The sequence below is a fragment of the Coccinella septempunctata genome, chromosome 5, assembly GCF_907165205.1.
Source record: "Coccinella septempunctata chromosome 5, icCocSept1.1, whole genome shotgun sequence".
Taxonomy (NCBI): Eukaryota; Metazoa; Arthropoda; class Insecta; order Coleoptera; family Coccinellidae; genus Coccinella; species Coccinella septempunctata.
In genome coordinates, this window is record NC_058193.1 from 1450651 (window position 1) to 1681803 (window position 231153).

Genomic DNA, 231153 nt, shown 5'->3' on the forward strand with positions numbered 1-231153 from the left:
GATATTCAGGGACATGTGTAAACAACATAACTAGTTATGACCTCAAAAGCTTCTGTAGGAGAACCGTCATAGAAGAGTGGAACGTAAACTGGAATCAAACACCTTCCAAGCTGAGACTGATAGATCCAACCACCCAAAACCACACCTCGAATTGTATCACCAACAGGAAAGATCTGTAATAATGCACCCCGTATCTCGATCAGTAGAAGAGCGGCTTTCCACTGGTCATGGGGTGATTATTTTTAGATGTTAATTACACGAATTGAAGGCCCTCGAAAGGGAAAAAAAATGTGGATCCGGCCCGTCGCACGAAGGAAAGGTCTTGAAGTTGATATTATTCTCTGGGGAGAAGTTTAAATGAAACTCTTGAAAAACTTTAACAAATAAATCTATTGGCAAAATGAAATTAGAACTTCTCTAAAATTACGTACTCGGTCGAAGACGACCAACAAAAAACTTCAATTCCTTAAACTCATGCAAATAAGCGCAAAACAATAAAACATACTTTCATAACCAAAATCTTGGGTTAAAATTCAACTTCCCAACTTAGCGCTCAATAATAAATCAATACTTTATCAATGAATTTTAGAGGAGCTTTCAAGACTCTGGACGAATAGAATTGGAACTTTCTACCTTTTTCTGCGACAACTGTTTGTCTGACGCTGCCGATGAAAACTTTTCGACACCAGACTTTACCCGCACTAATCGGCGAATTCTTTACACTCAACCGAACTTCCCGCACTTTTCCGTCGCAAACGTTTTTCGCTTTAAGTTTCCCTATCTAAAATTCCAACACAATGTTATATCTGGTCTCACTACGAATCAAAATAGACGATCACTCCTCGAATGTTACTTTACTGATTTCCGATAAACTGACTTTAACTTCAAATTATTTCCAAATTTCTTCAACTACCTAATTCCCGATATTCCGTTCCTACTTCAACAAAACCAACAAAAACAAAGGACTGGACTTTTCTTTACACTGAACTTTTCCAAATATCTATGAGCCGACCGAGTCTCCGATTCTATTCCGTGATCTACCTAGACTTTTCTCTTACTTCGTGAAAACCTGATTATTCCCTATACTTTTTCCTTACTGACTGACTCTACAAAAGATTTATAACTTCTCTACTTATCCGTACCGACTCGAAGGGGTATATTTTCGATATTTTTCAGATCACGTCCCCGGACCGACTTTAAGGGGTATTATTTTTGATCACGCTCCTCGGACCGACTGACTAACTTTTTCCGATGTAATTTCTCCCCGGTCTTTCTCTCCCACGCTATGGGTGGTACCAAAACGTCCCAAAATCGAAATCATTGGACGATCGTTCTTGCTGAGTTGAAAAATCAGCGTTCCCAAGCTCGGCGGTCACAAGAAAATTTCGGCTACTTCGAATTCTGAGAACTGTTTTCCTCTCAGGGTTTCCAGACTAATGAATCTTTCTTAATCTACATGACTGACCGCTTTCACCCGTTCTGAAGTCCTTATCATCGGATATTGGAATCAATTACATAGGCCGCCGATCGCCGGTTGCTCTCCGAAAACATACATTGTATCAATATCTGCAGAATTTCTGACTGAGTGACACTAACTCTTTCAACTCTTATCGAGCTGGTTATTATTTAAATTCCCGCGACTCGATACCGCCTGATCTCAAGCGCCTCAAAGTGTCATATCTCCAACTAAAAATTGCCTCTGCAGCACGACTGCAACAATGTATGAAGGTTCCAGCGATACCTCGTTTCAATTATCCCAAATTAATTCGAATTTCTTATTCCGATTTATTACAGATCTAATTATACTACGGAGGCTACGAATCGGGCACACCTTGACTACACATGCATACATGTTTAATAGAGAGGACGCTCCTGTATGCTCCCATTGTGGTGTCCATCTCACAGTTCTGCATATTTTGGTCCAGTGTCCAGGTTTAAACACCGAAAGAAAAGCCCACAATGTTCCTCAGAAGATAGAAGAGGCCCTCAACATTAACAACCCACAGATGGCAAATACCCTCAACTTTATCAAGGATATCAACATTAGAGTATAATTGGTTTATTTTATATCTGAATGTAATAGATTAATGTAACAGGCGCTAATGGCCTAGTTGTCGAAGCGCATATTCTAATAAAAAAAACCTTTGGTAACTTATGAGGTAGTTGTTTTTGCTGCCAGCTCTCGGACTATCAGGAGAGGGTGTGTTCGTCTGTCTTGCAGATATTCCCCCTGCTACACCAAAAAAAGAACGAATTTATGTATATTACCGTAGGTGCATATAGTCTATTATTAATCATTATAACAACAGGCATGACTGTGTGCATAACCAACTACTGGAGACCAATTCGAATTTCTGTGAATAATTCTGACCAATTTTATTGATGAGTTTTTTTATACCGAAAATGCCAATCAGAAGCACACCTTCCTCCAAAATAATGCAATTCCACTATGCCCATAATAATAATAATAATTTTTTGTTGTTTTGCTTCAGATTGTCGAGGCAATGGTGAGCTGTAGCATTCTCCGTCTCTCGTTCTGTGTGTGTTCTGTTTCTATCCATAATTTCTTTGGCAGCTTTCACTACCTTTCTTCCGCCATTCCCGTTCAAGTACTCCGTCAGTCGTCCAATGTCTCTTCTTAGTCTCTCTGTTTTGTGTTGAAGACGTTTCTGCCATGGTGGCGCATGTAATTTGTGTAATTTTGGACCATCGTTGTTCGTTCGGCGAATTTTTGCCCCCATGGTTTTCGCTGTCGTTAGCGCTGCACAGTGAAAAACTAGATGCAGATATTCCAATGAACTTCCGTTCTGTAGGTACTCAGGTAAAACGTCCTTATTCAAGATGTCGATTATAAGTGACAATTTCTTGGATGTATTGAGCCGTGGAGGTGCCACTCGATGAAGAGGATCTGTTCCTTCCAGTTCGGCAAAGTATCTCCTCATGTCAGAGTCAACTTGTCGGTGGAGCTCTTCCCTATCGTCCTGGTGTTCAGGCTCACTTGCGTTGCAAGATGGACTTTCAGTATCAGTTTCTTCTGCCTGTTGTTGCCCAGGCATGTGAATTTCATCAGAGGTGTTGGTGTTATTCTCTATTGTAGGCGGACGCTGAAGTTCTCGTTTAATTGCGTCGATTCGGGCCGTTGGTATTAGTTCATTTCTCAGAATTACGCGGTACTAGTCTGCCACTCGTTGTTCAGTGACATTGAGATTTGGGTAGGCGTTGCAGAATTCCTCATGGAGCCTTTTTCTATAGTTGTTCGTGTTCTGCCCTAGTCCCGTGATGGAGTTATATATGCGCACAATAGTTTCATTCATGGACGTTGTCCACTTCATGCGCTTTCTAACTAACCTAACGGCTTGGGTGAGCACTGGCTGAATATTTTGCGCAGCACCTTCAGCGGTTCGAGTCGGCAATTGAATTGGACTCGTTTGCTGCTGTTGTTGCTTTATTTTCAGTATAACCATACTAGGATTAAGATGACTTACTTCTTCCCATTTTGGTATCTGTCCTTTCTCCTTCCAATGCAGCAACATCTTCTGTTCTGAGTCACCTACTCAGTCTCGATTTGGGTATTCTGACAGTATTCCTTCTCTTCTACTTAACTGACATATGAATGTGATATGGCGCAAAAAGGTTGTGTTGGTGCAAGTTCCGCAGATTTACATTGTAAAAAATGAAAATCAAAGGTATAAATTGTAATGGTTGTTTCCACCCGAGTTATGCAAAGAGCCTTAAATCCAAATTTTTGGACAAACATCATTAAGGTGCTGCGAAAGTATTGATCTAAAAATCGCAGCAGACGATGAGCTGGGCTCATTCAAAGGGGCGCGCAGCGTAGGTGCATGTAATCAATTATTATTAATCATTATTACAACAGGCATGTGCGCACATCCAACTACTGGAGACAAATTCAAATTTCTGTGAATAATTCTGACCAATTTTATTGATGAGTTTTACAACTTCGATATTATCTAATTATAGTTTTTTATGGTCGTTTGCAAAGATTATTATTTTTCTGTCAGAAGTGTCAGGAGGTACAATTCATCACAATACTTGCATTAGAAACAAAATCATATGGGGGTTTTTTCATCGGGCATGAATTGACACCTTTCTCTGAACTTTAGGTGGTTTTCTAGTACCACAAGATCAAGGGAAGTACTAGGGTATACAGGGTGATTCATAACTATTGGGACATAGGCTAAGGGCAGATTGTTTGGACCAGAATATGGCGATAGGACCAAATATACCTCAATAAAATATTGCTGTAGAAAAATATAGAGGGCGTTAAACTTTAATTTTTCATAAGGGGACAGAATAGTCCTTTATTAAAAGAATTAGAAAAGGCATAGAAGTCGGAGGAGGCCACGTAGAACATTTAATTTAAGTTGATTCTATTTGTGTTACATTGTTTTTAATTAGGTATGCTTTATCGTCGAAATGAATAAATGAAATGAATAAATCGTTACTTCAAATCCCCTTCCGATGCTCTGAACTACTCAATTGTGTTTTTCTTAAGAAGGGCTGAAAAAATATACAGTGAAATTATTAGCAAAAAACGAAAAAAAAAATTCAACTTTAACGCCCTCTATCTTTTTCCACAGAAATATTTTATTGAGGTATATTTGGTCCTATCGCCATATTTTGGTCCAAACAATCTGCCCTTAGCCTATGTCCCAAAAGTTATGAATCAACCTGTACTTTATCGAAGATTTATTTCAAGTTCATCATTCTTGGCGAAATGTTTCATTTTGATGAGTTCTACCACCTGTTAAAAATATGACTCCCCTTCAAAAACAACCTATATAAACACTTAAAAATGTCTTTCTATTACTAGATAATGTATTTCAATCATATATTATTTATAACATGAACTTTTGCTTATCATTACGGTTGCCCCTCCTTCAATCCCATCAACAAAAATCTTTCCAACCATAATGAATACTCCAACAAAAAGGCCGTCAAAGTTTATTTTGTATCGGGGCGCTGGCTGTATACACTAGAGCCGGCCCTGATTATGAGTATGCCGATAATTTTTTCGGTGCATCAGAAGTGCTGACGGCTGATAATGAAATTGATATCAGAGTATCCGAATATTCAGGGTGAGTCTTTGACTCGTACAAATATTTTAACAGTCAGTCAAAAAACAAACAAAATCAAATCAAAAGTCAAAAGAAACACTTTTTCTTTACCATTTTTTCCGAATAGGCTCGGTTTAAAAGATACAGGCTATTGAAAAACCATAAGAATGTAATTTTTAGTCAGAACACAAGATCAAATGGAATGAAGTGGATATAGCGGGGTGAAGTGGATCAACCGTGTTTTCCCGCATATTTTATCGCGTAACTCATAGACAAGACCCTAAATTGCCGCGAAAAAAACTCTGTGTCTACTGCTACCTCCTTAGATTACTAACTCGTGCCGTGGATACAATTCTGGATAGTTAGTTTTCTCACAAAAAAAAAAGTTTCGTACTCTCTCGAATAAAGAGTTTTTCAATTGTTCAACTTCAATTATATATTTGGCGGATGGAGACTCGAAAAGGATACAGCGGCGGCCAGATCTGGTTGGTGATTATCCATGCCCGGAGTGTGGAAGGATCTGTAGGTCACGGTTGGGTCTCTACAGTCACAGGAGAGCACACAGTCGCAATTAGCCCTGAAAAATTATAAGTATGTTCGCACTTTTTTTTCCTTTCTTTTTCCTTTAGTTGTTTTCCTTTTTTGGTCTTTTCGTAGATTCATTCCCGGCAACGGGATACAGCAATGAATGAATGAATATATTTGGCAATAACCACGATAGTTATTCTCACCTAATCTTTCACAAGTTACGAATATACTAGTTGGAATGATATTCCCCATTTTGAAATCAAGTTTACCACCACTGTTTTAGGAAAATAAAATTTGTTACATCACTCAAAAGTGAGGGGTGAAGTCGATCGATTTACGTCCGTTTTCGATAAACCTATCTATCCATCGTTTCACTTACTGACGATCAGTAACCATTGGTTAGCATTCTAAAATATATCTACAGATAGATCATAGAAACAAAATCATATGCATTTTCTATATTCAGTAACTGAAACAATGGATAGATAGGATTATTGAAAACGGCCGTTAGTCATGTTTGACCTTGTTGCGTATAGGCCCATGTCGCAAAAATAGCCTTTTAGTATATCCGCATGCAGAGGATATAAGCTCTTGTGAAATGGCACAAAATAATTCGCAAAATCCGCCTAAAGCAAGTTACATCTTTACTCTGGAAGCCAAAGAAGAGAGAATTGAATCTCTACCTATAGATAGATAGATAATTTATTGGTGCTATGTTACAAACTACATTGTATTACAAAAGTCAGTGATATCAGTAGAGAATATAAATGTAATCCACTGTACAACTATACGATATAAAAATATTAAAATCCTAAATGATTTGAATACCATTTCGCTGTCAAAGTAAATAAAAGTGTATTGAAATTTAACTACGAAGGTATAACATGTTAAAATATTAAAATCTTAAATGATAAGAAATACCATTTCGCATCAGAGAAAATAAAAGTACATTGAAAATATATACTATAACTTTAAAATTCAAAATCACTGGAAAGGAATTCTTGCATATTCCAAAATGCACCTGTCACCAATATTTCATTAATCCTCTTCCTGAACTGCTTTTCAGTCAACTCCTTAATCTCATTAGGTAACACATTATAAAGCTTATGGGAAATGAAATTTGGACCATTCTTAGACTTTTCAAGACGCATATACCTACTTAGATTTGATATTATTTCTATACCGTGTATGATAATCATGTGTGTCTCCATATTTTGGAAGATTTCTGCTATTAATATATGCGTAAACAAGGCATTCATAAATGTACAAGGATGGAAAAGTTAGAATCTTCAATGTTCTGAATGCACTCGAACAGTCATCTCTGTATCCCAAACCAGCCACTATTCTCACCGCCCTCCTTTGAAGTCCGAAAATGCTCCCTCTACCTGAGCAGTTCCCCAAATCAAAACACAATACCGCAAATGACATTCGATAAGGCTGTGATAAGCAGCTTTCATCACCTTCCTGGACACTATGTTCTCTAAGTTACGCAGTAGAAAAATATTTCTAGTTATTTTTGCTGCCGTCTCATTGACATGAGAGATCCAAGTAAGTTTGGAGTCCAGATATATCCCCAGAAATTTTACTGGCTCTTTGGCTCTATGGTCCCCAGAGTCTCTCAAAGTGAACAACATGGTGTCTGTCTTATCATTATTACACACGAGCTTGTTTGTTGCAAACCATTCCTTGGCTCTATGTTCTGCTTCACATGCAAGATGTTGAACTTCCTGCAGCTCTTTATGTTTCACTGTAATTCCCGAGTCATCGGCCCACAAAAGATGTTCATAGCCAGCCATAAGAGAAGAAAAATCATTCATGAAGATTATGAATAATAGGGGCCCTAATATGGAGCCCTGCGGCACCCCAAGACTCACCTGGCCCTCTGTTGACCACGCATCATTGCAGAAAACTCTCTGGGTTCTGTTGGAGAAGTAGGACTGAATGAATCCGAGACCAACTTCATCAAAGCCATATTTTGACAGCTTACAAACAAGTACCCGCGGATCCACACAGTCAAAAGCTCGACTTAGGTCCAAGAAAACAGATAATGAAAATAGGCCTCCCTCAAAGCAGTCTAGCGTATACTCTACAAAGCGCATTATAGCGTCACATGTACTTGACTTCCATCTACATATATCCATACTGGTTTCTGTGAAACAGTTTTTCCCTCTCGAAATAATTCATTATCTGTTGATGCAAAATTCGCTCAAAAATCTTAGAAAATACGGGAAGCAGAGAAATTGGTCTATAATTCTTTTTTTCCGTCCTATCACCCTTTTTGTGTATGGGGATCACCTTCGCTACCTTTAGACCGTCAGGGAAAACCCCCTTCCTAACACAGCGGCTTATCACCTTGGTAAGGGGAATCACTACATGATTTATATTTTTCTTTAAGAGCGCCATTGAAAGACCATAATAGTCCTTTGATTTACTCCCCTTGAAGGAACATATTGTATCTCTTATGTTATTAAATGATACTTCCTGAAACCGAAAACTGCCCGCATGACGGATACTGTCATCCAAGGATATTCCAGCATCAACATCAGGCAAACCATTCACCAATTCCTGGGGTAATGAGATGAAATAGGAATTGAACTCCTGAGGGCTCAAAGGCACAGATTAATCAACCCCCGACCGTCTCTTACTGTTTATAATTTTCCACATATTTTTACTAGGATTATTTGAGTTCAAGATGAAAATGTCATCGGCAGTTGTACGAGCTGAGCGCAGAGCCTTCCTGTATACACAATGTGCTTTATTCTTCAACCTCTTCATGTCGTCAGTCTTGTAGTGTCTGTACATATGAAGACTGACTAGAGTATAGAGTACATTCATATACCTTCATTCAGTGGCACAGCCAATATTTTGTTTGGGGGGGGAGCTTTACACCGAACGATCGTTCGATGTTTGTACTAGAAAAAACTTTGAATTGTTGCCATCTTTGGGGGGGGGGGGGTTGCCTACTTCCCTACCTGCGCCAGAGCCTTCATTCAAAAGACTGTTTTTATATTCGTTAAAAATTTATTTTCGTTGGCCGAAGGCGAAATGCACAAGATGAAGTAGTTGGAAATGGTTATTACAATAGGACAAGTCAAATGAGAAATAGAAAAATCAATTTTCGGAAACTTATTCTACGATGACATTCATCGAAAATCCTGTTGTAACTTTTTGCAATAATTCACCCATACCTAAAATTCTCAAATGCCACCACTTTTTTGGGTCTCCCAATAGAAGGAAATTCTTTGTTATCCTCTTCATTCACAAACTTTTTGATTGTGTAAATATTCAGCTAAAATATAAGTCAGATGAAACAGTGCAAAATGCTAAAATTACATTATTTGAATACGCTCGCTTGCGTCTGACGTATTGTGGATTTCAGAATATCAGAATTCTAAATAGCACTTCCTGAATCCCTTTCTTCTATTTTTTTTTCAATCACTTTCGACATTTTTGTAATATTAATTGATATTAGTTGTGGCCACGGCGTTATGACATTAACGACGCACTAAATAAAATTTTTATCGAGTCATCAGATATGTGCGAGAATTTAGTAAATGAAAATATACTTTTTCTACAAGCGTGCGCGTTCAATCTTTTTCCCGCACGCATTCCAAGTTGCAAAGAGTCACTTTCCCAAGGAGTGCGGGAAAAACGCCTGCTATTTCTTTCCCGCACGCAAATGCGTGCGCACGCAAATATTATAGAGTAAATTAAATTCTATCATCTTTCTATGGACAGAACGTCAACGATGAGAAACCCTTAGTAACGACATGCCGAATAACGTCTGTCATTAAATATGAATTAATCAAATGAGATATGATCTGTTTCGTAAAATGGATACATTTATATATTTCGAGCGCTTGTAGAAAAAATATTGTTCCTAACTCTTGCGGAAAGTGTCTTGCCCGCACTCAACTGCTTACCCGAACTCTGCTTCGCATCGTTCGGGCAACGGCAGTTTCGTGCGGGCAAGTATCACTTTCCGCACTTGATAGGAAAATAACTATTGAATATGTAGGTATATATAAATGAAACATTTGGTGTTAACTCTAAAATTATAATTTGTATCATGAAAATTCAATCGGGTTAGAATAAATCATCACACTTATTTTAATAATATTGTAGGTATTTATTTCAAAGTGCCAAATATTGAAAATTTTAAAATATCCTGATACAAAATCAAATATTGACAGGAATAAATATATCTATAAACAATTGTACGGAAGAACGAAAATTTTTGTGTTATTGCAAACGTAAGATTAGCAAAATCATATTGATTTCATGATTTCCGCAGCTAAGAAAACTGATCTAGACAAGTCAGAAATCAATGAAATTTTGTGCATCAATCTTTCATCATTATAATTCTCTATTGCACTATCCAATTACTTCATATTGAATTTCCATCCAGCTCAGAGTTTTGGTTTTCTGTTCTACTCATTCCTCGGTTTAAATATTCATCTTCTCCTGAATCTGAAGTATTACAGCTACTGGTCTCGGAAGAGCTACCTGTATTAATATAAGAATCATCGTTGTCGATCTCCTTTGTCTCGTGCTGGCTACTTTTGAGCGCTGCTCCGCATGGTCTTAAGAATCTCGGATCGGAAAGGGTTTCTCCACATCTCCCCCGATAAATTGTACCACAACATATCACCTCCCTTGAAAAAACAATAGATGCTGATTACATTATTGAAAGTATTGTTATATCTGAGTGAATCAACTTTTATGTTGATCGATAATATAAATTTATATAATGAGTTTTATTTGGATTACGTTATGTACCCTTTAACATCATCTAACCAACTGTCGCAAACTGTGGAATAAACACAAGGCGCTGGCTAGCAAAATTCTTTACTAATATTCTCGAAGCCGAACAACTGCCGGGCGAAAAAATGTAAAATCATCGCTATTCTCAAGCCAGGAAAGCCTGCCGATCTTCCCGGTAGTTATCGGCCCATTGCCCTTCTAAGCGTTTTATATAAATTACTGGAGCGACTAATCTACAGCCGAATAAGCCCACAAAACCTGGACATCTTGCCCGTGGAACAAGCTGGTTTCCGACCTGGTCGCAACTGCGAAGATCAGATCCTTGCACTTCTGGTCAATATTGAGAGAAGCTTTTAGGAACGCAGCAAGACAGGAGTAGCCTTCATGGACTTAACAGCTGCATATGATACCGTCTGGAGGGAGGGCTTAATGTATAAATTCCTGAGAAGCATAAAATGTTGGAAGCTGACAGCACTATACTTCATTCAAATTTATTTTAGCAGTCGGTTGGCCATGAAATAATTTTCTCAAGTTTTTGTAACTAGAACGAAGTTAGGTTGGCACTCATGAAATGTCGTTAATGTCATAACGCCGTTGCCACAACTAATATCAATTTTTATTACGAAAATGCCGAAAGTGATTGAAAAAAGACAGCGAATAACAATATTTGGTATGCCTTCAATCAGTTTGTATAAACTTCAATTATGTTCATCACATATTTTCCGAAGAGATTCGACATTATGATACGTAATAACAGAAATTTTTACGTAGAACGGGCAACATAGCGTTGATTTAAAACCCAAAAATGTTTTGACAAGCTTCATAACCCCACATTTTCGTACTATATAGAGTGAAATGTGTCAAATTTCCATGGCCAACCGACTGCTAAAATAAAAGTGAATGAAGTATAGTGAACAACATGCTATCCAATAGATCCCTTCAGACTCTAATGGGGGACACACGAAGCAGACCCCAGCTGCTTAATAACGGCTCACCTCAAGGCTCAGTTCTGGCTCCACTTCTTTTCAATCTATACATAGCTGACCTTCCACAAACACCGAGCCGTAAGTTTATGTATGCCGATGATTTGGCTCTGGCAACACAGCACCCGAACATGGGAAACATAGAAGCTGTTTTGTCAGCGGACCTGGACATTCTGTCGGACTACTGTAGAAGGTGGAGGTTGACACCCACCACTGCGAAAATTGAGACCTGTTGCTTTCATCTCAACAACAGATTGGCATTTACCAGCCTAAGAGTCACTCTAAATGGCACTGTTTTACGCCATAATCACAACCCTAAATACCTGGGTGTCACGCTGGATCGTACCCTGTCGTTCAACAAACATCTGACCAACTTGGCAGCGAAACTAAGGGCCCGTAATAACATCCTATACAAGCTGGCTGGATCGACCTGGGGAGCTGATGCTCCAACCCTGCGTACTTCCGCACTTAGTCTTGCCTTCCCAACGGCCGAATACTGCGCATCAGCTTGGATAAACATCCCCTACGTATGTAAAATCGACACAGTTCTGAACCAAACGATGAGAATAATTACAGGATCCATTAAATCTACGCCAGTCGAGTGGTTGCCAGTGCTATCTCACATAGAATCACCGAGAATCCGCAGAAAACAGATCTTGGTACGAGAGTACAAAAAAATAACCGCGAACCCGGACTTACCAATCCACCAGGATCTCATACACTTTAAACGATTAAAACCAGTCCCTCTGTCAGAACGGCACAACAGCTAATCACTAACAACTTTGACGGATATGAGGAGTGGCAGTCGAACTGGCAGGGCAAACACTTATCTTTACGCCTATCATCTCCAATAATGGTTCCACTACCCAGCAAAATAAGATCATTGATAAGGGACAACCTTGTCTTATCGACTTTTTTACTTCAAAAAAATTTGTTAGGTACCCATTGTTCAAAAGTTTTGACTTCGCACGTCTATACAATATTTTAATCAAATCTATATAAGATTTTTCCTTCTAAACCAATTTTTGAAAGTACGTCCCAAAGGAACTCATGTTTCACGCTATCGAAGGCCTGTAAAAGATCTATCGCAAGTAGTGCGATATTTTCTAGGTTTTCTGTCTCTGAAAATATTACTAAGTCCCGTTATTTAAGTAGGTTATTCATAATACTTTTTCGTTTTCGGGCAGCCTGATACCTACCACTGATTTCTTCCGTCTCCTGATCTAATCTTCCTTCAAGAATTTTTGTTAAGATTTTATAATCCGTGTTGAGAAGAGTAATTGGCCGAAAATGTTCCAACTTTATTGCGTTTTTATCTTTCGGTATCAATACAATCACTCCTTGTACGAATTCTTCTGGAGTTTTGTTGGCGTAAGTGAAATATTCGTTCAAAACTTTGGTTAAGTCCTCCCCGACCGTATCAAAAAACTGTAAGTAAAATTCATATGATAAACCATCTAAACCAGGCGTTTTTTTCTTTTGTGCATTTTTTATTACCTCAAAAACCTCATCTGCCGTTATATATGTATTAATTTTGTTGAGGTTATGAATTCCAATTTTATGTTTCAACACATCTGTGAATTTCGTCGACTTTTCCCTATCATGTACATTTATACAAGAAAATTTTTGTTTATACGTGCTGAAAACGTATTCCGAAATTTCGGCTGTTTCCTTCAGGATTCTATTATCCCCGTCCCGTTTTAATTTTGTTATCGCAGATATTCTATTTCTCCTCTGTTTCATATAGTCATAAATTGAAATTTTTCCGTTTATGTCATCTTTACTTTTATTTTTGAATTTCCTATCGATTTGTTTTTGTTTAAGATTGAGTAAAATGTTTTTTACATCCTTGAATTCTTCTACAGAATTAGGATAATGATTCAGCTTATTTTTCAGGTACGTTGTTATAAAACAGTATAATTTTCCTCTCATGCGAGTTTACTTCAAATTCCACCCTCTTGAAGAAAGCTTTTGCGCGTTTCTTAAAGATTTCTATCCACCATTTTCCTATATTTTCCCTGTATAATATATGACTTCTCATTTTTGTATATTCTACTTTGAACATTTTAGAAATTTCTTCTGTTATGAACGACTTTTTAAATTTCCAATATGACCAACCATGATTCAAAAAATTACTTTTTTCGTTCCGTTTGATATCAACTACCAAAGCATTATGATCCGAGAAGGAGACTGGTTTATGCTGGCACCTATGAACAGCTTCTAAATATTCTGAACTTAAATACGCGCGATCGAGTCTTGCTGCGGAGTTTCCCCTGTAGTAGGTAAACTCGACTATGTCCCCATGAAGGTACTCCCATATATCTTTCACTTTGATACTATCTATGAAATTACACAAGCTTCTACTTATTATTCTTTTTTTATTTCGCGAGTCTTTCTCTCTGACAACACAGTTGAAATCCCCCAAAATCAAATTGTTCTGATTTAGTTTTATATGGGTTATCACAGCAGATTGGAAGAATTCTTCCCTTTCTTTACACTTATTAGAACCTGAAGGCGCATATAAATTAATATATCTTACATTTTCGAAGTCGAAAGAAAGAATTCTTCCATCTGGTGAACATAACATATCAAACAGATGATAGCCCGTTCTATATATCACTGCAGTCCCCCTTTCATCTGTACCAATATTTGTAAACAAATCATATCCAAAGGGGCATGCAAAAAAAATGACTATTGATTTCTTGTAGAAGAACTAGATCTAAATCATTTTGAACAATAAATTCCGTTAAGCTGTCTTGTTTCAGCCTAGACTTTATGCCGTTACAGTTTATGGATGCAATTTTATGTTTTATTATCATAGCGAATTATTTGGCATTGAGGCCATTATTATTATTTTCTATAATCATTTCACCTATTTTCTCCTCAATAGTGAGTCCATCTGGTCCTTTTAGTTTTATCTTTAGTTTCCGTATTTTTATTTCTTCTTCACTTGAACTGTTATTCTTTCCGAGTTTCCTGCTTCTTTTCCTTTCTCTTTTACGTTCAAATGCTATAATCTGTGTTTTTTCTTTTGGGTCCTGTGTACTTTCTATTATTTCGGGCGTATCCAAGATACTTGATATATCACCGTCAATATCATCTTGATTTTTTCTTTCTTCTCCTTCAGACGACTCTTCTTCTGTTTCAGTGGAGTCATTCCTCTGTTGGGTTTCATTTGAACTTGTGTATTTTCCTCGCTTTTTCTCGTTTGTGGGATTTCCTTGTCTGTATTCCGTTTCTTTATAGCTTCCAGCTGTCACCTCCGAGTAGGTTGTTGGTTCCCTCTCGTATTCATTTGTATTTGATGCATGAGGGTTCAAGTCATTCCTGAGAATTTTCATTCTGTTAGATGGTTTACTTGGACAATCCTTTTTCTCATGGTTAGGTTCATTACAAATCATGCACTTCCTTATTTGATTCCTGTAGGTTACTGAGGTCTTCCATCCGTTGATTGAGATAAACGACGGGATATCCTTTTTCATTACCATTTTCACAGCTCTGATACCATTCTCAACCGGAAAAAGGTCCTTGTGCCCACTCCATTTTTCTCTAGCGATTCCATTTACTTTGCCATATTTTTCTAATTCACTTTTTATTATTTCGTTATTCACTTCAATTGGAACTTCATGTATTCTCACAATAGTTTCCATTACATCTAATATAATTACAGCCAATATAATTGTTTATTCCGTATTTTCTTCATCCCTGTATTTGAGTTCTACTGTTTCGTATTTCTTTAATGTTTCCTTCATCAGTTGCTCTGGGATCAGTTTGATATAAAATTTCGCTCGTGCATAATCATATTGAATTGCAATAATTTCTTCATTCTTGAATTTGAATTTTTCTCTGATCCATCGATGTATCGAAAGTGGAGTCGGTTTTTTCCTCACACATTTGAAATCAAGAATTATTGTATTTGTTCTTTTTACGAACATATTTTCTCAGCGATAAGTTTATCCGAAAACACCTGCTCTATAAGACGGTCTGTACGCGAATGTGATTGTTTGGGAGGCAGCACCGCATTCACACTCTGGGCTGGAGCGCATTCCCCACCTATGGAGTGCTGATCCACTTCTGCCGTAAAGAGTGCGTACTCTATTTAGGCCCGGTACTTTCACCTTCGAATAAATTTTATTCACTGTCAATAAGTATCTGTCGAATAATTTCCTATCTGAAGGATACCTTATTTCGGTGCTTTCAGATGAAATTATTTGACGAATAACAATTCTGTGAAAACATGGTATACTACTCTTCACTGATTAATGTAAAATAAGAGACCTCAATGTAGAAATTGTTATAATTCCAACTAGAAAGCAAATATTCCGTGAAAATCACACAAAAAATAACCATACATCCAGAATCTTAAAAATTCAACCAATAATGACGTACCGACATTCGATCTATGACAAATAAAATTTTATTGACGAGTGTCAATGACAGATTTATTCAATGAATAACACTATCTGAAAGTGAAAAGACTGCATTTTTACTTATCCTAAGAATAAGACTTATTTATCGAATAAATTTAGTTATTCGCACGTGAAAGTACCGGGCCTTAGTCGAACCCAAAGCTTGCGGAGCAAGTAAAAACCATGAGGTGGTTCTTTAGAATTGAGTAAGGGGTACCAGTTCGGTGAAAAAATGAAGACTGAAACAATTAAAGTAGGCGCATACGCGGACGATATCACCATAATTGTGACGAAAAAAACTGATATAAAAATAATTGAAGACATTCTGGAACAGTTCGAAGAAGTTTCTAATCTTAGGGTGAGCAGGGAAAAAACTAAAATAATTTTATTGGGCAAAACGAAAGAGGTATTCTTGAAGTCAAACTTTCGAATAACAAATGAAATCAAGATACTGGGAGTTTGGTTTAGGAATAGTTTGAAGGAAATGATAGAAAAAACTTGGAATGAAGTCATTGAAAAAATTAAAGTAACCCTCCTACTCAGCTATGTGCGGAACTTAGATTTAATAAGAAAGATTTGGTTTGTCAATGCATATGTACTATCTAAAACATGGTATGTAGCGCAAATATTGCCGTTGCCTCACAAAAAAGTTCAAGTAATTGTGGAAATGACTGGAAATTATATATGGAGAGGAAATTTTTATAGGGTTAGCAGGCAGCAGTTAGAATTGAATGAAGAACAGGGAGGGTTAAATTTAATAAACGTTGAATTGAAAACAATGGCGTTATTCATAAAAACACAGTTTATTTCCTGGACCTTGCACACTACTCCAGGAACTTTTCGAAGAGACAAAATTGATATACTCAAGTGGTAGGATTTTCTGAAAAATTAGGGAAGCAATTAAAAGTAACAATAAACATCTAAAAAAACAGGGAGAAGTCGATACGAAAAAAATTTATCAATTATTCTTGAAAACACATAAAGTCAAAAATAAAATAGAACAAAAATATCCCAATTTAAACTGGAATAAAATTTGGGCCAATCTAAATAAATCAGAAATCAATACGGAATGGAAATCATCCTTATATAAGTGCTTGAACGAAACGTGGCCCGTAAGTGAGAAACTTTTTTCGCACGGTGTGATATCAGAACCGTACTGCACCATCTGTCAAGGCCCCGTGGATACAATTATCCACAGATTGAAATTCTGTAACACCGGGAGGGAGGCCTGGAACTGGCTTGATAAGAAATTTAAACATAGGTTCTTGATTGACATTGAGTATAAAAATCATTTGGAATTAGTATTATGTGCACCATCAAAGAAACGTAGATTGAATACATGGATGTGGTATATAGCAGCGACAATACATTACAACGTAGGAAGGAAAAAATTGGCATCATTAGAATTTGTAGCGATGATTAGGGAAGAAAGAAACCGTATTGTAGAGGAGTGAAAAATTAAATTATTTTCAAAGGAAATTTTTTGCTATTGAGCCAAAATCTTAATTGTTAAAAATGTTATGTATTCTCATGACTTTGTAAACTTGATTTGAAATAAAATGTAAAAGAAAAAGTAGTTTCCCGTATAAAAAAAAAAAACAATGGGTCACATCACCCATGAATGCCCGCTAACATCCTTTCCTGGAACAGGCGACGACTTGTTGCACGCGACACCGGAGGCCATTTCCTGGCTGGAACAGCTATGCCTGGAGCTGTGATAGTGGAGACAATGACTGTGAGTGTAGTTGTGAAGTGTGTTCTAGTGTTGTGTTGTGTGTACCTGTATTTACTTTCTTTTCTTTCTTTCTTTTTTTTCATTTATGTTCGAGTAGACCATAGGCTAAATAAATAAAATATCATCTAACATTTTATCACAAAACATTTTATTTTATTTAGTATCTACCCGTTCGAAAGACCAAAAGTTGGTTTTCAATAGTAGAACAGATTGTCCCTGCATAAATCTTTGTATCACGAAAAAACTACTTGCGAGATTGATACGTGTAGACTGAATAATTTGTATGGATAAGTATAATCGATGAAATGTACCGAGTTCTTATATTTGCATTAAACGGTTTATGAATTTCTTGAGTTTTAATTTTGTCCCTTCAATTATTTACGCCGTGTAGGTCCAGCGGACAACCCTAAATTAGTCATGAAATCTAAATATCGTTGGCTTAGTAAGATACTTGAAAACGAGCTGAAATTTTCGACAATCAGAAAGACCTAATCGCCATTTTGATTATACAAAACTCGCGGCGTCAATGGGTAGAGTACTGTTGGAGAGTTTGGGTGGTTTTATTGTCTGTCCATCGGACAACTGGAACAAATACTTGAGTACTTAACAGTTAGTGGTAATCCGTAGGGAATTTTTGTTGCCCCTTCAATAAAAATCATATGATAAAATTTTTACTTAAGAAATATGAACATTCTGATGCTTGACACCCTAATTCCAACAGTTGACATCCTATCTTAAGACTTAAGACCTTTCGCTTTGAAATTATTATTATATTATTATATATTTTGTGAGCTAATTTATTATTCAGCACGTTGATAACGTTTTTATTGTCCGGTGTGACGTATCATTAAAACTGCTGCTAGTGATACTTTATTGAATTTGGTTCATTTAGTACCTTCTTTGAGATTGTTGGTTGTAATATTTCCATTGGGCAACCAGGTATGTGTAGGGGACAACTAAGTTGTCTCTAAAATAAAAACACATATCATCGGTTTTTCTATTCAAATTGAAGAAGAGTTCATAATTTTTTAAACATTCAATAACACAATATGAAACAATGTAGCAGGAGGAGTTTTCTTCCATTACTATAACTATTTCGCAATCCAATTAAAAAGTTCCGATTCTGTGAAATTAGATTTGTCCGGGGGACCTGATTATGGAAAATATTGGAAAATTTCCTGAGATATATGCCTTATATAAAAATAAAAATGAAAGTGTATTGTTTGGGGAATGTGAGTCATATGTACAGGGTGACTGGTGACAGTGGTGACGTAAGGGACAACGGCTAAGTGGAGATAGAGGACCTATATCTGAATGAGAATTTGGGTTTCAAATGTTCCGTAAGGCTATTCGTTTCGGAGATACCTAAAGGGTGATTCATGAAACAATGCTAAATCTATAAACTCCTATATCTTCGTTAATATGGTAAAATTCTCGCTGATATTTCACAAGCTTGTTCATATGGGCATTCACCGTCAGCACAAGAAAAAAAATAGAATAAATTGCAGGCCCGTATTCAAATATTTCAATTTACTTGTCAGGTGAGAAAAATCACAAGGTATGTGAGATAAAATAAATTAGATAATAGAAATTTGAAAAGAGCGCAAAAACTGATGAAAGATCTGTTTTTTGTTTGAATAGCACAAATTTTCTATTGTTTCTATGATATGTGGAAATCACAATATTACAATATTTTTATATTCACATGGAAAATAATTCCTGATAGATCCTGATTGAGCAAACACTTAATTGTAGGCGCTAGTATGAGTCTGGCTTCAAATCTTGAAATCCATTTTTATCATTGAAAATCATTATTTCCTTCAATATTCTGTTAATTGCATTAAAGATGATTTATATGTTGGATGAAATAAGGTTTTTTTTTTCAAGTTTAATATCCTCAGAAATTGTTAGAAGAGAATTTGTGTTTATTGAAATTTATTTTGGGAGGATTTTGCATCTCTTCATAAACTTTTTAGGGTTTTCACTCCCAATCTCTGAAACAAAATCAATTAAAAATGAAATCAACGATTTGCTCCTGCGTAAATTCTTGCACTAATTTGTCAGGAGCAAATTAACTAGAAAAAATTGTTGCCTGACAATGAACTCAAAATAAATAACGTTGAAATTATAATTCTTTGTAACGTTTCGGAGTCTATATCAGACTCCTTCATCAGACGAAAAAATCTACTCTTGAAAATCTTCTGGAATTGTCGCTTTTTGTCTGACATTAATTGTCAACACACAGAAACAGAGACTGCACAGAAACGTTGAATCATTTAATTTTGAAATTACCGGATGACAGTTCCTTCTTTAGTAAATTGATCCAAATATGATCTATTCCTACCGAACATTGCCAAATTATTATCCTGATCTAATAGAATACACGTAGACTCTTTAATTTTTCGTTTAAAATGGTCTGGTTCTGTCATTAAAATTTTAGTGTTGTCCCAATCCATCATGTGGTCTCCCGTATTCGAACAAATGTGATCTGCGATTTGCGATCGATTAATTTCTCTATTTTTAATATTATTTTTATGTTCGCGTTTTCTTATTTCTAGAGGTCTGGACGTTTCACCTGTATAAGTTTTACCACAAATACAGGGTATGTTGTAAATACAATTTTTTGATTTTTGTTTTTCGTTCAAAGGTTTAGTTTTTGTTAATATAGATCTTAAATCATTTTGCGTTTCAAAAACAGTTCGTATGTTGAACTTCGAACCGATTCTTCTTATTTTTTCTGAAAGGCCATTAACATAAGGAATTACATTCAACAAATTTGGTTGTTCTTGACGGTTTGTTGGTTGTTCCTGATCATTATTACGATTTTGGTTAGTCATTTTTCTCTCTAAATTTAATATTGTTTTTTCAATAAAATTTTTTGGGTATTGATTATCCCTAAGAAAATGTTTAATGAAGTCAACTTCATTATTTCTAATTTCGGGTGTAGAGGAAATTAAATTAGCTCTATCATAAAGTGTTTTAATGATACCTCTTTTGACACTTACTTGGGGTGATTGGAATAAAAATTTAAATATCTATTAGTATGTGTCTTTTTTCAGTATACGCTCGTTTCAAAATAATTCGGAAACTTTTTTATTGAAACATCTAGGAATGAAATTTTGTTTTCCTGCTCTAATTCCATTGTAAATTTTATTGTAGGTTCTTTGTTGTTGATATGATCAAAAAAATTCTCTAGTTCATCTCTACCATGTTGCCAAATCACAAAAATATCGTCTACATATCGCCACCAAGTCTTTGGTTTTAGTGGGTATGTGTCTATATATTTTTGTTCGAAAGATTCCATGAATATGTAACTCATTACTGGTGATAAAGGAGAACCCATAGCTATACCAAATCTTTGTTTATAGAAAACATCATCTAATTGAAAATATGTGGAATTCAGGCAAACTTCTAATATCTCCATTATATCATCAATAGTCAATTTCGAATTTTCATAAACGGTTCTATCATTAATCAATTTTGTTCTCACTATTTCAAGAGTTTTATCAACTGGAACATTTGGAAAAAGATTTACTACATCAAAACTTACTAAGATGTCTGTTGCATTTAAATTAGAATTTCTTAATTTTTCAAGAAAGTGTTGAGTATTTTTCAAAAAACTAGTTGATTTTCCTGTTAATGGGTTCAAAAATTGTAATATATATTTAGCAAAATTTTGACAGGGGGATCCGAGTGAACTTACTATTGGTCTCAAAGGAATAAGAGGTTTATGTATTTTAGGTAGGCCGTATAAATGTGGGGGTTTGCTATAAGATGGTGTGATAAATTTCTTTTGAGCATATGTGAATTTTTTGAAATAATTTTCTTCACTTTATTCTCTGTGGGAGAAGTTGGATCTTTTTTGATTTTGGAATATTTATCGGTATCATCAACAATTTCTAAAAGTTTTCTTTTATATTCACTTGAATCCATAATAACTGTTGCATTTCCTTTATCAGCAGGTAGAATTTTAATGTTATTATCATTTTTCAATGAAGTTATAGTTTTATTCTCAATTTTATTTAGATTTGGTTTTATTTTAAAAGGTTTATCAAGTAACAATTTATTTAGTACTCTAAATTCATTCGATTTATCAAGCGGAAGTTTTTGGGCTGTTTTTTCAATAGCTGTAATTATATCTAATGTTGGAATGTGTTTTGGAGTTATAGCAAAATTGAGTCCTTTTGATAATATTAATTTTTCATTTTCATTCAAATTTCGTGAAGATAAGTTGATTACCGTTTTATTAATGAAGTTGTTACTGATTTTTGTATTGTTGAATTTTTTTTGAAATTAGATCGTTTACTCTTCTCATATTCATGGAAATACGAAATATTCACACAATGTAAAATATGTTCAAAGTCTTCCTTTGAAAGGTTACGGAAAATTTCTTCTCCTAACCTTAATATATTTTGTTGAAATCTTACCTTATTATATCTGAGAATATTTATTCTTTCTCTTACCAACGCATAACCGAACCTGTTTTTAATCTTATCCGAACCATTACTCCGAAATGGTAGCCTAATTCTCAGGAATTTTGGAATCAATCTATTATCTCTGCATCTACACATGAAGGTGAGACTGTTTTCCGTGTGGGATAGTTTTTTTTACAATTCTTCCAATTTTCTAAAATTTGAAATAGAAAAAGGCCCATACCTTTCTTTCAGATATCGATTGAAATTTATTTTCAACAATACAAAAATCAGTAACAACTTCATTAATAAAACGGTAATCAACTTATCTTCACGAAATTTGAATGAAAATGAAAAATTAATATTATCAAAAGGACTCAATTTTGCTATAACTCCAAAACACATTCCAACATTAGATACAATTACAGCTATTGAAAAAACAGCCCAAAAACTTCCGCTTGATAAATCGAATGAATTTAGAGTACTAAATAAATTGTTACTTGATAAACCTTTTAAAATAAAACCAAATCTAAATAAAATTGAGAATAAAACTATAACTTCATTGAAAAATGATAATAACATTAAAATTCTACCTGCCGATAAAGGAAATGCAACAGTTATTATGGATTCAAGTGAATATAAAAGATATTCCAAAATCAAAAAAGATCCAACTTCTCTCACAGAGAATAAAGTGAAGAAAATTATTTCAAAAAATTCACATATGCTCAAAAGAAATTTATCACACCATCTTATAGCAAACCCCCACATTTATACGGCCTACCTAAAATACATAAACCTCTTATTCCTTTGAGACCAATAGTAAGTTCACTCGGATCCCCCTGTCAAAATTTTGCTAAATATATATTACAATTTTTGAACCCATTAACAGGAAAATCAACTAGTTTTTTGAAAAATACTCAACACTTTCTTGAAAAATTAAGAAATTCTAATTTAAATGCAACAGACATCTTAGTAAGTTTTGATGTAGTAAATCTTTTTCCAAATGTTCCAGTTGATAAAACTCTTGAAATAGTGAGAACAAAATTGATTAATGATAGAACCATTTATGAAAATTCGAAATTGACTATTGATGATATAATGGAGATATTAGAAGTTTGCCTGAATTCCACATATTTTCAATTAGATGATGTTTTCTATGAACAAAAATTTGGTATGGCTATGGGTTCTCCTTTATCACCAGTAATGAGTAACATATTCATGGAATCTTTCGAACAAAAATATATAGACACATACCCACTAAAACCAAAGACTTGGTGGCGATATGTAGACGATATTTTTGTGATTTGGCAACATGGTAGAGATGAACTAGAGAATTTTTTTGATCATATCAACAACAAAGAACCTACAATAAAATTTACAATGGAATTAGAGCAGGATAACAAAATTTCATTCCTAGATGTTTCAATAAGAAAGTTTCCGAATTATTTTGAAACGAGCGTATACCGAAAAAAGACACATACTAATAGATATTTAAATTTTTATTCCAATCACCAAGTAAGTGTCAAAAGAGGTATCATTAAAACACTTTATGATAGAGCTAATTTAATTTCCTCTACACCCGAAATTAGAAATAATGAAGTTGACTTCATTAAACATTTTCTTAGGGATAATCAATACCCAAAAAATTTTATTGTCAAGAACAACCAAATTTGTTGAATGTAATTCCTTATGTTAATGGCCTTTCAGAAAAAATAAGAAGAATCGGTTCGAAGTTCAACATACGAACTGTTTTTGAAACGCAAAATGATTTAAGATCTATATTAACAAAAACTAAACCTTTGAACGAAAAACAAAAATCAAAAAATTGTATTTACAACATACCCTGTATTTGTGGTAAAACTTATACAGGTGAAACGTCCAGACCTCTAGAAATAAGAAAACGCGAACATAAAAATAATATTAAAAATAGAGAAATTAATCGATCGCAAATCGCAGATCACATTTGTTCTAATACGGGAGACCACATGATGGATTGGGACAACACTAAAATTTTAATGACAGAACCAGACCATTTTAAACGAAAAATTAAAGAGTCTACGTGTATTCTATTAGATCAGGATAATAATTTGGCAAATTGTTCGGTAGGAATAGATCATATTTGGATCAATTTACTAAAGAAGGAACTGTCATCCGGTAATTTCAAAATTAAATGATTCAACGTTTCTGTACAGTCTCTGTTTCTGTGTGTTGACAATTAATGTCAGACAAAAAGCGACAATTCCAGAAGATTTTCAAAAGTAGATTTTTTCGTCTGATGAAAGAGTCTGATATAGACTCCGAAACGTTACAAAGAATTATAATTTCAACGTTATTTATTTTGAGTTCATTGTCAGGCAACAATTTTTTCTAGTTAATTTGCTCGTGACAAATTAGTGCAAGAATTTACGCAGGAACAAATCGTTGATTTCATTTTTAATTGATTTTGTTTCAGAGATTGGGAGTGAAAACCCTAAAAAGTTTATGAAGAGAATTTGTCCTTATAAAGGTTACATCATTTTGATGAAGAGTAAATTTTGTTGGAAACATACTGTAACGAATCCCAGTTTTCTGAGGAAAATTGGAGTTCATTTTAGTGCATTCCTTTCGTTTTCATATTTCCGCCTTTGAAAATATTTAATTCTCAAATATTCAGTACGTTCATTCCGATAGGCAGAGTTAATGTAAAAATCCGTTTATCTGTGTTCAACGTTGTTTTTCTTGCATGCCGTTGAAGATATTGACGTTTTTCTGATGTTGATATGCGATAAACCGGAGCTGACGACGTTTTTCATTCTTGTCGCATTCTGGAATTTTCAGATTTTTAACGTATGGGGGGATTTGCCTATAAAAGCAAATTTTCCCCCGCGACGGTCACTTTTGCTCTTTTACTTCAGTATTTCACTTGGTGACTTCTACTTCTGATTCTGTTACTTCAGTCGTTTTTACTGCTCTTTTACTTCAGTTAGTTTTATGCTCCGTACTTTCTGCGATTCGACGTTTAAGAATAATTTTGTCTTGCTAGCATCAGTGATATTGAGAATTAGTTTTTAGTTTTTTCTTTCCTTTGATTTTCGCCACAGCCTGAAACAAAGGAGGTAGGTCCCCGTCTTTACCGTTCAGTTTCTTTGTTAGACCTACACCGGTTACTTCTTTGACTTTGACACTGCTGTACTGTATCGCTTTCTGTTATATTTTATCGTTCTTTTTCGCGAGTCTGACTTTTCCCTTTGCTATCAGTCATGGTGCGGAAGCCCTTGAGGTACTGAAGGGAAAGTCCCGTCAACCCCCCTGTCCGCGTCATCAGTGTTGAATCCGAAATCTCTTCTTTTCTATCAGTCATGGCGCGTTATAGCCCTTGGCGTAGAGAATAAGAGATACCGCTCGTCGTCAGTGAAATCCCGTAGTTGCGCTAACAATAGACCTTTTCTTCGCTATCAGTCATGGAGCGTTATAGCCCTTGGGGTAGCGAATAGAAGTCTCGAATAGACCCGCCCTGGTTGTGTTTCATTTCTGGAGAAATACAATTACATCCAGATACCGTATAGCAAGTCCTTAGTATTCATTTCGTCAGTTCTGGTTGGCGCATTTTATTGAACAACCTTTGATTTTTCACTGCACCCGGTATAAGCTTTATAAAGTGCTCGTGACCGGATAGAATTTCCCGAATGTATGTTTGCTGATAGATTCGCTCATATTTCATACCTACACATATTTCCGTTGTATAATACATATAATCAGTTTCCGAAGGTGTGAATATACTTTTACATAATTTGATTTTGACTACTTCGTTATCGCTACCACCCTAGATAACAGCGAACTCTGTCTCCGACTAGCAGCTACTCTGGTAGGTTTGCTATTCTTCCTAGTGAAAAGAATAGCTGGCGCTCGAGAAAAGTTTTCTCCGAGGTAACCACGTTACAATACCAGGCGGATTATTGTTGGGCGAGGTGAGAACAGCTCTGTTAGGGGCCACAATAGACCTTGAGGGCGCCGTTAGATGTAACCCCATCCTAACTAACAACTATCAATTATCTTTGACTCGAAGTGTTTTGTTTTATCAGGAATATTATTTTTCATGATGGGAATATAAAAATATTGCAATATTTTGATTTCAACATATCATAAAATCAATAGAAAATTTGTGCCATTCAAACAAAAAACAGATCTTTCATCAATTGTTTCTGCTCTTCTAAAATTTCTATTTGAATTAATTTGATCTCATATACGGTGTAATATTTCTCACCTGACAAGTAAATTGAAATTTTTGAATACGGGTCTGCAATTTTTCCAATTTTTTTTCTTGAACTGACGGTGCATGCCTATAGGAACAAGCTTGTGCAATATAAGCGAAAAATTTATTATATGAACGAGATAAAGATTTGAAATTATTTAATAAATCACCGAAACGAATACCCTTATGGGACATTTGAAACCCAAATTCTCATTCAATTTGAGGTCCTCTATCTCCACTTAGCCGTTGTCCCTTACGTCACCAGTCACCCTGTATAATTGTTTCAATTTTGTTGATGTTGATGTAAAGTCGGTTCGAAAATACTTTCGTATTTTGTTTGTGGTCTAGGGACAGGCCAGATTTTGTTGTTTTTTTTTGTCAAATTCACTAATTTCTTGAAGAAACAGCTCTGCTCTATACAGAATCGTAAAAAGTAGGAAATTATTATTTGAATAAAGTATTTAAATGTGGACACTAAAAAAAAAATAAAAATACAAAATTTCATCATGTCGAAATTTAAGAGTTGATTCACCCCTCTACCACATCTTCTTGTTTCAGTAGTAATATCCCTAGGACATTGATAATAGATGAGATAATTTTATGATAATCGAAAGCTCGTTCCTTGGTAACAGGCTGAGAGATGTTACCAAGTAACGAGCTTGAAAAATTTGTCAGAAAATTATGAGGCATTTTTCAATGTCCGAAGGATATTCGGCGGAAAATTTGTTGACAAACACTCAACACAACAAAGCATTTATTTATTTCTTGAAAGTACACATAGTGAATGTGCAATTATCAAAATGTTACTCAACATTAGATTCGTTGCTGTTCTCTACTATAGAAGATCTATTACCACGCATAATATTCATGATCTTGTTGTGGTGTTCTTTATTGAGATTTAAGTATGGTTTTATAGAATTTTGATTGCTATATAATTTTCAACAATTGTTGTTCTTCTACATCACCTTTTGCCAATTTGCTAACAGCAGTTGATCTATTCGAGTGATTTGTTTTTTTTTTGTCCTTTACATTCAAGCAAATTGCCTCAGCAGCAGATTTAGTCCATCCATTTATGGTATTTCTTCCGACAGGTATACATTATCGTACCATTTGTCAGTTTCATTTTTCCAGAGTCGATTTGGTTTTAAGAACAGTCGTGGTGAGGTAATATTGTCGCCTCGTTTTGATGTTAGTTGATGAAAAAGACGTACAGGGCAGCTTTGATTTGTACTACTAGTACAGCTTGACACGTTTTACTGAATACCGGATTGTATTCGATGCGATTTGTTGGAGAGTCATCGTTATTTTTATCGATTTGAAAAAAATCAACCAGATAAGCTGCCTCTCCTTCTCGCCAGGCCAATTCTACTGCAGCAAGATGCTGAAATTTACGCATAAGACCCTCAGAATTATTTTCATCCCATAGCAATATTATTTTGTTAATTTCAGACAAAAACGAAACTGAACTGGACTTATGTTTACTTGGATCAGCTTGTAATTTCTTCCTGATTGCATAGCGAGCATCTCGGGCTAGTTTGAAAACAATATTTTTAAATGGGTCAATCGTGATATTATAGTCATTTTATTGCTTTTCTTGCAAAAGTTTGCACGAAACGTTCCACATTGTCTTAACCGTTGCTCCTTTGAATTCGGTCCCTTCTTTCTTTCTCATATTGACTGCCCAATCTTTAGTATCAACGACAATTCTTCTAATCTCCTATGGTCATTCAATTCATATTTTCGTTCGCAGCAAAATTACATAAATATTCCCCAAATATATTTATGACTGTAGGTTGTATTTCTGGGAAGTTTTTCTTCCATTAGCTCATTTATACTTTTTGAAATTTATTTGGAATGAAGTTGACAAGCGTTGTCATAGTAATTGATAATTGCACTGATTACAATTTTCAGGGTAATGTTGACATTTGAATGGTTGTTAGAACTGTCAAAAAATTTTCACAAGAACAGATTTAGAATATAACTAATCCCTCTGCGAAAACCTTGATTACATGAAAGGAAAACAAATGTGGTCTAGGCTAGGGTAAGAAAATTCCGAAATAGAATTTCCGTTTCTTCCCCCCCGTCACCTCCAACTCCTATACGACAGTCAATTCTATCTAGACTTACTTCCCCCTGCATCCCCTCCTCTTCCCCCTCTATTCCCTCACACAGCCCCCCCAGCGAGCACAAACATCCCTGGAATGTTTTGGGATGTTTCGAAAATGTTGGGCTGAGGATGTTTCTTTGAAACGTAATATGCACTTCCCAAAGAGGTCTCCAAAGGCTATTGGAAATCTTTATTTGTTCTGATCTGTGCCATCTGTGGCATTTCTTCGTCTACCTACTGAGAGGTACTGTCGTGTTGAAAATAATGTAAATGTGTGGATATCTTCTCTTGGCGTCGCATAGTTTGCCTTGGGAGGTTTATTCCAAATAAACAATATACAATTCACCTATTTCATTTTGCCGCCATTTCCACTTTCTTCGTAGTTTGGACTGTGGACTGTTCGGAGTTGAAAGTTGATTGGTGATTTGTATAATATTAACTACTTCTGTGTTGGTTTTGATTGTGAATTTAGGATCGATCTCTTCATAGTAACCAAATACAATTAATAAGTAAGTATTACATGAATTAAATGTATAGTATAATGCCCAGAAACATACATATAACCTCAAAAGAATCCACGCTGTGTGGTTAATATTATTTGTGTATTTGGGACTAGGTATAAGAGATCATTGTATTTTGTTTGGAATAATCGAATGGTATATGGAAGGTTATTATAATTATTCAAGAAATAACTTTATAAAGTTTAATGCCATATCATCGAGGATTTCAAAATATTTATTTCAATCTCTGCCGTTGATAATTCCCAGAATATTTTGTAAGATTACTCTTCCGACGATAATAATAATCATTCATCACTTGTGAATCACAAAATAATTCAAATTGTCCCAGAAAAGTTCTTGTTTTTGAAAACTCCTTTAAATTGTTCCATCTTCCACATTCATATAATAGCCGCCTGCGGCGGACATTGGCTGTTCTATAAAAGTTCTATTCATGTATAAACAGAACATCGCAGTGGATGTTCAATGTCTCGAAATCTCTTACTTTCAACATCTCTGAGATGTTTTTGTGCTCGCTGGGCCATCACCTTTCCTGATATTACACTGGACGAACTCCTCATTACCCTCTATTCCAAAAAGGATACTACTCCAGGAAGTGATGGTATCTCCTATAGTCTGCTTTATTAGAATCTCCCCATGGTTGCTCCCTCGACCTTACTTCAAATTTTTAATTCGACCTTCGAGTCCCAGACATCTCCCCCTGCCTGAAAGACACAATCTTCATCCCTATATGTAAACCAGGTAAATCACCTGATGACCCTTTGAGCTACCGACCCATAGCCCTCACCTCCTGTCTGCACAAACTGTTGGAATCCCTATTGGTTACTAGACTAGACCGCATTTATGAGTCTAGTACGGTGGAAGACGAAATTCAATTTGGGTTCAGAAAACGAAAATCCGTCCTAGAGGCCCTTTTCTTTCTAACTGCTAACATCTATTCCTCCTTTGCGAGGGGATTGGTGATGCTGGCAGTTTTTCTGGACATTAAACAAGCATACGATTCCGTCAACTTTCACATCTTGGGAGCCTCCCTTCGTAGTGAGAACATCTCTCTTCTTAATAGACCCCCCAACCCGTGTTCTTCTTGGGCCCGAGGAGGCAAATTTGGGTTTAGATCAGGGCTCACCTATGAGTCCCCCCTTGTTTAACTTCTATGTAAAGGACCTTGGAAGGTTCATATCCACCCCGGGTGTTAAAGTACTGAAGTTTGCGGATGATACTACATTATTTGCATCTGGTCCCGACTTTCAATCAGTATTTGATGCTATGTCTTTGGCTTTGAGTAGACCGGAGGCTTGGGCAGAGTCAAAACAATTGGAAATCTCCGTCGAAAAGTTACATGCTGTCTACTTTCACAAATCAAAGCTCTTTCCCAACTTACCCTCTTTCTCCCTATTTGGTCGTGACATCCCTTGGAAGGAATCCGTTAAATATCTCGAAGTAACCCTTAACCGAAGTCTAAAGTGGTCCTCCCATATTTCTGATGCCTGTAATGAAGCCTTTCAAGGTATTAACTTCAGATCCCTCTCAAGAACTTGGTGGGGTTCTCACCCTTCCACCCTTTTGGCCCTTTATAAATCCAGAGTGCGGCCGCATCTAGATTACGGCAGCATTTTATTCGGGGCAGTCCCGAGGAGGACCCTTTATCTCTTGGACCGAACTCAATATACCGCTTTGCGTTCATGTCTTGGAATGATGAAATCAACCCCTATTAATGTCTTACTCGCCCTTGCAGGAGATTCAGGAGAACTCCCCTCAAATACCGGCGTATATGGCTGGGAGCCAAGTTCACCTCTAGACTGCTTCGACTTAAAGATGATTGTGTGTTGGATTCCATCAAGTCTCTTCAACGGTGGAGTAATCTACCCCTGCTGTCATCCCTTCCTCTTCTTGACTCTCTTAACATCATAGACGACCCTGGCTCTATTTATTCGGATTCATCCCTCCCATGCCATCAGGGGATTAACTCTGCCGCACTCAAAAGATCCCTCTACATTCCCTTGGCCTAAAAAAAAGACACTCCCGACAAGTCTTCCTTATTCCTGGAAAAATGCGACGAGGTGTTCCCGAACACCGTCAAAATATACACAGACGCTTCCAAATCTGGGTATCGTGTTGGCATCGGCGTTTACTCCCCTTCCCTGATCTCCCAATCCTTCCCTGGCTCTCCTGGCGTTTCACCTTCGGTTATATTTTCGGACTCCAAAAGTGCCTTGGAAAAAATCTCCAATTGGAGCATTCACTCTTCCAATGATTACATTATCCTTGATATAAGGAAAAAATTTATCTCGCTTAAAAATTCCGGTCGCTCAATATCCCTTGCGTGGGTCCCAAGTCACACTTGTATTCCTGGCAACATTTCCGCTGACTCTCTAGCCAAAGAGGGAGCTTCCCTTCCCCACTCTAACCCTGCCAAGGCAGATGCCAGGGAGTTCAGACCCCCTTTTAAAAAAACAATTTGGGAAAGATGAAAAAGAGAATGAGCTAACATAGGTCGTCGAAAGGGACGCCCCTACTCTCAGATGACTTGCCCTCAATAAACCCTGGTTCCATGAACTCAATCTTCCCAGACTATACCTCACCACCAACAACAGACTCCGCTTCACACATTGTTCCATTCCAGATCACCTGTTTAAATTAAATGTCAGCGATCCTGACGCTTGCGTGTGCGGGGAAAGGGGTGATCTTCTTCACATTTTCCTTCAGTGCCCTAATAATCAGCCCAACATAAACAAATTCTATGCAGATGTGACTCGCTTCCTTAGGAGCAAAATTCCCCTACCGCTTAGTCTGGAGGATGTTTTGTTCTCAAACGACCCTGTTATTGTTAATATCATAGTCAACTTTTTGAATGCCTCTGGCTGGGCCAGAATATGATATATTATTATGTTGTCTTGGTTCTTGTCGTTATGTCGTTAACCTCATTGTTTGTTTCCAGCTTCATGTGACGTTTTGTCTTGGACTTTTTTATGTCTGTTTCCCACTTCCCTCCCTCGTGGAGAGCCCACAACACCTCCTATAATTAAACAAGCGAAAAAGCCATGTACCCTCTAATAAAGTACATTCCTGTTGGTTATTGACTTTTTCAAGACCCGTCCACCGATGGAGCCAGCAGCCGAAACTTGTGATGTGGTAGTTGCCAAACCCATAGTAAAGGAAGAAGAAGATACCTAAAACTCACCAAAAATCGATAAAAATTATAACTATGATTGTTTTAATTCTGAACTTTAAGTTCATAACAAAAGATAAAACAGATTTAAGACGATATACATTATCAATCTTCGAAAATACCGCGAATAATAGAAAAGATGAACGAAAACATGGTTGCAATTGGTTACCTTGTCCAATAATGGAAATCAATGAAATCGGTCACGTCAGGAAGGTCTTCTCTCCTCTTCACTTGTGCGTTATATCTTCTATTCCTGCCTTTTGAACAATATTCATCATCTTGTTGTTGACGTGAAATAATTTCACTGACCTCACCATCACTTCCATCAGAACTATTTGTTCGGCTTGAAACACCACTACCATCTTCTTTCAAGAATTCCACCTGTTGGTAAAAATAATATTTTAAATAGGATGCAATCATCACTACTACCTACTATTAAAAATGTAAAAGTTCGAATGCTCTTCCTTATATAACTTCCGAACCAGATGGTAGTTTTTTATTTCACTATATGTGTTGTATTATATTATTATTATTATATTATCCTTATTCTCCCTAGGTACCGTAGGCATTTGGACATTCCGTATATGTAGTATCACCATCCTGCCATCACAGTTTCTATCATAAGAACTCTTAGAAGACATGTACATAACAATCAAGATCTAATAGTTGCTGCACGCATGCCTTGCACTTTAGGTAAATAAGTTTTCTCGAAAATGAAGGACAAAACAACAACAACCAACAAATCTGGAATAATTTACTTTATAGACTGCATGGAATGTAATAAAATAAGTCATATATAGCCCAAACTGGCAGAAATCTAAAAACTCGAATAAAGGAACATGTTAGAGATTGCACAATGGCAAGACAAATCACGGGCTTATCAAAACATATATGTGAAATCGGACATACATCTTTTCTCAGATGCTAGGTATTGAAGAATCGAACGAAATAAATAAAAACGAGAGTTTTTGGCGGAGGTTGAAATCATGAGCCATAATAACAACTTGAATATCAACTCAGATTTTAATGGTATTAATAAATAAATAAATAAATAAATAATAACCTTATTCCAAAGAATCTTCGTACAAAGATCAAATGAAATTGACGTCACAAAAATACAACTACAAACGCTTTGCAGCTACAAAGTATTCGCTCAGTGAATATGGCTCAATATCAATAAGACAGTTTTTGAGTCTTTTTTTGAAAACATTGATGTTATGTAAAATTCTTGAATTAAGTGTTTTGAATAATTTTTTCCACATGTAATATGGATATTTTTCTGTTATCGATATTCTGTGAATAGGATAGTACAGGTTTTCTGATCTTGTGTTTTCTCTGTGCTTGAAATAATATCAGAAAATCAAATATTGTATATGAGGCATACAGAGTTGAAATTCTTTCACACTTGAACACTCCTCCACAAGACTGTCTAAATGATGACAATTTTTTTTTCAATTTTGAAAATTACCTCTACCGCTGAACTACTTCCCCAGAACATCATACCATACCTCATAATTTACTCAGCATTCGCGAAATAGACTATCCTCAATTCTTTTTCACTAATATACTTTGACAATGTTCTTATGCCAAAACTGATTTTACTCAGTTTACTAGATAAGTACTGAATGTGGTCGTACCAATTCAAAAATCTATCAACATATAGATAGACCCAAAAACTTTACTGAATCTTTCCCTAGTACACTTCTACTTCCGAGCTGCAAGGTGTCATTCAGTTCTCGGCGCGATTTATCAGTACTGAAAATTAATACTGCAGTTTTGTTCTCATTTATTATAAGTTCATTGGAGTAGAGCCAATTTTTGATAATTATGAAAGATACATCAGCTTTATCACCGAGAACTGAAAAATTCTGACCTTTTTATAGTATGTTTGTATCATCTACAAAACAAGTAATAATAATTAAGAGCCATTTGATTAGTATACACAGATCATTTACATGCAGAATTAATAATATCGGGCCCAGTACACTACCCTGAGGTACTCCTGTTTCAATATTTTCAAATCCTTATTCAGACAACACATACCCTACTCTAATAGCAACTTTCTGATGGCGATCTCCGAGGTAGCAGTCAAACCATCCTTTCACTTCATTACAAACCCCCTTTTTTTTTCAAGTAGATAACCATGATTGAGACAATAGTATGCTCTTGTTCTATTTATAAATAAGCCCAAATCTGGAGAATAATCAGCAAAGGGAAGATCAATAATTTCTTTAGACAACTTCTGAATGAGCAATTCAAAAAACGTGGAAAAATTGTTTCACTGTTTGACACCTCGGATGATGACCCTTCAACACAGCATTCATTATTAAGAATTTTCCCCGTTATATATTTCACTATAGACCACATCATTTTGGATTTGTTATCTGAAACTTGAATTTTTTTCATAGTTTATATTAATTCTATTCATTATAATATCGTCGAATTGATTAATATGAGTAAGATGAGAGGATTCTCTCACGATAAAACGCCTTTTGCTTACTCATATTATGATGTCACTCGGCCTCATTTGTCATTCCTTTCTGTGCCTTTTTTTTGTGTTTTCCTATGTTTTTACTTTTGACATTATTCATCCATGTGTCTCTTGACTTGCTTGATGTTCATTTTTAAGATTTCAGAAAATTTTTTCCTGATGATATATATCATATATATAATTTTTATTAATATCATTTTTACTAATATCGAAGTCTCACATTGTTGTAAGTTTTATTTCACCTACTTTTGTATGTTTTTAAAACGTTATGTAATTTCCAGTAGCCCTAAAGAAGGATAAGTGATTATCCGAAAGTTTGGCTGAAACAATAACGAGCTTAAATTGTAACAATTGACTACATTCCTGATTAACCTTTCCATTCCGTAGAGTACCGAGCGTGAATAGCGCTGAGCTATTGGACTAGCACCGCTGTAGCCCTTCCTCTCATTTACCTATGTTCCAAAGTCGTAAAAATCATCTGCCAATCGAAGGCTAATGATTTTCTCATATTGTCACAAAAGTTTACGTAAGTCGGTACTTACAACAAGTTGTTTTGTTTCAATTCATTAATGTCAGTATTTCTAATATATCAGAAAAAAATTCAGATGTTTTAAACTCTAATGAAATCATATGAGCAGAATGCAAAATGGATCCTTAACTTATGTCTTCCCTATTTCATCTCCTTTTTAACGGACGTAATTGATTTTCATCACTTATTCTTCATCGGATAGTCTAACCTTATACAGGGTGTTTCATGAATCGTTGGCCATCGCCTAATGGTGAATGCGAGTCATCCAGGCCTTTCAGAAAACTTGCTTGTTTCGTACCCTAAGGTGATTCATGAAAATTGGCCTAAATTTTCGATAGCCATAACTCTAGAATACAAAGTCCGATTTCGATCAAATTTTATAGGTTTGTTGACTTCAGGAAGCTCTTTCAAACAGCTCATGAAATAACAATATTTTCGGGGCAGTACTCAGCATATCTTGATTTTTCCTTCAAGCTCGAAAATCTATTTTCTTTACATCCCTTACAGAAATTTCGTTATTGCCAAGAAAAACATCATAATTTATTCTAAGGAATTCAATTTTCACTTTGCATGGCACACTTGTCACAAGGGAATAGGAACCGGATGAATTAATCTTTTGTGTAATTTTTTGATATACCTGTTTCTATACCTTTGCTGATAATATTTATTGTTTTTGCCCAGATTTTGAATTGTTTTAAATCCTGTGCAACTCATTTTCAGTTTAAACCTCCTGCACCCACTGAATGTTCGTGAAAAAGTGATTTAAAAAGTATGCAAAATCGAGCTATGAATTCTTTGGAAATCACATATTGAATTTGGATACAAATGAAGTAAACCCGCTTAGAAAATGTAGTACGTGAGTGAATTCGCTTCGAACCACAAAAAATTTTGACGAATTGAATATCAGGGGGAATTCACTTTCAACATGATAGTACAGCTCCTCGCCGATTTAGACTAGTTGGATTAGATGGATAGGAAATGGGGAATTTTCGTCCCCAAGGCCCCCTGATCTAACGCCTCTGGATTATTTTTTGTGGGGTTATCTGGAAGAGAAAGTATACCTACCTATGCCATTGAAATTACTACAAGGGGGCATTTGAGATAGAGGATAGAAGAAACCTCCGTAGAAGTTGAACAAGATCCCGATATGAAAAGGACAATAAATAATATGATTTTTAGAGCTACCAAATGTGTCGAGATGGAAGAACTAAATTTCGAACATCCCTTATGAGAGTACATTCTCATTGTTGCTTTATAAGAGGAAATAATAGTAAACGCAATTCATTGACCAAAGGGCCAAATGGCCATCGACAGTAATTAGTCCTACAGCCAGGTAAGTTTATAATAATGAAAAGTGAGATTGCAGAATATTTGGAGATTGATTGTTTGAAAATTCAACATTTGTAGAGATCAAAAAAAAAACTCAATATATATATTATGGAGGTAAATCAATTAACTTTTCTTTCTGAAGTGGTGGTCATTGATTGCATGCTCACTCAGTGGGCAGGACTGTCTCTGAACTCCTCAAGATGTTCTCTGATAGTTTTAAGGGGGTATTTTGCTCTGGACTTGGAATGCTGGTTTCGTTGGTTTAAGTGCGGTTGCAGGATTTCCCAGTTGTGCGGTCTTTGTGCGAATTTCATGGAAAGTTTCCTCATTCTGTCTACTATAGGCTCGATTTTGAGTAGATCGTATAGCAGCGAGTTTGGAGAATTGTGTAAAGGATTATTGGGATGGCGAATTTTGGTTATTTTCCTCATTGCTGTTGTTTCTGCTATTTCAAGTTGCCTAATGGTTGGTCTTCTACAGCCCAAGTATAGATTGTGCCCATAATCGATAAGTGGTCTGCATATACTTTTATAGATAGTGGCAGCAGTCTGACTGTTGATTCCCTTGTATTTGTAGGTGAGGCTGCGGAAAACTTCAGCTCTGGTAATTACCCTTTTTTCAACCAACTTACTGTGGTATTTGAAATTCAGCTTTTGGTCTAATTGAAATCCTAAATATTTTAGGTTAGCTTTAGGCTGGATGCTGTGTTGGTAGATCGTGATGTTTGGCGAAGCACTCGTAATTTTGTGATTGAATATTATTAATTCGGTCTTGAGGGGGTTTAATCGTAGCTTCCACTTTTTCAGCCATTCCAGTGTAGCATCTGTTAGTCCTTGTAGAGCATTAATTACTTGTGGTAGAGTTCGGTTATGGGAAACTAAGGCTGTATCGTCCGCGAACTGGAGAACGTATTGGTGGCAGGCATGATATGAGCCGGTCAGAGGAAAAGTGGTATAAGTCACAAATTCCGATTTTTGAGTTATACCGATATTTTGGTACCAAAGGCATTGATAGGTATGGAAAATTTTGTTAAGAGGAAAAACATAACTCGGTCAAAACGACGATTTGACTCATACCACTCATAAGAAGAATAATATGCAACCTTTGCTACCCAAATATCGGTATAACTCAAAAAATGGAATTTGTGACTTATACCACTTTTCCTCTGACCGGCTCATATGGCAGTAGATGTTATAGAGAAGGGATGACAGTGGTAAGCCCTGTGGGAGACCTTTTTCGATGGTGAAGGTTTGAAATGTGCCGTTCCCTATTTTTACCCTTAACATTCTGGCAGTGAGGAATTCCTTTATGATTTTTATTAGATATGTGGGTACATCGAGTCTTTTGAGTATGTAGAGTAACCCCTTGTGCCATACACTGTCAAACGCCTTTTTGATATCTAAAAACAATGCAGCGGATTTCAGGTTGCTCAGTTTGGCGGTTTGCACATTTGATGACAGTATTGTAAGTGGATGGAGGGTTGAGCAGTGCTCTCTGAAACCAAACTGGTGTTTGGGAATGCGCCCTGCAATTGCTTCTGATAGTTTGTTTTTCAGGGTTTTTTCAAATAATTTTCCGATATTGGGCAGAAGCGTTATTGGCCTGTAATTGTTTATTTTTTGTGGTTACCATTGGATTTGAGGATAACAATAATATCTCCTTTTTTCCATTCTGAAGGGAAGTAGTGGTTATTCAGACAAAACTGGAATATGAATATTATGAACAGATGGACTTCGAGGCTTAAATTTTCCACTACCATCCAAGATATAGAGTCAGGACCTGGAGATGTGTTTTTTTGACTCTGAAGAGTGTCAAGGTATTCTTCTTCCTTTATTGGAATTATTCCTGAAAAAATTTTTTTGCCAGTCGTTTACCGTGGAGTCAGTGAATCTATCAAAGTTGTCCTGCGATGTATCATTAAAGAGTTTTGAAGAATGTTCTCCAAACAACTCTGCTTGTTGAGCTTCGGTGTTATAAATTATACCATTTTCTTCAATACTTTTGATACGAGGTGGTTTTTTGTATTCAGACAGTTTTTTTAATTTGTTGAAAAAAACGTTTACCTTGGCAGTTATTGATTTCCTCGAATGCAGCCAGCCATTTATTCTGTTTATATTCTTGGATAAGCCTGTGAATGTTCTTATTGTACCTGTTGATGTGTGTTTTGATCTCTGGTAGAGGAATATTCCTGTATTCTCGGTACATTCTTCTTCTATTTTTAATCAATCGGATGATGAAGGGAGGAAGTTCATGTGTATGGTAGATGTTTGGCCTTTTGGGAGTGTTATTCAATGTAGTGACTTCTAAGGTTTTTAGAAACTCGGATACCACATTCTTGTCAAGGGGCTGGTCATTGACATCTTCAATAAATTCTTTCATACATTTGTTAATCTTTATCATGTTTGACTTATGAAAGTTGTAATGAAGTTCGTGTTTTATTGTATTGTTCAGTTTTACCTGAAGCTTGAATATAATGACTTGATAGTCTGCTCCCAGGTCTGGTGACATCGATTCCCTTAAGACAATTGTCAAGAGAGTTTGAATATATAATACGGTCTGGAGTGCTATCTTCGTTGTTGGGCATAATAAAGGTTGGAGGAGTTTTTGCTATAATAAAGTTTTGGTTTTTCAGAAAATCCTTGAGTTTTTTGTGTTTCGCTGCAGTGTTTAGATTGAGATCGCCGATTATGATGCAGTATTTGTGTCTGCTGGCCATATTAAGAATACTTTGAGAGGAAATAAATAGTAATTGATCACAAATAAGTTTGCGATCAACTTCAGATGATTTATTGAAATTGAGCAACTGAACAGGTGAAAATGCTCTTACCTAACCCAACTGGCTTAAGTCTCGAACTCAGATGAATCTCCCACTGGTCTGGTAGCAGAAAGGGGGCTCCTAAGGGAGCCTGACTACTGACAGTGTCAGATGAGAACGAGAGATGCTTTGCGATGACGAGCATATGGCCCATAGAGTACCCAACCTATGGTGTTAGATAATGCACCCGAAAGCTCAGACGACGGGCGTAACGTGCCAGGGAGAATAAAATGAGGAAGCACATCCGAGCCAATCAACATCCCTATGGTACGAGGAATATAGAAGAGTGGATCAGCTAGGGTGAGATGCTGAAATTCAGGCCACCGGCCATTGAACGCTTTGACAGGAAGGGGATCTATGGGGCTGTCAATAACGTGGGCTTTGATGATACGATGGGGAGGATCTCCCTGGTGACAGAGGGTGACGTATGCTTATCCTTGGATGCGAAACTGATCCGCTTTACTCAAGGTGCGAATTTGAATAGTTTTTGGGTTAATGTGCAGACGAAGCTTGGAGGCCCAATCTCTGGAGATTAGGGTATGTTGGCAGCCTGAATCCAGAAGAGCGCAGCCGAACACGACATTCCGCAGGTTATCTAGACGAATCCAAGCGGTAAGCATGAGGTAGTTAGGATTATTGGTTCGACGCAGGGAAGACCGCGGAGTTGAAAACAGATGACAAGAAAAGAAAAGACGGGAAGACAAAGACAGATGATTATTCGGCGGGATTAGACGATCGCAAGAAGACCACACTTGTAGTCACTCGGAACCGCTTCCAGAAGTAGTGCAGGAATGACGGGACGGTGGAGCCCAAGACGATGCTGATATAGGAGTCTCGCGATATCTACCCCTTACTGAGGTGACCCGAGAGGTGACAGCGCGGGTTGGAGACCTGGACACTACAGAAGGGGAACATCGGTCCGTCGAAGGGGACTTTTCTTCCGTGTGGGACACTGAAAGGGGCCTGGAAGTAGGTGCAAGGTGAAGAATCGTATGGTGTCGTAGTCCGCACGTGTGACAGCACTGATCCAAACTGCACGAGGTAGTTGCGTGAAAGTTCGACAGTTTCTGCATAATTGCCTGTCCACGAAAGTTCGCCAATGATTAATATTCATGGCCTTGAACTCACGACACTGGCGAATGGAGTGATTCGCCGAGCAGAACACGCTCGCGGACGACGAACGAGATGAGGTAGAGGGGCGTGCACCAGCGTAAGCAGGACGGCGAGATGATAGACCAGACGATGAAGGCACAGATGAGGCAGGAACAGACGCTGAGCCCACTGATGATTGAGGTCTTGACGACTTCTTTGGCACAGACGCACGGGAAGTGTTGACAGAAGTGCTTTCCAACACTCGCAACTGTCGACTGGTGAATTCGAGCAATTGAGCTAGAGTGGGAAAGTCATCGTTTCGGCCGCAACGTAGATAAAGAATAAAAAGTGAAGACTAACATCTTATTGCTTTCCCGTCTTACCCCTTATATACAACGATTCTTCGATATTCTAAGTACTGGCCTGAAAATATTGAAATTTCATTAACCTTTTGGAAGAGCTTCGTGAAGTGAACAAACCCATAAAATTTGGTTGAATTCGGACTTTGCATTCCAGACTTATTGCTATGGCAAAATTTATGCCAATGTTCATGAATCACCCCGTATTTCCGAAACTAATAGCCTTAGGATACAAAACAACCATGTTTTCTGCAAGGCCTACATGACCTGCATTCACTATTAGGCTATAGCCAACGACTCATGAAACACCCTGTATATGTGGTATACTACATGCTCATAAAGTGACAACGCATCGATCGCTCATTCAAGATTTCCGAAGGGCTTAGTGCTCAGTAATCGCGATCACTTTAGTGCTCGGGAGGTTTTTAGGGATTGCTAAGCACTAAGCCATTTCGATAAAGTGCTCAAATTACTAAGCACTAAGCACTGGTTTTGAAAAGTGCTCGGGAGCACATAAAGACTTCAAGTGCTTTCACAAGCACTAAGCATAATGCTTTGGCACCTAAGGTAGGTACATCGATCGAAAGACTGTTGAAGAAATGGTTCGAGTTGAATTGTGATTGATAATGAACTGAACAAATGAATGACATCGGAAATTTCACTTTTGATTTTCTAAACCTACATTTTATGTGTATCGTCATTTAGAGAACACACGCATCATTCCGTCAACTCTTCATTATTTCCTGGAACATCACTTGAAACATAAATAACAGGTAATTTTTTTCTGAAACTTTTTAGGGTTTTCACTCCCAATCTCTGGAAAATGCAGAATCCTCCAGGATTGAATTTCAATCGATATTCAACAGGTAATTAATTCAGATATTTGAAAAAAGGCCACGTATACTGCATTCACATTTATTTTAGCACTCGGTTGGCCATGAAATAATTTTCTCAAGTTTTTGTTGTAAATAGAACGGAGGAAGGTTAGCACTCATGAAATGTCGTTAATGTCATAATGCCGTTGCCACAATTCAACTAATATAACACAACTCAATTAATATTACGAAAATGCCGAAAGTGATTGAAAAAAGAAACAGGGTTTCAGAAAGTGCTATTTAGAATTCAGGTCCGCTCATTCAAATAGTTATACCCTGATATTCCGAAATCTACAATACGTCAGATGGTAGCGAACATATTCAATGTAGGAGAATAGAGAATTTAAATAATGTTTCATCTGAATCTAAACGACCTACATTTCAGCTGAATATTTCCACAATCAGAAAGATTGTGAATGAAGAGAATGTCAAAGAATTTCCTTCTATTGGGAGGCCCAAAAAAGTGGTGGCATTTCAGAATTTTATGTTTGAGTGAATTAATGCGAAAAGTTTACTACAGGATTTCAGGATTTTCGATGAATGTCATCGTAGAATAAGTTCCCGAAAATTGATTTTTCTATTTTTCATTTGACTTGTCCTACACATTGTAAATGTCTTTATCTACTCCTATTAAATTATATATTCGATATTCAACTGCTTTTGGGCAATTAATAGTATGTGTAAACAAACAAAGTGAGTTATAATAACTCACTAGTATAACTCACTATAATAAATCGGAGAACATTCTTGGGATTATTTGCGAAACGAATAACAGGCTGGCTCTGTACTTTTACTACAAGCCGGTTGGCCGAAAGGGAACAGTCCATTAATGTCATTGAGGGGAGGAATGTCACCACAGATAACAGAATCATATGAATAATTTTGACGTTTTCAAATTGAGTTGATACCTACTTAATTATTGTGAATATTTTGATAGAAAGAATGAAATCAGATAATGAAGATGAAGTATTATGTACACCTCCAGAAATAAGACAGGCTGCCAATGTTACCATACAGAATTTATTGCCCGAAAAATCCAAAAACAAATATAAATGTGTTTACCAAAATTTTCAAGATTGGTGCATCAGTAAGAACATTAAGTCGTTTACAGAGAATGTTCTTTCAGCATATTTTAGCGAACTTAGCACTAAATATAAAGCATCGTCACTATGGACTTTCTACTCCATGCTAAGAAGCACACTCAACATAAATAATGGAATCAATATAGAGAATTATTTGAAATTACGTGCGTTTCTTAAACGTCAATCAGAGAAACATGTATCTAAAAAGGCAAAAACTTTTACGCCAGAACAACTTAATAAGTTCATAAATGAAGCTCCTGATGAGAAATATCTGGCGACAAAGGTAGTAGATCTAACAATAATTGAATCGTTCTTATTATCTAGTCAATTACATAATTTATTTTAGGTTGCTTTAGTAATGGGCATCATGGGTGCTTGTCGTGCAGCAGAATTGCACTCTATGAAGATTACAGATTTAGAAGACCATGGATCTATTTTTATGGTCAGTGTACCAAATAACGTGCGTTCAAAAAAATTCGTCGTCAAGTAGGCTATGGAATTTTAAACGTCGATATTGCGTATCTAAACGTAGTTCTTAGCTTGCGCTCTATTATTATTACAGGTTAGCAGTCAAGTAAGCGTTTTGGATTGTTGTTAAATTAAAATTATCAGCAAATAATAAAGATGGTTTTTACCGACGTACAAAAAGCATTCATTATTGAATCCTACTTCAGAAATGGGGAGAAAATAGAAGGCGAGTGGAAATATTCTGTTGAGAAATGTCTCAGCGACTTCAGGATCGAGTATCCCAACGTTGCTGTAGATTACCAATCTTTCCAGAGTACTGTTTCGCGATGTGTGAGCGTTTTTCGTGAAACAGGTAGCGTTCAAAGAAAAAAAGGAAGTGGTCGACCAAAGAAGAGAACACCCGAGTTAATCGAAAATGTTGAGAATGTGATGACAGAAGCTCCACGAACCTCTGTTCGGGTTTTATCTCAACTAGCTGGAGGGTCTGTTGGTACATGTCACACAATTTTGAAAGAAGACATCAATTTGTATCCTTATAGATTGACATGTTATCAGAAGATTGAAGATGTTGATTACCCTCGTCGCCTTCTGTCAGTGGTTTCTAAACGAATTCATCGATAACCTGAATAAAGTTTTCTTCTCCGACGAAGCCTGGTTTCATCTTTCTGGATATGTCAACTCCCAAAATATGAGAATGTGGAGCAGTCAAAAACCGGAAAATTTTTACATTGAGGCACCACTTCATTCTCAAAAAATTGGAGTTTGGTGTGCTATCAGTCAGAGAAGAATTGTTGGACCTATTTTCTTTGACGGAACTTTAACAGCAGAACGCTATAAAGAGGATATTATCATGCCTTTTATAGCTGAATTAAATTTCGAAGAATGGTCATATAGTTATTTTCAACAAGATGGAGCCAGAGCACACACGGCTGTAGAAACACTGGCTACACTAAGGAATATTTTTCAGGATCGACTCATTAGCCTCAATACTGAAAATGAATTTCCTCCAAGATCGTGTGATCTTACATCATGTGATTTCTTCTTATGGCCTCATTTGAAGAATTCTATCTTCCAGTCACCTATTTCTAATCTGGACGAACTCAAGACTAGGATCATTGAAAAAATTCATTTAATTAACGATGATCCTTTTATATTGAATAATGTCTTTGAATCTCTCAAAAGAAGATGTGAGAAGTGTTTGGAGCAAAGAGGAGGACATTTCCAACAGCTACTTTAATTATATAGAACTCTTAAACGTGAAACTCATTGTAATGAAAATCCTATAATTCAGTTTCTTCAGTTATGGCAGAGACTGCCTCTGGTTATGGATTTTCACTGTCAGCGTCAATTCAATATTTTATTCATTGAAAAATAAACATATTCTGAGGTTCTTAGTGTGATTTATTTCTATTACCTACTGTAATAGGTACAACCTTTTCACATAATTGTAAGTACAAAAACCATAATACTCGATTCGTTCAAGATTCGTGTCTTTGACATATGAACTCAGGTTAATTTTTCCAATCGCCTCAGATTATTTGGATTCTTGTAATCTAATTCAATGAAAAAATGCTAATAAATCATTATTGAATGTGCAAGTAATTTTTTCTGAGAAATTGCATTTTCATACAAAATTACGATAAATAGGTTAATGTCATCAATGTTTACATTTGGCTGTGACATAGACATAGAGACATGGACTGAGCAATGCCAGCATGAAATTGGCTATTTATTAGAAAGAGAGAAAAGCTCGTCGGGATATACCTTTCTCTTTTTTGTTCACATAGAGGTGAGTGTAGACCAATCAAAATTCTTGAAAAAGACAACTCCATCCCGACGTGTTTTTCTCTCTGTCACTTTTTTTGACCGTATTTCATGCATAGATATAAAGGGAAGGCACAGTCCATGTCTCTATGTCTATGGGCTGTGATGACTGATGCGTGTGATGCAAGGAAAGAATAACGTTCAGTCACAGAAAATCAACCTACAAAATTCCATAGCCTACTTGACGACGAATTTTTCTGAACGCACGTTACAAAAACAAAAATTAGCAGAAAATTCACTGTTACTGGAAATTTTTATACCGTAGTTAAAAAATATTTAAATCTTCGTCCTTCCGATATATCTCAAACGATATTATTCTTTAGATTCCAAAATGGAAAATATCACTCACAAAGAATTGGCATTAATAAATTTGGAGCAATGGGGAAAGACATTGCTACATTTTTAAAATTACCAGACTCTAATTTATATACAGGGCATTGTTTTCGCCGCTCGTCGGCAACTTTATTAGTAGATGCTGGGGGGGATATAACGGCACTGAAACGCCATGGCGGTTGGCGATCAACTACTGTGGCTGAGGGGTACATTGATGATTCCGAAAAGAATAAGACAGATACTGCAAATAAAATATATAATTCTATATCACCGCAGCCAGTTAGTACATCAACAACATATATGCAACAAACACAAGAAGAAACAATAAACTTCCATAATTCAGTCCCACATATTCAATTTACCGCTCGTTAAATAATATACTATAAGGTACCAGTAAATACCTAATTATTATTATTATATCAATGCATTAAGATGAACAGCCAGTTGTCCTGCTAATTGTTTATTCATGTGAAATTTTTGTTCAAATTAATTCCTTTTACTTATATTGATGCAAGATGATTTTTGTTGAAGAATTTAACATTCTTATAATTATCTGTTAATTACTTCGGGACATACCCATTCCCAATCACCACAACATATGCATTTCATTTTCGGGTTAATATTTATGAAATCTCGGACCGTCCAGAAGCCGAACCCGAATACATTGTACAACTGCTATAACGTATTCAAAAAAGATAACGAACATTAACTCTCCAAGCTAGTGCATATTATGATATTATACTGATCTCTTGTATTTTCCATGCGAATAACTGGATTTGGTATGCCTTCAATCAGTTTGTATAAACTTCAATTATGTTCGTCACATATTGTCCAAAGAGATTCGACATTGTGATAAAGTACGTAATAACAGAAACTTTTACGTAGAACGGGCAACATAGCGTTGATTTAAAACCCAAAAATGTTTTGACAAGCGTCATAACCCCACATTTTCTGTGGGGTGAAATATGTTAAATTTCCATGGCCAACCGACTGCTAAAATAAAAGTGAATGGAGTATAGTATCGAAAAGAATCGGGTTTCCGCATGCTTACGGCCTATCAGTTTGTATATCAAAGTGATATTGGTAAGTATTTTCGAATATAACCAACATACCAAAGTTATTGATAAAAGTAAAATTGGTGGAATCTGACAAATCAACCTATAAAGTTTTAATATAGGTCCCCAGCCATAAACCAAACATTGTTTCGAAGCTGTCTTGACTAGTGTGAACTTCTCCTAAAATGTGACGGTCGGCTTCGGAATCACCCTGCACAAATGCCACGAAATGATGTCCGTAAACACCTCAGTGCGAAGAAGTTTCTACAGAGTGCGCGATGAAAATTTTCGGCTAAAAAATTTAAAATTGCGGTCAATGGGACAATATGACGAATAAATTGAGATTTGAATACTTTAAGGTGCCTGTGCATACTATAAGAGAGTTGATGGTTCTCATGAAGTGATCAAGTTGAAAAAACGAAATTTATTCATCAATAGGAATACAGGATACCAATCAATTACTTCGCAAGTGGTAGGATTTGTTATTGTATTGTCATCCAATTCAAAGAGTGCTTCCATTTCTCAGCCTTAGTTGATGAAATAAATGGAACAGTTTGAAGAAAAACATAAAATGAGACAAGAACAATGAAGTGATGTAACAAATAAAGAATATAATAGGATAAAATATCAGGAATTTGATTAAATTTGTTCAAAGAGTTCAAGATTTTTGTACGTATAAAAAGGGCACTTCATATATCAAATCCTTTTCATTTAAACTCAAAACGTAGTGAATAGCTAATACTCTGAATAAGTCATGTCAACTCACCACTGTCATTTCAGCATCTTCACTTTTCTCCGAGAAAGTCGGGCTTAACTTCCTCTCGTAGCAATGTTTCACCTTCATTTTTCCCACAATCTTATTCTCCAGCCTGGATTTCGTATCGGATCTACTGCTGGCATCCATTAACTGTTTTGGATACCACAACTGCATTTTTGTTGGAATCATCGTCTTTCAATGATTGAGACCGTAAAGACAGTTTTTGAAATATTTTTGACAATTACTATATATATATATCAGTTGATTTGAATCTGTGATTTCCATTACGAACAAACACTTCTCTCTACTGAAGTCTTTCGACGGAGACTAGTCCACTAAATGAAAAACTACCTGCCAATGTATTTAATGTACAGGGTAAAAGTCACCACCACAACAGGTCCATTAACACAAATTCTGAGTAAGTGGAGGATTATCTGATAGTGTCAAGTCATTATTGAGCAAAATTTCATCCCTTGAAAAATTTAAATACCTGCAACTTTACCTTCATTAGATGTTAGATGTATATATATTCTTTTGAAAAAGAGTGTTACAAACTTTTACAATCTGAAAATAACAATGAAGCGGGTGTAAAGAAATGGAACAAGAAACAGATCCTAAAAACCTGTTCCACGTTCCATATCTCAGTGTAAGCAGAGGAAAAATGTCAACGGGGTACCATACATATCTTCGGATGATACATGAAAAAAAACAGAGATAAAAACCTCAGAAAAAACTCTCTGTTTGCCCGTATAAGTGTAATGATGATGTATTTGTGTAACTACCATAGACATATTAAACACATGGACACGGCGTAGAGAGAGAGGGGGTGCGGCCGAAATAAGATAGAGCTAGTATGGGCAAAACATTCGTTTGAACTTTGTATTTATCGAAATGTTCAGAATTTTCTCATCAATTTTAGATCAACTTTGAATGTCGTATCCTTTTTCTATTATGAAAGTAATAATGGTGTCCTCGTAGAGTGCAATTAATAGTACGAAATGAGTTGAAAAGACAGATAAAATGAAATTTCACAGGTATAGTAACTTCGATGTATTAATCGATTTATTATATCATAGTTGAATTATTCATTTCAAATCAATAAATGTATGTCAATTCTTTTCTCATCTAGCTAAAATAATACTCAAGAAGCACTTGAGATTAGAAGAGAAAATTAGTATGCTGATTGTAATGTCTATTTTTCAACCTTTTGATCAATATTGATCAATGAAATATTTTTTCAGATATTGAACAAGAAATCAGAATATTGTGTTGGCTAAAAATGTGCTCAATTGTTTTTATTCAAATCAATTTATTTACAAACTTTTCATGACCTTATCTGTTGTATTTTCCGAGGAATAGTTGCCGAAAGCAAAAATTGTGCTCTTTAGTTCTAATTGGATCATTAAACGCAATCTAAATGATACTAATATTCGTTCAATTTTTTATATTCGATTACAGGTACTTGTTTTTATCTCTAACGGGCGCCAATATACAAATATAGCTCGGAAATTAATACCATCTTGCCCATACTAGCTCCATCTCATGTTGGCCGCACTCGTGGCTATTGAAACTCACTGAAAGGGCGCGTCCATGTGTTTTATAGGTCTATGGTAACTACCAACGTCAATAAATATCACATTATTCACAATACTGATTCCTGATTAACTTGTGCATGAAGGGTCAGCCCGGACCATCAGCAGGTATCTCCAATGATTATTTGATTTGTTAGGTCTTTAAAAAGTAAAATATCATTCCTTCTAAATATTTCAATATAAAACGTAGGGGAAGTACGTACAAAATGACATGGTGTTTTGTCTTTTCATCATATTCGTTTATTTAACGCGTTTTTGATCAATGTTCTTGGTTGTTACTCTTTTCAGGTTCATTGACTATCAGTATCAAAGTCTTTTAATTAAGTAGGAACCTCGGTAGGAACCATAATAAAATATATATTGAGAAAAAATGCAACCGATCACAAAAACCATTTTGTCCATATAGTACGGACAAAATGACATACTAAAATATCATCAACACAATTCACAAGTATTTCGTTTGGTAGACGATGGGAGATCAGTGCACAAGCATGAGCCCAAAAGAGAACAAATTCTGCATCGTAACCAACCCTCCCCGGGCTAGGAACGTGAAGAGAAATCTTCGCTTCTTGCGAAGATATCTACATATCTGAGCAGTTTAACGGTGCCTCGATAGTCTCAATCTCTTTTCTGATGATGGAGTGTTGGTAGCAGGAATATTTCTTTCATCATCAACAGAGATTTTTTTTAAGTTGTCTCTTCTTTTCTGCCTGTGGATCCTTTGGTCCGTTTTTAGCAATAATTTCTTGAACGTTTGGAGCAGAAGTTTAAAAAAAATCACCTTTGTCTGGTTAAGATTCTTTCTTTTTTACCTTAGCCTCGATTGAACTGGCTCTGAGGTGATGGCCAAATAGTAGCAACTGGGTATGTCAGTGATTGGTACCAGTTCTTTTGTTTTTTGTGAAGACTTTACTTCATCGTTATTTGTTGCCGTTGGATACAAAATAGATTCAACATTGTTACTTGCATCTTTTTGGATTGAAGAAGTGTTGAGACATTCAGTTGTTTACAAATGTAAGCTGATTTTTTATTGTTTTTGTATATGTATATGTATATGTATGTCATTTTGTCCAAATGTAAACAAAAACAATAAAAAATCATAATTTCATCAAACAACCAATAATTGTAATGAAATTAACTGGAATCACAAGATACTTCCATAGTTTATCGATTTCAAGAGCAATAATTACAAGAAAGCAACAAATAATTCATCAGAGAGAAAGGAGAAAATCACTGTAAAATAAATTTTTGTAGGCACGAAAGACGTTCGAACTGAGTACTGCGGCGCGACTGTGGCAATGGCGCACAACATTTCACAGTATTGTAATTATGGCTGCCTTCACATGGTACAGTTGATGGGAAGTCGCTAAAGCACACCAATTTTCAAATAAAGCGACTATGTCATTTTGTACATATATGTCATTTTGTACGTATTTCCCCTACTAACATAATGTGATATTATTATCAGGTGATAACTGTGTACAGCTGTTACAAATTAAAAGTTCCTATTTAACCAAAAAACTGAAATGTACATATGTAGGTACTCAGGTTTCAATATGCTCTATGTCTATACCGTCGAATGAAAGACGTATTCGATTATCCTCATCCAATTTATTAATTTATTGGTCTAGTATGCATTTGTTTTTCAACAGATTTTTGCATCTAAAGTCTAAAGCCCGTTTGCAATAGCCGAGAATTCTCTAAAGAGTTTACTCGAGAATTCATGCGTCGTGAATTTTTTACCGGTAAAGCGGCTACACACGGCTCAACTCGGTCGGGCCGACAACCCGACTTGGTCGGGTTGGATGTGAAATCGGTCCGTATGTAGCTACGACCGCCGACAGAGGATTTGTCGGGTCTTGTCGTACGGCCTAGCCATCTATGTAACTGCACGACCGACCGACCGACCAAGTTGGATCGTGTGGAGCGCTGTCGGGTGGAAACGAGCTCATTCTGTATTCAGATGTCGACTGATGAGGTATTCTCCACTAACTCGCTCTTGACCTTCAGCGCCGAGCGTCGAAGAAGTACCCCTCTCCTCGGAAAATTTGCCCCACCATGGGTAACTCATCTCTCCATTGGATGCACTCAAATTGTTCGGTCAATCAGCCGGCTCGTAAAGAGACAGAAACAATTGAAGAAAAGGAAAACTGAACAAGTTGAAAGACCTCTCTCGAGTCAGAAAAAGTACGGTTGAATGGAAAGAATTCTCAAATATATGAATTCTGAAAACGAAAGACATATACGGTTTCCGCTAAAAATATGGGACTGGTCGGTGGAAAACAATGTCAAAATATCAATCGGTAAAGACCCCCTATGATGATATAACGGTTTTCTTCAAAAATATTTCGGTGGTCAGGTCTTATTAGGAAAGTATCGGTGAAGAAATTTCCTTTTTGCGGCGGAGAAAAATCTGCCACGTCACATCAAAAATGAGATCTGTTAAGGGTTGCGACTAGAGGGGTTGTGATATCAAACTCATTTGAACATTTTTATTTGTCCCCCTTTCAACAAAATTTTTTCGTTATTCCATCCCAAAGCTCAAAATTCGGAGTAGAAAGTTATGGATGGTCCACCCTGTTTATTATATTATATTAGTCGTCCAGAGGGTTCAGGTATCCGAAATGAATAGAAATAGTTTGTGCTGAAACATCAATTTTCGATTTGATTACTAAGCAATTCATATTAATTTGAGAGAATAGTGATAATCGCTATTAAAAAGTTGGATATAGTTATTTATATCACCTTAAAATTAATATATAAACAAGTAATTGTTATGTACACGATGCCGGTGGAATATGCGTCAGTCGAACTTCATAAGATGCAGCGCGCCAAAGGAAGCTGGTCACTGCCCTTGACTTTGGAAGCCGGACTGACGCAGAATCCACCACTATAAACGTGACTGACGGCCATTTTTACGTTCAATTGGATTAAAAGAATCATTTTTCAAAATTTCAAGTGAATATCGATCACTTCAATTTTCAGATTTTTCCGACCACTTCAACCGCCTGACTGACGATGTTTCCACCATCGGGAACGTGACTGACGCCAATTTTCACTCATGATCATGAATAATTTACATTATTCCAAAGTTTCACGTGGAGATCAATCACTTTTTTTTGAGATTTTTCCGGCGAGTTTCACCGCCTCCCACGTCCACACCCACCGCTATTGGACTGACTGAAGCGCGGACCCCATATGTACAAGTGGAGAACTACTCATGCTAAAAAATTCGTGTGAAAATCGATCACTTATTCAAAAGTGACGCCACCTCCCGGACTAAAATTCCATATGTTGGATGAAACAATATTTTTTTTTAAGTCTCAACGCAGAAACTGAGTAAATTAAATCGGAAATATACGAGGTGGCATATCGTTCCACATTTTTCAGTTTAGAAGAATGAACTGGAGTTCTGGGAGTAATTAAAGTGAGTCAAACTTATCTTAGGCTAGATCTGCAAGCCGTAGTGAGAACAGCTCTGTCAGGGGCAAAATAGACCCCTTCCTAACTATCAACTATCTTTGACTCGAATTTAGTGTTTTTGTTTTATCAGGAATATTGTTTTTCATGACGGAAATATAAAAATATTGTAATATTCTGACTTCAACATATCATGAAAACGATAGAAAATTTGTGCAATTCAAAGAAAAAACAGATCTTTCATCGGTTTTTTTCGCTCATTTCAAATTTCTGAATTTATTTTATTACATATACCGTGTGTTATTTCTCACCTGACAAGTAAATTGAAATTTTTGAATACGGGCCTGCAATTTTTTTCCATTTTTTTCTTGTGCTGACGGTGAATGCCTATAAGAACAAGCTTGTGAAATATCCGCGGAAATTTTGCCATATCAACGAAGATATGGGAGTTTATAGATTTAGCATTTTTTCATAAATCACCCTATATCCTCGAAACGAATAACTTTATGGGACATTTGAAACCCAATTTCGCATTCAGTTTGAGGTTCTCTATCTCCACTCAGCAGTTGTCCCTTACGTCACCAGTCACCCATAAAAAAGATTTATTATTTCACTATCTACACGGATAGTTTTCCTTTTAACCGTCTAGATAGGTACTCATTCATTCATATTTGTACTTGACAAAAGGCTGGACTTCTCAAAAGGCCCCATATGAATCCCAAATAGCTTAGGCCTTATCAAGTCTTGTAATGAATTCCAGTTTTCTGAGAAAATTGGAGTTCATTTTAGTGCATTCCTTTCATTTCACATTTCCGCCTTTGAAAATATTTAAGTACATTCATTCCGATAGGCAGAGTAAATGTAAAAAACCGTTTATCTGTGTTTAACGTTGTTTTTCTTGCATGCTGTTGAAGATTTCGACGTTTTTCTGATGTTGATATGCGATAAACTGGAGCTGACGACGTTTTTCACTCTTGTCGCATTCTGCCCAGCGAGCACAAAAACATCTCAGAGATGTTAAAAGTAAGAGATTTCGAGACATTGAACATCCACTGCGATGTTCTGTTTATACATGAATAGAACTTCTATAGAACAGCCAATGTCCGCCGCAGGCGGCTATTTTATGGATGTATCTGGGATGTCACAAAAAGAACTACTCAGAAGTTTTTTTGAAAGCCTTTTCATGTACACAATAGGACATTTCTAAAGCGCTTTGCGCACACGAAATCGCTGTTTGTAAGACTTTATATGAAATTCTTTTGTGAGGCCTTTTTTCTTTCATTTGAATGTTTGAGGATACCACATTCTATTTTAAATGAACTACAAAGTTTTTAAATGAAATACAGAATACTATATAAGAATAAAAATATTTTAATGATACTCCAAGAGGTACAAAAGGAAAAGAAATCACATTTCACATAAAAAATTGAACAACAAAGAACAATTGATAAATATTATACTACAGAAAGGGAGAATAAACAAAAAAATATATCACATTCAATAAAACAAACATAAATAACCAAAAAGAAATATCACATTTAACATAAAAAAAACAGAAATAATAGAAAACAAACTGATTATAATATTAGATGTACCGAAAGGGAAAATGAAAAAAAAATGTATGAAACATTTATTTTCCGTTCATTTTATCGTCCCTCCTTCTCTGCCTAATATGCCTAAACCTATCTTTGGCATAGAGTTCGAATACTTTCCTAGTGATTTGGAATTTTTTATGGATCACATCTACAAAATAAAAACAATTCAAACAATTAATTCACAAAATATATGAAGGTTAAGATGATTTTTTCCAATTAAAATAACAGAGAAAATAGCTGCATGAAAGGATCTGGAAGATTTGAGTTGTATATAGCTCCTGACCAGGTTGATTTGCAAAACGATTTTATTTATTTAATTATTTGTACTGGTATTTAAAGATGGAACAATTTAAAGGAGTTTTCAAAAACAAGAACCTTTCTGGGACAATTTGAATTATTTTGTGATTCACAAGTGATGAATGATTATTATCATCGTCGGAAGAGTAATCTTACAAAATATTCTGGGAATTATCAACGGCAGAGATAGATTATCGAAATATGTTGAAATCCTCGATGATATGGCTTTAAACTTTATAAAGTTAAGTCTTGAATAATTATAACAACCTTCCATATACCATTCGATTATTCCAACCAAAATACAATGATCTCTTATACCTAGACCCAAATACACAAATAATATTAACCACGCAGCGTGGATTCTTTTGAGGTTATATGTATGTTTCTGGACATTATACTATACATTTAATTCATGTAATACTTACTTATTAATTGTATTTGGTTACTATGAAGAAATCGATCCTAAATTCACAATCAAAACCAACACAGAAGTAGTTAATATTATACAAATCACCAATCAACTTTCAACTCCGAACAGTCCACAGTCCAAACTACGAAGAAAGTGGAAATGGCGGCAAAATGAAATAGGTCAATTATATATTGTTTATTTAGAATAAACCTCCCAAGGCAAACTATGCGACGTCAAGAGAAGATATCCACACGTTTACATTATTTTCAACTCGACAGTACCTCTCAGTAGATAGACGAAGAAATGCCACAGATGGCACAGATCAGAACAAATAAAGATTTCCAATAGCCTTTGGAGACCTCTTTGGGAAGTGCATATTACGTTTCAAAGAAACATCCTCATGCCAACATTTTCGAAACATCCCAAAACATCCCAGGGATGTTTGTGCTCGCTGGGTGGAGTTTTCAGATTTTTAACGTGTGGGGGGATTTGCCTATAAAAGCAGATTTTCCCCCGCGACGGTCTCTCTTTTTAACTTTTTAGTCTTTTGTCACTTGACGCTCTTTACTCTCTTTTCTCTTGTCTCTGCGATTATGTGCCCGACGAAGCGAATTTAGAATAAATTTGGTGTTACGGAGGAAGTGCTCTTAGGAATTCATTTTTAGTTTTCGTTTGTTTTCCGCGAGTGCCTGAAATAAAGGAGGTAGGTCCCCGTCTTTACCATTCAGTTTCTTTATTAGACCTACACCAGTTACTTCTTTGACACTGCTGTACTGTATCGCTTTCTGTTATCTTTTATCGTACTTTACCCTGTTTCGCGAGTCTGACTTTTCCCTTCGATATCAGTCATGGTGCGTAAGCCCTTGGGGTAGAGAATAAGAGATACCGCTCGTCGTCAGTAGAATCCCGTAGTTGCGCTAAAAATAGACCTTTTCTTCGCTATCAGTCATGGAGCTCAGCCCTTGGGGTAGCGAATAAAAGTCTCGAGTAGATCCGCCCTGGTTGTGTTTCTTTCGTTCTGGAGAAATACAATTAATTTCATTCCCGATACCGTATAGCAAGTCTTTTCACTTCGCGAGGTCATCCTTAGTATCCATTTCGTCAGTTCTGGTCATCGCATTTTTTTGAACAACCTTTGATTCTTCACTGTACCCAGTATAAATTTTATAAAGTGCTCGTGATCGGATCGAATTTCCAGAATGTATGTTTGCTGATCGATTCGCTCATATTTCTTTTCTTTATATAATTTGTAAAAAAAAAATGAATAAATAAATAAAAAATTGATAAAAACAAAAAAAAAAATTCTGGGGTAGAATGTGTGGAGTGTGCGTTCACTTTGTTCACTCTTCATCAGGGGTGAATTTTCAAGATATGACAACACGTACAAGCGATAGCTTCCAGCTGGAGCTTCTGTGATGTCGTTTCATCTTTTTATTTGTTCACATATTACTTTATATGTTGTTTGTACTGTAGAAACTTTTTTTTTCATAGTGAATAAATTATTATTATTATTATTATTATTATTATTATCAGTTTCCGAAGGTGTGAATAAACTGGTACATAATTTGATTTTGACTACTTCGTTATCGCTACCACCCTAGATAACAGCGAACTCTGTCTCCGACTAGCAGCTACTCTGGTAGGTTTGCTATTCTTCCTAGTGAAAAGAATAGCTGGCGCTCGAGATAAGTTTCTCCGAAGAAACCACGTTACAATGTTATTGTCCAAGAAGTTTGCAGGGAACAGATGGCGGATGTATTTTAGCTAAAAAGCTTTTTAACTGAACCACATCCAGCAACTCCTCCGTATTCAAAAATCTTGGGTGTTTTTGCCACCCTCAGGTGTTTTTTTCGACACAATGTCGTCATAGGAATTCTTTCTCCCTCTAATACAGAACTTGAAAATTATTTTTGGATTCTTCGAAACTTTTAGGATCTTGAGTTTGGGCGGTTCAACTGTCTGTTCAACATCACCTTCTGACGGCGAGTCAATTATTATCTACATTATTTCGTGAATAATTCACCGATTTTGGAAATTTCAATTTCCTAAATAACTTTGAAACTAACCAAACTTTGCATCTCTTTCCTATTCGAAAAATGTTGGTGGTTGATGCCACCTTCATGGGGGTAATTTTTTTGCAACAAACTCATGCTGAAATTTCGTCCCTTTCGAAACGAAAGTCAATATGTTAATTTTTAAATCTTTGACAATTCTTCATTTCTGAGTTCTGGGGGGTCAAATTTTCGTTAGTGCACCCTGTATAGTAACCTAGTGATTACTCAGAATTGTTCATTTATATATGTATAATGTAATATTACTTGGAAAATAAACAAGATGTGTTTCTTATCCTGAAATTAAGTAACCAATCTCTGAAGTAACAGATATGAAACTTGAACCTTCTTAGGCACTTTTAAACGTAGAATATACTAACAAAAGGTTTTTTCCAATTTAAAAACAACAAATTCAATAAAAGCACAAAATAGGTCAGTTCAAAATAGTCGGCCAAAAAAATTGATGGCTAAAGTACATAGAGAAAACACTAAAATATCCCTAACATAATGGGTGCATTGGGAAATAAATTTTCTTGGCCATTTTAAATTCATTCAAAATAAAAAAAGAAACATAAATGGTGAATCTATGGAAATAATGACTATATCATAATCATTTCTTGGCCAACCCATCCTGCTGGAGAAAATGACTTTTTACTGCAATGGAGAGAAGGCACAAATTGTAGAAAGATTTTTCTGACAGACATAAAAAAATAATGAGTATTCAAAAATTTGATCTGAAAAAAATTATAAATTGGGAGGCTGCAGCTAAGCAAAAAAAATGGTGATTTTTTTCATGAAGGTTTTGTTAGATTTTTCCTGACACTCAATTTATTTCTATCAATAGATACAGCTCTGATTTTTCTTCTTCATAAACATATTAATCTTGAGGGGTAGTTCCGATATTTCCGAACAGCACTGTCAGTATTCCCCTCTGGGAATACTGATGGCTAGTGGCCCAGACGTTCGAGTTCTATTGATATTCGATTGCGGCCCGTAAAACTACCAATATAGGAACTTCATATAGTTGTTACATTTTTCCCTTTTGAGAATGAGAGCAGAATGCGAAAAATAGTTAAGAGTAAACACATATTGTACTTTTGGTTGCAAATATATAGTATGCGAAATTGTTTGTTGTACAGTATTACAATATTTATTTCCAATACCTTATCAGGTGAAAGGTACAATGTGAAATGAGGCGTTCAGAGCTAAAGTGGCCCAAGCCTACACTACACTACAACATTTCTGGAATTGAGTTCATAACAAATTTCGATTTATTTGTAGGCAGTTCATACTGTTAACTCAATTTCAGAAAAATTGTAGCTTGGGCCAATTTTGCTCGGATATAGAGTGCAAATTGATTGCCACGATGGTAATTATCAAATCGAACATGAATCTTACTTCAATAGATACACTTTGGTAGTTAATTCTGTCAAATAATCGTTCCAAAAATTTTCAAAATGAGAAGTCGTAATGTTTCCGTCTATGGTGCTTTTTTTTACATCTACTATGTGATGTACTTGGTAGTTACCAGCGATTCTGCAGACATTAAGCACTCTTCAATAAGTACTGGTGGCCTTTTTTCAAATCAACATTCTGAAGTCGCATTTCCACAGAAGTAATTCCCAACAAACTTCCCTGTAACTGAAACTGATCTAGATATAATCTATCTAGAATATCATTTCAATTAATTTCATTTGTTTTATATGTTACGTAGAATATCAACCAAAATAATATTGGACAAAAATCTTTCATTAGTTTTTGTACAATGTTGATATATTTTCGTTTGCATTCAAAATTTTTTTCTTAGGTGGTTTTCGAATATTGCCAATATCAAACTCAATCGCTCGAATGATGTCTAAACCTCAAATTGGGAAACACAGATCAAATATCAATAACACATTATTTATTTCAGTTAAACTTTACATCAATAGTTCACATTAATTATATACAACATAAAATTTTTATACATAAATCATCATTAACGACACATTAATGCAACAAACTTCTACACATATGGTTTTATGAGAAAATTTGTAAGAAAAACAATCTCAGAAAATTGCATGGTTAAATGAAATGTAGTATCCATTAACTGCGGAGATATTATATTATTATATTATAACCAGATAGAAGGGCAAGGGTATAATAGAGCTCAAGGTCGCAGTGCAGCGATCCCTTAATTTAAAAAGGAAAAACTTGGGGACCATCACCTTTTTTTCTGCTCAGAAAAAACTTTGTGATTAGACTATTTATTTCAAATAAATAGTATGTTTTGTTTGTATACTAATCCTAAAAGAAATGCAACAATAAATAAATATTTACAAGTGAACAATAAATAGTATGTACTTTATATCAATTATGTCAGATATGTATACCTTTATGCTTGGAAAATTAAAAATATGTTGACTGAACAGACAAATGTATTGAATCAAGATGTTCCTGAATATTACAATAAGGGTTATTATTCAAAGTACAATAATATGGCTTCCCCATTATTTTATAATTGTAATAAATTGCAGTAGCTACCTTAGAGAAATACTAATCTACTTAACATATGACACAAAGCATACATATATCCTTCAAAATTGAGCAACTATTAATTCAGATGATTGAATCACCTAGTATTCGAATCGTCTATACTAGTAGTTCAAGCTATCTACATTATTTGTCAACATATCCCTCTAGATCAGAATTGCGGAAGCACAAAATAACAAGCACTGCGGTTATCGGATGCTTTCACTTTCAATAAAGATTTCATAACTACAACCATCTAAAAGAGCTCGAATTGCAAATACATTTTAGTAAAATCTAAATTCACTTTTTGAAAACCCAAGCTGGGGAGGTTATTGTATCCTCAGGATTGGTTACACAATTGAGCACACTGTTTCTGTTAATACTCGATATTCCATCAGTCAAGATGGCAAAGTATTCATGTCAATTGTAACTATAACAGTATCGTTCTTAAAATAAAACAGTCTTATTGGAATGATGATCCGTAGTCGGTGGAAATATATTATAATTATCACAAATTAGTTGCGGTTAGGAAAAATTAATAATCAGTGAGAGTTGAAATATCACACAAGAAATTTGGTCCTTTATCGTTTCACTTTGCGAATCGTTGGACAACTGTTTTAAATGCCCACAAAAAAATTCGATTTCAATATGTAACTGATCTTTCAGTTGGGTATTAGAAACTTTACCAACAAGTAAACACAGTTAAAAAATTTTAATTGTTAATTAACACAGTTTACGAAATATTAAAATGTGAATATATTTTTGAAAATGCACATGAAAGTTAGTTTTCATCAATAATATGGGCAAATAGATTTTTTCAATAACAACATATCTTCTCTAGGTATATGTCAGGGTTAACCTATGACAAGGTAATGTTTTAAAATATTTGAATTACATGGTAATCATAAATTCAATAAATAGAATGTAATTTTATCTTGATCCAGTGATTACATATCATTTTACATTATCATACTAATTTTCAACATTTATATTAGTACATTGAAGTGAAGCACCAAGATGTACAAGTTAATAATTCAGATTTGAAATCGAATTGATTCATATAAAAATAATTTATTTATGCATGTGAATATGCCGAAAAATGTTTTCATTTTTCGGGAAAAATCATCGATTTTGTTGTATTTGTTATTCAATTTGGAAAATAGCAATTATTACTGTTTTCAACAAATTTACGAATTATCTGAGTACCTTGCTTCTGTGGTTGTGTTTTGTTCATATTCTTGCATCATAAATATAGCCTTATCAAGTGGTACTTTCGTGAATGATATGTCACTCTCTAAGTAAGTATAAAGGTTGTAATCGAACTTATTCTTCACTCCCAAAACAACGTTCAATGCTGACACATCGTAGCTGTGGCAGCCTGAGTACCTGAAAATTGAATATTCAATAGGAATGTGGAGTGTAAAATCTTTATTTCAATATGAATAATGCATAAAGATGAGAAGGAGATTTTCTTCGATAGTATTTCAAGTTTTGGTGATTTCCAGGGGCCGAAAATACATAGAAGTGAAATAATTTGTTTTAAAGATTGAATAAGGGAATGAAACAATATGAAATGATACCCAAAGCCAACCAATTATACACAACTCGTGAATTTTCTTGTACATAGTTTTTTGAAAACCAGAATTGTTCTCGAAAAATTGAATTTCGTCCATGGAAGAAGGTTTATTTCTGAGACGAGGTTTGATCGAGATTTGAAAAATTTCAACGGCCATCCTAAAAAAATATGCATTTTTTTTCAATTAGCGCAAAAAAACTATTTGTGGAATATCTTAACAAATCATACAACTGTGCACGAGTCCAAAATCTGTATGTCCGCCCCGTCTCTTCAATAACAGATTCACCTGTCGATGCATTGAAACAATCAAATTTGGGAGTACCAACATTACTTCCATGGCACAGTACCGCTCGTTTAGAATAGGCGGGGAAGCAAAGCGGGTGGTTTTTGCAGCATTGGCATGTTCACTGATGAGATCAGAATTGGGCTGCAGAGTGACGACTGCAGGAAAAGGGTCTGGAGAGGTACTGGTTGTTTTCACAGTCTGGCCTTCCTCGCGAGATTGCTTCATATCAAGGCGGGACAATACTCGTAATGTTCTGGGGAGGAATGTTGTACAACCGACGAACCCCATTAGTTTCTATTCGTGAGAATATAACTGGCCCACTGCATGTTATAAGACCCATTCTTCAACCTTTTCGAGACGATTTAGGGGAATATTACATTTTCATCATTTTCATGACAACGCTCACCCACATCGAGCAATAGCAGTGACAAGGGCTCTTGAACAAGGCCGAATCACCAGATTGCCGTGGCCTGCGAACTCGGCTGATCCCATCGAAAACTTGTGGAATCTTCTTAAGATAGCGGTTCATCGTCGTATCAATGCCACCAGAAATACAGTAGAATTGATTATTGCAGCATTGGAAGAGTGGAATAACAATCCCCAGAAAACAATTAACAATCTGATTGTTTCAATGAATCGACGAGTGAAACTGTTATTGGAGAGAGGAGGAGGACATACAGACTATTGAACCGTCTACACTTGTCAGAATTGTTGAGATATTCCACAAATTGTTTTTTGCGCTAACTGAAAAAATACATATTTTTTTTAATATGGCTGCTTGAAATTTTCAAACCTAGATTAAATCTTGATTTTCCAGAAAATCTTCTCAAAAATAAACCTTTTTCCATGAACAGAATTTAATTTTCAGAAAAAGGATACGGTTTTCAGAAACCTTTGGGGGTCAAAGACCCCCAGAGACTCCAAAATGAAAATTACCGATTCGAACCTCCAGTATGCAGATTTGACTATTTGAGGGCTTTGTATCGACAAACATCGTCTTCGAGTGATTTATTTTCTCAGTTCGAATTCCATTCACGAGTCTGGACAGGTGTTTCACAAACAGCACTTTTAATTGCTGAGTGATAATAAAACATGGAAAATATGGATCAATAAAATAAGTGAGTTTTTTATTTCACTATAAACTGTTTCGATTAATGCTTTAATTACTTGTAGCGAAAATCTAATTTGCCACACCTGTGAGAAAAAATTTTCAAGTGTGTCAATTAAAAACCGGCATCTGAAAAAAGTTCATCATGAAGAACCTTTTCAAGAAAGAAACACCCTTCATATAAATTGTCCACTTTGTGTTGATGAAGAGAAGATTTCATTTGGATCCCATGATTTACTAATTAATCATTTAGAACAAATTCATTCCTTAAATATGAAACAATCGCTTCATCATTTCAGGAATAAAGATGAATTTCAGACATGCCGAGCACTCAACAACAGGAGTGTTGATTATGCCCACCAAAGAATTACCAAAAACACTAATAATAATTAACAATAGAGCTATTGCAACTGTAATCGAAGCAATTCTAAAGTTATATGTATAAGAATCTTGATCAGTATAATTCAATTCAACCGAATTCATTAGATACTTAGGTCATGTCAGCCAATGCAACCAACGAAGTATGAAAACAGGAGGCAAACAGAAGGCAGTATCAAAATATCTGGATCATGTCCTTGTAGGATGTGTGTTGAAATATCTAATTCTAGTAACTTTTACATTTGGATGTGGCATTTACATGAATTTACTCTATGTTATTTTAAGGAGTGACAGTTAAGTACACGGAAACTCATGTTGGTCATGAAGATGAACTTCGGTCTAAACGTTTGACTAAAAGTCAACAGGAAATGCTTGCTGACAAACTGATGGGTGGAGTCACTAAAGAATGAATTCTTGAGGATGTTGAAATTTTGAAAGCCCACAAACTGGAGAGAATTAATATATTGACAAAAGGAGATCTTGCATATATCATCAGGAAATTCAATATAGATGAAAGACGTAATGCAGATGATTTAATAGAAACAGCTTTGAAAGTTCAAGAATAGAATAGAAAACATTGTTTTTCTTTTCCAACAGATAGATAAATGATAACTCACACTATCATATTGTTAACCTAATTCATCATTTCGATTAGGAGAAAGCTACCATGGATTGAAAACAGACGATTTTGCTTTGGGATTTATGACTAAAAACATGGAGAGAAAGCTGAAAAATTTCACAAAAATAATATGTTTCGATGGCACTCATGGAACGAATGCAAGAAACATAGTATTTTCAGTAGCTTTTTTGATTTCTAATCGGTTGGATCAATCAATTCAGACCATTTTTCTCAGAACATCGAGAGAAAGGATAGGGGTAGCCGTTGTGGCAGAATTCATTATGACTGACGACAATGTGAAATATTTAAATGTCTGGTGCCAAGTAATGGCAGCAAATGAAAAATCCAGGCGCTTACTTGGTCCATTGTTGTTTATTGTTTATATCAACGATTTACCCGAAGAAATGGAGGCAAATACCCAGGAGGTAGACTTGAACACAACTATAACTATATACGCTGATGATGCAGGTACTGTCACCAAGGCAAAAAACATCCAAACTTTAACACACAATTGTGAAACCATTATGAAAGAAGTAGAAAAATATTGCAACGACAACAAACTTAAACTCAACACAGGCAAAACAGAGTTTATCATATTCTACACCGATAGAAGCAGAAATGCCCTACCAAACGATATAACCCTAAACAACATTGTTATAAAAAAATCAGAACAAGTGAAATTTTTAGGTATTTGGCTTGACTCTTATATGAAGTGGAATCCACAAATAGAATATATGAACAGTTAACTCAAAACCATTATTTATACCTTCAATGTAATGAAGCATCACATTCAATAAGATACATTAAAGACCCTATACATTTCAAATTTCCAGTCCATCTTGACATATTGCACAGTTCTCTGGGGAAATGGTATATCTCAAAACAAAATATTTAAAACTCAAAAGCGTGCTATACGAGTAATATATCGGATGAAATATAGAGAGACCTGTAGAGGAGTTTTCAAGAGAAACAATCTACTGACACTGAAAGGACCATATGAGTTGAAATGTGTCATCTTTCTGAGAATGCACAGCGAATTATTTGAACAGTTTCTCAACCAAAAAAACACCAGAAGAATAGACCCCTGTATCCACCCAAAGCAAAAACTAACCCTAGCACAGAATAACACAAGATACATGTGCATTAAGGTTTTCAATGCCTTGCCGAGAAAATTTCACTACATAAAAGATGTAAAAATCTTGAAGACAGAAATATACCAATTTTTGGTGAATATGGAACCATACTGTCTGCAGGAATTCCAGCAAGGATGCAAAGATGTAACATTTGACTTGTTTCTCATTATTGTTTTACAATAATTGTAGAAATTAAATAAATTTCTATTCTATTTCTACTCTGCACTTGGCACGTTATAAAAAATTGGAACACACAAGGTAGAAATAAATTGAAGAATAAGGATAATAAGATGAAGATGAAGAACAAAATGAGAAAAATTGAAACAGATTGTTCAACATTTGAAGTTCTGAGAGAAAATTAAGAAGATGATTTCTAAATCATAACTGGATTGGACAGATTGTTCAACATTTGAAGTTCTGAGAGAAAATTAAGAAGATGATTTCTAAATCATAACTGGATTGGACAATGGCTTTATGAACCATCGGTGTTACCTCTAACCACAAGAGGATACTGAAGCAACACAAGTGTGTCGATTTCCGAAAATCTTTAATGAGAAACGTCATGGTTTATCTATATTAACGTTAAATTATGTATTTTCATCAAATATCAGCAACATCTTTTCAATATTCATCAAATCCGAGGTACACCTCGAAGAATTTATATAAATACAGAATCCGCTTATAATGACATTGAGGGGAAATGAAAAACACGTCATAATAACCGGAAGTCACATAAAGCAAAATTGATGGTATTTTTTATGGATTCAGTTTGAGAGAAACACGACAAATATATGTTTCCTTCATTGAAAAAATTGAAAATAGAAATATCAGCTTCTTACAAAAAAAAACTAAATATGAAGAACTTTTTCATATCTAGAAAAAAAATCAGATATTTTTGTTTGCACTTGTTTTTTTTAGACTTGAAATGAAAGCTTCTAACACCATTGTACAACGTAGACATGGCCCTGTTTAGATCATCATTTTCTATATTGTTGAGGACAAATTTCGATAATAAGTCAGCAGCGTTTAGAGCCTCTTCTGCGGTAGGCATTCGGTCTTCTTCGATTACTTCTTCTCCATCACTGTCGCACTGTTCATTTTCTGTTAAATTTTTCACGATATTTTCATCTGTGGGTTCTTCGTATGTGATGAGGGTGCTATCAATGTGAACATAGTCATTCCACATTTCCGGTGCTGCTAACAAATCTGAATTCTGATTTCGTACCAACAAAGATAAAGGAACATCATCTTCATCAATAAATTCGTTTTCTGCTATTTCTTGAACAGATAAATCGCCATCGGTTTCAGTGAGCCCTGCATGTTTGAAACAGTTGTAGATCGTAGTTTGTAATATCTTATTCCAGGCATCATTCATCATAAGAATTGCATCTAGAATGGATATTTTCAAAGAAGAACTGTTTTGATTAGAATCGAGACCAGTGATCATTTTGAGCACAAGATTTTTTCTGAAATTGTTTTTAAGAGACCTTATTATACCTTGATCCATTGGCTGCAAGACTGATGTTGTGTTGGGTGGAAGAAAAGCAAGTGTTATAGATTTCAAATCCCTAACATTAGGATGCGCCGGGCATTTATCAACCAATAATAAAATCATTTTCTTGTTCTTCACTAGGTTCCGATCCCAATCTCGAATCCATCTCTCGAAAAGTTCAGATGTAATCCAGGCTTTACGGTTGTTTGCATAATCGACTGGTAATGACTTAACACTGCTGAAACATCTTGGTTTTTGGGATTTTCCAATAACAAACAATTTTTTTTTCTCTGAACCGCTCAGATTTGCTGCTACCATGCCGGTTAATCTTTCTTTGGATAACTTGCCTCCACTGCAATTCTCGCCTTTGAATTTTAAAGTTCTGTCCGGCAATAATCTGTAGAACAAACCTGTTTCATCTGCATTGAAAATCTGTTCGTCAGAAAACTGTCTTCTCAGATTTGGCCATACAGCTGTCAGCCAGTTAGAGGTTGAACTCTGATCAACGGACGATGATTCACCGGCAATTTTGCCCGACACAATGTAATGTCTTGCTTTGAATCGACTTTTCCAGCTAGCAGAACAATTAAAGTTTGGGTTGCCGAAACAAGAGGCGAAAGCATTGGCCTCTTGTAACATAGGCCCGCTGATAGGTATTCCCTTGTTTCTTGTGATTTTGAACCACTCCACTAATGCTTGATCAATGTTATCATGTTGTGATTTCCGAAGCCTCTTTGGTTTTAGAACATTATTATTGAACGATTCCTTGATTTGGTCTTTGTTTTTAAAAATCATTGAGATTGTCGAGTGACCGACCGCAAATTCTCTTGCGAGAGCTGAGTTTGATTCACCATTTTCTAATCTGGCTAAAATTGCACCTTCCTCCTCAATGGAAAATGCCTTTCTACGTCGCGATGTCATTTTGTCCACAACCCGCTAATAATGTCTTCAAGGGTATGGACTAGACTGAAAGGCATGTCGGCACACGTATATCTCGTATCGTATCAAACCTCGTCGCATGAAAAGGGGTGGGGTGGCTCGAGAAAACGATCGAGCTGTCACTATAACCGGAGAAATTTTCTACAAATAATGTTGTATCTGAAATCATGTCATTGTAAGCGACATGTCATTATAAGCGAAGTCATTAAATCCGAACCCTGTTGTAAGGAGTTTTGAGTGAAACCAAACTTAACAGTGCGATTGCGTCATCATAAGCGATTGGTCAATATAGCCGGCGTCATAATAATCGGATTCTACTGTAGTGGGTGCAAGGGGTGGTTTGTAGATCATTTGGGAACAGATGGGTATGAAATTCAAGTCGTTGGATGAAGAGAGCCGTCGAAAGATACTAGATATCTTCAACAAAGGCTTTGAAAGTCTTCTAGGGTGACAAAAAAAACCATCAATTGATTTTCAATTACCCTCATTTTCTGTCAAGTTTCTCAATCAATAACTCAACATTAAGATGTCGAAACACGTTGAGTTCTAATTGGACTTATTTTTGGAAATGAAATCGAATATTTTTCTTCAACCCCTTAGCCGCAACCCCATCCAACTTATCATTAGAAGCTCAAAAGCTTCTTAATAAAAAATATATCAATGTTTAATTTTAAAAAAACAAAGATTAGAAACTCAAAAGCCTCTCGACAAAAAATATGTCAAAATTTAATTTTACCAAGACAAATATTACGGTGGGATTCCGCTTTTTGATTTTTAGTTATTGGTTAAAGAAATGCTCCTGCATATCCTGGGTCTGACCCGGAGCCGTCCTTAGGGTGGAACGAGGATTGAAAATAATGCCAATGCAAAACATCGTTTGATACCAATGATAGCATGCTGCATGTTTAGTGTTCACACGTTATTATTTGCATCGAGCGCGTATTCATTGTGACTTGTGATTGAGGTTAATTATTCAATGTGTTAGATATCCTGAGTCCCATCTGTGGTAGTAGGGTCGTCCTGTGAAATTTTCTGTTGGTTATGTTTTAGTGTATGATCCAGATTTGTGTAGAAACAACACCCTGTATATCAATATTTAGAAGTGTTATTTACAAATTTGGTAATACCAGAAAAAATGAGTAGGACGTATTTTGTTTTTCCGCATACAACTTTTTTACTTTTCAATTCGAGTCAAATCTAGATGTTTTTTTAATGAGGTGGCAAATAATTGAAAAACAAATAAATTCTTTTTCCCAAATGGTACTTTTCCAGGGTGATTCCATAAAAAATTCAACTTATTCTTATTCTTCTGATTAAAGTTTACCAATCTCATCGAAAAACTGGGACAAATTATTATTATCAATATCTGAGTCACAAACACCCTGTATTCACGAGATACTTATCATAACAGTTGTTCATTGCACTACATCGAGAAAAAACGGAAAATGAGAATAGAAAGTATAACTTCATTTTGAACAAAAATAAAATTAGAAGGAATATACATTTTGAAAGAATAATAAAACAGAAAATAAAAAAAAAATATTTTTTTTCTATCTACGTCCAATTACTTTTTAGCTAGAGTATGATGCTTTCCAGACTCTTTCGATGAATTCTCCCAAAAAAAAAATAATAAAATAGAGTTATTGATTAATTAAGGGAAGAGTAAACTTTAGGTTTATAATTTCAACAATATGTGATATCACACCTAAGGTGTATTATTCACTCAATCAAACAATACATATACCTACACTGTATTTTATTTTATTCGTATCATCAAGAATGCATCAGAAGAGTTGAGAAATGATCATTTTATTCTACTTAAAAAAATATTCAAATGTAGTTGTTGCAGCGACGTTATTTTTGTTCGAAATGAGGTTATGCCTTTTTTTAAATGAGTAGTTGTCATTTTTATACTTTTCTTCAAATGTTGCTCAATGTGATAATTAATTTACGCATACAAGGTGTTTGAAAGTTATTCATTGATAATATCAAATTTGTCCCAAATACGAATGTGACCTCTAGTGATCAACACGTTTGGTCACTTCGATACTCGCCAAGCTACTAGCTAGGCGCCATGCGAGCAGTGTGGCACATTGCGAAAATTCGAGCATTCATTTTACTAAGATACTCGCTTGGTTTGGTGACTGCCTAAGATCTATGCGCGAGGCAAGCCTCCTGTCTGTGCGGACGTAGCCTTATGCTGGTCTACTTGATCATTTCCATGATTTTATCGACATTCTTGACTATAGGCCCACCAGTGCGTGGTGCATCAAAATTACCGGAACGAAATCGACGAAACCAAAATTGCGCCTGATTGGCTGTTACAGTATTGGGACCATCTCATTTACATTTGTAGCCGCCTGACTTGCATTTTCCCCTTTATCAAAGCAAAATTATAACACATACCGATTTTTTTCTTTGTTCACTTTCATCTTTGACACTTTAATTGACAACTGAATCGTTCGGTCACAACAATGATAAAACTTGTTTTGGTAGTACACGAGTATAAGTTTGTTCTGAAGCGACACATACATAACGAGATATAGGTCAATAAAACCATCTGTCAAAAAATAATGGATTTTTTTCCCCAACCTACTATTACGAAATTCTGATATTTTGTCGATTTAGAAAATATAACATAACTTCTTTATTTTCTAAAATATCTGAAAACGATAAAAACTTTCTATAGGCACTTTTTCACTAGGGATACGATATAATATTGAAATTTTTTCATCTCCTGTACTAAGGGAGGTAAAAAACAACTTCGTTATTTATCTCATGCCACACAAAATAATTCGCGTTTCAAAAATATATAGGTATATGTCGATTTATTAATGAGAATCGTTTCATGATCGGGGTTCTTTTTTGATAAGGTATGTGAATTAACACAATGAAACAGAAAAAGTTATATTATTTAGAACTTTGAGGTGACCACTGAAAGCACACATGTATCATCTACACCAGTGTTCAGTTTTTTGCGTTCAAGGTACACCTACCGAGCCAAAATATGTTGAAGGTACACTATAAAAAACCAAATTTGTTTATCATTCATTATTTTGATTCATATAATATGAAAATGAAATTATTGTTAGCTTACTCAATTGAGCCTAGTTTATTAGAATTCGCTTAGCTATATAAAGAAATTAAGTATCTTGCAATGACACCAGCTAATGACCACGGCACTCCAGTGTGCACATGCTTTGCGGAACACTGATATACATAACACGAACTATTCTTCAGATGTTGATCTGATCTCTCTATGTTGATAGAGAGAGAGGGTTTTTATTACAAGTCATAGAAGGAAGTTAATGAGTGTTTTCTTCACAAAGATATTCACAACAATTTTCTTGAATCATTCACGTCTTGTTTGGTGACGGATCTCCTTCGACAGTGCTTTGAGATGTTTTTCAACGAATTCAGAAGGTTTTCTGCTGCGCAAACAATTTCTGTTCTGTAAATGTTGATTTTTATATTTTTCATCTCCTAGAAATTCCATTTCTAAGCCTCAAAACTGATAGAAAATTAAAATGCTCAAGAAGACGATTAGCACAGTTTGGTAAGACAGAAAGAGCTTCATCTAATCAATACTATACACATTTTTTTTTATTATATCTCCACAATTAACAATCAGAATAATATTCTTTAAGTTAATACGTTGACATTATAATGAAATGGCTTGAAGTGCGGGGAAAGATTCTCTCCAGTGAGAGAAACTCATTATTCCATTAAATCAGCTGGCCAATGTCTCTGTAGTCTTCGTGGTAAGGAGTTTGTCAGTAGTGGTTGTAGTAAGATATTTCTGTGGTTTTCTATTCTTGCGTGGTGATTTAGGCTCTTACACTTGATGACTTCTTCAACATATGGGATGTTTAGGTCTTTATGTAATGTCTGGTTGGTCACATACCATGGGGCGTTGGCCATCATTCGCAGAATTTTTAATTGAGTTCTTTGGATCAGAGCTATGCTGGATTTGCTTGCACATCCCCAGATTCCTATCCCGTATGTCCATATTGGGGTAATAATAGCTTTATACAGCAATATTTTGTTCTTGAGATGTAGCTTGGATTTTCTTCCAATTAGCCAGTTAATTTCTTTGACTTTTAGATCTATTTGTTTACGTTTTTTGATAATATGTTCCCTCCAGGTTAGCCTAGTGTCTAGATGGAAGCCTAGGTATTTTGCTGTTGTAGCTTGTGGAATTATTATGCTGTTCAGGTTGATTGGAGGGCAATGTTGCTTTCTCAGTGTAAAGTCTACTTGTTTTGATTTGGTTTCATATATTTTTATTTTCCACTTTTTCATCCAGATTTGCAGCTCGTCTAGGTGTTCTTGGACTAGTTTTGTTGCTGTTGCTGGGTCTTCATGTGCTGCCATTATTGTTGTGTCATCAGCAAATGTTCCTGTTGTAGTGTGAGCAGTTGTTGGTAGATCCGAGGTATAAAGAAGGTACAGGAACGGGCCCAACACGCTTCCCTGGGGGACCCCGGCTTGAATGGGGCAATATTCTGACACTTCATGCCCTACTCTAGTTCTAAACTGTCTGTTTGTAAGATATGATTTCAGTAGATTAAAGAATTTCAAGGGAAGAATATTCTTTATCTTGAGTAAGAGTCCTGAGTGCCATACTTTATCGAACGCCTGGCTCACGTCCAGAAAGACTGAAGTACAATATAGCTTCTTTTCAAACGCTTGGTTTATGGTTTGCGTTATTCGATACGTTTGTTGGACAGTTGAGTGACCTTGCCTAAATCCGAATTGATGTGAAGGAATCCAATGATCTAAGGGGATTTCGGCGTTTATTCTTTGAAGTAATAATCTTTCCAATATTTTCGAGATTATTGGCAGTAGGCTTATGGGTCGGAATGATGTCACTTCGTGTGGATTCGTGCCTGGTTTCAGTATCATGAGTACTTCTGCTGTTTTCATTGATTGGGGCCAGTGCTCGAGTCTCAATATAGTGTTAAAGATGTAGGTTAACATGACAATCCCTTTTCTTGGCAGTTCTTTGAGCATCTTCGCAGTAATTCCATCAATACCTGGTGCCTTTTTCAGGTTCAGTTGAGTGATTTCTTTGTATACTTCTTTAGGTGTGAAAAACTTTATATTTTGGGTTACTGGAGGGATGTTAGATATATTTTCCTCAACAATTGCATCAACGACCTCGTCATTTGGTTTGAATACCTCTGTCAGGTGGTGTGCAAACAAATTCGCCTTTTCTTGATCACTTCTGGTCCATCTAGCATTTGTTTCAGTTGAATTTTTCACCGGGACATTTTGTTCTTTCGGATTTACTTTGGATTTTATAGGTCTCCATATTGAGTTGTCATATCGGTTCAATTCGGTGATATATCTATTTGATGATTCTTCTTTTAATTCTCGCAGTCTATTTTTAAGTTTATTGCTTATATTATTCAATGCTGTTTTGTCTGCAGGAGCATGTGTGTTTTGCCATCAGATCTTATTTTGCGTTTTTCAGTAATGAGTTTTTTAATTTCTAATGGTATTGGTTCTGTTTTCATATTTTCGCTGCTGCTTGGAGTACTTTGAATGGCTGCATTCTTTAGTATAGATGTAAATGTCTCAAGTGCCTCTTCGATTTCTTCTTTTTCCTTCAGCCTCAAGGAAAGAGAGACCCGTTCATGAACTATTTTGCGGTATTCATCCCAGTTAGTTTTTCGATTATGTAGCTTTGGTGAAGACTTCTTATTGATTACTAAGGAGCTCAGTGACGCTATTACAGGAGTATGATCTGATGATAGGTCGAAGCTTGAACATACGTCCATATATGATGGAGCTATTCCACTTGCTATGAAAAAATATAGTAGATCAGGTGTTTTTTTTGGGTCGCTAGGCCAATATGTTGGACTACCAGTAGACAGGAAGGAGTAGTTCTTTTCATGCAACAATTTGGCCAGTTCTCGTCCCTTGGTGGTGGTTAATCTTGAGTCCCAAAGAGTATTCTTGCTGTTAAAATCTCCTCCGACAAAGAATTTAGTGCTTGATGTGTTGAAAAATTCTCTATAATAGCTAACCTTCAGATTGTGCTTTGGAGCTGATATTGTCAGATCATAGGAGAACATTTTTACTTTAACTGAGGTAGCTTGGAGGTGATCAGCTTTGAATTCTGGCATTTCATGGTGGCTTATTGTGTTTTTAATTAGAATTGCAGTTCCTCCATGTGCCGTGTTATCTGGGTGGTTAGTGGTGTAGGTGGTGTACTTTGGTATGTTGAAGTATGACCTATCAGTGAAATGAGTCTCGCTTATGAGGAAGATGTCAATGAAATTGTGATGTAGAAAAGTTTCAACTTCATTCTTGTGTTGCAAGAGTCCGTTGGCATTCCATTGTGCTATTCTAACTAATTTAGTGAATTTTGTTGATCAGCGTTGTAAGCATGCTCAAAATCATACTATTTTGTTGCATTAATTGCTGGAACATGCCTTTGAATTCTGTTAAAAAGGTATTTAGTATTGATGAACTATTTTCCTCGTTTTGTGTTGTGGTTTTGTTTTTCTTGCATAGAGCTTCAGCATAATTCATTATCTGTGGTTGTTGTGTTGGTAACTGATTATCCGTATGTTGTTTGTTGTTAAACGATGATTTTTGTATGTTTAACCTATTATTTTGGTTGTCAGGTTTTTTTATTAGATTATGATAGAATTGGCACGCTCTATAGTTAGCCGGGTGTGGACCATCACACAATACACATTTTGCAGGGGTATTGTTGCTTTTTTTGCAATTTACAGTATTGTGCTCTCCACCACACTTCACACATGCATATGGCCTATTGCAATAGGTTTTAGTAATAATAATAATAATAATAATAATGGGTATTTATTTCCAGAATTGTACATAAGTTACAAAATGGAAACAGGTCAAAATTCTCTACAAAAGATATTAATTACATTGTACCAATACGATATATCTATCTACTACAAAACTCCAAGAATTCGATTACAGAATAGGGTTCACATTGAACTAACATTAAAAATAATTCTTTCTTGAAGAGTTTAATTTCCTTTATATCTCTAATTTTTCTTGGTAAGTGATTAAACAATTTCATACTCATATAGAAGCTATTACGTTCAGTGATTGACAGTTTGTGAATAGGTAGTAAATACTCAATGATTCTCCTGGTAGCATTTACATTTCTATATTTCTCAAAATAGGAATTGTTCTTGAATAAAAATAATAAGAGTCTATATACATATAGGCCAGACACAGTTAATATATTATGTCTCTTGAATACACCTCTATATTTCATCCCAAACATTATTCTTATAGCCAGTTTCTGGGTGATAAACACACGTTCAGCTTGAGTGCTTCCTCCCCAGAGTATAATTCCATATGATACAACTGATTGAAAATTTGTAAAATATACTATCTTCAATGTTTCCATATCGATTCTGTTTCTAATAGCTTTCAACGTATAAATAATTGTGTGAAGCTTTTTTGTTACTGATTCGCAGTGCAACCCCCAGCCAAGATTTTTCTCAATAACTATACCCAATAATCTCGTACATGAGTCTATCTGAATTTCTCCACTATCAAAATTAATAGTCTCAGGGAACGATAAATTTGAGCGATTAGTCGAAAACATTAGAACGTTAGTTTTGTTTCTATTGAGAAGCAAACCATTATCTAGGCACCATTTTTCAATCCGTGTCATTGATATTTTCAAGTTATTCACAACATCCTCAATGTTTCTACCTGATATTAAAACATTAGTGTCATCAGCATATAGGTTTGTTTCTATGAGCTCCTCTATAGGTGCCATGTGCTCAGTAGTTGTGTCCTGTGGTTGCGATGTCTCAGTTAAGATGTCAATATGTGTCCGTATTGTTGACATCTCATACACTGAATTAGTCCTTTGGCTTTTTTTGGTGGTTCAATTGTCACTATCTTATTTTCTATTCCGTGTAACTTGTAAATTTCTTTGTTGTTCTGAGCTGGTTCAAGATCGACGAAAAATAAATTCAGTGGTTCTCTCGTGTTCCTACTTTTTCCATTGTGAATATTTTTTACAGTGTGTCCCTCCTTGGAGAGTTCCATCTTGATATCCTCTACATTTGTTGTATGATGAAGATTTTTTATTACAACTCTAAATGCTCTTTCCTGTTTTGGTTGATAAGTATGGTGAATAATATTATTAGTCCTCATATGGTGACTAAGTTTTTTATAATCTTCAACAGTTTGGCAATTCACTTTCACAGTATTGTCTGCTAATGTTTTTGTGGTGAACTTATCCATTTGAAGAATTCCACTTATGTTGGAGATCATCTCGGGGTAATTATGAACTCCATAAACAAAAATTGGTGGAGGGCGAGGAACCTTGGTGATTGGTTCATCTGCTTTATTACTACTTTCATTTTCTTCATTCAGACTACTGAACCTATTATTTGTTGGGATTTCATAATATTTCGAATTATTAATTTTCCTTTTCTTTGCTGGTCGTATTACACATTGCCATCTTTGTTGTTTATTGGTTGATTTATTTATTTCGCTTACGCTGAATCCTGCGAATTCTTCTTCACTTGATGTGGACATTTCGCAGTCGCTAGGTATATTTGAACCATCCTGTACATTTCCAGTCGTCAGGGAATTTGTGGCATCTGGTGTCGAACTCATAATTTATTTTATTTTATCTATCATCGCTATCTGCGATTATCAGTTATCCAGCTATCCACCATCTGGACTGATAAGGGATCACTTTATTCCTTGATTTTGATTCGATTCTCGTGGACAATTAGTGAAAATATCTCAAATTATCGCGATTATAAATCCTTTTCTAGGGCGATTTTCGAATAATTCTTAGCAATAGCTCGATCAATCCAGGTTTTTATGCCCGCAGTCGGTGGCTGTTTACTACTATCACACTTTTTGCGTTGGAATAAGATTTTTATATCTGGAGCTGATGTTTACGCGGCGACAGATGAATGACATTGTCGAACAGCAAAGAAAACGTTGCAAAACAAAAGAAAATAGCTCATATAGCTGAAATAACTTATTCGCCAAACTAATTCTTTGTGAAAGTTTGCAAAATATGTTGGAAAATGAGAAATGTGGATGGTTATTGAGGAAACCAGTAGGCCGCGGTGGTAAAACTCAAAAAATCTACAAAATTATGAATTGAAAATATTTTTGAAATTGTAAAAGAAATGAGAGTACATCGCAAAAAAAATTCTAGTAATCTTCACATGAAATGGAAACGGTAATTGTAAATTATGTGAAAACATTCTTGAGGAAAGGCTACTTATAAATGCTCGAATAGGCCGCATCGAATCATCTTGTGAATGAGTGTCCAACTCTACCAAGTATTGCTCCATCAATTGAACAGAAGGCTTCTGTTATCCTATTTTTCATACAAGTACCTCTAAGAGTCTAAAGAATTGAATCTATAGGATTGAGATTTGGGGATCATGCCGGCCTAGGAATAGTACTCCTCTGCCAAACTGAAGATCCTAATCATTGAATTGGCAAAGATGTACTCTTATTTCTTTTTCGATTTCAAAAATATTTTTTCTTCATAATTTTGTAGATTTCTTAGATTTTACGACAGAGGCCTACTAGACTCCTCAAAAACCATCCACATTTCTTATATTGCCCGACAAACCCAATAGTTCTTGAAAAATTTCATGTAATGGTGCACTGAAATATGGGGTGTTGCATTTGAAAAAGTCGAATTATTGCAATTTACAATATGTCATATGAAAAAAATCGTAGTACCCAAAGGAACATCGACTTCCAATTCGCCGGAATGTCGAAAGTTGCGCTGAAAATCAAAAAAGCGACTGAAAAAAGATAGTAGAGTTATGTTGAATAGGTATGGATTTTTCTGTGTCCATGCACTATGCTATTTTTACACTTAAATTGTTATAAGTCAGAAACTAAGGCAGTTAAGTCCAAGACAGTGGGATGATATAGACATATAGAAATATTTTTAGGATATGCTGGTTGAGGAGCCTATTGTTGAAAAAAAATCATGTCGATATCTTAGATAGAAACAAAGTTATGAGCCATGTAAACACTCCTAAGTCACCCTGTATATGAACAACATGAGTGTCAATATGTTCAATGGAATATGAAATATGTCTGTATAACCTCAAAATGAGAGTAAAAATATTATAAGGTGATAAAACAATTCTGTCAGGTAAATATTACCTGCTGTATTTCTATTAGTAATTTTGAACTGCACAAATAAGCCTGTTACAAAATCTTACCGATATAATGGCTTCTTATCAAACCTACAACCACCAGATTGCGCACCAATGGGTATTAGACAGTCCTGGGTTAATGCACACTGTACCCATGGAAGCATGATTTGTTGATGAACGAATTCTGTATTCACTGCCATCAGCATGTCAGCAGACACCATTGGAAGAAAAAGGAAGTTCTCTGCATCAGTATGAAAATATTCAAACATTTTTTTGTGTGTCAGGCTTGATACAGGGTTTTTGGAATTCATCGGCCATGTTACTATTGCTTTGCGGGGATCTTTCACAAGTTTTTCGAAGAGAGCAAATACTTTATCACTTGTTGTGTGTTTTGAGAAACGATAATCACATTCCAAATAAAAAACTGCTCCAGTAGCTTGGAGTGCATCCTGAAAGATGTCAAAAAGTTGATTGCATATTTCTTTTAAGGATGGAATAATTTGGATTACCTGAATTATTAAAGGCCTATAAGCATGGGTGTCTTCTTTACTGATATGGGATGGAAAATTAGAAAACGGAAAATTCTGTACTTGACATCTACTATTATTACAAAAATTGAGCACCTGTGAAATAATAAATCATTAATCTATTTTCCTATCGGAAATGTGACAAACTCACAAATTTCAATGTGTAGCTACTGAGTCCCAAATCATAAACAAGAAGTGTATTGTTTGGGAATATCCGAACAACGTTATTTATAAGTCCATAAATCTGACTCTCTTGACCTTCTCTAACACTAGTAACTATTACAGGTAATGATGTATTCCTCCAAATATCGTTGGGGTACAATCTCGGTGTTTTTATAAATCCCAATTGCTTCAAAAATTTCACATCAGCTACTAAAGTTTTAGATTCAGCATCACGTAGGTTATCCTGAAAAGAAGGGTTATTCCTACAACTGTAAAATTTCCTTAAATTTATTTACCTGAAAGTTACGAAATTGTTGGTGAGTTGTTGAAACAATATTTTGAATAGCGTCCGGTTTATTCTGGCCAAAAGCAATCAAAACAACACTTATAATAATAACACTACACAAAATAAAAATAAAATTTTTTGTCCTCATTTGAATTAGAGAAATACAAGTTGTGATTGCATTATGCGTCGAAACTGATGGATTAATTCATTTGTATTCAGAATACATGTTTACATTTCCACAGTTCAAACTAAATTGAATGAAATATTCCAGATGAAAATTCGATTTTTTGGTTGTCATCACAGAAAATGGAAATACTATACATTGCACTCTTCTTCTTTTATGTCTAGCTGTCATCTATCATCACATGAGATGGGGCACATAGACAACCTGATATCAAAGAGGAACCTCTTTGCTGATATAACCAATTTTACCTGGGCTGTGGTCCGTATATACACTTTGGTTTTTTCTGGCAAAGAGCCTCTTTGCTTCTGGTTAGTAAGTTGGCGGTCCGTATATGTCGAATTCCTGACAATTCGGTTCAATATCAGTCACCAGAGTAGCCGCTCTGGTAACTTTCGGTTACCAAATGTGTATATACGGACCATACGCCTGATGAGTATGGAAGGTAGTATGGAGGGTCCGAGGGTCTCTCTACCCTCCATACTGATGAGTGATGTATCAGTGTTCTATGCTGATGAGACAAATTGCCGACTAGTGCCGACACTACCTACTGGCCATATTATGGAGACTACTCTCCATTCATTCATTCATTCATTCATTCATTGCTGTATCCCGTTGCCGGGAATGAGTCTACAAAAAGACGAAAAAAAAAGAAAAAAAAAACAAAAAGAAATGAAAGAAAGGAAAAAAAAAGGTGCGAACAGACTTTTTCAGGGCTTATTGCGACTGTGTGCTCTCCTGTGACTGTAGAGTCCCAACCGTGACCTACATATCTTACCACACTCCGGGCATGGATAGTCACCAACCAGATCTGGCCGCCGCTGTATCCTTCTCGAGTCTCCATTATAACTGTGTACCAAAGACCTCCACTGTGACCTGTCTAATGCTAGTCGTTCCCAGTTATGATTGGCATTAACTGATTTTAGGGATTGATGCAGTGTATCCTTAAACCGCTTGTACTGGCCTCCTGATTTCCGGGCTCCCTCAGTGAATTCGCCATATAGAGCTATTTTGGGGATTCTTGTGTCTTGCATCCTCAGAATGTGGCCGCTCCATCTGAGTCGGGCCCTCGTTACTTGAGTCTCAATTGTTGTACAACTCGCGCGCTGCAAGACTTCTGCATTCGAAACTTTGTGGAACCATCTGATTTGCATTATCTGTCTTAGATGACGTTGTTGCGTTTGTTCAAGCTGTTTAATATGTCGCCCGTAGGGCGTCCAGCTTTCGCTTTCGTAAAGAAGCGTTGGGAGGACCACTGCCTTGTAAACAGCTGTCTTGGTCTTCAGATTTAGTTCGTGATTTTGAAACACTCTATCCTTTAGCTTCCAGAATGTCCGTGATGCCGAATTGATACGGTTGTGTATTTCCGTGTCAAGGTTAGCCCTAGTATTTATGAAGCTTCCCAAGTATTTGAACTGCTCGACCTGTTCTAGAGTTTTATTCTCAAGGCTGATATCTGTTGGAAGGCGGACTAACCAGGATTTTGGTTTTGTCGATATTGAGTCTAAGGCCTAAAGCTTCGTATATATGTTTCTAGGTGTCCAACATTATCTGTAGATCCTCCGAGCTACTAGCGATAAGTGAACAGTCGTCTGCATATTGAAGTTCAGTGATAAACTTGGTACTGGTTTTTGCTCTGAGGCGCTTCAGGTTAAACAAGCCTCCATCAAATCTGAATCTTATCCCAACGCCTCTTACAGGCAAACTCATGTCAGCAATCATCGACACAGCTATGGCGAAAATATTGAACAGTAAAGGCGCTAATACGCAGCCTTGTTTTATCCAGAGTTGGTTGAGAAATGGTCGGTTGTAGAACCATTATGCTGTATTCTAGCGGTGTTGTTGGTATGAAGGCTTTCACACACTGCTAAGAATTTTTCGGGTACTCCAAGACGTGCCATGATTTTCCATAGCGCTCTCCGATTCACCGAATCGAACGCCTTACTTAGATCGATGTAGGCTGTAGATCCTTGATTGTTGTTCATGGGCCTTCTCTTGCAGCTGTCGCAGTGTGAAAATTAGGTCCACCGTACCTCGATTTGGTCTAAAGCCGCACTGGGATTCAGGCAATAGCTTCTCCAAGAGTGGAACCATACGATTAGCCATAATCTTCGAGAGAATTTTACCGGCCACACTAAGCAACGATATGCCCCTGTAGTTGTTGCAATTCGACGTATCGCCTTTGTTCTTATAGAGGTTGATAACTAAAGCGTCTCTGAAGTCTTGTGGCACATCTCCTTGTTCCCAGATCTTGCGGAATAGTATTAGTAGACTATTGACAATGTCTTCATCCAAGGCCTTGAATATCTCCACTGGAATGCCGTCTAGACCAGGTGACTTTTCATTTTTCATATTTTTAATCGCACTTATGATTTCCGACATTGAGATTTCGTCATCAAGCGATGTCATCGGACTATACGCGGGGAGCAGGTCTAAAATGGACAAATCCGAGTCGTTATTTCTATTCAAGACCTGAGAGTAATGCTCCTTCCATCTTTCGAGAATTTTTCTATCATCAGTTAGAATAGCTCCATATAGTATCTCTTATAGGAAAGTTAGCTTTTCTGCTTGGACCATAAACTGTTTTAATAGCTTCGAAAAAACGCCTGTAGTCATGGTTATCGGCGTAAGCTTGTATTTCCCTAGCTTTTTCTTTCCACCAGCTGTCCTTGATTTTTCTTATTTCTTGACGGACCTCGCGTTTTATGTCATTAAAACATTTTTGGGCTGCAACATCGCTAGGCTTGTTAATTGCTGTTTTCATCGCTTTGTGTTTTGCCTCCAGAAGGGGTGCGATATGAGTTTCTTTCTCGGCGAACCAGTCTGGGGATTTTCGGTAGCGTTCTGTGCCCAGTATTTCTTTCGCTGAATTTGTAAGAGATGATTTGAAGCGAAGCCAATGACTCTCAATGTCGTCGTCATAATCCGGTGGTGTTAGGCTATCTTTGACGGCAGCTGTGAAGCTTTCCTTTGCAGAAGGGTTTTGTAGTTTGGAGATTTGAAGGCGCTCTCTTAGTAACTTTGGCCTGCGTTGGTATTTTGGGAGCATTGAGATCCTCATTCTTGAGATTACCAGCCTATGATCAGTCCAGCACTCCAGATCTGCTCTGGGTTTAGTGACCAACACCTCTTTGAGATCTTTTCTTCTCACGATCACATAGTCGAGAGTATGCCAATGCCCTGAGCGCGGATGGCGCCAGGTCCCCCTTGAATTGGGTCTCGTAATAAAATAGGTGTTCGTTATACAAAGATTATGTTCTGCACAAAGAGCCAGCAGACGTTCTCCGTTCGAATTAATGCTATCTGTGCCGTGTTTCCCTATTATTCCCGGCCATAATTCTGTGTCTTGACATCTGCCCACTCTGGCGTTGAAGTCTCCAAGGAGGATAATTCGTTCCCGTTTTGGGATTTTACTTAATGTAGCAACGAGTGATTCGTAGAAAGTATCCTTTGAGTTGTCAGAGGAGTTCAAAGTGGGTGCGTATACTGCCAATGATGTTCACAAACGTGTTGTTCGCTGCAGGAAAGCGTAGAGTCATTAAACGTTCTGAGATGCCAACTGGATTTTCGGTTAGTTTGGCGGCCAGGTCGTTTCTAATGGCATTGCCTACACCATGTTGTCTGATTTGGCCTTCTGGCAAGCCCTGCCAGAAGCATGTTCTACCAAGCTACCTTCGTCCGAGAAGCGTGTCTCGCTTAAGGCAACTATTGCAATGGATGTTCGTTGCAGTTCCTTATCGATTAGGGCAGTACGCCTCTCTGGTCGGTCGGCCTTGGGGTTGTCTAGCAAGGTTCTGACGTTCCATGCTGCAAAAGCTATGTGCTTTTCATTGGTTGTTGTACGATGATTCACTCGCTCAGGCACCCTCCCCCGGAGATCCGAATGGGAGGGTATTTTACCTCCGGATACAAATTTTGTCCTGTTCGACTGATCCATCTTTTTGTAGGAGCTGCGTTAGAAGGTGTTTTAAAGCTGCACTGGTAACGCTGTCAGTGCAACTTTGGTTGCGGCTACGACTAGATTATCTTGTGGCACAGGTAACCTGAGACGACAAGGTCTGAGACGTAACTTAAGCAACGCAGAGAGCCATTTCCTGCTCAAGCCAATTTTTGGGCTAGGTGATTGAGGGAAACAGAGATATACCGCTCATATTCTGTCGCCAGAGCCTCGTTCGTAAGAACAGGGTGCACCGCGAGAAGGTGAGGTTGGCATTTGAGAGGAGAGGCTATAAAACGCATCCTTCCCCCTTATTACACCCCTTACACTACTCTCCATAGGCCATATTCATAGACCTAATAAAATATGTATTATTAGGTCTATGGCAGACAACTCTGTCTCTGGGCCATATATCTATTATATTCCGTATTAGATTATTAGATATATGCGACCCAGCGAGCACAAAAACATCTCAGAGATGTTAAAAGTAAGAGATTTCGAGACATTGAACATCCACTGCGATGTTCTGTTTATACATGAATAGAACTTTTATAGAACAGCCAATGTCCGCCGCAGGCGGCTATTATATGGATGTCCCTGGGATGTCACAAAAAGAACTACTCAGAAGTTTTTTTGATAGCCATTTCATGTACACAATAGAACATTTCTAAAGCGCTTTGCGCACACGAAATCGCTGTTTGTAAGACTTTATATGAAATTCTTTTGTGAGGCCTTTTTTCTTTCGTTTGAATGTTTGAGGATACCACATTCAATTTTGAATGAACTACAAAGTTTTTAAATGAAATACAGAATACTATATAAGAATAAAAATAATTTAATGATACTTCAACAGGTACAAAAGGAAAAGAAATCATATTTCACATGAAAAATTGAACAACAAAGAACAATTGATAAATATTATACTACAGAAAGGGAGAATAAACAAAAAAATATATCACATTCAATAAAACAAACATAAATAACTAAAAAGAAATATCACATTTATATAAAAAAAAAACAGAAATAATAGAAAATAAACTGATTATAATTTTAGATGTACCGAAAGGGAAAATGAAAAAAAAATCATGAAAAATTTATTTTCCCTTCATTTTATCGTCCCTCCTCCTCTGCCTAATATGCCTAAACCAATCTTTGGCATAGAGTTCGAATACTTTCCTAGTGATTTGGAATTTTTTATGGATCACATCTACAAAATAAAAACAATTCAAACAATTAATTCACAAAATATATGAAGGTTAAGATGATTTTTTCCAATTAAAATAACAGAGAAAATAGCTGCATGAAGGGATCTGGAAGATTTGAGTTGTATAGCTCCTGACCAGGTGGATTTGCGAAACGATTTCATTTATTTCATTATTTGTACTGGTATTTAAAGATACAATACATCAATTTAAAGGAGTTTTCAAAAACAAGAACTTTTCTTTCTGGGACAATTTGAATTATTTTGTGATTCACAAGTGATGAATGATTATTATCATCGTCGGAAGAGTAATCTTACAAAATATTCTGGGAATTATCAACGGCAGAGATAGATTATCGAAATATTTTGAAATCCTCGATGATATGGCTTTAAGCTTTATAAAGTTATTTCTTGACTAATTATAATAACCTTCCATATACCATTCGATTATTCCAACCAAAATACAATGATTTCTTATACCTAGTCCCAAATACACAAACAATATTAACCACGCAGCGTGGATTCTTTTGAGGTTATATGTATGTTTCTGGACATTATACTATACATTCAATTCATGTAATACTTACTTATTAATTGTATTTGGTTACTTTGAAGAGATCGATCCTAAATTCACAATCAAAACCAACACAGAAGTAGTTAATATTATACAAATCACCAATCAACTTTCAACTCCGAACAGTCCACAGTCCAAACTACGAAGAAAGTGGAAATGGCGGCAAAATGAAATAGGTGAATTGTATTGTTCATTTGGAATAAACCTCTCAAGGCAAACTAAGCGACGCCAAGAGAAGATATCCACACGTTTACATTATTTTCAACACGAAAGTACCTCTCAGTAGGTAGACGAAGAAATGCCACAGATGGCACAGATCAGAACAAATAGAGATTTCCAATAGCCTTTGGAGACCTCTTTGGGAAGTGCATGTTACGTTTCAAAGAAACATCCACATGCCAACATTTTCGAAACATCCCAAAACATCCCAGGGATGTTTGTGCTCGCTGGGGACTGGCATAAGACAAACATGAATGGAGGGTAGTTAAGTATTAAATCAAAGATTTAAGATTATAGCAAAGATTATATATCAATAGCTGATACTCTTTGATAGATCTAATGAAAATATATAATCCTTGTATTAAATATACCATACCCTCCATAGTATTAAAGTATTTCACCATTTGAGTTCACTTTTGTAGGTTGTAATGTTTATATACTTATTTTATTTTCACGAAGAACCATGGGGGTAAAGAAGAGATTACCTTTCTTCAGGAAACTGAAAATGCAATCAACATAATTCCTCTATCTTTTTTTGATTTCGAGTTCTAGGCCAAAATTGAAATTTGGGTGATTTCAACATCAGTCATTATCTCCGTTCCTGTTTGAGCTAGGATGCCATTGAAATAAAAACATTATAGTCCGAGAGCTGGCAACGAAAATCGTCACACATAGGTGTGACGTGCATTGACTCTATGTATAAATTGCTCCAAGTTTATGTAGAATTTGATATTTTCTAGATTTAACTTTGTATATATTATAATAATTGATTTTTTTCATGTATAATAACTATATTGAGCATGACTATGTGCTGATGTGTTTCTTATTGTATTTTTTACACATTTTTCCTCTGTAATTGGGTTGAAAAAATCAATTGGAGAAAATAAAGGCTTAATATGACTTTAAACTTGCGGCTTTCATACTACTCTCCAGAGGAACATTCATTTATTCCAGATATCTCAGATATCAAAAGGATTAAGCTCTGTTGGAGGCCTTTCCAGGTTTTCAGGCTAGTGGTCGGGTGGTCGGGTTCGGGCCGCTCCTCGGTTTTTTGCTGTCGGTTGGATTCCTGATCCACCCGCACTTCCTGTCGAAGCAGACGGTGTTCCTCTGAATTCCCCATGTACTTCCGCCTTTCCCAGCAATACCGCCTTCTGCCTGACTATAGATATTTTCGTCCAACTCAAGTTTCCTCTAGTAGTTTCTTCGGTATCAGGCCTGTAGATGAAATTACAATAGGTATGGTCTTGATATATTTCAGCATCCACTGTCTCCTGGTTTGTTCCTCTAGATCTCTATATTTTGAAATTTTTTCGGTATGTCTATCTGGAAGATTGTTATTATTTAGAATCGCCACGTCGATAAAAAGTGCTCTGTCCTCATCCTTATATTGAGCAATATGAGGTATGGTCTATTGTGAGTTATTTTTCGGTCGGTGAGAACCGTGCGATCCCAGTAGAGCTTGTGATGTTCATTTTCTAATACAGCATCCGGATGGTTATTGTAATGAGGAACCTTTTTCGAACTTAGAAGTTGGCGTTTTAATGCCAATTCTTGGTGAAGAATCTTGGCTACAGCATCAAGTCTACTCTTGTACTCCGTGCCCGCGAACTTCTGACATCCCCGGCGATGTGCTGGATAGTTTCATGTTTCGCACAGCCATAACGACAGCTATCGTCCGTCACCGAGGCATCCTTAGCGATATATTTCATGTAGTTCCTTTTTGGAATCACCTGGTCCTGGATGGCGAGGATAAAGCCCTCTGTCTCGGGCAACAATATTCCTTTAATGCTTCAATTTCTGCACCATCCTTGAGTTTGAACGTACCATCTTCTATTTTCCCTCTCGTTATGTTTAGCAGTCGACATTTTTCTAGTCCAAACTACATTTTGATGTCTTCCGAGAATCCTTTTACCATTTTCAGCATCAGTTGCATTTGCTTTTTGGTAGATGCGAAGAGTTTCAAATCGTCCATGTAAAGGAGATGATTCAGTTTCATCATAGTTCTACTGCTGCTCTTGATGTCAAATCCGTAGTCCGTAGAATTCAATCTATGAGACAAGGGATTCAGGGCCATGCAGAACCACGGAGGGCTCATTATTATTATTATGGCTGTGGTCCGTATATACACTTTGGTTTCTTCTGGTAAGTAAGTGGGCGGTCCGTATATGTTGAATTCCTGACAATTCGGTTCAATATCAGTCACCAGAGTAACCGCTCTGGTAACTTTCGGTTACCAAATGTGTATATACGGACCATACGCTATATTATATGAGCATTCAGAGACATTCAGAGTCTCTGGAGCATTCGATGCGACCAAAGAGTAACTTGTTGTTACTCTTTGATGCGACCACAGCCGTCTATAAAGTCCCTTAGAAGGCTGTGGTCCGACGCAGAAGCGAAACCAGTCGTAAAGATTTCGAGCGGCGACTGGGACTCAGGGAATTCGGATGTTTCAATGTATAGTATATTTGACTAAAACTAGACATCTGGATCTTTTATATTCTATTCTTGTTTTTCTGTATTAAAACCCCAGTTAGATATGAAAATTCCGCTAAACACAGGACACACAGATACAGGACCATTTGGACGGTCGTTCGTTATTTGTTCGATTGGTCCAGCCCTAATCGAGAAGGTATCCAGGAGATAGGGGTGTACCTCAAGGATTCGTTCTTGGTCCTTTACACTTCATTCTGTTTGATGACCTGTCGGAGTACATAGGGTCTTTTGTTGAATGTCTTGATCGTTCTCTTCGCGGATGATGCATCATTTCTTATGTCAGCTCAGAATGTTTCAGATCTGAAGGAAATATGTGAGATTCTTGTTTGCTCCTTATTAATGGAGAGAGAGAGAGAGAACTATTCTTTATTGTCATCGACAAGATCCATCGACCTTGGTCCTTCAGCTCTGGAGCTCTGTAAATTGTATGTACAACATAGTAATCAATTATAAATTTCCATCTTTTTGTTGTAGTTTCTTAAGAAGGGTTTTTGTAGGAAACTTTTTTGTTGGATTGTTGACGGGATCTTCTTGGTAGAGTTTCACGATGTCTGGCATAGAATCTTGAGGTAAGGAACTAAATCTGTCCGAAATAGGTTGTATCTTTGAATAGCTGGATTTCTGCAATCAATCAAAATTGGATGGGCATACTCCAAAATATTGGTCTGCATGCATATTGACTTTTAACAGAAAGACCTTGGTTTCCGATTACAAGTTTGGAGAAATGCTTTTCCCTGGATGTTGTTTTTTTTTTCATTTGCTTAAATTCATTTTATTGTCTACATATACACTCCAAAGTATTTTATTGCCTGTTGTGGATGTTTTTGCTCACTACTTTTGAATATTGTTGGAGAGTTGCTTGATATTTTATGATTGAAGATTATGAAGTGAGGAACCATATTTCTATATTTTTCATTAGTTCTTGTAGTTGTTCTATACATTTCATCAACTTCCTTCTCGTGGGATATCAAAAGAGTGTCGTCTGCATACTGTAGAACATATTGTAGTGGGCTATTAGTGTTAAATATGTCCGAACAGTAGATGTTGTATAGTAACGGTGAAAGTGGAGAACCTCGCGGTGTAGGTACCTTGTTGTGGTGCAAAAATGTATGATTTACTGTTCTTTATTCTGACCAATAGTTGGCGATCTTCCAAGAAATTCCTTATGATACTTAAAAGATTTCTAGGTGTTTTTATCTTGATTAGTTTGAATAAGAGACCTTTGTGCCACACACTATCAAAGGCTTTATTTTTATCCAAGCTGATTGCCGATGTTCCAAAATACTTGAAAGTGATATTTTGGTTGAGTGTTGGAGATCAAGATAGACAGTGGGTGTGTGGTAGATTTCAGAATATGGAAGCTGAATTGTGAGGCAGGAAGTTTATCTTGCAGGTTTTCTGATAATTTTAATTTTATTATCTTCTCCTAAATTTTCCCCAGTACTGGCAAAGGGTTATCGGTCTGTATTTTTTTGCTTTCGAGTGCTCCATGTTCGTGTATTTTATCGCTCAGTTTTTTGATTATTTTCCAAGGAATATAATCGACACTGGGGGCACTATTTTTGGAGTTTTGTGTAATACGAAAGTAGGTTTCCCTTTCAATTTTTCTTTCTTCTGATGAGATTTTCTTTAGGGTAGTTAAAAACTTCTCATACCACTGATCAACTCTCTTTCTTGGCTCTGTCGAAGTCATCATCCTTGTCGTATTTGAATGCATTTCCATTGTGTTTTCCGAGTTATTCATGGAATGATGTCATTATATTTAATGTAAACAACTCTGGTGTAAGTCGAATTCAACGTGTTCAAAATAGCTGTATTAGGTTTATACATGGAATTAGAAAATACGCACATATCTCACAAAGTTGAAGAAGCTTCGTTGGTTGCCTAGGAAAATTTGTTTAGAATACCATATAAAATCATAGTAATGACATGGCCCCCCCATCTTCAGAAAAAGCTGAGGTATAGGACTGAATTCAGAAACTATTCAAAATCATCCTTCAAATAAGGGGTTTTTGAATTTGAATCGCTTTGTGCGGAGTTTACGATTTGGCAACACCGCATACAAGACAATGAAAAGAACAATGTCTCGTTTATAAAATAACAGCTGTTGATCTACAGGCGCGTACTTACTGGCGAGCTTCAACTGCAACCGGCCATAAAAATCCCATAAAATTTTACGACCTTCCTCGTTCGTCGCAGACTTCATAGACAGCCATCTTTGTCCATCTCATCAAGATAATGCATTTGTTGTCCTTTATCATCAAGGCATATTTCATTCGATGTTGCCAGCTTGTGCAATTCTCAAGAAACGCTTTAAATACCCATTTTTATTTTTCATTTTTAAGTGCTTAAAATAATTTTTTTTGGGAAACGGTTGAAATGGTTATTTCAAAATGTGACGTTTCAAAGATATTTCATAAAAAATACATCATTTCCGTCAGAAGGAGTATTCCCTATTAGCTAAATTTTTTCTTCATTCACATCACATATTGTGTTTATTTCGTATGTGCTCCATTCGAAGATAAAATTGGACATAAGGGTTAAGTGGTAGAGCACCTTCTTGGTGAAAGATACCCTGAGGTGTATCGTTTTTTTGGAATGAAGACATTATTATTACTTGCAGGTAACTCATGTCTTTAATTATTATTCAAATCATCATCATCCGAATCGAATTCAATTGAGGCGCCCTTGCTCATAATAACCAGCCCATCATACCGGCTCGAAAGAATTGAAATTTAATTCAACCTCCTCCGACTGAGTTTGTACCCCAAGGGTGTGTGAAAAAATATTTAATTATTTTTCCATTTTTTAAATAAGTGGCCGTATTCTAATTCGAAGCGATTTATCGGATCGATACTGAATTCTTGCTAATTTGAAAACTGACGAATCCCGCTTTTACTCCGTCCACCAAAGGAGGAGAAAACAGCTCCGATCAGCCATCGCAAAGCAGGTTACCCCATTTCGCCGTTTGTGGGGAAAGCCGCATTTTACTTATATTATTCTCATTACAAATTCTGGAAATTAATTACTAGTATCGATTCACATATTATAATTAATAGAACAAACAAACAAATTATTTATCGAAATATTTTTATTGAAATAGTTTATATACAAAAATACTTTACATTTGAAAACTCAAAGAAGTGCAATGCAGTTCACCTCAACTCATATAAAAAAAACTTCACAATGTGCCAAGATGACAAAATTCCTTGAATTGGGCTTAAAAGCTTAGTTGCATTGCTAATTTTTTCATGTAAAAAATCATTATAAGTATGTAGTGGTATTGTAAAAATAAGATGCATTATATTCGAATTCTAAATGAGAAAAGACAAATTTGTAACATTCAACAAATAAAACGACTAATTTTTTAGAATTGCAATTTCGAGGATTGTACCCATTTTGTGCAATAAAAATAATTTTATATCATTAAAATTATCCAATGCATAGCTGGGAATCAACAAATTTTTATTAAGGCAATATGGACCTCACTATATTTTTCTTAAAATCTGAAAATGTATCACATTTTAAATATCTAAACACATAAAACCAGATATAAGAAATTCTTAATAAAATGATTCATAGTAAAAATGCTAATGGTTGATTCTTATAAATTACCTATTACTATAAGTATCTATTTACAATTTTTCAGAGATTCGACATTAAAAAAGCAACACGAAAATATGGACTGCAATTGTATCTTCGTGAAACAAATTTACGGCCTATGAAAGCGTAGACCTAATTCGAAATTAACGAGATTTAGTTCAACACTAAATTGCAATTTCTTTGCCTTAATAATATCGATAATAAGGACAGCGATGAAATAATTCTTGGGTGTTTTATAGTTGGAATAGTTCATTACATTTGAACTAGAGTAGAATTATACTGTCCATTTTTAGTATGTCGTCTCTTCTCAAAAATTAATTTTGAACAAGGACAAAAACAGCGAACCTGATAAAAAACTTTTCTCCCACCAGTTTCTACAATATTTCTGATACCCTCTTCCCAACTGTAGAACATTATCACATACACCCAAGGAATTGGAGAGCTAACTAACAAAAGTTTGCCAATCCTAATCATCTTTTTTTATTGTCGAGTCTTGAATTTCATTTGTTTGAGTAACGAATCCTTTGGTACTGCCATTGGAGTAACAGGCTTTGTAGGAGTCTGATAAATCACTCTTGATATACGTATTGTTGAGAGTTCCACTGCTGTCGCTCTTTCTATGGGTTAGTTGGTTCTCTTTCTCATCAAGGATAGGCTATAAAAAAAAGAACCAATGAAGCATAAAATAAGAAGAAATTGAGGACATCTAGGCCCAGTTGTACACTTCGAGTTCAAGCTGAGTTTAAGTTAAGTTTGAACCCAGGTCAACTATGGCAATTCCGTACAATTTCGACAGATTGAACTCGGTTCAAATTTGAACTGTATAACCTTTCTGCTCTCTACAGTTCCCTGAAACAGGCTTACAAAATTCTTTCATTTATCGATATTTAAAGATTGGAATACAAACACCTTACTGTTTTTTCCGCATCAGAATATTTAGAAACAAGAATTTCACATGATTCTCAAGAATTGATAATGAAAAGTTTATATTTGACTGAACTTGCAGAGCTACTGTTTGCTTGGTTATAAATGAAATGAGTATAAGTTGAATTCATAGTTTTCATTGGAGTAGATAATCATAAAATGGATTTCCCTTCAAAGTAAGGCAGGTATTTAATACTAGAAATTAATTAAGGTAACAACTGCCTTATTTTGAGGGAGATATCCGTTTTATGATTTCCATTTCCGAAGCAACCGAACGTTTCCAGCGTCCCTCTCTATCTGCTTGATTAAAGTGATATACACAGATGGCTCTAGGGTGCACTCCTTCATTATACCGGCTGCTGATATCGAATTAGGGGGCCATCAAGGTCGAGGTATGAGTTGTGTTGCTCTGACGAGGTCAAATGAAGACCACTTTGAGTGATGATGGTTTGCTACTTCGTAACACTTGTCGATTTTCAATTAGCAGGTATTTAGATAAATTCACACGAGTGAACCAAATCCCTCTCTTATTCAGAATTCTCGACGACAATAAATATGTCAAATGCGATTGGTTCAGTCGACAATATATAAGTGCTAGTGGTCGAAGTGTTGAATGACAATCCTGAGAAGTGTTCGGCAGTGTGAACCATATATAGGGTTTTTCAACAAGAACTTTCGTTTTTCACTATGGCCCCACTGGAACTACATGAAAGTTTTGACATTTGGTTTTTGATATATCAATAGTAGAAACTTGTTACAATGAATTCCATTTCACTTTCCATTCATAATTGCCAAACCATCATTTTCTGAATAAAATAAAAATTTGAATCATTGTCATCTGAATTCATTGTTTTATTTTGATTTACAAAACAAAGTTCTGTTGAAAAACCCTATACTTTGCTATTGGAACCCATATCTTTTAGGAATGAGATATTTCACTCCTTTTTGGTTAGTTCTGATTTGATATTCATTGAGAGTATAGATCGAACTCCGTCGAATTGATTGAATCAAAATACGCATTGTATCACAAAGTGAGTTTCATTGGCGAAGAGTTTATTCTGAACTTGAGCCAATCTAATTTCCAACAGCAGGTGTTATGTATTCGAATTAATTTTGAGTTTGTTCACGTCCTTCATATTAATTATTAACAATATAGAACATGCCATCGATGCAATAGATCGGTTTCACTCTTATTTGAGCTCCCGAGTACCGCATAGTTCAGCCAACGATGACGAGCAAGTGCAGCAGAGGACATTCCGTTAGAAGCCAATCGCACCCAAATACCAAATAAATCGATGCGAACTAAGCTTTCTCACTCGAAAATTAGATCTCTGCATAAATTTTTGCTCCCTTCCTTACCCTTTTTAATAAGACGTAGTGGCTCTGACTCAGTCTAAATAGTTCAAATTTTCAAACAAAAGAATAAAATTGTTTCGAAAATGAAACTTAATACCATCAATAAAAGAATATTCAGATCCACGTATTTCAGATGAAATACAAGGTTCACACAGAATTACATAATGAAAAATTCCGATCCTTGATTCGAGTTTTCATTAAAAACTTCCTCATTGCGAAAGAAAATCCATATTTTTTCATCCAATTATGATTTTACTCCTAAAAACTAATGACTAATTTTTTATCATCCATATGCTTAAAATGAACTATTTTCAAGATATTTAACAAATAACACGTTTCTGATGAGTAACGCATTCAATTCTAATTATTTAATTAATTATCGAATAATTCAATATTGAAAAAGGAAAATATTCACATTCATTCACTTTTCCCGTCTGCGAAATTCATTTTCATTCACACCTTTTGCAGTTCACTGTTTATTATTCTTCCTCTTGGCGAATGTAATTGATTTGTTGAGATTCCCTGACTGACTGATAAGCTGAAAAATTGTGGTTCCTGCCATGACACGGACAGAAACAGGGAAATGTCGTCGAAGACGATAAAAGAAATTACAGTTTTGTCGCATTGTCATGCAAAACCGGAAAATTTTCTAAATTACGCTGTAAGAGATCTATGATTTATATTGATCTGGAGTCCGAAGAATTGGAGTTTATACCACTGGCCTTTATCGAAATCCGTATAGGGCGTAAAGGCCAGTAAAGCGAGAAAGACTTCCAGAATGTGGGGTGTTGCCAGAACACTTGGAAGTTACGAGTATTTCAATAGTTTCTGATTTTCCCAGATGACGAACTGATTGAATTGAATTATAATGAAACCCCATATAAATTAGTGGTTTCTGAAGTAAGATATTCATTTTCTCTTTTTGAACTGACCACTAAAACGGCGTAGACACTTCTTTATCTTAGAAACATTGATAGGGTAATTTTTATTGGTTAATTCTGAATGTAGGTAATATTCAATAATTAATATTCAATCGTTTTAAAGATTAAAATCATATTTCGATAAATATAACATAGGTTTCCATTCCACATAGGGAAGTTTTGATGAAATCTCAATGGAAAGTAGGCAATTTTTCGTGAATGTAGAATTTTTTAATCAAAGTTGGAGTGAAATACATACAACATGGCTTGAGATTCCTGAAACTTTAATCCTTCAAACAGTAGTTTATTGCATGTCACTGATGATTGTGGGTAATATGTTAAAATGAAACTCACCATACATAAACCACCGTTAATATTTCTGCTCTTGCCTTTGGATTGGGAATATTTGACTTTGTAAAAGTCAGAGAAGAGGAACATGAAGAGAATTCCATGAAGGGCAATCCAAACCATGAAGGTTTTTGGGTAGTTGCATTCAGTGAATAGAAGCTGGAATTGATGTGCAAAAATCGCGATGAATTGGACCTGAAAAAAATTGTAATTTAAATATTATTTTTCATAATAAATATTTTAATGATTGATAATAGTAGATTTGGTAGACTTACTATTTGGAGAGTGGTCAGATGCTTTTTCCACCAGATATATTTCTGATATTCAGGCCCCATTGCAGAAACCATATAATAGAAGTACATGATTATATGTACAAAAGTGTTCAACAGTGCGAAAAAGGTGCTGTGTCCACCTGCAAATTTTAAAAATTATATTTAAAGTCTGTATTGGTGAGCTTCTGCAACTAGTTGAAAATAAGGATGAAATTTCCCATTGCATGGGATACAAAAATTTATATTTTCTACGAGCTTGTTTGCCCTACTTCTGGAGAAATAGAACTAGATACCTAAGTACTTGAAATTTTCAGGATACATTCAGGGTTCGAGTAAGCAGATAATTTCGAGTTATAAGCATCTGAATTGCGTATTCGCGGGTATTATCTCTAGAGAATTTATTTTGAAGTTTCTTGAAATGTTCGCGATCATCAAACATTTGCCGGATTTGAATTAAAGATTGAACAAGATTCGGCAAGAAAATTTCCATCAAATTTTCGATTTCCCATATATCTAAAGAGACCGAAATGTAATTCAAAATCAGTAATAGATATTTTACTGCAAGAATCAATTACCTGGAGCAAATTTCAGTCCCATCCATACAGAGAAAGGCATACATCCATGATGAATCACATGTAGTGTAGATACCTGACTGAATTTCTTCCTCATAATGAAGAAAATGGTATCGAGAAATTCAGTAAATTTGGAGAAATAGTACCACCAACAAGTATTTGCCATCTGAAAAATGGATTTAGATGGTTGTAGTAAAATTTACACATTTTCAAAAAGAAATAGAACTTACTCTCATAGCAACAGGATTATTCGAGTAATCAACAGGTTGACACCTAAAACTATAAGCTCCCCACCATCCACTCATGAGGTACTGTGAAAAAGAAAAACATGAATTAAATGAAAGTACCTATTATACAGACCGAGTTTCAAATAATTTGAACATATGATCGAACAATAGGTCTCCCTCATAAAATAAAATACACTTTGTATTTAAGGTCTTGTTCAGACCAGGGTGTATTTTTAAATCCGGAATACGGTGCGATTTAGAAGCAATAAAATGGATATTGTTATAATTTTACTTTGAATCGCAGAACAATAAGAACTTTTCCTAAGTTTGACTGGAAAATTTCGATCTATATACAGAGTGAGCCAAATTCGATGGGATTGAATGGCAGCTCTGTGAGCGTATTACCTAGAGAAAAATGAATGGATGGCATATTCTATATTTTTCCGCCTATGGTTACAGGGCTGCCATAACATCCAATGTCATCTTGCCCATTCCGTATATATAATTTGTATTGTAATTTATTAAGGATACACTTACCTCATAAAATATCCACGCACTGAAGACTGTCTGCAAAAAATTGTATACAATTAAAACGCTCCTAAGTTGAAAAGGTTTCCTGTTTTCCATCAATTTTGGCCCCAGTACTTTTGAGAAATACACGTAAAATAGGCATATGAAAAGGGTGGGGAGAGGGCTGCTCATCATAGACCAATTGTTCACCCTCGGATCTGAAACGTAAATAATAGTTAAGAATTATAAAACAAAACATAAACTTCTTAATAACATTGTGAACATTGAAATGCGTTGTAATTATGATTACTTGGGTTCTTTTTCTATGAACGAGAGCGTTAGCATTCTGCCCAAATGCATCGCCCTTCCCAGAAGGGGGTGCAGACTCGGGTGCATTTGCCCCCATAGAGGCTTGACATAAATTACAAAAATCACAAGACGGCATTCACTGCATTCAGGATGAATTTTGTTGTGTGTTCCTAGCCCAATGGCTAGCGACGCCCTTGCCTAAAGTTATTTTCAAATTATGTATACTGCATCTTTTTCTAAAATACTCAAAAAATTCACGATACGAACATTACGAACACTTATTTGAAAAATTTCAATTGTGTAGAGTGTAGAAGTTCTTTCACTTTTGAACTACATAGGAAGTTGAAGTTTTCAGAAAAAAAATTTTCAGTATAACTTTAACAGAAGCATTCGCAGCTATTGAGGAAGATGCATGTGTTTTTTGTAAATTGAAAAATATTAACAATCGAAATGTCCATTCACTTTGGGAAAAATGAAAATGACATCTGAAATTTTTCCTCAATACGCAATTTTCGTGTCAAAAAACAAACACGATTTCCTTTCATATAACTTCCAAAAATTTTGAAATCTTTCGTGCACCACTTAATGAAAAAAAATTATAAAATTCATAAATTATATTAACAGTAGTACATATTATGTGTATACAGAGTGTCCGCGCCATGGGGCAGCGGTCTAATTCTATTAACTTCACAAAAAAGAGTTTCAAATAAAACTTTAAGGCCAAGTACTTTCACGTGCGAATAACTAAATTTATTCGATAAATAAGTCTCAATCTTAGGATAAGTAAAAATGCAGTCTTTTCACTTTCAGATAGTGTTATTCATCGAATAAATCTGTCATTGAAACTTAATTAAAAGAATTTATTTGTCATAGATCGAATGTCGATACGTCATTATTGGTTGAATTTTTAAGATTCTAGATGTATGGTTATTCTTTGTGTGATTTTTACGAAATATTTGCTTTCTAGTTGGAATTATGACAATTTCTACAATGCAGTGCCTTATTTTATATTAATCAGTGAAAAGTAGTATACCGTCTTTTCATAGAATTGTTATTCGTCAAATAATTTCATCTGAAAGCACCGAAATAAGGTATCCTTCAGATAGGAAATTATTTGACAGGTACCTATTCACAGCTAATGAAATTTATTCGAAGGTGAAAGTACCGGGCCTAAGTAGAGCATCTTCTAAAATTATCGACAACTATACAAAGTGTTTCGTTTCTTCTGCACAACTATCAACATGATTATTTTAAACGGAACAGCCTATATATTCTATTTGAGTACTCCCAGGACGAATTAACTTGTCCAGTCACCTGTTCGGCATATGTGTTCATTGTTAATGGGATTTCGGGTTGTTAGTTGGATGTTTTTGAAATTTTTTACTTGATCGAAATGAACTATAATGATTGGTTCATCAATATGTTTTTTTCTGTGTTCAAAATTGGATGTATTGGGTGATTTTAATTTGATTTATTATACTTGATGAATTCCACCTATATTATTTATATATAATATGTTACTTTATTTTAACTTGTTTGAGATTTCTTTTTCGTTTCACTCATGTAATGTTATTTGTAAGATTTTCTGGAATTGGGTGTTTACCTGTAGAAAAAATAAAGAACCTTATTATATATTCTTACATTTTTAAAATCCTTGTTAAATTTTAATATATGTAAGTTTGATAACACAACTATGTCTGAATTCTCAACGGTTTTGAAGAAATTTGACTTTTTATTAATATTTTAACAGTTTTAGGTACTTTTTGTTGTTGTTTATTGTTGTTAATCAGGACACATACAGGTAATTAAATACCCAAAAAAAGGTCACAATTTAGAAAAAAAAATAGAAGTACCTTCAAGAAAAATGCTGGAGAATTAAAATTACGTATTCAATATAAAAAGAAAAAACCACCACAACAGTATACATCATCTATGTGGGCCGAAAGTCAGAATACCGCGATCAATGGTAAGATGTGATGAAATAACTCTTTAGCCTTGACTTGACAGAAATTGTGCTGAGAAAAAATGTGTCAATTACTTCTTCAAAGCTGTTACATTGACTGAGCATTCTATGAACAGGAGAGTTCATAGCGCTATTGGTTTGTCTCTTCGGTATGTGAAAGATGTCAAATTGCCTAATCCTCCTTATTGGAGCGTAAATATTCAGTCTGGAGGTGATGAAAATACTTTCCAGGTCCCCATTCATCAATTTCCGAAGAAATATGATGTCACCAATACATCTGCGATCCTCAAGTTTGATCATATTAAAATATCGCAATCTTCTATTGTAATTTTCAGGATCCCCCCGACTCAAATTCATATTACACTTAAATCCTAAAAATCTCAAGAATCTACGTTGAACCTTTTCAAGACGATTAATATACACCAAATAACATGGATTCCATTCAATAGATGCAAAGTTCAATTTATTGAAAACATAAGCAAACTTACATAAAGAACTATAGCTCCGTCCCTATTCTATGTAATTGATACACAAAAAAATTTTTTTTTAATAAAAATATTATACACAGAAACAGAAATTCATCCAAATCTTCATGGCAACCCAGATTTTTTTTTCTGTCCATTATTCAAAACAACTTGAAGCGAACAAAAATGTTTAGATAATGAACAGAAACAAAATATGGAAATTTTTAGTGTATTATTTATTGACTAGACACAGTCCAAATTTGAATCAATTACATAGAATAAGGACGGAGCTGTAGTCCTTTATGTAAAGTACCTCAATAGAATTAGAGTAATCGACCGCTGCCCCATGGCGCGGACACCCTGTATAATTTGAAGAAAATTATTAAGTAGTAGATACATAAAAAAGCGAAAATTGTTTAACCATTTCCTCCCTATAAATGATAAAAAAGGGTTGATAAAAACCTATAAATAAATCATCCTCAGCAACTGGCACAACCAGTTGCCTATTCATCGACTCAGAATGAATGCACTTGCCAAACAACAATCTTTTCGGGGACCAAATAGTCATTGTTTGTCAAATGAATTGATGTACAACAATTTTAGTGACCTTTACCGATTTTAAACAGACAAAAATATCGAGTTCATTCCGACTCACTTGAACGAAGAATTTCGAGGAATAAATTAAGAAAATTTTGATCCAATATGTAAATTTTCAAACCATAACAATAGTGGATTTGCGAATTTCCAAATTTTCTGACCTTTCAAAAGGATTATCTTCGAATAATCATGAAACAATTGGTTATTATTACATCAGCATAATATCCGAATCCAGTTCACAAAGAAAGGGAATTGGATTCAATGTTTGACAATTTCTGGCGGTTTGGTCACGTTCTATTCACAAACTGTTGGAATATTCCATGAAAGTGAAACTTTCCATCCTTGGAACTTGGACCAGGCTCTTGATGAGGACTTCATACTAGTAGGTGTCACGAAAAAGTACCCGAAGAAAATTTTTATCGTTTTTGGATGATTCAGAGGAGTGGTGAGTAGTACATTTAGAAAAATTAAAAAAGTATAAAGATTTGGCCATCTCTCAGAAACAGATGAGTACGGTCTTCACCTATAGAGTTTCCACGAAAATCGAGGTGAGTTCTCTCAATATTGTTGTCTATCTAGCCCAGAAGTACACGACAGAGTCAAAATCAGGGAATCCTGTGGAATGGAGTGATTGCTGTGCATTGAACTCTAGAAGAACTTTTAGAGTTCAATGTTGCTGTGTTGGCAGTCATGAAATAATATAAAAGATGACTGGTGACAAGTAAATCGAAATTTTTGAATACGGGCCAGCAATTTTATATTGAGCTGATGTAGGATGCTTATAGTGACAAGTTTGAGAAATATCAGCGTAAAATTTTCCATATTAACAAAGATATGGGACTTTATAGCTATATCTCTGGAACCAATATCCTTATTGGAAATTCAAACCCCCAATCCTTCTTTAGTTTGAGGTCCTCTTACAGTGAGGCGTTGTTTCTTAGGACATTAGTCACCCTGCAGATGAGCATCAAAACGGTTTGACAAAGTGAAAGTTATAATGCGCAATGATAATTACAAATTTCGCCATTTTACGTATTAGCTGCAGAAAAAGTATAGTGCTCAACTCACACGGAATATTCATCATATCTACTAGTCAGTTATGAGTGAAATTACGTGCTCGTTAAGGAATGTACTGATTTTTTTCACAAATTCTCGAGTGAATGGATTTATATCATCTTAGGTCTTTTCTTTCATTTGTTACAATGACACAATTCAGTAGGTACCGTAAAACCACACAATTATATCACTATATGACACTTTGAGCTTGTTCAGATGCGGCGTTTATATGTAGCGTTTGAGTACGCGTCAAAACGTGTTTCCAGTACCGTAAAACGGGGTTACTTTGAACCACGTGGCTACTTTGAACAAAAAATAAATTTCGTTATATTGACTCATATTGAAATAATCATTAGGTTTAGCGACATCTAGTTTTCACCACTCAATTCGTCACACATTTAAGAATGGTATGGCAACACTAGTATGAAACTTATTTCTATGAAGTAGGCAATCTCGGCATTTCATTTCTAATCTAAAAAAGTAACGCTCGAAAAGGTGTGCAAACTTCTGTTGCTGCAGCCGTAAGTATTTACACTAAATGTTCACAAAATATATTTGCTACAACAATACATTTTCATAGCAGAGCTATATTGAAACAATTTGAAATATTTCAACTTACTTTTTTTGTATGAATTTTTTATTACAACAATGAGGTTAGACATCGTTTTCGGGGTTACTTTGAACCGTGTTCAATGAAGCCCTAGCACGTGATCAATGAAGCCCCAGTTACGAATTAGCTTTATTATTATCTCGCAGAAAATGGTCCGCTCTTATAAAAGAAAAATTGGAGCAAGAAAATATGTCAACTTTACACCAGAAGCCTTAGAGAAAGCTCTAAGTGAAATAAAATCAAAAAAGAAGTCTAAGGAGTGGGCGTTGGGTTTTTTGAAAAGACACAAAAACCATATAACTTTACGAAATTGCCAAAATATAAAGAAAAACAGATCCGCCGTTTCAGCAGAAATGGTGGCGAAGTTTTCTGTAAATTTGAAAGAAACTATTCAGGGCGTTGAGCGAAAGAACATATTCAATTACGATGAGACAAACCTGCCGGACAATCCAGAAGTAAAAAAATCATCTTCGCTCTTACCTGAAAACTTTGAAATAGATAGCTTTCAAACAGTGCAATAGTGCCAAATATTAGTTTAGTTCCTTTCATTTTTTATTATGTTAGAATTCTGTTGTTGATAATAAAATACCTCGTTTTATGTAAATTGTGTATTTCTGTTGAATAAATTTTTTTTTCTTCCGAAAACAAGAAGTTTCTAGTTTTGAAGTGTTCAAAGAAACCTTATCTGTGGAGTTACAATGAAATTGTATGGTTTCATTACATGCTTTCAAAGTAACCCCGACTGCGGGTTTACTTTGAACAGCCACAAATTAATTAAAAAAAAAATGTTATTGATCGTTTTGAGATCTCATTTTTTTGTCATTAGAAAGGTCGAACTGACGCCCGTAACATATATTTTTTTGGAATTTTTCATTCACTGCCTTACTGGAGATATATAGATTCAAAACAAAAAACCGTTCAAAGTAACCCCATTTTACGGTACATTATTCTCTATTATTGAATCTTCGGTTTCCAGTGTGGTTGGTTTTTTCTCTTTTGAATTATCTCCTTCACAAAATATTTCAACAGTTTCAGTTTCTTCCCAACATGTATTTTTAGTAGGTATATGTCCGTATATGCCCTGTCCGATAACGTAGTACCAACATATTTTTAGACTTTGAGGGCTTCTTTTAGCAACCGAATTAATGTCTGCCAATTTCATGTTTCACTCTTGAATATTTAAATAATATAATTTCGCAAATTTCCTCAAAATAAGTGCAATTTAATTTTTTTCCTATAAGGGAGCGCTGCGCACTATACTAAAGAAGGCAACGTCTCCTATAGCAGGCAGAGGTGCCGTTTTGTGTCCGAGTGATTCTAAGGAATCATATATTGAAAAATCAGCCTTCCTAAAATTCTTGTTCTGTCGAAGTTGCTCTCGTACTAACAGGAGGTGCAACAATACCGGTGTTTGAATGATAGGTTGAAGAGGATACCGATATCTATTACTTCATATAGCTTCCCACCGATCAATCCCTGTTATTCGGAAAGACCATAACACTTATGTTTCCAGAATTCATTTATTTTATAATTCTTCGCATTCAACAGTACTTTTTCTGGCTTGAAAAAGTTCTTTCAACTTATTCCGTTCTCCATCTCACTAATTATGTCTATCTGTTTCTGGGCCAATTAAATAACCAAAAACCGTACAATTTGAATCTGGGACATGAATTTCACCAAAGGGGAGAATTTTCCGAGTGAGGAGGGGGACTGTCTGACAGGCAGCCATTTTGAAGACCACCGAGAGAGACAGAGAAGGAGACCGGGCGCACTGCAATAATTTGACTAAGGTATCAACAGTTGTTACCGACCCACGCCGATAGGTGGAGGTACCTGCCAAACTTTCAAATTTTGATTTGACTGAACCGTATTAACCCTTTATTTTTAAGCCTGTTTGTAACAGCCGAGAATTCTCTGGAGAATTCTCTACCAAATTTTGGTAAGAAAACGGCAGAGATTATTTTGTATGCAACTGAACAGTGAATGCTACCGAAAGTGCGTATGTAACGGTAAAGAATTCACGGCGCATGAATTCTCGAGTAGGTAAATTCTCTAAAGAATTCTCGGCTATTACAAACGTGCTTCAAACCGTATTTTATCAACCGCCCACCCACCAATAAGTTCTGAAAATTGAGAATCTGCTGTCTGGAGCAATGCATGAGGATCAATTCAATGACTTCCGTCGTCTTCCGTATATTTCATTAAAAATTGAAATGAACTATAAAAATCAGTTTCCGTATTCTCTATCTATATGATGAATAACGCACCATACAGAATATGCTTTGAATAATATCATAATATTTCACCTTGTAGAAAATGTGAGAGGAACATCCATAACTGCTTCCTCATGAAGATTTATTTCTGTTATATTCAAGGTGGGCAAATTATTGCTCAACTTTTCTGAGCACATCCTTCCGCAGAAAAACGAATGATAGAACACTGCACATTACACTTTCAGGTTGATACTCAAAAACATAATCATATTTTCTTTCTCGTTTCGCCAAAATCATTATTCTATTATAAAAAACATATGGAGCTGACGCTATTAGATGAAAAAGTTCCAAGTAATGAATAACAAGGACGCACTAGGTATTTCAAGTCTCATGAGGCCAGATCACGTTTTAAAAATGTCATTCGATTCATATTTTCGAAAATTTATTCTACAAAATAATATTTGAGAAATATGATGAAAGAATAACTCAAGTAAGTACTATACCAAATATAGATGTTTGCTTCAAACCTATCAATTTCACGAATGCTAACTACACTTTTTCCTGTAATAAAATTTCAGTTACGAACAAGGATTTCCACTTTACAGGAATTAATAGAAGTAAATTTGTTTTTCTCGACCTTGACTATTTCACAAATATTTCACCTAGAGAATAACGTAATAAATGAAGTGAAGTAAGTATTACAATATTTAAACACCAGATTTGTCTATGCCGATCTGAGTCTTCTCGAAATATCGCAAGGAAATCTGCAGAATGGATTATTTGAAAATGTCGATTTCGGTGCGATCTCATACAGGGTCTTCAAAAATGAATGTCTGAGTGGGCATCCACTTTGAAATTCATAATACTTTTTTAGTTGAAATAATTTAATCCAACTGGTTTTGTGCCTCTGTGTGGAAATGATTTGATGGGGGCAACAATAGACCTTCATTCCGCAGTGTAATGAAACCCCATCGAATATACAATCCACATAAATGATTTAGAATAAATTTTCAAAATGAACATTTTTCATTCAATATGAAATATGTGTACCTTGAAAATATCGAATTGGAAACAACAATTCAGAAGAATTGCGTTCCAATAATGCGAGCTAGTTATGAACAAGCATAGGAAATCCCAGAGGAGTTGAACACATCTAAACACAACTGTAGACCGGTTTCAGGATCATTGTCCCTCATCAGTATAGTGTAGTGCTAGATATTTCAACCGGACGATGGGGCCTTAGCGAAACCGGTGGGCCGCTTTGAAAAATATTTTCAAATCTCATCACCTGCATACCCATTCATGGCTGCCAGATTTAACTACTACCTGCAGTCAACGAATATACAAAAATTCGTCAAGCGACAGCAGTAGAAATGAGGTACACAGTACTCCTCCACGTGTCAACCGGGCAACTCGGAAATATTAAATTGGAGAACAACAATTCTACAGAATTGTAACAATGCTAACTAGTAATGAACAAGATATCAGAAAGCCTTGGCGTGATACCTTTATTTCAAAGATGAATTTTCAATATTTTCAACCTTCTGTAAAGAGTGTCTGTATCAGTAGATTCTTGATCACACAAAATGGAAGAACAATCTGTCTTCTCGTGTCATCGTCGACAGATGCTAGAGCGAGAAAAAAATTACTTCAACTAGTGCATCATAATAAAATAAATGTGGGAAAATGAAAGAATGCACGTGGGTAAAAAAAATTGTATTATGCGAATTGGTAGGGAGAAATTTTTGGAATATGACATCCATCGAGAACTTGAGAAAAAAAAAGAAAAAACGTAGGTATCCTTGAAATCGGTGTTAATAAATTACTTAAGTTTTATTCTTTGGTTTTATGTAAATATAATTTTCATACTTTAAAATTAGTTTTCAAATTTGTCAATCATTTCGTGTTAGAATTTGATTCTGACATTCTGTCGATAAATGATTAATAAATTACTTTTTTTTATTCCTTCGTTTTATCAATAAGATCCTGACAGGATAGAACATGAAACTTTAAACAACTGAAAGAAGCGCTCAAAAAGAGATTGACGCTAATCAGTTTGCATGCAGTATTAAGAAAATAAACGATTGTAAAAACAGATTGAAACAGTGCTGACAAAGAACTTAAGCTGCATTAAAATAGTAAGACTGCAAGCAAATACGAAGGAAACAAATATCTTCGAATTTTCAGGGTAATGAGTATCTTTTTTCACCTAAATGATACTTCATCCGCAACCCATGGTCCCATTGTGGGGATACATATGTTTAGAACTCCCAGAGTCCCGAATGCACACTTTCGAAAATAATATTCAAAACTTTCGAGCTGATAGAATCAAGAGCTGGGAGAAGAATGCTCGGATGGTAAGATTCTATGCGTTTTCTTGAGCATTATGACATTCATAACTCACTTGTCTATAAGTCTATAGGCATTTCGGATTCATATCACTTGAGAGGCAAAGAAACCAACTGCGACATTTATGATTTCAAAACTTTTAGAATTGTAGAACACAATATTATAGATAATTGTCCCTTAAGTATCAAACCGCACTTTTATATCACCACTGAGGGATAAATAATTTTCACTGAATGATATTTTCTCAGAAACTTGATAAGAATTTATACAAACTAATCGAAATCTCAAAAATATTAACTCAACCAACACTTGGGTGCAGCTAAGAGGTCCTGCAAAGTCAGCTGATCCGAAATGCCGCATCACCACGCCTATCATTGCTCTATCAAATTTTCAGAATCAGACAGAGGCTCTCAACATAAAGATATTGATTTGTACAGAACTATTGAAATGTCAGAAGTTGACGTTCAAGAGTATCATATACTTCATTCAATTTTATTTTAGCAGTCGGTTGGCCATGGAAATTTGACACATTTCACTCTGTATAGTACGAAAATGTGGGGTTATGAAGCTTGTCAAAACATTTTTGGGTTTTAAATCAACGCTATGTTGCCCGTTCTACGTAAAAGTTTCTGTTATTACGTATTTTATCACAATGTTGAATCTGTTCGGAAAATATGTGACGAACATAATTGAAGTTTATAGAAAATGTTTGAAGGCATACCAAATCCAGTTATTTGCATGGAAAATACAAGAGATCAGTATAATATCATAATATGCACTAGCTTGAGGAGAGTTAATGTTCTTTATCTTCTTTGGCTTACATCATTTGTAGATTTCAAAAATATTAACCCGAAGATGAAATGCATATGATGCAGTGGTTGGGAATGGGTATCTCCCGAAGGAATTAACAGACAATTACAAGAATGTTAAATTCTTCAACAAAAATCATCTTCCATCAATATAAGTAAAAGGAATTGAAGGAAGTTTCAAGTTAAGATGCAAATTCACCGTTGAACAAAAATTTCACATGAATAAACAAGTAACAGGGCAACTTGCGCGTATTTGTGGCTATTCATCTACATTGATGTAATAATAATAATGAGGTATTTATTAGTACCTTAAGACATTTACATTGTATAGGACAAGTCAAATGAAAAATAGGAAAATCCATTCTAGGGAACTTATTCTCCGATGACATTTATCGAAAATCCTGTAGTAAACTTTTCGCATTAATTCACTCAAACATAAAATTCTCAAATGCCACCACTTTTTTGGCTGTCCCAATAGAAGGAAATTCTTTGTCATCCTCTTCATTCACAATCTTTCTGATTGTGGAAATATTCAGCTGAAATATAAGTCTCTTAGATCCAGATGAAACATTATATAATATAAAATCTCTTACATTGAATATGTTCGCTACCGTCTGACGTATTGTGGATTTAAGAATATCAGGGTATAACTATTCGAATGAGCGGACCTGAATGCTAAATAGCACTTTCTGAAACCCTGCCTCTTTTTTCAATCACTTTCGGCATTTTCGTAATAAAAATTGATATTAGTTGTGGCAACGACGTTATGACATTAACGACATTTCATGAGTGCCAACTTAACTACGTTCCAGTTACAAAAACTTGAGAAAATTATTTCATGGCCAACCGACTGCTAAAATAAATTTGAATGAAGTATAGAAATACCAATCAATTTAAATATTGAAATGAATAGGTCAGTTAGTATATTGAAAATGTGAGATTAGATATTTTAGAAATAATCTTTTCAACCCGTTTCCGTTTGATGATTGTCATCCGCGTCAATAAAAGTCGTCACAATATGCTCGTTGGAAAATATGATATGGAAATAAAACCACATCTTACAAAAATATTATTTATTTATTCATTTATTAACGGGATAAACCCAATTTTACATATGGATTATACTTAATAATAATAATGAATACATAATACAACCTAATATATAATCAAAAAATAATAATAATGCTAAAGTTTTAGAAAAAATTTACAGATCATAACAAATTTCGATTGACATAAAGCACAATGGAGGGGTAACTGAGGTAAAAGAAGTCTATGCCTGTTCTACTGGCAGTGTTTACATGCAGCGCGTTTCACAAAACTTTTGATTGCCCGATCAACCATTTGACAGTCACTCGATTTCCAAAACGAAATCACTGAATCAATTTCATTTCTGAATATATTGGTGAAGTAGCACTCGAGAAACATTAAATGGACGCATAAAGATCATAATTTAATGTGAGAATGATGTTCTGAATGTTTATGACCGAATTATCGATGAAAAAAAAATTGACGTTTTTTCGTCAATCAAACTTTGAAACCACGATCAAGTCTTGTGGAACTAGGAGTTAATCAATCGAAATGTTGTCACAAACACACGAAACCAAAATTCACAAATATACAGAGTGTGTAAAAAGTACAACCAAAATTGATACTTTCGGTATTTACTTCATGGAAAAAAATGATCAGGGGGAATTTGTTTTGAACACTCTATGATAGGAAGAGGGTAGTTGAAGTTTTAATTAGCAACCTCAACTTTTATGCCACAAATAGATTGAACTTTTAATGCTGATGGTTTTGTTTTATCGACCATTTTTGAAAGGATGATGTTCAAACTTTGAATTCGAATTTTTAATTTATTTCTGTATTTTATTAAGGTCAATGACATAAACTTTAGATATGATTGATGTATTATCGAAAATATGCCATGTTTTGGCTTAAAACTTCAAAAACACGAATCACTCCCAATGTTTATGTAACTGACCATAAAATACACAAAAAACGTGAAAATTCGAATTCAATAAGTTTAACCATTACATCCCAATAAAAAAAGGGTTTATAAAAATTCAACACTGGCAAAATCATCCTCAGCAACAAAACCCTTCACCCCTCGTAGAAGGCGCATGACAAACTGATGAATTATATAAAAAAAGGAAAGCATTTTTCAACAAAATAGTAAACACTTAAGATATTTAGTGCGTTACTTTTTATTAATTCTGTATATTTTTTGATCGTGGTGGCGAAATGGGTACGGGATATTCCGAAACACACATCGGCATTGACAATAACTCAAATTTCTCTTATACTTGGATTTACCATCCATTATATTACCATTATATTATACGTGCAAATGAACCGCCAAATTCCAAGCGATTATATCAATTACATAAGGACCAACACTGAAATCTTCTGGAATATTCCAAATTGAATAACTGAGAGAGAAAGAGCAAGTTTGACCGATTTTCTTAACGACAACATCAGCTGTACTGGATTAATTCTTTGTCTGTTCCACTTTGCATTTCTCCAAGAAATGTACAGAGAGGTAATCAGGAATTTAATGAGAATAATCACAAAATTAAATTCGTTATGAAAAAACGATACCCGTTGTATGAAGATAAACCCACCCTAATGGTGAGTTTATGCAGAATTACTATATTGATTGATTATTTGAACCGGAGTCTTTGTGGCTCGATTAGCCTTTCGGGAACTGCGACCATGTAGATCTTTTATTCTCCACCCTTTTCATTCCTAGGAACCCAAGGAGGTCGCCAATGGTGTTGATAAATAAAACTGATAACATCCTAAGGGGCCTTGGTCGTTACCTCGTGAGTATCCAGGACTGGTTTGGCCCATATGAGTGGTTCTAAGGCTATCCAGCTCTGGACACTTGCATACCATGTGTTCAGCTGAGTACGAATGATATTCACCCGAAGCTCAGCTAGTGACACCTTTAGCAGTTTTCTAGTGTAGGTCAGTGGAATCATCACGATTTTCTTTGACTGAGTGTTTCTCCAGAGCAGAATTATTAAACGCTAATTCCTAAGAAAGGGACCACTCGCATTGGCGGATGGCGTTCACGTGACATTCCTCCAACATGAATAATAACAAAACAGATGAAGCCATCCCTGTGCTATGAATTTATTGTCCGAAGTCAGTGTTGCACTTCCACTTTCCTTTTCAACATCTTCTCGCTCTACTGCCGTATCAGTTACGTAACCTTGTATCGTATGGAGAAATTGTTGAGTATGGTTAGTTATTGCTCATTTCACACGATCACACGTTTTTGTTTATATTTCTCCTGATTAAAATGCTATAATACTCTCTCATCCGGAATAATCGGGAATGTAAAAATTAATGCTGATAATTTATATTATTACACGTCGAAAGATCAGACCAACAAAATTTTCTGGTTTTCAGAGCGGATTTTCAAATGAAACACCCTTCAACTCATACAGGAGAAACATTTTATCTAGTTGATTTCGGTTTTATTTTCATATTTCGATCTCAGAATTTTAAAGTTGAAATATTTCCAATAAGTAGATAATGAAATACCTTGTTCACGAACCCGAGGTATAATACCAAATGAGAGAAGATAATTTCGCACTATCAGCATATCAGTACCGTATACAAGAAAAAAGCATTGAAGTATTATCGATCCCAATGTATTCAGGGAGCTATGTGAAGCTGGCACCCCCAAATGCGAATTTTGAAACAAAAATTTCAGGGTCGTTTGTCCATTGTAGGTCCACGTTTGTCCACCTTTTTTTTTCATTTGTCCAGGCACCGTTTGAGAGATATGGGAAAAAACTTTTTTCGGTGCATTTTCTGAGCAGCACCCCCAAATTGCAAAAACGTTTTATTGATGGTACAGATCGTTTGTCCAACGTAAGTCCACTTTTGTCCACCCAATTTTTTCATTTGTCCACCCACAGAACCGTAGAAATCAACCTTTTAAAATTTTGGAAAGTGTGAAGTTGGCACCCCCAAATGAAAATTTTTGAACCAAAATTTCAGGGTCGTTTGTCCATCGTAGGTCCATGTTTGTCCACCCAATTTTTTCATTTGTCCACCCACAGAACCGTAGAAATCAACCTTTTAAAATTTTGGAAAGTGTGAAGTTGGCACCCCCAAATGAAAATTTTTGAACCAAAATTTCAGGGTCGTTTGTCCATCGTAGGTCCATGTTTGTCCAACTTTTTTTTTCATTTGTCCAGGCACCGTTTGAGAGATATGGAAAAAGAAGTTGTTGCGGTGCATTTTCTGAGCAGCTCACACAAATTGCGAAAACGTGTTTTTTATGGTAGAGATCGTTTGTCCAACGTTAGTTTACTTTTGTCCACCAAATTCTTTCATTTGTCCACCCACAGAACCGTAGAAATCTACCTTTTAAAATTTTGGAAAGTGTGAAGTTGGCACCCCCAAATGAAAATTTTTGAACCAAAATTTCAGAGTCGTTTGTCCATCGTAGGTCCATGTTTGTCCACCCAATTTTTTCATTTGTCCACCCACAGAACCGTGGAAATCAACCTTTTAAAATTTTGGAAAGTGTGAAGTTGGCACCCCCAAATGAAAATTTTTGAACCAAAATTTCAGGGTCGTTTGTCTATCGTAGGTCCATGTTTGTCCACCTTTTTTTTTCGTTTGTCCAGGCACTGTTTGAGAGATATGGAAAAAGAAGTTGTTGCGGTGCATTTTCTGAGCAGCTCACCCAAATTGCGAAAACGTGTTTTTTATGGTAGACATCGTTTGTCCAACGTTAGTTCACTTTTGTCCACCAAATTCTTTCATTTGTCCACCCACAGAACCATAGAAATCAATCTTTCAAAATTATGGAAAGTGTGAAGTTGGCACACCCAAATGAAAATTTTTGAACCAAAATTTCAGGGTCGTTTGTCCATCGTAGGTCCATGTTTGTGCACTTTTTTTTGATTTGTCCAGGCACCGTTTGAGAGATATGGGAAAAGAAGTTGTTGTGGCGCATTTTCTGAGCAGCTCACCCAAATTGCGAAAACGTGTTTTTTATGGTAAAGATCGTACGTCCAACGTTAGTCCACTTTTGTCCACCAAATTTTGTCATTTGTACACCCACAGAACCATAGAAATCAATCTTTGAAACTTTTGGATGAAAGTGTGTAGCTGAAACCTCTCAAATGCGAATTTTGAAACCAAAATTTCAGGGTTGTTTGTCCATCGTAGGTCTGTTTGTCCACCTTTCTTTCATTTATCCAGGGAGCGTATGAGAGATATAAAAAAGGGAATTTTTCCATTGCATTTTCTGAGCAGTTCCACCCAATTGCGGGAAAGCCTTTTCCGCAATTCCACTACAATCTAGGCAATTATTCGATTCGTTCACTGGCAGAACCATAAAAAACAATTTAAAAAAAAAAGTGTTATATTGGCATCGCTGAATGCCAATTTTCAAAAAAAACATTCAGGTTCGTTTGTCTTTCGCTGGTTCATGTTTGTACATCGAAAATTCATTTGCAGTTGTATAGACTATTGATTGATTAATCAAAATTCTTCGTTGACTATTCCTAAAATGTTAAAGAATATTTTTTACCAAATGAATCGTCCAAAGTCACGTTTGTCCAATCAAAATTTTCATTGTTGATAAAAAAGCAAATATTTTCTTTTTATTCGTAATTTTACCAACAACTGCGAATTTATTGAGAATAACGTTGTTGCATCGCGGGTCATATTTGTCTACGAATTTCTTCAGTTGTCCAGGTACCATTCGCAAATGGAATGGAATGTAATGTAATGAAAATTTAAAAATTGCGAATAAGGATTTGTTGATGTTTTTCAATTTATGGGGAATATATGGGTAAATAATTTGATCATCTGTTTTCCTTTCTATTATTTATTTGAAACGAAAAATATGGACAAGACTTCGAGTACCTACATTAATTTATCAGTTTCTTCATTTGATATAAATGGCGATGACTGGATATACAGAAATATTGTCCTTGACTGATTGCACTTTTCGTGACATATCATCGCATTTTGTCCAAGTTCCTGTAACCCGTCTTGTAAATGCGACAAAGTGTTGGGGATAATGGACAATCACCCCGCCTAGCATATATTTTTCATTTATAACCTCAATATCCTCAGAAATTTCGTTCAATTTTATTCCATCAGGAAAAAGATTTGCAATTTTTGAATTGTCTGATGAAGGACTTTGATAGACAACCTAATTGGTTTTCTTACCATTACATTACATTCCATTCCATTTGCGAATGGTACCTGGACAACTGAAGAAATTCGTAAACAAATATGACCCGCCATGCAACAACGTTATTCTCAATGAATTCGCAGTTGTTGGTAAAATTACGAATAAAAAGAAAATATTTGCTTTTTTTATCAATAAAGCATATGAAACAATGAAAATTTTGATTGGACAAACGTGACTTTGGACGAAAGATTCATTTGGTAAAAAATATTCTTTAGCATTTTAGGAATAGTCAACGAAGAATTTTGATTGATCAATCAATAGTCTATACAACTGCAAATGAATTTTCGATGTACAAACATGAACCAGCGAAAGACAAACGAACCTGAATGTTTTTTTTGAAAATTGGCATTTTGCGATGCCAATATAACACTTTTTTTTTAATTGTTTTTTTATGGTTCTGCGAGTGAACGAATCGAATAATTGCCTAGATTGTAGTGGAATTGCGAAAAAGGCTTTCCCGCAATTGGGTGGAACTGCTCAGAAAATGCAATGGAAAAATTCCCTTTTTTATATCAACAAACAGACCTACGATGGACAAACAACCCTGAAATTTTGGTTTCAAAATTCGCATTTGAGAGGTTTCAGCTTCACATTTCATCCAAAAGTTTCAAAGATTGATTTCTATGGTTCTGTGGGTGGACAAATGAAAGAATTTGATGGATAAAAGTGAACTAACGTTGGACAAACGATCTCTACCATAAAAAACACGTTTTCGCAATTTGGGTGAGCTGCTCAGAAAATGCACCGCAACAACTTCTTTTTCCATATCTCTCAAACAGTGCCTGGACAAATGAAAAAAAAAGGTGGACAAACATGGACCTACGATGGACAAACGACCCTGAAATTTTGGTTCAAAAATTTTCATTTGGGGGTGCCAACTTCACATTTTCCAAAATTTTAAAAGGTTGATTTCTACGGTTCTGTGGGTGGACAAATGAAAAAATTGGGTGGACAAACATGGACCTACGATGGACAAACGACCCTGAAATTTTGGTTCAAAAATTTTCATTTGGGGGTGCCAACTTCACACTTTGCAAAATTTTAAAAGGTTGATTTCTACGGTTCTGTGGGTGGACAAATGAAAAAATTGGGTGGACAAAAGTGGACTTACGTTGGACAAACGATCTGTACCATCAAAAAAACGTTTTTGCAATTTGGGGGTGCTGCTCAGAAAATGCACCGAAAAAAGTTTTTTCCCATATCTCTCAAACGGTGCCTGGACAAATGAAAAAAAAAGGTGGACAAACGTGGACCTACGATGGACAAACGACCCTGAAATTTTTGTTTCAAAATTCGCATTTGGGGGTGCCAGCTTCACATAGCTTATTCAGGGAGTTGAGATTTTTTCTGAAAATTTGTGTAATCAATCATTTGTTATGAAGGGCCAAAATCGATTCGAGTAGAATATTCTAATCTTGATTGCTATTACTATGATAAATAATAGAACTGTAGTAAAAAATTATGACAATAAAACAAATAAACGTGTAAAATCATTTAAAATTCAATAACAACTTGAATCGATCCAATAAAAATCAGTATGAGACATTTCGTCAATCTTGTCGCCTTTTTTCTGAAGTTTGGTTCTTTGCATATGCTTCATGAATGTTCTTATTTTGAAATGTCAGTTTATCAACGGCTTCGATTTGTAACGAGTTTTCTGAAAATGCCAAGACGTAAATTAACAAACGCTGAGGCTAATAGGGCTATCGGAATGCTACAGGGTGGCCTAACTCAGGTTGTTGACGCGGAAAGGCTCCAAGTCAGTCAAAGTGTGATATCTCGACTTTGGAATAGGTTCAGGGAGGCAGGTTCCGTGTTGGAAAGACCAAGGCTTGGTGGGCGACGAAAAACAACACCTGCTCAGGATCGTTTCATCACCGTTTCGGCGAGAAGAAACCCTACATCTACGTGTAGAATGCTATGGAATACTCTTCAAAATGCAGATGGGGTCCAAGTTTCCATCGAAACCATCAGACGACGTATGAGAGAGGTGAATCTAGGTTCTAGACGTCCATTATGACGTGACCATAAGCGTCAAAGACTGGAATGGGCAAGGCAACATATCAATTGGAACGATCAATGGCGTAGTGTCCTTTTCACCGATGAATCCAGATATGGGCGATTTCCAGATTCTCGAGAATGGGTATGGAAAATCCCAAGCATACCCCGTAATCGTCGCTATGTCCAAAAAGTCCATCCATTCCGAGGGGGTAGTGTTATGGTATGGGCCGGGATATGTTTCAACGGGCGCACAGATCTACACATTTGTCCTGAGAATATGTCCGCCTCACACTATAGGGAGCATGTCCTTGACAATGTTGTGCCAAATTTTCACGCTGCTATTGGTGAAACTTTTCAATTTCTAGACGATAACACTAGACCGCACCGTGCAGCCATAGTTGAGAACGCGCGCGAGCAGCTTGGTATTCCACATTTACCAATACCTCCGCACTCACCAGATTTGAATTGCATAGAACATGCATGGGATATGCTCCAAAGAAAATTAGATAATCATAAACCTACCCCAGAATCCTTAAATGATCTGAGAGTGCTTCTGCCCCGTTTATGGAACCAAATTCCTCAAAAAATGTTCAACAACTTCGTGTGTAGTATACAAAGAAGATGTCAAGCTGTTATTGATGCCCGCGCGTGGAGGCCATACATTGTATTGATAGTCTTAAAATTCTTGAATTCTCTGGGAATAAAATTTCGTTATTTCAATTTGCAACTTGAAATCATATCAATATGAATTTTCATCACAAAAATCTCATTTTAACTATACAGGGTGTCTCAAGTTCGAGTGCCTATTAGACGTTTCTGGAGAACTAGACATATTTGAAATCTGAAAATTGGGATTATGATATTGTTCGAAGTTCTCTACAGAGCTAAAATATTTTCGAAGCCCAAAAACTTCCGGTTATACAGGGAGTGGAAATAAATTCGACGAAAAAATTTTTTTTCAAGTTTTCTATTCCTGGTATGATCGAGTATTCAATAGTGAATACATTTCTGTTAAAACCATTGTATTGAATCGAATAGTTTTCAAAATATCCTAAAAAAACTGGAAAAAAAGTCAAATATGTTCAGTCAGTAATATGTTCATTATTCTTATTTTAAATATCCTGAGCGTAAACCGTTTTTACAACATCGAAGAGGAAGGATGTGAAAAGGTCATTCATCTTTTGGATTTCAAAAATATCATCACAGGGTGTTTCAAATTTTGTGTTGAAAATTGTGATCTTAAATTGACCATAACTTCTGTTTTTCAAATTAGAACCCTATTTTTTTATAATTGTGTTGGATTCTGCGGTCAAAAATAATGATAGTTTTCTCAAATGATTATGCTCCTAAATTCAATAATTTCTGAGTTATTTGAGATTTTCTGGATTTATGGTGTACGTAGAGTCAAATTGATTGCATCTAAAAAAATTCAATGAATATTCTTTCGAAACCATGGAAACACTCTGTACCCATAGAAGATAAATTATCTGTTAATAATTCACAAGTGTCAGGTGTTATTGTCACATTCACCATGTATATAAAATAGATCCAGAATTTCGTAATTAGAATAACTGTTCATTTTGTTAAATCGAGAAATGAAGATAACGAATAACAATAACACCTGACACTTGTGAATTATTAACAGATAATTTATCTTCTATGGGTACAGAGTGTTTCCATGGTTTCGAAAGAATATTCATTGAATTTTTTTAGATGCAATCAATTTGACTCTACGTACACCATAAATCCAGAAAATCTCAAATAACTCAGAAATTATTGAATTTAGGAGCATAATCATTTGAGAAAACTATCATTATTTTTGACCGCAGAATCCAACACAATTATAAAAAAATAGGGTTCTAATTTGAAAAACAGAAGTTATGGTCAATTTAAGATCACAATTTTCAACACAAAATTTGAAACACCCTGTGATGATATTTTTGAAATCCAAAAGATGAATGACCTTTTCACATCCTTCCTCTTCGATGTTGTAAAAACGGTTTACGCTCAGGATATTTAAAATAAGAATAATGAACATATTACTGACTGAACATATTTGACTTTTTTTCCAGTTTTTTTAGGATATTTTGAAAACTATTCGATTCAATACAATGGTTTTAACAGAAATGTATTCACTATTGAATACTCGATCATACCAGGAATAGAAAACTTGAAAAAAAATTTTTTCGTCGAATTTATTTTCACTCCCTGTATAACCGGAAGTTTTTGGGCTTCTAAAATATTTTAGCTCTGTAGAGAACTTCGAACAATATCATAATCCCAATTTTCAGATTTCAAATATGTCTAGTTCTCCAGAAACTTCTAATAGGCACTCGAACTTGAGACACCCTGTATTTGTTTGCAATTTAAGTCAATATGCCTAACTCATGTGGAGCAGTTTAGATCACTAACTATAAGGTATCCAGCAGACAAAAAGCGTTCAGAGCATGCCATTTAGAAAAACAAAATTATTTCCATTCCAGTGTTTTTCGTAACACCTACAGAGTGATCCGAGAAACCGAAAACTAGAAAACTCTTCGGGAATCTAATAAAAAGGAATAACATTTACCTCTAATGGTTTTTGAGATATGATTTATAGTTAATACCATCATAACCATGAAATTTGTCGGAGAAAATGGCCTCCGAAAAAAGGCACACACATAAATTGAATTGGAGTAGGTATTTCGAAATCCAAATTTCATGTAGATTCAAAATATGATAAGTAAATTGGATATTCTTCTTTGAAAAAGCAAGGCGGTACAGTGTTTTACCAATTTCAGACCGATCGAGCACTCAAATGAACTGTATATGCTCATACGTAGTGTGGAAACCACTTACAGATTAAAATTTTATTGTCTTCATGTTGGAAAATTATGAAAAACACTGGTAGACGTCAACTTTTATATTCAATGGCGCACATCTTACACATAAATGTACAGGATGATTCGCACAACTATATATTTCAATATATTTTGAAGCACCTTACAAACCCGATTCAGACAAATAATAGGTGAATGATCTATTATATATAATTACTCAGAAACTATCAGGTTTAGATGTAGGAAAATTTCATGAATATAGTTTCGAAATTAATTTTTACGTTCAACGAGATATAGAAATACCGGGTGTGCCATTTGAAATAAGGAAGTTTTCGATGATTATTTGTAGTTTATGTTTGAGAATTAATTATTATCACTTTGTATATTACCGAGTTGAAATTTTCATTTATGTAAGAGTCTTGTAACTTGTCTACTCGAAAAAATTCTGTCTGTATCGCTGGCGATACTTCATTAATTGCTATTTAAAAAAATATTTTCGTTTTTTCGCCATTATCTCGTAAAGGGTGCTTCTGAGCTATAAAGTAATCTGAAGAAACTCATCATAATTTGAGCTTGCCATTCCATTTGTGAGGTCAAATATAGGGTGTTACATTTAAAAAAGTGTAACTTTGTTCTATATTTTTTTTTTCGAACAACCTGTATATATGACAATAATTTTAAATTGTGCTTTGGGACATCCTACACACACCACAAGAAAAGATTTTCAAAATTTCTTCATTTACTCCCCCAAATTGAGCGCCGCGTTTGGGGTGGGCCACCTGGTATAATACTATGTTAACAATTTCATTATTTAGACACAGACAACATAAGAGTTGTGTAGTTGAAAGGAAAGAAAAAGTATCAAAATTCTTCAATTATTTATTTATTGTTCATCCAGGTTGACATGTTTCGGCCTTTAAGGCCATTTGCAAAACCAATTGAATTTAAAATAGTGTACAATGAGTAGGTATAAGCTGAAGGTTATAAAACGTGGGCTCCAACTTACAAACATGTTCCATAAGTCATCAAATGGCCTTAAAGGCCGAAACATGTCAATCTGTATAAACAACTGAAAGAGATTCCAATAAATAATTGAAAAGTTTTGAGACTTTTTCTTTTCTTTCTTCGATCTTATTGTTCATTTGAACTTCTCTGTGATCTGATTTAATTCTTTCCACTAGTTTATGTATTGTGAAGTCAGTTTTTTTTTTGATGGTCCTGTTTCCCGTTATGAAGTTATTGAATTTTTGATAATGCATTTCTTTCAATCAATTTATTGGAAGCAGTCGAAAAAAGAATCCGAAATTATTCAGAAAAAGCACAATATTATCACTTAATGGAAGATTAAACGTCAAAATATAAATGAAAACTGATAACTGAAAATGCGAATACTTCCCTATTCATAATCTACTATAAAAAACTGCAAGAGCGAAAGAAATGTGGTGGCGTAATATACTATTTTGTTCAACTATTCTCCGGTACCTGCCGAAGTAATCATTACCGAAACAAAGTACCAATGTTTACTTATAAATTCCAGCGCTGGAATCACTAACCTACTTTTTGGGACATTTCAATCGTAGAGTAAATTAAAGTGTAGGTTAAGTCTGTATGCAGTTGTTGAATAATCGACTAATTTCTAGAATAATGCTTTCAGGAAGTATTAGGTCGAATTAATCACACTAAGATTTACATCAATTTGTCCTGTATGAGTATAAATTATTCATATGAATTACTGTTCTCAAGTTCAACCTTCGCAATATCCAGCTCTTGATCCATCGCTGAACACATTCAATACCTGAATTTCAAGAAAAATGAATATTGATCTTCTTGAAATGTTACCACTGAAATTGATATTGTTAACTACAATTCGGAGGGTAGAGTTGAACGTACAGAAATTTTTTGAAGTTCAGTTATCAGAGTCCAGAGTGATTGCAAATCTTTGTTATGGTAATATAGTACCTATAGTAGGTACACCATTCACTAAAGTTGAGAAGCTTATACCGGAATATTCGAGAAATATCGTATAAAACAGACCGGTTTAATTGACAGCACGGCTGATTCTATGCGGACAAGAATTAAAATTCCGGAAAAAAATTTAATCAAAAACGATTATATACCGCAAAACTCATAAAACCAAATTCCTGTTTAGTAGAATTGCAAATGAGGAGGACCTGACTAGTTTTAATATTCACGACTTCGTAGGTATTGATAGATTATATGTGAAAAATTCAAAGGCTATCCCCTTCAGACGAATATTTTTTACAGCAACAGCATTTAATTAACTGAACGTTAAAGAAGGTACGGGCAAATTAGAGAAAACCAGCTGCTCTCAAAACACGAGGAGGGAAATGATAAGGTCAAGCGTGTGGTATTCCCCTTTTATTCTTGTGGAAGTTGGTCTCTCCTTTAGAAATAGGGAACATAGGATGATAGGATAGTGTTAGGTTTCAATCGCATTTATGGGCTCATGTATTCTGGCATATACGGTTTCGACCAAAATTGCATTGAGCAAAACGATCCAACGATGATTCTGAGACCAAACATTTTAAGGATTTGATTACGATTTCCCGCGTTAAAAGTAAAAGAAATATTCATCTTTTATTTGGCGTTTGTTGTGTAGTCAGTCAGAGGCACTTACATTAACGTGCAAGGGCAGCTGAATCACAGAATGAGCGAATATTTTCGTTATTTCTATACAGGGTGTCCCGGAAAATGTAGGAAATCTCTCGGATTCAGATGGAACATAAAAAATAAAGATGACAAGTTCCCATATTTTTTTTCCTAGCAGCCCTCCTTACGAAGATACGACCTCCTAAATGACGCCACTGGAAATCCATTTTAGTGGAATAAGTTTCGAACTACTCGATATAATTTGATGACAATTTGATATGTTTAATAGTAGTAAGGACCTCTTATATCACCGCACTCAAATTTCAATTCAGTTTACCAGGTGCGGACTGGGTTGTACATTTTAATACTTACATTTTTAACACCCTGTATGATAAGGTGCTAAAAAAAACAAATTTGGATACCTTGAACATTAAGCTAAAGAAAAGGTACTCTTATTCAGTGTCGATAAAATGAACCGTTTTCAAAACAAAAATAATGAAAGAAGTAAGTAATTTTTTAATTTCTATTAAAAATAACATGAAGTCTAGTTTTTTGTCTGCAAAAAAGTGTGATACGAAAGTTATTGTAGGAACAAATAAGTTTTATTTTGTGTTATACAACAATAACAAAAAAGAATGAATTTCCAGTGGCATCATTTTGGAGGTCGTATCTTCGTAGGGAGGGCCGCTAGGAAAAAAATTATGGAAACTTGTCATCTTATTTTTTTATGTTCTATCTGAATCCGAGAGATTTCTCACATTTTCCGGGACACCCTGTATGATTTACCCAAAAAAGTTTTTACTTCAATTAGAACTATCACTTCCTGGAGTTATGACCTGGACTTTTGAATCACCCTATATACTACGAATGAGTAGTTTTTCCGATGTCAATAAGGTCGAATTTATTCAAGGAATCGAAAAACAAATAAAAAAACATACAACAAAGTAGGTAGAATAAACATGCACAACAACGTTCTTACAGAACAGAAAGGGGCAAACATTTATATCTTTTCGCCCTTTTAATGATACAGATAATCCAAAAATTCTTTGCTTTCGTTTGATTTGTATTCTTCGGAAAAGAACTTATGTACATTTAACAAGAATTTGTGTTATAAAGGTAATACATATCTGCATTTCTTTTCATGTTAGTTCCATGAAGAGAACAAAAAATGCTATTTTTAATTTTTATTTTATTTTGGTTATCTGCTCGTAAGCCACCCATTCCGTTCATTATTAATGATTTTACTTTATATGAATTTTGATTTCATTTTTACTTTATGAATTCACCTTGGACGTCAATTGAGGCTTTCTGAAAAATTAGATATATTTCTTGAAAATTACCATTTAGAAACCCTGAACTATTTTTAGTTTTACTAGAACTTAAATACATTAAATACACTTAAATACATTTTTTCTAGAATTCAATAAATTGGTGAATACAGATAATTTTCCTGATTTTAATGAGCCTTTTCCACCAGTTCTATAAAATAGATTGAATATTGCGTGAAAAGAGCTTGTTTTGTCACTTTTGCTACAGAAAAATAATATAAAGTTATCGTGAAAACATAAGATTTGTTGTTCCTATTACATTATTTTAAGGATTAAGGTAGATGAGAATATGTAGTTAATTCCGAAATTTCAATCTGCGAATATCGGTCCAGCACGCAACAAGTTTTAGTACTTTTCATTAGATTTCGGCTGCATTATTTCTGCCGTGACATAGAACGCATGTTGACTACGATATGCATCTGGTATATCGTATTCTTGGTGATATTCTGACCACAACTGAGATATTGCAATACTAGAATCATGAGTTAACTACCTAATTGTAAACCGAAAAAAAAATGAAATTATTCCTATCGCACTGAAGCATCCAAATTTGCATTTCAAATTTTATTTTGTTCATTTTTTCATTCCAAAATTTTCCAGCGCAGGTAGAGATTCTCGTATATTATTAAGGAAAGTCATGACGAATGGAATTCAATTGGAAAATAACAGTATAAGTATTTCAAATCGAACGACAGTATGAATAACCAATAGGTGAATCTAGTACTTACCACTTTTGTGATCCAAGATATAGTTGTATTTATCCACCGCACTAGCTACTAAGGAAGCCATTTTACCTGGAAATAAAATAAGAAGATAACTTTTTGTCAGTAGGTAATTGAATTCATTTAATGAAACTTATTTTTCAATTTGAATTACTCATTATATGTACAAGGTGAGCTAGAGCGACACCTGCAAAATAGAAGTGTTTCCTCCTGAGTGTTACTAAAAATGTGAATTATTGAGTTAATCAAATTTACATACTTTCATCAAGTTAATTTTGATTCAATCGATAACAATTGAGCGATAAGTAGAAGTTACGAATATTACAATAGTTTCCACTTTCGGCGAAAAGATGGCAGCACTTAAAGAACGTCTTTTATCAATTTCACCAGCATACGAATTGTATCCTTTTTAGAGAAATTTATTCATGTTAAAATTCATAGAAGAGATTATCTCACATCGGAAAGTTAATAACATGAATGAATATTTGTTCTTCAATAAAATTTAGTATTTTATTTTTCGTCCTTTTTAAGAATAAAAAAAATTTCTGACTTTCCTGACAAATCCATCGAGCCCACCTTGAATTACCATCACAGACTTTGGAACGTACAGTTTCGGGAAAAAAAAAGTTTTACACTTAGGTTAGGAATGTTTTTGTGAATGTAGGTATCCACTTGTCGCTACCTGCTCTTGAAAGTCAAAGGACCTTCCAATAGATGGGGAATATTTTATTTATTGGAAATATCAGAATGTAAAATATGTACAAATTGATGAACTGAGAGGTGAAACGAAAAAGTTCAAGAAGCAATATTGGAAATCATCAAATGTAGAATTGGTCATCGTTGATAACATTCGAAAAACGAACAGCATCAAAAAAAACATTGTTTTTTTGATAATCATAATAAAAATTGAAAACATTCATTACCATACGAATAATAATCAACGGTAGCGGTCAATAAAGCATTTCAGTTACAGACTTCGAAGGAGATCGCTGAACCCTCGTAATTAATTCGTACGAAATCCGACCTTGACAAGAAGTGTTTCATTTTTATTTTCAACAGTCCTTGTTCATAAGCTATAAAGCTAGAACGGAATGGGATACACGTGAAAATATACGAGTATTACATTCGAAATTTGCTGTAAAGGATTTAGTACTATTTCGAAAAAGCAATTTTTATTGTTTTATTCGTGTAATATAATAATAATATTCTTACAGCTGTTAAAAAGTGCCTGTGGGTCACCACATTGATATAATGGATCATTAGAAACTTCAGTTTGTGGAGAAATCCAAAACGAGTCAAATCAAAGAGAAATTACGTTGAAGATTCGTCATGCGATTCTGGTTTTTTGTCTAAATGTTTCATCAGTAAATCACGGTGCAATGAATAATCCAGTTGCTCAATACAAAATGTAGAGATCATTATTGTTGACACTTGAGAATATTCGTGTTAAAATCAGCAATACATTTGCATCCCCTTTGAAACCAAAAGCACCACGGTTACAGAAATATTTCAGCCCAGTTTTCAAATAGGCAGAATTCTCCAAAATCGTTTCATAAGCACTTGAGACAGCCTGTATATAGGTTGGACATTGTTTGGAGTTTGATGAATCTGCTCATGAAGTTAATAAAAAGTTTTAATTGCATGAGTAATCAAAATAAGAAATCAAACCAACCGAAACTTGACATGCTACAAGACTTCACAATATTGTTTTTTTTTAATGAAACTAGCGATTCGTACTCAAAATTCATGAAACAGAATCGATTCCACGGAATGAAAATTGACGACATCGCAATCAGTGTCTAGTCAAAATTACTAAACTATAATCAGTGGTGAAAACAAAACATCAATAATAATTGCAGAAAACTTTCAATGAAGTTCCTAATAATGATAAGACGTCACAAATACAAAAATTTATTATTGCTGAAACTTTCCTCTGCTATCAAAAGATTGCCCATAATTTCCTTATTTTAGACCGTGTATATTCACCGAGCGACGTACGAATATCTGCTCACTATCATATGCAATAATTATTGTCAGTAGGTAATCAAATAAAGTGCATTTTCTGATTATATGAAGAAAATATTGCGCGCACTTTTTCGAACATAATGAAACCCCTGACATTTCAGGGAATGGAACAATTTTTGTGAATAATTATCACAAGTGATTCTTGAATTTTAGTTCCAATACCGGAGCGCAACATTGAGAAAAAAATACACAGTTGTTTCTTTATTTTGAACTATCGATGTAACTTATTTCATGTTTGAGCAATTAGGTAAAATATTTTATTCGAAAAAAGAACTCATTACATTACAAGTACGTATCATCGAATACGTACTTGTCACGGCTTTTAAATACATGAATATATAATAGGCGAAAAGTGATACTTGAGGAGCATAAAATGCAGGCGAATCATTTTCACCACAATTATTTCGATTTCATCTCATGAGAATTATATATTCCGACCAGAAATACAAACTTGGTACTCCGACTTGTAAAGATTTCGGGGTAAGTTGGTAGCAAACTGATATGCCAGTGAAAAAGATAAACAGGTTCATATGCCGAGACCTTTATTATACGACAATGACATCCAAAATTCACTTTCACTTCCTGGGCTGCCTTTGCTGAATAACCTCATAGCAAACATGTTTCTTAAAATCTTCAAAAAAGAAATAACAATATACTTATTACTTTCGATAATGATCATGGCAATTTCCAGCAGTCACGTTTGAGAATATATTCGATTCACAAGATTTCCATTAAAATATTGACTCAAGTTCAGACCCTAATATAAATACATCAGCTCGATGAGAATAACACGTAATTTTCAGTATTTTGAGCCAAATTCTCTCTTGTTTGAATTTCAGAGCATTGAACATTCTCTTTTGAAATATCTTCCCAATGTAATACTCAATTTCTCAATGAAAATCTTTTGTTGTGCTCGCTGGAGACAAATAATGTAAGTGGTATTCAAAATTCATCCCCAACTCCAATCTTTCTAGATTATTTCGACAAAAATTCACAGATAATTCTTATTCATTGCGACCACTGATTCTTGTAGAGTTACATACTCCAGTTTTCTTGTTGGTCTTTCGTTTATACAGGGTGATTGACGCAGTTCATCAATCAAATGTTTTAGAAGAACTAACGGCAATATTCAGCTGAAAATTTCTACCAAAAGGTTTTGATAATAATCTCTTCAAATGGATCATTGTCTCAAAAATGTACCAAATCAGTTATCCATCTTATTCGTTGGAGGTGTTAGATAATGGAAAAGAAATCTTGATGTCTGCTCCGAATTTTCTTTATTAAAAACGCGACATATGCTTCGACCTACTCAAAAATAGGGTCATCTTCAGGCATATGTGGAAAATTTACCTTTCTTGGAGAATAATTTTGATTTAAAAATTTTCAACATATGCCTGAAGATGACTCTATTTTTGTGAGGGTCGAAACATATGTTTTTAACAAAGAAAATTTGGAGCAGACATCAAGATTTCTTTTTCATTCAAAAATTTACAGCGATTTCTGATTATAATACACACACACCGGCAAACGGATGTGAATTGTATTATTTTTCCTCGTAACTTTTTTTTGCGCCACATTTGAAAAGAATCATACAACAGGAAAAATCAGCGAATGGTTTAGTTGATTTAATTTGTTTTGCAAAGCTTCATGCGCTTTTGGAGCCTGTCTAAAAACTTAAGACTAAAAATTGAAAACTTAATTGTATACTTATTGTCGTCTTAAACATTAATGGTAACACAAAATCACAAGGAACATTTTTTTCAATAACGTATGTTTCCCCCTCGAGCCCTTATAACTGCAATCATTCGTCTTTCCATATTTCTGATGACGTTGTCGATCATTTCTTGAGGCAAATTCTCCCATATTTCCATTAAAGCAGTTCTTGCTTCTTCCAAGTTTCGAACAACGGGAATTATTGACCTAAGTCATCTGCCTAGCATATCCCAGACATGTTCAATTGGATTCATGTCTGGAGAACATATAGACCAATTCATTGTTGGTATTTGAACCTGATTTGAATAAACTGCTTCACAAGAGTTAGGGATATCGTATTCAATCGTTTTTGAAAGTATGTAATCTTCGAGAAAATCGCTGTAAAATGTGTAGTAAAAAAATATGACAATAAAACAAATAAACATGTAAAATCATTTAAAACTCAATAACAACTTGAATCGATCCAATAAAAATCAGTGTGAGACATTTCGTCAATCTGGTCGCCTTTTTTCTTAAGTTTGGTTCTTTGCATATGCTTCATGAATGTTCTTATTTTGAAGTCAGTTTATCAACGGCTTCGATTTGAAACTAGTTTTCTGAAAATGCCAAGACGTAAATTAACAAACGCTGAGGCTAATAGGGCTATCGGAATGCTACAGGGTGGCCTATCTCAGGTTGTTGTATCGAAAAGACTTCAAGTCAGCCAAAGTGTGATATCTCGACTTTGGAATAGGTTCAGGGAGACAGATTCCGTGTTGGAAAGACCAAGGCTTGGTGGGCGACGAAAAACAACACCTGCTCAGGATCGTTTCATCACCGTTTCGGCGAGAAGAAACCCTACATCTACGTGTCGAATGCAACGGAATACTCTTCAAAATGCAGATGGGGTCCAAGTTTCCATCGAAACCATCAGACGGCGTTTGAGAGAGGTGAATCTAGGTTCTAGACGTCCATTAGGAGGTGTTCCATTAACACATGACCATAAGCGTCAAAGACTGGAATGGCAAGGCAACATATCAATTGGAACGATCGATGGCTTAGTGTCCTTTTCACTGATGAATCCAGATTTGGACGATTTTCAGATTCTCGAAAAATAAGGGTATGGACAATCCCAAGCATACCCCGTAATCGTCGCTATGTCCAAGAAGTCCATCCATTCCGATGGGGTAGTGGTATGGGCCGGGATATGTTTCAACGGGCGCACAGATCTACACATTTGTCCTGGGAATATGACCGCCTTACACTATAGGGAGCATGTGATTGACAATGTTGTGCCAAATTTTCACGCTGCTATTGGTGAAACTTTTCAATTTCTAGACTATAACGCTAGACCGCACCGTGCAGCCATAGTTGAGAATGCGCTCCAGGAGCTTGGTATTCCACATTTACCAATACCTCCGCACTCACCAGATTTGAATTGCATAGAACATGCATGGGATATGCTCCAAAGAAGATTAGATAATCATCAACCTACCCCAGAATCCTTAAATGATCTGAGAGAGCTTCTGCCCCGTTTATAGATCCAAATTCCTCAAGAAATGTTCAACAGAAAATACGCGTTTCAAATGTAATGTATCAATCGACAGATATTTTCGCTTTGATTTGGCTTTGACGTAGACTTACTATATAAAAATGTGCAAAATGAATGACAATTGTGTAAGAATGGCATGGCTTCTAGACCTAGGCAGCACAAAAACTAAATAAAGCAAAAATACCTTTCATTTACTAGTTTCTTATCTCAAATGGCACACTCGGTATTTTATGAATTACCTGACACCTTTAGAGAATACATTTGAAGAAAAATTGAACAATGTGTCGTATAACTTCCACTCTGTTCTACTTAATGAGATTTTTGCGGGAAAATTGCATAAAAAGTGTTTCTTATTTCTCAGAAAAACTATGACCGACAGCAAATCTTTTCAAAAATTTGATTTCCATAGAATTGTAAAAAACTTGTTATTATTCAAATGGTTTTTGTTTGGGTGATCATTGTACAGGGCCTTTTCATGACAAGGTATAGTCAATTTCGATCAATCGAAGTTACGAAAACTTAATGATTTCAAATGGAAACATATATTTTGTATCTTGTATGGTTCCTACTAATTCTACTTGAAAAAACATGAAAGTGTCGAATTTATTGAGTTTTCGTTAATTTGATAGATCGAAGTTCACTACCTTGTCGTGAATATACGGTACGATGATGACCGAACAAAAAAATCATTCGAATAATAACAGGTTTTTAATTGAAAATCCTCAATTTTATTTTTTCGAAGATCTACTGTCAACCATAGTCTTTGTTTTAAGAAAGAAAAAACATTTCCTACGCAAAAATCCTAAAGAGTCGATAACACACATATCTCAAGAAGGATATAGTATTGGAATTGTCTTTAAATCGATTCTCTGAAGGTGTCACAAAATACCAATTGCCATTTGAAATGAAAAAAGTATGCTGTTTTCGTTATAAATAGAAGTCACTCTTCAATGAGAATAATTTAGTTGAATAGAGTGATGTCAAAAATCCCTTGGTACCAATTTTCAGCCCAATATTGTCGCTGGTTCTCCCAAAATTTTTACTAAACTACTTACGTCATTCGCCCTGTACGTTTGTTGATTTTATTGATCAATTCAAGTAATTTTAATCGAATATTTCTGCAAAAATATAAAATATCTACCGGTGAATTGTTTGTTAACCTTCAAATAAATTGTACGGCTTCGAAATGCTAAGTACGAATTTTTGAGGAAATGCTAAACTTTTCGATTTTCGCCCGGTTCTAAAGGTCAACCAGACGTTGAAATGAACACGAATTAATCCTTCAATATTCTGGTTTGGGTAAAACACGCTTCGCCATAAATTTAACCCGTACATCAGGATACAGAAATATGTGGAATTTTCGGGTTTCCTCGATGCGTAAGTTATTCTGTGTTTGTCGCGACCTTGTACTGATTGGTTAATGAAGTAATGTAAATAGAGGAGAATTGCAGGTTGAGGTTATGCCGGGTTACATCAGTTAGGATTTGAAATGACTGTCGTCTGCCAATACGCCCACTTGTGGTGACGAAATGCGGAGAAATTGAGTGTTTGATTTCACTTGAATCGGTTATGGAGAAACTGATGACACTTTGCGATGATAGTTGAAACTTGCCACATCCTACCTATGATACCTACATGTACGATTTTCACATCGAATTCGTATCTGTTTGGAATAAAAATCAGAGCTTGCACCCGATTTTTCATATTGTGGAGCAATGATCAAAATTTAAAATAGTTGGATGAATATCACAGTGGGATATACTTTGTGGCAATTTGAAAGGGTACCACCTTTAATATGTCTGCCCCCATGCAAAATCCGAAAAAATTCAAAAAGAGGTTGATTCCAATCATTTTGTATCAACCCTGTGAGAGTGATGATAGCAACCCCTAAAACCTTCAATGGTTAGGGGTGTTGAGTGACACCTTGTTCAAAGATTTCGTAATTACGAGACACGATTGAATCACCACAGTTCCGAAATTTGAAAACTGAATTTGTCTTTAACAACATCTTGACTGAAAAGGTAGTTTAGCACTTAGTTACATCGAATATAATGTTATTCGTACCTACTAGTCAACAAATTATCTTCACAATTTTGTCTGGAATTAATGAAATACACTCTTCCTGGAACCAGTTGCAACCAATTTCAATTGACATCTTCAAAAGAATCCTTTTTATTATTATCATTTACAGTGTGGAAACCACTTATGTATCCTCGTAGTTAGAAAATTATAATGAACACTGGGACATGTAATTTTTTTTAAGCATAAAAGCATCTTGTATCTAATTTGAGTGCATATTCAGTTTCTTGAAAACAATTATGAATTTTGTTGAAATTGAATCCTGTAATATTCAAAATACTTGATATAGTTCGTTGAAATGAGGTTGCTCATAGGAAATTCGAAAAATGAAAAATATACTGGGTGTTCAATTTGAAATGAAGAGGACGGACCGACTTGTGCGAATTACCCTGTATATTTGAAATTATGCTTCTTAAAAAGCGCACCATTGAATTTAAAGGTTAACATGTCCCCGTATTTTACAACTTTCTACCATAAGGACGCGAAAAATTTTATAATTTTTTCCGCAGTGTATAAAGAGATGAACAATGTTGAGTGGAATGCATAATTCCCCGTCTTTTGCCGAGTTGCTTTTTTGGCGCATCAATGGTTTTTGAGGGAATTGACTAAAATATATTGATATTAACTCCCACGATACCAATAAAAATAACCCTGCCATTCACTGTAAACTATAAGAAATGTTTTCCGTTGATTGTCAATCGATGAGTAAGTTAACTGTCGTAACGTTAAATTCAGGATCTGAATTATTTTTAACTGCTGTCTTCATGAAATCAATGTATGTTTAAAGAAAATCACAGCTTTAATTCAGACATATCTTTTGCTGATGATACTAATGTTATCATGAGGTCCCCGTCTTTTGTGTCTACTCTGGAGATGGTTCCAACAGTTCTGGATGATATAGAGGATTGGTGCAGCAAGAATCTTATGTAATTTTCAGTACAGATATAGATCTACAGCCGCAATCCCACACACTATAAATGAACATATTACTGTATCCACCTCTGCAAAGTTCCTGGCAGTTTATCTGGACAATCACCTGAAAGGGAACTATCACATTGACAATCTGGTGAAAAAACTAATCTCTGTTGAATATTCAGTGCGTGTTCTCAAAACTATAATGGACTTACATACTTTAAAAATTGTAAATTTTTCCAACTATCAATCTCTATTAGGATGTGGCATAATTTTCTGGGGAGGAAGCTCCACTTCTGAATTAGTATTTTTGAGGCAGAAATCTATGTTAAGAACATTGTTGAATTTAGATTACAGGGAGTCATGTAGGGGTCATTTCAGAGAACACATAATTTACCGACACTATATATATTTATATATTTATCCTCATATATTTATATATATATATTTATATTTTTTTTACATTATTCGATGGTCCGCTGAATATTTGAGGTTATGTGTAGACTGAAAGAACTGGAAATTAATAAAAAAAGATTTTGACGTTTCGTGGATGAGATTTTTGTTGATAGATGAATTTGTGCCCTTTTGTTATAAGACTGAATGTTGGAATTGACTTAAAGATCAACCTCGCATTCAGTGAGTAGCTGAAGTTTTTTTTCCGTTCCTTGTTTAATGTTTAATGATGTTATTGTTTACAGTTGCCCCGAAGAAGAGACTAATCAGTCTCGAAAGCTTGGCTGTATGAATAAAGAGTAAAGATATCTTGCTGTTTATTGATCGATATCCCTTAACTTTTGGAAACTGCATACTTGCGATCATTATCTGGATTATTATATATTTATATATGTGTCTTCATCCTCACTATTTTGAGGATTATAGAAATGTCAACTCAAGGACTAGAAAAAAAGAACCTTTCTTTCATCCCTATCAGAGCATGACAATAACAGAGGGGTCTCCTCTTTATTTAGGAATAAAATTAATGAATGCACTTCCTAAAGTGATAAAAGAAATAAAAGATGTTGAAATTTTGAAGAAAACCTTGTATGAGTATTATTATACTGCATTCACATTTATTTTAGCAGTCGGTTGGCCATGAAATAATTTTCTCAAGTTTTCGTAACTAGAACGGAGTAAGGTTGGCACTCATGAAATGTCGTTGACGTCATAACGCCGTTGCCACAACTTATATCAATTTTTATTACGAAAATGCCGAAAGTGATTGAAAAAAGAGACATGGTTTCAGTAATTCAGGTCCGCTCATTCAAACAGTTATACCCTGATATTCTAAAATCCACAATACGTCAGACGGTAGCGAACATATTCAATGTAGGAGAATTTATATAATGTTTCATCTGAATCTAAACGACTTATATTTCAGCTGAATGTTTCAATAATCAGAAAGATTGTGAATGAAGAGGATGACAAAGAATTTCCTTCTATTGGGAGACCCAAAAAAGTGGTGGTCTTTGAAAATTTTATGTTTGAGTCAATTAATGCGAAAAGTTTACTATAGGATTTTCGATGAATGTCATCGTAGAATAAAATTGATTTTTCTATTTTTCATTTGACTTATCCTAAACATTGTAAATCTCTTAAGGTACTAATAAATACCTAATTATTATTTTTATATCAATGTATTGAGATGAACAGCCACAAATACGCGCCAGTTGTCCTGTTAATTGTTTATTCATGTGAAATTTTTGTTCAAATGTGAAGTTCATCTTGATTGAAACTTCCTTTAATTCCTTTTACTTATATTGATGCAAGACGATTCTTGTTGAAGAATTTAACATTCTTGTAATTATCTGTTAATTCCTTCGGGGGATACCCATTCCCAACCACTGCATCATATGCATTTAATCTTCGGGTTGAGATTTTTGAAATCTACAACTGATGTAACGTATTCAAACTTTAACCAAAGAAGATGACGAACATTAACTCTCCTCAAGCTAGTGCATATTATGATATTTTCCATGCAAATAACTGGATTTGGTATGCCTTCAATCAGTTTGTAATTATTGTTAATTAATTAATTATAATTATGTTCGTCACATATTTTCCGAAAAGATACGACATTGTGATAAAATACGTAATAACAGAAACTTTTACGTACAACGGGCAATAAAGCGTTGATTTAAAACCGTACTATATAGAGTGAAATGTGTCAAATTTCCATGGCCCATCGACTGCTAAAATGAAAGTGAATGGAGTATAGGTTAGAACCATATTCATTGTCTGAATTTTTTTCTTTTTGTAAGTAACTGTGTGTTTGACGAATTTCAATTTTATTGTATTTGAACAAAAATCCTTGATTTGAATAAATATCTATCTATCTAGCTATCATTCAGATAAGAAAAGTGAACTTTCTGAAAACATGCACCGTAATATTGGATGGATCAAACAAAGTCAACCTGATTCACCATGAATAATTTTTCAGAGGATCTACCAAATGTTAATTTCCGATCTAAACGCTCTCACCGATCGTACGCCCATCGAATCGGAAATAATCAAGGTGAAAACGGATGATTAAATTGATGCAAGCACGAATTTTTAACTGATTGTCCCATTCGTTACTTCTGTTTTGACCTAATCAGTTCTGAATGATCTACAGGAAATTGAATTGGGTACAGGATATTTTCGGGAATACCTACCTATATGTCTTTGAAATTCCTTTTTTTATGCAAAATAACTCATGTAGGTATTTGTCTACCAGATCGATTTGGTTAACTTTGATATCTTCATCTGATCTATTATATGGGCCGTGCATAATCAGACAGAAGCGCCAGTTGTTTGTTGGAACTTGAAATTTCGTGAATATGGCCAAACACCTGTCGACATTTAATTTTTTAAACTGCCTGAATTATTTCATTGAGTTGAATCAGATTCCTTCATTTTCTAATTATGTTTGAAGTTTCTCTTCACGATAAGGTATAAGTGACATTTAGCAAGGATGTGTATGTGTAAATAGATGTACCCTCTGAAAATACTCATAAAAAAATGGGCCTTGAAAAAATCAATGATGCCATACCTCAAATATGGTACACGCTATACCAAATTTTTTTTTCACGTTACGGGCAAAGATCGAATAATTGGTTAATAATTTTTCTACATGCAGTTTTTCAGAAGAAATCGATTGGTACCAATCTCAACTCCGGCAAGCTCGAAGTTTAGGATAAGGATATTAATCTTTCAAATTTGAATTTTCCCAATATATTTTAACAACCCCAATGCATTTTTACGATAGTCGAAATCACAGAATAATCGATGGTGTTTATTTATGGTTAATTAGTATAATAGTATATAATATAATAGTATAATAGTCCAAAAAAGCCAACTGCGTCGATGCGGATACAACGTTTTCAATATCAAATCATGTGAAGAAAATAGAGTCTATTTATGTATGGGAAAACTACATTTCAGTGCTCACCTCAAATTTTATTGCCGGGATAAATTCTTTTAGCACAAGTCTCAATATTAGCGAACTTTTTATCTATATAGTTTCACAAAAAAAAAAATATTTGTAGATATTGAATTGGAATTGATAAGCAATCATATAATATAATAAAAAGTTTCATGAGAATATTATATCTCACCTATTCGGATCGTTTTCAAATAAACGGTTTGATGATGTGAACTTGTTTCAATTGATCTCCGACTGCGAGATAGAAAAATTTGTCAATAAAATTTAAGGTGACCACCGAAGTGGAGTTATCTTAGAATCACTCGATTTTCTCTTTATTATGTGACATTTAAATTGGGAAAACTTCGATTGTTGCTCTTTGAAATTGAGTTATAACGACGACATATAGACATGGACTGTGCCTTCCCTTAATATCTATGCATGAAATACGGTCAAAAAAAGTGACCGAGAGAAACTGAACATCGAGCAAGCAGTTGTCTTTTTCTAGAATTTTGATTGGTCCACACTCATCTCTATGTGAACAAAAAAGAGACAGGTAAATGCCCGACCATAGACCTATAAAACACATGGACGCGCCCTTCCAGTGAGTTTCAATAGCCACGAGTGCGGCCAACATGAGATGGAGCTAGTATGGGCAAGAAAACGTTCCTTAGAACGCCTTAGCGCTAAGCGCATACGATTTATTTGAATTTTTGTTTATATAAGGAAAATTAGAAATGAAATTTGCTTAGAATTATTTCGATAATTGATTATAAACATAATTCTTTTAATTTAGGTATTAATTTCCGAGCTATATTTGTATATTGGCGCCTGTTAGAGATAAAAACAAGTACCTATAATCGAATAAAAAAAATTAAACGAATATTAGTATCATTTGGATTGCGTTTAATGATCCAATTAGAACTAAAGAGTACAATTTTTGCTTTCGGCAACTATTCCTCGGAAAATACAGAAAACAGATAAGTTCATGAAAAGTTTGTGAATAAATTGATTTGAATAAAAACAATTGAGCACATTTTTAGCCAACACAATATTCTGATTTCTTGTTGGTTCAATATCTGAAAAAATATTTCATTGATCAATATTGATCAAAAGGTTGAAAAATAGACATTACAATCAGCATACTAAGTAATTTTTCAACTGAGGATAATTTTTAGGAAGCATATTTATATTTTGTCCCAATGGAAAAGCTCGCATTTTGGGCATTTATTTTCTCTTCTAATCTCAAGTGTTTCTTGAGTATTATTTCATCTAGATGAGAAAAGAATTGACATACATTTATTGATTTGAAATGAATAACTTACTTCAACTTACTTACAAGTTATTATACCTGTGAAATTTCACTTCATCTGTCTTTTCAACTCATTTCGTACTATTAATTGCACTCTACGAGGACACCATTATTACTTTTATAATAGAAAAAGGATACGACATTCAAAGTTGATCTAAAATTGATGAGAAAATTCTGAAAATTTCGATGAATACAAAGTGCAAACGAATGTTTTGCCCATACTAGCTCTATCTTATTTCAGCCGCACCCCCTCTCTCTCTACGCCGTGTCCATGTGTTTAATATGTCTATGTGCCCGACGACCATTTCTCTTTCTTTCTATATAATAGCGTTTTCGATTGGTAAAACTAGTGCAGTGCGAGTGCATATTTAGATGTCACTAGAATCATTCCAACGAATATGAAGCTACTTCTTTCAATGGAATTCACTGTTATAGTAAATTCCATTAGTAAAGTAGTATTGACAGTATTGAGTGCATGTTATAAAATCAGAGCATATATTTAAAGATATCCTAATTCATATTTGAGGTTCTGTGATCCAGTGCAGCACTAGTTTTACCAATAGAAAACGCTATAAAAAAGTCAATTTCGTGCTGGCATTGCTCTATGTCTCTATTTCTATGAGTTATAATTATAGAAACCATAAAAACAATACAAAATCAGTTCAATATTCTATGGTTCTGGATGATTTAACCTTATAATAGTAGTTGTCAAATATGTGAAGAAAATTCAATTCTCAAAAATTATCTCCTATAAACTACGAACTTGCTGGAGTTGATACTGGTACGAATCGGTTTTTCATGAAAAACTGCATGCATAAAAAAACATTTTCTTAGAACAAAAAGAGTGCAATTCAAGATACTAACCGACCTGCCGAGCTTATTTACAAGAAAAAAACTGTCTTTGATTACTTGAATTTATTCCAAGTGGGAAACTCACACTGTAGTGCAGCGGTAAGCGGAAAAAAGATCTCGATCCTAAGTATTATGCATATGACAATAGATATTACTTATCCACAAATTCGTTTTTCAACGAAATCTCATGACATAAACACGGCAGCGATTGATGTCGAAAATGAATACATTGAAAAACATCTGACTAGGTACCTAACGATTTATTGAAATGTTATCATCAACAGGAATTAAATGAACAAAAGATCGATAAATCATTTCTTCTAATATCGATCGGTATCCTACAAGTTAGGAGATATCAATACAGGAAGTTCACTTGTATGGCCGGAAGAAGTAACATGAAGGAGGTAAAATTTATTCGATCGTGTTCATATGAATGAAATATTGATATACGAGTATTAAATAACCCTAGAGTGATGTGCAATTGTCTCAATGTAACGGTTCTCCATGATTGAGAGTACAGACTACTATTCTGTAAACATCTATTCTGAGAATAGATGTTTTATACAGGGTGTTTTTGAAGGTGAATTTTTTTCAACTGAAGAAAGAACTGGTTGAATCGATCATATGCCCAGTAAACCGAAATGTGAACTGTGTGCATCATTTATACCAGGAATATCTAACAATAAGTCTGTAAATAATCAAAGTGCCATAAATATACCTGTGAGAATTCTCGTTTTGACTTTTGCAAAAACATCTATAGCATCAGTTTTTGCTATGAAAAAGGGCAGCACCAACGCATTGCGTATAACAATTTCCGAAAGCAATTTTTCCGATACGCACTTACGGTTGCGAAATAAATTTTTTCCTTCCAGATAGTATCAAACAGTAATTTGCGTATCACAATTTGCATTTGCGTATCACAATTTCCGATAGCAATTTTTCCGATACGCACTTACGGTCGCGAAATAAATTTTTTCCTCCCAGATAGTATCGAACAGTAATTTGCGTATCACAATTTCCGATAGCAATTTTTCCGATGGGCATTAACGGTTTCGAAATTAATTTTTTCCTTCCAGATAGTATCAAACAGTACCTATAATGTATCTTGATCGGATAGAGATTACAAGGAGTTATTTTATAATAATGCCATATGTCAAACAAACGGTGAATAATTTTCTTTTCATAACAAATTTCATGTTGTGAATTAAAAAAAATTGATACTCTCTGCAAATGGCTAATTCCTTCCCAACAACAGCTCGTACTGAAAAAAAAAGGCGAATGAATATTCCATATAATCTCCAAGTAAAAAATATACATTTATAGAAGCAAGTTGTTATCGTTCCATACAATCGTTATTCGCCAATAAAAACTTGTTTCGGGTATTCGATACGATGACCTCATCTTTAACTCAAAATGTAAAAAGCTCATTCGAGAAAATGCGGGGGAACTGGTAACAAATTACATGTGAGGACATCATTTGAGACCAAGGGAACAATCAGGGCTAAAACCTTACTTATAAGTTGAGCCCGAGCCCGAGATACAGAATAAAAAGAACCGCATTCATGAAATAACGTGCGAAGGCGGAGAAATCCATATTGAAGAAACCTATACAGAGAGATATAGAGACTTATGCCCGTTTTCACCAACGATTCCTAAATTTTAAGGAACACCTAAGCCCATTTAAGAGACCATCCGAATCAAGAACTCAGGAGACTAGTGGACTACGACCCAGAGGAAGACAAAAGGAGAATGCGAATTTACCGAAGGAGACCAAGAGATCAATTAAAAAGAGATTAAAATAACAACAGAAACTTATTGAAAAATTCAATAAAGTGTTAATCCAATAGAGGATAAACACATAAATCCCAGCACGATAGTGTGCGAGAAGAAAACCGACCAAGAGATGAACGGCTTATAAGCAAATGCCCGGAACCAAAATTCAAGAAGCAGTAGGGTCTTTAGTGGGTCTCGAGCTCAGGAGAGTGAGAAAACCCACACTGTTCCCCCTCAGGAGATAAGGGTGGTTCGTCTGTCTTGCAGATTTTCCCCCTGCTACACACAAAAAAAAATATATATAAGAGACTCTTAACTACAATTTCGTTTTCACCAACGTTTAGGGAACTCGTAAGTGCTAGAGGACACCCTAAATTATAAATGCCCGAAAGTCGATCCCCTATCGAATCCCTAATAAAGTAGCAGCGCATTTTGACATGTCTACGATACGCAAAACGAATTTTTTTTGAGAAATGGATAAATGTTAGTCGTGAATTTGTGGAAATGATCGCTCTTCGAAATCCCAATCATCAAATTTTGAGGGTTTGGTTTGAGATTTGTGTATTTATTTGGAGACACGGTTGTTTGGGAAGTGATCGAACTAAAAACCCCTTCACAGTGATAACTTAAACACCAATTTCTAGCAAATGAACAATAATATTTGAGAGCTTTCAAGAGTAGAAATCGCTCGAATACCATAAAGCTGATCTTGTTCTTAGGAATAAAAAGAAGCAGTTGTGTTGAAATTGTGTGAAAAATTTTGAACATATACAATGGAAGTTTATGAAAAATGCAGTCATGTTGGAATTCGGCGATTCTTTATATCTCGAGGAGGATGTTTGGTGGCACCATATAGAATGATTTGTATGACTATCAACGCAAAGGGGATATTGGATTTATATTTCTGTCTTTATGTGTATCAATAAAAAAAAACTAGTACGGAGCTATTCTATTTAGATGAATATTTCTTCCTATAGAAAGAGAGTTGACTGAATTATTATCAATAGGAAATTGAATATTTGGGAAAAAATATTGAACAATATAAAGAAATCAGAATTTTTTATTGATATGTTGAGGAGAGTACTGAAAGTTGTGTAATCGACAATAACACTTCACATAAAAACACTTCAACTGTTGTTGAAATATGCTTCACGAGTGTTTCTCAATATAGCATTCAATCCAAGAAAAAATATACCACTTTGTTCTATTCTCATCTTTCAATCTTCACATTATTTAAAAACATGAGCACATTCTGGAATACATCTTTTCTTCTCATGAATCTTTCCATTTGGAATATTTCATATAGGTAACTCCTTTTATGATCTAACTTCTTTGTCAAGATTCTGCCAAGAATTTGGTGTGTACTGAACTTTATTATGAAATGAATTTGAATCATTTTTCGAAGATATCCACTTCCACTTTCTGTTTTTAGATAGATCACATAATCCAGTGTTATGTAGGAGTGTATATGTAGAGCGGAGTACTATGTATTCTATAACAGCTCACTTTTATTTTCTCTTTACATGATTATTCGGATTTAAAAGTCAGATACTTGCGTAATTTCTCTCAAAAAAATTCATATTTTTAATGTCAAACTACAACGACAGGTCAATGTCACGAGCAAAAATCCTTATGTTTTCGAAATACTGTTGAAATCTGATACGAAATACATTTCTTCTCAATTTATTACAGGGAAACAATGAATATAGGGCACAGGACATTGGAATATTTCAGAATATAAACGGAAATCTCTTTGCAAGACATAAAAAATCGTGCGATTCGGTGAGCCATTACGTCTGTACCTTCGTAGCCAAATTTCGTATCTACGAGCTCCTATCCATTACCTAGATGAGTATTCCTTAACAAAGTGTACCTTTGTACGGTGAAAACGAATTTATATTAAGGGTAGAGTTACGGACTCCCTTAAGCTAAGGAATACTTAGATAGGGGCTTGTTTAGGGATCGTTGGTGAAAACGGGCATTATAGATATATTTTGACAGTAGATTCCTGAGATCAAAAGAAACACTTTTTTCCTATACCATTTTTTCCATTTCCGCTCGATAGAGAAGATAGAGGCTGTTCATAAGAAAATTTGCTGTCATTATAACGTTCCATGTTTGTCAACTTGGAAACGTTTGAACGTTCCTAGAAAATATCATTTCCTTATTTATAAAATAATAAAAGGTGAAATGGGGTATGTTCGAATCTGGTACCTAACCCTTGTACGAAATCGAATAAACAACGATAAGACATAAATTATTACATATTGGAGGTGAATATCAGAGCTGATATGAGTGGTTGCAAGCTGATTTCGTTATCACTATTGAAAATGAAATGGAAATCAGGAGAAGAATATTCGTTAATCATGCAGATTTGAAAGAAATGTTGGTCAACAAATTCCTTTCGAACTGTTGGGATAGGAAAAGCATATCTTTGTTCACTATTCCATATATTCGTTAGCTGCATAGACAGCCTATGCTGGTTAGCTGCCAGTTAACTAATAAAATTCGAAGGCAATTTGCTTAATGCTTTCTCCAGTGTCTCTTTTAGTAGGGTTAAAGGGAGCTTTAAAATTAAGTTAAGTTTGATTATGTTACTGGTCGTTATTGATGCTGAATGGTTCATGTTATTAATATCTCGATAATGAAACATTTTTAGTATAGGAAACTCTGAAAAGACTCAATTCATTTTGCCATTACGAATTTGACTGCGTTTTCAAAAATGATCCTTGAAAATAAAGGACAAAACCGTTAAACCTAACCTAACCTTTCGTACTAGAAGGGTTAGGTGGTTATGGGGGTTGTACAGCTCCATAATAATTTGATATGCCAATGCTGAAAGTGAAAATATTGTGTAATAACATCAATTATCATTTTCCCAAGCAATATTCGAACTATAATTTCTTCAATTTTACCACACATATATACTATTGGCAACGTTGCATAGTTTGCAAGGTTTGACAGTTCATACGTTGAAATATCAAGGCGGCAATAATGATTCGTGTGGATACAAACAATATATAAATTCATCGTTTTCGACGAAACGGAAGCTTTCTTTTGAAAGGAAGAGCTCCAAATTACCTAAATCGGACATTTCCAAGGAGTATTGATTAAGAATATAAAAGAATAATTAACCTTAAGTTCCAGAAGAAAACTTTTTTATTTTTTTAAGAAAAACTAAGAGGATTGCTGTCTTCTCGTTAACATTTTCGTAACCTGGGACCTAAAATTGGTGAATACGAATTTTTTCACTAACCTGGCACACTCGCTAGCACAGTTCTTTTAGATCTGCATAATTACCGAATATTCAATATTTTTTGCCAACGAAATTGCGGAAACTCATTTTTTGAATTGAAATGTTAATTTGTTTAAAGAAAGGAATGGAAAATGTTAGTTCATGCTTTTTTTCAAAGATACTGGTTTATTTCTATGGTTAAAGTGATATGGTTAATGATCGTAGAAACTTCAATATGAGGTGTCCAGAGGTGAAATACCTCATTAAGAAATCTTAAATTGTCTATATATAAAGAAGAATGTTTATTTTGACCCCAGCAATATACTGGTAAAAATATGTATAAGTCAATGTAACACCCTGTATAACCCAGTGTCGATTTTATTTCTTCTTATTTCTTCATCCTGCCATACCTGAGAAATATTCGTTGAAGAACGATGCTGTAAAGACGATTTTTCATCAGAAATAAATGATAGAGATGAGGGTCACATTCATTTTTTCAATCATTCATTCCATGCCAGTTAAAAGCCCTCTTCGAATGGACCATTATTATGTATTGAATTAAAAATATTTGAATTGGCTATAGTGGATTATCCTCGAGAGTTAATATGCCATATTTTCATTAAAAATTTCGTTCTCTACAAAACAGTATTCGATCATATTCCCCCAGCTTTTATAGTTTCCTCAGCGTCGAAAATCGATGATTCTCGTCATCTTTCTTTATGTGAGAATGAATTTTACACGAAATCCTCCTCGAATATCACCGTCAAAATCGGACATCTGGTTACGAGGAATGTAAAGACAAAAAAAATATCTAAATATAGCCTTTGTCACCCAGGAGTAATGTATCTTTCTATTGGTGAAGGAATTTTCGAAATCCATTCGATAGTTTTCGATATTCTTATCATGAGTAGAATTAAAAAAAAAAAATTCAAATGTCCGAACAGCCAATTACAATGATGGAGAGATCTACTGCATTTCAAAAAAACATGTATAAATGGGTGGGAGCCATTCGAGGTTGAAGGAAAAACTGAATAACAGTCGAACGTTTCATCAACCCTAAATCGACCAAATCAATATTAATGTTAAAATAATAATCAACATGGGAAATTTTATGATACTTCCATACTTATCAGAGAAAAGCCATGTACTCTGAGTGCAAAACTTTATCCTTATCGGATTTGGAAGGATAATTCCGAAGTTGAGTGAAATGCAAACTTGGAAAACGAATATGTATGTACATAACATATTCTCAGATAGTACACAGTATCGAATTTTGAGAATCGTCGAAGAGAACGTTGAGAAAAATGTTATGTTTATATTTATATTTTAACAGATAACGAATGAGTATCATAACTGAATAAACATCATAAAGTGGATTATACAGAGCATAATGCCTGAATGAAACAGAATTAAATTCAAATACACAACATCTGTCGAACGCTGTTGTGTATCTCAATTTATTTATTATTCTGCCAAGTACACAAGTATAACTTCGAGCAGGAAAGAAAATTATAATAAAAATATTTTTTGGAGATTATCAACCGCTCACAGAATCATAAAAAAAAACTTACATTAAAGATTTGACACAACTGAATACCTAGATGAGGAAACAACACCCACTTCGTTTGAACTGAAGCAACACAGCACATACACCTCCTTAAAAACAACCTGTTAATGGCCTATTATACCGGAATATTTTTTTCACATTAGAAGAAACGGGAAGGAAAAAACCACCGAATTCTACAGGTATGGGACAATTTATGTTAAATATCCTCTAACACTTGGTATAATGCGATATCAACGATTTCATGATTGCGAATCGATATCTCGGTAATGAAAGTCGGTAATAAAAGATACCTCGAGGAAATTAGTTATCACCTCATCGCACACAAATCAACGGTATAATGGTGTGCATTGTTGTTCCACTGACCCGAAGAATCGCTTTTAAGAATTAAATGGGCTGTTTCTGACGCATGATTTTCATTTAAATATACTCCATTCAAATTGCGTTTGGTTCAGGTCGAATTGAAACTAAAAACTGGGAATTTTACTGACGAAAATGTTTTCGAAAACAATAAACCGTTTTGGAATACAATGTGACTCAACGAAAATCAATCCCTTTGTTTAATCTTAATAATAGGTTTATACGAATTTCGATAGTTGAGGTGTCACATTCTACTGACAGATTCAAGTAAATTCGATTCCGAACAATGAACCTATACAGGGTGTTCCATAAAACGAAGCGAACAAAATTTTCATTCACTTTGTGAACTTTATTCCGATAATAATATAGTTGTCGCCACAGTTATTCAAAGAAATGCCTATGTGAAGTAAGTAGCGGCCGTTTGACCAGTGGCGTCGATTAGTTTTTTCTCGTGCTGGACTATACAAACGATTCAGAAGAAAATAGAGAGTAGGTCTCGGAAAGGAATAAATTGTTTGAAACTTGGTGTCCATATTTATTCATTATGGATTGGAAAAGGTCATTCACTTTTGCTATTTCGGAGTTGTTTTGAGTAGAGAGGCGACGCCTTATAAATTATTCGTGATTCGTGGTACTTTAATCGAAAGTGACACCAACTCTCATTTTTCAAATTAGCCCTATCATATTTAATTATGAAAATGAGGAGGTTATACCACGGGACTTTCTCGCTATCCCTATTAGCCGTGAGAGGGGATAGAACAGAAAGTGGGGTGTTACCAAAACACTTGATCACTTGATCAATGATTTTGGTATTACAGTCGATATTTTTTCTGTCGACAGTTGCCTTGCACTCAGAAGAAAGTTGAGGGCGATTTTTGGCTTCCGTGTTCTAAAAATTTTAAAAAGGAAAAATACGAAGAAGGAGGGTGGGCGTTAGCCTGTTCGTATTCTTATGAATAAATAAATAACTAGTGATGTTATATGATTAAAAATTAAGCATTAAGAAGAATTTCAATACTATAGTATGGCTGTTGTTGTTATTATTATTATTTGATTCATTATGACTTTAGCCTTGCGGCTTTCACACTCCTCTCCAGAGGAAAATTCACTTATCTCAGATATCAAAAAGATTAAGGTCTGTTGGAGCCCTTTCCAGGTTTTCGGGCTCGTGGTGGTGGTCGGGTCCGTGTCGCTCCTCGGCTTCCTGCTCTAGGTTGGATTCCTGCTCCACCCGCACTTCCTTTCGGAGCAGACGGTGTTCCTCTGCATTCCCCATGTACTTGCGTACAGTTCTCGCCGTTCCGAGCAGTACCGCCTTCTGCATGACTCTATAGATATTTTCGTCCAACTGAAGTTTCCTCAAGTTCTCTAGTAGTTTCTTCGGTATCAGGCCTGTAGATGAAATTACAATAGGGATGGTCTTGATATCTTCCCAGGTGACCAGTAACATATCTGTTATGTTTTCTAGGGAGATCGAATTGGGAACTTTGTTATGTGTTAATTTTCTGTAACCATTACGTGTCTGATACGATATTTAGGATGTACCTGTGCTGTATTTAAATTATATCCACATTTTGTAAATTTCATGTACTTCTCGTATTTTCATAGCAGTCCTATAAAACATAATAGGCTATGGTTTTATTATATCCAGCATATAAAAATTTTATTTGAATAAATAATGTCCTGTTTGATGTAAATTTCGATATAGGTTATTTTCTCACGTGTTGCATGTACCTAATATGTAGAAATAAATGAATAAATCATATACGTATATTGAAAATTTTCTTCAGAAAGATATGAAATATGCATATAGTATTCTTATCATTTTTATAACGCATAACATGGACACAATTCTTCTAAAAACTTTTTGACCTAAGCCAAAAGATTAATGAACTGTTGATTATTCTTTTTATGGAATGCAGGAAAGTGCAAAGACCAGAAAGACATGTCCTAATCTTTCTTGGAGAACAATAATCATGAACCCAGCAGTTTGCATGATGTAATGTATCATTTCTAGTTCTATTAACGCGTGCACTAATTTTGTAATCTGAAATTTATGAAAATATGTTGTTTTTGAACATTAGTTCATTCGTTCACATACCTCACCGAACTGATGTGAGATGCTTTTGAATTTTATTTTCAGAAATGATTGATCAACCTACACTCTTTAAAAAATCAATATTCGAGTTCATTATTATTGCAACAGTTTATATTGATTTCGATAATTTTTCATCTTTTTGTTGAAAGCGTTTTTAATAACAAGTGAAACATAATAAACATAACACATGAAGGTAATATATATAGATCTCCCATGAAACGAATATTTGCATGGTCCATGTTTGAACTATTTATGCTCCTTTCAGAAAGGAGATGTGTTCCTTGTTTGAGGCGGACATAGGAGCATAGCTGCTACATAAGCGTTCTGTATTTGTACTCTTAGTGTGATATATCTGTTATAAAACAAGGAGCGCGGGATACATTTCTGCTTCATAACTGTTATGAGATATGGTCACCTGGGTTTCAGCTTCCACTGTCTTCTGGTTTGTTCCTCGAGATCTCTGTATTTCGAAATTTTTTCCGTATGCCTATCTAGTTATTATTTGAAATCGCCACATCGACGAATAATCCTCTGTCCTCATCCTTATTGAGCAATATGAGGTCTGGTTTATTGTGGGTTATTTTCCGGTCTGTGAGAACCGTGCGATCCCAGTATAGCTTGTGATGTTCATTTTCCAATACAGCATCCGGATGGTAATTGTAATATGGAACCTTTTTCGAACTTAGAAGTTGGTGTTTTAGTGCCAATTCTTGGTGAAGAATCTTGGCAACAGCATCATGTCTATTTTCATACTCCGTGCCCGCAAACTTCTGACATCCCCCGGTGATGTGTTATATAGTTTCATATGTCACACAGCCATAACGACAGCTATCGTCCGCCACCGAGGCATCCTTGGCGATTTATTTCTTGTTGGAATCACCTGATCCTGGATGGCGAGCATGAAGCCATCATATAGAAAATAAAATTAATACGGGTTGACATTGTGAAAAAGAAAAACAAGAGATGACTGAAATGTTCACAACACACACATACAATTTCACAGTAGTCTCAAGGAGGAACACTGGCGAATCATCTGTCCATAGAACTCTTGAAGCCATTCACAGAGCGGGCGTTCACTGCTGCTGTCGGAAGGCCATTCCAGGAATTAAAAACCCTGTTAGGGAGGAAGAACTCTCTGCTGGTGGATCGGAATCTCTCCTTCGTCAGCTTGAAGTTGTGGCCACGCAGACGAGTGTCAGCAACAAGCCGTGAAGGGCTCTATAAGTTGTGATCAGGTCGCCTCTCAGACGACGGTAAGCAAATGGCGTGAGGTGCATTAAAGAAAGTCTTTCCTCGTAGGGAATCCTAGTAAATCTTCGTTGGATGTATTCCAGATGATTCACATCACGGGCCAGCACCGGGGCCCAAACTGGACCAGCATATTCGAGGATGGGCCGAATGTGGTGTAGAGTACGCTGCAAGTGCGAGGATCACAACGGCCAAAAGTCTTCTGTAGGAGAAACGACATTCTCTTGGCTTTGTTGGAGGCAGCAGCTATATGCTCAGACCAGGACAGATCCTCAGTTACAATGACCCCCAGATCTGACTGAGATGTAACAGATTTAATAACATGATGGGATAAGTAGTAGGGGAATTTCGGATTATGTTTTCCCATATGAAGGACTGTGCATTTAACCAAATTGAGTGGGAGCTGCCAAGAGTTGGACCACCTCCATACAGCATCCAGATCACCTTGCAGTACCGATCCTAATAATCCATATTGTTTTCATAACCTTAAAAGCTAATGGTTTTTTAGGTCGTATCGCTTGTTTTGCAACGGCATGATTTGTAATGTAATATAAAAGTCCTTCTCACTTCACAAGTCCTCGAATGATTTAAAATTCTTGAAGTTGAAAGAAGTTTATGTATTTATATTCACATTGAGCTTCACCGTGGAGAAATTCATGATATCCTTATCATGATTTGTAATTTGGACTATAATGACGAATACATTATTCTTATTCCTCAAGGGAAACAGAAAGTTACAATTTTTCAATGGAAAAGTTGAAACTATTTATGTTTCAGCACAGTTCCAATTCCTGATTTTTGAAAAACAATTTGCTGGAGAAAATTTGAAATTCAAACAAGGCAGAACTGTATCAGGTATCAATTTTCATTATGAAATACATTCCTATTCGAAAAACGAAAATCGATTCCACTTCCGATGAAAGCAGAAGTTTCACGAATTTCAAAAAATTGATAAGGGTCATCTCTCTCGTCCAAGCTGAGCTCCGAAATTTCAAACTTGAATTTCGATTAGGTAGGTGTAGGTACTTTCTACCGGAACTAGTATGTCCAGGAGATCCACCTCGTAGGTAGATTCACCTTTACGGACAGATTCGCCTTTCTCCCGTAGCTCGGGCCTACGCCCCTCGCGATTCACCCTTCTGAAAATACCAAGGCCAAAAAACGACATTCTATGAGTCCGTTCGATTTAAATCATCCCGTTCTGTGATCGCTGCCACGATACTTCAGTCAAAACATAGACATATAGACATGGACTGTGCCTTTCCTTTATATCTAGCATGAAATACGGTCAAAAAAAGTGACAGAGAGAAACGCACGTCGGGCATGCAGTTGTCTTATTCTAGAATTTTGATTGGTCCACACTCACCTCTATGTGAACAAAAAAGAGACAGGTAAATGCCCGACGATCATTTCTCTCTTTCTATAAAAAAAGATATTTTCATGCTGACATTGCTCAGTCCATGTCTCTATGTCTATGAGTCAAAATTGACGTTAACCTATAAATCACGATACAACATTGATTGTCAAAGTTCATAAAATTTTCTCCGATCATCGATAGAAAATAATTTGATTTGGTGACATTGAGAATTGTCAAAAATCTCTGCGGGCGCGGTATAACGCGAAACCTCCTACCATTTTTCAACTTTTCTATGTTCTATTTTCTTTTAGTATATTTATAGTGTTAGAAGTAGAGGAAGATGAGTGTGCTCTCTGCATAGATCTATAGGTCGATCTATACTATTAAATAAAATCGGTTTTTTGAGATTTTCGAATATCTGAATTTTTTGGATAATTTGTACGTTATCTCAGGATTGGCCAATTCGAAAGGAACTGGAAAAAGTAAGTGAAGTGTGGAAAATTCGTCCTGCGAAATGAGCGAGAACAGCCAGTATTGAATAAAACCGATTATTTCATTCAAACTTGGATGCACCATGATAATAGTCAAATGGTAGCCCATATCAGCGGCTATTAAAGTAAACAAAGTGATATGAACAATTATTTTCAACCGCAGAAATAAATTCTCATATACCAAAGTGTTGAAAACTTTGAATTTAGCTTCCGTTCGGGGCGCCAACTAGGTGACAAAGGTTTCTCTTTTCGCGAACTTGACATGTGGTGCTGTATTCTATTTCTATACAATATACAATTTCTTTTCCCTTATAAGTGGTAGTGCATACTAGAGTAGTATATATTTATATATTCTTTAGCAAGCACGGATTAATACTCATATGATCAATTTTCGGAAGTATGAAATGACGTCTGACGTTGGCTGATCAGTCAGGCCAACAGTAAGCACCTTGGAATTCGCACAAAACCGAGCGATTTCGATTTCTGACACTTCATATTGTCAACACTATGCTTTGATGGTGTACCATTGATTTATTTCAATCGTTTTGTCTTGATAAAAGAGTAACCCCCGGTTTCATAAAGCTCGATCGGGGAATCAACGCTTGATTGACAGATAAACGTCAATTTGTTTTCAATCAATAATTCAGCCATAAGAATTCGGAATTCAATTCTCGAATCAAATTATGATCTATATACATCTATTCAATGATTCTAAATTGCTTCTTGTTCAATATATGTAGGAATGAAAAAGTTTTAGTGATTTCGTTTTTGAAATCCAGTGACTGTCAAATCGTTGATCGGGCAGTAAGAGTTTTATGAAACCCGCTGTAATTCTATTAACTTTGGTTTGGGCTGTCTTCGATTAATTCTCGTCTGCTTTAGTCATATTTCATTGGTTTTCACCTTTTGTTCTTTTCAGAACTACCAAATTTTTTTGAAGTGTTCCGTTCCGGTTCCAAAGAAAACATGCCAAATTTTATCAAATCAAGCTCGAAATTTATGGTAGCTTCGTTATTGAATTATTTTGAACATGAACATGGTAATGAGGGGCCATTTTTCACGCAGCTGTAAGGTTCAATTATTTTATAACTCATGGTCCAGTTGCAGGAAGGACAGGAAGGTCCATTAAAATTTCATACTGCATCGAAATGTTAATCCTTCATTTTTCCCTTAAAAAATAACAGTTTTAAATTTTTAGGGGGAATCGAAATTCTTAATTGACTTTCTGGCAACTTGACCCTAATATGTCTACAATAGTTTCATTTTTCATTACTTATATACTTACATATTTACAGTAAGTTGCTGTTGCCTTGGGAATAAATAAATGGATTCTTTCTAATATTGCTTCTAGTATATGATGACGAAAACTCACTCAGACCTTATGAAAAAAAAAAACAGTTATCGATATATCGATAACTTTGTCCAAATTGCCATATGAGCAATCTGATTATATATGGTATGTACAAAAATTTGGTACCTAAGTATTTATATTTGACCTCCTTCGGTGGTTTTTATTATTTTATAAATTTGTATTTGTTTCAGATGAACATGTCAATGTGTACCATATGTGTCCATATCAAAAAACGAACTCAATAATTGGGCTAATGATTGTCATAGATCTTTGTAGAAGATATTACACACATCGTTGATTTTCTGATAATCCAGGATGAAGGAAATGAATCGAAATCATTCCCTTATTTTAATGTGGCTGCGGAAAGTTCTCAATAATAACATTTAGCAACCCAATCAAATTGGAATTGAAGTGAACTGGGATCACACAGGACGTTCCAGTCAGCCTTCTAATTGCAAAGACCTAAAACTTGTTGAACACTTCAGATCGAGATTTTGGTCAGTCCCTATGTCTGTCTTTCAACCTCAACTTTGCCTTGGCATATAAGATTAGTTTCTAATTTAGAAAAAAAATGTTACTGAAAACAATCATCAGAAGTGAAATGTGTTTGATTTTTTATATAGAAAATTTATTTCATTAGATTGTGAATGAATCAAAATGAATCTTCCATTTCACACGAAAATTTGTTATAATTAATGTAAGCAGTAAAAGCTAAGATTATTATGACAATCTGGCAACGATATACTTCTTACTGCTGACGTCATTTCAATTTTGAGATGAACCAAACCTGTATTCTATTTTATTATACAATATACAGTTTTTTCCTTAATGACTGCTGGTGCATACTACAATAGTATGTATATTTCTCAGCACTTATTTCTAATGTGTGATTCTAGTATGGCCAATGTTTCGCTTGAAGTCGTACTGATGCAACTCTTGCGATAAAATAATATTCTCAGGGTGAAATTACGATAATCTCTTGATTATTTTACTGTTAAATTATACTCTATTCTCTGTCCTAATTGAGACTGTGATGATCAATATTTTATGTCGACGAGAGGTTTCCTCCATTGGTCTCAGTTATGAGTCTCCATAAGTATCAGTATGGCACCATGTTGTTTTGAAATTTATCTAAACGAGAATGCAGCATTGTTTTTACAAAAAATTGTTCACCCTGTAAAGTCCTCTGGCCATTAATGTAAGCGACATTTGGAGCCTAGAGTTTGTGCAGATTCTGAACAAGGCGGTTGAAATAAACTTCTTAGGCTTCACAAAGCTTTCTACATGTTTTAAAACAAATTTTATGCCTTTAATAGCCGTGTGCATCAAACAATTCAACCTCGAATTTTACTCAGGAATATTTTCAATCTGTGATTAAATTTCTTATTCATTGTGCACCGCATTTTGATCCCGGACCAAATATTCTTACTATACTGAATTCACTTTTATTTTAGCACTCGGTTGGCCAGGAAATAATTTTCCCAAGTTTTTGTAACCAGAACGGAGTAAGATTGGCACTCATGAAATGTCGTTCTGTCATAACGCCGCTGCCACAACTAATATCAATTAGGCTGAAGGACCTCAGGTCGATGGCCAATTGCTTATATGCTTGTATATATTTGCAATAAACGAGTGTTACTACTACTACTACTAATATCAATTAACATGGATTACAAAAATGCCGAAGGAAGTGCTATTTACAATTCAGTTCTCCTCATTCAAATAGTATGTAACACTGATTGTCAGGCAACAATTTTTTCCATCTGATTTGCTTGTGACCAATTAGTACAAGAAAATACGCACTACCAAATCGATTATTTCAATTTTTAAATGATATTGTTTCAGAAACTCGGAGTGAAAACCCTAAAGAATTTCAAAAGATCTATTTACTTATTGTTCGTTCGGAGAAAAAGGAGTGTTATGTGATCAATGAACGAAATGCTTACTTTCATCGTAGAACTAAGGTTTTACCACCTTTGTGTGAAGTCTGTTGACTCTATTTCCGTCAACACCGATGAGCTCCTCTGAGCTTGCCGCTACCAAGTGATATTTTTTTGAAAGACGCTGGACGATTTTCAAGACGAGACTCGTGAGGGGACATTAAAAAAAATATTGTAGGTACATATTGAAGGTCCTAGATTCGTCATACAATTAGTATTTCTAGTGTTACAAGTAGTCAATGCATTACATGAATACGGCCAGACCACTGACGGTGATAAGGACAATGTTACTGAAGAACTAAGAGTATTGTTTTTCATTACCGATTGTTGAATACAAACAGTAGACTGACGTAAAAAAAATTGATTTCATAAAAATGAATATATCGAGAATATATCGGAATATATGTAATACCTATCCAACTTCTCGTGGAAGCTAATTTCTTCGTACCGTCGTGTGTTTCAAATGCATTAAATATTTCAAAATCGATGACGGGAAAACAAATTTTAGAGGGAATAATTGGGAAGTTATTCCATTCACGATATACCTTATTGTTACAGGCTGTAAAAGTGGATAAAAAGCGATCATTGGCTGATACCAATTTTCGATTTTGTTATCAACGACTTTCTTTCACTTAAACTGTTTCAAGTGATACCTAAGTTGAATGGAATATGGATATTTTTATCATCGGTACTGCTCAAGTGCATCGGAATTATACATAATTCATAAATGATAGTGTCTTGTCTAGTTTTGAGAAAATAAATGTAGTACGCTATTTCATTTTCATATGTGAATAAGAGACGATTTTGAGGAAAAGAGTATTTTGATACGGTAAAAAAAATGAAGAATGTTCTCCGAATCAAGTGGGGAATTTTCATGATTTACCTATTTTGAACGAGATTTTGAACTTGTCACGAGATCCCAATTTTCTGAAAATTAAAAAAAAAACGAGGAAAAAACACTTTTAATTAGCCAAAAGGGTTCAACTCCCATAGTTCCTGAGATATCCTCATTATCGTTAATTAAAATTGAAAGAACAAAATAATCGATTACTACACAATGCCTATGATACACGCCCAGTTGCAAGAAAATCCGTTAAAATTTAATACTCCATCAAAATGTTCATCTTCCAATTTCTCCTTCAAAAATGACAGTTCGATGATGCGTCAAATCTTAATGAACTTTCCTGCAAGTGAACGACAGACAATCTAACACGTCTACCTGACAGTATAGTCGGGAGATGGTTTCGGATGATACTCTATCTTTGTACCAAATTTCTATGATTTGTTTCCAACAGTTCTCCAGAGCAAGCCTGAACGGTGGATGAACAGATTTTTTTGATGAACAAGCAGTTATCGACTTCAAATGACGTTTCTTGAGGAATGAAATATTAAGTCATATTTAAAAAATATTAATTCTATACTTGAAATATGCAATGCCAGATTTAAATTCAATAATTTGAAGCTTTTGACATAATTTTTTTTTTTATTATAAAAATATTGAGCCAATATGAAGAAATAGATCGAGAGATAGAAGAGAAAGAAGAAAAATATTGAAAATAATGAAGATGTTAAGCTACGAAATGCATATTGGGTTTATTTCATATCAAAGGATATTTAGCATTATACCTATACTCCATTCACTTTTATTTTAGCAGTCGGTTGGCCATGGAAATTTGACACATTTCCCTCTGTATAGTACGAAAATGTGGGGTTATAACGCTTGTCAAAACATTTTTGGGTTTTAAATCAACGCTATGTTCTACGTAAAAGGTTCTTTTATTACGTATTTCATCACAATGTCGAATCTCTTCGGAAAATATGTGACGAGCATAATTGACGTTTATACAAGCTGATTGAAGTCATACCAAATCCAGTTATTTGCAATACAAGAGATCAGTATAATATCATAATATGCACTAGCTTGAGTAGAGTAGAGTAGAGTTAATGTACGTTACATCAGTTGTAGTTTTCAAAAATATTAACCCGAAGATGAAATGCATATGATGCAGTGGTTGGGAATGGGTATCTCCCGGAAGAATTAACAGATAATTACAAGAATATCAAATTCTTCAACAAAAATCATCTTGCATTAATATAAGTAAAAGGAATTAAACGAATTTTCCATCAAGATGAACTTCACCTTTGAACAAATATTTCACATGAATAAACAATTAGCAGGACAACTGGCGCGTATTTGTGTCTGTTCATGTTAATGCATTGATATAATAATAATAATTAGGTATTTATTGATACCTTAAGACATTTATATATGTATAGGACAAGTCAAATGAAAAATAGAAAAATCGATTTTCGGGAACTTATTCTACGATGACATTCATCGAAAATCCTGTAGTAAACTTTTCGCATTAATTCACTCAAACATAAAACTCTCAAATGCCACCACTTTTTTGGGTCTCCCAATAGAAGGAAATTCTTTGTCATCCTCTTCATTCACAATCTTTCTGATTGTGGAAATATTCAGCTGAAATATAAGTCGTTTAGATTCAGATGAAACATTATTTAAATTCTCTATTCTCTTACATTGAATATGTTCGCTACCGTCTGACGTATTGTGGATTTTGGAATATCAGGGTATAACTATTTGAATGAGCGGACCTGAATTCTAAATAGCACTTTCTGAAACCCTGTCTCTTTTTTCGATCGCTTTCGGCATTCTCGTAATATTAATTGATATAAGTTGTGGCAACGGCGTTATGACATTAACGACATTTCATGAGTGCCAACCTTACTCCGTTCTAGTTACAAAAACTTGAGAAAATTATTTCATGGCCAACCGACTGCTAAAATAAATGAATGCAGTATAGGTACGGAAAATTCTCGGGAAAATTGTTACCATTCTCATTCTTCATTCATTTATCTTCCAGATGTATGAAAAATAAAATTTGCAATACGTCTATACTTCATTCAACTTTATTTTAGCAGTCGGTTGGCCATGGAAATTCGACACATTTCACTCTGTATAGTACGAAAATGTGGGGTTATGAAGCTTGTCAAAACATTTTTGGGTTTTAAATCAACGCTATGTTGCCCGTTCTACGTAGAAGTTTCTGTTATTACGTATTTTATCACAATGTCGAATCTCTTCGGAAAATATGTGACGAACATAATTGAATTTTATACAAACTGATTGAAGGCATACCAAATCCAATTATTTGCATGGAAAATACAAGGGATCAGTATAATATCATAATATGCACTAGCTTGAGGAAAGTTAATGTTTGTTATCTTCTTTGGCTTACATCATTTGTAGATTTCAAAAATATTAACCCGAAGATGAAATGCATATGATGCAGTGGTTGGGAATGGGTATCTACCGGAGGAATTAACAGATAATTACAAGAATGTTAAATTCTTCAACAAAAATCATCTTGCATCAATATAAGTAAAAGGAGTTGAAGGAAGTTTCAAGTTAAGATGCAACTTCACCGTTGAACAAAAATTTCACATGAATAAACAGTAACAGGCCAACTTGCGCGTATTTGTGGCTATTCATCTTAATACACTGATGTAATTATAATAATTAGGTATTTATTAGTACCTTAAGACATTTACATTGTATAGGACAAGTCAAATGAAAAACAGAAAAATCCATTTTAGGGAACTTATTCTCCGATGAAATTTATCAAAAATCCTGTAGTAAACTTTTCGCATTAATTCACTCAAACATAAAATTCCCAAATGTCACCACTTTTTTGGGTCTCCCAATAGAAGGAAATTTTTTTGTCATACTCTTCATTCACAATCTTTCTGATTGTGGAAATATTCAGCTGAAATATAAGTCTTTTAGATTCAGATGAAACATTATATAAATTCTCTTACATTGAATATGTTCGCTACCGTCTGACGTATTGTGGATTTTAGAATATCAGGTTGTAACTATTTGAATGAGTGGACCTGAATTCTAAATAGCACTTCCTGAAACCCTGTCTCTTTTTTCGATCACTTTCGGCATTTTCGAATTTTCGTAATAAGAAAAATTGATATTAATTGTGGCAACGGCGTTATGACATTAACGACATTTCATGAGCGCCAACCTAACTTCGTTCTAGTTACAAAAACTTGAGAAAATTATTTCATGGCCAACCGACTGCTAAAATAAATTTGAATGAAGTATAGGTATATTGTATTTATACAAAATTATACAAGATGCTAAAAGCATCAAAAGTAACAGTACTCATAACCAAACTCAAGTCATTTTAATATGACAAGGCACAATTAATAATGAGCAATGCATTCAATTCTTCTTACTTAGTAAATCGTTATTATTTTAACAAATAACACATAAAAGATTATTTTATGGCCCATTTTCATGGTTGAAATACTTAACAAGTATATTTTATCGACCTATAAAATAGTGAGTAGTGAAGGCTCGAGTGAAGGTATGTTGACGTTTTTGAATAATAGGATTCTCGATATTGTTCGAAATTAATATCGGTATTGATATATTAAAATTAATTTGTTGTGCGGTATTCCATTTTGAAATTGATTTAGGCAGTTATGCGGTAAAATTTTCCCTTACATACACGACTGTTTTTGGGGTAGTTTCAATATAAGGCGATGAATTCGGGATGAACCCATAGGTGTTCATATCTGACTGCTGCTGTTCTAAATTAAATCTTCGTCTGATAGAACCACTACAAATATTCTGAGATTAAATCATCTGCCATGTATTCAAATAATTTCAGAATTTGAAATAAACGATTCCAATAGTCAAATACATAATTAAATATCTCGAATATCGAAATTTACCAATATTTCAACAGCAACCTTTGCTTCCCATTAGCTGTTTTAACTAGGAATATTTCTACATTTCTAATCTGTTCTCAACTGTTAAAATAGTGCTCTCGAGTTATACACTCGAACTGAAAATTGCACATTACCGGAACAGATATTTCGTCACTTGGTAAAAGTTGGACGTAAATGATGTCATTGACCAAGAACTTTGATACGGAATAGTAGAACATTATTTGTCATATCCTCATATAATTGTCGGGTAATTAATGATATGAATTAATTGAGGAGCATTGCATTGAAGTTCCACATTGAAAATCGATGTTTTTTGGATATTGAATATTGATTGTAAGTTGGTAATCATCTCGATAATAATACTAATACAGTTGTTTCTAATTGGTAGGTACGAACACAAAAGGCCCTGCTCATTTTCCACGCGTCCCATTTTGGAGCTCTAAAAAGTAGAAATATTTGAAAATAGTATTTTAACTCAACGACTAAGATATTAATTGAAATTACTTTGATGTAAATTTTGTGAATAGTTAAGTGATTTTGTTGCTACTTTGTGATTATTGAACACCGCGTGACTTGTTGAAGACTATTTTTGGGGATTGGTTCTACATTTTTCCTCTGCTTACACTGAGATCTGGAACGAGGAACAGGTTTTTAGGATCTGTCTCTTGTTGCCATTTCTTTACACCCGCTTCATTGTTTTTCAGATTGTAAAAGTTTGTAACACTCTTTTTCAAAAGAATATATGTATATATAGAGCATTTCTGATGGACCGATTGTTTTGAAATTCGGCAGGAGTATATAGGATGTATAATAGATAAATAGTTACGAAACATTTTGAGAGGTGATTCCTTGTCGAAAAATAGTGTGGGACTCTCATATGAAAAAAAAATTTCGAGCAACCCCTGCTTGGATACAGCCCCCTAAAAATGACACCTGAAAAATCATTTTTAATTTTTTTTTAGAAACCAGAAAACTGACAAAAATGGAATTGAGCGAACATACTTTGAAATGGAGAATGCAAGGGAGAAGGCAATAAAAAAAATGTTAATGGTGTTCCCCTATAATGTCAGCATGATATCCGCCTACTAGATAAATTCAAGTTCAAAGATTATTCCAGTCTGATATGACTCACGCTACATACCTGTTGATAATTTGTTTTTCTCAAAAACCTTCACTTTTAGCAAGAAATAACAAGAGACCTTATTCGTTCAAAATGGATCGAACTATGAAAAATTAATTTCTCAATGGTACCTATACATAATATGAATAAGGAAAAAGGTTTCTTGTGAAACAAATTTTGTGGATGGCCTAAAAGGTATTTTGTAGCCTTTGCAATTGAAGGGAATACCGCTAACAATTTTTCTTTATTGTGTTGTCGCTCTCATAATATATGTGTGCTCTATTGCATTTCCGCCAAATTTTTGGTTTCTATGAAAAAAATTGAAGGAGGAGCTGCTCAAAAAAAATCATATAAAAAACCCACACTACTTTCTGACAAGGAATCGCCCTTTAAATTTTTTCGCTATTTATTCACACTCTGTATAATTACGATGATAACTATGCATAATAAAAAATTTTCAAAAACGAAAGTAGCTGCTCCAATATGGACGGCAATATTCGAGACAATATACTCTATGGAAAATAGGCGATGTATCACAATAATTATTTTCCATGTCGATCATACAAGAAGAAAAAGGAATATTTTAGATAGGTACTTGGCGATAGCTCTGTAAATTAAATGATGCTGGTACATTATTTGGGATTCTTTCTTATCAACATTCATAACTCATATGATGGACCGACAGTGTACGATTTTTTTTTTTATTAATTCAGGCGAGTAGGTAGGTACCTAAATCCTGAGAATTTTAGATCTTCACTGAAAGCGTAAAGATTAATATGATATTTACATTTCGAATAAGATGAAGTTTGAAATTCATGTTACTTTAGTGATACACGAGGTGATACAGGTATATGTATCCGTTTTTCTTTTTCTCCTAAGAGAAAAATAAATGCCAGGTCGAGGCTTTTACTTTTGGCCCCTCATTTGCTTCAAGCAACCTGAGATTTTGAAGTATCGGTATATTGGAGGTTATCTCGGAGGTTATGTTACTTTGACAGCAGCATCAAATAGGTACTTGAATTAAATACCTACCGTCATGTGGAAATTTTCATCGTAACTATTCATTATTCTTTTGTATCATCGGTTTTGCCAAATGAAGAATATTTTCGTCAAATCAAATTAATATGCCTTATTAAAGAAAAAAATTCTAGAGATATCTATAGAGACTATAGAGTACTAATATGAATCAGTTTCATAATCAAGAAAATTTCCTGGTTTCGATTATAGAGGAAAACATGAGGGTGTGTCGATTGAAAAACAATTCAGGTTACTTACCCCCAAACTAAATCAATAAAACGGGTTAAGTATAACTGGTTCGAAAGGTATAACACTCTTCAACGATAGTTCTTGAAAACACAGGTCCTAAATGACTGATGAATTCACTGAATTCACTTTCTTTCATAAATTCGGTTTATTACAGGAACTTATCGAAACTTGGAATTAAATGGCCAATCCAATAATCGATCGAATGCTAGCTATTATTGTATTTATACATCTCAGATGTCTGATAAAATACAATATATAGTTCTATTACTAATTATTACTGATCGAACAATTAAAACTACGGAAAGACTGGCCGGTCTATACACACAACCAAATACAGCGAAATTTTTGGCGGAATCGGCGAATCTGTTACTGCACGCGTTTTTATATGACGTCGAGTCGAAAATACACGAAGTTTGTCGATGTATCAGTGAAGCGAACACGGTAGAGGCAACAGGCAGCAGGCTTTCCCCCAATTTTAAAATATGCAGCAGGAATGTTTCGAATTTTGGATCAATGTCAATACCTTCATTTCGTTCATTCTCAATATGCTCTCTGCATCAAAATAATGAAAAGATTTGTTTGTTTCATAAGGAGCCCTAAGCACTCATACAATATACTTAATTATTGAATAATATCAATTAAATTAATGAAATTTCAGGATTATTTCATTGAAGATTCTTCCTTATTCTAATTTGATTTGAATTGTTTCACGCTATCACAGAGAAAAACACCTGAATTACGATAAAGTATATTTGTCGAATAATCAGGCAGGGGCCGCAGTCCCCTTCATGATACAGTGTGCTTCACGTAGATAAACGGACGACTGGATATTGACGATGTTGTGACTTTTTCATAAGGCAAAATTCAAATAAGAACCATCATAACATACATTTTTTTCGTGCTACATATCTGAGTATACTAAGGAAAAAACAATTGAGCATAGATATAGAAAGTTTCACACAAAAATTAAAAAATTTTGCAAAATTGCTAGTTAGTTTCAAAATTGAATGCTATTGAGACAGTTTTTGAATCATTGCAACATCGAATTCTGTAGACAATGGTAAAATTTTTCTGGCATCGAATGAAAAGGTATCCTATATAAACTATCGCATTAGGTAAAATCGGCAAATAAAGATAAAACTAGCTATTTATGCATAATGATAATGAAAAATATATTCTTCCGTTTCATCTTCCTTCAGATTTAAACGATGTACAAGGTATCGCAAATTACTCGATTTGGGCTGTTTCTAGTACCTACTTCTAGACTTGATAGGTAAAAACTTTGAGAGGAGTCCTGGTCTCGATTTTCGTGAAACTCAAAACCGTTTCACGGTATCTTCATTTGTCTTGGAGATATGACGAAAATTTTTATATTTTGTCGATTTCGAAAATGTGCCGTAACTTCTATATTTTCAAAAATATCTGAAAGCCGTAAAAACTTTCTACAGGCACTCTTTTATTGGAAATACGATACCATATGTAACTTTTTTATATCTCTTGTACTAAGGGTGAAAAAAAACAACTTCGTTATTTTAAATATGAATGCATTCATTTTTGGGTCTCATATCATCCAACAAAAAATTAGCTTTTCAAAAATATATATATACAACGTGTCCCGAAATTCAACGATAAGCCGGTGCCGTAGGGTGAACATGTGGACTACTTTAGGAAAAATAAGAAAAAAAAATTCAACTCAATTTTTTTATTTAACTAAAGAATAACTCATGAAATTTTTCGAAAATTACCACTCTTCATTATATTTTAAGCTACTACGCCACTACGGCCACAATTTTTCGAAAATTTTTGTTATTATTTTGTATTGGCAACTTAAGTAATATTGCTGCCCTCAAGAATTTCTGAAACTCCCAGAATACTCATAGTTTTCACACAAAAAATAATCAAAATATGTTTTTCCCATAAAATTTAGAAAGATTATTTCTTTGAGTACACTAACACTTTGCCTCATTGTTTTGTGAAAAATAATATGGACACTATGAAGGCAAGTTCTTTTAAAAATTTACACAACTAACCAATTTTCTAAAATAGTATAATAATCCAAGAACACATGTCGCAAATAAAATGTGTGTACCATTTCTCAGAAAGACTCGAGGAAAGACTAAATTACTTAATCGTTCTCGTTCATAGTGAAAATTTTTATTATGTGCCGAAAAAAGATTGTGTATAGTCATTTCTTGAAATTTCAATGGGACACGTGTGTAATTGATAAAATTTAGAAATTAAAGACATTGAAGAAAGATAGCGAGAGATATACTCCTTAAAGAAGGATAGTAGATGTTCTTTGTAGAATAGCGCTGATAAAGAAGTTCCTGCTCTCGGCAAAGTCTGTACCAATAGGTATTATTGTTCTGTGGTCAGTACGTTTTGCTTCTTTGTTTTCCGTAATGGTTTTGGTTTATTGGATTGGATTTAAGGGATCTGCAAACTTAACTGACCTGGAATTACTTTGGACTGTGATTGTGTTTTGTGAATTGGATCTTCGGCATATTCTAGACTTTTTCTATTGGGGTTGCCTCAAGGACAGTATCTATGCGACACCCATCATGACACTGGACGAACTTCAGCAAAAAATCAGTCAAGCTGAGGTTCATATCAGTGGGAGTAGATAAGCACGAAGCATTATAGATCATTTTTAAGGCGATGTCGTGAGTGTATTGATGCTAGTGGCAATCAATTTCAACATTTATTATAAGGTTTATTATCAAATTAATAGATAAATACCATTTTTCAATTAAATCAACAACGAAAACCCATTTTTGACACATAGTTGATTACTACCAACAAGAGCAATTAAGACATTTTTTTATTGTTTCTAATAATATGGATCTTTTTGCGTCTAGTTTTCTTGAAGTATTATACCATTTCAGAATCTTGGTTAATTGTGTACATTTTTAAAAAAACTTGCCTTCATAGTGTCCATACTTTTTTTCACAATACAATGAGGGAAAGTGGACTGAAAGTGAAAATCAAAATTTTATGGGAAGAACATATTTTGATTATTTTTTGTGTAAAAACTATAAGTATTCTGGGAGTTTTATTAGTTATGTTGGGCAGTAGTACAACTTAAGTTGCCGATACAAAAAAAAAATAAAAAATTTTTGAAAAATTGTGGCCGTAGTAACTTAAAATATTATGAAGGGTGTTAATTTTCGAAGAATTTCATAAGTTTTTTTGTAATTGATAAAAAATTGAGCTGGATTTTTTTTCTTATTTTTCCTGAAGTATTTATGACCATGTTCACCCTACACGGCGCCGATTTATCAGGAAGTCGAAACTACAGAGTGAGAACCACATAAAGCTCGTTGGAAATCACCTCTTCATTGAAGAAAACAGAATCCAAGAACCATGTGTTCATAATATTCCTTATCGATTTCTATTATGTACCTATACCTATGTACCTACATATGGAAAACTAGTTTTTATAAGAGATTCTGTATATCGAGAAAGCCGAAGCCATCATGGAACAGCCTGTATAATATTTTCATAATATACATACATGACATATGATTTCATTTAAGGAGAGTTAAATAAGATCAAAGAACATCCTGTATAAATAACAATCACATTCATCATAAATGTACGAACACACAATATTAATGAATTTCAGTATTCACTAAAACATAAACACATTATATTACGAAAGCAAAACCTCCCCTCAATCCTCTGTATACAGGGTGTGGCGTAATGAATGGATAATATTGAGCCTGGGGGTAGAGGACTCTATGGCGGTTCAGAAAAATATATTTTACGTTTAGTAAAAGTGCCTTGGTTTTCGAGATATTGGAGATTCTCGAAAATTCAAGCGAATTACACCCTTCGCCACTCGTTTTGCAGGCAAGACTCCAAATGAAGGAATTTTTTCAAACTTGTTTTTTGTTTTTAAGTTCAACCTAGCGCGGTGTAAAAAATAATATGGTTACCTGAGAGCCAATGCAAGAAAAAACATGCCAGTTTCATTGAGATTCCGAAATGGTATAACTCTCTGAATTCTCAGCATTCAATACAAAATAAATTCCTATTGCAATCAGTTGAGGCCTAGTTTAATGTAAACAGTGTTTCTGAAATTTTTATCAGCTAAAATGAGAAATGCAAGCAGAATGAAACAATCGTCCATAAGAAGGTATAGAGCATTTACTGAAGCTCATGGTGGCCTCTTAGAGAATCTTTTGTAATATTAAATTCAATGAAACGATACTCATTTTAAAATGATATCTATGCAATAAAGCTATGATTCATTAGAAAGTGTAGACTATAGAGCAGGTATCAGAACTCATGGTGGCCAATTTAAGCATCATTTGTGATTTGTGAAACTTTATTCAATGAAACGATATTTTAAAATTGATATTTTTTCTCGTTTTCTTTTATTATTGAACCCCAACGTTGTGAAATCAATATTTTCAAGTTAATTTCAAGTTATGCACTAAATTTCAGGATTTTTGTAACAAGGGTCTTGACTCAATGTAATAAAAATTACCTAATTTTCAGCTTTTTTCTTAATTAACAGAGTGCTAAAATTCACTTCGTTACTTGAAATTCGCTTAACAACTATTAACTTTATAACTATAGGGCTTAATAATGAAAGAATACGGGGAAAAAAACCAATTTTAAAATATTGTTTAATTGAATCGAGTTTTACAAAAAGTGTTCAAAGTGAGCATCAGGAGCTGTACTACTCGGACTTTTGTTAAATTCAGGAAAAAGGAAGGAAAAATATTTTTAAAATATTATGTGGCCCTTCTACGCCTTCGTGTTATATTGACAAAATTCCTCTCAGTGAATCAAGGTTGCTTTCTTATCAGCAGAATGGCGCACCTGCCCATAATTCGCAACGAACTAAAATCAAATTGAATAGTTTATTCGAGAATCAGTGGATGGGCATGCATGGTCCTATTGCCTGGCCTGTAAGACCACCACACCTCAATCCTTTAGTTTTTTTCGTGTGGGTATATGTGAAAAATAAAATTTTCAAGACTCCACTCATTAATAGGGCTGATTTAGAGCAGAGTCAGAGTCAGGAACGCCATCAGAGACATTCCTCCAGTTATGCTGTTGAATTCAGTGAATTCTGTCAGAAAAAGAAGTAGAATTTGTTTACAGAATAATGGAACTCAATTTGAGAACTTTTTATAAGTTATATTGAAATTTATCATAGAAATTCTGTTCAATATTTATTCCAATTGAGTGTAAAATGAATTACATGATTTTATTGAAGTTATATACTTCATTCACTTTTATTTTAGCAGTCGGTTGGCCATGGAAATTTGACACATTTCACTTTCATGAAGCTTGTCAAAACATTTTTGGGTTTTAAATCAACGCTATGTTGCCCGTTCTACGTAAAAGTTTCTGTTATTACGTATTTTATCACAATGTCGAATATCTTCGGAAAATATGTGACGAACATAATTCAAGTTCATAAAAACTGATTGAAGTCATACCAAATCCAGTTATTTGCATGGAAAATACATAATATGCACTAGCTTGAGTAGAGTTAATATTCGTTATCTTCTTTGGCTTACATCATTTGTATATTTCAAAAATATGAACTCGAAGATGAAATGCATATGATGCAGTGGTTTGGAATGGGTTTCTCCCGAAGGAATTAACAGATAATTACAAGAATGTTAAATTCTTCAACAAAAATCATCTTGCATCAATATAAGTAAAATGAATTGAAGGAAGTTTCAAGTTAAGATGAACCTTTGACCAAAAATTTCACATGAATAAACAAGTAACAGGGCAACTTGCGCGTATTTGTGGCTATTCATCTTAATACATTGATGTAATAATAATAATTATAGGTATTTATTAGTACCTTAAGACATTTACATTGTATAGGACAAGTCAAATGAAAAATAGAAAAATCCATTTCAGGGAACTTATTGTCCGATGACATTTATCGAAAATCCTGTAGTAAACTTTTCGCATTAATTCACTCAAACATAAAATTCTCAAATGCCACCACTTTTTTGGGTCTCCCAATAGAAGGAAATTCTTTGTCATCCTCTTCATTACTAATCTTTCTGATTGTGGAAATATCCAGCTGAAATATATGTCGTTTAGATTCAGATGAAACATTATATAAATTCTCTCACATTGAAAATGTTCGCTACCGTCTGACGTATTGTAGATTTTAGAATATCAGGGTGTAACTATTTGAATGAGTGGACCTGAATTCTAAATAGCACTTCCTGAAACCCTGTCTCTTTTTTCAATCACTTTCGGCAATTTCGAAATAAAAATTGATATTAATTGTGGCAACGACGTTATGACATTAACCCATAATAACCTAGTGTTACACATATGTAACGCAAATTTCACTGGCAAATCTATTTTATTTCTCAGTAACTGTATCTATTAGCGTTACATATAATAATAATAATAATAATAATAATAATAATATTTATTTCCATAATCAAACAATATTGAAAAGAAAATACGTCAATATAAGAAGCAACTGAACAAATATAAAACGCTCAGATTTGAAATTTATGATTTAGGTACTCCTTCACATCGTACGGTTCCAATTCTATCAACAATTTCTTGATTCTAGTCTTAAACTTATTAGCATCGAGAATTTGATAATTCCTCGGAAGTTTATCAAATAGTTTTAGGCACATATATTCCACATTCTTTTGTGTCAAAGTGAGCGAACACTTGGGAAAGAGAAACGGATGAATGCGCCTTGTTCTATTGCCGTTCTCATACTCCCTGAATAGATTATAATTGCTTTTCAAAAAAATCAAGCATCTAAAAATGTATGTCCCAGCAGTTGTGAGTATACCTTGACTCTTAAAATGTCCTCGACAAGATGTCCTCGCTGTTAGACCAAGCATAGCTCTGATAGCCTTTTTCTGGACCAAAAAGATTTTCCAAACATCCGAACCATTACCCCATGCCAAAATTCCATAGGACATGACCGAATGAAAATTAGAAAAATATACTGTCCTCAGCAACTCAGAGTCAGACTGCAGTGCCAAGACACGGAGTGTGTAGAGAACAGAGTTCAATCTACTCTGCAATGATCTTATATGTTCAGACCAATTAAGTTGATGATCGATAATCACACCCAGGAAACTAGTACTGGTGGAGATCTTGACAATTTGTCCAGAGAGAACAATATCTTCAGGAATATGAACTCTTGAATGAGAGGTACCGAAAACAACACACTCCGTTTTATTCGAGTTGATTGTAATTCTATTCGAATTACACCAAATCGAAATATCATAAAATCCCCTAGCAGCTATCCCAACAACCTCTGAAATGCCAGATGCCGCCACCAGTAGATTAGTATCGTCCACAAACATGACGACTTCCCCCTCAGATTGAACTTCGAAATCTGCAAAGAGATCACCCAGATAAATAATTTCTTCATTTGCAGGTCTGCTATCAATAGCCAAAATACTCTCAACAGCCAGAGATTCTTCCTCCACCAAAATATTTTCTGGTAGGTCATTGATATATATTAAGAACAGAAATGGACCGAAAATACCCCCCTGAGGCACACCCACCAAAACTTCTGAATCCAACGAAACATACTCTACACCCTGGATCACCAGAGAAACCCTCTGTCGACGATTGCGCAAATAGCTCCTCATAAAATCCAACTGTTTATCTCTAATCCCATAAAGGAACAGTTTTCTTAGTAGATCTTCATGCACGACGCAATCAAATGCCTTAGAGAAATCTATGAAAAGACCGGCAGGAACATCACCACCCTCCAGGGCCCGAAGAACAGAGCGGATCATCTGATAGATTGCATATGTAACACCATTTTTCTCAAACAAAAACCATACAATTTTCAAACAGAAATTGAGTTGTTTTTGTCTTGTACACTCTATAAAGAATGTTTATTCAATTAGAATAGTGATCATAACTCAGGTTATTAAGGGTTAACAACATTTCATGAGTGCCAACCTAACTTCGTTCTAGTTACAAAAACTTGAGAAAATTATTTCATGGCCAACCGACTGCTAAAATAAATTTGAATGAAGTATAGGTATTTCAGCTAACAAATGAAATTATATGAACGGAAGGTTTCAATTCGTATCACAGAGATGGAGATTTATTGGGAGTGGACAATTTTGAGATCGATGGTTTCATAGAATTCCATCAAATATAAAAATTTTACTAAAATGGTGATTTTGTACCTAATATATCGACATATATATGTTTTTGAAAAGCTATTATTATTTTTTGGATGATATGAGACCAAGAAAAGAATGCATTCGTATTTGAAATAACGAAGTGGTTTTTTCCACCCTTAGTACAAAAGATAAAAAAAAAGTTGAATATGGTATCGTATTTCCAATGAAAAAGTACCTGTAGAAAGTTTTTAGCGTTTTCAGATATTTTCGAAAATAAAGAAGTTACGGCACATTTTCGAAATCGACAAAATATCAAAATTTTCGTCATATCTCCAAGACAAATGAAGATACTCCTCTCAACGTTTTTACCTATCTAGTCTCTAAAAATACCAAAAACAACCAAAATCAAGCAATTTGGGATACCCTGTACTTATTCTGAACTACTTACTACATAAACACATATGAACGTTATAGGTATGTAAATTACATACTTTCTATTTTTTTACCTTATTCCAAATGTAATTTTTATTGTAGTTTTCATCGTAAAACGACGAAATTACTACCAGTTACAAAAGAACTCTAATTAAATGAATAATGGGGTAGTTATTGAGGTCAGCGGGTTAACCTGATGTTTAAAGTCCTGCGATATATTAATTAACTCCCAAATTTTCTGGAAGATTTAGTTCTGACTTAGATGCTTTATGTAAAATTTCGAAGATTTGCTTTGCATTCAACAAATGCTCAGCAAACTGTCGGTGACATTAGTGAAAAATTCCTGTGTTCTAATATTCTTTTTTGAAATTTTCTCCCGTTTTGGTTTGACCTGTATGAAAAGAAGAACAGTCGCTACAAGTGAGTTTATTTGCTCCACATTTATCTAACTTATTCGTTTGATCTTTATTATTCTTTATGTATTTACCTGAATAAGTATTTTCTTTCGGTCTCAAAAAGTTTCATATTCTAACCTGATACTCTTTGTTGAGTAGGATATCACTGTATATTTGCGTTTAATAAAATTAACCCCTTTAAGAGGATGTACCCAAAAGGTGAATTTATCAAAAAGTCAGAACTCTGGGCTTGCTAGTTATTCACTATACTAGTTCATTATACTAATCTACGAAACAGGTCATTTGATGATACCGTCAGGCTGCCAAATTACCATCAAGAAGAAGTCGATGTGGGAATTTGTAGAAATTTTTAGACGAAGTAAGGAAGCCAAAGAATTGAGCGTCTCGCACTCCTCAATTTACAATGAATACAAAAAGTTGTGTATGGAATTTTCTCCCGTACAAAATACAGTTCACTTTTAGCATAGGTATGTCGCGAGATGAAAGTTTTCCTTTTTGACTGTAGGGGAACGCAATGACTAAAAAAATGGGAATATTCGACATTTTAGAAGATAATATCACAAAAACTATTTATGTATATAATTCACAAGGTTCGCGTTGTAGCCACCATGATAACCAAACAAGGAGTTCGAGCCTATACGGACATGAGCGTAACATTCGTTTTGAGGTTTTAAGACTTTAGCTAATTGTTTTTGTTTTTTTTTTAGAAGAGATGGCCGGATGATCAAAGTTGCATCTATACAGGCATATTTGAAGGTGGATTTTCTTAAAGGAAGTCTTTTGATTATATTAACAAATTGAGGGATGGATCGAAAAGAGGTATGTATAATATAACCGACGCGGAAGGCCGTAGCCGATGGCGCCGGTGCGGACTTCCTTCGCGAATTCGTACCGGTGTCTGCAATAAAAAACGTTTCTCATGGAATTCTAAGAGATTTTCAAGAGGATCTCCTCATGTTCCCGAATAGTTTTCATTTCATAAATCGCACCAACTTATTCTTGAATAGTAGATAAGTATACAGACTGTTCGAAATTAGGTAGGCACCATTGCCAACTCTGTTATTATTGATGCTACGAATTCGGTTAAATGGGCAAACTGGTAGCATTTTAAATGGCCCTCTCGATGCCGAAACAAAACAAAAATTGACAGTCACATTCTCGAATTATTTCATAAAATGATATTTTTCTTAACGGAACACCCTATATACTATGGATATGGGTTCGTAATAACATTCTCAACAACAAAGCTCACCTTTCTTTCTTTTTTCTTTGTTCTCTTTTCTTTATTTTTTGTTTGTTCTCAGCATCCATCGTGAAGGACACTAAAAATGCTACTAGTTTTCCCATTTAACCGAATTCTCAGTAGCAATAATAACGGAGTTGGCAATGGTGCCGACCTAATTTGGAACAGCCTGTATATACACTGCGCAAAAAAATTAACGCACATTTTGAAGATCTCAATTTTAATGAGTAAACTCTACATTGACTTTATAACTTATTTTTTATGTTCTCTCGGGAAGGTTTTGAACGAAACAAGACACATTAAATGGAAGAAAAATTCAGGATTTCATCGATTCCTATGTGAAAGAAGAGAAATGAACAATTTTCAAAATACTGAAATGCTGATAAGTGATTTAATACTTGGTATTTCCACCCCTTGCGTTAATTACAGCTCGGCAACGACAATTCATACTCAAAATGAGTGATCTTAAAATGTTCTGATCTAATCCTTTTCAGATTTCTCCGAGTTGGATTCCTAAGTCATTAAGAGTGACTGGATCTTCTCAGCCTTCTATTGAGGTTGTCTCAAACCTGCTCAATCGGATTGAGATCTGGACTTCTTGCTGGCCATTCCATTCTAGAGATGCTCGGACGATGGGTTCTAGCTTTATCGTCCATAAAAATAAAATTTTCACCAATGTATGGGGCAAATGGCACTACATGCTCTTCAAGAATATTCCTTATATACTTCTAAGCATTCTTAGCTCCATTATCAACGACCACTAGGTCTGTGCGAGCAGTCAAAGATATTCCATCCCATACCATAATCGATCCTCAACCGAAACCAGTAGTATTCAGGAAATTGTACTGAGCATATCTTTCATGTGGACGTCTGTATACAAGGGAACGTCGATCACAATGGTAGAGGCAGAATCTAGACTCATCTGTGAAGAGAACTCTTTCCCAATCGGTCTCTTCCCAATGGATATGCTCTCTCGCAAAATCTAAACGCGCCCTTCGATGGGCTGGGGTAAGAGCTGGGCCTCTTGCTGCGACACGAGGCCTTAAATCATATTCTCTGAGGCGATTTCTTATTGTCTGACTGCTAATTTGCACCTCATGAGTTTGCTCAAGCTGAATTTGAAGGAGGCGAGCGGTTGCAAATCGTTGTCTCAACGAAGAAACTCTCAAGTAACGTTCTTGAATGGCAGTTGTTAACCGTGGTCTACCCTGTCCTGGTCTTCGGACATTCTGTCTCCTTGAATCGCTGCAACATTCTGGACACACTTGTATGGGAAATTCCAAACCTTTCTGCAATTCTTGTGTATGTCCACCCTTCTTCTCGCAAAACTACCGCTTGGGCACATTCCTCTTGTGTCAAATTGCGTGTTTCGCGTTGCATAGCGATCGAGTGTAGAAAATCAAACGAAAGAAAAACTATTGATCACTATAGTCTATCCAAATCCGAGAGGCCAGCGTAAACAAACTGACTAACGCGTGATCTTATTTAAGGTGCTCCTCTTATTGGTCAAAGCTTCAGGAACGCCATGTTTGCAGGTGGGAGTAATGCAGTACCGCATTACGTTTGATTCATTGATTGTATGCGAATTGTTGTGCAGAACTGCAGAGATCATTCATTGCTTTTTCTTTCGTAAATTGGTTTATAGTTGTAGCAAGTTATTCAAGTTACAAGCATTTAAGATAATGTCAAGTACTGATACTGCTGAGGAATCGCGTGTTGACTTAAGTCCTCCAAAAAAGAGACGTCTGAAACGACACTTCAGTGCCGAGATAAAAGATATGATTTTGAATACTTATAAAATTGAGATTATTCAAAATGCAGGAATGTGTTTAAAGGACGTAGAACTCCGAGTTGCTGAGAGACTTGGCATTGGAGCTCGAAGTGTTAGGAGAATTATTTCCGAATACATAAATTCCGGTGTTCTATCACAGCCGGCAACAAATCAAAATCGGACCACCAAATGGGAGTCCTTATCAGATTTCGATAAAAATGTAATACGGCGAAAAGTTCACGAGTTTTTCTTCAGAAATGAACACCCGACTATAGAGAAAGTATTAAAAATAGTTAATGAAGACTCGAACTTGCCAAATTTTAAGAAGAGTACCTTCTCTATAATATTGAAAAAACTTAATTTCAAATATGGACGTCGCCAACGCAACAGTTTTTTAATGAACCGTGACGACATTAAATGTTGGAGAAGAAACTATCTCACGAAAATTAGGACCTTCCGTGATGAAAACAGGAAGATTTACTGCTTGGATGAAACTTGGGTAAATACCGGTCATACTAAATCCAAAGTGTGGACCGATGAAACAGTTACATCTTCTCGGCAAGCGTTACTTGCTGGATTATCTACTGGATTAAAAATCCGTCTGGGAAGGTCTTGAATTTTGAGTTTAACCCTTTGCTTTCATAAAGCTTGATCAGAGAATCAACGATCGAGTGACGGATGAACTTCAATTAGTTTTCAGTCGATAAGTTGGTCATAAGCATTCTGAATATCATTCTTTCACCAAATAATTATCTATACACGCCCATTTGATGATTCTCAACTGCTACTCCTCCAATATATTCGGAAATATGAAAGTTTCAATGATTTCCTTGGGGAAATCGAATGCCAAATCGTTGATCGAGCAATCAAAGTTTTGTGAAACTTGATGTACCTTTTTGGTGGAAAACAATTTCAACATTCTTTTTCAAATGAAGTGAATATATTTTTTCAGGCAAAGGGCAAAGAATTATAGTGTGTCATATTGGCAGTGACACTGGTTTTTTAACTGGAGGACTCTGGACTTTCCAATCCAAAAAAACTGGTGACTACCATGAAGAATGGATTCATGCTGCAATGTTTACCGCTGGCCTCTTGGATTTGGATATACTATAGAATTGATCGAGAACAACTGATTTTAGAATGGAGCCAATACATTCAAAATCTGATAATATCTCCTTTTTTTATTCCTGCTGGGAAAAACATCTGTATTGAAGAAAAACGTTGAAAGTGGATAACAAATGCATGCATAATTCTGATAAAAATAATTATCATTGAGAACACCTTCAGTTGTAGATTAAATTTGAGATTTCCATAATGTGCGTTAATTTTTTTGCACAGTGTATAATTAGTTATTTGATATGCTAAGTGATACATATAGTTTTTTCAGGATACTTCATTTGATTCTAAGCACAATTATCCTAGGTAACTTCATTCTCAAATTCTCAAATTTTGTCGCAACTATTCATTTTGTACCATGTGTATTCAAAATATAACTATTCTAAACTTCGGGAAAATAGTGGTTGAAAGCTATTTTAGAGTATGAAGTTACCTAGGATAATTGTGCTTAGAATCAAATGAAGTATCCTGAAAAAAACTACATATATGTATTACCATATAAACAGATCACTTAGCATATCATATAACTAATTATATATACAGGTTTTTCCGAATTAGGTCGGCACCATTGCCAGCTCCGTTATTATTGATACTGATAATTTGTCCAATTGGAGGCTTATGTCAAGCTAAATTGACAGAACGGTTGTCGTTAGCAGAGGCGTAGGTTATCTCGATCAAAATTATTGAGACTGTAGTGCGTGAATGAACTAGTTGTGCTAAGAAGATTTTTACCGAGACTTTCACATGTTGATGGTACTTAATAAATAATTTTTTCAATAAAGGAAATAAGAGGACCTTACGTCATTTTGAAAACTGAAAGTTAAATGTTCAGTCTATAATCATTTCCTCAAGATGGCGTGGATGAGTTCAGACGCACGGAATATTCTTCCCGATCATATTTGTCATGATAGTAGAAGGTTAGGAATTGTAATATGCATAATATGTGATGGTGGTTTTCGCAAGTCAAAATTTGTAAGAAAACAGAACGAAGGAAAAGGTTTTTTTGTTACAAGACACTAAGTTGTGTGTCCGGATCACCCTAACCGGCCTAACCTCAATTTCGATGTTTGACATGGCGACAAGTGATATTTGGTGAAATTTCATTACAAAGAAGAAAACAGTTAATATTCCAAAAATATATGGATGATATAAAGAGTGGATTGGATACTGCACAAAATGCTGAAGTTGAGCAAATGTCTGGAGAAGATAAAGTTGATGAAGATGATAGTGTATCAATTTCGAGTGTATTAAGTAATAAAAAACGTAAAATAAATTTAAATGTTGGATGTGAAGACTGTTTTGAATACGTCAAAGAACTAAGTTATGAAAAGAATTTGAATAAAGAATTAATCAAGCAAAATGATGAGTTGAGAGAACATAATAAGTACTTCAGAGCATCTGTCCATAATACAGAAAAATATTTAGTGAAAGCCTAAAATAATTATTCTGCTTAAGTATGTGAAATTCACCGAAAAAACAAGATTTTTCCAAATTGACAATAAAACACCAAAGAAAGGTTTTACAGTTGATCTACTAAGTATGGTAAAAAGCCTCGTTGCAGAAAAAACTGCAGGAAAAGTGCTGAAAATTAATAAATCTGATAGTGGTTCTGCCCAGCAGAAGTGACTGAAGTGGAAAGTTGATAAATAGGGCCGCACCACCAGACGAAAGTCATTCTTTATTCGGTTATTCGTAATTTATTCTTTATTCGGTGATTCATGATTCGTTATTCTGTATTCGATCATTCTTGATTCATTCTCCATTCGGTAATTCATGATTCTGTGTTCTTTATTGATTCATTATTCACTGTTCGGCGATTAATTCATATTTGATTCGATTCATTCTGATTAATTTTGATATTCTTCTTATTAGAGTTTTTCTCTTCTTTTTCTTTTCTCTAAGGGGTGGTGTGACAGTACCGGAACAAACTGTAAGTCTTTTCTTGATACTGCATACTTCGTGATTCAAAATTGCATTCTTTTATTTGTTTAATTGTGAGACACCCGGTTACTGTAAATTTTGTATAAACCCCGTACATTCTTTATTGTCTCAGAAGGAACAAAGTGACAGCTATTGATTATTTTCTTTCTTTAATGCCTGATAGTTTGACTGACTATAATTAATTTGAATATTCTTTAATTCATTAATTTCACTGTGTTGAGTTTGAATTTCTGATCACCGTGACAAGTTAATTATTGCATTTCTGTTTTCTTCATTTTCGAACTTGGTCATCAGCTGTATATATTTCTTGACTTGGAAATAACTGTATGGTTCACTGTAATTTAGATTATTGTAATAAATTCGGTTTTAAAGTACTTGTTATCGCTACCACCTTAGATAACCCCGAACTCTGTCTCCGACTAGTAGGTACCTACTTGGGTGGGTTTGCTATTCCTCCCTATTGAAAGAATAGCTGGCGCTCGAGATTAAACCCTTTTGCGAACTAAACCCGTTAAAACGTTCTCTAGAAGCATCTCGTCTGCCCTCTGCCTGGCGTAATGCAATTGTAACTCCAATTTTTTAAAAAGAAGATAAATATATCGCAGAAAACTATCGTCCAGTTAGTCTGGTCCCGATTGTGGCGAGGGTATGTGAGAACATCATAGATTAAATAGATGGATCATAAGCTATTCTCCAGACTGTTCATTTTTCAAATAATTCCCACTGCAGGCAACCACCAATGAAATGAATTTTCGCTTGTATTCCCCTCCTGATCGCTTCTAAATTTCTAAGACGCCGTGTGTATTTGTAATTGTCAAAATATTCTTTCAATCATTCACGTCGTAGTATTTTGGAAAATAAGCAGCGATGTGCCGTAAAAACGTGTGTTTGAAATAAAAGTGCAATTTATACACGAAAGAGGAAACCGAATTATTTATTCTGGTAAGTTTTTGATATTTTATTCTTATTTGACTTCACGACCAGGGGAGGGAGTTAGGGGACGCCAAGGTCGAATTTTGTTTGAATTCCATCTAAGGATTTGCACCTACATTGAAATGTCGAGATTAATCAATAAAATAATTGATTTCAATTTTAGATTTCCAGACGACAGCAGTGGAGAGTTGCACTGGGTCTTGAAAACAATTTACACTTCTCTTGTAATTTACACTCCAGAATTCAGTATAATGAGAGTAATCGGTAATCGACTTTTACCATAAATTTGAAAAAAGATGCCATCCCGAGTGAGGTAAGATAGGTAGTTTACCACTTATTTAACTCGATTTATTGTCTGAATATATAATAGCTTTGTTTGGAATTTTGATTTCTGTCTACTTCTAGTTTTGTGGTGAACTTGAAATTTATAGTAGATTGTCTTTTTCTTATTATATCATGCGTTTTCGTATACACATTCTTCCTGGTTTCGAGATGAACTGTAGAACGAAATTTTAATTGCCTTAATAATGTTGTAATTATAGCCAATACTGTGCCAAACCTGTCATCAGTACTGGAGTTTTTGAGGAAAATGGAAGGAAAATGAGAATATTATTAAGAAACACGACAACAAGAACAACGACAGTTCAGGATTTGCAGAAATGAAAGCGTCTTGTAGTTCAAAGATAAACCAAGTGAGATACATATACCTACCCAGAGTGGTACAAAAAATTCCTTTTAAACTGCTGTGGAAAATAGAACTCGTCTTAGGAATGAAAATCCATAAAAATGAGCAGAGGTCATGTTTTGAACTTTTTTTGAAAATCAAAAAAGTTTCCTTTTTTTCTAAAATGTATTTCAATGGCAATGTTAAAATTATGCTACTACTGTAATTATGATTAAAATAATGACCATTCAGATAATGGGAATATCCGAGATATTCCCATTATTTATATGAGTTATTAAATGAAAATGTCTGTCATCAGGATACCTCATATTTCGAAGTAAAATTTCTGTTGAAAAATTGTTGCAGGAGACAAGCGGAGAACAGAAATTAAAAAACAGCTAATTGACGTCAGAAAACCGATTTGAGATTACGAGTGAGTCGTCAAAGCTTCAAGAAAAAAGTTGCTGCTCTACAAGCAGTTCCCAATTCATTAGAAAGAAAAATTCAAGATGAAATTTTGGAAAGCCGAGGCAAATACCTAATGAAAAATTTTTTCGAAAACAGCTGCATGTATAATATATATAAATATGGCAATGGCCTCGAACAATTCGCTTAAAAGTTACATTATTATTCAGTTAAAGCTTACAGTTTCGTAAAAGAACTCTTGATTATTATGCACTTCAACACCAAAAAGCACTTTCGAGGTGGTTAAAAAATTTGAAGGTTGTTGAAGTATTTAAATTACCGAAAAACACTGCTCATTAGTTTATATGCAATATGACTTAATTTAAAACTGCCCGTAGTCAAAAAAGATTGATGCTTCATCTAGAATTGAGGGATTCTTTTATGAGTTACTGTATACAATAAGAAATCATTTCCTATTTCACAATCATTGGTTCATGTTACAATATTACATTACTGTTTCATTCCGCAAAATCTGTACGAAAGACTTGAGGATCTCTCCAATGAACAAACTCTTTTAGATTCAATGGTTGTTTATCTCGACTATACAAATACTAATCTGAAGGTTGATCGGGTATGTAGTCAACTCTATAGTTTTTTAGCTCTTTATTGTATCAACCAAGCTTTCTTTTAGATTCTCATTATACAAATTCCATAAAATTCAGCTGCTTCGACTTGTATTGATCTGAGAATTAACCATTTTAAAGGGAATTTTTTTCATGAAAGTAACTTTTGGTTTTCAGTATTTACTTAGTGAATAAAATTTCAAATAATCTGTATGTAGGTTAGGGTCATATTGACCATTAGTGTATGGTAACATTGTATTCAAAATAAATTCTTTTTTACATCAGGTGTTTTGGTATTACATATTAGTTCTACATCCCTTTGATTAGTTGTTATAAGAAAAATACTCGAAATCTTTGCATTGAAACATATTTCCATTCGATATAAAATTACTGCCGACTGTCTGAAATATTCACAATGTGACTAGTTCTGAATCCGCCCCTGTCCAGTTCCCCCACCTACGGAATCCATATTCATATTTATGGCAGTATTTTGGGAACGCGTTTTTGTCGAGATGCTCTATCTTCTGTTTTATTAATCTATGGAGAAAATTATATCGAAATCGAATTGTGTCCTCCAATTTGCAATTAGCTGCAACCTTATTTCCGAATGTCAACATGTCTTCGTTCCTGGCAAATCAGTCATTACTAACCTGCTTGAAAGCATTAATTCCTGGTCTGAGTCTTTAGATAAAGCTTCCCCTGTTGACATTACACCTAACTATGAATAGTGTGTTGTTCTGCACTTGGGTGCCCACAATCCTCGCCATCAGTACTTCTTGAACAACAAACCCATCGCTACTTGTTGTAGTCATGCCGACCTTGGTGGTATTATGACGGAGAACCTAAGTTGGTCCGACTACATTTTCTATACGGTGAGCAAGGCTAAAAGAGCCTTGTTCATGGTTCAGAAAGCTTTTGGTGGGTGTTATCCCCCCACGTGTGCTACCCTTTATAACTTTACGTGAGACCCATATTACAGTTTGCAGGCCCTGCAAACTGGACTGGCAAAAAGGTCCATTATTGGCTAGGGATTCGGCGTTGTTGGAGAGCGTCCAGCGACGGGCAACTAGTTTACCTTATGGCATCTCGCGTCCCAGCAACGGTGAAAGACTGTCCATCATGAAGTTGTCTACGTTTGATAAAAGAAGGCAACGTGAGGATTTTATCATAACCTTCTGCGCTCTCCACAACTTTTTCGGGGTTGACCTCAGCAGTCTCTTCAAGACCCGTCTTCGAGGTCACGCTTACAAACTGAGGAAGGAGAACACAGCAAATGCAGTATTTTATCACAAATCGGTGTGGACTCTCTACCCCTTATTTGTGGTGTAGTCAGTTTCTGTGAATGCTTTTAAAAATAGCTATGATGCTTGGATTCGTCGCGAGTGAGTGCTACCTGTGGTGTTGTCAGTTTTCTTTCTGTCCTTTGTATTTCACTTTTTTTGGTGTATTTTTCATATGCTCATTTTTTTTGTGAGCCTCAACTCTTTACCCTCATATAATAATAATAAAATATATGATCAAGACATATACCTTCATCTATGTTTCTCGTAGGACGTGTGCAAGTATTTATAATTGGACTGGTATCCATTATCTAGTAGTTCATAAATATATTCCTCACTGTAATTGTCAAAGTGTATGATATCAAAATCTAAATCTCCCACTAGTATGATTTTCGACATGGTTATTTTCCATATGAAATTCTGAAATTCCTTTAAAAAATCTTTTTCATTCAAAATCATGACATTTATAAATTCCTGTTATTTTCATTTTAATTTCTTCATTAAATTCAACAAGTAAAATAATTAGGTATATTCAATTTTCTTATCTGCTCATTAATTGATTGTTACTTAAGTTCAGCTTCAACATGTATAATTACCCCATCTGTTTTATTTATTCTACTACAATTTTCAAAATATACATATCCTGGAATATCCACAAACATTATTTTCTCACTCAACCATGCCTCAGAACATACTATCACATCAGGCTTACACTTGCAGCATTGTAACATTGCCTCCCATTTAAAAATATTTCCCTTAATATTTCTGATATTTACGTAGAATCGACAACTCCTACTCAGAAACAATCACACTTTCATTCATTTCACTCATATTATTGAAGCTTAATTGCGTAATATTTTCATTTAATTTAATATTTAAAATAGGAAAATCCGGTTTACAGGGATAATCAGTATCACTGACATATTGCTCCCACTTTACCTTATTTATATGTGTCATATTTTGGCATTTCATCAGCTGCATTATCCGTACTTCTTTTTTTAGATAAGTATTTATTTGCCAGTTCACAGTTAATACATTTTCTTACATTTTTTTATGGTTGCTGTACAGAATGACGAATCATGATTCCCTGCAAATTTCACACATATTTGCTTTATTTTGAAGCTTTCCATCCATTTCTTAAGTGAATGATTGTGAACACCACAATTTTTAAACTTTTTTTTTCTGAAGTTGTGATAAACTCTACAATTTTCTGAGCAAACAAACGCTGATTTTATTTTCATAATGATAACATAGGCTTTACGAGATACTTCTGCTAGAGGAGCATGTTGATTATTTCTCTCTTTATATTTGTGTGCTATGCTTACACTCCCCTCTAGTAATTCATTTCTCCGTTTGATATCATTAGCAAGTTCTACATCTTCTGATAAATTAGTAATTCTCACTTGTGGATTATTTTTAACATATGATTCTGCAACAAGTGCATTATTATTTTCCTTATTCAACACTTTTAATATCTATATTTTCAGAATCTAATTTCGTCACTTTAGTCACTTCTGCTGGGCAGAACCACTATCAGATTTATTAATTTTCAGCACTTTTCCTGCAGTTTTTGAAAATTGGAGTTACAATTGATTTACGCCAGGCAGAGGGCAGACGAGATGTTTCTAGAGAACGTTTTAACGGGTTTAGTTCGCAAAAGGGTTCAATCTCGAGCGCCAGCTATTCTTTCAATAGGGAGGAATAGCAAACCCACCCAGGTACCTACTAGTCGGAGACAGAGTTCGGGGTTATCTAAGGTGGTAGCGATAACAAGTACTTTAAAACCGAATTTATTATAATAATCTAAATTACAGTGAACCATACAGTTATTTCGAAGTCAAGAAATATATACAGCTGATGACCAAGTTCGAAAATGAGGAAAACAGAAATGCAATAATTAACTTGTCACGGTGATCAGAAATTCAAACTCAACACGGTGAAATTAATGAATTAAAGAATATTCAAATTAATTATAGTCAGTCAAACTATCAGGCATTAAAGAAAGAAAATAATCAATAGCGGTCACTTTGTTCCTTCTGAGACAATAAAGGATGTACGGGGTTTATACAAAATTTACAGTAACCGGGTGTCTCAGAAAGATCCAAGTCTTTTTTTTTCGAGCACTTTCAGTGATTTTCAGTGTACAGGCCGATCAGAATTGAAACTATTCAATAAACGGGACGGGGTTGATTCAGGAGAAACACAATGCAACAATTTACAGGATAACGGGGTAGTTTATCGTGGTCTCTCTGTGGCAACTTTGGGTGTACACGCCAAGCATTACCAGCAGAAAAACTTCGAGACCTCTGCCGATTGGTTTCCGTCACCAGATAACCAGGCGACAGAAGTCTGCGGTAAACGGGAAATCTAAACGGAACACAACAGGGGTAGAACGGGATAGGTTACTGTGGTCTTTCCGTGGCAACCTTGGGTGTACACGCCAAGCATTACCAGCAGAAAGACTTCGAGACCTCTGCCGATTGGTTTCCGTCACCAGAGAGCCAGGCGACAAAAGTCTGCGGTAAACGGGAAATCTAAACGGAACACAACAGGGGTAGAACGGGAAAGGTTACTGTGGTCTTTCCGTGGCAACCTTGGGTGTACACGCCAAACATTACCAGTGGAACGACTTCGAGACTTCTGTCGATTGGTCTTGGTTCACCAGAGAACCAGGCGACAGAAGTCTGCCAGTCTGCGTTAAACATAGGGGATTAACAACCAGGGACCAACACAATTAAACAAATAAAAGAATGCAATTTTGAATCACGAAGTATGCAGTATCAAGAAAAGACTTACAGTTTGTTCCGGTACTGTCACACCACCCCTTAGAGAAAAGAAAAAGAAGAGAAAAACTCTAATAAGAAGAATATCAAAATTAATCAGAATGAATCGAATCAAATATGAATTAATCGCCGAACAGTGAATAATGAATCAATAAAGAACACAGAATCATGAATTACCGAATAAAGAATGAATCAAGAATGATCGAATACAGAATAACGAATCATGAATCACCGAATAAAGAATAAATTACGAATAACCGAATAAAGAATGACTTTCGTCTGGTGGTGCGGCCCTATTTATCAACTTTCCAACATGTGGACGGTCATGTGATCCAAATTGCATCCAAAAATTCGGTATTCTCGAATATTCTCCCCAGAAGAAATATTCTTGGTGGCGGTTATCTCTTTATCGGTAAAAGAAACTGTCGTTATCTGCAATCCACGTTGTTTTTATGCTGAATTCGGTGTATTTTTGTGACGGAAAAACAACGCCGAATGCAGAAAGACACTTTTTCTTTGTTTTGGATTCTTACGGCGGATGAATGATGGAAATTTCAATTATACGGAATTTGAATTTATTAATCAGGATTCTGCAAAATATTTCTGAAATGAAACGGCATAACTATATTGAAACTGAAATCTCCATCAGACGGTGTTGCATTGCTTCAACTGGAAAATTCAGGGAAACGGACATTTAAAACGAGGCTTAATTTTTATTTAAAACAATCAAGTATCGTCACAACGTGCGTACATTATAGAAAGAGGATAGCAAAGAGGTCGGGCACACTTTCTTAAGTATTCTAGCAGAAATACCATCGCCACCAGGAGAACAGTTGACGTTGAGAGCTGAAAGGTGGGCTCCAACGACTGCGGGGCTGAAAGTAGACTCGGTTATTTCCAGAAAATTCCTGTCGACGTTAAGTGGTGGGTCCCTCTTGTGTGGAGGCAGCAAAGGTATCAGCCAGCACGTCCACTGTCTCCTCGGGACCTGAGCAAGAAGTGTGTTTAGAATTAAGAACCAACGGTATGTCGACTTTAGAATTAAGGCCTGATCTCACGTTTTAAAAGAATTCTTATTGTTCTCTGAACGTATAAGCTTGGATTCGAAGTTCTTTTTGGCATTAACAATTACTGAGGAGAGAGAGTTGGAGAAAGTTCGATGTACTTCGTAGTCTCTTATTTGTTTACGACGTAGATAACGTTGCCATATATGGACTTCTTACGTATTAGCCTATGGATATTTTGGTCGATCCAGGGCTAAGCTGGTATGTGAACAATATTCTTTTTAAACGAGCATTCATTTGTCAAGTTTCGAAGTGTCGTTGTGAACACAGCCTAAATCTCCTCAATATCCGTAGAAGGCGTGAGAAGCGTACTCTAGTGCGACAAAGCTGAGAGTAGTCTATGATATCAAGTTGTTTTCTCGACTTATTGGATGAAACTCGAGATTTCAGATGAATGGTGGAGAGTAGAATAATGTGGTCTGACCTTCCTAGAGACGGATATTGTTCAATCTTCGGTACAAGGTCGGCGTCGTTCGTAAGCACGTACTAGATCCAGAAGGGAGGGCGTCTGTAAATAACGAAAGCGCGTAGGGTAATCCACGAGCTGAAAGAGGTTGTGATCACGGAGTGTCAGAGGCCACTCCAACATCAGGCATGTTAAAATCACCAGCTATATAAAGGTTGAGTTTGGTTGCTTTGGTTGTTAGGGGGTTATTTTTGGCAACTTCAGGAAAGATAATAGACCCTACTACTGATCATCATCTGTATTATTGTCCTTATACATGAAAATCGCACCAACAAGAAAAAAAACTTCAGAATTAAAAAAAAAATCATTAATTATGTGAGGAAGAAAATTGGAAAGAAATAGCTGAAATTGATAATATTGTAACAGAACTTTTAAAAACAAAACTGCAACACATAAATCAATCATCATTTTTTATTGAAATCAAAGTAATACCGAAAAATCAAAATCCTAGGTGAGAATAGATTGCACTTGCTCTAATAAATTCAAGTAATACTAAAAATAAATTGTACAAAATCAGGAAAAATGATCAAACAAACAGAAATTTATTAAACAATTACTGGACTCAAAAATAAATCTTGTGGGTATGACGATCAACATGCATACGAGGATATATTGAAAAATTCTTAGCCTAGAATGAATCCAAACAAAATTTCAATGTCAAAATATTTTATTACTCAACATATTCTCTTCTTAATTGGATACATTTATTACAAAGAACCTGCAACGTCCCTAGACCTTCCAAAAAAATGTTTCTTCTTGCTTTGCAAACCAGACCTCCACAGCTTTTATTACCTACACGTTGAAAGAAAATTTACGACCTTTTAAACTTTTTTTCAGTTGAGAAAAGAGATGATCGTCGGATGGTGCCAAATCTGGTGAATAAGGGGGGTATTCTTGTGATTCAAACCCTAAATCACGAATTTTTTGCATGGCATCATGAGATTTTTGTGCAGGGGCGTTGTCTTGCAAAAACAAAACATATTAGGATAGCTTTCCACGTCTTTTCTCTTTAATTTTTTCCCGTACAGTGGTCAGTGATGTCGAATAGTAATCTACGGTTATTGTTCTACCCTTATCTAAAAAATCAATCATGATTACTTCATGGCAATCCCAAAAAACTGAAGCAAGAACTTTTCCAACAGATTTTTGGACACGAAAATTCTTAGGTCTTGGGGAGAACCAGAGTGTCGCCATTCCATCGATTGTTGCTTTGTTTCTGGATCGTAGAAATGCACCAAAGTCTCATCCATAGAAACAATTCGGTTTAAGAAGTCTACATCGTTTTCAAATCGAGAACACATCGAACGCGATGCTTCTACCCTTGCACGCTTTTGGTCAAGATTCAAACATTTGGAGATCCATTTTGATTTTGCAGCAATTTCTCTCATGTCCAAATTGACGTGAACTATATGATGAACGCGTTCGTATGAAATATTCAGTGCTCCAGATATCCGTTTCTGCCCAATTCGTCGATCTGATACCATATTATTCAATGGAAAATTGACCTCTTTTGAAGCTTGCAGTCTAATTTTTCGCGGTCGCATACGAAGGACATTTATCACCAAGGGTATTAAGCAAATCTTCGTAAATCTGCTTAACCCTTTTGAATAAAGGTACTTGATGATGACTCGATACTCCAATTTGTCGATTTTCACAATTTCGGTGGACATCTTCTCTATTTTATTTTATTGCATATTGCGTAACTCTGGTTTATTTTTTTGATCTAAAACTTCACACTGACTCTTATAATGAGTTATTGTTCGTTGTTATGGTAACGCAATATTTTTTTTTTATGGAACTGGTCTAGGCTAACTAAGATATCAATACATCCTCGTATACAGGTACTCAAATTGACTGCACTATCCATAGCACAGCCTCTATCGCATATAATAAATAGAGCAATAACACAAGGTCACTGTCCGAAACAATTTCAAATAGCTGACACATTGCCTGCTTACAAGGAAGGTACAAAAATAGATTGTCAATAATTACGGAACATCTCGAAAATGATATAAAAAAAAATTCGAGAAGAACTAGAAACTGCCGTTAATATGGCTCCAAGCAATCATTTCACTTATGCGGAGGCTCTGGATACGGAAACAAACAGTGGAAATGGATCCGTACCTAATGTTCCTTACATTGTATGCAAGCCAAAAAACAAGCAGGATTGCGCTAAAACAAAGAGAGATATAGTAGATAAGGTTGATTTATGTAAACTACCGGTGGGAATAAATTCGGTTCTGAACAAAAGGGATGGATGTGTTCTAATCAAATGCAACACAAGTGGCTCAACAGATCGAATGAACAATGTACTATCATCGAAAATGGGAGATAACTACGAAGTAAAAGAAACTAAAATGCGTAATCCGAGTATTTTGGTTTTAAATATTGAAAAGAACTTTCCTAAAGATGAAATTATCACTGCAATGAGAAATCAAAATTCATTTTTCAATGATACTGACCAAATGGAGTTAGTATTGGCCAAAATAAACAAAAAAAATACTTCGCAATATGGAATTATTGAATGTAATGGATCAGCGTTTAGGAAGTTAATGACAGAAGGAAGAATATACATTGGACTCAGAAGATGCCCTGTACTGGAGAACGTGAAGGTGATACGGTGTTATAGGTGCTATGGTTTCAATCATAAAATAAATGACTGCAAGTATAGTGGTCCCACTAAGTGTTCTCAATGTGCAGATGCACATTGCTATAAGGATTGTAAGTCTGGTAAAATTTCATGTATTAACTGCATAGATAACAATAGTAGGTATAAGACTGAATTCAATGTGAACAATTCTGTATTGGATAATAATTGTCCCTTATATGAAATGCAAATTAAAAGATATATATATATATATATATATATAAATATATATAAATATATATATATATATATATATATATATATATATATATATATATATATATATATATATATATATATATATATATATATTCTTTTGAATGTCAGCAATACATTTTTAGTTATCAAACAATATAGCATATGTATGAGTTTCAGCAAAGGTTAGTGTAACGGGGTACCATACAATTTGGAGTATGATACAAGAGCTTAGGGAAAAACCTCAGTAAAAAAACCCTGTCTCCCCGTGAGTAGTGTAGTGATGAGAAATTTGTTTACAGAATAAGCTTTTAATACTGAAGGGCGTCCTTTCCATTGACATGAAAATTTCTTTATTCTCTTTCCATTTCGAAAGAAATGGGAAGAACTAGATCTAGAGACTCTCAATGGGCAGATTGATAGTAGTCAAAATCTGATTTTATATGTAAATATAAGAAGCTTGAATGCTAATTTCGAAAGTTTACAAACGTTTGTTGCGGGACTTGTGACTAAACCTTCCGTTATAGTTTGTGTTGAAACGAGAAAATTGGTACATTGTTAATTCTTTCATATGGCCGGGTATAAGTTGTATTACAATCAGGGAAACATCAACATAACAAATGGAGTTGTAGTATATATTAAGGACTCAATTAGTGAAAATACATTGTCAAAGTGGGTAGAATAAATGTTTTAAATTCATGTTTACAATTGAATAATAATAATAACCTGGAGATATCGGCGGTTTATAGACCTCATGACCCTCCCAGGGATGAATTCATAGCAGGATTAAAGTCTTATTTGGATGCAAGAAGGAAAGTAAAAAATCATATTTTAGTGGGTGACTTTAATATTGACATTTTGGAGAGTGATCGCTTTGGTCAGGAACATTTGAATAACTGTATGGAACTCGGTTTCGTACCTGGCTTTCAGACTATTACGAGGCCATCTGTGGCAGACCCTAGTCATGGTTCCTGTATAGATAACATTTTTTTCAAGGCCAGCAATGTTCTTGCTAGAGCGATTAAGCTTGAAACTCTTTTCAATGATCACTATCCCCTCTTTTTGGTTGTGAATGAACCTGCGTGTGAGTCATTGGGGAGGAGTATGTCTGTGTCCATTGATTATGGTAAGTTGGTAAAGTTTGCTACTAAAACTGACTGGAATTCTATTATTGAGATAACGGATCCTAACTTAGCAACTGAGACACTGGTTAAGTTAATAAGTGGATGTGTAGAGCATGCAAAGGTTAAAACAAGGAAACACAGGGCGGCTCCTCGCAGTCCTTGGATAACTGAGGGTATTTTAAATTCTTGTAGAAGAAAACAGATTATATATTCTATTTGGTAATTGGAACCTAATAACCTAACACTGAAGACGGATTATGACATTTATGTTAAAGTTCTAAATAAGGTTATAAAAAAAGCAAAAATAATTTATGAAAAAAAAATTATTGAAGAGAATATTAGTAGTCCTAAAGGGTTGTGGTCCTTTATAAATAAAAAACTCGGTAAAAGCTGTAAAAGAAATGACCGTGTGAAATTCATATATGATGGTGATAATGTTAAAGTTGAAGAACCAATTCAAGTTGCCAACAGCTTTAATGAGTATTTCAGTCAAATAGGTGCGAAACTCTCTAGCAGTTTACAGACGGAGACAACTCAAGTCAGATTGCCCTCAATGAATCCTCATTCTGTCTTTCTGTCGCCAACTGATTCTCGTGAAACTTTGAACATCATTAAGAATATGAAAGTGAAGAGTGCGGGGGTCGATGACATCAATGTAAGGACCATTAAGACTTTGGTCGATTTTATAACTGAACCACTTGTTTATATTATGAATTTGTGTATAGAAAAAGCTATTTGGCCTGATGCATTCAAGAAAGCGGACATAAAACCTATATATAAAGACAAGGCCAGACACAATATGACAAATTATAGGCCTATATCCTCAATATCCAACTTAGCTAAAATTTTTGAGAGGATAATCCACAGAAGACTTTTAGGTTTCATTGAGAGGCACAAACTGATAGCTAAGCTACAGTACGGATTCATGAAGAAAATGGGAACTAGAGACGCCCTTAATTACCTAACTGACCTAATATATGGGCGACTCGATATAAGCGCACCCGTGGCCGTGACTTTTTTAGATTTGGCAAAAGCCTTCGATACCGTGAATCATGATATTCTTTTGGATAAATTGTACAATTATGGAATTAGAGGTGAGGCTTTGCAACTACTAACATCATATCTAGAAAAAAGGTGCCATAGGGTGAAGATTAATGACGTTTTAAGTGATTATTGTGAGGTGAGTACTGGTGTCCCCCAGGGAACGGTCTTGGGACCATTGTTTTTTATTTTATATGTTAATGATGTTTTTGATTCGGTACCTGAGGATGTGTTGGTCTCTTTCGCTGATGATACAGCAGTGGTGTCGACTGGGAAAAGCTGGGGAGAAGTGGATGACAATTTGAATTATTATTTAAAGAACATAAGTGGCTGGTTAACTTCTAACATGCTTTCCTTGAACATAGACAAGACAGTCTACATAACTTTTGGTAACTATTGTGACAGTGTTCCACAATCTTTGAATATATGTATAAATGGAAGATTAATATATAGGGTTGATTCGGTTAAATACTTGGGATTAATTTTGGATTATAGAATGAGGTGGGATAAGCATGTTGAATATTTGCTGAATAAGACACGGTACTTAGTATTTGTTTTCCACAAACTTTGTAAGATAATGCCCAGTGAGATTCTTCTTAAAATATACTATGCATTGTTTCATAGTGTGGTAAATTATAGAATAATTGCTTGGGGTGGAGCTTATTCAAATTGTTTAAACCTCTTGAAAAATCAACAAAAAAGAATTTTGAAAATTGTTAATAAGAATAGAGTTGCTCGGAACGTTCCCCTGAATATTGAAAATCTGTTTTTACTGGAATCACTGAATTACCATTACGAAAACCTTAAGGGTAAATTTTTAAGGTCAGGAAGTGTCACTAGGAACAAAAGTATTCAAATACCTAAAAGATACAGGACTGTAAGTTCCAAAAGTAGCATTGTTAGAGCAATAGGTGTTCTCAACTCTCTTCCAAATGAACTTAAAGTTCTGAATGATGGTTGTTTCAGAAAGAATAAGCTAAAAATGAATGATTTTTGTTTTATTTACTGTATCAGGGCAATTGTATTTCATAGGCTGTTAATTGGTAGTTATTGTGATTTTTCTCTGCTTCATTGTATTTTTGTGCAGTTGTTGTTGGTTGTTGATTGTGCAAATACGGTTGATCCCAATCGAGCTCACAAACAGGCAACTCGATTGCCTCTGTGAGATGCACATCTTTGTATTGTGTATTTTCGATTAATGAATAATAATAATAATATAGGGGAAAGTCGGATAGCCCCGGACAGCGGGTATCACCGGACATTCATAGTTTCCTTGGATTTATCATTTTACCCCCTCCTTTGAATGGCCAAACGAACTGATTCTATGCGAGCGCAAACATATCTTTAGTTGACCTTGATATTTTTAGCCGTTTAGGAAATAAACGTTAAATTGTGATTTTTTGTGATTGACACACGGACATATTAAACTTTGAGGCCTCTCTTCTCTTGATTGGTAGGTGTCCAGATGGATTCCTAGGCATAGTGCAAGCATTGATGAGTAGTGGGAATGAAAACGTGTACAAATACCCTTCATTTCAAATATGTCCCCAGTAAATGGCTAATTTATTGCAAGGTGCATGTCGGGCATGACCGGACATAAATAATTTCAATATTTTGTTATAAAAATGCCGTCATTAGGTTCTAGAAAATCTCCTCAAAACCAAAATACTCCAACAAAGATCAACGAACAAGATACTTTATGCTCAGCACAATTCACCAAAGACAGAAACCAATGGTCAAAACGAAAATATTTTTGATGAACAAATTGTGATATTCTCGAAGAAATTTTGCCAGTTCCGAATGCTGCAGAACCCAGAATAGTTAAAAAAAATACTTGAAAAAAGTGCTCACTTTCACTCTATTATAAATGACTTGGAAGAGAAAAATGGAAATAAAGCTACTGATTACTGATTGCTGATTGTAAGAGATTCTGAAGAAGTGTTTGGGTTATACAAGCTTGTATTTTTCATTATTTTAGTGACCACAGTTCTGAGCTCACATAAACCAGCGTTTAGGATTTCCTCCATTTTGTCTACGCGGGTATCCAAACCAGCAGGATCAATTCCACTATTCTGCCCCTTATTCTTGCTCCTCGTCGACATATTAATTCACAATTTTATTTTTTTTATATATAGGCATCGACTGCTATGGTCATTAGCCTAAGATTTACTTTACAAAATAAAGACAAAAATAAATGTATATGGACAATTTGTGACGAATGCAAGAATAAGTGAAGAGACAAACAAACAGTCAAAAGAGAACAATCAAATAAACCAGCAAGAAAATTACAAGACGTCTATGATTTTCATAGTTTGTGGTATATACGAATGGTCTTCAGAAATTCAATAGTGTTCCGAATACTTTCTTCTTCATGTAAATTAGGCTCATCTGTTATGTTGTGCTGTGAACGTTCACTCGTGTATTTAGGACACTCATATAAAATATGGAAGGTGCTGAGGTCTATGTTGCATAATTCACACTTTGGTCTTTCTTCCTTTTTAAAAATGTACAGGTGAGTAAGGGCTGTATGACCTATACGCAAGCGATGTATTCTTATCATATCAAGTCTAGGCAATGTAACAGATATATGAGCCGGTCAGAGGAAAAGTGGTATAAGTCACAAATTCCGATTTTTGAGTTATACCGATATTTGGGTACCAAATGTGGAAAATTTTGTTAAGAGGAAAAACATTAAATGGGTATAACTCGGTCAAAACGACGATTTGACTCATACCACTCATAAGAAGAATAATATGCAACCTTTGGTACCCAAATATCGGTATAACTCAAAAATCGGAATTTGTGACTTATACCACTTTTCCTCTGACCGGCTCATATAAGGTGTCCGAACATCTTTCTTAAAAGGCTTTAGCTTTGCGTTGCAACTGCTCCATGCTCTCTGCCATTCGGAAGAAATGCACTGCTTTACTAAGTTAATCAAGTCAGTGATCTTTATAGTCTTCACATCTTTCTCATTTAAGGCAGCAGCGGTTTTGGCTGCTCGATCAACTACCTCGTTACCTTTTATTCCGACATGGCTTGGTACCCAGATTAATTCTACTTCACAATTTTTCATTCGCAGTTCTGCAGACACGGATTGTATCTTCTGGGTGATAGGGTCGCTTGTGTAAATATCTCTCAGGGATGTTAAAACACTCAAAGAGTCTGTCACTATGACAGATTTTTCTTTTTTATACCATAAACAGAAAAGTAAAGCTTGCCAAATGGCATACTGCTCAGCAAAGTAAACAGAAGACTCTTGAGGGAGAGACCAAGAGTGTGAGTCCTCTCCTATTGTTATGGCAGTTCCCACCCCATTTTTGGTTTTGGAGCCGTCTGTGTATATTACACAATTAGGGGAAATTTTGTCCAAAATATTGAGGAACTCTTTCTGGTAAACTTAATTCACAATATATTCAGGGGTCAAATATGAACCAAAAAATTATTCGAGAAAGAGATTTAGATGTAATTATTGAATATTTATATCAGTGGTTACGGAGCCAACCATATGAGCTACGTACACATTGAAGAACGTTCAGCGAATGAAGAACGTTCAGCGAATGTATTAAGTATTATGCCAAATAAACGGAAGCATGTTTATGTTAGCCATTACCTCAACATCAAATTTGTTTTCTAATTTAACCCTCATCACATCGTAACTAATAACTTTCTTGGGATAGTTTTCTGGCAATCTCCTTATTTTTTCATTCTGCTTCTTGAAGAGCTATGATCAGTAACATTATGACATGGGCCTACGTCACGTTAGAGTAATCTGTAGGCACCTTCATAGTCGTTTGCTAACGCAATGCATGGTTTCCTAATGGAAAACACCTGTTCACATAACAATATGCAGTAGTTCTCGAGATATAATGATCCATTAAATATGCCTACGATACCAGATTCCGCCCGTCATATTCGGTGCCCTCCCTCAGTAGTAATGTTGCAAATAGTGGTCAAAGGTACTTTGAAGGACGTGATTGTTTCTTGAAATTTTTGAAAAGTGTGTGATATTTTTGTTGTTCCCATCAATTAAAATCAAAAGGTCAAAAATACTTCGACATACACTGACGTTGATAACAAACGAAACGAAAATTGTAATGCTCGATACGATACTAACCACCGCGAGCAAAATATCATAATCCCAGTAACCGTGATGTTGACTGCTACAACTCAGGGTGTTACAAAAAAAATCTTTATTAAATTTGTTACATTGGAGATGTAACAAAAGGGTGGCCAGCCTGTTCATTCAGGGCGGGGTAACCTCTTGAGCATGAGGGAAGTTATTTGATATGTGGGCGCCAGGTAATTTGAATATCTGGCCATCTTAATTTGAAAATTACCAAATCTGTTCCAACAAATTGAAAAAAGAAAATAATACCTGATATTTTCTATATATATATATTCTAAATCTATCAGTTAACACTACTCTACCTGCCTATTTATCTTAACTATCCCTATCTCTAACCTACTATAAATTTCTATGTCTATTCTTTTCTTAACCTACTTAACTATCCCTAACAGAATCTTACCTGGAATAAAGAAACCAAAGATTATAGAGTAGAAAGATAGGAAACGCCCTCATATCACATTTTGGCCAATGAAAACACATTTGACAATGAGATGGCGCTGAAAACGTATTATCAATACAGAAAAACTGTTTAATAACAGTTTTCTGTTTTATAATTGAGGGGCGCGAAATTCGAATTCTATTCCTTGTATTGAATTTCAATATTGACCTTATGTAGATCGGAAAACAAACATCCTGAGCGACAAAACAAAAGGATGGTTTTGTTTAGTGACCAGGATGTTAGTTTTCATCTCAACATTGTTTGGAATCGATTGGTATCAATGGAATACGCTGTTGAATGTGATAAATTTTTATTTGCAATCTATAAAAAATTTACAAAAGTTTGAAATTATGGACAACGAATAGGATACAATTTGATTTGATTTGATTTGATATTAATTTGAATTAATAAACTGAGTTGAATTTGTACGATTTATATCAGAAATTGATATGAACCAATATTCAATTTACCGTCATTGAATACACATTTCCGTTACTTACATAAGGTAAATGTCCCGAATTCAGACAGTATAAGCCTAGTGGTACTTACATTCCCTTCACAAAAATATTTAAATAGCTTCAAGAGTTGGAGCCCTTGAATTTTTTGTAAGCGTATGCCTTCAATTTTTATATACCTTTCAGAGAAGCTTCAAAGATATTCGAGATTTCTGAAAAATAATAATTTCTCCGATTACCCAATTGTACACAATTCCGACAGCCATCGGATGAATTTGCTCACTTCATATTTTTATATAATAATAAGAACAGAAAAATTATCTGAAAGGTTAGTTCAAGCGAAAAATTTCAATATCCATTCACAAAAATCTTCAAAGGTATAGGAATAGTTTTCCGAAGTTTTTCTGATATTAAATGTTTTACTTTCAACGGTGGAGCAATTTTTTTCATTATTTCAGTTATCATATTTTCGTTGAATTTTTGGATATCGTTCATACACTCTTGAGTGTTTTCATTTTGAATTTTTGAATGTTTTCTCTCGCCTTTCTCTTATTAATCTGATTTCCATCATTCTCGCGGTGTGCGTTTGACTGTTTTTTCTTCTACTATTTTCTTCCACTTTTGTCTTATTTTCCTCTCTCTAGTGCTTCCGTTACTCTTTTTCTTCAGCAATTCTTCTCTTTACTTCGGTTTTTTTCGAAAAGTAGTTTTTCCATGCATCTGATGTAGCTACAGATAGTATTTTGTCCTTTTTTGTTATCCATTTTTTCGATGTTGCCGGTTCTGGCCAAAATGCCAAAATAAGGCAGTTTCCAATGGTGATGGGACCACAAGACCAGGAAGCAGACATTCATATTCATTATTTTCATTCTGTTTCTCAGTGATGTTTAAGTTAACTCCTGTTTTATTTTCTGATTGAGTTCTCAGTCTCATTCAGATATTCTTGTTGGGATTAAGATGCTTCCACTACATTTTTTAACTGCGTATCTGTTAATAAGGTGTTCCCACCGACAACCGGTTCTTCATAAATGACATTTTCAGAAAATAGTTCAAACCCGATCTGAAGTAAAAAGCAAATACATAACTATAAGACACTTACCGTCTGTGTCGAATTCATGTTCGAAATGTACATAACTTCGACACTGATGTCGAATTTATGACCCCACAAGAATTTTCGAAGAAGAAAAGATGTATTGGATGCGAAAGAATTTCAAGAATACTGTGAAGAAGGATGAACAGTTATGTTTGTGAAGAATTGGGTTCATGAATTCGACACTCAGATGGCTGAATTTGGGCAATGGGCGAATTTGCTGTACCAAAATTCGACATAATCGAATTCTCAAAAATATTAAAAAAAATTTCAGAAAACATATGCTGCATGAATAATTTATATCACTCAGAATCGGAAAATTCATAAAAGGCAACATTCTTGTTGAGAAAAGTCTACACAATAATAGTTTGAAATGGTGTCGATTCGTACTTATCTTATAAGAAATCACTCACTGAAATGCAATTCTACACATGCGTCAATTCACATACCGTTCAAGTTCAAATTAAATATGGAGGATGTGGGTAATATTGTTTCCTGGAAATCGATTTGTTATCTGAGAACTACTAGATGTCGTTTCACCCAAAATGAGGAAGTAGAGAATTGAAAAAACCTTAGTATAATGAATAATCTCCACAAGTGTCGAATTTTAGGACACTGTCTAAATTAGGGTCGTTTACCTTATTATTTACAAAATTTTCGAAACCACAATTGAAAAAAAAACTTACAGAGCTATACAAGACCTGTATTGAAGCCCGTCAGTATAATTTCTTCATGCTTTTTTATGATTTCTTCATGGTATGGTCTCTTTATGGCACAATATACAAATTGATTGACGAATGAAAAAAACACTCACAGAAGGTTTCATAAAACTTCGACTTTCCAAACGACAATTTGACAGTCACCCGATTCCCAAATCGAAATCCATGAAACTTTTGCATTTCTGAATATATTGAAGGCAATTGAAAATCTTTGAGTGGACGTATAAAAGTCATAATTTCCCCTAAATGGGCCCTTCTTGCAAGGGATGCTTCCTGCATACAACAATTTACGTGGATGAACAGTTCTCAATCGACTTGCAGTAAAATGTTCATTCCATATGATGTAGTCAGTAGTGTTTGCAGGCCTTTACGCCCTGAAAATTTTATCCACTTCGTAGCACTGAAAATAAAAATCAATGAATGACCGAGTCACATGTTACCAGTTTTAATACTTACATTCCCATTTTCCTTACTAAAATTCGTTTTATTTGATCCAGAGTTCTTCACCACTCTAAAGTTAGGACTAGTGAAGCCATTATATAAAGGAGGTGATAGATCTCAGATGGTCAACTACAGGCCGATTACTCTCATATCAAACATCGCCAAGATCATAGAAAAACTGATCCAAGTCCGCATGGATGCATTCATCATTAAACATCAGTTATAGTCAAAAAATCAATTTGGATTTCGCAAGGGTATGTCAACGGAGGACGCGATAAAAAAAGTAACAGATATTATATACAACAACATTGATAAAAGCATTCCTTCTTTGGCGGTCGTGATAGATTTGGCAAAAGCGTTTGACACCATAAGCCACGAGAAATTACTTGAAAAACTCAAAAATTATGGATTCCGTGGAAAGATAAACGATCTTATTCAGAGTAACTTATCTAATCCAAACCAAATTGTTACTTTAAACGGAATTTACAGCAAAAAAAGGCAACTTACCTATGGAATACCACAGGGCACTGTTCTCGGACCCATATTGTTCAATATATATATAAACGGCATACTCGAAATGAACAGTAGAGGTGAAATTATAGGTTTCGCAGATGATACCATAGTTATATACAACGATGAAACATGGGAAGATCTGAAACAGAAAGCAAAAGAGGATATGGGGATACTGACGAAATGGTTTCAGTCGAATAAACTTACCTTGAACTGCGGAAAGACAAAATACTTGACTTTTTCGTCTAACAAATTAGGACAACCAAGATTAGGAGATCTTGAAATTAATGATAAATTGCATATCCCAGCAGCGCAATCTACCAAATATCTTGGTGTTTTTATTGATGAGAACCTTAAATGGGATAAACATGTGTCCTACCTAACAAGAAAACTTAGAGGTATCCTGTGTAAATTCAGGTATATAAAAAAAAAGCATAAATTCAGAAACACACATGCACGTACTGTACAGCGCATTGGTACAATCACAACTTTCATATGGGATAATAAGATGGGGAGGTATTTTGGACGTTCACAAGAGAAGCTTGGATGTTCTACAAAAATGTATTTTAAAAGTAATGTATGGAAAAAAATTACATTCCCGAGTTATAGAATATACGAAATTTCCAAGGTACTCGATATAAGACAACTATATGCTCAAAAAATCATCATAAATATCTACCAGAATAAAATATCGATCATACTGAAAGAACACAAACATAATACTAGAGCTAAGCTGGATAATTACCAAAGAATAAGAGCAGAGAAAAAAATTGGCCAACGTTGTTGTACATATATAGCATCCAGAATATACCCGATTGTACCAACCATAATAAAGGAAATAAGAAACGAAAATAAGTTCAAAAAAGAAATTAAAAAATGGCTTATTGAAGGTGATCGATCCGCAATCCACAGGATTATCAATTCTAATTAAGGCTATGAAAGTAAAAAAATCAAGACATGACATATACTACCCGGATATGTAAAATTCCACCGATGAAGACAATCTAGACCCGATGAAGAGAAATACCACCGATAATGACATAGAAAACAATAATTATGTTTTTGGATTAGGATTAAGAGTAGATAAGATCGATTGTTTAGTTTAGTTTTATAAATTGAATTTTTAGTTGAAATAGCTGTACACAGTTAGCATGAATAACTCCACAGTTTTTCTAGAGTTTATTTGTATTTTTGAACCAATAAACTTCATTATATATTATATACAATAATTTTCGAACGATATTCTGAGGTTTTCGCCAAGAAATTAGACAAAAATTTCAATAATCAGCAACTAGAACGGGCTTGAAAAACAGAAGGCGATACGAGGTTGTCTATGGATACGAGAATCAAAACATTCAAAACCTGTTTGATCAAAATGGCCATATGACTCTGACATCTCGCAAAATTTCATATGTCCCTCGAATTAAAATTTTAACCAGTCTTAGGGCCTTAAAAAAACATTTGAAACACAGATGGCGCTCGCATCACTCTCGTCTCTTCGTTTCCTATCTTTCTACTCTATAATCTTTGAAAGAAACGACATTTTATGCTGCTTATTACAATAACTAACCAAAAATAACTTCTTTTCAATAACTTTAAATAATTCGTCTTTGACAATCGATCTAAACGATTCTATAGCAACGCTCGCCAGAGAGCGGTGCAATTCTTAAGAAATATAATTTCTTTACATCACCCTTCCTGAAGAAGAAAATATTCATCAAATATTTTCAGTCGTTCTCTTCAAGCACTGGTACTGGTGTTAATTTAGAGATATGAAAAAGGTTGGACTCCAATTTCTTGTGACCTATGTTTATTCTGTAAATCGAGTTCGACCGTTTTCTCTCAATTTTATATGGACCAATTTTTACTCTATCCAATTTTTTTCTATTAAGTTTATTCTCATTTTCCACTAATACCAAATCATCCTCATTGAAATCACACGACCTCTATCATTCATTTTTTTTATTGTGTATGTGATTTTTAATGGTGCTATCCAAAGCAATTTTGGATGTTTTGCATCCAGTTTTTCCTGGAGCTATCTTGTTTAAGCTCGCTTGGCAAAATTGTGACGTCTGTACCATACATCAAATAGGATGGTGAGTATTTGGTCACAGTATGCCCCGCATCGTTCTATTTTCTCACATACTCTTGAGCTATCGTTGTCCAAGCCACGTTTTTCCCATTTTCATTAACTTTGCATCTGATTTTATTGATCAGTGTTTGGTTCAATCTTTCATTAAGACCATTAGAGAAAGGCGAATTCGCAGCAGTGAAGATTAGTTTGATTCCTCTCACTTCCTAAAATTTCTTGAATTCTTTTGAATTAATACCTGGGTATTGATCTGAGAGAATGGTTCCTATTTCATCGGTTAGGAGATGTTTTCCAACACTTTGATGAAATCATTTGCATTCTGTATTGTAACCAGTCCGGCCCTTGCGGTCGGACCTTTCGAGAACCGGAGCAGTCGGGAGCTTCTAGAATAACTGCGAAGGTACCTGAATGTTTTCGGCGCCTATATAAGCCCAGCGGAGGAGCAGGTAGGCAAGTACAAGTACAGTTACAGTGCAAGCGACTAGTGGAAATAAACAAGAGTGGAAATAAATAGTAGTGTAATAGTTAGTTGGTGAGTTATAAGTGCATTGAGTGTAAATAAATAATTTTAATAAGTTGGACGTTTTTCAAGCGAAGAAAACGTTACATTGGTCTCACGTGTGAGGTAAAACATCGCTCGAATTAAATAAATATTTTCGGTTATTTGTTCATGCCAGTGACCACAGAATTACAGAACGCAATGGAGACTCAAGCGGTAATGGACTTTTTGAGTAAGATGAACGAAAGAATGGAAGAAAATTCTCGAAAATTAAATGAGAAAATGGACGAGAACTCTTGTAAATTGAATGAAAAAAAGGACCAGATTAAGGAAAATTGTAATGATGTGGTGAGTCAACTAACAGATAAATTGGATGAGAAACTGGAAACCATAAATGAAAAATTTGATAAAGTAGACGAAAAGTTTGATATAGTGAACGAAAAATTTGGCGAAGTTGATAAAAAAGTTGACAAAGTTTATGATGAAGTTAATGGAAAATTTGAAGAAATGGCAGGATTAATTGAACATCATGCCAAATTGATAGATTCCTTGAAAAGAATGCCAAACAGAACAGATATTCTGGCTTCAACACCCTACAGCACAGCGAAAGCGGAAAATGACGGCGAAGGTAGTAGAATGAAGATCAAGCCTCCAACTTTTGATGGAAAAATACCCTGGTCGACATATCAAAAACAGTTTGAAGCTGCTGCGCTGGTGAACAATTGGAACGACAACGAAAAAGCCACGGTATTAATTATCGCTCTACGAGGAGAGGCACTCAACATTCTGCAAACGATTCCGGGGGATCAACAAGCCTGTTACGAAGTTCTTACATCGAAACTTCAGATGAGATATGGTGATGCTCATCTACAACAAGTATACCATGCACAAATAAAGAACCGAGTGCAGAAAACAGGGGAAAATCTCCAGGAGTTTGAAGCTGATGTGGCGAGATTAGTCAGGCTGGCTTATCCATCTGCTCCAGATAGCTTCCTGGAACAGCTATCAATCCAGACATTCGTGGATGGGATGAAGGATAGTGAAATACAACAAGCCCTGAGACTAGCACGCCCTAGAACCGTAGATGATGCCTTAGCCCAGGCTTTGGAAATCGAAGCAGCGAAGCAATCGTCGAATAGGGGACACCTTCATGTAAGACAAGAGCAAGAAACAGATCGATCTGTTGAAGAGATTGTCAGAGAAAAAGTCCGCAGAATATTGCTTGCTAGGAAAAAGGATGCTGTGTGCTGGAACTGTAACAAAAGGAGGCATTTCAAGCAAAATCGTCCAGAATTTGAAAGGGCTACAGCTGGGAAAATAAAAGGAGTCGCTGTGGTAGACAATGGCTCGACCAAAACCATTGAGTGTCCCCAGAATACCAGCCATTGTTCGCGCCTGGAAAAAAAGATCGATTTAAGGCGGACCACCGTAATAGAAGACGACTGGCTACCTGAAGAAATTCAAAGAGCACAAGAAGAGGATAACGACTTGAAAGTAATCCTGAGTTGGAAGAAGACCGGTAGGCGACCTACTTGGGAAGAAGTATCCAGACTGAGCCAGAATGTAAAGTCGTATTTGGCACAATGGGAAACGTTGAAGATTGATGGAGGTCTTCTGAAACGTTGTTGGGAAAATGAAGATGGAACTGAGCAGAGACTTCAGTTGATTGTGCCGAAGAGCCGTGTGACAGACATTCTGAACAGACTACATAATGGAACTTCAGGTGGACATTTCGGGATAACCAAGACATTGGAAAAAGTCAGGCAGCGATTTTATTGTCCAAATTGCAAGAGGGACGTTAAAGATTGGTGTAGAAGATGCAAGGTTTGCGCTGCTGCTAACGGACCTTATGGTAGAGGAAAAGCACCAATGAAGCAATATAACGTCGGATCTCCCATGGAACGAGTAGCTATCGACAACGCTGGCCCCTTTCCCGAAGCAGACCATGGAAACAAGTACATTTTGGTAGCGATGGACTATTTCACGAAATGGGTGGAAGCCTACGGTATTCCTAATCAAGAGGCAAGTACGGTAGCTTATAAATTGGTCAGAGAATTCTTCTGCAGATTTGGAATACCTCTGGAGCTGCATTGTGATCAAGGCCGAAATTTTGAATCGAAGTTATTCCAAGAAGTATGCAGCAAATTGGGAATTCACAAAACAAAGACTACACCTCTTCATCCACAATCAGACGGCATGGTCGAACGAATGAATCGGACCATGGGAAAACATCTAGCCAAAGTAGTTTCTGATCACCAGCGGGATTGGGATGAATATTTACATCTATTCACCATGGCATATAGATCTTCGATTCAAAAATCTACCAAGGAAACTCCATCCAGTATAATGTTCGGCCGAGAAATAAGGCTGCCTTGCGACTTAGAGTTTGGATGTAAGCCTGGAGAAGACGTAGCTGGGGAGGACTACGTTAGTAAATTAAGGAACAAGCTGGATTACATTCATGACAAGGTACGCAATCAAATGCAGCAAGCAAGTGACCGAATGAAAATTCGCTACGACATCAAGGCTATTGAAGGTGGATTCAATACTGGATATCTGGTGTGGCTACATAATCCACAAAGGAGGAAAGGTTTTTCACCTAAGCTGCAGAGACAGTGGGAGGGACCGTATGAAATAATCAAGAGGATAAATGATGTAGTTTACCGGATAAGGAAGCTCCCCAGAGGAAAACCAAAGGTTGTCCATTTCAACCGATTAGCCCCGTACGCACAGGACAAAGAAGAAGTACGTCTTGTGGAAGCCCCGATGCGAGGTAGCAGCGATTATCAGAAGTTTATGGATTGCCATGGTGAGACACGCGTTGCACGGTTCGGCGTTACACAGGAAGTACATCAAAATCTCTTTACCGTGTCTGAGGAATACTCTCTCGCTCATTGCGTAGCGAAGGACCTTCGTATGAGCAAAGGAATAGCAAGAGTATTCAGAAATAAATTTGGACGTCAGGAGCAACTATTGCGACAGCAGCCAAGAATCGGAAATGTTTTGAAATTGAAGGCTGAAGGTCGGTTCATTTATTACCTAGTCACCGAGCAACACTCCTTTCAGAAGCCAACCTATCAGAATCTATGGACGGCACTGCATAGTTTGAAAGAAGACCTTCAACGCTTTGGAGTTAGGAAATTAGCTGTTCCCAAGCTCGGTTGTGGATTGGACCAGCTGAATTGGCGAGTTGTGCGAAGCATGCTGGAGGTGGTATTTCAGGGGACTGGTATACGGATCCTGGTGTGCAGTTTCAACCCAAAGCAGGCCAGGGAGTCTGGAAAAACTGTGGAGTGCTACTTCCATCAGAATGGCTACTGTAGGAATGGTGATGAGTGCAAGTTTCGCCACGGTCCTCGGAGGAATTCACTAAATCTGTTCTGGGACAGAACAGGCTTAAGGAGGGGACAGTGTAACAAGTCCGGCCCTTGCGGTCGGACCTTTCGAGAACCGGAGCGGTCGGTAGCTTCGAGAATAACCGCGAAGGTACCTGAATGTTTTCGGCGCCTATATAAGCCCAGCGGAGAAGCAGGTAGGCAAGTACAAGTACACTTACATTGCAAGCGACTAGTGGAAATAAACAAGAGTGGAAATAAATAGTAGTGTAATAGTTAGTTTGTGAGTTATAAGTGTATTAAGTGTAAATAAATAATGAGGAATGATATTGATCGGGTTAGCAGTCAGTATTAGGTGTTTACTTTCTCTTTACTGTTTAGGCCTAGCTTTCGGAAAACCTCGTTTCCATCTTCAGGGCCACTAAAAATGTACATGGTAATAAAAACAAGAAACATACAATATGACAACAGAGACTTACATCAATGCGAGAAGAAAAATATCTGTCGTGATAAATGCATTGGTACTCAGTCCTATGTAAGCTCGAAACACATAAATTGTCACAAAATGAATAAACCGTGTTACAAATAATCAAAACAATAGATAAAACCCGGAACATAGACAAATAGCTAAGCGAGGTTATACATTACCATAGAAATATGATGTTAAAAAACAAGGAAAGGCAAGGACAAGCAGAAAGGGAAAAGACAGAAAGGGAAATGACAGACCCGGACAGTGGCGTCACGAGTCATGGGGCAGTGGGTGTTCTGTGTAGGGAGAAGAGAAGGTGGGCGGCTTATTAATCAGATTAACGATGTTGCAGTAGATGGAGTTAATGCCGTTAAAGTCGGTGTTAATGTTGAGGTTGTTGTCTCGGCTCATTATCTCGACAGCTTCCAGGAATTCTCGTTTGTGTCTATTAGATTCAGACTTCAATATCTTGGCATCACCGAAGTTCATCGTGTGGTTCATCTCGTAACAGTGTTTGGATAGGCCAGTAGTCTGCTTAGCCATCGCACAGTCCCTGACGTGCTCCCTTAATCGCGTCTTGAGATTTCTCCCCGTTTGGCCGATGTATGTCTTATCACAGTCTGTGCAGTTTATAGCATAGACTATTCCAGCCCTTTTTTCGATGGGTGTTATATCCTTCATCCTTGAGAAAACATGTCTGCCAAGGGTGTTGGGCATGTATTTGGCAATGAGGAACATGTTTCTGTCTACGACGTGGTGGCTTATGGTTTTGATGATACGGGGGGTGATAGCAGGGTGATATGGCAGGGAGAAAAACCTGGGGACAACAGGTGTCGCTTGGTCGACATCCTGGGGGGTATGGGGTGAGATCTCGGCATGGGGCTCGGTGGTGTATCCTGGAGTATTGAAAAGGATTTTATTGATTAGTCTCCTTGGGTAAGAATTGCTGTTGAGTAGGTCGGCCAGTCTGTGGAGGCTGTTCTGCAAGTGTCGGGGGGAGACTAACTTTTCTAACCGGCCTTTCATTCCCAGAATGAGGTTGATCTTCTGTTTGTGTTCATGGGATGATTTGTAGTTGAGGTATCGCCCAGAGGCAGTTGGCTTCTGATACCAATCAGTGGAAATCGTGTTGTCGTCATTGCGTATCAACTGTAAATCCAAGTATGGAAGGGTGGAATTGGTCTCAACCTCATGAGTAAAATTTATGTGAATGTTTTGGTCGTTCAATACACGAATAATGTTACCGAGTTGGTCGGCCCGTAAAATACAAAATAGATCATCTACGTATTTCTTCGTCATTAAAGGGGTGTAGCAAAGCAGCGAAAAAGCCCTATCAAGGATGTCGTCCACCACCATCTCCGCGAAAATGGAAGAATGGAAGTATCCCTCTTCTCTAACGTCACATTGGAGGCTGTAATCGATAGCGTCAACCTTCATTGGGATTCAATTGGGGAACATTGCCCATTACAGAGAGGGGATTTCCTTGAGTGCGTCAGGTTAGTCTTCAACACTACTTACTGCCAGTTCCAAGAAAAATTTTTCAAACAAACAAAGGGAACACCTATGGGTACTGACTCTTCTTCCATTTTCGCGGAGATGGTGGTGGACGACATCCTTGATAGGGCTTTTTCGCTGCTTTGCTACACCCCTTTAATGACGAAGAAATACGTAGATGATCTATTTTGTATTTTACGGGCCGACCAACTCGGTAACATTATTCGTGTATTGAACGACCAAAACATTCACATAAATTTTACTCATGAGGTTGAGACCAATTCCACCCTTCCATACTTGGATTTACAGTTGATACGCAATGACGACAACACGATTTCCACTGATTGGTATCAGAAGCCAACTGCCTCTGGGCGATACCTCAACTACAAATCATCCCATGAACACAAACAGAAGATCAACCTCATTCTGGGAATGAAAGGCCGGTTAGAAAAGTTAGTCTCCCCCCGACACTTGCAGAACAGCCTCCACAGACTGGCCGACCTACTCAACAGCAATTCTTACCCAAGGAGACTAATCAATAAAATCCTTTTCAATACTCCAGGATACACCACCGAGCCCCATGCCGAGATCTCACCCCATACCCCCCAGGATGTCGACCAAGCGACACCTGTTGTCCCCAGGTTTTTCTCCCTGCCATATCACCCTGCTATCACCCCCCGTATCATCAAAACCATAAGCCACCACGTCGTAGACAGAAACATGTTCCTCAGTGCCAAATACATGCCCAACACCCTTGGCAGACATGTTTTCTCAAGGATGAAGGATATAACACCCATCGAAAAAAGGGCTGGAATAGTCTATGCTATAAACTGCACAGACTGTGATAAGACATACATCGGCCAAACGGGGAGAAATCTCAAGACGCGATTAAGGGAGCACGTCAGGGACTGTGCGATGGCTAAGCAGACTACTGGCCTATCCAAACACTGTTACGAGATGAACCACACGATGAACTTCGGTGATGCCAAGATATTGAAGTCTGAATCTAATAGACACAAACGAGAATTCCTGGAAGCTGTCGAGATAATGAGCCGAGACAACAACCTCAACATTAACACCGACTTTAACGGCATTAACTCCATCTACTGCAACATCGTTAATCTGATTAATAAGCCGCCCACCTTCTCTTCTCCCTACACAGAACACCCACTGCCCCATGACTCGTGACGCCACTGTCCGGGTCTGTCATTTCCCTTTCTGTCTTTTCCCTTTCTGCTTGTCCTTGCCTTTCCTTGTTTTTTAACATCATATTTCTATGGTAATGTATAACCTCGCTTAGCTATTTGTCTATGTTCCGGGTTTTATCTATTGTTTTGATTATTTGTAACACGGTTTATTCATTTTGTGACAATTTATGTGTTTCGAGCTTACATAGGACTGAGTACCAATGCATTTATCACGACAGATATTTTTCTTCTCGCATTGATGTAAGTCTCTGTTGTCATATTGTATGTTTCTTGTTTTTATTACCATGTACATTTTTAGTGGCCCTGAAGATGGAAACGAGGTTTTCCGAAAGCTAGGCCTAAACAATAAAGAGAAAGTAAACACCTAATACTGACTGCTAACCCGATCAATATCATTCCTCATTACAATCCATCAGTCGATATTTCACACACTGTAAATAAATAATTTTAATAAGTTGGACGTTTTAATCAAGCGAAGAAAACGTTACAGTATTTTGGAGATAAGGACGTACGCATATCTCGTAAAATGATCAACAAGTAGGTGTAAATACTTTTTTATTATCATTATTATTAAACTACAGTTAGAGTGGAGGTAAATACCTATGCACTCAAAATATCAAAAAAAAAAAGGAAAACAACAATTCTGCTATCATACTAGCTAACTGAACAGCAATAATATGAGGAAAACCAAACAACTGATTGCTCACACCATACCACTCATCGACAAATGGTACTTGTTCTTGAACTCGTTTACAGTAGTCGCATTCACCACCTCAATCGGAAGACGATTCCAAACGTTAAACACTCTGTTAGACAGAAAATTCATACGTCCGGAGGTTCTGAACGGTTCCTTGGCTAATTTGTAGTTGTAACCACGAAGATTATTGGAATTAAATCTGAAAAGGTGCTGAAGGTCCACACCAAAGAAGCTGTGAACAGCCCTGAACGCAACCAACATGTCGCCTCTGGCCCGCCGGTCCTCAAAGCTGGTCAGCCCAAACAATTTCAATCGTCTTGGATAGTCTGGTCGAGAGCAGAAGTTAAATGGTACTCTGGTGCACCACCTCTGAACCGACTCGAGAAGCTGAGAGTCAGATTTCAATGCGACCAACCTAGGGCGGATCCAAGATTTTTTTCTGGGGGGCGGCGCAACGGGCAGACGAGCAAAAAAATCAACAGTAACTGTGAGAAATGGAAACAGCAGAGATGGTTAAGGAAATGAACGATCTCCGCTGTTTTCATTTCCTTAACCATACTTTGTTCTTCCTGTCTGGGGGGGGGCACGTGCTACCGCGCCGCCCCCCCTAAATCCGCCCTTGCGACCAACCATACCGATCGAACAAACTCTAATATGGGTCTCACGTATGTGGAACAATAACTTTGCAGTCTGGATAATGCAGCCCCCGAAAGTTCTCTGAATCAGGTATGTTGTCCGCCTAGCTCTACTGCAAACCTCAGCAATGTGCTCCGACCAGTCCAAACCAGAGTTGACGATCACGATGGCTGCTTACATCGGTGAGGAATCGTCCATCTAACGCATACCGAACTCCAAGATTATTTCGGCCAATATGCAGTACACAACATTTATCGATGTTAAGAGGTAACTGCCCACCGCACAACTTCGTCAAGGTCCACCTGTAGCTGGTTAGGAGTCAGTGAAGGAGTATTATACAATTTGGCGTCATCAGCAAACAGAAGGCAATTAGAGCCAACCCGACATGGCAGATCCGACGTGTATAGCAGAAAAAGTACGGGGTCAAGAACGGAACCCTGAGGCACTCCACTTGTTACCCTCATGGCAGAACCAGAGAGAACACCACCAACCTGACAAGGAATGTTCTGCCGCTGAGGAATGAATCGATCCAAGAGAGCAGCCCTTCTCGAATTCCAATGTGCTTCAACTTGTGAATGCGGCGATGGTGGGGAATTCTGTCGAAAGCTCTCGTAAAGTCCAAGTATATAACATCCGTGGGATTTATTATTATTATTTATGATTATTATAACTTCAACAAGAGTTGAGGCAAAGCCTATAAACTCACAAACAAAAAAAAACAAAATTAACTAAACTAACTAAAGTACAAACTGAACTAGCAAATGTACACTATTTCTGCCCAAGCCATCGATCGTTTGAGTTCTTGAACGCATTCACAGAGCCAGAATCGACAACACTTTCAGGCAAGCGGTTCCAAGTGTCAAACACGCGGTTTGGCAGGAAATATAGCCTGCAGACCGAGAAAAAACTTTTTTCTTCAGTTTCAGCGAATGACCACGCAATCTTCCCTTTCGATTAATCTTGAACAGGTCCCGCAAATCAGCGCCAAAAAGTCCACGGATACACCGGAAAGCGACAATAAGAACCACGCGCGTGCGACGAGCGGTAAACGACGACAGACCCATTATCGCGAGCCTTGTCACGTAGTCAGGACGAACCACCCCGTACTGCATTCGCGTTACCCGTCTCTGAAACTTCTCAAGGATGTCACGGTAACGGCACAGCACTGGGCTCCAAACTGGTCCAGCGAATTCCAGAATGGGGCGAATATACGTCTTATAAATCACACTGCATGTAGCTGGATCACACCTACCGAAGGTCTCCTGGATTAAAAAAAGGGATTTTCTCGCTCTGTTAATTGCAGATAGTATATGCTCGGACCAGGTTAGATTTTCTGTTATGACAACTTCGAGGTCAGAGTAGCTGCTGGAAGAAGAGACCCGTCGACCACAGAGACTGTACTGGAGTCGAGGATTGGATATGCAAGACTGAACATTTTTCGAAATTTAGAGGTGGTTGTCAATTTTCGCACTAACGTGCTATCGAGACCAAGTCCTGCTGCAAAGTTTTATCACCCGGAGTGGCGTATATCTTCGTGTAACTGGGAGCAGTGAGATTTAATACGGTTGGGTAAATCGGCTATATATATTGTAACGTGGTTTCCTCGGAGAAATTTATCTCGAGCGCCAGCTATTCCTTTCAATAGGAAGAATAGCAAACCTACCAGAGCAGCTGCTAGTCGGAGACAGAGTTCGCTGTTATCTAGGGTGGTAGCGATAACGAAGTAGTCAAAATCAAATTATGTACCAGTTTATTCACACCTTCGGAAACTGATTATATATACAACGGAAATATGTGTAGGTATGAAATATGAGCGAATCGATCAGCAAACATACATTCGGGAAATTCGATCCGATCACGAGCACTTTATAAAGTTTATACCGGGTACAGTGAAAATCAAAGGTTGTTCAATAAAATGCGCCAACCAGAACTGACGAAATGGATACTAAGGATGATCTCGCGAAGTGAAATGACTTGCTATACGGTATCGGGATGTTATTAATTGTATTTCTCCAGAAATGAAAGAAACACAACCAGGGCGGATCTACTCGAGACTTTTATTCGCTACCCCAAGGGTTACGCTCCATGACTGATAGCGAAGAAAAGGTCTATTTTGAGCGCAACTACGGGATTTCACTGACGACGAGTGGTATCTCTTATTCTCTACCCCAAGGGCTTACGCACCATGATAGATAGAAAAGAAGAGATTTCTATTTCCACACTCATGACGCGGGAACGCGGACAGGGGGGTTGACGGGACTTTCTCTTCACTACCCCAAGGGCTTACGCAACATGACTGACTTGCGAAACAGGGTAAAGTACGATAAAAGATAACAGAAAGCGATACATCCAGCGGTGTCAAAGAAGTAACCGGTTTAGGTCTAATAAAGAAACTGAACGGTATAGACGGGGACCTACCTCCTTTATTTCAGGCACTCGCGGAAAATGAAAAATAAAAATTAATTTCTAAGAGCACTATCTTCGTAAGACAAAATTTATTCTAAATTCGCTGATCGGCTCGTCGGGCACACAATCGCAGAGACAAGAGAAAAGAGAGTAAAGAGCGTCAAGTGACAAAAGAGACTTAAGAGTAAAAGAAACCGTCGCGGGGGAATATCTGCTTTTATAGGCAAATCCCCCCACACTTTAAAAGTCTGAAAATTCCAGAATGCGACAAGAATGAAAAACGTCGTCAGCTCCGGCTTATCGCATATCAACATCAGAAAAACGTCAAAATCTTCAACGGCATGCAAGAAAAACAACGTTAAACACAGATAAACGGTTTTTTCACATTTACTCTGCCTATCGGAATGAATGTACTGAATATTTGAGAATTAAATATTTTCAAAGGCGGAAATGTGAAATGAAAGGAATGCACTAAAATGAACTCCAATTTTCTCAGAAAACTGGGATTCATTACAATATAAGGAAGAGAAATGATCTCAGAACTGTGCCCTGTGGTACACCACTGGTAACCGACCTAGAAGATGATAAGGAGTTGCCTACTCTAACCCGGAATGATCGTTCTGAGAGAAAGGCCGCAATCCATGCAAGTAAGCTACCGCGAAATCCAAAATGCTCAAGTACGTACAACAGCTGCCCGTGGGGGACACGATCAAAGGCACGGAAAAAATCCAGGTATACCACGTCTATGGGATCCTTTCTGTCGAGTGCTCTCGACTTATGATTAACGTATTCCAGTAGGTTGGTTATTACAGAGCGACCAGGAAGAAAACCGTGTTGGCAGTCGGGAATGATTTTATTTTCTGAAGCAAACTTTAGGACGGAATCAATTATGATCCTCTCGCAAATCTTGGCTACGATGGGAACCAGACTAATGGGACGATAATTTGATGCATCCAGCTCGTCACCCTTTTTGAAGATAGGAGTGACCAAAGCACTCCGCCCTGACATAGGTAACGAAGATGTCTCAAAAGATTTTGTAAATATTTCTGAAAGGGGAAAAGATAAGGAATGGGCACATTTCTTCAGGAGTTTTGATGAAATTCCATCGCCACCAGGCGCAGAAGATGCGTCAGAGCCAAAAGATGTTTCTCGACCAGGGAAGGGGAAAAATCATTGCTCGTTAAGCCAGTGTTGACACGATTGGTTTCTTAGGAGGTAAAGCAGTCTTCTGGGTGAAATCTGCAGCAAAAGTGTCAGCAAGGATATTTGCAGCCCTCGGGGTTTTCGCATGGTGGCTTACTTGAGATGCGGACCATCGGGATATCGACCTTGGAGTTCCACGATGATCTGACGTACTTGAAGAAGCGCTTCCTATCTCCAGACCGGACCAACCTCGATTCCAATTCCCTCTTGGAAGCAGATATGGTAGAGCAAAGAAAATTTGAATATTTGCGATGAGCATTATAGTCACGGTGTTGTCCCCCGTCATTTTTTGTGTCTCATCATCCTGAGAATACCGTCGTTAATCCAGGGTTTTGAAGGAACTGTTGATATATTCGTACAGGAAGAGCACGCATCAGTTAATTCCGTCAAGATTTCCACAAAACGCTTCCACATGGTCTCAACATCAGTCGCGGACTCAACCACAGTATCCCAGTCCACCCCACCGATAGTATGCTGCAACTGTTCGTAATCGGTAACCTTTATTGACTTAATGACCTTATTGCCCCTCTGGAACTGAAGCTGCAACCTTGAGAGAAGTACGGCATGGTCCGATTTTCCTAGGGGAGGATGGCTAATAATGACGGGTTTTGGTGTTTACGAAAACGTGTAGGTTTATTCACCAACTGAACAAGATTGGAATCACGAAAGGATTCTACATATGGACTAGATAGTGAATTATAAACCCTGGCAGAGAGTGGCCAGTCGACATCGGCCAGGTTGAAATCACCAGCAACATAGAGGTTACGTTTCGTCGTCGACAGATCACTCAGAAAGGCAGCCATGTCGATGTCAGAGTTGAAAGGTCGAGGCCTATAGACACATCCAATGGTGAAGAAGGGTGAGTTGTTCCCGTTTTGAAGGTCGATGAATAGACTATCAACACCAGGTAAGCTCGGACTAAAGGGACGAACAGAGTAGGAGTCAAAAACATCATTCACGACATAAATACATACTCCCCCATAAACAATCGCTGTCTCACCATCACATCTGAAAATGGAATACCACCATCTGAAGATTTGGTCCAGTCATTCACCGCCACGAGAAGGTTCGTCAGAGTAAAGAGACCGGAAAGAAAGCCATGTTGTTGAATAGGTATCAGTTTGATAAATTTTGCAAATTCGAGAATATGGTTGGTGATTGTTCTCTCCAGAACTTTGGAGATGGAGGATACGAGGCTGATAGGGCGGTAGTTGGAAGGAGAAGTCTTATTCCCACTCTTGAAAACAGGCATGATAGTCGCAGAACGCCATTGTGAAGGTAGAGTTGACGTGATCAGAGATCTTTGAAATAGAAAGACCAGGGGTTCCGCGAAAGCATCCGAACACTCTGAAAGAAGACGACACGTGATCCCATCACTTCCAGGAGCTGAGGATATGTTTAGGGCGGAAAGATGTTTCTTAACGATGCACGGGGACAAAGCTATATTGCCTATGGTTCTGGAACATCGAGAAGTCCTCAAGGGAGGCATTGTCGACACAAGTTCTTCAGTGAAATGGAAAGAGAAGGTCTCAGCCAGAACATCAGCACATTCAGAGACTTTGCTGTTCAACGAACCTCGAACATATTTGAAGAACCTCTTTCTATTTCCCCCCAACGTCAAATCATTTTCAAATTTGGTCCTTGCTGCTCGAATAAATATTTTAATTGATTGCAGTCGTTGCGATGATTGCGGTTATCGGACTCAGGCCTACTTCGAACATAGCGCTGCCATAAGGATGTCTTCACCTTGATGGACTTTAGAAGGCTGCCTGTTATCCAAGGTGGGTTCTGCTTCACTGAGATAGATCGTGTGTTTGAAGATACAGCATCTCGGACAACTTCTAGGAATCTCTGCCAAAGGATATCAATGCCATCGTTACCGGAGAAAAAATCAGACCAATCGTAAGATCTCAACTTCAATGAAACCCCCTCATAATCTGTCCTAGTAGAAATTTTGATATTGTCTTTAGCTGTATAAGAATTGAATCTCAGATTTCAAAATCACGTAATCTGATTTACCAAGTGGTGGTAGGTAAGACAAGTCACATAGGAGATTGCTATCAGATGTGATGATGAGGTCTAATAAGGAGGGATCCTCCAAAACCATCGATTGTATCGATCGACATAATTTCTCTGCTGGACCCAAATGCGACAATAATTCTATTTTGTTTCCACTTCTTGATTTATTCTGTATGCATGTAGTGCAGTTTATACATATTTTCATTATATTTTGAGTTAGATTTTTGGCTGTGCAAAATGGTCCGATTATACTCTGTAATTGTTTGATTCCCACGTGACATAGGTCTTTATGTAGAGTTTCAATTAATTTTATAATGAAAGCTTCTGATAATGAGATTTTTTCTTTTTTCCGAACTCTTTTATAGTGAACATTATGCGTGGTTGATAATTTTCCGTCTCTTTGCCGAATATTTATGTTTTTTTTTCTGATCTTCTAATATATCCTCTAATATTATCAAATTGATGATTTTCAATTGTTCTTCCTCATAAAGGGAGAGAAAAAAGGTCCTTTGTTCTTCCTCGTTTCCTAGAACCGGATTCCTGCTTAGGCAGTCTGCTTCTGTATTATATTTACCTGGAGAATATTTGACATCAAAGTCGTATTGAAAGGGATAATAGGAGAGCTCGCCAAGTTCTTCATCAGTTCTTGATTTGATGTTCATATTCCCCATAGGTTAATGGTCTGAAAAAACAGTGAATTCTCTACCAATTAATTTATGTTATCAATATTCAACGCACTCTTCAATTGCTAACCACTCTGAATAAATGGCCTTTTTTCTCTTTGGCACCTCATTCAGCTTTTTCAAAAAATATGCAACTGGTTTTTCGTCTCCATCTTTCTGCGGCTGTTTCAGTACTGCCCCAACACATAACAAACTAGCATCTGTATAGATATGTATTTATGGGTAAGTTTTGGTCGAATATCGTCAGAACTGGTTGCGTGCATAATAAGACTTGGAGTCTTTGGTTCTCGGAAGATGGACCTAGAGGAACTCGAGAATCACTCCCTCTCCGACATCATCTCCTTTGAGTAGGATGGGGCTGGAGGGAGAGGTCTAGCTCCACGAGATTGCCTGTGTGCTACAAAAGTACTCTGTAATCTGTGAATAGTACAATAGACCGCTTGGTCGCAGTGGCAGGTTTGGTTTGTCCGTCCAATACACCAGCAATCAGTAATCAGTACAGATGGGTGTTTCGTTCTATGGTTGAGTTTGTTCTCCCATCAAATACACTTTCCCATCGAAATAAATTCAGTGCAATATTTATCATTTATAAACAAATAAACTTCTCATTTTTTCGTTCTAGAGTGAAATTAATCTTATTTCCCAAGAAAGATTTCCAGATATAAAATTTCGAAACTTTTCAAATTCAAAATAATTTTCGAAATGAATATTTGTGAAATATTATGACTGTTCGACTTATTTTTCATTGAAATAATCTTGTCGAATACCACTCATGAAACTCAAGTAGGTAAAATTTCTCTCTTATAATGAATATTAATATTCAGTTTTTTGCTTTTCGGCAATTTTGCTCATGATATTTTGATACGAATGTCATAGAAAATGTCATTCACAAAATTGTCAAGCAAAAACTTTTATATTACAATCTAGAAAATTAGCCAGCAAAATTCCATTTCTAGTGGAATTACATATATATGCTGAGCGTCTGGTGGAAAAATTAATATTCTTTTCAACTTGTTGGGCAAATAAATTAATTGGTTTTTGACTCAACTGGTTTGAATTTTGAATAACGCACATCAATGATAACGAGTTGATATAAAAAAAGAAATATTTCCTCATTATGCTTTCGAGCGCGAAAATATCAAGGATTGTTGAAATTCATAACGAAATTAATTCAAAATCAACTACTTGTTGAAATAGATGTTTAGGCATTGGGGCGGTTCATTCCTTGTGTCCTCAGCCTGTGTCCCAAGAAAAAAAAAACCTTACAGAGAAAGACCTGTCTGTTAGCCGGTCAGTATTAGGTATTTTCTCTATGCTTTTTTATGATTTCCTTATGGTATGGTCTCTTTATTACACAATATAAAAATTGATTAATGAATGAACAAAACACTCACAGCAGCAGTTTCATAAAATATTGATTTTCGAAACAACAATTTGACAGTCACTGGATTCCCAAATTGAAATCAATAAGACCTTTGCAATTTCAAAATATATTCTAGAAGTATCAATTGGGAATCTTTGAATGGACGTATAAAAGTCATATAAATTCCCCTAAATAGGGGTATATTATGACATCTTTGATGTCATTAATAAAACATAAAAATAAAATCGGTGATATTGGTGAACCCTGTGGGGTAAGTATTTATGTTGGTAATTTTTTGTCCAAAAAAGTAGACAGATCATGTTATTGATTTACCTTAGTCTATCGTGAATTTTTGAGAACATTACAAATGTGTCGAAGCGATTGTAAATTTGTAGTCGAATTAAAATGGTGTATTCTGTAGAAGCAAGGATGGAAACGATAAAATTAGATTATAGAAATAACGACTTTGCACGAACAACAGCTCTGGTGTAGCTAGGTTAACTCGTGCCAGGGGCACAATACCCTTTTAACCCCCCCCCCCAATTCGAAAACCATATGCATATAATATTATATGTTGAATATACTAGCAAATTAACGGATGAGTGAAGTAAGATAAAAAAAAGTCATGCGCTAAATCAAGGCTTTGAATTTGAGACAAAAAAAGGAGTAGAGGAAACAAGAATAGATTTTGAAATGTATCTGATCATCTATAATTACTTCAAAAAATACTTTTCATTCATTTCATATATTTACGAAGTAGATCAAAAGAGGGGCATTACTTTCTAGAAAACAAATAAACGTTGTATTTGTTGGGTGCCTGAGACGTATCTGTATAGAAAAATAGACGATACCTTAGTTGTTACTTTCCGGATAGTTTCTGTGACTGTACATATAAGCACATCAGAGTAATATTATTATAGTTTTAAAATAACAAGCGTAAAAGCTACGTTGCGTCAATAGAATATTAGAAATATATAAAATTAGTGTTCTGGAAGAAGGAATCTTTGTACGCTGTAAATATTCAGTATAACAATTATAACATACTAGTAAGCCCATAGATCTACCTTGTAGGTAGATTCACCTTTACAGGCTGATTCGCCTTCCGTCCGCAGCTCGGGCCTATGGCCCTCGTAATTCGCCTTTTATCCGTAGCTCGGGACTATGACCCTCGCGATTCGCCTTTCGTCCGTATCTCGGGCCTACGGCCCTCGTGATTCGTTTTTTGTCTGTAGCTCGGGCCTATGACCCTCGCTATTCACCTTATTCGCGAATCCAATTACCGTTGAGGGCGCTGCGAAATGAAAACAAACTTTGACGTTTGTCAGTACTTTTTTCGAGATTTGTACGGCCTAACAGAGTTTTTCTAGTAAATCAAGATATTTATAGGAATTATCGGAAGTGAATTGATTGATTTAGTTTCGTAAAGAAAGATCAAAACATTCTTTGGAAATACTTCATTTGAAAGGGATGAATTTTGGAATAAAATCGAGCGATGATATGGGTGATCCACTGTACCTAGACACAAAATCCTATTATTTCACAGATTCTTTCTTGAATTAAACCTAGCTAATAATGTTGAGGTAGCATATACTGAGTTTGTGAAGTTTCTATTGAAAGTATTTCAATTCCATGTTATGATATAGGTATTCCTCATACTGAAATCTCAAGAGACAAAAATATGATTCAGCTCATGGAACAAGTTCTACAGATGAGAAAAAGCATTCATTTGGAAGTATGAAAATTATGAAATTGTATTTCTAACTCGTCAATTGAATTTAGCAAAAAACTCTCGCAAAGAAAAATCGTTTAACCTAACTCCTGTCAGTTGAAAGCACTGGTATAAATACCTTTTCCAATATTTTTTCGGAATCAATATTTCTATTCAGAAACCCAGACAATAATCCCAATATAACTTCTCCAAATAATAATTATAATACTTTGTTGGACAACGTGAGATAAGAAAAAACATAAGGAACAAAACTTGTTTTGACTTTGCAGTACTGACAAAATAGTTTCGTAATTCAGTCAGCAGAGGGCGTCTAGATTTTTGGATTCGCCAATATCCGTAGCTCAGACCTATGGCCATCTCTATTCACCTTAAATCCGTAGCTCGGGCCTTCGGCCCTCGAGCTTCGTCCTTCTCGAATATCTAGGCCCAAAACATTATTCTAACATTCCCATTTATATAAGGCCCGTTCTGTGATCGCTGCCAAGATACTTCCGTCAAAACTGACGTTAACCTATAAATCACGAACTGACATCGATTGTCAAAGTTCACCAAATTTTCTCTGATCATCGATAGAAAATAATTTAATTTTATGAAATGTCACTCGATTTATCGTAGACGTCAACATTTTCAATTTTCTTACGCTTTTTTTAGTTAATTTCCGTTAGGGCTCCGGAAAAAGAATATGCCTATTCTGAATGGCGTGGCGGTTTTTCTGGTAAGTTCGACAACCGTCGCGGCTCGCGTACTGCCGCGGATGTCTCAAGTTAATCGTTTTAAGCCAGTTTGTAACAGCCGAGAATTCTCTGAAGAATTCTCTACGAAATTTTGGTAAGAAAACGGCAGAGATTATTTTGTATGCAACTGAACAGAGAATTCTACCGAAAGTGCGTATGTAACGGTAAATAATTCACGGCGTATGAATTTGTAATAACGCACCCCATTTCTCGATCAATGGAAGAGCGGCTTTCCACTGATCATGGGGTGATTATTTTTAGATGTTAAGTACACAAATTGAAGGCCCTCGAAAAGGGAAAAAATGTGGATCCGGCCCGTCGCACGAAGGACAGGTCTTGAAGTTGAATATTATTATTTCTGGGGAGATGTTTAAATGAAACTCATGAAAAACTTTAACAAATAAATCTATTGGCAAAATAAAATTGGAACTTCTCTACAAATACGTACTCGGTCGAAGACGACCAACAAAAATCTTCAATTTCTTAAACACATGCAAATAAGCGCAAAACAATAAAACATACTTTCATAACAAAAATCTTGGGTTAAAATTCAACTTCCCAACTTAGCGCTCAATAATAAATCAATACTTTATCAATGAATTTTAGAGGAGCTTTCAAGACTCTGGACGAATAAAAATTGGAACTTTCTACCTTTTTCTGCTACTGCTGTTTGTCTGACGCTGCCGATGAAAACTTTTCGACACCAGACTTTACCCGCACTTATCGGCGAATTCTTTACACTCAACCGAACTTCCCGCACTTTTCCGTCGCAAACGTTTTTCGCTTTAAGTTTCCCTATCTAAAAATTTCAACACAAGTTTATATCTGGTCTTACTACGAATCAAGAAAATTAACGATCACTCCTCGAATGTTACTTTACTGACTTCCGATAAACTGACTTTAACTTCAAATTATTTCCAAATTTCTTCAACTACCTAATTCCCGATATTCCGTTTCTACTTGAACAAAATCAACAAAAACAAAGGACTGGACTTTTCTTTATACTCAACTTTTCCAAATATTTATGAGCCGACCGAGTCTCCGATTCTCTTCCGTGATCTACCTATACTTTTCTCTTACTTCGTGAAAACTTATTTATTCTAAGTCCCTTTTCTCTTTCTTTAATTACTGACTCTACAATGACTTATAATTTCTCTACTTATCCGTACCGACCCGAAGGGGTATATTTTCGATATTTTTTAAGATCTCGTCCCCGGACCGACTTAAAGGGGGTATTATTTTTGATCACGCTCCCCGGACCGACTTAAAGGGGTATTATTTTTGATCACGCTCCTCGGACCGACTGACTAACTTTTTCCGATGTACTTTTTCCCCGGTCTTTCTCTCCCACGCTATGGGTGGTACCAAAACGTCCCAAAATCGAAATCATTGGACGATCATTCTTGCTGAGTTGAAAAATCAGCGTTCCCAAGCTCGGCGGTTACCAGAAAATTTCGGCTACTTCGAATTCTGAGAACTGTTTTCCTTTCAGGGTCTCCAGACTAATAAATCTTTCTTAAACTACATGACTAACCATTTTCGCTTGTTCCGAAGTCCCTATCACCGGATATTGAAATCAATTAAAGATCCTCTTACTGAGTGTCATGAAAAACATTTTCTACTCTTATCGGTCAGGCCAGGTTATTATTCAAATTCCCGCGACTCGATACCGCCTGATCTCAAGCGCCTCAAAGTGTCATATTTCCAACTAAAAATCGCCTCTGCAGCACGGCTACAACAATGTATGAAAGTTCCAGCGATACCTCGTTTCAATTATCTCAAATTAATTCGAATTCTCTTATTCCGATTTATTACAAATTCTCGAGTAAGTTTTCTAGAGAATTGTCGGCTGTTGCAAACGGGCTTTAGTGGGGCGACTGTTTTCGAAAATCATGAAATTCGTGATTTTCTCTCTCAATTTTCGGGATTTTCTTGACGGGGTAAAATACGATTTCGGCCTCTACGAAAAGCTGGACTCTTTCTCAAGATTTCTATATCCCGCATGACCAAGCATCGAATCTTCGGCGCTCGCCATTTCCGATTTCCCCGACCCTTCCCCGCCGATCTCGCATCCCAAAAAAGTTGATGCGATCCAGTGATCATTCTTTTATTCTTATATTGATTATATCATCAAACAAATCAAGAAGGGAGATAATTTATGTAGGTAATCACAAATAGTACATACCATATATGGAAGTTCTGACAGATGAAGATAAAGGTCGAGTCAGCCCTGCCAGTAGAAAAGACATGCTATTTTTATTGTGAATAGATTATTACAATTGATTCAGACCATCATTGTTCATTATTTCCTTATTATTTACGAATTTACACTTACTCCATAAAGCTCGTTAGCAACGGCCGAGAATTCTTTAGAAAATTTACTCGAGAATTCATGCGCCTTGAATTATGTACCGTTACATACCCACTTTCGGTAGAATTCTCTGTTCAGTTGCATACAAAATAATCTCTACCGTTTTCTTACCAAAATTTGGTAGAGAATTCCCCAGAGAATTCTCGGCTGTTACAAACGGGCTTTACACTGATTTAAAATATATTTGATGCCCTAGTAGCCCCCTTCCTCTCTCACTACGCCACTGCAACAGCGGCTGCTTTATTTATCGATCGACATCCTGAAAAAAATTTGCAACTGGTTGCAAAATTTGACGCTACTGGTTCAGTCGAAAACAATGAAAGAGTACCTACGAAGCGACAGGGTCGCCGTCAGGACCGGCAAGCCGGGCCTCCTTCCGGAGCGGCAAATCAGTTGATAAAACGATACCAATTTTTTCAAAACTATTTTTTTTTCTTCAAAAGCAAAAAGACGAATATTATTTATTATTAGAGTGAAATCGAAAAGACGGTTTTTGCGCTTGGTCGCCAAACAAGTCACATATGTTCTTCTCAAAGTACCGAATAAAATGCATATTAACCAGAAACAAGGGGAATACCGCCAGATGGAAAACGATCAAAAATGCCGCATTCTACTCATAAATAACTATCAAAGTCAGCTTGTAAATATCTCCACCGCAGCGGCCACTTACTGTCCCTCTTTTTGCTCTCTAGCAAGTCGGTCTCATTGATAAACGTCACAGACTGTATAGTTTTCGGGACGGCTTCCAAGATAATTCAGAAATAATTTTAATGTCTGTTTACCAATCTGAATTCGAAATGTTAATTTCTGGGAGGAATTTAAAATACTTGAGAAGCAAGAGTACCTATCAAACCTTCACAATAGTATATCGTGTTTATATGAATTGAGACTGTTGTAGATTTTCATCTCTTATCTCTTTATCTATGTAGTTTAGAATTTCAAATTGCATCATATTGAAGTTCAGTTCTATATCTGTATTTTTCAAACGATCCACTGTTAGTGGATGTATAACCCACTCTCTTGTACTCTTTTTTTTCTTATTTTTTTTTTATTCAACATATAGTCCCAGCAAGGTGGCAAAATATCATTTTGCGGAGGCGGCGAAATTTTATTTTGCCGGAGCGGCAAAATGTCTGGCGGCGGCCCTGCGAAGCGAGGGACGTGGCCTTCTTAGGTCCTGTATTAATATGTATTCGACTTTTAGTACTATGAAATTGTCCGATGTATCTGGTGTTTCACGCAAAACAATCATGAGAATCCAAACAACATAAATTTAACCCTTGTAAGTTGCCATTAATTCGGGAACTAAATGAGGATGATGCCGATCGCCGACTCCTGGTCTGTGGAGTGGTCAATGAAATGATTAGGAACGGAAACTGTTCCATATCTGTTTTTTGGACCAGTGTTCATTTTACCTTAACAGCGTTATGAACCGTCTTTACCTATTGGTCAGATGAAATTTCGAGATGATTTCATGAGGTTTATGGAAATCACATAAACAGCCCTTTTTATTTATCCAGCCAGCGTGCAAATATTGAACTATCGAAGAATGCAGAAGACTATCAAACGATCATTTTTCAACAAGATGGCGCACAACCTCATTTCCTTCAACCGTTGTGTCAGCTCTTAGATGAAAATTTTCCTCTCGCCAGGATTGGACGAAGGGAAGGGGACATATTGAGTGGCCACGCAGATCACCTTATGTGGCCCCACTGGACTTTATTCTATGGGGTCACATGAAATCCAAGATTTACGCTATTCGCCTGAGTCACTGAGATGATTTGCGAACACGTATCATTAACGAATGCCTTCATGTTACACCAGAAATCTTGAGTAATGTACGTTTACGTTTTCAACAAATCTTATAATACTGCCCGGAAGTGAATGTTGACCATTTCCAGCATTTAATAAGCTAATCACAGAAGTAAGTACTCCTTTACTATTTTACCTGACATTTCGTTATCGATGGAAATTTTGAAGTGAAATTTCAGGATCAGATAGTACCTACTGGATAAGATATCCAACATGAGATATTGCAACACCTCCCCAACCCTGATCCCTATTCAAAATCAAGGGGTTGTGCTCACCCTTGTTAGGGAGTTGCTGATATGGGGATGCATCGAATCAGAAATTGCATTTTGTAACATAATAATTATATTTTATATAAAAGTACCGAGTGCTCATTAAAAGATTATGCTTCATTAGAAGCAATACAAAAATCAATTTGGCAATAAGGATATTCAGAAAATGAGGAACTGCCAATTGAATTTCAAAAGAATAACAGACTTATCAACCTAGAAAAATGTTTTCGCAGTCCTACAGTTTTGTTGATTCAACATCACTTTTGTTAATCTCCGCAGGCTTTCTGTGAAAAACATAATATTTCACTTTTGTTATGAATCCGAGCCTCTACGGTTGTAATGTGATGAAGTTTAATGAACTTTGACCTCTAATTATTAAAAATTAAGTACTACGTAATGCAAACCTGAGTTTGAACCTGATTCAAACTACAGCTCTCTTGAACGCAGTTGTTACACAGTGTTAAGAGGGTTGTGTTCAAACCACTATCAACATATTGTTGAGTTAAGGTCGAAAATATTCAAATGGTTGTGGAGTAAAATCATTTCATTCCTGTCAATTCATAAAACGATGTATCAGAAAGAGACAGAGCTAATCAGGTATTTCTATTCTTAATATTTCTGCACATGCGCGAAGTCGATTCCTGCCACGGGCTGGCTTCAGTTTTCTCTGCTTCATTATCGATATAGAATATATTAGATATATGGTTGTTACCAACTTAAATTCAATTTTCCATAGCCACACTAGACGTCAATAATTCTTGAATGGACTATATGTATGAGTTTCAACAGAGGTTAGTGTAACGCGCTACCATACAATGGGGTATTTTCCTAAATTTCAAAATATATGTCATAAAAATCCTTATAACTCAAATATCTCGAAATATATTTTTTTCGAATTTTAACATATTGCATTTTGTCTGTATTCGATTTCGAAAATTCTGATTTCAGAAGTGCTCTTGTGAACATTCTACGTCATTTTTACAATCCGGCAACGCCCATTTGTGTCAGTAATGGTCATGAAAGTTTTCTGATCACCATAGATGTAATAAATATCAAGTTTGATGATCACATTATTCACATTTGACAAGAAAAACAAACAATGACACAAAATGTCATCGGTTTTAAGAAGGTAAAGACACAGATTACAGCAAGGGCGGATCCAGGATTTTTTTCTGGGGGGGGGGCACAACGGGCAGACGAACAAAAAAATCAACAGTAACTTTGACAGTAACTTCAAGTTTATTTTAAAGAGTTCAAGTATACATAGAAAGATCCGTCCGTCTTGGGGGGGGCACGTGCCCCCGTGCCCCCCCCTAAATCCGCCCTTGGATTACAGAAACAATTTTTTGTAATCTGTGGATATCTTCTTGATCGGTTCCAGTGTTGTCGAATTAACAAAAATTACTATACTTTAATGAATTCTACGTCACAAGCTTTCACATAGTCGAAGTTTCGAAGGGTGTATTTCTGAAATGTCTAAATTTTGAAGCGAATCTTTTACGTGTTGGATAACTAGTAAACAAGGCTTTCCATAAATAATCTCAAATTCGGTTCTGGAGTTTTAGGAAACTTGCCCATTGGACGAATGATACGAGAGCTTAGGGAAAACCTAAGAAAACACCCTCTCTCCCCGTGAGTAGTGTAGTGATGAAAAATATGTTTACAGGATAAGCTTTTAATTCTGAAGAGCTTCTTTTCCATTGACATAAGGATTTCGTTATCCTCCCCCATGTCGAATTTATGTCTGAAACAAGAAACCTTAGCAAAAAACGAGAAAGAAAAAGGTATATAATACAGCGTTTATCAAACTGATTCGAAGACTCGATTATAACTGAGGAAAAAATGATTAGTCAAGGGTACATAACTTGTTCTCCAATTGCACTTTGAAGAATATTATCTCTGCGTCAAAAATTCTCTGTTGATTTTGGTGAACAATCACTCTTGTAGTCAGAGCCTTCAAAAATCCCTTCAGTATCGAAATTAATAATATTCCAAATCTTGCTTTTGACAGTGAGGTCCTTTCGACCAGGTTCTGTCTTCCAAGTGATGATTCTCCTGTTCTTCAGTTGATATATTTCGATATATGTGGAGCATAAAAGGTTTGCTTCTTCCTGACGAAAAGTTTTGAAATAAAATACAGTCTAGACTCATATCTAGCGACTTCCTTCAAGCATTTGAAAAAGCAAAAAACTTCAATGATTTTTTTGTGGATTTTTGTGACTCTAAAGATGTTCATAACCTACCGACGGTCTTTTTGAGGGTAAATCAGGATTCGATGTTCTTGACCCCTGTTTCGTCGACGGAAATGCGGGATACTCTCTTGTTCGTATCGAGGAAATCATCCAGCGGCTTGGATGGGATTCCATGCAGTGTTGCTCGTTACGTTGTTGACTTTATTTCATTACCGCTGACATACCTTTCCAATCTATCGTTTGAATGTGGATATTTTCCCACGGAACTTAAAACTGCTATTATTTCACCTGTTCACAAAAAGGATGACCGTACATCAGGTAATAACTACAGACCTATTGCACTGTTGTCAGTTTTTTCAAAAGCACTCGAGAAGGTTTTTCTGGTGTGACTTACTCAGTTCACTGATTGTTGCGGATTGTTGTCAGATAGACAGTACGGATATCGGAAGGGTAGGAATACGCAGGATGCCATGTTGTCGTTATACAGTCATATTCAGGATGATTTCGAGAAAGGAAAATATTGTATGGTGATATTTTTCGATCTTAGTCGGGTTTTTGTTACTCTGAATATATCGATGCTGCTGGCCAAGTTGGAGCGCAAGGGGCTTCGAGGTGTGGTCTTGGAGTGGGTCAGATCATACCTCAGCGAAAGAACACAGATGGTCAGACTTTGTGAGGATGGTGTGGAGATTTTGTCTGGCCTAAGGATACTATTGTCTGGTGTGGCTCAGTGTGGTACTCTCGGTCCCGCTTTGTTCGATTTGGGTGTGGATGACATGGTTGATTATCTGGGAGAATATGGATTCGTCACTCAGTACGTTGATGATCTATTCTTCTGACTGCTGGGAGCATTGGAGTACTGGCTGTGAAGGCGCGGTGTTGCCTCGCTAGAATGAGGGCATACTGCTCCGTGAACGGAATTGTGCTGAATGAGAGTAAGACTGCCGCAATCATCTTTTCTCCCAATGGAATGCTACATGATGAAACCCCCCTTATCTGGTGTAATGGTGCAAGTATGCAGTTGTCCAGTGAGGTTCGATTCCAGGCGTCATGTTTGACAGACATTTGTGCTGGAGGGGACATATGGTTCAATGAAAATGAACCGGACTTCTTCGCAATAACGGAACACTGGCAGAGCAGAGAACAACTTGAGAACTTCTGTATCGCAGGCTATAAGATTGCGGCCAGTCACTGCAGAGAGGAAGGAAAACATGATGGAATTGCGATTTATTCTAGAATAGGATATAAGTGTAAGGATAAGTTAGACATTGCAAGGTTCACTGTTCTGGGTATTATCGAATGTTGTGCGATAGAATGCTACATAAAAGATAACCTTAAACTGGTTCTTATATGTGTCTTTAGACCAAACACAGCACCTCTTGCTGATCCTGACATCTTTTTTGAAAAACTTCATGAACTTTTGATATTGATTAATGCCGCTAAGAGTGATATACTTGTTCTCACTGGTGATTTTAACTTTGATTTTCTCAAGCTACATAATAAGAACACCAACATCATGTTGACAATAACTGAAAGTTTTAATTTGAAAATGTTAGTTAAGGAACCGACTAGAGGAACTGCCTGTCTTGATAATGTTTTTGCTGATGTTGATGGCTGTAATGTTGAGGTTGTCCAGCCACATCTATCTGATCATTCTGCACAGATAGTGTCTTTTGATATAAAAGGCAGTTACCATAGAAATGCAAGTAAGAGGGTTATCAGGAAGTTTGATGATGTAAATTTGAATAATTTTGTTGATGAGTTGTCAGCCTTTGACTGGTCAGATCTGTTTAAGTTCGAACAGTCTGAGGTAAAAGAAATGTGGAATTTCTTTTTTAGTAATTTCAATCTAATGTATCAATCTTCATTTCCTCTAGTGACGGTGAAATCATCTAGTAGTAATCCGATTAATAATGATTACAGGATTATGTGTAGATCTGATCCTCATATAGTTGCCCTAAGGAAGAGGCTTGATGTTTTATATGTGATCTCACAAGATAGACCTGAGTTGAAGAGAGAATATAAAGTATGTAAAAAGCAATACGATTTTGAAATCAAAAAATTGAAGCAGAAGATAATCAGAGACAGAATCCTAACCTCCGGAAATAAAACCAAAACAACATGAGGAATAATAAAGTCACTAACAGGTAGAAATCAGCCTAGGCAAAGCATACTTCCAACTGGTTGCCCGCAAATGGTAGTACAAGACTTCAATGAACATTTTGTAAACGCCTCTAGATGTTCAGCTTCTTTTTCACATCGTGATGTTAGAGGCGAGTTGAGACGTCTAGACAAGACATTCTTTGTTTTTGATATTGAAGCTAATGAAATTCTTAACATATAGTGAAAGAATTGAAAAACTCATTTTCATCAGGCTATGATCCAATTCCTAGCATTGTAATAAAGAAGACTATTCACTTTATTATTGAGCCAATCAGGTATATTATGAATTGTGCTTTTGAATCTGGTATTTTTCCATCTGCTTCGAAGCTATCAATGATAACATCACTTTATAAATCTGGCTGTAAAGATGATTTTAACAACTACCGACCTATCAATATTATAACAACTTTTGCAAAAATCTTTGAGAAAGTTCTTTCTGATCGCCTTATTAAATTTTTCAAGAAATATGGCATCTTTTGCTCATCTCAACACGGTTTTATGAACAACAAGAATACAAGTACAGCAATTTTTGACTCAAACTGTTATTACAGCAATTGAAAAGGGTGAAGTTCCGGTTGGCCTATTTCTAGATATTTCCAAAGCTTTCGATTCAGTAGACCATAGTAGAATATTAAGTAAACTTGAAGCATATGGTATAAGGGATAACCAACTAAAACTTATACAAAGCTACCTATAAGGGCGGAAACAAAAAGTATTTATTACTATCAATGATAAAAGCTTTATTTCTGAAGATGAGGCTATCATTAATGGAGTAATTCAAGGTAGCATTTTAGGTCCTTTATTGTTCATTGTTTATATAAACGACTTACCTCGCAATATTGACCAATTGTTGAATGCAATCATCTATGTTGATGACACAAATATTATGTAATGAAGTCCAGTTTTCTGAGGAAAATTGGAGTTCATTTTAGTGCATTTCTTTCGTTTTAAATTTCCGTCTTTGAAAATATTTTAATTCTCGAATATTCCGTTCGTTCATTCCGACAGGCAGAGTAAATGAAAAAAAACCGCTTATCTGTATTTCACGTTGTTTTTCTTACATGCCGCTGAAGATTTCGACGTTTTTCATCTGTTGATATGCGATAAACCGAAGCTGCCGACGTTTTTCATTCTTGTCGCATTCTGGAATTTTCAGATTTTTACTGTGAGAGGGGATATGCCTATAAAAGCAAATTTTCCCCCCGCGACGGTCACTTTTGACTTTTACTTCAGTGCTTTCACTTCGCTTCAGTATTTTTTCGATTTTTCGCTTTCTAACGTGGTGACTTCTTTTATAGATTCAGTTAATTTTCGGTATTTCTTTCGCCGTTGAAGAATAATCATTTTGTGTTTGCATCAGTGCTTAGAGTTAATTTTTTAGTTTTTCTTTTAAATCCTTTGAGTTTCGAGTGCTTGAAACAAAGGAGGTAGGTCCCCGTCTGTACCGTTCAATTTCTTTGTTAGACCTACGCCGTTACTTCCTTAACTTTGACACTGCTGTACTGTATCGTTTTCTGTTGTATTTTATCGTTCTTTACCCTGTTTCGCGAGTCTGACTTTTCCCTTCGCTATAGCCCTTGGGGTGCTGAAGGGAAAGTTCCGTCAACCCCCCTGTCCGCGTTCCGCGTCATAGGTGTTGAATCCGAAATCTCTTCTTTTCTGTCAGTCATGGCGTGCTATAACCCTTGGGGCAGAGAATAAGAGATACCGCACGTAGTCAGTGAAATCCCGTGGTTGCGTTAAAACTAGACATTTTCTTCGCTGTCAGTCATGGCGTGTTAACCCTTGGGGCAGCGAATAAAAGTCTCGAACAGATCCGCCCTTATTGTGTTTCATTTCCGGAGAAATACAACTACATACCGATACCGTATAGCAAGTCCTTAGCATTCGTCAGTTCTGGTTGGCGCATTTTTATTGAACCGTTAATTTTTCACTACACCCGGTATAAATTTCATAAAGTGCTCGTGACCGGATAAGATTTCCCCGAATGTATTTTCACTTATAGAATCACTCATATTTTATATCACACATATTTCCCTTGTACAGGGTGGGCAAATTTCGATGTTTTAGCACTACAGCTTTTAAACCAGAGGAGATAGACAAAATCTGATACCCCATTCTCGTTCTCATTTTCCGAGAAACTTACAATAGTAGTAGTGATTTTTGGCCACTTTCCTTTGTTTTCGAGTTATAAGCAAAAATTGGAAAAATGGCGATATCGAAATAAATTTATATCTCCGCTAATACTGATGATAGAGCTCTGAAATTAAAACATTATACAGGCACTTTTTTACGTAGAATTCAGTGGCGTGCTTGCCTTTTTAGCAGGATTTTTAATTACGAAGCTATTACCCAAAGTTATGTTTTTTTAAATGGGAACACTAGTTTTCCGTGCAATTTTTTGAAAGCTTAATTTTTACTGATTTCAAAAATATATAACATCATATGGTTTGTATCAATATAAATAATAGAAAATGGTCAAAAACCTTTTTTCTCAATATTTCTATGGTTTCAACTTTTGACAAGCACAGAAAAATAGAGTTTCCTATAACAAAAGCAGTTTCCTTCCGGCAATGTCATTCTTTCTATGCTTTTAAACAATTTTCACAAAATTTGAATCAAGATATATTTAATAAATTTTCATAATAATGAAAAGACTTATAGAAGGAGACAGTGGTAATCATACGATGCTATATGTTTCTGTGCTCATCAAAAGTTGAAACCATAGAAATATTGAGAAAAAAGGTTTTTGGCCATTTTCTATTATTTATATTGATACAAACCATATGATGTTATATATTTTTGAAATCAGTAAAAATTAAGCTTTCAAAAAAATGCACAGAAAACTAGTGTTCCCATTTAAAAAAACATAACTTTGGGTAATAGCTTCGTAACTAAAAATCCTGCTAAAAAGGCAAGCGCGCCACTGAATTCTACGTAAAAAAGTGCCTGTATAATGTTTCAATTTCAGAGCTCTATCATCAGGATTAGCGGAGATATAAATTTATTTCGATATCGCCATTTTTCCAATTTTTGCTTATAACTCGAAAACAAAAGAAAGTGGCCAAAAATCACAACTACTATCGTAAGTTTCTCGGAAAAAGAGAACGAGAATGGGGTATCAGATTTTGTCTATCTCCTCTGGTTTAAAAGCTGTAGTACTAAAACATCGAAATTTGCCCACCCTGTACATATAATTAGTTTCCGAAGGTGTGAATAAACTTTTACATAATTCGATTTTGACTTCTTCGTTGTCGCTACTACCCTAGACAACATCGAGCTCTGTCTCCGGCTAGCAGCTACTCTGGTAGGTTTGCTATTCTTCCTATTGAAAAGAATAGCTGGCGCTCGAGATTAAGTTTCCTCCGAGTAAACCACGTTACACGTAACGTGTTAACCCTTGGGGCAGCGAATAAAAGTCTCGAACAGATCCGCCCTAGCCCTTGGGGTACTGAAGGGAAAGTTCCGTCAACCCCCCTGTCCGCGTTCCGCGTCATAAGCGTTAAATCCGAAATCTCTTCTTTTCTGTCAGTCATGGCGTGCTATAACCCTTGGGGCAGAGAATAAGAGATACCGCACGTAGTCAGTGAAATCCCGTAGTTGCGTTAAAAATAGACATTTTCTTCGCTGTCAGTCATGGCGTGTTATAACCCTTGGGGCAGCGAATAAAAGTCTCGAACAGATCCGCCCTTATTGTGTTTCATTTCCGGAGAAATACAACTACATACCGATACCGTATAGCAAGTCCTTAGCATTCGTCAGTTCTGGTTGGCGCATTTTTATTGAACCGTTAATTTTTCACTACACCCGGTATAAATTTCATAAAGTGCTCGTGACCGGATAAGATTTCCCGAATGTATTTTCACTTATAGAATCACTCATATCTCACATATCTCCCTTGTACATATAACTAGTTTCCGAAGGTGTGAATAAACTTTTACATAATTCGATTTTGGCTTCTTCGTTGTCGCTACTACCCTAGACAACACCGAGCTCTGTCTCCGGCTAGCAGCTACTCTGGTAGGTTTGCTATTCTTCCTATTGAAAAGAATAGCTGGCGCTCGAGATTAGGTTTCTCCGAGTTAACCACGTTACAATTATCAAGATCTTATGTAACGCCTTTCAATTGAATGAAGAACTGAATAATGCCTTTTTAAGTGTTAAAAATTGGTGCACATCAAACAAGCTTAAATTGAATGCACAAAAAACAGAATGTGTAGTTTTTCACTCACCAAGGTCAAAATTTCAATTCCCAAATGAAATTTTTCTAGATGGAAGTCAAGTGAAGATCTCGGAATCTACTAGGTTCCTTGGTGTTCATGTAGATGTTGAGTTGAGATGGGACATATACATCATACATATACATCACTTAAATAAAATATTGAACTCGGCTTTGTATACCTTATAATATTAAGGAATACTTTGATTTTTGTAAGGCTGAAAAGTCGATTTCTCTTTAATGTATCTTTGTTTGACGTTTTTTTCTTGTACATTTTGTTATGTACTTCGAAAAAATGAATATATATCTATATATCTATCTATATATATCTATATCTATGGTGGTCCTGTGTGGAAAGCTTGCCTCGAGGAATTTTATGATGCGCCAGCTAAAGCGTACTTGTGATCTCGATGTGCTCAAAATGTACTATAACTCATCGATCCGTTCATTACTGGAGTATGGAATTTTGTGTTTGGGTAATGGCACTGATGTGGACATGGTTTTCAGGTAGCTGAAGCGTATAGTTCGCTCTATATATGGTCTCAGTAGACGTACTTCCTGCCGTGAATATTTCAAGGGCAATATTTTTAACCGTCCATCTCTCTTCATCTTGTGGTTTATGTTAAGCAGAGGTTTGGTACTGAGTTCGCACAGGGAGTAAATAACAACTACAACACTAGGAGTATGACTGAGTAAAAAAGTGAATATTCCTTTTACGCGCCTGACTCAGGTGCAGAAAAGCTTTCGAGTAATTAGTTTGAAAATATTCAATCACTTACCTAGTGGTACTCGCAATATTGAAGAGTTGAAATCGTTTAACAAGTCTGTTAAAACACTGTTGAGGCAGAATGCGTTCTATTCACTGCAGGAATATTTCAATTTCAATTTTTCCTTGTAGTAGAATTGCACTAGTTCAACTGATTGTCATGATGTTTGTATTTGTATTTATGTTTATTAAACTTTTTATACTATATTGATGACACTTTCCCATACTGTTCATATTCAGTCCGTGGAAATAAATTCATTATTATTATTATTTCCTAACCAACTGTTAAAATCTCGTGAAAATGGTTTGGCATCCATAGATTACCTCGGGCGGAAATTGATAATGTGCAGTGACAAACTATGGTTTTGGTTTTGTAAGAATTGACAGAATATATTATCCTGGATTAGTGGATGCTAGAGTGCACATAATAATTTCGAATAATATGAAGCAGAATAATTAGATCCTTGATATTAATTCATATTCCACGTGTTTCCGTAATGACAAATCTACATACATATATACATATTGAGTGAACTAATAATAATCATTAAAATATTCATCAAATCGAATAAACGACAGGAACAGGAAGATTGGTCGAATAACTTGAAATCCGAAAATATAATTTTTTTCGGTGAATGATTCCTGAACTTGATCTTCTTCAACCTAGATAATGAATAAAACGGGAAACATATTCGAGACCGGTTCAATGGAATTTTCCTACCAACCACCTTCAACTTCGAGAAGAGAACCTGACCTTCGACTGACGTTATTTCCAAATTACGAAGCAACCAACTCACATATGCTGAGGGTTTAATGAAATGTTCTATTCAGCAATAGTGGAATTTTCATTAATCATCCAAAAATATGTGATTGGCAAAACCCGGGCCAATATTTTCAAATATTATCTTCTGGAAATACACTCATACTGAAAGAATTCGAATTATACAAAAGCTTATCGTTCTAATAGTCTTCATCGGAAAAAAAATCCATTATGGAAATTTCATAAGCATGCAGTATTTCTCAGAGTTATTTGAAATATAAAGGGATTCGTAAACTTTGCACTTGTATCGAATAATGAAAATTGTTGTTTTTGACTTATCTGCTCCAAATCGGCGAGACCAAGAGGGAAATTCGGGATTTATTCGAGCGTGTCAGATTATTAAAGGGGACATACCTTGGACCCTGTAGAGTACGTCTATCAAAAATTAGACCTGTATATAGGGGGAATTGTCTAGGATAGCCTGTCAGAATAGGATCATTGTACATACTCGAGCGTGTCAGATTAAGATATATTATTAGTTGATTACACGTTGAAAAGTATAGATTCTCTTAATCTGACAATCTAAGACTGACAAGAATATGTGGGAGGCAGCCAAACTTGCGAAAAAAAGTAACCTTTACATTCTCGCGTGAGATGGATGCTTTTCTTATATTATTTCGAAGCTAATGAATCAAAAATAATAAAAAAAAACAATCTGACAGTTCCAGCAATCTGAAACAATAAAAATAGTCCATGACAGTTACGAAATAGTTATTTTTCGGCAAGCGCTTGAAATATATAAATATATCCATTTTACGGAACAGATCAAATTTGATTTGAATAATTCATATATTTCTCATCATTGGCGTTCGGTGCATAGATACATGACATAATTTAATTTACCTACTCTTTAATATTTTCCAGCACTGTTAGGAAAAGTGACTCTTTGCAACTTGAAATGGGTGCTTGAAAATGGTTGAACGCGAACGCGTAGAAAAATAAGTTTTTATCAATTATCCCCTCCCCTGGGCTTCAAATCGTTTTCTAATTCATCATAAAAGTTGTAGAGCATAACATTTTCTACAAATTTTGTCCGAAGAAACTTTTTTATTTTCAAACGTTTTTGAGGATATATGGTGAACTTTAAACTGGGATTCTGATTCGACTTTGTCTTTGACTTTTTACATTATATAGCTAAGCTCCTTGCCCTTATCACCCTTCAGATCGAAAACGGTATAGCGTATGTCAAAATGATAACAAAAGTTGTATAGAATTCAATTATTTCCAACTTTCATATGGAATGCAAAAACGATCATAGGTACGGACGGAAGATATTAAAAAAAAAATTCTTATCATCTTCAAACTGTCAAATTATGAAAACCCCCCTGATTATTGTCATATTAATAGGTCAACACGTCTGCAACACCGATATTAACCATTTATGAAAATCTGACACGCTCGTAAAAGGAACAAATTTGCATTGTCAAACGACCGCTGTGACCTTGCGTCACGTTCGAATTATCAGTCTTTTGAAAATTGGCTTCCTTTGGGCCCAATTAACATATCCTCCAAAAATCTGACACGCTCGAGAATTTTTTTTTAACCATTTTCAACTCTTCTGTACGTGGCCCCACCACGCGAACTCAGATTAACATGAATTTATTTTCAGATATACGTAGGGCATATACAGTGTCTTAATATGACACGATCGGGTATTTACACTGGACGATTTTTTGTAACATCTTTGAAAACCTTCATACCGCCGAAAGTGCATAGGTACATCATAGAACCTTCTTTTATTTCTACCATCTATAGTCTTCAAAATCTACTAGATCTTCACGACGCTTGAATAAATCCAGATTTAACATCGTGGGCTCCTCAACTACAATCGTCCGAGTGTTATTCTCACGCATGGATGTGTGATATAGTTTTCGTATAGTAATAAAAAATCACTTAAGTTCGATTCAACTAGAGGATTTCATAGAAGGGATATATAGGGTACCTTGCAAACAAACTCAGGATATTGTTCTGTGAGTTGTTTATAGTTGGAAAGGTCCTATAGGCCTTTGTTCGAAATGATTTGTTTCGAAAATAAAGGAAATTACATTTGCTCCAAATAAATAACAAATTCCTAGATATTTTCATAACTTCTTGAGATGTTTGAACGAAATTTGGTAAAAAGAAGCATCTCGTTTTAAATTAGGAAGTTACGGTCATCCTTCATGGTGACTACATGTGCATTTTTCGTTCCGTGAGATTTCCGATATTCTACCTGAAATTTAGTGGAAATTACGAACATTTCGATAAGAACTAGTGAAACAACTTGCGGAGATTAGATAACTCAGCCAGACTCCCGGATTTTCACATTGTTAGATAGGCAACCAACAATACATCTGCGGAGTATTGCTGATTGTCCTTCTCATAGTCCTGCAAATGAGTGGCCTTTGACTACATCGGCACAACAATTAAACAAACATGAACCCAATCAATATCTTACCCGGAACTGAGAGCCACAACAACTCGTCTTATGTAGTTGCAGCAAAAACAACCCCAAAATCCACTTTCCCGAAGAAAAAACAAGCCATTTTGTTCCATTGTGAAGAATCTCTGAAACTTTTCGATTATGTAAAAGCTATAGGCAACATTATCGGCCCCAAAAATTTCATCTTTGCATCTAGAATCTCGAATAATAGAATATGCATATACTT

The 231153-nt window shown here is 35.6% G+C and overlaps 5 protein-coding genes across 5 annotated transcripts; 1 reads left to right on the forward strand and 4 right to left on the reverse strand.

Annotated features, from left to right (window-relative positions):
• Positions 1–9776: 9776 nt before the first annotated feature.
• Positions 9777–47430, reverse strand: LOC123313614 (SIN3-HDAC complex-associated factor-like). Its single transcript, XM_044898567.1, has 3 exons — positions 46953–47430; positions 32104–32315; positions 9777–10261 (listed from the first exon to the last, which is right to left on the reverse strand). Exons 1-3 carry the CDS (start codon positions 47130–47132, stop codon positions 9994–9996), a joined length of 660 nt encoding a protein of 219 aa, XP_044754502.1. The 5' UTR covers positions 47133–47430; the 3' UTR covers positions 9777–9993.
• A 10763-nt stretch (positions 47431–58193) lies between these two features.
• On the reverse strand, positions 58194–77748 carry LOC123313344. The gene is made up of 5 exons (XM_044898198.1): positions 77489–77748; positions 77182–77436; positions 77013–77126; positions 76570–76952; positions 58194–60204 (listed from the first exon to the last, which is right to left on the reverse strand). Exons 1-5 carry the CDS (start codon positions 77624–77626, stop codon positions 60006–60008), a joined length of 1089 nt encoding a protein of 362 aa, XP_044754133.1. The 5' UTR covers positions 77627–77748; the 3' UTR covers positions 58194–60005.
• An 11414-nt stretch (positions 77749–89162) lies between these two features.
• LOC123313404 (elongation of very long chain fatty acids protein AAEL008004) lies at positions 89163–157662 on the reverse strand. The gene is made up of 8 exons (XM_044898277.1): positions 157304–157662; positions 120907–120972; positions 94849–95039; positions 94315–94395; positions 94088–94250; positions 93516–93652; positions 93247–93435; positions 89163–90347 (listed from the first exon to the last, which is right to left on the reverse strand). The coding sequence occupies exons 2-8, from the start codon at positions 120965–120967 to the stop codon at positions 90159–90161; spliced, it is 1011 nt and encodes a 336-aa protein (XP_044754212.1). The 5' UTR covers positions 120968–120972; positions 157304–157662; the 3' UTR covers positions 89163–90158.
• A 42329-nt stretch (positions 157663–199991) lies between these two features.
• LOC123313056 lies at positions 199992–201077 on the reverse strand. The gene has a single exon (XM_044897749.1). It carries the CDS (start codon positions 201075–201077, stop codon positions 199992–199994), a length of 1086 nt encoding a protein of 361 aa, XP_044753684.1.
• An 18-nt stretch (positions 201078–201095) lies between these two features.
• Positions 201096–202403, forward strand: LOC123313059. Its single transcript, XM_044897754.1, has one exon. The coding sequence runs from the start codon at positions 201096–201098 to the stop codon at positions 202401–202403; it is 1308 nt and encodes a 435-aa protein (XP_044753689.1).
• The last annotated feature ends 28750 nt before the right edge of the window (positions 202404–231153 follow it).

Coding starts and splice junctions, on each gene's coding strand:
- LOC123313614 (XM_044898567.1), bottom strand. CDS start 47,132: ATGATTCCAACAAAAATGCAGTTGTGGTATCCAAAACAGTTAATGGAT. Junction 32,316..46,952: donor AAGATGCTGAAATGACAGTG/GTGAGTTGACAT, acceptor TTTTACCAACAG/GTGGAATTCTTGAAAGAAGA. Junction 10,262..32,103: donor GATTTCCATTATTGGACAAG/GTAACCAATTGC, acceptor TGTTTTTTCAAG/GGAGGTGATATGTTGTGGTA.
- LOC123313344 (XM_044898198.1), bottom strand. CDS start 77,626: ATGAGGACAAAAAATTTTATTTTTATTTTGTGTAGTGTTATTATTATA. Junction 77,127..77,181: donor GTAGCTACACATTGAAATTT/GTGAGTTTGTCA, acceptor ATTATTTCACAG/GTGCTCAATTTTTGTAATAA. Junction 60,205..76,569: donor GATAAGAAGCCATTATATCG/GTAAGATTTTGT, acceptor TTCAATTTTCAG/GTACTCAGGCTGCCACAGCT.
- LOC123313404 (XM_044898277.1), bottom strand. CDS start 120,967: ATGGCTTCCTTAGTAGCTAGTGCGGTGGATAAATACAACTATATCTTG. Junction 94,396..94,848: donor GTGCGTGGATATTTTATGAG/GTAAGTGTATCC, acceptor TCTTTTTCACAG/TACCTCATGAGTGGATGGTG. Junction 93,436..93,515: donor ATCTGACCACTCTCCAAATA/GTAAGTCTACCA, acceptor AATTTTTTTCAG/GTCCAATTCATCGCGATTTT.
- LOC123313056 (XM_044897749.1), bottom strand. CDS start 201,077: ATGGTGGTGGACGACATCCTTGATAGGGCTTTTTCGCTGCTTTGCTAC.
- LOC123313059 (XM_044897754.1), top strand. CDS start 201,096: ATGGAAGTATCCCTCTTCTCTAACGTCACATTGGAGGCTGTAATCGAT.